This window comes from Neovison vison, chromosome 1 (genome assembly GCF_020171115.1).
Source record: "Neovison vison isolate M4711 chromosome 1, ASM_NN_V1, whole genome shotgun sequence".
Classification (NCBI taxonomy): Eukaryota; Metazoa; Chordata; class Mammalia; order Carnivora; family Mustelidae; genus Neogale; species Neogale vison.
The window spans coordinates 275,406,622-275,654,708 of record NC_058091.1 but is presented as its reverse complement, the minus strand read 5'-3'; the positions used below and the strand labels follow the sequence as shown (position 1 = coordinate 275,654,708).

At 49.0% G+C, this 248,087-nt stretch overlaps 2 protein-coding genes, 1 long non-coding RNA gene and 1 other non-coding gene across 5 annotated transcripts; 3 read left to right on the top strand and 1 right to left on the bottom strand.

The window, feature by feature from the left end:
• Window positions 1–17,251: 17,251 nt before the first annotated feature.
• On the top strand, window positions 17,252–20,328 carry LOC122902134. Its single transcript, XR_006383751.1, has 3 exons — window positions 17,252–17,847; window positions 18,368–18,463; window positions 20,317–20,328. It is a non-coding gene; the product is annotated as an uncharacterized LOC122902134 (long non-coding RNA).
• A 50,779-nt stretch (window positions 20,329–71,107) lies between these two features.
• On the top strand, window positions 71,108–182,842 carry PPARGC1B (PPARG coactivator 1 beta). The gene is made up of 12 exons (XM_044231602.1): window positions 71,108–71,223; window positions 150,215–150,388; window positions 157,017–157,247; window positions 160,558–160,674; window positions 161,715–162,852; window positions 163,747–163,783; window positions 164,370–164,434; window positions 165,563–166,358; window positions 169,413–169,488; window positions 171,521–171,642; window positions 174,109–174,263; window positions 175,186–182,842. Exons 1-12 carry the CDS (start codon window positions 71,146–71,148, stop codon window positions 175,284–175,286), a joined length of 3,090 nt encoding a protein of 1,029 aa, XP_044087537.1. The 5' UTR covers window positions 71,108–71,145; the 3' UTR covers window positions 175,287–182,842.
• A 3,418-nt stretch (window positions 182,843–186,260) lies between these two features.
• Window positions 186,261–243,952, bottom strand: PDE6A (phosphodiesterase 6A). 2 transcript variants are annotated; one of them, XM_044241176.1, is made up of 22 exons: window positions 243,479–243,952; window positions 235,924–236,076; window positions 235,095–235,184; window positions 234,387–234,527; window positions 229,335–229,409; window positions 223,078–223,142; window positions 219,004–219,070; window positions 216,040–216,087; window positions 212,257–212,406; window positions 211,565–211,708; window positions 209,668–209,733; window positions 209,327–209,473; window positions 208,322–208,429; window positions 206,900–207,009; window positions 205,335–205,422; window positions 205,044–205,144; window positions 204,331–204,438; window positions 192,780–192,843; window positions 192,415–192,489; window positions 190,702–190,785; window positions 188,903–189,050; window positions 186,261–186,825 (listed from the first exon to the last, which is right to left on the bottom strand). In XM_044241176.1, exons 1-22 carry the CDS (start codon window positions 243,950–243,952, stop codon window positions 186,746–186,748), a joined length of 2,586 nt encoding a protein of 861 aa, XP_044097111.1. In that variant the 3' UTR covers window positions 186,261–186,745. The 2 variants fall into 2 exon arrangements, with proteins under 2 accessions (XP_044097111.1, XP_044097121.1); XM_044241186.1 differs by lacking the exons at window positions 235,095–235,184; window positions 235,924–236,076.
• LOC122897734 lies at window positions 186,371–186,479 on the top strand. The gene has a single exon (XR_006382604.1). It is a non-coding gene; the product is annotated as a U6 spliceosomal RNA (small nuclear RNA).
• Window positions 243,953–248,087: the final 4,135 nt, after the last annotated feature.

Sequence of the window (248,087 nt, the reverse complement as noted above, 5' to 3'; positions counted from 1 at the left end):
CAGATCCAGCTGCCAGGGCAAGGAAGAGGGTTAAGTCAGCTGAAGAAGTTGTGAGGTTGGGGGGGCATGCTCCCAGGGGATTGGGGGGAGGGCCACAGGTGCTCCTAGCCTCCACAGGGCACTTGAGGACAGCGATCTCCTAGCGTCCTGGCAGGAAAGAGATCAAGATCAGGTCAGAGACAGGGGCAGTAGGGGTGCAGGCTTTGGGTTGAGGTTCAAGTCCCAGGCCGTGGGGACTCGGGGATCAGGCCCAATACAGATACAGAGATCCTGGCAGGAGATAGGACTAAGAGCTGGGCTCAAGGTCAGAAGCTTGCAGTACCCAGGACTGGATGTTGAACCCTGGGGTCTGGCCTAGAGCTGCTTGAAACCCCCCTCTCTGAAGGCAGAATTGGATCTAGCAAGCACAGTGGACTGGACTGAGGAAAAGGAGGTGGTGGCCATCAGGGGCCCAGGCTTCCTGTTGCAAAATGCCTGAGTTCAAATCCCGGCTCGACACTTAGCTGCTGTGTGACCTCCACGAACAAGTTACTCCATCCCTCCAAAACCTCACTTCCCTCTTTGTGGGCAAATAAGGAAATGGTCCTACCTCAAACGGTTGTTGGGATGTTGACATGGGAAAAGGCATGGAAGCATTGAGGTATGTGCTGTCTTGAGTGTTTAATGAGTGATCCCTGAGCATTCCATGGGATCCCTTCCAAACTTGGCAGGCAGTGACCTGGCACCCAAGTTTTCTTTGCTCTGGGCTCACACTCCCTGTGCCTTCACCTCTTCTCTAATGTCTGTGTTCCTGACCCTTCACCACCTCAAACTCTGAAAAATACCCCTTCACTGTGTGAGCTCTTTCAAAACTGAAAACAAGTAGATGTCTTAAGAGGCCAAAGGTTGTTCCCCTGGGAAGGTAACCGGGACCACGTCCTCAGATACTCTGTGGTGATTGGAGGCAGCCATCTTGAATTATTTCATGCTCTGGGGAGGCTTCCCCAGCAGCCATGGGAGCTGTGGCAGATAGCCTTGCTGATTCAGCCACCATTAGCGAGTGTGCCTTCCCCTGAATTTTTTTTTTTCAAATTCCTAAATGTTTTTACCTCAAATTCTTTTCCACACTCCTCCCCCCAGACCCCCACACTCCTCATCCCCCCCCAAAAAAAGCTATGGGACAGAACACCAAGCATAAAATAAAAATACAAGCACAATGATACACACACACACACACATACACACACACACGAACACACAATTGGGAAAAATCTCAACATCTATCTTCTTCTCCTTTTACACCACACCCCTGGCCACCTCCCAGGACAGAGATTCCAAGCAATGGCACACCCTTTGGAAGTCATGCATTCCCACCTCCACCTGGAGAGTCACAGCCACCAGCCAAAAACTCTTGGTGCAAATGTCCTTTCTGCAGTTGTATTGTCATGATAATGAGCTCTTTGTTAATGTATCACCATATGCAGGTACCATGTTATTTTTAATAAAATTGAATATGGAGTTTGAATTATATCACTTCATTGCCCAGAGACTGTCATACTTCTTTTCCTCCTTATGAGGTACAGAAGCAACATATACCTAGCCTGCAGCCACCACCCCAAAACCCACAGCCTTCTCTCTGTAAATGGTACCACCGTCCATTGGGTTGTTCATGTCCAACCCCTGGTGTTCCCTCTGCTTCCCCTCTTCCTCTCAGCCCCTCTTGTTCCACCCAGGTCCACCCGTCTCGAGAGGCCAGTCAGCCCTCCTGCTGTCTCTACTCTTCCAGTCCCTACCACACTCCAGGTGACACACAGCAGCCACCAGACCCTTGCAGGAGCCTCCTAGTGGCCACTCCGTTCCCACCCTTGTCCTTTGCCCTCAGCCCACTCTCCACAGAGCGGCCAGTGGGATTCTTCAAAAAAGAAAATGAGAGAATGGCATATTCCCCTGCTTAAAATGGAACAAAGTCCCAACTCCTTACTCTGACCTACAAGGCTGGGTGTGATGGGCCCCGTCTGCTTCCCAGCGCCTCATTGATCACCCTCCCCTTCACTCACTGTGCAAGGCCACACTCGCCTTCCCTCTTTCTATTCCTCAATTATTCTAAGCTCGCTCCTGACTCAGGGCCTCTGCACTGGCCCTTCCCTTCTCTGGCCCCTCTTCCCCCAGATCTGTCCACGGCTTAGCTTCTTGCCAGGAAGGGCAGCTCCTCAGCGATGCCTTTGCTGCCCACACTCCATCTGGGTGGCCTCCAACCCTCCCCAGCCTGAGCCCATCACTCACTCCTGCATCACCCCTCTTACCATCATTACAGACTCTACCACTCCCTTATTTTCTTGATGTGTTTGTTGGTTGTCTGATTCGCCTGTCAGAAAGTAAGCTCCTTGGGGAACCTGGCTGGCTCGATCTGTAGAACACATGGCTCTTGATCTCAGGGTTGTAAGTTCGAGGCCCATGTAGAGACTGGGTGCAGAGATTACTTAAGAATAAAAATAAAAACAATCTTAAAAAAAGTAATTTCCTCCAAGGTAGGGATTTTATCCCTCTTATTTGATCCTAAATTAAAATACGTGTCAGTGTGTCCCAAATAGAATATGCTTGTACTAAAAAGTTATTTTTGTTTATATACAGATTAGATTTAACTGGGTGGCCTATGTTTTAGCTGGTAACCCTACTTAAGGCTTGTGGTCCCACATCCTGGTCCCATGAGAATGAAGCTGACATGTGAACGGAAGAGAGAAAATGTACAGGGATTTGCCGAGGGCCACACAGATGTTAAGAACAGAGCAGGTTACCAATAAAACTTTATTTATGGAAAAAAAAAATAAAAAAGAACAGAGCAGGTTCTATACCTCCCTTCATCTGACTCCCCAGTCCAGTCTCTGTCCCCTGTACTCACCCTCCAACCTACCAAGAATCCCTATCAAGCACAGATCTACCAGAGTCACCCACTTTCCACCATCCCCCCTGCCATCAAACCCTGCCCCTTGGGGCTCTGTGGTGCTCACCACCATCTTGCACTGGCCCCTGACGGGGCCTCCTGCCACCAGTTCCTCCTGCCTGCCTTCTCTCCCTCACAAGGCCACTGCAGGGGCCAGCCTTCAGAAACACAGATCTGAATCCAGATCCTTTGGGAGGTCCTTCCCTGGTAGGTTCCTAACCAACGATGCCTTCATGGTATGGCCCCCGTTTCTTCCTTCCCCTCCCTGACCTCTGCACTCTTGCTGAACTGGATACGTTGCCCTCTCTGGCCTCCTTTGCCCTCGCTCTTTCATCTGGGTGATGCACCCTTCCCCACTACCCTTCACCATGCTAAATCATTCTTCAAGCCTCAGTGACACGTCACTTCCTCCATGAAGGCTTCCTTGCTTGTTTCAGGGGCTTCTCCCATGTGTAGCTCTAACTGGGGTCCTTCCCCCTCTCTCTTGAAATTGCCTCTTTACTTGAGGGTCTCCCTGACTGAGTTAGCTCCACGAGGGCAGAGGCTGCGTCTGCCTATTGGCACTGCAACCCTGGAACCTCCGTGAGGAGCTGGGTAATGAACGAGGCTTCCCTGAGTTATAGTTGATTGCACTAAGCGCCAAGCTGAGTTTGCTGGCGCACAGTAGGCTCCAGTACGTGTCTGTTGAATGATTTCTGGATGAACCAATGAAGTAATCAACAACAGGACTCATCTCCTCTCTGCTTCCCCCCCCGCCCCCACTCCCAGGGCACACTGGATTCAGTACACCTCTCTGCTTTGCAGTCTCAGGCAGAATAAAAGGGATCTTGACTCCTGGTTTGAATACTATGGGGTTTTGAGTAGGAAAAAATAAATAGTGCTCCTTCCACAAGAGGAGTTTCAGGCCATCCAGGCCTTTCTTCTTGGTGAAGGGAGGAGGGAAAGAAGGGGCCTCGGCCTCGTTTCCAGGTGGCCTTAATTGGCCCCGAACTGCCTAATAAAGTGTGAAATTGGCTTTATCCTCTACCATGTCTCCCCAGCCAATGTGTCCCCGTGGCATCTCCCTCTGCTACGACGGCTGCACCCCCGTCTCCAGCCCCTCTGTCCCTGGCAGGCAGGCGGTCATCACGCCCACGCAGCCCCACGGCCCCATGCTCTGCAGAGCCCGAGAGGCTGTTTGGCCTCCAGCCAGGAGAAGCTTTCAAAGCCAGAAGCATCCGATGTGGCATGTCTGACGTCTGACGCACCTCCTAAGCCAGCCCCTGGCCTCTCCTGTCCTGATTTTCTCCTCTGGCACACTGGCTTCTATTGCAGGAGCAGGGCCTGAGGGGGACAGTGCATTAAGCGAGCTCTTTGAGACTTCCCCCAGCCTCTCCTCCCTCCGTTGCTTCAGATTCGAGGCTGGAGAGTCAGAGCCAAAGGGACCTCAGAGAGCGAAGAAATTGGGGAGCTCAGGGGAGCTGCTGGGTGCCTTAGGGACTGCTTGGGGAATAGCCAGAGGCTATTGAACCCCTCCTTCCACTAAGACAGCCGTTTTTGGGTCAACCTTGTTTATTGGCTACTGTTCAAGAGTTCCTAGGCAGAAAGGGATTCCGTGACTTTAATAAGTCCTAAAACCAGCAATTTATCCAGCAGTCTTCGCAAACTTGCCCGTGAATCCCAATCAAGTGGGTGACTTGATCAGAAATGTGGATTCTGAGCCTTGTCCCATGTGGGCCCACTCAGCACCCATTCTCTCTTCCCCCAAGGAGAGCCCCTGTGTCGTCTTAGAGGGCCCTCCCTGCCCCACATGCAACCTTGTGTGGTTCGGGTGGAGACTGCCCCCTGGATCTCCGGGGGGGGAGCATGTTCCCTGGCCAGTCACAGACGGTGGTCAACCCAGGGTCAGAGTGTGACCGCTCTGGCAGCCCCAGGATTTGGGTAGAGCCGTAAGGGAAGACATGTTCTCTTTCCTCGGAGGCCCTAGTCTGTAGCTGTCCGCTTGGAGTTGCTAGCTAAGAATAAAGGCAACACAGAAGCAGATCCTGACGACAAGCGATCAGAGAGAGACAAACATTCCTAGGGACATGTTATGCGCACCTGGATGCAGCCATGTCTGAAGTTTATCCCCCTGGGCTATTCATATACATAAGCCAATATTTTATTTATTTATTTATTTATTTATTTTGCCTTAGCCAGTTTGAGTTGGGGTTTCTGCTCCTTGCAACAGAGAGTTCAGCCTACTACATAGACCTAGGCCTCTGTCTCAGATCAACTGAATCTTGAGCTCCCTGGATGGATTCCAGAAATCCAGATTTTTCAAAAAGCTTCTAAAGGAATTCTGATAAAATGTGACCACTTTGTAAGTCCTTGTTTGGACATCACTGAGATCCTGGTCTAGTGGTGCACAGATAAAACTGATCCTGCCATAAGTAGCCGTTGATTTGTATGTGAGAATGGTGTATGTGGTCTCAATCCTCACCACACCTCACTGACGAATGAATGTGTCATTCTTCCCATTTTACAGATCAAAACACTGAGGCCAAGAGAGGTGAAAGTGTTCAAGGACACACAGCTAGTAAGTGATGGCTCTGGGAGCATGAGCTTCTGAAGCTCATCTTCTCTCCAGGATTCCATATTTCCCAGAAAATTTTTTCAGCTTGCCTAGAGCCTCAACAGCTGGTGTTGAAAACGTCCTTTCTCTCCAGAAACTCCCTCAATAAGCAAAACCTATCAGAGTCACTTAGTGTGCTGTGGCTATAACAGGAGACGATTCCAATGTGACTGACCTAAACAGTAAGGGTAATATATTACACTGCATTCTCTTTTTTAAGATTTTAATGATTTATTGGAGAGAGAGAACATGAGAGAGAGTATGAGCAGGGAAGAAGGGAAAAGGGAGAGGAAGAAGCAGACTCCCTGTTAACAGGGAGCCTGATGTGGGAATCAATCCCAGGACCCTGGGATCATGACGTGGGCCACAGGCAGAAGCTTAACTGACTGAGCCACCCAGGCACCCTATACTACCTTCTACCATGTCCCAAAGTACGATGGATCCAGGATTGTTTAACTCAGTGACTCAGTGTCATAATCAAGAATTCAGATTCTTTGCATTTTTCTGCTCTGTTCTCTTCTGGTGTCAACTGCCCTTCAGGCTAGCTTTTTTCTTGGTTACAAGATAGCCACTACACTTCAAGACATGGCAATGCCAGGGGTGCCTGGGTGGCTCAGGCGGTTAAGTGTCTGCCTTTGGCTCAGGTCACGTTGACAGGGTCCTGGGATCCAGCTCCAGGCTGGACTCCCTGTTCATCAGGGGTCTGCTTATTCTTCTGCCCCTCCCCGCCTTATGCTCTTTCTCTCTCTCTCTCAAATAAATAAATAAAATGTTCAAAAAAGAAAAAACAAAAATCAAAAACATAACAATGACCAGCACAGGTGGACGGTCTGTCTCTTCTTCTGAGGGTCCTTTCATCTGTGGGGAAAAAAAAAATGGCTCCCCAAAGACCCCCCCTATCATTGGTCAGAATTGCATCACATGTTTTTACCTAGTGTTTACCAGTGGCTGGCAAGAGGGGTGGGAGCATCTCCATGGGCATGGACCAATCATGATTCACCCTCAAGCTAGGCTGAGTAGATACCGGAACAACACAGGACTCTTCCAGAAGGAAGGAGACAAAGAAGGTTGAGCGGTGTCTGCCACATTACTCCTCTCCTGCTCCCTGGCTCTCCCTCCTTGATTCTAAGCCCAGAAAGCTCCAGAACGCTCCAGAACCATCTGTCTTTTCATTAAGCATGATCCTTTCAGGAACGCCCGTTTTCAAAGTTCAGAATCCTCCATATGGCTTCTGCGTCCATTCTTCCAGACCTCTCACACAGCCAGTAAGACGTTCTGAGGAAACACAGGACTTTTCCTTCCCACATCCAGAGCTGGTCTGCCTGGCTTTACTTCCCTCTGTTTCTGCTGGACTGATACCAGGTGGCTGGGTTGCTGGGAGGACGGATGGGGCATGTGTACTGGTAGGCAAGTGCTATTTCCTGCCCATCCCCTGTTTCCCCTGATTCTAATTAGAGAATGCGCATTGTTCCTAAGGGACCCGCCCTCTACCACTCCCAAGCCACGTGGTGTAAGCCCCGCTGATCCTCAAGCTAACCCCAGCTCTTAGGAGTCTCTTCCCCTGCATCCTGGGGCAGGAGACTCAAGCCTGTGCAACCACTGTATTCAATGCCCCTTGCCACAGGACTTGCTTTAGGCGGGATAATAACCCTAGTCTGCTCGGGGAGAGTCCATTCCTGGGCCTTAGGCTCCAACTCTTGAGGTGATAGAAGTTTTATTTCTACCAGGGTTGCTGAGCTGCAAGCTTTCAGCAACCATTTTGCAACTTCCTGGGGGAAAGCTGGCCTGAGAATGAAGCTAGCTAACACCGGGCCAAGAGATGGAGACGAGAGACCCTCAGCTGCGGGATCTACCTGGGCCTGATGCCAGACAACCCTGTACATCTCCTTTCTTGGTCAACCTGGTCTCAGCGGGCATTCTGCCCCCTTGTAATCAAAAAACAGCTAATATAGCATGTGTTTTTGAAAAGCTGAACTGTGCTTGCCTTTGGCTGAGTCATAAGTGTGTAAAGGGGAATAATGGGAGATGAAGTTGAGAAATGTGGCCAGAGACACCATGGCGTGGGGCCTGGAAGATGTTGGGAATGGCCACCCAGTCTCTGTGACCACTGGGGAATGCAGGAACTCCTGATCCAGGAGGCCGGGTGATCCCAGGAGTTGCCAAACAGGCTAAGCTTTGCCCTCGGGATCAGAATAATGTTTTTGCAGCTGCTGATAAAGTAGGATTCTTGACCTGCGCAGGACTCATCCTCCAGGCACACTTTTAGCAGGGGACAGTTGGGAGAGTTCTGCATAATTGAAAATGCTTGGAGGAAAGGAACTGTTTGAAGATCATCAGCAGCTCCTGGGAGCCAGGTATGAGGGTGAGGAGAAACCCAGTACAACTGATGAGAAGGTCTGGGGATGCCACCAATGGCGTCCACATCCCTGTTAAAGTGCCTGGAATAGGACATGGACTGGCCAGAGGAGAGGGAGAGACATCTCCTCCTTCTTTCTACAAGACCTACTTCTTTTAATGCAACCTGGGATTGTACTCGCTTTGGTGACAACCCATTATGTTTTCTATTTAAATGGAGAGCATATGCTGTTGGTATATTATATTCCCTCCCCACACGCCCCAGTCTCCTCAAGTCCTCCAAACCATCTCCTACTTGGGGAGAACTCCACTACCCTCAACTTCTTTTCAAGACTCCATGAATCAGAAATCTTGCCCTGCCGGTGAGGTGGGATGTCAGGGCTCTACTACCACCAGCAGGAGCCTGGAAACACAGTCAGCAATATTACAGGCCCATCCCCAGAAGCAGTCCCTACTCCCTAACAAGACCAGTTTCTTGATCAAGATGCATTCCATTTGGCTGTTCCTGCAGGTGTTTCTCAGGGGAACCTGGGAAGGGAAAAGACATCTCCCACGTGCCTATGGCTGCTCCGTGACACAAAGGCCTGGACATCCAGTGCTGTGGCTGTTGATTTATACACAGATACTCAAACGCAACTGATCTCTTTCCCTAGGTACACCAGCAGTGCTCTAGGGTAGCTGGGTTGGAACCAGTTTCCATTTGGAACTCAGCTACAAACTGTCCCTAGAAGTAGCAGCCCTAGGCTCTTGCCTTCTCTGGGCTTGCTAGAGGGTAGCTCTTGGTTTGCAGCTGAGCCTGGAAACTGGAAAACCCTTTCCCTCCTTAGCTGTCTTAAGGGAAATTGCTCTCACTGGCTCTCTTGGGCAGCCATGCTTCCCGGCTCCATCTTCCTACCATTGGCCTTCTCCAGTTCAACCAAGGGGTTCACTCAGCTGGGTGAATCAGTGGGAAAGACGCCTTCTTTCTCTTGACTTAGGCTCTGACAAGGGCAGTGGCAGTGCTGGGGTCACCAAAGCATCCACACTCCTGTCCCAATGAAAGGCAATGGCTGCTTTTTCTACTTCCTGCTTCCTGGCCCTCGGAGTTCCCTTCATTCCCGCTAACACAAACCTACCTTTGGGTCTTTCATCAATTGAGCAATTGAGTAAGCTTCCACTGGCCTTCCCCCAAAGCCCCTCTTCTCTAAATCAACAAACCCTGTGTGACACAATCCCCAAGGAGGAGCTATCTCTTCCCCTCTCTTGCTTCCAAGACTCACCCCAAGTCCTTCCTCAGAGGATAGTTTGGGTCTCCCAGGGCAGGCCCCCATCTTGCCTCATGTCAATCCTCATAGAAAAAGCAAGCAAACACAAAAGGATATGCTCCCCGAATGTTGTCACCAGTAGTGTGGGGCGCTGGTTACTAGAGGGCTTCATTTTCCTGTTTCCGCTCATCTTTTTCTACTGAAAAATCATTTCCTATGTCCCTATGCTCCATTTATAGTTTTATCATGACAACAACACTCGTGTGTGTGTGTTCGATTGCAATCAGAGAAACCGAGACATGGAACAAAGGGCAAGGAAGCCCTTTCTTGTGCTGAAGGAGTGAGCCCTGTCCCAGCACGGGTGTCCTTGAGCGGGGGACTTGGTCAGGATCCTGGCATGGTCAGCTGTTATCATCCCACTGGTATGGGTGGATTTATTGACAGAGCCGAGGGCTGATATCCTGTTGGCTTTGTTGTACGCATGACTCATGCCCATCTTGGCCCCCAGGTCACCCCTCATCAACAAGGAGAGGATGGGACTAAATGATGAGCTCCGCTGTTCAGCTCTGGGGTGTTTTTGAAGGTCATTGCCTGATGGAAGCAGCACCCAGGAAAGATGCTGGAATCCCACTCTGGGCAAGAAGGCACTGTAGATGTCCCATGTTTGGGTACTCTTGAACTGCACGTGGCAAACACCCACCTCCAATTAGCTTAAGTGAAAAATTGCCTCCTGTAGCTGAAACACTTAGGTCTAGAGTTGGGCTTGTTTAGATCCAGGGGGAAGAGGATATCACAGTACCTGGTCTCTGTTGGTCTCTTCTTTTTTAAAAATATTTTATTTATTTATTTGAGAGAGAGAAAGACTCATGTGGGAGCAGAGAGAGGGGCAGAAAGAGAGGGGGAGGGAGAGACCATCTGAAGCATCCAGAAGACCATCCAGAAGACCATCCAGAGACCATCCAGAAGACCATCTGAAGCATCTCTCTCTGGAGAGACCATCCAAGCTCCTGCGGAGCATGGAGCCAATCATGAGGCTCATCCCATGACCCTGAGGTCATGAATTGAGCCAAAGGCAGACACTCAACCGACTGAGCCACACAGGCGCCCCTCTATTGGTATTTTCTGTTCTCCGTTGGTTGCTTCACAGTCAGACGGACTGTTCCCCTGCAAACGCGAGCTACAGCAACCCCAGGCTTGCAAATGCCCACTTAATGCCTCTTCCCAAGCCTTCCAGCAAAAGTCACTGGGCTGGGGTGCCTGGGTGGCTCAGTGGGTTAAAGCCTCTGCTTTCAGCTCGGGTCACGATCTCAGGGTCCTGGAACTGAGCCCCGCATCAGGGCTCTCTGCTCAGCAGGGAGCCTGCTTCCTCCTCTCTCTCTGCCTGCCTCTCTGCCTACTTGTGATCTCTGTCAAATAAATACACTTGATCTTAGCCAAAAGGCCGAGAAGCAATCTCTGTCAAATAAATAAATAAAATCTTTAAAAAAAAAAAAGTCACAGGGCTGACTGTCTCTGGACTCTGTTAAATGACATGCCCATCACTGAACCACCCACTCACTGGAGCCGGGGTATAGATTCTGCTGATTTGCCAGACCTGGCCATGTCCCTGCTCCTAACGTTGAGAGGCCAGGTGAACACCACCCCCACCTATGGTCTGAGAGGTGAAGAGGGGTAGGGCAATTCACTAAGCATAAGTCAGGGGCTGTTGCTAGAGGGGGAAAGAGTGCTGTCAAGGAAAGGACCTCCAGAGGTCCACTCAGGTTCATCTAGATCAGCTGTTATCAAAGTGGTGCCCCCCCCCCACCAAAAATTGGCAGTGTGGACATCACACAGAAACCCATTAGAGGTGCAGATTCACAGGCCCCAACCCAGACCTACAGGACACACAGCACCCAGCCCTCCAGGGGATTGATTTGGAGGCATGGTGTAGTTTGAAGACCACTCCCATAGACCAGTGGATCTTGTGTCCTACTTTGATTACAATCACCTGGGCAGTTTGAAGTGGCCTGGACCCCATCCCAACCAGTGTGATCAGGATAAGGGAGTGGATGGCGTCCAGTCCTTGGGGTTTTCGAAATGTTCCCCCAAGAGATTCTAATGACAGCCTGGATTGAAAGAACCCCTGTGCTCAAAGGAACTCTGTTCTCTGCTCCTTCAGACTTCCATAACGACGATCAATGAGGATGTGGACAGTCCCTCTGCTGTGAACAGCAGTTTATTAAAGCCGTGACTCAGGAGGTGACAGCTCAAGCCAAGCTAAGTGAAACAACAGTGTGCAGGGGACATGTGACCCAGCCCACTGCGTGGAGACTGAACCAGGAATGTCCTGCCTGTGATAAATTAATCTTTACCGTGTTCCCACCTGCCCGACCCCAACCCAGCTGATTCACACAAGAAGGGGAGAACTGGAGGGAAAAACATGGCAGGCACGGTGTACTGAGTCCTTGCTGTGTGCCAAACCATGTACTTGGCTCATTGAAACCTGACATAACCCTGTGAGGTAGGTTTATGAAATAGAACTGTAAGCCTGGGAGGTAGGTATTATAGAGAAGAGCCCGAGGGTCAAAGGGTAGAGTAAGTAGACCTCAAAGGCTGAGACAGGATTTGAATCCAGGACTCTCTGCTTTGATAACCAGGACCCTAGCCCCAAGTCTATGCTGCCTTCTGGGAGAAGCCGTGGTGTCTGGTGAGGAGTAGAGGAGCTTGGCATAGGGTTTAGAGGGGAATCTTCAGATTCCACATGTTTTCAAGAAAGACCACTGACCTGGAATCAGAACCTGAGCTACATTCATAGTTCCACTCCTGGTTAGCCATGTGACCTGGAGCAAGTCACCTTCCTAGCTGGAGCCTCCTTCTCCTGGTCTGCAATGGGATGGCTTTAGCTGACCCCTAAGGGTTGTTTTTTTGTTTGTTTGTTTGTTTGTTTAAAGATTTTTATTTTATATATTTATTTGAGAGAGAGAGAGAGCGCACACACACAAGCAGGGGGAGGGGCAGAGGTGGAGGGACAATCAGACTCCCTGCTGCGCAGGGAGCTGACGTGGGGCTTGATCCCAGGATCCTCAGATCCTGACCTGAGCTGAATGTGGACACTTAAGCTTAACCAACCGAGGCACCCAGGTGCCCCAGGGTTTTGTGGGTTTTTTTTTTGTTTTTGTTTTTGTTTGGTTCCATTTGGGTGATGGTATCAGAATGTTTCTAGCAGAAGAACCTGCTTCCCAGGATCCTGGGACCTGTTTTGAAACGCAAGCCAGTGTTCCAATCCGACCAGGTGTTCTGACCAATCTGACCCGTCATTCTGCTGGTTACCAAAGAATTTCTCCCCAGACCAGTCAAAGACTTTTGATTTCTTTAAGGTTTAGAAGACAACACAGCTTAGGCAGAAGCTCTAACATTCACAATGAAATCTTGAAGAACTGAGCCACTGTAGAATGTTGTAGGGTCTCGGAACACAATTTAGAGGTGCCTGAATGACTCAGTCACTTTAGCATCTGCCTTCAGCTCAGGTCCTGGGATCAAGCCCTGCACCGGGCTCCCGACTCAGGAGGGTGCCTGCTTCTCTTTCTTCTCCTGGCTCCTGCTCTCTCTTGCTATCTCTGTCGCTATCTCTGTCTCTCTCTCTCAAATAAATTAAATCTTTAAAAAAAGCCACACACTTTAGTCATGTAAGACTGCAAAAAATCACAGTTCGTCACTCACATGTATCAGCAGCTGTTGCTGGATACAGAGACAGAAGGGGCTGGCCCCTAGCACCAAAGAGGAGGACAGTCATGTGCTGGGATGTCGCTTCGAGTCAATCTGACATTGATGAAGGAAAAGGCTTTTGGAACCAATGAAAGGGTTAATATCCAGGGCTGGCGTGCAGTAGTGAGATGAATACTGGAGTATACATTGGTGGAGCTTTTGCAGAGGGTAATTCTTAAGATATTCAAGGATTTTAAATGTGCATGCTCCTTAATCGGGCAATTCTACTTCTTCGGGGTTTTTTTGTTTTTGTTTTTGTTTTAAGATTTTATTTATTTGACAGTGAGAAAGAGAGAGCAAGTGAGCATGAGGAGGGGGGAGGGGCAGAGGAAAAAGCAGACTCTCCGCTGAACAGGGAGCCCAACATGGGGCTCTATCTCAGGATGCAGGGCTCCATCCCAGGACCCTGGGATCATGACCTGAGCCAAAGGCAGATGCTCAGTCGACTGAGCCACCCAGGCACCCCCAGCTGTTCTAAGACTATCGTCAAGAAATATGTGCTCTGTGCACTGGGAGGCACAACAAGAATGTTCATTGCTTTGTTCTTTGTACTGGTCAACAGTTGGAAACAACCTAGCTAGCCATCACAGGGAATGGCCGGACCAGGCTCCAGCTGCGCTTGGCATACTACGTGGTATTTGCCAAGCACAAAGTTCTACATGTAATCCCGCAGGGAAAAGTCCAAGATCTAGAAATGAATTTTTTAAATCTCAGAACAATGTATTTGCTAAAAACACACATGCCCCACAATGAGATCCTGCTTTACCCCCAAATGGGGGGGCGGGGAGAACAGACGATGACAAAGGTTGGTGAAGCTGTGGAGAAATTTGAACCCTCATACATTGCCTCTGGGAATAGGAAATGGTGCAGCCACTTTGGGAAACATGCTGACAGTTCCTCAAATGGTTAAGCATAGAGTTACCATATGACCCAGAGATTCCACTCCTAGATGTATAACTAAGAGGAATGGAACCATATATTCACATAACAGCCCGTGCATGGATGTTCATAGCATTATTCACAATAGCCAAAAAGCGGAAGCCATCCAAATGTCCATGAGCCAATGGATACATGAAATGTGGCCCAGCCATACAGCAGAGTTATCACCATGCAGTAAGAAGGGATGACACCCTCTCCAGCATCACCCCCGCTGACACCTGCTGGGGCAGGGATGAACCTTGAAAACCTCATGCTAACTATCACAAAGACCACAGATTGTGTGATTCTATAGAAATATCCAGAAGAGGCAGAGAGACAGAGAATAGATTAGTAGTTGCCTATGGCTCGGGGGAGCTATGAGGCTATGAGGCTGATCGCTAAGGAGTGAGGGTTTACAGTCCCTGAAATTGATTACGCTGCCGTGTCACAGCTCTGTGGACACACTAAAGGCCATTTAATTGTACACTTAAAATGGATAAATTGTATGGTATGTGAATGAGATCTCAACAAAGCCCAACACACACACACACACACACACACACACACACACAAACACACAGACGAGTGATTGGCTATGGAAATTGTGAAGTGAAATGTAATTTAATGTACCAAAGGTAACAGTGGAGAAGCTCTGTAGGGAATGAAGGAGTGTGATCTCGAAGACATAGCACAACATGAGAAAAATGCAGGTTTAGGACAATGTGTGTCATAGGCTCTCCTTGTGTAAGAAAGAGGGGGAAGAATATTCAGGTGTATTTGCTTTTTATGTGTATAGCCCAGGGTTGCCAAACTGTAGTCCAAGGGCCAAATCCAGCCTGCTGCTTGCCTTGGAGCAACCAGCGAGCCAAGACTAGAGTTTAGATTCTTAAATGTTTGAAAAGCAATCCAAAAGAAGAGTACTGGGACGCCTGGGTGGCCCAGTGATTAAATGTCTGCCTTCGGCTCGGGTCATGATCCCAGGACCACATCTGGCTCCCTGCTCAGCGGGAAGCCGGTTTCTCCCTCTCCCACCCCCCTGCTTGTGTTCCCTCTCTCACTTTGTCTCTGTGTCAAACAAATAAATAAAATATTTTTAAAAAGAAGAAGAAGAAGAATACTATTTCATTACATGTGAAAATGATATAAATTCGCAACCCGGGCGCCTGGGTGGCTCAGTCAGTTAAGTGTCTGTCATGATCTCAGGGTTCTGGGATCGAGTCCTTCGTTGGGCTCCCTGCTCAGTAGGGAGTCTGCTTCTCCCTCTACCCTTCCCCACTAAAAATGTTTAAAAAAGAAAGAAAGAAAGAAAGAAAGCTAGCTCACAATTCCATGTCCTTAAATAAAGTTTTATTGGGACAGCCATGCTCATTCATTTATGTATTGTCTACGGCTACATTCTCAGTACAGTGGCAGAGTTGATTAGTTGTGACAGAGACCGTAGGCCCACAGAGCCTAAAGTATTTATGATCTGGCCCTGGACAGATGAGGTTTGGTGACTTCTGTCTTAGCTTATCTGGAAGAAAGCACTGGAAACAGTGACCCCGGAGGCTGTTCTGGGAGGGCATTGAGCCGCAGGGGGAGGGTGTCCTCACCGTGTGCTAGCTTGGATTTAGTTTTTTCAATGTCAACAAAGCAAAATCTGTTCATTTCTGCATGTGCACATATTAGGATGTATGTATGCAAAAAAGACTTCCCAGCTCTGCGCTATGGAACAACTGAGGAAGTAGGCAGAACCGTCTGGGAAAAGTCAGGTGGCCTCAGTAACAAATATATTGTTGGAACATTTCACAAAGAGAATCACTTCGTGCATAACTTGTACAATTAAAAATAATGCAACCACAATTTCTAGATGGGTGCACCCTGTGAGGTTGTGGGCGATGCCTGCCTGGGGATTTACTGCAGCTCCCGGCAGGGGGTGTGGCCCATTGTAGGCGCTAATCTAGTTACTGAATGAATACAAAGGCCCGAGAGATGTATATCTGGAGCAAAGGCGTACTCCGGGGAGGAACACACAGTTCCTCCGCACAGTTCCTCGGAAGGTGCTAGGGTGGGGATGGAAGGTGACCTAGGAAGAAGGGAGGGGAAGGGCGCAAGTGGCTGAGCCGGGACTTCATCCCTGATGCCGCGCTAGCCCGAGGCCTCAGCTTCCCGTGGTCTTCAGCACGCAGGCTGACGAGTCCCAGCCTTCTGGAGAGCTGGGGGCATTTTAGCATCTCTCCCTCCCTCCTCCCCTGAGAAGGTTCCCTCACTTTTTGTGCTTTACAGCCTCTCTTGAAGGACACCTGGAGAAATCCAGCTGGCAGCTTGTACAAGCTCTCTGCGCCTGCTGTTCCCTAGACGTGCCTTTTCAGCGAGCACAGGCAGTGGCGTCGCCACCTGCATAAGAGAGACCCCTTTCAGGGACCAAGCCTGTGATGGCCGCAGCTCAATAACATGCAGGCTCAGGCGCCCAGCTCTGGGGACAACTGGCCACAGGGATGTCTCACACGGATACACGAAGGACACCCCTGGTACCTGTCCTCACGCCTTCTTCCAGAAACAAGCCCCTCATCTTACTCCAGAAACCCCTTATGCTCAGTCCAGGTGGCTTGGAGACCCTGGTGGGCAGAGGAACCGGGCCTGGCCAATCAGAACACGCCATTTCCCTAGTCATGCTGATTGGTTCGTTGATGGGCGTGTGATCCCCTCCCGGCCTCGGGATTTCTGCAGGAGTTGGAGCTGCCACCGAAGGGGTGCTGTGTCCCTGCTGGGGTTGCCGCGTGCCCAGCTGTGCTGAGAGCTGCTGGGTGGCTTTTCACCACAACGGAGCAAGTGTGCCTGAGAACAAAGCTAAGACAGAAAGAAGTCGAGCGGAGAGCTGGAGACAGGTTGATGACATTATTGAAACTGGATTCATCTACCTTCCAGCCTTTTCAGTCACATGAAGCAGAAAGTCCTTTCTTCGCTTGGGCTGGTTTGTGGTGGCAAGAATTGTGACTGCTACCCCAAGTTGGCAGAGCCAAGATTCCTACCAGTTTCTCCGAACTTTTAACGGAGAATTTCATTTCCAGCCCGGTTGCTGTGCGTGCAAGACCCTCTGCGGAGGCTCTCCGGGCCGCCCCCAGGCTGTCTGCTCATCTCACCTTCCTCTCAGGGTCACAGGTCGGCGCACCGAGGTCTCTTCTCTCTCCCTTGCCACCAGCCCACTCCTCTGGGTGTGTTTAATGCTAGATCCCAGCCCCTGATTACCCAGGCCTGCTGCCCTTAACCTTCATGCCCATTTTGTGATTGAAATGGCATCCAGGATGTGACTGGTTTTGTTCTTTACATTTTTCTGAGCACTTCCTGCATGCCAGACTTGGTGCCAAATACCTTGCATGCATAACCTCAACTACTCCTCTCAATAACCCTCACGGGTAGGTTTTGTGATTACTATTTTTTTTAAACTTTATATTTATTTTCTTTAGTTATCTCTACACCCAATGTGGGGCTCGACTCAGGACTCCTAGATCGAGTCGCATGCTTTTCCAACGGAGCCAGCCAGGCGCCCCTACTATTCTCCTTCTTCAGAAGAGGAAGCCGAGGCCTAAGGAGATGAAGGAACTGACCTAAGGTTAAACAGCTGAACCATGAGCGGGTGAGGCAGGCCTGGGACTAATGGTGGAGGGAGCTGACCCTAAAGCCTGTGCTCTATGCCAGCACTTCCGATCTGAGCGAGCAGCAGCGCCGCCTGGGACACTGGCAGTACCCATTCCAGGGCCACCGTACTCTAATGAGGGCAGCACAGACCTGTGTGTGATCTGGAGAGTACCTGTTTAACAAATGTCCCGGAGAATGCTGAGGCAGGAGGTACCCAGGACCTCACCCTGAGAGTAGCCCCCATCTCCCCATCAACCACTGACCCTCGAAAGAAGTTTGGCATTGCCAGGGCTCTTCTTGCTGGAGCTGAAGCTCTACCCTCATTTAGGAATGACTGCAATGCAAGACAAAGGTTGCCGACAGAAGGAAAAGAGAGATCAAGGGCATGTGGGATGAGCCACTCATGCCCAGGAGGAAAACAAAAAGCTACATAATAGCACCGTGCTGCTCTTCGGGTATGTGCGGGGTGGGGGGTGCAGGGGGGCCACGGGAGGCTGGTGTGAGTCTGTGGACTTTAAGAAAGAAAGGTGTGGGGCACCTGGGTGGCTCAGTGGGTTAAACCTCTGCCTTCGTCTCAGGTCATGATCTCAGGATCCTGGGATCGAACCCTGCATGGGGCTTTCTGCTCAGCAGAGAGCCTGCCTCCCCTTCTCTCTCTGCCTACTTGTGATCTCTATCAAACAAATAAATAAAATTAAAAAAAAAAAAAGGGAGAGAGAGAGAGAGAGAGAGAGTTGTAAGCCAGGGCCTGGGGGAAATTCAATTCTATGGGCTTTCTTAATTTTTCCCCAAGAAGAAATGGCTCTCATGGCTCTTAGGGGTGACATTTAAAGTTCTGAACAAAGCTTAAAGCCCAGTTAGAGCTGGTTGTGTACTCTTGACACCCAGCTTTTAGGCACACTGTTCCCTCCACCAGGAAGGCTGTCTCTTCCTTTCCTCTCCTCTGCTTAAAAAGTTTCTACTTTTTTTCTTCAGGTCCCAAAATCAGTTGCACTTCCTCTGGGACATCTTCTCTGACTGCCAAATCTAGCCCTAGGTGTCCCCTTGGCAGTGCTCTGTTGGCTCCCTATGGTATGTCATGATCTTACCCTCGTATTGTATTTTATGTGTTGTCCCCCCAACACTGGATTATGAGGTTCCTGAAGGAAAGGCTATATTCTTCTCTATCATATTCTCAACATCAGACCCAGAGCAATGCATTAAAGGAATAAATAAGTGAATGAAAGTTTGGGGTGCCTGGCTGGCTCAGTCAGTAGAGCATGCGGCTCTTGATCTCAGGGTTGTGAGTTCAAGCCCCACATTGGGTGTAGAGATATTTAAATAAATAAATAAATAAAATCTTTAAAAAAAAATTAAGGTGTAATGAAATCAACAGAAAGCTCAAGGCTGTTATTGCAGTAATCACTGTGACCACTAGATGGCACGCCACCATGACATCTTCATTGAGCTGGTCTGGGAGTGGGGGTCATAGTGAAGAGTGATCGAGTTGATGGGGTGAGGCCCCACATCCCCAGGGGGCCTCCAATCTCCTGCAGACTCACAACTGAAGACTTTTGCAAGCCCTAACTGTATTATGGTGATCTTTGGTCAGGTTTTTGCATCACTCCCAGCTTCCATCACCTCTTAACAACTACACTTCAGATGCTTTTTTGAGTTCTCTAGGTTTCTTCTCTTGCTTACCAAAGAGTTGTTTTCTGTTGTTGTCTTTGTGGTTGCTGGTGATCTCCTGATGTGGTTTTATGAATTGTTTTGTAAAGTTACCATTTAAAGAAAAAGGTGAACTTCGCCACTTTTAGGATCTTGAGCTTCCACCCCCACCCCCAGCCCTGCCCAGATCCAATTTTCCACTCTGAAGTTTATCTACAACTTCTCTTTCCTGGCTTAAAGATCAACATGAACTTAAACTTACGTCTCTTCCTCTTCCCTTCTCACACCAACACAAGTTGGCTTATTTTTCAAGGAAGAATTTTTTAAAATATTTTATTTATTTATTTGATATAGAGAGTGAGAGAGAGCATGCCCATGGTGCACATGAAGGGGGGGAGGGGCAGAGAGAGAGGGGGAAGCAGGCTCCCCACTGAGCAGGGAGCCAATGGGGGACTGGATCCCAGGACATTGAGATCATGACCTGAGCTGAAGGCAGATGTTTAACTGACTGAGCCACACAGGTGCCCAAGGAATGCTATTTTATAGAACTCCAAGATTCATTTCTTTGTTGTTTTTTTTGTTTTGGGGGGTGTTTTTGACATCACCTCCTGAGGATTTCAGGATACCTGACAAGTGACAACAAAACAAAGTAATGTTGAACTGGAGCCACTGGGCAGCAGGATGGGCTTACTACTGAGTGGCTGCTAAGATTTCCAGTACACCAGCCTCCTGGGGCTGCGATGTCAATCTGGGCTTAGCAAAACGCCACACCTGTACTTGCCATGAGCATTCTGGTTCACTCAAATAATTAAAACCAAATTTGGGCCGCCTGGGTGATTCAGTGGGTTATAGCCTCTGCCTTTGGCTCAGGTCATGATCTCAGGGTCCTGGGATCAAGCCCTGCATGGGCCTCTTTGCTCAGCAGGGAACCTGCTTCCTCCTCTCTTTCTGTCTGCTTCTCTGCCTACTTGTGATCTCTGTCTGTCAAATAAATAAATAAAAATCTTTTTAAAAAAATAATTAAAACCAAAAATTTAAACTGAACGATGTCAAGAGTCCAGAGTACCAAACTGGTGAGGACCTGGTCTGACCATAAGCCCACCAGTCCCGCAATGGTGGCATTATGTGGAGAATTGTTTTCTTCTGGTACTGAAAACCTCAATTTGGCAGGAATTAGGTATTGGCCTAATGGGGTTAATTCTTGACTAACCTATTGATGTTCACATGACTATATTGACCTCTCTGTCTTTGCTTCCTTATCTCTCCGGTGGAGGCAGCAAGACGGCCAGGCCTGCCCCGTGAGGTGGGGTTCGAGCCTCCTCTTTGTACGCGTATTTGACTTGGAGCTGGTTCCAGACCTACAGCAGCAGTAAACAGTTATAAAGGCCTCTGGCAATCTCTCTTCGCCCGGCTCCCCCACTGATGCCAGTCTCTGCCCATTACAACCTTCGTATCTGAACAGTTTGGGAATTATTTAGAAACGGCCTTATTTGTACTTTCTACAATCCAGCTAGAATGACAGCCATAAAGATTGCTTTGTGGTTCCTTGAGTTGTTGATTGAAGGGTGTGGGAAACAAAAGCTGAGTTGGTCAAGGGCTTTTCTCCAAGGGTGCTCCAAGCAACACATGCATGTTGGGGGCCAGCCAGACTAAGGCCCAGGACTCCTGGGAGCCCAGAGGGTGCCTTCACCCTCCCCTGGCTGTTTCCAAGTGGGGTGTGTGTATGTGTTAGGGGTTGATTTATTGATATGATATGAATTATTCAGTCACAATCCTCTCTCAGTGACGATGTCATGAGTTGCCCCAAAATTGGATTCAGTGTCAAGGTCACTATTACTGGTGGGGGAGTGGGGGATGGAACAGAATGATGAGAGCCAGTCCCTGGCCTCAGACAGCCTATAGTCTGGCCAAGGATGCAGGGTGTTAATAAACAAAAAAGATACTAATATAAAGCAAGTTCCTTGTAATTCTAATATTAGCTGAGGTCATATGTCCTCTGTGATTACATAAAATTAGCTGGAATTCTAGGCCTCCTCTACAGGAAGTGTGATGCCCTCTCCGGGTCTCCACAAGTTCCCAGGGGCTCTGTCTTCCCTGTGTCCCCAGGCTCTGGGTTCCTGTTCTTTCTGAGACTGTTTCTATCCCAGGCAAGGAAAGCTATCTTTCCTTGTTTGCCCCCAAAACTCCCTCCAGAGCTTGGGTGCAGCCAACTCTACCGATGTCCTGGTGTGGTCAGTAAGACCACATTAATAGTAATGCAGATCCTGGCCAGCTCTGGGCCGAGAGGCTCTTAGGCCACCCAGCCCAAGACCTCCTCTCTGGACACGACTCTCATGGATCTTGGAACTCCGTTTGAGTGCTTGGCCCCTTAGTTCTCACCCTGGGACTCCCCCAGAAATGCAGTTTCCCTCATTGTATCATTGGGAGCAACAGATTCTCCACTCTCCCTTGTACCTACCTCCCCGCACATTCATAGGTTCATTAATGCGCCGTGCCAAGGACACACCGTCTGTCTTCTGGATTTTATACCACATGCCGCTAGTATTACTCCCCTCAAACCAAGTACTTTATCAAAAGAGGCTTTCTTCTTGGAATCTCACCTTTACTGCCAAGAGAAAAAAAAAAACAAAACAAAACAGAAGAAAAGCTGTGTGATTTCAGCCTGTTGTCTCTTCTCCCACCAGCCTCTCCAAAGAAGTAAACAGTTTAAAGATTTATTTTTCCACTGACAGGAATTAAACTTTCCTTCTTAGAAAAACAGAAGTCCTACAGTGAGCTTGAGTTTTAAATGACATTGTTTTCTCACTTGGTTCCATTTGTAATATGCCCCATTCGTTCATTCAGCAACAACACAGATATTGTAGGGGTTCAATAGAAGGGAGGAGTTCTGTCTGGTTAGAGTAATCAAGGATGACTTCCTGGAAGAAGTGGGAACTGACCTAAATCATTAAGGCTGGGAGAGGCAGAATTTAGCTAGATGAAGACAGAGGGCGGAGCAGGGGGAAAGTGGAAACAGGGATTGCTCTGTGCAGGGACTCAATCACCCTCCATTCAGCCAACAGGTGTTTTTGTGGCTCCACACGTTTCCGGTCCTGCGCGAGGCCCTGAACCACAATGGCAAACAGGCACAGATAATTCCAACTGAGTGTGAGGAATAGGAGAAACACAGGGCCATCGGGGCCCAGGGTCTGGGTGAGGGGCAGGGTGCTGCCTTGAGGGAGAGGGAGAGACTGCCCAAAGAGAGTGACATTTACACGGAGACAGGAAGAATGTGTGGGTGACGGTGAGAAGCACGGCTTCGAGCAGTGGGAACACTGTTGATGAAATTGCAAAGTCAAGGAGGGCCTGGTAAGGAAATGAAGCAGTCCAAGATGGCAAGACCCTAGGGTTGGAGCTGGCAATTGTGGGGAGTGAGGCTGGGAGATGTGGGCAGGCAGGGCCTTGTGGGCCCTCGAGGGAGGGGGGCTGGGATCCTGGGGGCTGTGGGGGACAAGAAGGGGTTTTCAGCCATGAAGTGCCAGGATATGGGATCCGGGCTTTAGAAGGCCCCTAGGTGTGGAGGATAGATTAAGGGTGTGGGGAGGCAAATGGGAAGCAGAGGGAGCTCTCAGGAGGGGGCAGGGGGTGGGGCACCAGGCTAAGGCACGAGTGGGTGAGAGGAGGGACCTCCTGCTAGGGTAGGAGGGGGCAGTGGTGGAGCCCGGGACCTTACCCTAAGGAGACAGAGACCAGGGGCCCTGCAAAGATGGCATCTGAGACAGATGGTAATAGCCATAAAGATTGCTTTGTGGGGTGCTTATGGGGGGGACCGACATGAGGGTGGGTGAGGGTGAAGCCTCAGCTCAGCACGCAGGTTTCCCCAAGAGCAAAGTAAGCCCTAAATGGTGGTTCTCACAGTGAGAAAGTGCATCATTTTCTCAGTCCTGCTGCAGTCCTTCAAGGAGAAAGCCTCCCTTGGGAGCTACCCTGTCTTTCACACCTCAGACGAGGCCTATCCTCCCTTTTCACAAAGAGAGACCAGGCCTCGGGCTCAGAGCCTTCAGCAGGCGACAGTGTCTAGCTGGGGTTTGATAACGTTTCCTTGCCTTTGTTTGTAATGGCTGCCTTCCATTTATGGTAAGTGAAACCAGATTTCCAATTAGGGCAGTGAAATCAAGTTTCATTTTTAAGCAGAGGCATTTCAGCTAAGGGGAAAAGATGGGCCACCTTTAAAAGTACACTACTGATGGTCCAGGTGGCATAGGAATGTGGCAAAAGTCAGACAGAGGACTTGAAAGACAGGAGGTCCAGAAACACCGTGATGGCAAAGGGAGCCCTTGGTTTGCAGTCACACAGCTATGGGTAAGCCCCATTCAGCAAAGGACTGCCTCTCAAAGTAGGGGTGACAACCTCATCTATTCCTGATTGTCATGAGAACTGGTTGACATCGTGGTCAGGCAACCAGCTATGGAACTCTGAGGTGCAGCCAGGGACGGACGGCGCTTGGGACAGTCCTGGCGTCAGGCTCGAAGAAGACGGTCCCTGCCCTGATCCTCCTGCTCAAAGTGGCTGGGCAGTGCAGGTGGGAGTAGAGACCTGGCAGGGGAGACGAGGGTCATTTTATTCAGGGCTCCGCGAAGAAATGTTGCTCCTGAAAAACAAATCTTCCCGACCATCAAATATTTAAGATAAGGTGTCCCAATACTCCCAGGTAGACTTGGCACTCCCAAAGTCATGTCAAAAACCAAGCCAAGCCGTAGGGAAGCTTTGAATGTCAAGCCGTCGCCGTGTCCACTCGGTTCAGTTCCCAGGCACCGAGGGCAGGCTGACCTGGGTTTGGGGCAGCAAAGGGAAGTGGTGCCTCTGTGGCTGGGGGATCGCCAGGGTTGCAAGACTCAGCACTCTGTGCCCCTGGCCTGGGGGCTTCCTCTTACAGACTTTCAGTCTTGGTGGTGGTGGGTGTGTGTCTGCCCACTCCCTGAGCCCCAGTGACCAGGAGCTGGACGGGCCGTTGACCTTGCCAGACCAAAGTGTAGGGTTTCCCTCTGAGCATTTATACAGTCCCCATAACTGAATTCTTCTCTGCGTTTCCTGGTTCATTCTCATCACCCACTGGGAGGTAAGCAGAAAAAGGATAGAACCCTGTTCTCACCCGAGCTCCCAAGGTCCCGAGTTCCCAACCCTCTTCAGGGTCTAACACTCCATATGTGTCAAAGTAAATGAGAGGCACCGGAAACATGGTCTTTTGCTGCTTCCCCACAGTGTCCCATGTAGACTAGTTAGAACATCCTGAGAAATACAGAGCTGGGAGGGGATTTGGAGTTGGTTGTTTCTTACCCCAGTGACCTCATTATCTATAAAAGGAACTGAAGAAAGAATTTTTTAAAAATGAAAATTTAGGGGCACCTCGCAGGCTCAGTTGGAAGAGCATTTGACTTTTGATCTCAGAGTTGTGAGTTTGAGCCCCACACTGGGTGTAGAGATTACTAAAAAAAATAAATAAATAAAGTTTAAAAAAATCAAAATAGAAAAAATGAAAATTGAAAGAATTTGCAGGGGTGCCTGGGTGGCTCCGTGGGTTAAGCCTCTGCCTTCGGCGAAGGTCATGATCTCAGTGTCCTGGGATCAAGCCCCACATCGGGCTCTCTGCTCAGCAGGGAGCCTGCTTCCCCCTCTCTCTCTGCCTGCCTCTCTGCCTGCTTGTGATCTCTCTCTCTGTCAAATAAATAAGTAAAATCTTTAAAAAGAAAAATAAAGAATTTGCCATTGCTCTAAGTTCAGAATCTAGAACAGTGTTTTAGGAGCCTTGGTGTGTGTGTTTTTATCAACCACTTAAGTCACAAAAGTGTTCCTGTTATAGTGGGATCTGGGATGAAGAGGGTTCTGAGTGGTTCCAGGGGATGATGGGGCTGGAGAGAGGGAGTTTGCCCTGTTTCACTTGGAGGAGGTAAGTTGACTGAACACGGGCTAAACGCGGGCTCACTGGAGCCTCATTTTCATACCAAACCACCCCTCGATTTGCTTTAAGCTACGTTCAAATCCCGGTTCTGCCACTTGGTGGCCATGGGACCTTAGACAAGTCAGTTCGCTTCCTAAACTTGGGTTTTCTCATCTGTGAAATGGGGATAATAATAGTACCTATAACATGCGGGCTGTTATTGGGATTAAATGAATGAGTGTGAAGCCTTAAGAATAGTGGTTAGCTCTCGCATAGTAGATACTCAGTACATGTCAGCTTTAATAATCAGCTCCCCAGTTCCCTTTCTGGGATAGAGTGAGCCCAGTTCCAAGAACCCAAAGCACCGTTAAGTTGTTCTGAGGGGGAAAAAAAAAAACCCTGTAATTAACATTCACTAGAAAATAAAACCTACTCTTACAACGATGAGCTAAGTTTCAAGGGACAAATGTTGTCATCAGTGAGTTGGACTTTTTCCTCCTACAGTCTTAGCAACTTTCTTAAAAGACGTGTGGTGTCTCTTTATTAACCCCAAGCTCCCACAGCATCTGAGGCTTTCTTAAAGTCAAGTGAGGGTGACTTCTGCTTCTCCACAGCCAGTGAGCTGAAGAGATTCCTGGGACCTTAGCAGCTACAGCTCTGTTTTTTAAAAATTTCAATGAATTAAAAGTAAATCACAGATTTATAATTATTGCCTGACAACAAGGATTATGCTTTGAAATGCAATATGCTGATTGCGATCATTTGCGGTGAAATCAGCTTGTACATAATACATTTTTATGTCCCTCAATTAATAAAATGATTTTTGACCTAAAAAGGGATGGTGCGTGTTTTGGTTTCCCTTTTCATTTTCATCCGTCCCAAACCCATCTCTTCCAAACACAGAAGAATGCTTTCCCCATGGTGTCAATAGTAAAGGAAATTCTCATTTCTACACTGGAAGACCTCCCGCTTCCTCTGGGATTTGTTTCCCACGACTACCCGCGCACACAGGCCTGTCTCCTCTCTAAAATTCAGCTTCCAGCTGGGCAAATCAGGAGAAACCAAAGTCCCAGGATGTGAGGATATTGAGCGTCTGGTCTGGGATCTTCTAGGTTTGAGCTCTACCCACGTTCCTATTAGAGACACTTCTTAGTTATTCTCCAGAAATGACCAGCTTTTGGCTCTCCTCTAGGAGAAGGGGAAAGGGCTTGGTGCCCATGCCTCCCTCTTGAGTTCTGCCCACTCAAAAGGCCAAGCCCTACCGTGAAAATTAATTCTAGAATTTGAACGTCTTGTGTGCATCCTACGAACTCAATCCCCACTCTGCAGGTAAGGAAAAGGCTAATGGTGTCCTACGGAGGATTACACCGTCTAGGTCATTTGGTCATTTGGTCAAAAACCAAAGGGTTTTGCATTGTTTTGTTTTGAGTACTTTCTTGGGGCCAGGCCCTGGGTCAGGCGTTGACCACACAATGGCAAGCAAGACCCATCTGCGTTTTTCTGGAGCATGAGTATCCTGATCTGTATAATGGGAATAATACTCATACAAGAATGACTTGGCCCTTCTAAGGGGGTTGTGTGGGGATCAGAGGAGCTAATGGATGTGAAAGTGCTTTATAAAATATTAAAGCATCCTATAAATATAAGAATGATCAGGTTGAACATGAAAGAAGAAGATGTTGAAAAAGAAGCCTTGGTTTTCCGCATCCTTTCTTTGATGATGATAAAATGACAGTGAGTAAGCACCTACTATGTGCCAGCCCTTTGACTTCTAGACCCGTCAGTCACGCCAACAAGCCCACTGACAGCTGGACAACCTCTTATGGGGCAGGGCACCTTGCCCTGGATCCCAGCAAATATGTGGTGGGGCCAGACTGGGACTAGCTCAGCCAGATGGTTTCCCCCTTTGCCAGACTCTCTGTGGGGCAGGGCCTCAGTATCCAGGAAAGAAGGGTCAAGGGAAACCTGGAGGTGGAATTGAAAAAGGGGGGGGTGGGTGCCTCTCCCCCTGGATCACAGAGGCAAAGTTAAGGCCCAGGGGTTCCAGGGAACTTCTCAGAAAAAAGACAGGAAGTAGCAACAGGGACAATGACTTAAGGGTTTTGTAAGTTTCTGAACCACCATAACTTCCCCTTTTATTAGTTCTTACATTATTCAGGCCTCTTGCCTATGGGAAAGAGCAGGGAGACCCATCCTTCAGTCTATATGTATTTATTAGGCACCTACTCTGTGCCAGGCAGGCCCAAGGGAGGGGTTGTTGACAAGTCCTGTTCCACATCCACTATGGCTGAATATGAGAACCCCGAAGGACCAAAAGTACAGGGAGGAGGTAGAAAGCAGAGGGTTTCAGGGGTCCTCAGGAAAGAAGAAAAGGGGAACACAGGGACATAGGACCAAGCTGGTCCTGAGATGAGCTGGCCCAAGAAAGGAGAAGATTTGGCCTGGTCCCTATAGGAGGCTGTCATAGGACTGAGTTAAGGGCCTGGGCTGGGCTGTGTCCTCCTTGGCCCTCCAGGACCTGAAGTTCCTCTTCCTCCTCCCTCCTCCCTCCCCCTGCTTCAGAGAGGCCCACCCGCATTCTTGGGGAATCATAGGCTAAAAATAAACAGTTGCCACCAGACTCTGGGCCCAGGGAATAGGTTCAACAGGAGCCCTGTGGAAAGTGGGTTGGGGCTGGGCCAGGGGATGGAAGGGAAGACAGCTAAAGGTCCTAAGACCCCCATCTGGTGATGCCAGTAATTCCTCCCACCCCCAAGCTGGCCCTTTGAGAGCCAGGCCTTCTAGCCTTCAGCTCCGTGACCTTCTATGGCTGGGGCTATTTGATCCCAAGTAATGTCCCTGTGCCTGCCGGAGAGATAGAACATGTGGCAAAAAATAGCTTCACCCCCTTGCAATATTCCTACCCATAACAGGACAGGGCAAGTCTTTATCAGTCCAAAGGCATACTCCCACTGAAGCAAAGGTGCTTTTCTGGGAAGGCAAAACCCGTGACTCCTCAGCCCAGAGAGGACTTTGTAGGGTTCTCATTACTGACGGCATAGTTGGAATCCTTTGGATGGGAGTCCTGTTTAGGGGCAGGAGGCGGGATGGGAGTGGGCTGAGGCCAACCAGCAGCACCGATCTGTCAGCGAAGGAGCCTCAGTGGGTCTTAGCTGTCCTGTCCTCTACCCTCCAGCCTGGGTCACCGACAAATGTTAAGTCCACTCCCCAAACAAGCTTTATGTAGTCAAGGAATGTCATTCCATCTGAGTAGCCTGGATTTTTGCCCACAGGAATCCCGAGGCTGGAAGACCCTCCCTGGGTCTGTGTGAAACTCCATATTTAACTATAGAGAGATGGCACCTCCAGGGTCAGGCGCCCTGATGTCCCTAATAATATTAATCACAACACAAGCTACCATGAGCCAACACCGCCAAAGTACCACGAGTTGCGATCATGACTTTGTGTGCATTATCTCACAAAACCTTCATATGTGAGCACCGGGGTGGCTCAGTGGGTTAAACCCCTGCCTTCAGCTCAGCTCATGATCTTGGGTCCTGGGATAGAGCCCTGCATCGGGCTCTCTGCTCAGTGGGGAGCCTGCTTCCCCCCCTCACCCTTGCCTACCTCTCTGCCTACTTGTGATCTCTGTCAAATAAATAAATAAAATCTTAAAAAAAAACAACAACAACCCTCATATGTTGTCATTTCACACCCATTCGACAGGTGGGAAAACTTAGACGCAGACAGATTAAGTTGTTGCCCATTTTCATACACACAGTGAGCTTATAGGAGCCCAGGTTTGGTGGGTTTCCATTGATCTCACTTCCGATCCCACACCCTGAGCTCTCCAGGAAGTGTTCTGTTTCGTGTGTAGGGAGAGGGGAAAGGAGGCCACAAAGCCAGCGGCAAAAGTCAGACTGAAACATTTTCTTGGAGACCTGTCATCATGTCCTGTCCACTGCTATGACCCCAGCACCTCCAGTCTCCACAATACCCATGAGCCACCCTGATGCCATTCCCTCTGCCTGGAACGCGCGCGCTTCCCTCCCCTCTGATCCTGGCTGAGTCCTGCTCACCTGCCTCAGCAGCTTCATCCCCTCCTCCAGGGCAACTGGCCTGGCCGGATGTGTTCTCCCCACACCATGCACCTCTGTGGATTAGGCTTCAGCACAGTCGCTGTTGAATAGGCCATAGAACCATCTCTGGTTAGTCACCTTCTCTGACAAGAATGGAAGCTCCGGAAGGGCAGGAACTCTGTGGGTCTTGCTCACCAAGGTATTTCCACGTCTGGGCTCAGTACCTGGCACAGGTGAGGTGCTCAGTGTTTCTCAGTAAGGAAGCAAGGAACAGACGAATGAATGATTTATTGAGTGTTGACTGAATGAGCCCAAACAGTGATTGCGAATGCAGGTAGCTGAGCGGATGTGGCGGCCAGAGCAGATCGGGCTGTGGGGAAGAGGCCGCCATGACGCGCAGCCTCCTTGGGGGTGGTGTCAGCGAGGGACCGCGAGGGCCTGGAGGATCTTTAATGAGCCAGATCACTCCGGCTGTGAAATACTTTGACTTGATGTGAGGTTGGGCTGGCTTCCCGGATGTTAACCTTTCAAGGTCATTCTCCCCAAGGCCCTCCTTGTTTTCCTTGAACAATCAATCAGAGTAAATCCCACCATATGGGTTCTGAACCTTGTGAGGAAACAACTGTATGAAATTGCTTTGAAATGGTTCTGGTGGAAGCTTCTGTCAGTGGTTAATTCTGGAAGGTGGGATTCCTGAGGGCTTTTGCTTCTACACATATTTCTGTAATGCTTGAATTCTTCCTGTCTCCCTCCCTTCCCAACAGAAATGTGTTACCTTGTGTGTAGAGCAACAAAGCCAGGTTAGTAAGGGAGCCTTCAGGTGTTTACTGGGTGGAAGGTGCCTCCTCTTTAAGAAGTTTCTTGTTGCAGAGAATGAGGAAAAAGAGGGAGGAGGGACCGGAAGTGAGTGGCTGAGTTAGAATGACAATATCAAGGATCATGATTTATTTTTTAATTATTTTTTAAATTCACATGAAGGCAAATTGAATTTCATAAAATTCATTTCTATGAATTTTAACATACATGTAGATTGGTGTAACCACCATGGCAATCAGCATACAAATCCATTTCATGATCCCCAAAACCACAAGAAATTGACTCTCTGCCGACCTAACCCCCTACACCCCAACCCCCTACCCGCCCCCCACCCCGACCCCAGAACCACTGATCTGCTCTCCATCACTCCGGTTTTGTCTTTTTAAGAATGGCACCGACATGGGGTCACATAACATGAGACCTGTTGAGGTGAGCTTATCTCCCACTCCCATTCACATGTGTTGCATGTTATCGATCGTTTGCACATTTTTCTTTTCTTCTGAGCAGCTTTCTAGTAGAATAGACTTACGCAGTTTGTTTACCTGTTCATCCTTTGAAGGACATCTGGATTGCCTATAGTTTGGGGCGATTATAAATAAGGCTGCTGGGCGCCCGGGTGGCTCAGTGGGTTAAACCTCTGCCTTCAGCTTGGGCCATGATCTCAGGGTCCTGGGATTGAGTCCCACATCAGGCTCTCTGCTCAGTGGTGAGCCTGCTTTCTCCTCTCTCTCTGCCTACTTGTGATCTCTCTCTCTCTGTGTCAAATAAATAAAATCTTTAAAAATAAATAAATAGGGCTGCTACACACATTTGTGTGCAGGCTTCATATGAACCAAAGTTTTCATTTCTCTAGAGTAATCACCTAGGAATAGGGTCGCTGAGTCATATATTAAGTGTAGGCTCAGCTTTTTTTTTCCCCCCTTTTTAGGCTTAGCTTTATAGGAAACCGCCAGACTGTTTTCTGGAGTGCCTGTACCACTTCACATTCCCGCCAGCAACATGTGAGGATTACGGTTTCTCTGAATCTTGTCAGCACTTGGTTTTGTCAGGTTGTTTTTTTTTTTTAAGCCATTCTAATAAGTGTGTGGTGGTGTCTCAGCATGGATTTATTTTACATTTCTCTGCTAGCTAATATCGGCATTGTATCTTCTCACAGGCTTATTTGCCATCATGTATCCTCTTCAGTGAAGTATCCGGTCAAGTCTTTGGTCTATTTCTTAACTTGGCTGTTTGTTTTCATACTGTTGAGTTTTGAGAGTTCTTTTTATAGTCTGAATATAAGCCTTCTGTCAGATATGTGATTTAAAAATATTTTCTCCCAGACTGTAACTTGTCTGTTCATTCTCTTAATATTGTCTCTCAAGAGCAAACTTCTCAAATTAAAAAAAAAAAAAGATCCTTGAAGTATAGTTCACATACATTGCTTTTTAACTTCAGGTGTACAACATCGTGATTCAAGAACTCTATCCAATACTCAACATTTGCTGTAGCCACCATATGGCGTTATTACAGTATTATTGGCTATATTCCCTAGGCTGTACTTTTTATCCTCTTGACTCATTTATTTTATAACTAGACATTTGTACCTCTTAATTTCCTTTCTAATTCTGATGAAAACATCTATCAATTGTTTTTTTCTTTTATCCATGGTACATTCGGCTTTTCACCTGACTCTTTGCCTAACATTATCATATTGCCTTAACATTCTCGTTTTTTGGATCACTTTCTTTGTGCCCACCTAAGATGCCCACATGGCCCATCCCACTTAATCCTCACTGTGATTTTATGAGGTTGGTGCTATTTTTATGTAACCTCACATTACAGATGAAAAAACTGAGGTAGCAGAGAGCTTAAATAATTTCCCCAAGGCTCACCCAGCAGAACTGGGATTCCAACCTGCATTTCCAGGACTTAAGAACCCACCCTGTTCACCACTTGGATCAAATTGAAATTCTGCCTGTGGAATCTCTCATTGGAACATCATCAGAGCAAGGAAACTAGTAACATTTGCTCCTACTTGTCATTCAGTTCTTAGCTTAAATGTCATCTCCTGAGGGAGATCTTCCTTGGCCACTCCATCTAAAATAAGCTCTCTCCCCACGTCCCCTCTTCTTTCCACCTCTCCTTCCTCACCCCCTCTCTTAACCGAGAATGAGGATCTTCAAGGCACATCTCAATATCTCTAGTGTGTTCATTGTCTTCACTTATGTGTTTTCTTCTGCATAATTTGTTTCTTCCCCACTAGAAGATCAGCTGGGTGAGAGCGAAGACTTCATGTTTTCTCTGCTTTATCTCCAGCTTTTAGCTTAGTGTCTGGCACAAGCGAGTGCTCACCAAATACTTGTTAGAGGATGTAAGTGCATGGATGGATAGATGGATAGATTGCCTCGGTTAGGGAATTTTGGTTTCTCAAGAAGAGAAATGTGGGGCGCCTGGGTGGCTCAGTGGGTTAAACCTCTGCCTTCGGCTCAGGTCATGATCTCAGGGTCCTGGGATCAAGCCCTGCATCTGCCTCTCCACTCAGCAGGGAGCCTGCTTTCCCCTCTCTCTCTGCCTGCCTCTCTGCCTACTTGTGATCTCTCTCTCTCTCTGTCAAATAAATAAATAAAAATCTTAAAAAAAAAAAAGAAGAAGAAGAAGAAGAGAAATGCAACATTGGAACTAAGCAGGTTCTGACTACAAGAAATCAAAAAGTGTTTTCCATATGAACATACTTGTTTGTGTATATAGACATTATGGAGAGCATTTGCTTTTTAAAGAACAGAATATATTCATGTATATGCTATTATATGCATTCAATATCTGGGGAAAGATACATAAGAAACTGGCAAGGAGCTGGGTAGTCAGGATATCAGAGATAGAATGAGGCTCACTTTTCACTAAAATACTCTTTCGTGCCTTTTTTTTTTTTTTAACCTTGTGCATGTATTGCATATCCAGAAAATACATATCATTTTAGAATAATCAGGCTATGGGATTTCTCCCCGCTGGAAGGTTGGGCAGCAGAGCAAGTGAAGAGGTTAATCAAAGGAAGTTGTTCTGAAGACAATTAATACCTTTTCTGTCACCAGCAGCTTATTTGTAGGACCTGAAGCAAGGTAAGTGTTAGAGCAGGAAAGGTTTCATGAGAGTAGACCAGCAGGCAACTTTTATTGAGTCATTATCAATGAGCAAGGCTTATTATTTAATATTTAATAAAATACATGCTCATTGCGTAGTGCCTGGGTGGCTGGGTCAGTTAAGCATCTAACTCTTTCTTTCTTTTTTTTTTTTTAAGATTTTATTTATTTATTTGACAGAGAGTGATCACAAAGTAGGCAGAGAGGCCTCTGCCAGAGAGAGAGGGGGAAGCAGACTCCCTGCTGAGCAGAGAGCCTGATGTGGGGTTCCAACTCAGGACCCTGGGATCATGACCAGAAGCCAAAGGCAGAGGCTTTAACCCACTGAGCCACCCAGGTGCACCTAAGCGTCTGACTCTTGATCGCAGCTCAGATCTTAATCTCAGGGTTGTGGGTTCGAGCCCCGCTGGGCGTGGAGCCTACTTAAAAGAAAAAAAAATGTATGCTCATTGCAACAACTCAACTGCCTATGTGAAGCAAAACTAACACCCTCCAGTCTACCTCCTTTGACTCACTGTAATTAGAAATTTGATTTTCCTACTTTTTCTTTGTTTAAATGAGTGTTCAGGGTGGTTTGGATAGGCTTACTCTGTTTTCTATGAAACTAGACGTATTCTTTCTCATTGTTTTTCGCTTCGTACGTTTTGGAGAGAATGATAATCTGGCACACATGAATCTACCTCATTGGTTTTATAGATTTTTAAAATTTATTTGACAGACAGAAATCACAAGTAGGTAGAGAGGCAGGCAGAGAGAGGAAGAAGCAGGCTCCCCGCCGAGAAGAAAGCCCGATGTGGGGCTCGATCCCAGAACCCTGGGATCATGACCTGAGCTGAAGGCAGAGGCTTTAACCCACTGAGCCACCCAGGCACCCCTACCTCATTGGTTTTAATAGCTATGTAATATGCAACTGTATTGATGCAATCAGGGTGTTTCTAAGTTCTCATTACCATAAAAATGTTGTGATGCCTATTCTTGTGTCTGTCTGTTTCATTATGTACTTTTCTTTTCATATCTGAAAATTGTCACTTTTTTGTTTTTAAAGTAAACTCCATGCCCATTGTAGGGCTTGAACTCACATCCCTGTGTGAGTTACACACTCTACTGACAGAGCCAGCCAGGTGCCTTACACATTTATTTTTTGTCATAAAATTTTTGAAAGTTTTTCCTAAAAGGCTTTAATTTTTTTTTTTTTTTACAATGAGTATAGTAGTGTTGGTTTCCTTCTGCCTTCAACACCCATGAATGTTACCAGTATTTTTCATGTTTGCTAATGTTAGCAGCTATGTGGGGGCTCGCTATTTAATTTTCATTTCCCTGCTTATACATATGTGTGCTGACCATTTTTATTTCTTTTACTATACACCTTTTATGTTCTTTGCCCATTTTCCCATTGGGTCATTTGTATTTTTCCACTTTATTTGCAGGAGCATTTTCACTCCAGGGATAGTAAGCCTTTGTTATGTGAAGTTTAAATATTTTCTCCCACACTCTCATTTATCTTTTGACCTCATTTGTAATGTCTTTTGTTATACAGAAGTTAACATTTTTTCCTGTAATCAGATCTTTCTATTTTTTCCTTCACAGTTATTAATAACCACAGTTGTTTCCATAACCCAGTGGTTTTCGTATCATACTCTTGACCTTGGAGTTCGGGGGAGGAGGGAATCGGGGGGGGGGATGAATGGATGTCAAGGAAGGGGTGAGTGGGGTGCTTGCTGTGAGGGGCTCGCCACTGTTCCTTCCCCCTATTGTCACTCATGGTTCATATGCTACCTCCTGTCCTGTAGTGGAGGTGGGCGTGGGATCTGAAGCCAGAGGTATTGAGCAAAATACTGAACCTCATTGGGCTTGAGTTTAATATCCTGAGGATTGAGAATAGCACCCGCCCCAGCAGTTGTGCTGAAACTCCAGTGAGCTGATCCATGGAAAGCTACTGCTTCATTAGCACTCACCATGTGCCCCCCAGTGTGTTAGGCAAAGGATGTACCTATGTTGTCAGCTCATCCATACAAGCTGTCTTAGAGGCCAGCAGGATCATCTTTGTCTCACAAAGGAGGAAACTGAGGCCCAGACAGCTTAGGTTACTTGCCTAAAGGCACAAGAGTAGCAAGTAATGGAACCAAGATTTGTACCTTGCTTTCTGGGTGACTTCAAGGTCCTTCTTCTTCTCTTACCTACTCTCTACACCGCATAGATATTTACTGAGCACCTACTCTGTTCCCACCTGGTGCTGGACATTGGGGAGTCCAGCAGTGAACATGACAGCGTCAGTCTCTTGTGGCTGACAGTCCACTGGGAGAGGTAGTCGTGAACAACTAGACAACTTCAAATTGTGGGTTGGTGCCATTACGAGCTTTGCAGTGAAAGACAATATGGTGATCACTCTTTTTGACTAGGGGATTAGAAGAGGACTTCCTGAGAAAATTCTATTTACCCTGAGACATAAAGAATGAGTAAGAGCTGGCCAGTTGGAAACTACACCGTATGGAGTGGGTGGGCTCCTTGGCGGGCTCCTTGGCAGGCTCCAAGCACGGAGTAGAAGATCCGTATGGTGAGAAAGCAGTCTGTTCCAGGTCTGAGGTGGAGAGGGAGAGGTCAGGGGATGCCACAGTGTGTGAGGCCTATGTGGGTTGAAAGGAAAAGTTTGAATTTTATTCTAAAGGCATTGGGAAGCCATGGAAGGTCTAAGTGAAGAAATGATACAATGTGGCCGTGTCCTAAATAGACCACTTTGTGGATGTGTGTGTGCTCTGTGATGAAGCAATTCTAATCCTAGGTAGGTACCCAACAGAAGTGCACAATTACATGCACCAAAGACAAAAATACTGACAAGTGCACCTTTGTCATAGCTGCAAATTATAAACCACTGAATTGCCTTCTGGTACTTGATTGAATAAATGTTGTTATAAGCCGAATACTATACAGCAATGAAAAGGAACACATTAGGATGTATGAGATGCTGTGGGCGGGTCTGACAAAAGCAGGATGTGTGAATTAATGCAGATATAAAATAGTGCCTGAGGTATCAACGCATGTATAGAGTGCAGAAGCAGGCAAAACTGCTCTGCGGTGCTAGAAGTCAGGGGAGTGATTATCCTCGAGGAAAAATGTGGGTGATTGGGAAGGGGCACACAAAGGCTTCTAGGATGCTGGTGGTGTTTTCTGCTTTGAGCTGGGTACTGGTTACCCAGGTGCATTCAGTTCATCAAGCTTAGCACTTATGATCTGCACACAACTCTGCACGGGTGTTCCACTCAGGCCCGTTTATGAGCCTTGAACTTGGGAAGGGGCAGGCACGTTCTGGGGAAGATCAGGTAGGGCTATTGCAGCAGGATCCAGGTGAGTGATGGCTAGTCTGGAGGCATGGCAGCGGTCATGGTAGTCCCGGGATGGGTCGGAGACATGCACTGGAGAGGAGCCCACAGGATTAGTGATAGTGGGGGAGACTGGTGCCCCCAGAGCACATGGGGCTGGGGGTATAGCAAGGCTGACTCTCCAGCTCTGAGCACGAACACCCGGGTGGGAGGAGGTATCAGACTAAGATGAAGAAGGCAGGGAAGGAGCAGATTGAAGGAGGATGGCAGACTCTAGGGCTTCGTTCTGGACGTGTGAAATTTGAGACGTTCCCCAAAGGCAACATCACAGGAGCAGATGGATATATGGGTTTCATTTGGAAGAAGAAAAGACCTTCTGCTGCTTAAGAGAGAATGTCCTTTTACAAATCACGTTCAGTTTCCTTACCTCATTCCACTTAACTACATGACAAAAATTCTTAAAAAAATTTTGTTTTGAGTAGATAGAGTTGACACATAACGTTACATTAGTTTCAGATGTACAACAGAGTGATTTAACGTCTCTATATGTTTCGCTATGCTCACCACAGGAGTAACTACCATCTGTCACCACACAACGCTGTTACAGTATCATTGACTATATTCCCAATGTTGTGTCTTTTATCCCCCCCAACATATTATCTGTATGTGAGGCATGGTGGGGTTGGGCGGGCGGTGGGGGGGAATGTTTCTTTATGCAGAAAGTGGAGATCTATTTATGTGTCTGCTGCCACTCGAGCCTGCTATATTTCGGGAGCAGGCCCTGGATGAGGAGCCCAGGCTGGCCCGCAGAGGGCATCGGCCATGATGCAATGGCGGCTTGAGGCCCTGGATTTGGCTCTCCCTGCAGGGAGACTGAGCTCAGAGGTCTAAGACCCAAGTGTGCAGAGAAAAGCTTTCAGAGAGCCTTGGGGCCCTAAGACAGGCCACGGGGCCAGAAACATGGGCCCTGTTACCTTTTGATTCAATCTCTCCCTGCCTCCTCCTAAAGAATGTGGGTCACACCTTCCCCCTCTTGTACCTTTTGAACTCCCCCATGGCCCTCAGGCTAGAGTTCCTGGGCTAGCCAGGAAGAGGCCTTACCATTCCTGTAGCCTTGTCCTTCGCTCTTTCCTATCAGATTCTCCACATTCCAGGCCCAAGGGACTTTCTTTCCTCCTGCCGAACCCTCTACGTTCTCTGCTATTTCCAGGCTTTGGTATCATCTGTTTCCTCTGCTGGGAACCTTGGCCGGTCTCGTTCAGTCTTCATCGGACAGAGCACTACACATCCTTCAAGTGTCCGCTTCATTGATTTTCTTCCGGAAGGCGTCCCCATTGTCTGAACAGGATGAGCCCCTGACCTGTTCACCCTAGGGATCCAGCGCTCCAGGATGTGACTGTCACTGCTCTTCATGGGAGGTCTCATTCACTGTCTTGCCTTTGTCACCAGGCTGTGAGCTCCAGGGTGGTGGGGACTGTGTCTGCCTTGCCCCGTGTAACCAGGAACCAAGCTCAGTGCTCAGCACAGGGAGAGTTAACTGATTTGCCCCATGACCTCCCATACCAAGGACCATACCCCGTTCCCTGGCAGCAGGTATCAGACCTGTCCTCAAAATGACGATCTTCCCTTGCCTTCTGGGATAAACCTTCAAGACCTGGCCAATGACTATGAAGGGGGCATCCTCCATTTATACCCCCAGACCCAGTATCCACTGTGCATTCAGTGACCTGTCCTTGTGTTTACAAAATCCTCTGAAAATGCTCAGGACCATGACTGCCCCATACCTACTTTTTCCAACAGGAGGCTTGGACACAGTGTATGGGCAGGCTGGAGCCCAAACCTGGACCCGACCCATTGCAAGAACCACTGAAGGTCAAACTCACTGGGGCCAGTTCAGTCTCAAATAATGTAAAACCATGAAGGCGTCCAACAACCCATTGGATAAGGATGCTGGAAAAGGCAATGGTCACAGAGCATAAAGATAGGAAAACACTGGGTCACAAAGCTTTAAGAATGCAAACACCTTTTGCTGTAGCAATTGTACCTCTAGGAGTTTATTGTAATAAAATGCTGCATGGAGCAGAGATGAATTTATGAGGATGTCTACTACCGTGTTGCTTGCAACAGTGAAAAAGTGGAAATAATCCAGAGAGCCAACAACAGGAGATTCGTTAAAAGTAAAAACTCAAGATAGTTCCCTGCCCTCATTAAAAGTGACGTTGAACACGTGTGTCAAGTCACAGAAATCCATCTCAAAATGGAAAAAGCAAAGGGAGGATTTACTGGTTTATAGAATCCAAAGGAGAGGTGGACAACCGAGGTTTGGGAAGGACATGGTGTGACCAAACCTTAAAAACAACAGGAAGGTGGGACTCAGCTCCAGGGTTCCCCATCTGTTTGCTGTGTTTGCCTCTCCTCATGTCCAGACTCACTTTCTTTCTGCGGACCAGATGGGGGAAACAGGTTTTGGGTACAGGGAAGAGTCTACCCGAAGCTGTCTCTAGCCCCAAATCCAAAAAAATCTTAAGCAAGGAATATATTGGCCACTTTAGATCAAGGATCCAACCCAGAACCAGTCCACTGTGGGCAGGGTCCCTTGGCACTGTGGTTGACCCAGCTGGGGTCAAGACCTACCTCTGGGCCAATCAACTAAGACCAGGGGAGGGGACTCCTTGACCTAACAGGAGAGCTCCAGAATTAAGCAGGGAATAAGAGCGTTCCCAGGAAACGGAACAGGCCAACAATCTCAGTTAACCTCTCCTTAGTGTTCAAGGAAATGGTAACAAGACAGGAAGCACAGTGAGGCCCCATTTCTGTAAAAATGATGGGGGCTGGGTAATGGGAGAAAGAAGTCTGGAAAGGTACTCTAGTGTTGTAAGTGATTTTCTTGCAGCTGTGCTGTGTTTTCTATAAGGAATACCAATGATTTGTGAGATTAAAATTTTTAAAATTTAAATTCAATTGGATTTTTAAAAATTTAAGAGAGAAAAGACATACTCAGTATTCAGAATGTTGACTCCATCTTCCCTGCCTCTCCCCTGCAGCCAGGCCATGCTGGATTTGAAAGAAACAATTCTGTGACCTGCACAACTCACACTTGTGTCTCCAGTCACCCATCCATCCAACTAAGGGGTATTGATGAGGGCTCAGTGAGTGCCAGGTAGCAATGCCTACTGCAAATACAGTGACCAGTAAGGGCCAGACCCTGCCTTCAAGGAGCTCCCAGTCTGGAGGAAGAAACAGAAGAATGTGATCAGTTATGTTTTAAGAAGCTCGAAACTGGGGCGCCTGGGTGACTCAGTGGGTTAAAGCCTCTGCCTCCAGCTCAGGTCATGATCCCAGGGTCCTGGGATTGAGCCCCACATCAGGCTCTCTGCTCAGCAGGGAGCCTGCTTCCCCTTCTCTCTCTGCCCACCTCTCTGCCTACTTGTGATTTCTCTCTCTGTCAAAGAAATAAATAAATAAAATCTTTAAAAAAGAAGAAGAAGAAGAAGCTCGAAACTGGGGCGCTTTAGTGGTTCAGTTGGTTAAGCGTCTGCGTTTGGTCATGATCCCAGGGTTCTGGGATCGAGTCACATCGGGCTCCCTGCTCAAGCAGAAAGCCTTCTTCTCTCCCACTCCTCCTGCTTACGTTCCCTCACTTGTTGTGTCTCTGTTAAAGAAATAAATAAAATCTTAAAAAAAAAAAAAAAGAAGAAGAAGAAGAAGAGGCTCAAAACAAGGGCACGTGGGTGACCTTGTCAGTTGACTCTGACTCTTGATTTTGGCTCAGGTCATGGTCTTGGGGTCTTGGGGTCTTGGGGTCATGGGATTGAGCCCTTCTTGGGGGTCTCCCCACTCAGTGGGGAGTATGGTTCTCTTCCTCTCCCTCTGCTCCCCCCCAACTCACTTGCTCTCTCTCTCTCTTTCTCTCTCTCTAAAATACGTAAGTGAGTCTTGGGGCATCTGGTTGTCTCAGTTGGTTAAGCGTCTGCCTTCGGCTCGGATCATGATCCCACCAGGGTCCTGGGATCGAGGGCCACATCCAGCGCCACTGTGGGCTCCCTGCTCAGTGGGGAACCTGTTTCTCCCTCTCCTCCCAGCTCATCCCTCTCTTGCTATCTCTCTCTGTGTCTCTGTCTCTCTCAATTAGACAAATACAATCTTAAAAAAAAAAAAGAAGAAGAAGAAGAAGAGGAAGAAGATGCTCAAAACAGAAGTGTGAGCAACGTGCCAGGAAAATACAGACCAAAGAGCAACACCTTCTGTTTATGGGGATCTTGAAAGGTGGTTTGAGGCACTTGAGGTCTCTGGGCGTGTGCAAAGGTACAGGGTTCATCAGCCGTTGGCCAGTAGCTGGGTGTGGCCAGAAGTCTGAGGGGGCAGCCAGTGAACGCCACTCACTAAGCATTTAGTGAGCATCTATCCTGTGCCGGGCTTTTGCCTAAGGGCTTGCTGAGGAGATAGGAAAAGCATTTGGGATTCGATTCCAGAGGACCTTGAATGCCCTTCTATCTCTTCCAGTAAAACAAAATGGAAATTAAAATGTGGGCTTATCAAGCGCCTGGGTGGCACAGTGGGTTAAGCATCTGATTTCAGCTTAGATCATGATCCTGGGGGTCCTGGGATGGAGCCTGGTGTCCTGTCTAGGCTCTGCGCTTAGCAGGGAGTCTGCTTGCTCACCCCCCTTCCCCCTCCCCTGACCCCCTCTATAATAAATAAATAAAAATCTTTAAAATGTGGGCCTGTCCCTTCTCCCCCAGGAAGGACAACAATCCCGCCCACCCTGGGCCCCCTGGAGTATCTTCAGCTTGTGTACCTCCGCATTTGGGAAGGAACTGGGTGTGTTTATGGCGGGGAGGGGTGGTGAGGGTTTCCCAACACCCTGCTTCCGGGATCTGTAAAGACGTCCAAGTGCCAGGGGCATTGGAGCACACTATCCGGGGAATTCTCTCGGGAAAAGTTACAAAAGTTGAGCTGTGTTCAGAAGGTCCTTGCTGGGCTTTGCAGTGGAGGCCTGGAGTCACCATCACGGCACTCAGCTCCAAGCTCTGGGTCCCTGGAGGGGCTCTGGGGAAGGGGGATCACTGCCTCTGAAGTGTCTTTCATGCACTAAGCCAAATGACCTTGGCCTGAATCGCTGAGGGTTATGTAAGATTAGGTAGCCACTTAGTCAAAAATAGCTCTCATGCTGACACCAGCCTACGGAACAGCATCCAAGCAAAGGGGGCACAGATGGGCCAGAGCTGGGCATGCATGGGGAAAGTCCCTTCCTGGTCCTCACCGCTGGAAAATCGTTGGAGGGTGTCAGATGGAACTTTAGAGCTGCCAACAGGTGATGTCACATGCCTGTCTGCTGGGCAGCAGCAATGTGGCCGTTTTGCTGAAGCCCAGAAGCCAAGGACCACAAAGACAGAAACTCAGAGCAAACATTAGAATAATTTGCATAAGAGAGGACAGCAAACAGAAAGAGCACTGAACTAGGAGTCTTCAGATCTGCTACTACCACTGACACTCTAGAGCCAGGCACTTTCATTTATTCACTGAATACTAGTCACTACTTGCCAGGGACTGTCCCAGCACTGGAGACACAGCGGCAAGGACAGATCCATCCTACTCTCGTGGAGCTTCAGTTTGTGGTTATACCGGCCTGTCCCCTGTCCTACCAAGAGCTAATATGTTCTGAGATCTTCCTTGTGCCAGGTGCTTTACAAGACATTGCCATTCCCGTGAACACAGTCCCTGGGTGCGCCATAGCTTATAGTCTAGCGGAAGAAATAGACAAGTAACAGACAAAACGAGGACCACAACACTCAGACAAAGTATCTTTATAAGGACAATTCCAAGATTTGCCAAGAGCCCTTCCAGATCTAAGAGGAGGACCTCTCTATTGAATGAATGGGCCAGCTGCTGTGCTCTTCAAGAGTTCTGGCTGGGGAAGACGCGTGCCAGCGCCCTTGCCCTTTCCCTCTGGAAGTGACACTGGGGAGAGGTCATCTGGACTGTGCTTGAGGTAGAGATGCCTTGTCCACTGATGTTCAGGGTGGCTGTTGCTCTGAAACTTTTAGGGGACAATTTGGCAACAGTCATCACAAATTTAGAAGTATGGCTCTCTTCTCACCTAGTAAGTCCATTTCTGGGGACGGATCAAAACGAAATAATTGGATAAATGCACAAAGATGTACATTATAATGAAGCTCAATGCATCTTTATTTATGGTTAAGAATTTAAAATAACTATGATAGCCAATATTAAGGAATTATAGGAACAAATTGTAGGATAGCCATTAAATGTGGTAAAATAATTATGTGGCCCTCTATGCCACAGACATGGCAATGTGGCCATATGTGACGTTTAAAATGTTGTGTGCAGAGATCAGACTCTTGTCCACTGTTGGTGGGAATAGAAAATGGTAGCGCACCTGTGGAAGACAGCGTGGCAGGTCCCTAAAAAATTAAAAATAGAATTGCCGTGTGATCCAGCAATCTCACAACTAGGTGTGTACCCAAGAGAACTGTCAGCAAGTTCTCAAAGAGAAATTTGTTGAGTTTCTAAAAAATTTATTTATTTGACAGAGAAAGTGCACAAGTAGGCAGAGCAGCAGGCAGAGGGAGAGGTAAGAGCAGACTCCCTGCTGAGCAGGTTGCTCGATGTGGGACTCTATCCCAGGACCCCGGAATCATGACCCGAGCCGAAGGCAGACGCTTAACCGACTGAGCTACACGTTGCCCTCAAAGAGATATTTGTATACTCTGGTTTAGAGCAGCATTATTTATAATAGACAAACCATGGAAACAATATGTGTCCATTGACACGTGAATGGATAAGCAAATGTGACACACAGACACAGTGGAACATTACCTGGCCTTAAAAAGGGAGGACATCGTGGGGTGCCTGGGTGTCAGTGGGTTAAAAGCTCTGCCTTTGGCTCAGGTCATGATCCCAGGGTCCAGGGATCAAGCCTTGTATCAGGCTGTCTGCTTGGTGGGGAGCCTGCTTCCCCTCTTTGTCTCTGCCTGCCTCTCTGCCTAGTTGTGATCTGTGTCTGTCAAATAAATAAATAAAATCTTTTTTAAAAAAAGGGAGGACATTGTGACATGTGTTATGACACAGATGAACCTTGAGGATGGTAGCCTTGATGAAATAAGTCAGTTACAAAGAGACAAATACTGGCTGATTCCATCCAGGAGAGTCACTTAGAGCTGTCAAACCATAAAGATGGAAGGTAGAGGGGTGGTTGCCACGGGCTGTGGGGAGGGGAGATTGAGGAGATACTGTTTCATGGGCCTAGAGCTCCAGTTTAGCAAGAGAAAGAGAGTTCTGGGGATAAATGGCAGTGGTGCTAGCACATTTTGAATGTACTGAATGTCACAGAACTGTACACTTAGAAAGTGTACCCTTACAGTTATGTGCGATTTACCACCATAAAAAAAATTAGAAAAAAATGAGTATAATAGCACTGAAAAAGATCAAAATACTTTGGAATAAATTGAACCACAGTGATGCGATATACTGAAACTACAAAATGTTACTGAAACAAATTAAAGATATGAGTATGCGGGCATCCATGCTCATGGGCTTAAGACTTAATTTTTTAAAAAGATTTTTATTTATTTATTTGACAGAGAGAGAGATCACAAGTGGGCAGAGAGGCAGACAGAGAGAGAGGAGGAAGCAGGCTCCCTGCCAAGCAGGGGGCCCAATGTAGGGCTCAATCCCAGGACTCTGAGATGATGACCTGAGTGGAAGGCAGAGGCTTAACCCACTGAGCCACCCAAGTGCCCCAAGACTTAATATTGTTAAGGCAACAGAGCACCTGGGTGGCTCAGTCAGTTAAGTGTATGACTCTTGATTTTGTCATGATCTCAGGGAAGTGAACTCGAGCCCCTGATCTCAGGGTGGGCTCCACACTCAGCACAGAGTTTGCTTGAGAGTCTCTCTCCCTCTCCCTTTGCCCCTCCTCTAGATTGTGTGCATATGCTCTCTCTCTAAAATAAATAAATTTAATTTAATTTTTAAAAAATTGTTGAGAATAATTCCCAAAGCAATTACAGATTTAATGCAATCCCTACGAAAATCTCAAAACCCCACAAATTCTATTTTTCAGAAGTGAGAAAACCAATTCTGAAATTCATGTGGAATTGCAAGAAATCCCAAATACCCAAAACAATCTTGAAAAAGAAAACTAAGTGTGAAGACTCACACTTCCTGATTTCAAATTTGCTACACAGCTACGGTAATCAAAATAGCGTGGTATTGCATAAGAATAGTCTTACATATAGAAGAGTGGAATAGAATCAAGAGCCCAGAGATAAATCTACATATCTTCGACAATGGAATTTCAATAAGAATGTTAAAACCATTCAATGGGAAAAGAATAATCTCTTTAATAAATAGTGCTGGGACAACTGGATATCTTACATGCAAAGAATGAAGTTGAAGCCTTACCTCACACCATATGAAAAATAAACTCAAAATATACAAAAGTCCTGGATATAAGAACTACAAGAAGAAAACACAGAGTAAGTCTTTATGACCTCAAGTACAAGCGACAAAAGCAAAACAACACAGATAAATTGGTCTTTATCAGAATAAAAATCTCTTGTGCATCAAAGGATACAATCAAGAGAGTGAAAAGAAACCAACAGAATAGAAGAAAGCATTTGCAAATCACATATGTGATGAAGGTATTGTATCTGGGATACATAAAGAAGCTGCACAAGTAAACAAGAGAAAGGCAAACAGCCCAATTTTTTAAATGGGCAAAGGATTTGAATAGATATTTCTCCAAAGAATATATGCAAATGGCCAAGAAACACATGAAAATATGCTCAATGTCATTAGTCATTAAGGAAATGTAAATCAAAACCACGATGAGATTTCACTCCACATCCACTAGGATGACTATAAAACAAACCAGTAACAAAGAAACAAGTGGGAAGTTGCTAATGTTGGGAAAGATGTGGAGAAACTGGGATTTTCCTACATTACTGGTAGGAATATAAAACAATGCAGTACAAAATAGTTTGTACACTGTGCAAAATAGTTTGGTATTTTCTCAAGAAGTTAAAGACAGGATGACCATTCAATCCTGCAATTCTACTTTTAAGTATATACCCCCCCCAAAAAAATCAAAACTAGGTGTTCAAGCAAAAACTTACACACGTGTTCATAGCAGCACTATTCACAGTAGCCAAAAGGAAGCTATAACCTAAATTGATGACTGATTAATGGATAAACGAAGGATGGTATATCCAGTTAATGGAATATTATTTGGCCATAAAAGGGAATGAAGGTCCTGATAGAAGCCACCACATGGGTGAACCTTGGAAATATTGTGCTAAGTGACACAAAAGACTATCTAGTATATGATTCTATGTATATGAAATACCTAGAATAGGGAAATCCATAGAGATAGAAAGCAGATTAACAGTTACTGGGGGCCGAGGGAGGGGAATAGAGGGTGACTCCTTGAGGGGTACAGGGTTTCCTTTTGGGACAATGAAAATGTTCTGGAACTAGGTAGTGGTCATGGTTGTACGAGGCTGAATGTACCAAGTGCCACTGAAATATACACTTGAAAATGGTGAAAAAATGTGGTGTGCATTCCTGAAAAATAGCAGCAAGAACAGACACTAAAATGTCCACAGTGATGATTTCTGGGTAATGGTCAGTGACTTTCCACTCTCCTTTTTCTTTTTTTTTTTTTTCCTGATCATTTTACGGTTAAGCATGTTTTGCATTAGTAATCAGAGTGAATGAAAGCCACAGTGAACTGTTTCATTTTAGAAAGCAAGAAGAAAAGATAGAAGCAGGGGTGAGGGGTGGTGGAGAAGGAAGGAAGGTGGGGAGGGAGGGAGAGACAGAAGAAGGAAGGAAGGGAAAGAGGAAGGGAGGGAGGAGAGGAAGAAGGCAGGAGGCTTTGAACCTCCAGCTCCTTGTCTCTCCCATCTACTTGGGGCTGCAGGCCTTGCTGGAGGGGCTGAGAGGTGTCTGGATTTCTGGTTAGACACCAAGAAGGACACTTTAGGTCAATAGGGGTGAGCACAGCTAATAGAACTCTTTACATGTGCTGTAGAAAGATCCCCCAGATGTATTGTGTAAGAAGCAAGATTTAGAACAGCGTACTTCGATTACTGTAAATACACACACAATCCCTAAAGAATGTAAACACATATATTTGCATTTGCAAAGCTACTCTCTGCCAAGATGCCATCTTTATGGTTTGACTGCTCTAAGTGACTCTCCTAGATAGAATCACCCAGTAAAATCCAGTTTTCCTCTGAGAAGGGAACTGGTTTGGGCGCTCGGGTGGCTCAGTTGGTTAAGCCGCTGATTCGTGATTTGATCTCAGGGTGGTGGGAGATCTAGCCCTGCTTTGGGCTCTGTATTCACTGGGGACTGGGGACTTTGCTCAGGTTTTCTCCCTCTGCACCACCACCTCCATCCCCCCCACCCCGACTCCCTCCACCAGGGGCCCTTGCACTCATTCTCTCTAAAAATAAATAAAGCAAGAAAATATTTTTTGAAAAAAAGAGGGGAACTGGATAGCTCAGAGTGGGCAGGGAAGGGAGCTGACTTTTCACTGTGTTACAGCTTTTCATCTCTATACCTTTTGAATTTGGTGGCATGTACTTTCAAAGACATACACTTATTTCTTGAATACTTCTTTACATCATATAAACAAAGTTTTGGGGGTGTCTGGGGGGGGCACAATCAGTTAAGCCACAGACTTGGTTCAGGTAATGACCTCAGGGTCATGATATCAAATCCGGTGTCTGGCTGAGCACGCCGTGTGGCGTCTGCTTGAGACTTTCCCTCTCCCCCTGCCCTTCCCTCCCCAAACTCTCTTCCTCTCTAAAAAATAAATAAATCTTTGACTGAAAAAAAAAGCCCCAAACTAAGAAAACTAAAAAATAAAAACAAAACAAAAAAGCCAAGTTTCTAACACATAAGATAAAAGATATTCAAGTTAAAAAAAAAAGTTTGTGTGTTTTGTTTCAGCCCTGTTTTGTGTTTACCAGATTAACAGCAGACGTTACTTAACATGAGTAAGGCAGATATTCCTTAAACATTCAAACAACACAGGAGTGTTTAAGGTCAACAGAACACTCCTCACTTACTTCCAAAGAGAAAGTATACTTAATGATAAAATATAGTTTAAAATAAAAGAAATGTTTCAGAAAAATGGTCATTTTTTTTTTTTACTTCTTTTTCTTTTTTGTCTGAATTTTCTGTAGTGATATCTATTATTTTTATTTTGGAACAGGTCTATAATTAACCAAATTCTTGAACATAAAACCACTGGCTTTAGGCAGCTGGTGAAGCAGTTTTGGCCTGACCTTGACCTCTCAGCAGCCCCAGACCCTTCCCTTTGGCCCTGCTCTCTGCAGCCTTGTTGGCCCAAACCCTGGGCCTTCCTCTCCTGCTGCCCTCACATGGCCTGGCCTGCCTGCCAAGCCGTTCACTCTGTCCCCACCTTGGGCTTCATTAGCCCTCAGGACTCCCTTGTGGAACCAGGACATGGCAGGGGTCAGGTTGCTTCCGGATTCCTCTCTAGGAGGGGCGTGGGGGATGATTTGAAGCTGTTTGTCCAAAAAGCACAGCGTTTTCACTTGGATAGTATCTTATAGACAAAGTTTCCAAAAGAATTTTTTATTCCTCCTCTAAGTTAGGTTAAGTAAAAATTGTCCAGTTTTTAAAACTGGGCATGCAGGGAGCCTGGGTGGCTCAGTGAGTTAAGCCTCTGCTTTTGGCCCAGGTCATGATCTTAGGGTCCTGGGATCAAACCCCACATCGGGCTCTCTGCTCAGCAGGGAGTCTGCTTCCCCATCTCTCTCTGCCTGTCTCTCTGCCTACTTGTGAGCTCTCTCTCTCTCTCTGTTAAATAAATACATAAATAAATAAAATCTTTAAAAGTGGACGTGCATACGTTATGGAGAGACCTGACCATTTTCCCAGGCCCCCTGGTGTGGCCACGATGGGGAGAGCTTGATGTCTGCCTGCCCATGCCCACGCTGCAGAACACAGAGGCAAGCAAAAATGCCTCCAGCCTCCTTGTCCCCAGACATGTCATTGAAAATTCATCCTGGGCTGCCCCCATGGTCTGGGACCAGAGGTTTGAATGTTTTCTCCTGAGGCTTGTTTTCTGAGCCTTACCCCTGCTTGGCTTCTTTGCTCTACTCTTCCCTGCACGGTTTTGAGGTAATGCGAGGTCAGACCAAAGTGGGCCGGTCAGAAACTTCCAGCCTTCTCTGGTGGCTGCTCTGGCAAGGTCCTTTTTACCCCAGATAACTCCTCCATTGCCTAAAATCCTGCCATGAGAGCACCGTCCTCTTGCATTCTCAATTCTAAATACCTACTCAAGAACAAACAAAAAGTTCATTTTCTCCCCTGAATTATGAAAATACATAACTGCTTAAAATAGAAAAAGTAGAACCTTCCCCACCAAAAGTCACAAAATAGTCACACACCCACCCAGTACCTAAAGAGAACCGCTATAATATTTTGGAGTATTTCTTTGAAGCCTTTAAAAATAAATCCTTGAGGGACGCCTGGGTGGCTCAGTTGGTTGGACGACTGCCTTCGGCTCAGGGCGTGATCCTGGAGTCCCGGGATGGAGTCCCACATCAGGCTCCCAGCTCCATGAGGAGTCTGCTTCGCTCTCTGACCTTCTCCTCGTTCATGCTCTCTCTCACTGTCTCTCTCTCTCAAATAAATAAATAAAATCTTTAAAAAAAAAAAAAAAAGAAGGGAGTTTTCTGCCCAAGTCAAAAAACATGTGAGTTTAAAAAAAAAAAATAATAAAAATAAATAAATCCTTGAGTCACGATGATGATCATTATTGCTTTATGTAGTTGTGATCAGTCAATACATAAACTTTGATCCTTTTTCTTTTTTTTTTTAAAGACTTATTTATTTATTTATTTGACAGACAGACATCACAGATAGGCAGAGAGGCAGGCAGAGAGAGAGGAGGAAGCAGGCTCCCTGCTGAGCAGAGAGTCCCAGATGTGGGGCTCGATCCCAGGACTCTGGGATCATGATCTGAGCTGAGGGTAGGGGCTTTAACCCACTGAGCCACCCAGGCACCCCAACTTTGATTCTCTCTAATACAAACCATTTCAGCAAAAGCAGTTTTTCTTGTATTGTAAATCCTGGCTCTGCTGTGCTTTTAACAATGAAATCTTGGGCACCTTATTTAATCTCTCTGTGCCCCGGTTTGCTTACCTGCAAAAATGGGGGTAATACTACTATTTTACCTTACAGGGCTTCTGCAAGGATTCAGTGAGACGATGAAGGCAAAATTCTTTGCCCACAGGGAAATGCAATAAAGGTTAGCAATTCATCTATTGCTAACATAGACATGGTTGATTTCATTTTTCGATGATCATGAATAACGCTACTATGAACACCTCTGTGTTTGGAACCTTGTCCGTATTGAGGATTAATTCCTAAGGAGAGATTCATGGAAATGGAATTCCTGGGTTAAGATCTTTCTCAAGTTCCTGATCCAGATTGTTATTGACACTCCTGACGGGAAAGACAAGAGTCCTGGTTTGATTTACTCTTCATTTATTTACTTGCTTATTTATTCCTAGCTTTCTGTAGATATAATTGACACATAACATTGTGTAAGAGTAAGGTGTACAATGTCATGATTTGATGCACTACCAGTTTGCAAAATGTTTTTCACAATATGGTTAGTTAACGTGACCTTCGGGTCACATAATTACTATTTTGTTGTTATGGAGAATCCTACTTTTAAGTGGGAAACTGTGCTCAGCAGGACAGGTGGGCAGGACATGAGCCCCCGTCCCCTACCCCAGCACACACAACTTTAGTGGGTGTGAGTTTAGAAGCCTCTCTCTGAACCAGCCTGACTGCAAAGCCTGGTATGTCATCTCGGAATCATGCAGGGACCTGGTAGAGTAACCCTCAGTCGAGCTCTTTGTAAAACAGAGGCAAGGGGAGCGCCGGGGTGGCTCAGTGGTTTAAGCATCTGCTTTTGGCTCAGGTCATGATCCCAGAGTCCTGGGATGGAACCCCGTGTTGGGTTCTCTTCTCAGCAGGAAGTCTGCTCCCAACCTTCCCTGCTGCCTGCATCTCTGCCTACTTGTGATCTCTGTCTGTCAAATAAATTTTTAAAAAGGAAAATAAACAAACAAACACCCAGAGGCAAGGATCTGGGGATCTCACCCAAGGTGTGGTGAGGAGTAATCAATGGCTAATGGCTGGACTGGACTTTTGTCCTGCTGGTCATAAAAGACCTTTGATTTGCTTGGCCACTTTTGAGTTTCTCGGGAAAAGTGATAACACGAGGCCAAAGTTCATGCCAGTTGGTCAGACTGCCTCCCTGCAGCACCCACAAGACTGGGGGGAGACAGGGAGGATTGCCAGCCCATGAGTGCTGGGCCAGGTTCACTGGGGTTGGGGTCACCGGGGTTAGGAGACGCTTCCCCATTGACCCTCCCACACATCATACCACAGGAAATACCCCATGTTTCCGTCAGTCTACACCCAGCCCTGACACAACAGAAGGAGGTGGGTTTGACACACAGTAGACAGAAGAATTAGAATGAGATGAGGCTCTGCGGGGAGCCTGCTTCTCCCTCTCCCTCTGCTCCTGTTTGTGTTCCCTCTTTGTCTCTCTCTCTCTGTCAAATAAATGAATAAAATCTTTAAAAATATATCTAGAGAGGGACTAGCCTCAATCAATACCCATGGGTATCCAGTCCTAACTGCGTATCATAAGGCAGAAGAAAATTTAATGACATGGAAAAATGTTCACAATATGTTGTTAAAGAAAATAATTGGGTGCAGGAGGAAAAGTGTAATAGCAATGCCATTTTGGTCAAAACAGGAAAACATCTGTTTTGTCAAAATGTGAGGTTAAGGAGGGGCGCCTGGGTGGCTCAGTAGGTTAAATGTCTGCCTTCAGGCAAGGTCCTGGTCTCAGGGTCCTGGTCTCAGGGTCCTGGGATCAAGTTCCATGTCCCGGCTCTCTGCTTAGTGGGGAGTCTGCTCCTCCCTCTCTCTCTGTGCTTTCCCTCTCTGAAACAAATAAATAGAATCTTAAAAAAAAATTTTTTTTAAAGTAATGTAAGATTAAGGAATATATATACATATATATTTAGTTATTTATGCTTTATATTTTCTCTAATGAACATGTATTGGTTGGGAAGTATAAAATACTGTGAAATGTTTGATAAGATGATCTGTTCTTACCATGATTGACTGGTTGGTAAAGAAATGCTAGAAGTGAAGTGACATTGTCAAGGTCAAGCCAAAACTGAGTGGACCATTGATTCATGGCCAGTTCTGTGACCTTTCCATTTGACAGGGAAGCAAACACCTCCCCAATAGCGTATTGAGTGCTTTCGACACACAGCATCTGAGAGATCTGATGGACTGGCCTATTCTCTCTCTCACTCAGTCCCTTTTACTGGATTCCAGGGACCGGTCATTGTCTGGAGAGTGTCAGTGGCTATAAGTGCATTCTTTCTCCCATTTCAAAGTATGCTCACCAGGTTTTCTTCCACACTTCGGGTCAGTAACATGACCCTCCAGCTCTTCTGGGCAGAGAATCAGGTCAGGAGGACGGGCTGTGAAGCCTCCCGCAGATTGAGCCGGTAATAATCTGTGACTCATATCTGCAGATAACAATTTTCTAGAAAGGTGTCTTTGGAGTGAGAGGGGCACTCTGAGAGACAGAGACAGAGGGGCAGCAAAGTAACATGCCTAGACTTAGAACTCTAGGACAGGAAGGACCCCTTCCGATCACCTGTCTCGTTGCTGCCTGATTTAGGAAACTGAGGCCTGGGCTATACAGGCCAGCAGTACAGCCAGGGCCAGAAACAGCTGGGTTTGCTTCCTGAACATCTGTCCACGCTGTCCTTTGCTGTCCTTGCTCCTCCCTAGTGATCTTCCTTCATCCTACAGCTGTGTCACCGGGGGTCCTGTAAACCTGTTGGCGCAGATTTGCATGTTAATCTGGGTCAATGAGACCCATGGGAGGATCTTTAGTGGGAGAACAGTGGGGTCAGATCTGCATCTCAGGAGGTCCCTGAAACCCTCTGACTGCCATGGACAGACAGAATGGGTCCATGGAATCTACAGTAGGCTCAGGGAGATGCTGTGATTGGTCCTGGTGGGAGGCAGGGCAGCCTGGGCCAAGACTGGGGCAGTGGAGATGGAGAAGAGTGCGTAGTCTCCCCGCGTCCTTTGAGCCCTCACTGATCTCCTCCTTCTGCATCTGTAGTCAGTATCAGCTAATGTCATACCCATTTATGGGCTTCTATTTGTTAGGACTCTTTTAGAGGTGATTGCACAGAAATCTGACTTGAACCAGTTCAAGCTCAGCACCATTGAGCAGGGTCAGGCACACGGTAGGTCTTCAGTAAATGATGAATGAATGAGTGAACGAATGAAGGTGTGAATGGCTCTTGACTACTGGACCATTGTTCTTTCTACTACACATTAGGCAATACTGACCTTAAGCCTAGATTCTATAACCCTAAGTACTCCAAGGCCCTCTCTTCTGGGCTTCCGCCCAACTCAGGAATCCCCTCTACAGCGAGCCTGACACATCCATTTGGCCTGTCTTTGGAATTCTCCAGAGACAAGACACTCACTGCTTCAAAAAGCAATCCATGTTAACAACCAACCAACCAACCAAATAGTAGTTTAAAAATCAGCTATTTGAGTATGATCTGTGTAAAATAAAGTGCACCAACTTAAGTGTAAAATTCAACAAGATGGACAAACACACAGTTCTATAACCACGGGCACAATGCCGTTTAGAATATTCCTAGCATGGGGCGCCTGGGTGGCTCAGTGGGTTAAAGCCTCTGCCTTCGGCTCAGATCATGATCCCGGGTCCTGGGGTCCGGGGATCGAGCCCCGAGTCGGGCTCTCTGCTCAGCAGGGAGTGTACTTCATCCTCTCTCTGCCTGCCTCTCTGCCTACTTGTGATTTCTCTCTCTCTCTGTCAAATAAAAAAAAAATCTTAAAAAAAAAAAAAAGAATATTCCTAGCAGGCCAAAAAATTTTGCCTGTCTTCTTTTATGACCATTCTGGTCTCCCCACCCCTGGTCTCAACTTGCTGTCACTGTATTTTTGCCTTTTCTAGAATTTCGTTTCAATGGAATTACAGTTGACTCTTGAACAACATGGGTTTAAACTGCAAGGGTTCACTTTTTTGCAGATTGGCTTTTTTTCGATAAATACAATACAGCACTGTAAACATGTTTTCTCCACTGTACGATTTTCACTGAACACTTTTTCTCTAACTTACTTTTTAAAGAATATGGTATAGGTTGCATGTAACAAACAAAAAAATGTCTTAATTGACTCTTCATGTTATCGACAAGGCTTCAGATCAACAAAAAGTTATTAGTAGTTAGGTTTCAAGGGAGTCCAAGGTTATATGCAGATTTTCAACCACACAAAGAATTGGTGTCCTTAACTCCTGCATGGTCCAAGCAACAACTGTACATGCTGTTCAGTCGTTTGAGTCTGGTATATTTCACTCAGCATAATGTGTTTGAGATTCATCTATGTTGTTGCATGCATCAGTGGTTCATCCCTTTCTATTGCTGAATGTTATGCCATTGAATGCATGTTACCATGATTTGTTTGTTTATTCATTCAATGGGTTTATTCAACACACCCTTTGGGTTATTTCCAGCTTTCGGTTATTGCTTTTTTTTTTTTTTAATATTTTACTTATTTATTTGACAGACAGAGATCACAAGCAGGCAGAGAGGCAGGCAGAGAGAGACAGGGAAGCAGGTTCCCTGCGAGTAGAGAGCCCGATGCAGGGCTCTATCCCAGGACCCTGAGATCATGACTTGAGCCGAAGGCAGAGGCTTTAATCCACTGAGCCACCCTGGCACCCCTGCTTTTTTTTTTTTTTTTTTTTTAAGATTTTATGTATTTAATTAACAGAGAGAGAGAGACAGTGAGAGAGGGAACACAAGCAGGGGGAATGGATCAGGGAGAAGTAGGCTCCCCATTGAGCAAGAAGCCCAAAGCAGGGCTGGGATCATGATCTGAGCCTAAGGTAGTTGCTTAATGACTGAGTCATCCAGGTGCCCCCAGCTCTTGGTTATTGTTAAAGAAGCTTCTATGATAAGTCACATGTGCATCGTTATGTGGACATATTTTTTAAAATGTCTCTTGTATAAATGTGATGTCTCAGTTGCATGGGAGGTGTATGTTTAACTTTTTAAAAAGTTGCCGAAGTATTTTCCAAAGTAGTATCTTGCATTTGTATCATTTTGCGCTCTTATCAATATATTATGAGGGTTCCAGTTGCTCCACAGTGTGGCATGCACGTGGTATGGCCAGTTTTTGAAATTGTGGTCACTATAGGGAATGTGTAGTGGTTTTGCATTGTGATTGCCATTTGTGGTTCCCTAATGACTGATGATACGTGGGCTTGTTTGCCAGACACAGGAAATAGAGGAGGTAGGGAAAAATACATAGGAAATAGATGAGGTAGGGAACGCCGGAGAACTTCCATGTTGGCTCTGAACTCTGCCTTCACAGAGATACAGGCATGTTGTCATTTCGTCCATTACCCACTTACTGAGTACTGACTGTGGACCGCACGCTGTGCTGGCTCAGGGGATGGCCGTGAACCAGACAGACATGGTCCCTGTCTCATGGATCTTACAGAGTCAGGGTAACACATTCACTTCTTTTCCTCATGGCAGCTTATACCAAAAATAAGTATCTACCTGTCAAAGAATTGCTGAGTGATTAGGAAACATCAAAACAGATAGATTTATGCTAATTGTATTTATTATATAATTTATGTTGATGTCTCATTAAGGTGTCTTTCATTTGAGATACAGGTATTTATTAAATATTTGCTTCTTTCACATGGGTTACCTTCAGGGAGGGATTCCACGTGGTCATCGAGGGGAGTTAGGATTTCTACTGTCTTTGGGAGTCAGAGGGCTAGAAAACTGGCCCAAAGTCACTCAAAAGAAGAACTTTAAGAGCTTTAAAGTTCCAAGTTCAAATCTTGGAACTTTAAAGATTGTTATTTATTTATTTATTTGATAGACAGAGAGAGATCACATGTAGGCAGAGAGGCAGGCAGAGAGAGAGGGGGAAGCAGGCTCCCCGCCGAGCAGAGAGCCCGACGCGGGGCTCGATCCCAGGATCCTGGGATCATGACCCGAGCAGAAGGCAGAGGCTTAGACCACTGAGCCACCCAGGCCGCTGATTGCTTTGAATAGTATCTGAGTACCGTTGGCGTATTTTTAGTACGTTTTTAGGACTAACATATAACTATAATCAGTTAAAATTAAAGTCCAAAGGATTATGGTCTGGGTTATTTTCCAAAATGTTCTAAATATCTCTCCAAATCCCTCATTTAGCCTGTGAGTTCCCCGAGGTCCAGAGGGAATGACCACAGAGTGAGTGGGAACCCAAGTCCCTGCTGCTGTTTTGTGAAGCTGCCGCCTCTCGGTGCTCACCTGTTTGCTTGGTCAGTCTTTGTTTATTTTATTTACTTATTTTTAAAGATTTTATGTATTTATATTCGAGGGAGGGAGAGAAAGAGAGAGCACAAGCCAGGGAAGAGGGAGGGACAGAGGGAGAAGCAGACTCTCTGCTGAGCAAGGAGCCCCACATGGAGTTCCATCCCAGAACACAGGGATCATGACCTGAGCTGAAGGCAGATGCTTAATGAACTGAGCCACCCAGGTGACCCTGTCCCTGTTTATTTCGTCCATAAACATTTAAAGCAGTCTGTGCTGCTGTGGGGAGAGGAGTGAGGGAGGGTGGAGAGAGAGCTTTAAGAGACTGGGATGCAAACCTCAGCTCTGCTACCTCCAAGCTGAATGACTCTGACAAGGAACTAATCTCTGAGTCTCAATTTCCTCATCTGTGAAATGGGAATAATAACAGCACTGACATTAGAGAGTTGCAGAGAGGCATCACACTGTAAATGCATGGAAAGCCCTCCCCTTGAGCTCTGGATTTTACTATTAGTTGAATAAATGAAGGAATACAAGCACTTAGCTCCCTGCTGAGCTCAGAACAGCACTGGATAAATTACACAATGGCCAGATTTTCTATTTAATAATTGCACTGAAATTATTTTTTATGAAGACGGAATTAAAGGAAATTTTAGTAGAGAACATTTTTGCTAAAATCAAAATTCAAATACACTGTTTCATTTCTCTATGTTTTCTCCAAACCTTTATCCCCTATTTGGAAATTGCATTAAAGTGATTTATTATTAAGAACCTGACAACAGTAAAAAGGAAATCCTAATGGTGCATTTTTATATAAAACCCATGACTCAAAACACTAACACTTTTCATTTCTCCACATTGCCTTCCAACTTTTATTCAGAAAATTTTTACTTTTTGGAATCAGAATGGCTCTCTTTGTGTCACTCTTTTTTGAAGACATTTTTTTACTTGATGTTTGCTTCAAATTATTTAATAAATAAATCTGTTCGTGAACTGTATGCTGGTGATTTCTAATGGTTCTGGATGATTTTACCCAGTAGAGTGCATCCACTAACCTACAGAACCTCAACCCCTGCGGTAAATTATATCATACTGTCATATCATTATATTCCACAAAATCACATAAATATGTACTATGTGACGTTTGAGCATCACCACGACCCATAAATGTTAAGTGTTAAAATTAGCTCACTTTATTTTATTTTTTCAAAGATTTTATTTATTTATTTGAGAGAAAGAGGGGGGAAAGCACAGAGGGAGAGGGAGAAGCAGACTCCCCACTGAGCAGAGAGCCCAACGCGGGGCTCGATTCCAGGACTCTGAGATCATGAATTAAATGTAGATGCTTAACTAACTGAGCCACACAGGTTCCCCATTCCACTTTACAGATGAGGAAACTGAGGTTCAAATAATTTTAATAATGTGCCAGAATTCATACAGCTAGTGTTGCAGTACTGATGTGTAACAAATTGCCCCAAACGCAGGGACTAAGGCAATGACAGCAGCTTTTTGGTTCATGATTCTGCAATGCGGTCAGGGTTTGGTGAGGTCGATTCATCTCTGGTCCAAATGGTACTGACTGAGGCTGCTTTCCTGGAGCTGGAGGCTCCATGATGAGTTTATTCAGATGCCTGGTGTCTCGGCAGGGAGGTGGAAATGGGGGCGGGAGGATGGATAGGCAAGCTGGTTTCTCTCTTCATAGTCAGTTGTCCTCTAGGCCCTCTTTGCTTGCACAAGGTGTGTCTGGCAGGTCGGCTGGATTTCTTTATTGGATGTGTGGCTTCCTAGAGACTGAAAACAGAAGCTCCAAGGTGTCTTAAGTCCTAGGTGGGATCTCACGCAGCACCCTCTCTGCTGCATTCTTTTGGTTAAGACAAGTCACAGTGCCAGTCCAGAGTCAAAGGGAGGAACACAGCTCCCACTCCTGCTTGGAGGAGTACCATGCATGGGGATGGGGGGGACTGTTGGCTGCCATCTTGATAGCTATGGAGCAGAGCTTCCAAACACAGACCTGCCTGACTCTAGGCTCCAAACTCAGCCGCCCCTTCCTGGTTCTACCTCAGCGGAAGTTTTTCCCTCACTAGCTCTTTCTCTTACTTTCACTCATTTTTAGGTTGAATTCCTAGGAATGGGGAGATCTGGTTAAGGGACAGGCACATTGTTGGGTTCTACGTTGAGACAAGTCACCATCTGCAGAGCAAAGCATGTAGCTCAAGCCTCTCCCCTCCATCTCTTCACAAAGGGGATCCAGGTTTAATTTTGTTCATTCTGTTGTTGCATCTGCTTTGACGGAGGAAATCTGGGTCCTGCTATGGAGAAGCTCCTCGGGACTTCTGGGCAACAAAGAAATTAACAAGAAGTTGTGCCCAATCGGCTGCTCCTGAGCCATGCAGGATAGTGTTATCCCTGTGGGTCAGGGCCCTGGGGGAAAGTAATTTGCTGACCTTGACTTTTCACTAAACTTGGGATGTGATAGAAAGAACACTGCTTACTCTTGCCAGAGTTTAGCCCCCTTCTGAAGCGCGACCCATGTGTCTTCGTTTGCTGTCTCAGTTTACACCTGTTGTCACATATCCTGTCCCATTTAGCATTTGTCTGGGGCCCAAACCTTCCAATGTGGACAATAAATTTTTTATACCCTATCTGCAACAGAAACTGGGGCAAGTATTTCTCTTTCCCAAGCCTCAGCTTCCTTATCTGTACAAGAGGCGCATCTCTCAATTTCAGAGATGTAGATCACCCTTCATCTAACCACCCTCCATGCAACAGGAGCTGTCCTAGGCTCTGGGGGACTCTGGGCACCAAGACACCAAGACACTGTTCCTGCTCTCTTGTCTTACAAGTGGACAAGCAATACAATTTCAGAGATTGAATTTATATCAGCTAGCTAGGGAGGCCTTCTCTAAGAAGGTGATATTTGGGCCAAGACATGAAGGATGGGAGCAGAGCCCAAGAGGAGGTGAGGGTAGAACATTCCAGGTCAAGAGACAGGCAAATGTGAGGGTCCAGACTCAGGAGATAACTCATGACAAGGAACAAAGTGGAGCTCCTGGTAGGGTCATGTTCTAGAAATTGTGAAGAGTCCCAACAGTAATTATTCTACACCGGAGGGCTTTAAAATGCTCTCAACATCATTATGATTCTTAAGAGATCCTCAAAATGATTCTAAAAATGTTGGAGAGGTGGGACAGCAAAGTATGACCACTCCTGCTTTACAGAACAAAATATTCTCATGAATTGTCTTTGCATATTTTCCCAAAATGATTCCACTATACTTTTATGCTTAAATTTAATTTCATATATCACCATTATGTCGTATTGCTTTTGATGATGGGAATCTTCTGGGAACTAGAGACATCTTTATAAATCTCTTCCCATTATATTTAATTCTGTGGTTAATTCCTTAAGTGTACTGTTTTTGCATCTGTATTCCCAAGAGATATTGGTCTGTAGCTTTCTTGTGATGTCTTTGTCTGATCTTGGTATCATAGAACAAGCTGACAAGTATTGCTTCTTCTACTTTTTGGGAGGTCTGTAAGGAATTGGTATGGATTCTTCTTTAAATGTTCGGTAGAATTCACCAGTGAAACCATCCAGGCCTGCCTTTTCTATGTGGGTAGTTTTTCTGTTACTAATTCCACCTCTTTACTTGTTTCAGGTCTGTTCAGATGTTTTATTTCTTCTTAAATTAGTTTTAAGGGTTTGTGTCTAAATCTATAAAGAATTTATCAAACTCAATACCCAAAGTACAAATAATCCAATCAAGAAATGAGCAGAGGACATGAACAGACATTTCTGCAAAGAAGACATCCAGATGGCCAACAGACACATGAAAAAGTGCTCCACATCACTTGGCATCAGGGAAATACAAATCAAAACCACAATGAGATACCACCTCAAACCAGTCAGAATGGCTAAAATTAACAAGTCAGGAAATGATAGATGCTGCCGAGGATGCGGAGAAAGGGGAACCCTCCTACACTGTTGGTGGGAATGCAAGCTGGTGCAGCCACTCTGGAAAACGGTATGGAGGTTCCTCAAGAAGTTGAAAATAGAGCTACCCTACAACCCAGGAATCACAATACTCAGTATTTACCCTAAAGATACAAATGTAGTGATCCAAAGGGCCATGTGACCCAAATGTTTATAGCAACAATGTCCACAATAGCTAAACTATGGAAAGAACCTAGACGTCCATCAACAGATGAATGGATAAAGAAGATGTGGTATATATATCTACCATGGAATACTATGCAGCCATCAAAAGAAATGAAATCTTGCCATTTCCACCGACACGGATGGAACTAGAAGGTATTATGCTGAGTGAAATAAGTCAATCAGAGAAAGACAATTATCATATGATCTCCCCTATATGAGGAATTTGAGAGGCAACGTGGGGGATTTGGGGAGTAGGGAAGGAAAAAATGAAACTAGATGGGATCAGGAGGGAGACAAACCATAAGAGACTCTTAATCTCAGGAAACAAACTGAGGGTTGCTGGGGGGAGGGGGGTAGGGAGAGGGTGTTTGGGTTATGGACATTGGGGAGGGTATGTGCTATGGTGAATGCTGTGAAGTGTGTTAAGCCTGACGATACACAGACCTGTACCCCTGGGGCTAATAATACATTATATGTTAATAAAAAATAAAAAATTTTAAAAAATAAAACAAAATAAAAAAAAAAAGTTTGTGTCTTTCCTGGAATTTGATCATTTCACCTGAGTTATCTAATTTACAGACACACAATTATTCATAGCATTCACTTATAACCCCTTTTATGTCTGCAAAGTATTAATGTCCCCTCTTTCATGTCTTATTTTAATAATTTGAACCTTTTGTCTTTTTTTCTAGATCCCTTTAGATAAAGCTTTGTCAGTTTTGTTGATCTTTTCAAAGAACCAACCATTGGTTGTATTGATTTTCTCTGTTGTTCTTTTATTTTGTTAATTTTGGCTCTAAGTCTTATTCTTTCCTTTCCTTTGCCTGCTTGAGGCTCAGTTTGGTTTTCTTCTTCCAGTGTTTCCAAGTGGAGGGTTAGATTATTGATTTGAGATCTACTTTCCTGACACAGACATTTAGTGCTTTATATTTCCTTCTCCTCTGCGTGCAGTTGTTTCACTTTGAGTCTGGGGATCCCTCTCACCTTCTCCACCGACACTGAAGGGGCCAGAGCAAAATAACCGGGCCTAGAGTCAGGAAGCCTTTGCCTGGTCTGGATACTGACACTTGCTAAGTGACCTGGGCTAAGGCCCTGCTTCTCCTGGGTCTTAGTTTTGTTTTTGTAAGACTTTATTTTTTAAGTAATCTCTATACCGAGTGTGGGACTCGAACTCACAACGCTGAGATCAAGAATTACACGGTCTGCAACTGAGCCAGCCAGGCACACTTGTTGTTTCTTAAGTATAAAATGATGAGGCTGGACCCATAACATCTCTGGGACTGCTCTAGTCTAAACAGCTTAGAGGGCAGGCTCATATCTGACCCATCTTTATAGGTTTTTGGAGTGGATATGTTGGCATAGTTGGTCTGATACCTACCATATTTCTTTTTTTTTTTTTTTTAAGATTTTATTTATTTATTTGACACAGAGAGATCACAAGTAGGCAGAGAGACAGGCAGAGAGAGAGAGAGGAGGAAGCAAGCTCCCTGCTGAGCAGAGAGCCCGATGCGGGACTCGATCCCAGGACCCTGAGATCATGACCTGAGCCGAAGGCAGCGGCTTAACCCACTGAGCCACCCAGGCGCCCTGATACCTACCATATTTCAAATAATGATGAACATAAATGAAACTTTGAGATACCAATGACAACTGGGATGTGGTATGAAATGCCCATGATTTTGACAGATGACAAAGTTAAAGATACTTTTAATGCTGCTGTGATTTGTTTGCTACATTCATAACGGAAGGAAATGCTAAATTTCAATCAGAGGCTAGAGGAAAGAGAGATATAATTTTTTCCTATGCAAATTAACGGTCCCTTGTTAAGAAATCTTTGTTTAGAAACTGGTTGACTCCCAGATTCAAAGGTAAGCATGTAACCCAGTACTGGCTCGTCAGAGCAGAGCCTGGCTTAGGGATAGTCATTTGAACCAAACTGACAGAATCCGAGTGAATCCTGGACTTTTGCTGGAAGACTGGGACTGTTCCTTCTGCTGGATTTGCTAAAGAGGCTTGGTGCAGTCCTGGATCATACACACCTTGCTTTCATCGGGAGAACCTGCCTCAAAATGAAGCCAATACAGAGGAAAGCAAAGCTGAGAATGAACATTCACAACTTCCTGGCAACATTCCTCCTTTTAATGTGTTAATTACGGAAGCCAATACATTATCTGTTAAAGCTGGTTTGAATAGGGCTTTCTGTTCATTGAAATCAAAGCAGTCATAACTAATACAGTCCCATAAAGCTTAGCAGAGTGCCTGGCACAAAGAAGGTTGCTCATGAAGGAATGATGAATGAATTTCAAACAACGTGGCAACATGATTAATATTATTTGCTAAATTCATCTGTACAGATCTGGCTTGATTGTGTATAAAAAGATGAAGGGTATACTTAAAGTAAGCATTCCATAGGCTTTGGTTGGCTGAACGAATAAAAAACTCATCCATTGCCATTACTTTCTATCTTTAGCTTTGACTATTCTTCAGTGACGTAACTGGGACCACATAAACACCTGGAGACCACAAGTCTACAGGCTACAGTAACAGATCAAGTTTGCGGGCCACTCACTCTGGTGTGATACAAAGGAATAAGATAGATCTAAATTTCATGATATGGAAGTACATCTAGACACATTAAGAAGGAAATTACAAAACAATAATTACAGTAAGATTCCACTTTCATTAAAAACAAAGTCTCCCAAATAAAACTTTGGGGTTCTCTGTGAACATAATGAGTGCATAAATCAAAGAACAATGTCTGGAAGGCCACTCATGAAACACTACCATTGGGCACCTCTGGGGAGGGAATGGTATTGGGTTGGGATGGCCACAGAAATGTCTTTTCTCTCTGTTATTTCCAATTTTTATATAAGGATAACATAATTATGGGTCACTTGTGTAATCTAAAGTAGTTTGTAGGGGCTCCTGGGTGGCTGAGTTGGTTAAGCTTCTGACTTGAATTTTGCCCAGGTCATGATCTCAGGGTCGTGAGATTGAGCCCCATGTCAGGCTCCGCTCTCAGCTTGGAGTCTGCTTAAGATCCTCTCTCTCCCTTTTCTTCTGCCCCTCCCCTCCATCCCTCCCCTCCTCTCCCCTCCTCACTCTCTTAAAAAAAAAAAAAAGATTAAAATAATATTCATTTATAATGAAAAAATAATATAACAACTGTGACAGAAGGTGGAATATTTCCTTTTAATCTGTTTTCTCCCCAGAGGTGTCTGTCAGTATTCTCAGGGAAACTGAAGATAGCAGGGCTGTGCCCATGATGCTCTGCTGTGCCCATGATGTACTGCTGTGCCCATGATGCTGTGCCCATGATGTATTGCTGTGCCCATGATACTATGTCCATGATGCTCTGCTGTGCCCATGATACTCACTGTACCCGTGATGCTCTGCTGTGCCCATGATGCCATACTGTACCCTCTCTACCTTGCCATGTTTGTGAGGCCATGCCCTTTCCCTGGACCTCTGTGGTTCTGGCTGCTCCAAGAGCCAAGGAGATTCCACCCCATATAAAACCCTCCTGGGGTGGCCTACTGACCTGGATTCTCTTCTCAGTATCCTGACTCCAACTGCCTTTGCTGCCAAACTACACATGGCCAGGATGATTTCTCACGCAAATGGGAGAGGGAATCAGAGCATCTCACAGTCAGGGCAGAGGCCCCCAAGGGAGAAGCCCATCCAATGAACGTTTGGGATGGCCAATCAGCCTATGTCTGTTGTGCAGAAAGGGAATCTGAGTCTTAGAGTGGGAAGAGATTCCTCTGAATGTGAGTTTCTTGCCAGAGGGAGACTGACCAGCCTCCCAGTTCCGAGCTCAGTTTAGGGAGCGTGCCAAAACTTCCACCGTCATAGCTCTCTTTTATGCAGAGATCTTGTCTCCAAAATGTCCCCGTCACAATGCACATCTGGTACTTAAAGAACACATTCAGCACTTGGCAACCTAGTTTCCCAGAGGAGCTGGTTTTTAGTGTAGAAAGCAGATAGCTAGTTACATTTTATTTATTGTAAAAACAAAATTGCAACAGCAGAAATGAAAATATTAAAATAAGTGATTTCTGCCAACCTAATCCTGTTTCATGAGTTCAGATTTCTTATGTCCCTCTAACATATAGATTTTACATGTGCATTTCTGCACAGAGCTATAAGCATTTCATAAACATTTTTATAACCTTGTTTCACTTAATATTATACATTTTTCCCCATACATTTTCCATATGGCCTTCTTCTGCCTTCTGCAGAGTATTTCATCATGTAAATAAACTGTATATACATAAATGCCTCTTCAGTATTGTTATAAAATATTTCAAACATACAGAAAAGCATAGGAACAATACGCTGTGCAGGTTTAACCAACACTGACACTTTAAAAGTATACTTTGGGATTTTTTTTTTCAAGAAAATAAACCATTACAGGAATAATTGGAGCTCTCTTCTATGCAATGGACTCTAATCTCCCAAGACAAGCTACAGAACCTGCAAGGCCCAGTGCAAAGTGAAAATGCAGGAACTTTTATTCAAAAATCATAATGAATTTTGAGACCACGACAGCGGAGCATTCAGCCATGTGTGGAGTCTCTCTAAGCAAGTGGCACAGTGAGACTGCACGTGTCGCACACTCCTGAAGCCAGTCCCGATGCCCCCTGATGACCCCTGTCACTTTCCTAAAAGCCATCTGTGTCTTTGCTGTCCCATGTTTGTTTTTTTTTTTTAAAGATTTTATTTATTTATTTGACAGAGAGAGATTACAAGTAGGCAGAGAGGCAGGCAGAGAGAGAGAGAGAGAGAGAGGAGGAAGCAGGCTCCCTGCAGAGCAGAGAGTCCGACGCGGGACTTGATCCCAGGACCCTGAGATCATGACCTGAGCCGAAGGCAGCGGCTTAACCCACTGAGCCACCCAGGCGCCCCTGCTGTCCCATGTTTATGCTCTCACTTCATGTACATGTATTGACCAACATTATGGAGTATTATCTGATGGACTTCAAAATATTATGTAAGCGGCATCAGACTCTATTCTTAGGCTGCTTGTCTCCCTTATTGTTTTTGTGATTAATCTATGTGGATTCATGAAGATGTTATTGATTTTCACTGTCGTCTAATACTCCATTATGTGATCTCACCAGCGTTCATTTTTCTAGAGCCCTTCTCTTTTTACCATAATTACCAGTGCTGCAGGGAGCATCTTTGGCCACAGCTCTCCGTGCATGGGTGAGCTTTTGTCTACTCTTGGTGACGGTGATGTAGAATTGAATAGACCCCCCCCCCAAGTTTCCCCCTTGGGAGACTTCCGAGTTCCCTCTCTTCTAAGATCCATCACCCACTGAAGCCAGAAACTGGGTATCCTACAATTTCCCCATCATTTCCTACCTATGACCGAACCCTATTGGTCTAAAATGCGGCTTTCACCCAACCACTCCTTCATATCCCTTCTTGCTACTTTCATTGCCTTGGTTCAGGGCCCCAGCTCTCCCCCAGGCTCTTCTCCCAGCCCCTCCAGTCTCCAACATCCCTATTTGTTAAAGAACCTATCACACCCTGGCGAACTGCATGTTGACTTCTCTCCCCTGCACATGGTAAGATCAGAGCTGTGAGTTATACAAGAACAAGGACTGTATCATGGTTACCATTTGTGGGCCTGTAGCACAGTGCCTGGCCCCTGGCAGCTTCTAAAAATATCTGTTGAATCAAAGTATATGTAAACACCTTTCTGTAGTTTTCCCAGCTTTTGAATCAGACCCCTGGAATAAATCCCAGACAGAACCCTATTCATGACTTAGGATAATGAATGTAACACACAAAGCCCTTCGTAAGTAACTTGATCTTCACAAAATTCTATGTCAGGCAAGATGGATAGGATGATCCTCACCAAGGGGTCATTTTCACAAAGTCCCAAAACCAGTAAGTGACAAGAGTGTAAAGAACAGGTCCTTGGGTCTTGCCATCTGCTTGCCTTATTTGAGAGGGATACTAAATTTAGATGGTGCCCTTTAGTGTTGGGAGGCTGCCTCTTTAAATGTTGCTGTTCTGCTACACATATAACAAGCTGGTAGAATTTACATCTCTGTAAAAACAAAACAAAACAAAACAAAGTAACCTTCACATTTATGAGCCTTTGTTTTAACATCTAGCAAATGGGCGTAAGGATCTTTTTACTCTGTGGGCAGATGAGGAGGAAGCACATTTCTATCCTTCCCCTGATCTGTTGTTCCCATGCTCAGCGCCTATTTAGGAGACTGAGGAGGGTGAATGAAATACAGCCTTTGCACATGAGAGAGACAGCAGTAGCTGACAATACATTGGCTGTTTAATGCCCCACACTGGTTGACCTGGAAGTCCTTTAATCATCATAAAACACAAAAGAGAGATCCAGGCTCCTGGGTGGCTCAGTTGGTTATGCAACGGCTTTTGGCTCAGGTCATGGTCCTGGAGTCCTGGGATCAAGTCCTGCATTGGGCTCCCAGCTCCATGAGGAGTCTGCTTCTCCCTCTGACCTTCTCCCCTCTCATGTTCTCTCCAACTGTCTCTCTCTCTCAAATAAATAAATAAAATCTTAAAAAAAAAAAAAATCCTCTTTAAAAAAAAAAAAAAAAGAAAGAGAGAGGTCTGCTAAATGTAGCCCCAAAGTGTACAGGCAAGTTCACAGGGTACCCCTACAGGAAGAAGAAGGCATTGACTAATGCCGGAAATGCCTTGCTTATGATGGATTTTCAAGTGCCAAAGACCCGCACCCCCAGCTCTGAGACCTGAGAATGACACCATGTGGGTGAGGTCTTTATAAGCACCCCCCCCGCCCCGAGGAGAAACTCCCTGGGACACGACACGCAGTCCACAGCCCTGGCTTCCAGTTCTGGCTCTGCCACTGAAGGGCTCTGTGGCCTTGGCCATGTTCTCCTACCTGAACAGTGAAGCAGGATAACGCGCTCTCCACTGCCCCGCTGCAGCTCTAAAGTTCTATGTCCAGTGAAAGGTGGAGATGGTTCTCAGAATTAACAATACAAAGCATGTGCCTTTCTAGTTCCTGTTGGCTCGAGTTTCTGCCTCCTGGACAGAAACTGGGAAATAGGTGTGTTTCTAACTCCCTAGTCTGGTTCATAGAATCACAGAGTTGTGCGTGGCTGGCTGGCAGGAAACCTCAGTGATTATGAAGACCCATGTCCTAGCTCCCTTGCTCTTTCAACAAAAATTCACTACGTACTCATCGTGCATAGAATATAACCAAGTTCACTGATTTATCCACGGTGCTCAGCACAGTGCCTTGCACATAGTACGTGTTCATTAAACATCAGTTGAGTGATGGGCAGTTTCTTGCAGGAAAGTCATCTAGAAGAGCCTCTTAAATGCAGATTCCTGGTCTACTGTATTGTAATCTCTGGTAACAGAGCCCAGGTGACTGTCATGCCCTCCCGAATTTGAGACACGGTTATAGCATATAGAATAAAGCATTCTTCTACTATCAGAAGGGAGAAAATGCTGATGTTTTTAATTTGGTGCATTTGTCAGTAGTGACTGTAATAGTCAAGAGAAAAAGCTTCATTTTGGTGGAGCCATACCTGTGGAGCCTGGACGAACCTGGGCTTTGCCTGGTGTGTGTGCAAGGCAAACTTTCACTTATCTCGGGAGAGTCAGGGCCAATAAAAAGGCAGAGCAGATAGGAGTGAGACACATGAAGTCCTAGTTTGGCATTATTATTGCCCTTCATTTGGAAGTCATAAAATAAGAAATGTGCCACTGTTCCAGCTTCTTGGGAGTGGTTAGCTGGTGGGTGGTGGGGTGTTTCTCAATTCCTTTCAAGGGTCTGTGGCTTGGACCAGATACGGGCTTGGGTTTAGATCTCAGCTGTGTCCCTAACTTCTTGGTCTCGAGCCGATCACTTCAGTCCCTCGTAAGCTTTAGGGTCCTCTGCTGGAAACTGGACCTGAGAAGGCGGGCTCCTCAGGGCTGTTGGAAACAAGCTGAGACCATACACACTTAGGCACCTTGCACCTGTGCAGTGTGGAAAAGCTCGGTTCTGGCTGATACCTATAAACTACACTGTATTTTGGCTGTAGGGCTTAGTAGAGGTTCATTTAGCTCAGCTCTTTTGATTTAAAGGGAAACAGCCTCCTTTGCTTAAAGGAAACAGCCTGACAGAGGGCAAGGGAACTGCACAAGATCACACCTAGCTCCTTAGGTTTCTGGAGGACTTCTATATTCAATGAAGAACTTGACATTCTGGGGCGCCTGGGTGGCTCAGTGGGTTAAAGCCTCTGCCTTCGGCTCAGGTCATGATCCCAGGATCCTGGGATCTAGCCCTACGTTGGGCTCTCTGCTCAGCAGGGAGCCTGCTTCCCTCTCTCTCTGCCTGCCTCTCTGCCTACTTGTGATCTCTGTCTGCCAAATAAGTAAATAAAATTAAAAAAAAAAAAAAACAAAAAAACTTGACATTCGTCTGTGGACCAGAGAGGGTGAAGAGGCTGAACTCTGTAGGTGGCCTCTGATGAAAGCATTTTGAAATACTTTTTTTTTTTTTTAAGATTTTATTTATTTATTTGACACGGGGCTCGATCCCAGGATCCTGGGATCATGACCTGAGCCAAAGGCAGAGGCTTTAACGCACTGAGCCACTCAGGCACCCCTGAAATACTCTTGAAAAGAAAGTGACATTATCTCAGGTGGGGCGTCTTCTCACCTGAGTTGCTTGCCAGCCAGAAGCCCATTCTGAGGACACAGGAATTGGTGAGAAAGTCCCTGAAGCTGGTCCATTTGTGGCTGTTCCTTCAGCACTAGAGTTTTAAAGACTAAAGCTGCTCGGGGTGAGCGCTGTTGAGGCCTTCCTTGGGAGGCCCTGTCTGGTACTGCAGCTCTGCAAGGCCAAGGCCTTGGGGACTCTCCAGGTCTGGCTTCTCAGAGACAAGGGGCTCAGTAGTAGTCATGGGCCATACTGGATCTGGTAGGGACATCTCGGGAAACAGGCCTGCAGGGCTCTGACTGGGGTCCATGGGCAGTAGCAGCAAAGCCCACCGTGCCAATGGTGCCGACCTTGGTGATGGTGGTGATGATGATGAGGGGTGAGGAACTCTCCTAGTCACCAGGGGCGGGGCCCGGCCACTTGTTTTATGTGCACAGATTCTGGCCATCCTCATAGGAACCCTATAGGGAAGAAACTGTGCCCCAGAGAGGTTAAGCAAATAGCCAAGGACACATTTTGAGGGAGGACCAAGATTCAAATCTGGACTTACTGGAGTCCAAGGCAGCCTGCAGCCCATGAGTGCTGGAAGTAAGGAAAGGAACACTGGCCAGTTCCTTCAAGGGACATGCATGTTACCCTCATTTTTATAGACAAAGAAACAGAGGAACAGAGTGTAGCTCTTTTTTCTGTGAGGTCAGGCACTGGGCCAAGCATTTTGCATATATTACCTCTTCAATCATCATAACATCTCTATGAAGTAAGTAATTCTATGATCCTCACTGATGCAGATGAGGAAATCGAGGCCTGAAACTAGATGACTCGCAAAGGTTCAAAATTGGGCAGTCTGACCAGGGAGCCCATGCTCTTGACTTCTTGAGTTGCCCAGTATGGAGACAAGATATAGCAGGGCTGGCCCAGGATCCAGGACACCTGACTCCCAGGCTAGTGGTCCAAGGCTAGATGGAGGCTCTCTGTTGGGAATCATTGTTCCTTAAAAGCCCGCTGGCCTAAAGCCCAAAGAGTGAAATCACGCCCTGCGGTTCTGGGAACCTCAGACTGGAAAAGAAGGAAGTTCTTGCTCTGGTGTTCAAGTCTGAGCAGGTGGACTGAGGACTCTCCCCGTTTCCTCCTCTGGCTGGGAGGGAGCCCACGCAGGGTGGGCCGGGTGGGGCAGCCCTCTGGAGTGCCAGAGGGGAGGAGAGCAGGAGGCAGGCGTGCCCAATGAAACAGGCCTAAATCTTCCCGCCTTTATGCCTTTATTCAGGCGGTGCCCTCATCTGCTGCCTGGCAAACAAACAGGAGGGCATGATGGTGAGAGTTCAAGGTTGCAGTCAGGAGTCTGGTCCTGGCACCACTGACTCTGGGCAGTTTTCTTATCTGTTCAGTGTGTGGAGCCAGAGGTGGGGAATCCTAATCCTCTGGGTTTTACAGTTAGCACAGTATTTATTAAGCACCTACTATGTGCCAGGCACTGGAGACACAGCAAATGCAAAGCAGATTCATTCCCTGCTTTCATGGGTCTTAGAGTCTAGTAAGATCTAATCTTCATGGGAACAAATGTAAAATGGCAGCTGTGGCCTGTGTTTTAAGGGAAAGGCCTGCAGAGCTAAGGAAGCCCATGACACCCAGGGTTGGGGGCGGGGGGAGGGTGCGGAGAGAAGGAATGGATTGACTGTCTGAGTGGCAGTAGGGAAGGATACGCTGATGTTACTAGGTGAATGGGCTCTGTGCAGGGGACAGAACTACAGAACTCTGTGTGTGTAAGCCCGTTGTGAAATGGTTCATCGAAGGAACTGGGAGGCCAGGGGGCCTGGGGAAGCCGGCAAGAGCTTGGGCACCTCAAGTTATTGTGGGCCATGGTAACATAAGTTATTGAAGTTTGGTGGGGGGTGGGGGGGCGGTAGGGGAGTGAAGGAAAACTTGAGGGAAACGGTCAAACTTAACAGAATATGGATCAATGCGTCCTTCGAGGTAAAGGAAAAAAAAAGGCCACCCCTTCTTTGAGCCTTCTCTGATTTCTCTACCTTTGACCTATGGTGTTCCTCCCTCTCTGGGCTTGCAGCTCAGGTAGAGAAACTGGAATCGCTGGGGCAGTCAGACCTGAGCTTCGTCTTCCTGCCACTGACATGCACCGTGACTTCACACACAGTCTACCTTCTCCGGCCTCAGTTTCCCCAGCTGTGCAGAAGCAGGTTGTCTCAAAGGACCCGCCCAGCGCTAACGCAACGTGATTCGCTCCGGCAGGAGCAGGGGGCTGCCCGCATTGCTGCGCAGGCATCGGGCGGCTGTCTGGGGCATCGTCACCCGGCTGCGGGCGCTTTCCTCCCGGCCGTGGGCTGCGGGCGAGGATCGCGGAGACAGACGTGGCGCAGGAAAGTGGGGGCCCGACCCCCGGCTCGCGCGGGCACCGCGCGGCCCCGCCCCCGCAGCCAGCGGCCCTGCGGCAGCCGGGGCCTGAGCTCCGCCCTCCGCCTCCCGCCGGCCTCGCTCCCTCCTCCCGCCTCCCTCCCTCCCTCCCTCGCTCCCTCCCCCCGGCCGGCTCGGCGCTGACTCCGCCGCACGCTGCAGCCGCGGCTGGAAGATGGCGGGGAACGACTGCGGCGCGCTGCTGGACGAAGAGCTCTCCTCCTTCTTCCTCAACTATCTCGCCGACACGCAGGTACGGCCAGCAGGGGCCGTGGGCCAGGGGCCAGGGGTGCTGAGCTGCGGGGGCTGCCGCCGCAGCCGCGGAGGCCGGGAGGCAGCGGTGGGCGCATTGGGGGGAACGGGGGTGCCCGCTGCAGAGCCCCCCTTCCATGCGCCCAGCGATGCTCTGTTACAGAGGCAGGGAATCGGAGCCCCCCACTCCACCCCCCCGCACCGCGCAAGCCGGAGCATGGGGGCCGCTACGGCGCCGGGGAGGGTCTAGCCTCGCTCGCTTGGAGTCCGCTCCCCCCGCCAGCAGAGGTGGGGGGTACCGCGTTTCCTTGGGGAGGTGGAGCAGCGCCAAGGTGTGGGGGACCCTGAGGCTGGCCCTGGGTGCCGGAGGCGCGCCCTCAGACTCCCGGCACTTGCTGCCGTACTTTCACGTGGACTTGGGGCCCGGGCTCAGGCGCCTGTCCCCGTCCCCGGAGTGCCCTGGTCCTCGGGTCTCCCGTATCCCGCGTGCTGCTCCTGGCCCCCCGCGGCTCCCCGTCGGCGCCCGCAGCGCGGAGTTTCCTGCCAGTTGCCGGCTAAGGGCTTAGGGGGCTGCGGGGCACGTGGACATGCCGGCGGAGATAGCATCTTCCTGGTTTGGCTACCGGCGGAGCCCCCCGGGAGGAAAGCACGGCAGGATGGGGGTGGAAAGACTGTCTGGGGGCGCCTGGGTCCCCCTGCGGCGCGCGGCCCCGGTGCGCGCTCGGCGATGCTGGGGGAAGGGAACGCGAGGCGGCGTCCCGGGCTCTGGCTGCGCCTGGGAGCCCCACCGGCGACACGCGCGTGACAGGAGAGGGTGCTTTGGTGTGCCGGGGCGGGGGGTGTGTGTGTGTGTTTGCGAGGGCGCTGATGACTTAGAGACGAGGTGGGGGGGGCTGCTCCTGGGACAAGCCGCCACCGAAAATGCCCGCACAAGGCGTGTGCGCCCCCCACCCCTTCCTTGGTTTTCCCCACCCCATGCCTGTTGCAAGCATAAAGTTTGGCCCCATAGTTAGGGTTTTTTCTCTGGGCGTCTGGCTGCGGGTGGCCGGGAGGCTGGGGATGCGGCGGAGGCGAGAAGGAGACCCCGGATGCGGGCGCACCGTTGGACGCGGAGAGGGGCCGCCGGGCGGAACCGGGCGCGGCTCGCGAGGGCTGGTTTGGTACCTGGAGTCGGAGCGCCGGTGCCGGCTCGTTTTGCATAACACTGGAAGGGAGGGGGAAGGCGGAGGGGGGGCGGGCGGTGGGTGGAGAGAGAGGGAAACTTTGCTTCTTGTTATAATCTGCCTGTCTTTGGGCGGCAGCAGCTGTCATGGGACCGGGTGGGCGGGGAGAGGCTTGCAAGCTGACTCCTAGCCGTGAGACGCGACTTGGAGGGGACGCAGCAAGCCGAGACGTTCAGCTCCGGGTGGCGACTCCCGGCTGGCGGCTGGGACGGCGCGGCGTGGCGTGGCGGGTGTCGCCGAGAGGAAGCCCGCCACGCTCCGGAGAGGGCCGGCCCTCGCTCGCTGCAGACACCCATGCGTCAGGGAGCCGCGGGGCCTCGTGGTCGGTGGCGGGCGTGCTGGGGTGGTTTCGGGGCGGGGGCCGAAGGGGTGGTGGCGTGTGATCGCGCATTCTTCGGGCCGGGGGGGTAGTGTGTGATGAGCGGTCTGTGCGCGCGGGTGTGTGTGTTTGTGTGCACACGCCGCGCGCGCCAGGCGCGTACCTTTACCTCTGACGAAACTGCAGTGGAGCTCCCGCGGCGGTCACCGGGCGCCGTCGCCAGCCCCGCGCCCACGTCTGCTCGGATGGCAGATCCCAGCCCCAGTACCACCACCGCCCTGCTGCCCGTCTCTCGTCCCGCGTCCCCTGTGCCCCCACCCTCTACCCCCGTCCGGCAGCCGGGGCTAGAGGGACTGGGTGCGGGTGGGACCGAGTTTCCCCTGGGAAAGTTCTGTCCTCAGCCCTCCCACTTGCCTGGGGGATATAGGGGGGGGGGCTCCAAACCTCTGGACTGAGACTCCGGTGAAGGAGGCCTGAGATAGCTGGAGACTTGTTCAGGGACCCCTAGCAGGAGCTGTCCGTTCTGGACCCTGGTTTTAACTCCATCTTTGGTGTTCTTTGGCTCACCAATAATTAACTATTTGTCCTCTTAGGCGCCCAGCGGGCTTACTCTGCAGGGATATTTCACCCAAGGAAACTAGAAAATTGGGTAATCAGGTGTCAGCAGAAGCAGCGCAGTGAAAGTTAATCTGGGACGTTTGCTTTTTTTATTTAACCACGTGACAGGCTGAGGCTCCTCCGGTGATCTTTGCCGGCCCAACTTGGGAAATGTAATTGATATGGGAGCTTTGCAGCCACCCCTAGAAGGTTCATAGAGCCCAGCCGGAAGAGGACCTGGGCGGGCCATCACGTGCCTCCTCATTTTACAGTTGGGGATAGAGGCTGTGAGGGGTGAGCGGCTTTGTACAGGACCACGCAGCCAGCGGGTGACAGAGCCACCCAGGGCTCCTGACTCCAGGTCCTGTGTGTTACCTCGAAATAGCACTGGACTTGGAGTCAGAAGGCCTGAGTGGAGTCGCCTTCCCCACTCTCTGGCTGGGTGACCCCAGAGCAAGCCATTTTAACTCTCCAAGCCTTCTTTCCTCCATCTGTCAAATGGGGCTGGTGTTGCCGAAGAGAAGACCAGGTCAAGGTGGTGGGGGTGAGCAGTGATTGCATGTGAGATGTCTGGGTGTTCCGGTGACTCCTCCTCCTCCTCCAGTCCCTCCCTGACCCTCCCCTCCATCTCCCCCTAGGAAGTGGTGGGGAAAGTGAATAAAAAGGTAATTTATTGTCTTTATCAGAAAGGTTGGTCTTCAGTGGCTAATCCAGAGTCAGATAGAGCGAGGAATTCTGTTTAGGAGACTTAACTTTTACCCATTCAGGCCAAAGTTCAGAAATTCTGCAGACCAGGGATTGTGAAAGTTTCTTGGACAGGTTTGGGGCATGTCTCCCAGAGGACTTTGGGTTGGCTTCACCTTTGCCCAGCCTGTGCCCCTTGCCTCCAGTGCCCTCACCCCCATTCCTGCATGGCCTTCTCCAGCAGGCCTTCCTTTCCCAGCTTGCCCTGCTTTCTCTTTCTTTTGGTTTTCTTAGTCTATGTTATGCAACCAAGTACTTTTTTGTATGTGAGTCCTGTGGCCCAGTAGGAGTCTGGAGCTAGAGTGGTGCCTTTTATCTCTTTGTGCCCCCATGGCACCTGCCACCATGCTGAGTTCCTTTGCTCAGCCCTTGGCTAGGCATGTGAATTACAGACAGGGGAAGAGGCCAGGGTGGCCCCTGAGACAGCTGGGCATTGAGTATGGGTAAGAGGAATGCAGAAAGCTATAGCTGTGGGCCATGACTTTGGCTTCAGAGGCCACACAGTAAGCTTACACTAAATATGGGTTTTTTGAAGTCACTTGGGACATAGCCATAGATGCCCCAAATGTCAGAGTCGGCAGCAACTTTATAAATCATGTGGTCCAATCTCTTATCACTGAAACATATTTAATAGTAGAGTTAGAAAATACTGGCAAGCATAAAGAAAATATTGAAAACATGTAATCTTATCCAAAGGTAATCACTATTAATTTTTATATATATTTCCAGACTTTTCTTTCCTATCGATTCCTATGGATTCTTTTGGTCGCACAAAAATGAAGTCTTTCATTATATATTCATTGTAACTTGGAATCATACTGTTGTATTGCTTTTTTTCTCCTCCAGACAATATGCTGTGATTGTCTTTCCACATCAATAAATACTCTACTTCATGTCTTAATATCTGAATGGTTATATAGTATTTTATTGAGGGTTGAACCACAATGTATTTAATCAGCCCTTTGTTGTTAGTCCTTTAATTTGTTTATAATTTTTGTTGTTGTGCTTGTAAGCCACGTTAAATGAATGTCTCTGCATATGTCTTCTTTCCTTCATTGAAATTCCTAGAAGTGAAATTACTCTGTCAAAGGAACTTTGCAGGCGTTTGGTAAACACATTTCTGGATTGCCTTCTAGAAGGATTGTGCTAATTTACACACTTAACCAGCGTTGTGTGGGAATGCCTGGTTCCCTGTAGCCAAATAACTCTTGATTTTAATTGTTTTTCATTTTTGCCAGTCTGTTCATCAATAAATTCTTTTACCCTTTTGTTTTAATGTGCATTTCTTTGATCACTTGTGATGCTTCCCACCCCCCCACCCCCGCCCCATAATTATGGGCCACTTTGACTCTGTTCTGTGAAATGTCATGTTTGTGAATTTGGCCCATTTTTCATTTGGGATCCTGTCCCCCTATTATTCTGAAACTGGATCTGAGTACTCAGAAGGGGCACCTCACCCAGAGAACTGGGCAGGTGGCTTGAACATCTAGTGTCCAGTTCCTGGCTGCTCTTCCCACAGCCCCTGAAGCTGGGGCTAACTTATTTTCCAAGCCAAAGTTCCCGGCTCTGGAGGGGCAGGTGGAAGGGTAGCCTTGGCTGGCTGTCTTTGCCCACCCTCCACCTGTGTGAGAGCAGGGGGAGTAACTTCTTCAGACCTGAGCCCAGAAGGGGACAGGTTTGTTGGCCTCTTGTACCTGAAGCAGGGGCTCCCCGGCTGGTACTGATGGTGAGGATGAACCCAGAGAGGCGATGGCCCAGCAGCAGGGCCCTAGGGGCTCCTACTTCCCCTTCACCTTGGGGCTCTGCTCTCCCCAGCTGGTGCAGGCCAGCCGGAAGCTCCACCGCCATTGCTGGGGGATGAGTCACCCTTTTCCCTCTCTCTCTGGAATAATAGAAGGGATACTGGTTTGAGTCAGAAGCAGCCTTGCAAATGGGGGCTTGGGCTTGGAAGTGAGGTCATAACGTGAGCATTTCAGTGTTCACAGCTAGCTCCTCCCGCATGGTCCTCCACGTTAGAGCCCCCTTTAGATACCTTGCGCACCGCCAAGCTTTTTAACATGGTTGCATTTTATCCTTGTAAAGATTCTACAAAGTGAAGGTGCCATGACTGTTACCATTTTAGAGAGGAGGATTTGACAGTTTCAGAGAACTCATTGGCTTGCTGCGCATACCCTACTTGCTACCCTGCTTTGGAGTGAGTAGAACAGCCAGGATCAGAGGCCCGGTTCCGGGACCACATGACTCCCAGCTCAGAAGGCAGGGGCTACTCTGTTTCTGTGCACCGTATTTCTAGCACCTCGAGCAAAGGAAGGAGCATTGCACAGAGAGAAGACAACTCATAGGCCCTCTGCTTCTCTAGGCCTCAGTGTCTCAGTCTCTGAAATGGGGATCATAGGCACTAGCTCTTAGGGTTGAGACTTAAATGTATGTAAAACGAGGAGCAGCCAGTTGGCTGCTGAGAAAACTTGAAATTCTCTTTGAACCTTCTTTAGAAGGGCAGGATTAAGTATAATGCAAACTCCCCTTCGTGCAGTCTTTTTTATGCAAAAAAGGGAAGCATAATTCCTTGCGATCTTTTTTATGTAAAAACGGGAAGCATAATTCTTATTCTGTGAAGGTGAAGGAAACCCAGATAAAGTCATTTGGAAGAGAATGAGCTGGGCCATTTCCCATTTCTCTTCCAAGGTACTCAGGTGTCACTCTGTTGATGCACAGTCAATTGGATTGAATGGCTTTCGGTTCCTCTCCCCTTCCTCCCGTCTAGGTCCTTGTCCTTTCACGACTATGGGAGTCCTGCAGTTACTAGAGTGCGTGTCTGATGTCACTTCCTTTCTCACACATCACCCATGGCTGTCCAGCACTTTTACATTCAAGCCTAAACTTGAACCCTGATATTCAAGGGCCTTCGGGTACTTGAAGCCGGGAGAGTAAGGCACTTTATCCTGATGGGTCTGCTTTCTCTTTGGGATGTGCCCACCCCATGGGTGTCATGAATATTCTTCCTGGAAGTGTGAGCTTCTCTGTCTCCGTCCTTTGCGTTGGCCTCCGCACTCCCTTGGAGGGCAGCCTCTTCCCGGGTCTGCTCTTTGCTGGCTGTGAGACCTTTGGTGGGTCACATAACCTCTCTGCCCTTCCATTATTTAACTGTTGTGAGAAGTCCACGCAAACCCAATGGCGACTGGATTTAAAGCACCTAACACAGTGTGTGCCGTGTAGTAAGCACCAAATAATAGACATCTTTCCTGGTAGAGGTCCCATGAAGTTTAATCATTAGGGAATCACTCGGGATTGTCAGGCTCCACGAGGGCAAGGGTTTTCGTCTGTTTTTGTTCTCCGTTTTTTCCCCCCACAGTGAATAGACAAGTGCCTGGAATTCAGGCATTCTACATCCTCGCTGAGTGAATGAGTGTGCTCCCCTCCGGAGTCCCTTCAGGGCAGACACCGCTCCTCCTTTTGTTATCTGTAGCCCGCTGTGTTCCTGAGAAGGGGCAGTGTGATAAATGGTTGTGGAATGGCCTGGAATATGCGCCCCGCCATTCCACCCCCACCATTTAAAGGCATTCATAGCTCACCTGCACTTGAAGCTCCGCCCCCTTCCCCATCCCCACACCTGTCCTCTAGGGAGAGCCTAACACCATGTGTTCTGCCTCTGCCTCTGACCCTCCTGTGGACGGCGCTACTTCCTGTCCCCTTGGGGTCTGCGTGCTTTTTCCCTACCGCTCCGGTTGACAGCCCTGCGAGGGCAAAGAAGTAGAATTTTTATCCTGAGCTGACTCTGTGGTTACCCATTAAGCAGATGATTTTTGGGACAGAAGAATGTTTTAGATGATTAGATGTCAGGCTTTCTGAAGAAGAGTTTTATGTGAAACACGTTCCTGTGGCAGATGCCCAGCACGTAGAGAAGGAGCTGCGGTGTGTGTGTGTGTGTGTGTGTGTATGTGTGTGTGCAGAATGGTGTAGTGAGTTCCTGTGCTCCCATCACCCGGCTTCAGCCATTTTGGACGCATGGCCACTCTTGTTCATCCACCCACACACCATGTCGTGTTATCTGTGACTGTCTCGGCGGGTATTTGTGGAGAGACTTTTTAGTACTAGCGCACGGTTTCTCCCTACAGCGGGAGGTTGGTTCTGTTGTCCCCATTTTGTAAGTGCGCAGGGATTGGGTCCACACATCGGGTTTTGCAGCACGTGAGGGTCTAACCTGGGACACTGGCCCCTGAGCTGCTCAGGAGGCTGGCTGGAGAGGATCCGCTCTCCCCCTGCCTTTTCCGGAAGAGGGTCACTGAGGCACAGAGAGAAGCCATTCTAGCTGGAGGAGGCCCATGTGCCAGGCTCTCAGATCCTTTCTGTCCTAGGATCAGGACTTGGGGGTGGTGGTGGGGTAGTCTCCGCTTTGGGGGATAGACAGGTGGATAGTCCTCAGAGAGACACTCTTGCCCAGGTGGCCTGGTCAGAAGCCTGGGTTCACAGGACCGAGGGGAGGTGTCTGACTTGAGGCCCACAGCCAGGCGGGGCACAGGGTCTGTAGGCCCATGATGGCAGCTAGGCTTCCTGGGGTCCCCACCCTGCCCTTTCTTTATTAAAAATTTTCCCCCACCCTGCCTATTCTTCAGGGCAGGGACTGATTTGCTGCCCAGGGCTAGGGTAGGAGACCAGAGAGACTTATAAATGGGAGGCTAAGGTCATTGATTAATTATCCCCAAAGGCCTGTAATTACTGCTCGGTCTTTTAGGTAAGAAAACAAACATTTGCTCTAATTATTTGTTTAGGTGGCTGAGAGGGCTTTGAGCCCTGGGGTCTGGTCTGGCTCTGCTCGAGGCAGTCCTGTGCCCTTGACACAAGGCTTCTTTGTGTCTGGAGTGTCCTTCCTGGGAGTTTGGAGGGCTTCAGGGCTAGTTGAGATGATGCCTTGTAAAGTGCTTAGGAATGTTCAGTCAGGAGGGGCCATTGTTAGTAAGGAAACCGACACACCTCGTAGAGCCTGCCACTTATGTTCCCACTGAGCTCTAGGTCCTTGATCCTGTTGGGGCCCTGAGGTTTCTCATTCAAAGTACTGTGTTTTCTCTCCCCCTGTGCTTCTGGGAGAGCTGAAGAGGAATCCCATCCAGCCTTAACAAGGACGCAATATTGACTTTTAGAAAACCAAATCCAGTTAGATGCTACTTGAAGAGAGAAGAAGTATCAGAAAGTGGTTAAGAGCTCTCTTACCTTTGGAGTTTAACTGCCAAGGATTTAAGTCCAGGCGCCTACCACTTACTGGCTGTGTGACCTTGAGCAAGTGTCTTAACCTCTCTGACCCCAATTGACAATGTAAACACCCATGTAAAATTGAGCTCTGGGGGAGCTGGGTGGGCCTTACAGACCATCTGACTCAAGTGCCCTTACCTTGAAGTGAGGAAACAGGCTGGGAGCAGACCAGGATTGGCTTCAGATCACCTAGCCGAGGTGCAGGAACGGACTTCGAGCTCCTGTCTGCGTGGGCAGGGCCGGCTCTGGATGGCAGACACTCAGCTGTCTGGGACCCACTGTCTGGGAACTCAGCCGGGCGAGCCCTGCTCGTCTGAGATGGATGTTCCCCAGCAGCTCTGCGGCCGTGTTTTTTCCCTCTGCTTGCCTGGCAGAACACAGCCATTTAGCAGAGGGAGAGCGAGGAGACGTTAGAAACCAGGCCCTGAGCAGTCGCGGCAGCCGGCCCACGAGTGGCTCCCTGAGGTTGCCATGGCAAACAGCCTTGGCAACGTGGCTGCTGGAGCCTTTATTTCTGGTCCCAACCTCCTCTCAAGAAGAGTGGTACCCAGGACACCTGGGAGGGCCCTGTCTTGGCTCCTTGACACTGAGGATGACCAGGTCTCGGTGCTGCTGGCGATCCCAGGCTGCAGCCCCGACAGCAGAAAATGTTTGTAAGCCCACCCTGCACAGCCTGCTGAGGCGAGCTCCTAGGTCTGGCATTCAAGGCCTCAAATGCCGGTCCATCTGTCAGTCTCTTCCTCAGCGGAAGACCACACAACACTGTATCCCCTGCTGCAGGGATAGACCAATACCATATTCTTAACATGGGCCTGGGATCAGGGGCTGGCCTCAAGGTACTTGGTCTGGCCCTGAGCTAAGTTATTCACATAAATTATTCATAGTCACATGTCATCTCCTAGGAACCCCACTAGGTAGTCCCCACTCTTCATCTCACAGTTGAGTAGGTTGAGGCTGACTTTGGAGGTCATGCTGTTGTGCCACTCTGCAGTTCCTTCTCTGTACCAGGGGGCCACTAGGACTCCTCCCACGAGGTATCTGTCTCCTCTCCCCACCCCTTCCCGGCCCAGCACAAGCGCTGCGGCCTCTTCTCCTTACCCCTGTTGCAGGTGTGCCCTTTCTGCTCTGCAATCCCGAAGTCTGTTAGAGACCTCTCGTGTGCCCTCCCTGTGTACTCTGTCCCCCTGCTGAGTTTAGATCTGCCCTCCCACCACTCCAAAGGATAGACAGGGAAGTTGGCCCAAGGGGAGAGCTTTGACCATCCTGGTCAGGACTTTGCACCTGGCAGGCAATGAGGAATCAGCTAAGGTTTTCATTAATATTGTTATTAATTGCAGTACTCATAGAAGACCGCTCACGTTCGATGACCGCTTGGTACGGGCCAGGTGCTAGGCTGCGCCCTTTGGGGGCATCATCTTGTTAAGTCCTCAGGTTGAATCCATCCGGTGAGGTTGGAACTATGACAAACCAAAAATGAGTGACTTGCCCCACATCCCTCAGGCAGAGTGTGGCAAGGCTGGAACTTGAGCCTCAGGGCACTGTCTTAACCTCTCTGAGCACTCAGTCTTCACCACTGCAGTGTGGCTAATCCTGCTCGGCCCAGAGAGGGGGCTGGAATAGGGGGCATGGGTAACATCTGCACTTGGCCTAAGTTGGGGGGGGCTGGGCGGAAGTGATGTGGGATGTGGGAGAGATGGCACGGAGTGCAGGGGGCTCTGCGGCACACCTACAGTTGAGGTAGGGGCATGGAAGTGGAGTCGCTCTGGGGGAGGATTTGTGTGGGGAATAGACATTTACTCTCATTCAGGGCCCACTGTCCCTACCCCTGGCCTTCCCCAGAGCCTTGGTAAATGTGAAACTCTGGTCCCAGCTTGCGATAACCTTTGTTTTTGGGTTTATTCTTGACGTTCTCTCTTCTACCTACTAAGTACCGGAGATCGCTAAGGAAAGGAACCTCATCCATCTGGGTCGCCATCAGATCCACCCCCCCTCCCCCCGGCTTAACGGCTGCAGGTACGCTGTAGGCCCCCAGGAAATATTGGTCGACTGACTGTCTGAATGAACAAAATGCTGTTTGCTCTTTCAGGAAGTTCACCAACCGTTTGCTTGGCCCCAGAGGCCTTTTCTCTGCTTGCAACAGTGCTAGGACATGTGGTGAGGGGAGTTGGGGGAGGTTTTGTACCAGTCCCCACAAGGGGCCTACTGCCCTTGTCTCCAAGATAAGCCTTGCACACAAAGAAATCAAAGGCAAATATTTTTTGGAGCCTCCAGAACCCCCTATCAGAACATGCCTCCCGGGGACGGGTCTTTGTAGAATGTTAAACTGCTGTTAGGAATCCAGACTGTTCCAGGGCATTGCTCTGGTTCAACTGGGGAAGGCCTCAGAGTCTTAGAATCTGCAGGGAGGTGTCTGGTCAAAATTTTCCACATCTTCCAAGGAGATTGAAACCAGCACCTTACACTGGGCCTTATATCCCTTCCCCCTCTGCTTATTCCAGAGGGCCTGGGGTGGCTGGCCTCCACTCTGGAGGAAGAAAAGAAGAAATGCAGGGAGGTAAAGGACGGAGGGCACCCTTGGGGACCTTGGGCACTCTGTGCCCAAGAGGACTAATTAACTCAATGTCCTATCAATCTCACCTGGCTCAGAAACCACTCAAGGACCCTATTCTATATAATATCACCCCTCACACTTCTTACTTAGGGCCAACTCACTCTTAGCTTACACACAGTTCTTACAGGCTTGGCGGTCCTGTCCACACCTCATGACTTCAGGAGCAGTAAGACGGTTCTGTTACTGTGTGTCCGGGCAGGCATGGGATGGGCAGGAAGTAGGGGGATACAGTTCTACCAGAGGCAGAAACACGTGGACTGTAGCGCTGGGGATGCTGAATATGCCATACGAAGTTACAAGTGAGCTCATGGGTCATAGAGACAGGGTCATCCCCAAGGACAGGTACATTCTGTTCAGTGTTCTCTTTTGGAGGAAGCAAGGGAAAGTGAAATAGATTTTGGTGTTACCATCTATAACAGGAAGTCAGTGAAAAGCGGAAAGTTCCAGAGTTATCTACAAACTTCGCTTCCTGTGAGCATAAGTTACCCTCCCTCCCAGTAACGCCGGGTGAATAAGGAATTGGTCTAGCCATAAAAGCTTCTTTGAAAGTTAATGTTGTCTCTTAATGTGAGATGTTCTTTTTTATATTTACAGGGCTGTATGGGGTAGCAGAAGTATGTAAGACTGGTTTCAAGAAATTATGTAGCCTTGGGGCACCTGGCTGGCTCAGTCAGTGCAACTCTTGATCTCAGGGTCGTGAGTTCGAGCCCTATGTTGGGTATGGAGATCACTTAAAAATACTTAAAAATGGGGCGCCTGGGTGGCTCAGTGGGTTAAGTCTCTCCCTTCGGCCCAGGGTCCTGGGATCCAGCCCCACGAAGGATCCCTCTGGGGTCTGGCTCTGCTTGAGGCAGTCCTGTGGCCTTGGCATAAGGCTTCTTTATGTCTGGGGTGTCCCTCCTGGGAAATGGTACTCAGGAGCGGAGTTTGGAGGGCTTCAGAGCTAGTTGAAGCCCCCCCCCCAGCCCGCCTCTCTGCCTACTTGTGATCCCTGTCTGCCAAATAAATAAATAAAATCTTTAAAAAAAATACTTAAAAAATAAAATCTTTAAAAAAAAACCTTAAAATTTACTTAAAAATAACATTAAAAAAAAGATTATGTAGCCTTGTGATTAATGAGAGCAAACTGTCTGCTTCAAATCTTAGCTGTGTGATCCAGGAGTTAGACGGCCTCTCTGTGCTCTAGTTAGCCAGCTCCCACATGGGAATACTAATACGTCCTACCTTCCAGGGTTGGTAGAACTAATCAGTGGTTCTCAACCATGAGTGCGTATCAGAATCAACTGTGTAATTAAAAAAAAATAATAATTATACGTCTGGAGCTATCCCAGACTTGGTGAATGAGAATCTTCGAGAGCAGGCCCTTAAGTTTCTGTGTTTTTAGAAGGCTTCCTCTCATGACACCCCTGCTTTGGTCCTAAGCAATTAGATACTATTTGTAAAGTGTCTGGCATTTACTCTGTCATTCCCTCCCGTCTCTGTCCTTTCTGCTCAGGCCCAGGCCACAGAGTAGCACTTAGGATACAAATGATCCAGAAGCAGATAGAAGCCCCTTTCTTTCTTTCTTCCTTCCTTTCTTTTTTTTTTTTTAAAGATTTTTATTTACTTATTTGACAGACAGATCACAAGTAGGCAGAGAGGCAGGCAGAGAGAGAGGAGGAAGCAGGCTCCTTGCAGAGCAGAGAGCCTGATGCCGGGCCCCATCCCAGGACCCTGGGATCATGACCTGAGCCGAAGGCAGAGGCTTGAATCGACTGAGCCACCCAGGCGCCCCTAGAAGCCCCTTTCTAATACCTGCATAAAGCAAGGTGGCTTCCTTATCTGGCATTTCCATTCATCTTCCCATCAAATTCTGTGCCGTAGGCAAGAGGAGGAGAGTATTCCCATTTTACAGATGGGGAAATGGAGCCTCAGAGAGTGATTTGATAGGATCCTGCAGCAAATCCGATTTCACATATTGCCTTCATCCCTGTATCTGTCTTCCTTGATCCCCAGCCACCTACCCACTCATGGGGCCAATTAGGGAGTGGGGAGTTGGGGAGCTGGAGGAAATCTTGATTACTTCGAGAGGTGGGTGGGTTGAAAGAAGGGGAAAGGAAGGCGTTTGAGGGAGTGTAAACCATCTACAGACCCTCAGACCAGGGATCATTTGATTTATCAGGATGCTTAAAGATCAGAGTGTTGGTACATGGTCCCAGACCATATGGTATTTAGGAGAAGCAGTGGGATTTGAACCCCCTTCTTCTGATGCCCAGCTCGCTGTCCTCCCAGCTGTACGTGCTGCTTTTATGGAGTGGACAGGGTGTGGCTTGAGTGATAATAAAAGTAGTCTTTGGGTTAGTGTAGTCAGGTCTTCGCAAAGGCTGTTCCTCTGTCAGGAATCTTCTTCCCAGGCATCATGGCTTGCTGTTCCCTCTCCTTCTAGATCTTCAGAGACATCATGTCCTCAAGAAAAACCTTCCCTGCCCCTCCAGTCCTGTCCAGTTTCTATCCCAGCACCATGTTCTCTTTTCTTTAAGGCATATACCACTCCCAGATACTTTCATGTTTATAAATTTGTACTCGTTGGTTGGTGGCCTGTCGCCCCGGTGGGAATGGAAGGCTCCATAAGGTCTGGACATCGTCTCTCTGGTTCCCACTGTATCCCTAGCACCAGGACCCAGCACATGATGGGCACTCACTGAGTATTTATTTATTTATTTTTTTCCCCAAGATTTTATTTATTTATTTCACAGACAGAGATCACGAGTAGGCAAAGAGGCAGGCAGAGAGAGAAGGGGAAGCAGGCTCCTTGCTGAGCAGAGAGCCCGATGCTGAGCTCGATCCCAGGACCCCGGGATCATGACCTGAGCCGAAGGCAGAGGCTTTAACCCACTGAGCCACCCAGGTGCCCCTCACTGAGTATTTCTTGAATAAATGAATGAATGGATGGATGGATGAATGAACTTGTACCGGCCATTGTGGTAAGCTCACTTAAGTCTCCCAGCAACCCCTGGAGATGAAGCCCCATTCTTCAGGTGAGGGGCCTGAGGCTCAGAGGGTGAGTGGTGGGGCTAGGGGATAGAGCTCCTTTACTGATCAGGCCCTCCCCATCTGGGGCCAGCAAATAGGTGTGACCAGGGCCCTGTCCTGCAGGAGTCAAGCCTGGTGTTCCAGTGACCTCATACCACTTTCTCCCTAGGGTTGGGCAATAGCCCTTCTTTGTCCCATGGGTATGGCCATGTGTACCTGCTCAGCAGCGCCCTGGGCCTCCAGCCTTCTCCAGCACTTGCTCTTTGTTCCAGTGGCTGAGGGAATGGGCTGCCTGGCTTATACTTCGTGGACCAGCCGCCAGTAGGAATGTGGTGGTCTCCCACCTCTGGGGATGGGGGCGGGGTGTTCTGCACCCTGGGCAGTGTAGCAGGTGGGTCTAGAGGACAATGGTGGTCTCTTGCCAGAAGCTTCTCTCCCTAGAGCCACAGTTGGCCCAGATTAGTGGATCAAGTCATGGGGAGAGCAGAGTGGGCTCAGGGATGAAATGAAAAGCACGAGAGGGAGTAGGGAGGTTTAGAATCCACCCCAGAACCAGGAGAAAGGCCTCCTTTGCTCAGATGGCCTCAGAGTAAGTTTTCAGTGATCCATTTGCGGGACAATGAGAGAAGGAGCAGTAACAGCTGATTCCAGGGGATGGACTCAGCCTGGGGTTTGGGTTTGGGGGTCAGCAGAAGGCAGACTTGAACAGAGGTTAGGTAAGACTACAATTTTGAGTCAGTCTGAGTGCAGGATCTTTAGCAGCAGAGCTACGTAGAGCATGTTACTTAATTTGCCTGGGCCTCAGTTTCCTTACCTGCGCAATGGATCAAACTAAGCATTTCAGTGGGTGGTTGGAATGAGACGGTGGTGATGTTTGAAGAGAGTGCTGGGCCTGGGTGATGGTGGTATCAGTAGTAATGACAACCAGTGACAGATTGGTGGAGGAACCTGGAAGACCCTCTGAATTACAGACCGCAGGTTATCATTTGATGCCTCTTTCTTTTTCTGTCAGCGCAGCAATCATTCCCTCTCTGTAGGAAGCTGGGATCGCAGATTTGCATAAACCCTGCTCCTTGGCCTGGGGAGAACCGATCTGCAGATGGCCAGTGCAGAGGGAGTGTCCAGACAGCCTGTGTGGCAGACGGGAGTGTGGAGGGGTGAGCTGGAGCTGGCTGACACAGTGGGGAAGGGCATCCCAGGGAGAGACCAGTCTGTCATAAGGCCCAGCATGTCCTGCGGCTGGTGAATGATCAGTGAGTGACTCGGGGGAGACAGGAGCTCCCTCCCCACAAGTGGAGGATTTAAGTTGGCCAGAGGACTCCCGGGAGGGTGAAGAGCATAAGGGATGGTCCAAGAGTCTGGAACAGTTAGAAGTAGGAGCGCTGAGATTTCCAGTCTGGGAAACTAGTGGGAGGCTGCTCAGGGTCATGGGGAAGGTGCCTAGGGCCTCCCAGGCAGGATGGATGAGTGGTCTCACCCTGTGGTCTGCAGGCGTTCAGGCCCTAGGCACGGAGCGGAGACACAAGGCAGAGGCATAGCTTCTCACCTGCAGTCCTGACCACAGGCCTTTGCCCAATAAAGCCGAGGTCCCCATCCCGGTGGGGCCCACCCACCCACCCAGGTACTTGCTGGACAGGGAGAAGTTTGGTAACTTAACGCAGTAAACCTTGCATAGATTTAATGATGATAATGATAGATACTGCCATAGTAATAAGTATTCCTTTTTTTTTTTTTTTAAAGATTTTATTTATTTACCCGACAGAGATTACAAGTAGGCAGAGAGGCAGGCAGAGAGAGAGGAGGAAGCAGGCTCCCTGCGGAGCAGAGAGCCCAATGTGGGGCTCGATCCCAGGACTCTGAGATCATGACCTGAGCCGAAGGCAGAGGCTTTAACCCACTGAGCCACCCAGGCGCCCCAGTAATAAGTATTCCTACTCCTCTCACCACTATAGATTTTTTTTCAAAGATTTTATTTATTTATTTGACAGAGAGAAAGATCACAAGTAGGCAGAGAGGCAGGCAGAGAGAGAGGGGGAAGCAGGCTCCGTGCTGAGCAGAGAGCCTGATGCGCTTGATCCCAGGATCCTGAGATCATGACCTAAGCTGAAGGCAGAGGCCTAACCCACTGAGCCACCCAGGCACCCCACCACTACTGTTACCCCTTTTAGCATATTGCTGTGAAATTCTCAGTGCATTTCACATGCATAATCCATGTCCTCAGGAGGTTTTCGTTTCCATTTTACAGATTAAGAGCCTGAGGCCAGGGATGTTGAAATGTCTTGCCCAATAAGGTCACCATTGCAGGAACTTGGCAGGAATGTGGGACTTGTGTCCCCCCCAAGGGGAAAGTGGACTCAGGAGACCACAAGACCCACCTGGTCGGGATGGGATGGTTTTGGAAAGGGCCTCTCAGCGCTTCCTGACTGTGCCTTGTCTTAGACTGAGTTCCCAGGATTATTTTGAATTCTCCCTGGAGCAGTGATCCCCCGTCTTCTCGGAGTTGCAACATCCTTCCGTGGTGTGATTTTGCAATAGTTGCAACTCCCCCAGAAAAGTGTAATTTCCATTGATTCCTCTAAGTTAGAGTTAGGGAAGAGAGTTGTTTGGAGAAGTTTGTATGGGTTCCTGGTTGGCTCAGTTGGTTAAGGGTCTGACTCCATCTCAGCTCAGGTCTTGATCTCCAGGTTGTGAGTTCAAGCCCCATGTTGGGCTCCATGCTGGGTGTGAAGCTTACTTTAAAAAAAATTCTATATATATATTAAATAATTTAAAAAATTTAAATTAAAAATTATATATATACACATATATATGGGGAAAAGTTTGTAGCTGGAGATCAAATGCCGTGGTGACAGCATTGTACTTGGAAAAAGGTCTAGGCTCGATCCCTGCCCATCCCTCTTTGCTGTGTGACTTGGACAAGTCTGGCCTCCTCTCCAGGCTGTGAGTTTCCCCATCTCTCCCATCTCTGCCATGCTGTGACTCATTATTTTTCTACTGTGGGGGCTGTCTTACCCATTCTGCTTGGGGTGGAACTGCCAGGTACTGGAGAGAGAGGGAGAAGGTTTGTTCCTGGGGACAGATGGAGCTAGGCAACTGTCACGGTGGGCAACATGATTTCCCTACATCCAGTAAGCAAAGCCTGGTGCAGGTTCCTAACTTCCCAGGTTGTGTCCCCTTTCTGGGTGACAGGTGCTGACTTCTCTTTGAACTGCACGTTGGAAGAAATTTATCATGGGATCATGTGCCTTAAATGAGTGGGTTTGGAAGGAGGAGAAGGCGGAGGAGGAGGAACTCCAGGCAAGAGAATCCCCGATTTCCAACCTCCCCAGTGAATCACGGAACATTGGGCTAAATCACTCATGGGGGTGGAAAGATTGGGCGAAAAATTAAGGAACTTCGGGCCAGGTTTTTTTTTTTTTTAAAGGAGCAAATTATTCAGAATCCTTTACTGATAGATTATATCTAAAATTGATTTCTTCCTTTTTTCCAGAGTACTGTTTTATCCATCTTGAATGATTTTGTAGTCTATAAAATTGTCTTTTATCTCTCTTCGTTTCAGTTAAGAACTATTTTAGCAGGGGAGGGAAGGTGCCGGTGAGTTCTGAGATACTGTGGGGGTCTGCTCTTTGAGGCTGAGATGGCCATCTTTGGGCCCTGAGCCCTGGTGTCTCTCATGCAAGCTCTTGCCTGGCTCTACCACGAGGTCTGTAGTTATTTAAGGAAAGCTCACATCAAGTGGAAAAAGAGCGACCACACTAACCATACCATGTGGCCAATAGGCAATTCAACACCAGAGCTACCCAACCCCCTCAGGCCCTCACCAGCTGCTGGATTTTGCAGCCGCATGGATTAGGTGACATTAGGTGACTGCGGGCCTGACAGGCAGGGCCATATGCACACGCTGGGTGCTTGCGCGGGCAGCCTGGCCCACTTCAGCCCAGGAGACAGGATCTGCCTACATCCAGGGGGGGCTCTCTTCTGAGCCTCACAGAGCAAGTTAATGTAAAAGTTGTTTTTTTTCAGGTAATAAAGGAAGCTAAAAATTGTGAGACTTAAAAACAACCATTTTATATTACTATAACTCAGATTTTTGTTTAACTGCTCCATAATTTGCTGTGTGAACCTCAGAATGTTATGAAGAGCTAACTTAAAATTCCTTTTTTCATTTTATATTTTGTTTGTTGGCTCAACAGATGTTATATATATGTATTTTTAAATTATTTTAAAATATATATATTTATAATTCTTAAATAATGTATTTTATTTTATTTTATTTTATTTTATTTTTTTTTTAAAGATTTTATTTATTTATTTGAGAGAGACAGTGAGAGAGAGCATGAGCCAGGAGAAGGTCAGAGAGCGAAGCAGACTCCCCATGGAGCTGGGAGCCTGATGTGGGACTCGATCCCGGGACTCCAGGATCACGCCCTGAGCCGAAGGCAGTCGTCCAACCAACTGCGCCACCCAGGCGTCCCTTAAATAATGTATTTTAAAACATTTTTACATATCATGAATTTATAAATTATATTAAAATACATATTTTCAGTGAACATTAAAATTTTTTACTTAGAACTTTTAAAAAACAATATTTAAAAAATTTCTAACATTTGGAACTAACTCATCAGAAAAAAATAAGGTCACTGCCCTCCTGTAATCTCTTAAGAAACAACCAGTTTTAGCAATTCGGTGTGTTTAAATGCCTTTCAACCAAATATGAGATTATCTGTTTTAGTTTCATATAAATTGTATTTTCTTGTTCAGAATAAGCTGCAGGTGTTAATTTATTGAAACTTGAGAGAGTACAAATAGGCAAAAGGAAAAAAAAAAAGTAATCCCAGCACCCAGAAATAACCAGTCAAAAGCAGTGCCTTTTTTTTTTCCCCCCTTTAAAGTAACATTGTAGGTTCCCACCTCCAGCCAAGCTGCCCTCTTTGGGCATACTTTCCCTGCCTTTCAGCTGGCGTTTGTGAGCCAATTTCTGCCTGTGACCTTGAGAGGGGGAGAACCTCAGCTCCAGGCCTGGTGTGACTGGCGCCCACCATGTGACCTCTTTCAGCCTTTCATAAATGGGAACAGTCCCTGCATTGCTGTGAAAACGCACATATCATGGATTTCAAAGCTCGTTGCAAGTGGTGGAGACAGGCCACAGCGACTGCCTTTGTTTTAAGTGCAGAGGTTTGGACAGTATCTGATCACCTCTAAGTATTCCACAGGACCCAGAGCTCTTATCCCAGGATTTGATCACTCTTGAGGTCTGGCTCTTGGTCCATACGACGTGCGCCGCCTCTGTCTATCTGTACATTTGTTGATATGAACAGAGCACGATTAACACCCTTGCTGGTGTAATAAAGGTATTCCAACCCAGCCTTCCTGATTTAGAATCTGTTACTCAGCTGGGCTGTTCGAAGTGTTAACTGATCCCCCTTGTGATTCGGGCTGCAGCTGGATCCTGGGCGAGGGGAAGGGATTGGTGGGGGTCCCTGGGAGCAGGCCCCCTGGAAGATTCCACTCCTTGACAAGTTCATTTCGTACTTGACAATTTTCATTTTCATTTCAACATTAGAAGCAGTGTTCAGTGGGAAAGAGACAGTAGATGTGCTTTTGTATTTCTTTTGAAAAGGTAATGCTCAAGCCTCCTTGAGGAAATTGTCAAACTTACAAATGGAAGGATCACTCCTGTTTTGGTATTCCTGTTCCCTGAGGAGCCCCATTACCAATTTCTAACATGTTCTTCCAGAAAGAAACCGTGCAGACACCAGTATACATAGGGTCTGGCTTCCTACCTTCATTTTTTTTTGCACCAGTGGTAGCAAGCTAAGTACATTGCCGTGCAGCTTGCTTGCTTCCATTTATTTTTTTATTTGTTATTATTTTTAAAGATTTTATTGATGTGTTTGATGAGAGAGACAGGGAGAGAAGGAACACAAGCAGGGGGAGTTGGAGAGGGAGAAGCAGGCTTCCCACTGAGCAGGGAGCCCGATGCGGGGCTCAACCCCAGGACCCTGGGATCATGACTGGAGCTGAAGGCAAACGTTTAACCGACTGAGCCACCCAGGAGCCCCTTTCTTCCACTTAATATTGTATCCTGATGATCATTTCATATCAGTATATTAAAAAAGATCTGTTTCATTTTTTTGCCTTGAATGTAATTGATTTAACCAGTTCTCGGTTGAGCATTGAAAGCATTCCTAATATAGGCCTGCTGCTAGTCTGCAGGGAGCATCTTTGCGTGAGCGTCATTTTGCACGTGTGTGATGGATGTGTGGGAAAAATACCTCCCAAGGGCAGTTGCTGGGTTAAAGGGTGTGTGCATTTAAAATTTGGGATGGCTGGTAACGCATTCCCTTTCATAAAATAAATTCATAATTTCAGCATAAATTCAGCTTTACGTTCCCAGAGAGACGAATAAGAAGAAATGCATGTTTCCTCACACACCTTACGGCCTTCAACTTTTTTGATCTTTGCTAATCTTGTGTTTCTTTGGAGTTTTAATTGCCGACTTTCTCTCCTGGTTAAGAGTCACTTGCGTTTCCTCTCCGAAGAACTGCCTGTTTTGCTGATTTTTTTTCTTGATTTATATAGGTCTGCTTGTTTTCCCTCACTTACCCTCACAATACCCTGGGGTCTTCTTGGGCTCCAACCTCCCTCTGGCAGCCTGGTTGGAGGAGAAAGCCCACTGGAGCAGAGTTGGGATCCAGATCCTGGTCCTGCTACCTTCTCGCTGTGTGACCTTGACGGAGTCACTTAAACTCTTGGAGTCACGGTTTCCCACTCTGTAAGTGAGGATGTTAGTTCCACAGCAGAGTTGTTGGATGAATGAGATGATCAGTGTAGAAGTGTTTTATAAACCGTGGAAAGCCATAAAAACACAGTCCTGATTAATATTCACTTAGTTTCAAGCAACTGATAAGAGTTGAGATTCCTAATACTTAAGAGGCAAATCGTCTGGTTAAACAGGTGGGGAAAGGGAGGCCTGGGGAGAATGGACCTGCGCGAGTCGTAAGGCAGAGATGGGCCTGACTGGGAGTGGGGTCCCAGGTTGTCTTGCTGTCATCGGAGCCACGGGCGACATGCGGTTTCTTGAGGAGCATTCTGGTTTTTATAGGAAATGATCCCGACTTAAGAGGGAATGCAGTGTGGCTGAACCCTGAAAGGCTGCCTTTGAGAACTGAAAAATACCTAGATTGGGACCCCAGTTCTGCCAGCTCTTTGCTGCAGCCCCTAACGCCAGGTGACTTCACTTTTTTGGGACCGCCGTTACCTTCTCTGCGGAGGGCGGCGGAGGGATTACTGAGTCTGCAGTGGTCGAGCCCTGCCCGTCTGGCGCCTGATGGGACTTGGTAAATGGTGTCATTATCTGTTGTTTGGCTTTGCAAGAGGCTTTGCAGGAGGCGTGGCAGCTGGGGAATCAGGGGGCCAGGCTCTGATGCTGGACACCTGGGTTCAAGGCCTTGCTCTGCCCTGCCTTGCTGGTTGGGCCGCTTACTTCACCTCTGACGTCATCACCAGAGTCCTCGCTGCAGAGCTTTTGATTTGAAGAATTAGTGGATTTTGAATACAAAGTGCTTATCATGTAGGAGGTGTTTCTAAATCGGTTATGAAGAAAGGACTTGTCGAAGCACCAGGATGTGGAGGGCAGTGGCCCAGATGTTGGGGATGTGGCAGGAAAGAAGCAGGGTCGCTGGCCTCGGGGAGCTTGTGTCCCAGATTCTTGTTTATGCTGATTGTTGTTCTTGTTCATGGTAATAGCAATCTGGTCAGTGTCCGTAGATGCTGCCTGGCCTCGGTCTAGGAGATTTAGAACACACACTCTGAGGGGATCCGGGGATTTTCCCTGCTCCTATAGACTCTGTGGATGACTTACTTCCTATAAGACGCTCTTTTTCCGTAACTCTAGGGAACTTGACTCAGCCTGTCCCCCTGACCCCCTTACAATGGCTGGGGGCTGAAGCCTTGTGGTTCAGTGGCTTGTTTGACGTCCCACCAACCCTGAACCTGGCTTCCTGTCCCTTCAGCCTGGGTCTCTGCTTCATGCATTGTTGGGCCACGGGAAGCTCCCCTCTCATCCAGCCCCTATTGAAGTCCATTTCATGTGTGCCCGCCACTGGGCTTGGGTCTGGGACACAGCAGCGAGCTCAGTCCTGCCTGCCGGGAGCTGGCACGGGGTGGCAGGAAACAGACGAGATGATTTCAGCTCACGATGCTCCCCAAGAGAGAAGCAGTAAGGCGAGGACCTCACCCTCGCCTCGATGGGGGTGTGTGAGCTCCGGCGGGAAGGGTGGTCTGAAGGCCCGTTTGAGTGACATTCATGCTAAGGCTGAGAAATCAGAAAGAGAGCAGGTTGCTGGAAAAAAAAGATGTTCTAGGCAGTGGGGACAGCAAGGGCTTGTCACTCCCAGAATGCACTCGCTGCCTGTGCAAACAGGATCCAAGGGGAGGCCATGTAAAGAGAGCTGGTATGTTTGAGCATCTTTTCAGAGCAGGCAGTGAGGTTGGTATAAATCAGAGCAGGCCCCACCTGAGGGCATCGCCCCGTCCGGCTGGGTGCGGTGAGTGAGCAAATGCATTCTAGACCATGCCTTGAGCTTCAGTATTTGGAGCTAGTAGAATCAGCAAGGCCTTCGGAAGTGGCAGAGTCGAGGCATTCCTGGATTTGGAGCAGCCCTAGCAGGCCCTCCTGACAGATGAGGACTTCCTTGCCTGCTCACCACCTCATGGTGTCCGCGCCCACAGCCACCCTCAGCAAAGTCAATTTCCACTCTTGGATCTGCGATTTAATGCCCCGCTCTGCAGAGAGCTGAGGTCAGGGAGCTAATTGGGGTGCTTTGTAGGAGGGAGGTTCTTAGAATTGGAGTATCTGGGCCCCGGGCAGGGTCACGATGCAGAGAAACCAGCAGGGCTAGACCAGGGGCTGGGCTGGCCGGAGCTACTGGTAACTGAGCCAAAGTGACAGGGAATAACATGAGGCTTTGGATTCCCCAGGGACGCCATTGCTCTGGGAGGGCGTCCTGGTGCCCTGGGAGTTTCTGTTCTAGAAAAAGGCCAGATGGGCAGCTTGGGGTATTTTCTGTCCTGGATTAATCTCTCCCAGCAACAGCCTGGGTGGTGGGGACATCTTTCCTTTCCCGCCCCCTTACACCATGACCCTCATCCCTCATCCTGCACACGTACTGTCTGTGGTCATCTCCAGCTGCTGTTGGGGATAGAGCTACCGCATAATGGCCACGTTAAGGTACAGTTCGTGGTAAGGCTGAAGGTCACTCGGCCACCTCCTATCTGTATCTCTCTGGGAGGACTCTGTCTGGCCAGGTAATCCCGCCCTTGTTCTAGGTCAGAATTCACTTGTTCGATCCATTCATTCATCCGTTTGCTGGTCCACCTAATCAGTCATGCATTTGTTCCTTTGTTTATTTACTATGGAGCCATAGTTCAAGTCAGGCTCGGGGTTGGGTGCTTGGGGGCACAGTCTCGACAGGGCAGACTGCCCACTGTCTCAGAGCTTAGAGTCCATGGGCTGAGAAAGAAGCAGATCTGTGCCTTGCACACATCATCATCTTCATCATCATCACAGTTACCCTTGTCACTGAAGCTGCACGTCAATGACTGCTGGGAAATGTACCCGCACAGACCTGTAGTGGGGCCTGGTCGAGGGATCTGAATCCATGTGGGGGATCTCCCTGTGTTCCTGTGCCCCTGGCAGCTGCTGCCTTTTGGGAGCTCATTGCCGTGGGATTCCAGGATGACCCCAGGCCGGTTCTGCCCACGGACTTGGACCTTCCTTCTAGTACCAACGGTGTCTTGTGTTTCTCCAATGAGTTTATATCATGCTTTAAAAAAAATTCACCTGCTATTTAAGCATTATACTTTTTTTTTTTTTTTGCATTTGACTTCCAGTTTTTACTTTAAAGCAGATATAATTAATTTGAAGAATTGGCTATTAATTTTATACCTTCACACATTTCCTTTGGGTTCACATAAGGGTAGCTTGCCCTGCTTTGTTTCAAATTTTGTTTATTTATTTAGAAAATATTTTATTTTATTTTTATTTTCATTTTTAAGGATTTTATTAGACAGAGAGAGAAAGATCACAAGTACGCAGAGAGAGAGTGGAAAGCAGACTTCCCGCCGAGCAGAGAGCCCGATGTGGGGCTCAATCCCAGGACCCTGAGACTATGACCTGAGCTGAAGGCAGCAGCTTAACCCACTGAGCCACCCAGGCACCCGATAGAAAATATTTAATTTACTTATTTGTCAGAGAGAGAGAGAGCGTGCTCACACAAGCAGGAGGAGTGGCAGGCAGAGGGAGAAGTAGGCTCCCCACTAAGCAGGGAGTCCGGGTACAGGACCCCATCCCAGGATCCCAGGATTGTGAACTGAGCAGAAGGCAGACGCTTAACTGACTGAGCCACTCAGGCATCCCTCCTGCTTTTTTATTTATTTATTTATTTTTTTGACAGAGATCACAAATAGGCAGAGAGGCAAGCAGAGAGAGAGGGAGAGGAGGAAGCAGGATCCCTGCCGAGCAGAGAGCCCGATTCGGGACTCAATCCCAGGACCCTGAGATCCTGACCTGAGCCGAAGGCAGAAGCTTAACCCACTGAGCCACCCAGGCGTCCCCTCCTGCTTTTTTATTTTATTTTTTTTAAAGGTTTTATTTATTTATTTGGCAGAGGGAGAGAGAGATCCCAAGTAGACGGAGAGGCAGGCAGAGAGAGAGAGGGGGAAGCAGGCTCCCCGTGGAGCAGAGAGCCCGAGGCGGGACTCGATCCCAGGATGCTGAGATCATGACCTGAGCTGAAGGCAGAGGCTTAACCACTGAGCCACCCATGTGCCCCATTGCCTGCTTTTTAAAAAATATAAAATAAAAATTTATTTGAACATTTTTTATTACAAAAGAATAAAATATTTATTGAAGAAAATAACAGAAATAGACACACCCTCCCAAAAGGAACAGAAACCCTACCTAATTTCACTGTCTAGAAGTGACCACCATCAACATTTCTTTTTTCTTTCTTCCCCTATACATTTATCCTTTAAAAAAAAGAAAAATCAGATCCTGTTGTCTTTGTGACTTTTTCACTTAGTGTTATATTGGGTAATGTATTTTCATTAAGGCCTTACTAATCTTTATGAAGGTTTATGGAAGGTGTTTTCCATGGCCTTAATTTTTTTTAACTCCCCTGTTTGGTGACAGCAGTGTAATTTTCCTCGTGGCTTTAGCTCGAGATTCTGTCTTGTGGTTTGCTCTGTCTTAGAGAGCCTGTTAAGTTTTACTAACAACTTCAGGCAAGTGGTTCAGTTCTGTTTGCTTCTTTATTTCTTGGTCAAAGTTGAAACAACGGTTTCTCCCCGTTGGTGTACACGTCCTGGTGCCTGGTGTGTGCCTGGACCACAGCTGCTATGGGGGAGCGGGCAAGGAGGGAGGAGGACTTGGTGGCGGGGAGCAGAACCTGCCCTAGAGGACTGCTGAGCCGACTTGAACTTGAGCAACATAGAAAGGGCAGTTCAGTGTAAGGAATGGAACTCCTCCTCCTCCACTTCTCCTCACAGATCAGAGGAAGTGCATTTGGTTAAGAATAACCCAATACTGGGTTATTTTCTGCCCTGGCATGCTTCCAGCAGCAGTGTGGGGCAGCTGCTAGGCTGCTCCTTGGGGATTGGTGAGGGGCCTGGCCTGCAGGGGCCCCCCAAACCCAGGGCCACCCACACCTTTCCTGCATATGGAGGCTCAGAGAAACTGAGCTGTCCAAGTCAGGCAGGAGGTTGGTGGCCGAGCTGGGATTTGAACCCAGGATTTTCCTACCATGCCTTCCATTTTAGGCTCCTTCACCCGCTGGGACGGCACATGTGTTATATGCAAGGAGCTGTGGGGGCACAGAACTGGCGCACACCTCATGCTGGAGATAGGACCATGGTCAAGGACCCAGTAGGGGTGTCTGCTGGCTCGTTGCTTCAGCGTGAGCCGTGCCAGGCCCTGTGCTTAGCTCTGCGGACATAGCTGTGAGCACACCGACTGCTCTGACCAGTAAGCAGCAACCTGTCAGCGGGTCAAGGCTGATGAGCCCAGTGAGGGAAAGAGTGCTGTGTAGACGGCAGGAGGCTCTGGGCTGCAGGCCCTGGGAGGAATTGCTGGAGGCGGAACTTTAACTTGGGGTACTCTAACGGCGGTGCCCCAGCAGCTAGGGGAGGACCTTGGCATTGAATGCCAGCTGGTGGTGGCTGGGTCTGAAGATTCTGTCAACTGACATGCTGTGTCACTCTAGGCAAGTTGCTTGGCCTTTCTGAGCCTCCTACCCTGGTTTCAAAAGGGTGTGAGAATGAAGTGATAATAAGTGGACCCAGTGTATCTGCAGCAGCCGTGCTCGTCATCTCCAGCTTTGTGGCCGCGGTTCCTCATGGCCGTGGCAGCAGGTGTGCAGAATGGACCTGCCACACCAATAAGAGAGGGACGGAGGCCTGCGCACTTGGCCGCCCTTGCAAGATGAGGAGAAGAGGAGTCATTTCGGGAATGTGCCCCGAGGTCTAAGAGGATTCCAGAGGATTCCATTTGACCTGGTCTCACAGCGCACACTGAGCATTCCTGGAGAGCCTGGCGGTCCTTGAAGTAAAGGGCAGGGGGCGGGTAGGGAGACGCGGGAAGGCTTCTGGAGCCAGGCAGTCTTCTGCTGCTCTGGCTATTAAAGTCTGGGGTGGGGGCGCCTGGGTGGCTCAGTGGGTTAAAGCCTCTGCCTTCAGCTCAGGTCATGATCCCAGTGTCCTTGGATCAAGCCCCGCATCGGGCTCTCTGGTCAGCGGGGAGCCTGCTTCCTCCTCTCTCTATGCCTGCCTCTCTGCCTAGTTGTGATCTCTCTCGCTCTGTCAAATAAATAGATAAATAAAATCTTAAAAAAAAAAAATAAAGTCTGGGGTGTCTGGGTGAAATCGTTAGGGACTGATGCTGGGGCATCCAGCCAGTACCCATGCTCCATAGCGCGGCTCTGCTCTGTGGGCCTGGAAGGGACCCCTCGGGGTCCAGTCCTGCTTCTGAGGCCCACGCACTCGACAGGCTGTGGGTCCCCGCTGTCCGGTCTCCTCACACATAACCAGGGGAGTGCGTGGTGTTCCGGGGACAGCGGCAGACACATGCCGGTGGTTCTGTCCTCATCAGGGCATGGTGAAGCTCAGAAAGACGAATTGCTTAAAGGACAGAGCTTAGTGCCTGCCTCTGTGAGCCTGCGGGTTTGCTCTCACGGGTAGGATTTGTGCCCGGACCCTGCTGCTGCCTCCCTAGCTCAGTCTGCTCCCCATTCTTACTCTGGCCAGGCCCTCATCCTCCCTGGGTTCCCATGAGGACTTCTGTGGGGGGGGGGTTTGGGGAGGGGAGTAAAGAATCCAAGGAAGAATCCAAGGGTCTCAGGAATGGGAGAGATTGTTTTATTTTATTCTATTTACTTATTTATTTGAAAGAGAGAGCAAGTGCATGAGCAGGGGTGAGGGCGGAACAAAGGGAGAGGGAGGAGCAGACTCCCCGCTGCGCAGGGAGCCAGAAATGGAGACATGAGACTCGATCCCAGGACCCTGAGATCGTGACGTGAGCCGAAGGCAGACGCTTAACTGACTGAGCCACCCAGGCGCCCCGATGGGCGAGATTTTAGAGGGCATCTTATGCAACACCCTCCCAGGCAAGGCTTGGATCTTTAGCTGCCGCTTGCGCACATGGAAGGACGGGGTGCTCACTGTCTCTGGAGGCCCCGTTTTTGTTTGGAGGACAGTGTTGGTAATGTGTGGGTGGGTGCTGAGCTGAATCTGTTTCTTTTGTCCTCTGTCTCTCTCCACGGACTCTCGCCCCAATCCCCTGGGGTCCTTTCTGAGAGGCGGATGGCCGTCTGGTCCTCCCTCTCCCTGGCCCTGCAGCCTCCCTCCCTCTGGCCCTTGGCCCTGGTCCTGCAGTTCCCATTCTGGGTTCTTCGGGGGAGCTGAGCCCTCACTGGGGCCCCCGGTCCTGGGGTGACTCTTGAACTTTGCTTCTTTTCTCCTATTAAGGATAACTCGCTTTGGCTCTTCTGTTGCATAGAAGGCCTCGGACACGTGTTTGATTTTTTCTTTTCTTGTGGCAGGGGATGTTGGTCATGGAGTTGAGAGATGTGAGGGTGCTTTAAATCTCTTATTGAGGCCCCCTGTGCTCTGGATCCTGAGTGTGTGAGAGAGAACCAGAAGGCTTTCAGAGACCATCTCCACACCTGGGGCTTTGGCTGTTTGGGGGGCAGAGCCCCCCTTCATTCTTTATATAAGAAAGTCAGAACAGAAAGGTTGACATCTGATTTCATGGACCCTGAATGAATGCCCCATATAAGCCTGAACTAAGAGCTTCCTTCCACTTTCATTGTGGAAGGGATAGGGAAACTGAAATTCAGAAAAGTACCCCACACTTCCACTTATTAGTCGGCTGGCAGAGAAGGCCTAGCTGGGAGGAAGCACTAGGGGCCAGAAGTGTGGGGATCAGGAGCAGAGGGGAGGTGGGGGACTCAGCTTAGCCAGAGGCAAGGGCTCGTGGGCGCGCACACACAGGAGCAATGTTCATGGGGAGATGAACGAGGAGGACTCGGAGGAATGGAGGCCCCGCAAAGGAGGCTGGGTCAGTCCTGGAGGCTGGAGAGGAGTGGTGGGAACCGGCTAGCGATGTGGAACCGGTGAATTCGTGGTGGAGTCAAGACAGACTCCAGTACAAGGATGACGTGATCCTTGGCCAGGAAAGGTGCCAGACCCGGGGAGACCAGGCATTGGGTTGGAAGACCTCAGATGCTACTGTTCAGAATTTTCCAAGGAGGGGACCTGAGGCCAGCAAGGGCAGGAGGCCGGAATGTGCCTGTGAACGAGTAAACTCAGAGTCTTAAAGAGTGTGGCATGGGTGGTCTGCTTGGTAATTTGGGATGGCAAGTGAATCCTGTTATTTCATTTTTTTTTTTTAAGATTTTATTTATTTATTTGACACAAAATCACAAGTAGGCAGAGAGACAGGCAGAGAGAGAGAGAAGGAAGCAGGCTCCCTGCTGAGCAGAGATCCCAGTGTGGGGGCTCGATCCCAGAACTCTGGGGTCATGACCTGAGCTGAAGGCAGAGGCTTTAACCCACTGAGGCACCCAGGCACCCCTTTGTTATTTCATTTTTATAGCTAGGGTACTTACGTGCACATTTGAGAAAATATAGCTAGTACATATAACATATTGCTAAGGATAGATTTAAGGAGGAAACAAATGAGTGGATATAAAGACATACCAGGTAAGAAATAGTAGAGCGGTACAAAGACAAGGGGACTCAGGTGTGGGAACCTAGCTCTCCAGGATGACAGGTGGATTTGGCTCAGGCTGACCCCTGAGCCCTGAGGATGGACCCCTCTTAGGGCAGAGGGTACAATCTAAGTAAGTACTCATGCTCCTCCTTTCTTTCGGGGTGGGCTGCTCCCCAAGAATGGTGCTGAGAAGGAGGGACTGGGCTGCTTAGGGGCTTTCCTCCAGGACCTGAGCCTAGGCCACTTCTAGCCCGTTGGTGCACAGTGGGCTCCGACCACAAATGTGGGGGCTGGGGTCCAGTCTAGGTTGCCCCTAGCTCTGCTGCTGAGAAGACGGGAAGGATGGGTCCGCACCCCCTGCTGATCTGTGCCATCTGGTGGCTGGAAGAGCTGCCTAGAGCCTGTCCAGCGATGGGCTCAGGTTGGTCTCTGCTGTCTGGGCGTGGAGGGCGCAGGCTGGCCACATGGTGACCCACGCACCAGAGGCTGCCACTGGATAGATAGCAGGAAAAGGTGGAGGGGCTCTGCCTCGGAGGTCCGGTTGGTTCAGGGGGCTGATTAATGAATTAATCTTTAAAAAGATTTTATTTGAGGGAGAGAGAGTACGCGCGCGCGCGCGCGCACACACACACACACACACACACACACATGCAGAGGAAAAGGGAGATGCAGACTCCCCCTTTCCCCATCCTTAGCAAGTAGCCCTATGCCCTGCTGGGTGACCCTGAGATGGTGACCTGAGCTGAAGGCAGAAGCTTAACCAACTAAGCCACCCAGGCAGGCGCCCCCAGGGTTTTCTTAATTAAAAAAAGTATTAGTATATTTTGTTTTTGGCTTGAAAGGGGTTGGCCGAAAGAAGGAGATCAGCTGGAAAATCTAAATTCTTAGGTTACAGGGCAGCCAAGAAGGATGGGCTGCCGTATCTTTCCCAGGTTAACTACAGAATACCAGACCTGACAGAGACTTAATGATCTGCTGATTTGTGTACTTAAAGGTACCAGTTATTACGCTTTCTCTTAATAGGCCAGGCAGTTTGATTCCAGTTTCCTTCATACTTGGCTCTAAGGGCCCCTCAGAGAGGCCTTGCCAGGCCATCCCTGTGCGCCCCTGACCCAGCCACATCACCCTGCGGATCTCCTTCATTGTTCAGGATGATGTCTGACTCACTTGTGCATTCCCTGCTCATCATCTCTCCCCCCACCAGAAGGGCTGCTTCAGGGGCTGATGGGGGAGGGGGCATGAGAAAGTGCGGGCTGTTGGGAGCTCTGAATGGTGGAATCATGGTTACTGATAGCCAGAATGCTGGGGAGGGAGTTTCCTTCTAGGATCTGATAGAAGGAAGCCGAGTCAAATCTTGATTCAAGAAGTAGGGAGGTACTAAGGACGTGACCTGAGATAATCCAGACATTTCTTTTTAAGGCAAAGGAATCCTAGGTACAAAAAGGAGGGAAGAGCCTGCTTTTTCACCTCTGTTTATTAAATAAGAGGAGACCTCCTTTGGACTGGGAAAGGACAGACACAGGAGGCCTCACATCAGCCTGGCCTGTGTTGTTTCCTATCTGGAAGGCACTGAGGCAGCCCACCAGCATCTCGTTTGGTAAATGGCAAACCAGGAAGGCCAGAGGATCTTGCCTGGAGCGCTTGGGATTGGAGCCACCCAGAGCTGAGGGCTGACCCTCAGGGCAGGAGGGAAGAGGTGCTCTTTTTTTTTACCTGAGTCCTTTTTTTTTTTTTTTAAAGATTTTATTTATTTATTTGACAGAGAGAGATCACAAGCAGGCAGAGAGAGAGAGAGAGAGAGGAGGAAGTAGGCTCCCTGCTGAGCAGAGAGCCCGATGTGGGACTCGATCCCAGGACCCTGAGATCATGACCTGAGCCGAAGGCAGCGGCTTAACCCACTGAGCCACCCAGGCGCCCTTTACCTGAGTCCTTTAAGCAACACAGGGTGTGTGGCCTTGGGCATGTCACTGAACCCCTCTGAGCATTTAGTTCTTTATTTCCAAAAGATTTCCAGAAATGGCAATAACAATGCCAGCTTCTACAGGATTGTTTTTAGGATTAAATGAGATTAAGCACCTGGCAGTATCTACCAAGAAGTTGCTGGGTATATTTAAGGCTGTTATTTTAATAAAGATGTTTTAATGAATGCATTAAGAAATTTCATGATGACTGATCGGTGTTATGTGAGCAGAGCTTTACCTCTGAATCATCAAGCAAAGATTGGGTCTTATAGTAGACCTTGCCATTGAGAGATCTGCCACCTTGTGGCCACTTACCCAAATTGCAGGTTCAGTGTTTTTTGTTTTTGTTTTTTTTTAATTTGAAAAAGCGTTTTTTAGTATTATCATTGTTATTATTGCATTTTGGCTTTGGTTTGAAAGGGGTTGGCTTAAAGAAGGAGATCAGGTGGAAGAATCTAAATTCATAGGGCTACAGGGTAACCGAGAAGGATGGGCTAAGGTATTTTTACCAGGTTAACTACAGAATACTGGACCTGGCAGAGACTTAATGTACCAGTTTTTAATCTCTTCCTTAATAGGCCAGGCAATTTGATTAGCACTTTGCTACATCCTTTGTAGTCCGTTCTAGATGGCAAGGATCAGCATTATTAGTACCATTTTTCAAAAAGGGAAACTGAGGCTCAGAAGTAACCGAGTAACTTGCTTGGCAGCACAAAGCCCACGTAGAGCAGAACTGTTACTGAACCAGGCAGTCTGATTCCAAAGCCCTTGTGTGTGATCTTAGCCTTCTTACTGTCTCTCAACCAAGAGCAGGCCAAATCCCAGTCGTGTTTCTGGACCCTACACACCCCTACAGTCAGGGGGTTGTGTTCTTGGTTTCTGCCCGCAGCTGACCTCAAAAAACAGTATGTCACCCTGGCAACTGGGTTTATACCCTATAGTCCTGTCCGTGTGCTTTATAGAACACCCATCAGGATTTCACTGGATCCCACGAAGGCGGATGTGAGACGATGGAATGATCTGTTCATCTACTCGCCCCCCGCCTCGCCCCCACCTCCAAGTCAGGTGGCTGGCCTCTTCGGGAAGGTGGATGTTCTGTGCAGGTTTTTTGCTTGCACTTTGGAGAACCTGAGTGTGGAACCCGCCCACCATCAGCGGGGGGAGGTGGCAGGAGGGTGAGGAGGAAACAAAACCAGTGTGTTTCTTTCCAAGTCTGTTTGGCGGACGGTGCAGGCCTGGCATAGCCCATGTGGAGATGAGGACCGGTCCCGCGTTGAGTGGGTGGAGAGCTGTCCTGGCAACTCCCTGGCCCCCGGCAAGGATATCCTCCTGGGCCAGGGGAGGAAGTCTGCCCCAGCTAGGCGACAACAGGCTTCTTTCTCTAAAGTTGGACGCCTCTGCCTGTTTCCCACGCTGGCTTGGCTGGCAGGGAAGGGTGTGGGCTGGGGTGTAAAGTTCATGGCAGTGGGCTGGGACCTGAGGGGGTGTTTGTGCAGAGAGGTTCAAAAGCCCAAGGAGGCAACCCTGTACCTCCAGCCTTTGCGCCTGCTTCAGGAGATGTGTCTGGGTGAGGCCAGCTGGAAAGATTCCCTCGTAATAAGATAATTTTTTAGAAATGATGGTGTATTCAGAGCTCCCGGGGTGGGGGTCGTCTTCCTGCTATTGCTCCGAGTCCATGGATGCTAGAAAGCTCTGAGGATGTGTGGAGAGGTGGTACGGGGTCTCGGACTTTATTGAAGGGGAAAGTCAGATTTTACAACTTCAGGGGAATCTAGAGCCTTGTTGTCAAGGTAAAATACCTAGAAATCTAGACCCTCTTAAGTCATGAATTTATGGATCTCCTTTGGTCTGACATTTCTCCCATAGTGAGAACACTTCTCTTAGCATTCCCGGAAGACGGTGTACCCACTCATCTGTGCGCCTCTGGGCACAGAACATTCACTCCCATGGTGGAGGGGGGATCCCGTCCTTTTTGGACATCTGACAGCTTAGCTCTTCCTTTCATGGAGCTGAACTCTGCTCCCTGGAACTTTCTAGCATTTGTTTCTAGCATTCTTTTACATAACAGCTCATGTTCCACTCCCCCTTCCGCCTCCCGCCACGTGGGGCAGGTGGGTTCTTACGGGGACCGGAAGCCCATCGAGGATGAGGAAATCACTGTGCTTCTCCTCGGGTTTATACCCTATAGTCCTGTCCGTGTGCTTTATAGAACACCCACAGCTGAGTGGCCCTGGGCCTCTTCCTTCTCCCAGGCTTCAGTTTCTGTACTTGCACATGGATTAGGGCTTGAATTAGCGTTCTATGCCGCTCTAACAATTTCACACCAATGTATGGCTTAATCCAGTACACACATATTGTCTTCTCATTCTGGAGGTCAGAAGTCCAGAAGGGGTCTCACTGGGCTAACATCGAGCTTTTGGCAGACTGTTCTTCCTGGAGGCTGGAGGATAGAATCCATTTCCTTGCGTGTTCCAGCTTCTGAAGACTGTTCGTGTTCCTTGGCTTGTGGTTGCATTGCTCTTCTTGCTTAATCACACCTTCTGTGACTATGACCCTCCCCTGATTACGTGGGACCCACCAAATAATCCAGAATAATCTCCCATCTCAAGATCCTGAGCTTCTGTCTGCAAAGCCCCTTTGGCCCTGTGAGGTAACCACATTCACAGTTTCAGAGGAGGAGGACATGGACGTCTTTGGGGGATGTTGCTTGCCATAGGGACGGACTCTGTCCATCCTCTCCAAACCCCGCTCAGCTACGCGCCAGCTCAGCGCTCCCCCTCAGCTGCTCCTTAGCCTCCTTCCTCTCTCAGGGTTGTGGGAACCCCCTTCCTTGTGCAGAGTCTGGCTTCCTAACGAGGAGAAATGCTACAGTCCTTGCAGGTGCCTTCTCCAGCTGTCAGATTTTATTCAATTTCTTATGACTCAAGTCAAAAAAGGACTGCCTTCTACCTTCCTTCCAGGAGGCTGATTTCTGTTGTCTGGTAGCCCCTGGAGGTTCAAAGAAATACATTATCTCTGCTCTCAAAATAAGCCGATCATGAGTTAGGAGGAGACGTAGGCCCCCATGCAAAGTCAAGGCCATTATTCGCTATGTGACCTTGGGAGGTAACTGACCATCTCTAAATCTCAGTTTCTCCATCTGTTAACTGGGAATAGTAGGACCTTCCCTTCCCCCTAGGGCTGTGTTAAGATAAACATCACAAAATATTATGGAAATAATAAGGGTTTGTTGGAATGGCGTGAGATCCTCGAGTATATCACATATTGGAACAGTCGTTAATGACTTCGTGATTAAATGTGATGCAGAATTCCTGTAGGGGAAGCTGGCTGTGGTTGAGGTTAATGGGGCCCCTCTTGAAGATCGTCATCATTGCCAGATTTCATGTTCTTGAACCTTGAAGAAATGGGATGGCTGGTTTATTTAGGCAAAGGCGAGAGTACAAATGGAGGTCCCCTGCCTACATGGGGGGGGGGTGTTTCTCGTGCACACACATGTGGTGCCCTTGTGTGTTCAAGCCCCCGTCCGCCTTTCTCCCCATAGCCAAGCAGTGATTAGTCACCCCTCGGGCCTAATGCGTACCTTCCATGCAGTTGTCCCCTGGATGGTGGACCCAGGGGAGACGCCTGCACAGGGCCTAGAAGCAGGTTCAGTGCCATTTAGGCAGGGCATTTGGGGTCTGGAGGAGGGCCAAAGTGATTGCCCTCTAAGCAGCAAAGCCCAGAGCAGGGCCCCTGATTGCCCTGGTCTGAAGAGCTATTCAGGGGGCAGGCTGGTGGGCCCAGGCGTAAAGGCGGGCACTGGCTGGGTGTGGTCTCGGGCCTGTGAGGTTGGATTTTGAGGGTGGGGAAGAACCCACACAAAAGCATAGAGTAACTACTCATCATGTGGCCCTGTGTGCTGCATAAATTATAGTAAGAAAAGTGTTTTCTTTTCTTCCGCCAATTTTGCATAGAAAGACAGCAAGCTGTATTTCTTTTTCCTTGTTCTTTCTGTTTGCCTGTCTGACAGCACCGAATGGACAGCCCTGTGCTTCCTCTACCTTACATTCACGGGTGTGCTGGGAAATGGGGAGCAGCCAGCTCTGGGGCGGGCTGGGGAGGCCCGAGTGTTAGGATTTGCCTGTTTCCGTGATGTAAATTTCCCTACCGTGGCTGGTTTCGTGCTGCCGATGTGATGCCACTGAATGCTTCTCCACCCTGGCCCAGCTTTCATCTGCTTTACATGTCATTTTAATCTTTCTAGCAGGCCTATGGGTAGGTGCCATTGTCCCAGATTTGCTGACAGGAAACAGACTCAGAGAGGTGAAGGTTTCTAGCCCAGGCCTGCCAGACTCTGAACCCATGAGTGCTATACCGAGCCTTACCCCTGCGATGGGCTTCATTCCATTTCCCCCCATCATTAAACTGAAGCCCTCAACCCCAGTATGGCTGGGCCTTTAGTACCGTCATGAAAGGGGGCTCTGTGCTGGGCTGGTTATCCTGATAAGAACAGGATGAGATGCCAGGGAAGAGGCCGTGCACAATGCACAGCGAGAAGGCAGCTGTCCGTAAGCCGACTCCTCCCCAGAAACCAGCCCTACGGGCACTGTGGTTTTAGACTTCTGGCTCCTAGAACTGTGAGAAAATAAACATCGGTTGTGTAAGGTCCCCAGTCTGTGGCCTTTTGTTATGGCCGCCCTAGCAAATGAATCTGTTCTAATAGTACGGTCCTAAAGCCCCAGGTCCGTAGCCTGGTATTGTCCATTGATTCATTCCGCCAGCTTTTTCCGCAGGAGGCTTGGCCTTGCAAGAGGTGCTGGGGAACATCTACGCAGCGGGGACCAACTCGGATGGGCAAGCCAGGATGGCCGTCCCCATTCTACAGTCAGGGAAACTGAGGTCACCCTTTGGGTCCCTTTCTGGGTGAGTGGTGCAGCCTCTGCCAGAGGTCAGGCCTTCCCTCTCCCAGCCCACCAAGTTGAGCCGGGGCTAGACCTCACCCCAAAGGCACAGAGGGTTGCAGGGGCATTTCTCTCCCCAATCTACCACATGGCTCTCAGGGCGGTGGATTTAGTGTAGGAGACCCTGGGACTTTTTTTTTTAATACTCTAGCCCTTCTGGTCTGCTGGCCGCTCTCTGAGGTCAGCCAGGGTGACAGATGGCTGGGTGTATCTGGAGAATGTGACTGAGACTTGGGGTGCGGGTAGGGAGGAGAGGGGAAGGCAGGTCCCAGAGGGGCCAAGAGCAGCACTGGGTGGGGAGGGCAGCCAGACTGTGGCTTCTGACCTGTGGCCGTGGAGTGTGGTCAGCATGGACATCGCCCAGCGGGAGTCAGGAGCCAGCAGAGAAACACATCGGAGGTCACGCTGGCCCCGCACGGGTGATTGAACAGAGAGCCTTCTGAGGGCGGCACTCTCACTGGCTCTGGGTTGGGGTTGCCACGTGACCTGTGATGCGTGGGCGCGCGGGCGAGGCTCGCTGTTGGGTGCGCGTGCGTTTCAGCAGCTTTGGTGGTGAAGTCCCGTGCTGTGGGCTTGCCGGGTTGCTGAGGGTGTCCTGTCGCTCTGAGGGTGTTTGGGGGGCCCGTTACCTGCCTTTTGTTAACACAAACAGACCCCGAAAGAAACACAGCTGTGCCTGCCAAGCCTGATGCCCCCCAGTGTCCCTGCTATCCTGTCAGAGTCTCTGCCCCGGGGTCTTGGGTATGTGACTGAATCTGGCCGTTGCTGCCCACCAGAGGGAAAACTGCTCTGGCTCCTTCTCTGGCTCATGGGCAGGAGTGGGGCAAGGGTGCTTCTCCTCTCCTTGCCAGGCTGCTCTGCTCCAGCCTGGCCCCTCCCGGTCCCCTCCCTATGAAGGGCAGCTCCCCCTGAGCCTTGGGAGATTTGAAATGACTGTTGAACTCCTACTCACTCTCCAAAGCCTAACTCCTCTTCCAGGAAACCTTCCCTGATGGATTTTCTTTCCCCACCTCTGATTGATCTCTGCCCATTTGGGTTTCTGTCTCCCAGCTTTGCATGTTGCCTCCCCAGTAGGATTTACTCCTTGCCTGAATAAGCAATATTTATTGAGTCCCCAGAATCTGCCAGCACTGGGCAAGTGAACAAGATGGCATCCCGCCTTTGTGGAAAGGGATGGGGTGGGGGGAAGACAGACAATAATCGAGGATCCAAATCCGTGTGCGTGATGCATTGAGTGCTGCAGAGCTAACAGAGGTGGTGGCAGGAGGCTGAACAGCCAGGGAGGCCCGCTGAGGTGGCCCAGGCAGGGTGGCTTTTAGCCTAGTTGGAGGCAAAGGTGAGGAGGTGGAGGCAGGTGGCGAGGTGGGATCTGCCTTTCTGGGAGGGAGCTGGCTGTGAGCTTCTAAAGGAGGAGACCTGATTGCCTGGGAGTCTCTGGGACTGGGTGACAGTGGACAGGGCCTGGTGTGCCAGACCCTCCTGCCCTTCCTGGTGTTTCTCTAGGAGGCCGGTGTGCTGTCCCCAGGATCCCCCGCAGCCTGTGTGGGGCCCTCTGGCAGCTGGTGTGCCCAGTCCATCAGAAAGGAGGGGTCTGCAGGTGTGACTCAGGGCCCTAGCCCAAGCTCTGCCTGTTTTGGCCATTTCAGCACCAGTTAGGAGAGCAAATGAGGGCTTTGTGCTGGGTTCCCCTTTCAGCTCTGACCTGAAACTAAGATCAATAGGGGCATCTGAGGCCCAGTGGGAAGTCCAGGGGTGGGCGGTCCCTTGTAGCAGCCATGAAGTGGAGAGCCTGGTGAAGCCCCCTGCCCCGCTCTGTTGAGAGGGCACCGTAGTGTTGCTGCTGACTAACTGTGTGCACTGAGCCCCAATTTCCCCACCTACAGAGTGGGGCTAAAAATATTACATACTTAGGGCGCCTGGGTGGCTCAGTGGGTTAAATCCTCTGCCTTCGGCTCAGGTCATGGTCTCAGAGTCCTGGGATTGAGCCCCACATCGGGCTCTCTGCTCTGCAGGGAGCCTGCTTCCTCCTCTCTCTCTGCCTGCCTCTCTGCCTAGTTGTGATTTCTCTCTGTCAAGTAAATAAATATTAAAAAAAATATTACATACTTACTGGGGGGAGGGACATAGTTCTTGCAAAGTTTAAGGGGGATGACACCAGAAGAGCACTCAGCAGGGGACTTGAGTAAGGGCTCAGGAAAGATTGGCTCCTGCCATCCTCCCTCTGGAATCTGGTCCCATGATGACCTGGGTGACCACCGTTGTCAGAGCTGAGCATTACGGGGTTCTGGGGGTGATCTCACAGTTTTGACATCGAAGTATTCATTCAGCTTGCAGACTGCGTCCCAGGTAGAAACCAGGCCTTTCAGGGTGCCTGGTGTTTAGGGCTGTGCATGACTGAGGGCCTGCCCCACGTGTGAGCTGACTGCTGGGCAGGGTCTAAGCCTCACCCCGTGTCCCCTCTGCCTCTCCCCTGCACTAGGCCCTGTTGGCTTGCTCAGAAAATGGCTGCAGTTCTCCACCACCTGCTCAGAGAATAGGGTTGCAGGGTTGAGAGCTGAGGGCTTTGGTCCAGGGGTTGGGTTCTATGCCCAGGTCTGAGAGTCCTCTGGAGAACTGGTTTACAGTGTGGATTTCAGGCCCCCTCCCAGGTATTTCCTTGGTCTGGCATCGGGGTTGGCCTGTGTGGGTTTATAAGTCTCGTGGGTGGGTTGCTTTCATGTAGCTCCTGGTCCACAGACTGGCATTGGGAGGCCATGAATCTGCACTGAACAGAGAGGAAACTGAGGCTCAGCAGGGGAAGTGGGGACTTGGCCAAGGCCCCAGAGTGGAGATTGATTGACAGAGCTAAAACCTCACTCTAAGACTTGAGGACTCCAAATCCAGTGCTCCTCGCCATCCAGCGTAGCCTTTTGGAGTGGTTCCTCCACCTTCACTCCTGACAGACCAGGGGCTGTGGCCCAGCTGAGCGACCTTTCGCCCATGTCAGAGAACAGGGTGAGCTGCGGCTGGTGTTCGCGGCTGCTGCAGGGTGGGCCCTGGTGGTGAGCTATTTACACGGCTTCTCCTGCACTGGCCTCCCCTTTCTCCTTTGGTGGGGCGTGTTCATGCATAGTGAAGGGTGTGTGTGTGTAGGAGTGGCTCCCTGCCATGAGGCGGCTGAGAATGCATTTCATTCTCAGGGGCAGGGGCATGGCAGCAAATGGGGGACAGATGGAGTCTCAGGTTCTCCCCTCCTTTATCACCCACTGACTCAGGCAGTGTCCCTGGCCTTCATTTCCTTGTCTTCGAAGCAGCTCAATCATCTGTGCCCTGCCCACTGCCCAGGTTGCTTGGAGGATAGAGTGAGGCCTGCAGAGGCTTCCTGGAAGGGAGAAAATCATGTCTGAGATGTCACACAAGGGGAAACTCCCCTTGCAGCGCCCGGGGCAGACAGAACTAATCAATCACTACTCTCTGTCCTCTGAATCTGGACAGATTCCTTTGCCAAAACAGGGCTCTAGGCAGTCTTCCCAATCAAGTGGAGCTGGCACTTGAGACAAACAGTTTCTAAGAGATCTAGAAAGGGATGCTGAGTCTGCAGCTGGGCCTGTCTTGTGTTGAAGGCTTCAGCTAATGATACCCACTTTTCTTCCTGTCCTAGGATGGGAGCCAGGAAGTACTCAGGGCGCAGGGTCACTGTGGCTTTCTGGTCTGCATCTGTCTTTGGACCCCTTTCTTCCCTTCCCTTGTTCCCTCCCCTGTACCTCTTTCCACAGTTGGCACAGAAGGGGGTTGTGGTGCTAGGTGCACTAGACAGTCTATAAGGGAAGTAAGTCAGGTGAGATGGAGACCAGTGCCTTGCCACTGCCCACTGCCTTGCCTCCCCTTAGCGGTCTGCCAATCCAACCAAGCTGCCTGATGCCAACATTGCCCCCTAGTGGTCAGCAGTGAGCATGCGCTGACTGCATCACGTGTTCTCCATCCCTCCCTTTCTTCTCTGCCAAGCCGTGACCCCACCACTTCCCCTCCGTTTTCATTGTTGGCTTCCCTTTTGACGCCTTCTGTGCTTCCCTAACTCTGATGGGGATCACAGAAAAGACAGCAAGAGCATAGGCGATGAAGGCCACAAAGGGGTGCTGGACGGGGGTGGGGGTGAGAGGAGCCATTGGCTCATTTCCCATTGCTGGCCTTCTGTGTGACCACGCCAGATCCCCTCTGTGGGCCTTAGTTTCCCCATCTGCACTATAAAAAAGTTGGCTTACGCTCATTGTTTCCCAAAAGGGCTGTCAAAGGCTTTTTAGGCTGGACAGTTTTTCACTGCACAGGACTGCCCATGCATTCAGGACGTTTATCATCCGAGGGCCCCAAATCATTGTGTCAGCCATGCTTGGCCTCCATAGACCAGGGGTCTTGAGATATGTCTGAGGTGGACACCACAGCCTAGGACGCAGCGAATTCACTCAGGGGCCTTGGGAACGGGCCTCCCAGAGGCCAGACTGGAGAGTCATAGGGAGACTGTGGCTTAGTGTTTAGACCTGCGTTCATATCTGCGTGCAGCCACTTACCAGCCCTAAGTCATCAGGCAAGTTTGAACAAGACTGTGGTTCTCAGGTGAGGATGGAAATAGCCCAGTAACCTTTTCCCCTTGGCAGCAGATAGGGGGTGAGGCACTCTGGGCTCCCTGTGCTCTTGCCTCGTTCCTGCCCCTGCCTCCTAACCCCGCCGCTGCCCTGCCCCTCTTCCACAGGAACGACTGTGTCTGGCGTGCTGTACTTTTTACGTGGCCAAGAGGGAGGCTGATAATCCCATGTGCAGGTGTAGGACCTGAGGCTCAGGAGGGTGATGTGACTCGTCTTAAGGAAGCAGCAGGGTCAGGGCTAAGACTTGGTCTGAATTCATTTTTGTTGTTGTCATTATTGCCAAGGCAGTTGTGGTTTGTTTTCATCTCCTAGTTATCGAGCATTGAGTGTGTGCCCAGGGCTCTAGAGTACTTTCCCAGTCATCTAAAATACACACATACACACACACACACACACACACTTTCTCTCTCTCTCTCTTACTCTGCCCACTTTACAGATGTGGAAGTCTCAGATGCATGCCGAGGCCTCCCAGGTGGGCACAGCCAGGATCCAAGGCCTCTTCCTCTGTCTTCAGAGCCCTCTCTCCCTGCCCCCCCTTGCCCCCCATGTTCTTCCTACCTCCTTCCCAGAGCCCCCCACCCCCGGGGCCATTGCCAGGCCATGCTCAGTAGTAAGGCCTGGCCTGAGTTGAGCTGACAGCTAGGAGTGGGAGGGGGCGTGCTGGGCTCTGTGCCCAGGAATGTGTTGGGAAATTCCTCCGCTGTCCCACGCTACCCTCCCACGCTGGAAGGGAAGAGTTAAGAGGCTGCCTCGTCCCTCATGGATCACGGAGGCCTCTTCACTCCTTTTACAGCCTGGGTCTCCTCAGGAAACTGCCTGTGGCCCCCCCCTCCCCCTCCATCCTCACTTTTTGCCTTCTTTGGTCCTCTCTCCCCGTGAGTACTGCACCGCCCCACCCTCTCCTGGGGCTCTAGCTTCCCAAGAGGGGAACACTTGGAAGTAGGGATAGAGAACTCTCTTCTGAAAACACATGTAGCGTCCAGCTGCTCACATGCACGGACCAGCCTCCACGGGCTCCTGGCACTTGCCTCGTGCTCATAGGGGGGGCATGAGGAAGGCCCTCCCCCGGACCCAGAGTGGTGAGGAGGCCCGTGTTCCTGGCAAGAAGGCATTCACCTCTTTCTTACCCCAGCTGTCGACTTGGCGGGAGGTGAAGGCTCCACCTGGACCTCCCGGGACCAGAAAGAACCCTGACGGCAGTGGGAAGAGGCTCAGAGCTGGGCTGCAGGCTCTCGGGGTCAAGGGCATTTTCAGGGCCATCTCATTGAGCCCACCCTCCAGCCGGTGCTTGCCATCCCACCAAGCAGGCTGTGTTTGCACATGCCCAGTCACAGAGCCCTCACTACCTCTAAGGCTGTCTGGGACGCTCTTGGGACAGCTCTGGCTGTCCCGGGGCTCCCTCAGGATCAGTGAGCCTCAGCGTCAGCTTCTACCCTGGGCCCTGGCTCAGCTTCATGGGATCTCACAGAAAGAAGCTTACCCCTCCCGCCGCAAGTCACAGCCCTTCACACCCCATTCCTCCCGGGCTCCCCCACCAATACACTGAGGCCAGACATCTTGGATTGGTAACTGTCTGGCTGTGGCTGGCTAATCTCAGACAAAACCTGGCATTCGTGGCCTCAGTTTCCTTGTTAGAAAAAAGGGAAGGGTGACTGTGATCTCAGAACCTTCCCTCCCCCATTTTCTAGGAGTCCGTGGAAAGCGATTATCCAGAAGGTTCTAGAAACATCACATAGGGGAGATGGCCGGTGTCCGGTGTCTGTGTTTGACAGCGAGTCTGTCAAACTGCTTGCAGACCAGTCTTCTGGGGACTGGTCCTCACAAGACCTAGTGTTTGTCACAGATTTAAGGGCCTTCATAGGCCCCTCCTCAGAAGGGTCTTCTCTAGATTTCTGTCGGCTACTAGATAATTTCTGGTTCCTTCTCACAACACGAAAGGCCCGTCATGATCTGATCTTCGCCAGGCTCCAAGTCTGAGTACGCTGCCGTGAGAGAGTCCTGAGTTTTAAGTCCTGGCTCTGCTGCATCTTGGCTACACACCGCAGACAGACCGGGAAGCTTCTCTGACCTCAGAGCTCGAGTCTCCCCAACTTTTAGACGGGGTGGGGGTGGGGTCAGGGTTGCTCAGATTCCATGGGATGAATGCATGTTCCTTAGATGCCCAGAAACTGGAAAGCAGCAGGTGTTCCTGGGAGGGGGGAGTGGCCTCCTCTGCCCTCACAGTCAAATTTTGGTGCCCCCTTTCCACCAGTGTCGCTGGATTGCCTCACGCACCACACAGCACTCAGGGTTTTAGGTTTTATTGAGCATCTGCTGCGTGCCGGGAGCTGAGGGTATAGTGATGCATTCACAAGCTCTCTCGAGGCCCAGAAACGAGGAAATAAATCAGGAGATTGCATGGGGGCAAGTGAGTGGTCAGGGGATACGCTGAGCCCCCTTTGTTGCAGTGTCCTGGTTCTTTGGTGCTCTATGATGTTGCAGGAATGTAACTAGAGCCAGCTCCCAGGAACCTCTGCTTGGAGCTGTCCCGTTTCCATTGGCCTTTACTAATACTCTGGTTGGCAGCACCGGAGTGACCATAGGGGACCAATGGTCCCCAGGCTGAGAGGAGATCTGGGTGAAGGGCCTTGGGTCCTGGGTGGGGTGGTGGGGAGGGACCTGCAGTGAGTGCCTGCCTGGGCCTGCAGGTAGAAAGCCTGTACCTGCTGCAGACTTTGGGGGTGGGTAGGAGTTGGGGAGCAGAGCCATGTGAGGTTGGAACGTTGACAGTGCACATGCCCAGGAGGTCGAAGCCCGGAGCACAGATTCTACTACGGGAATGAGCCCTGTGTGGAGAGCAGCTGGAGCCAAGTGTGGCCTGAGGCCTGGCCCCAAGCCTACAGGGTTCACATTCTCATCCTGGCCTGTCAACAGTTCTCAGTATGACCCAGGTTTGCTCGCCTGACCTTGAGTTGGGTGCAGGATTTCAAGTCAAACATTACCCAGTGTTTGGTGGGCAGAGTCCAGGACTGGGAGGAGGATACGAGGGTTCTGGTCTGGCTCTGTCTACTCTCTTGCCACTGAAGCTGATAGGACCCTTCTCACTCATCTGTACATGAGAGGCTTACACTAGGGATCTCTAAGCCCCTTCTTACTCTGATACCTTGTAATTCTGGTTTATTCTAGTTTTGCAGGTTGTTGGCAGAGGAGAGGTTTTTGGGGGAGGGGAGTATATGTAGTACGAAGCATAATGAGTCTCTAAAACTTAGTGATAGTTCTAACATTTGGATATATTAATAGAAGTCTGGGCTCTAGAACTAGGGAGGAGATGGTTCTGTCACCACCATAGGCAAACAGATACGCTGTCAGAGGAGGAGCATAAAGCAAGATGACTTTAAACTGTGTATTCTTCCAAAAGGTAGGGCCCATAGCCGTGTGCCACGCAGAGGAAACAAGAGTCCAGTAAGGGCATGACATTTGCCTGCAAATATTTGACGTTGGAAAGGGTGGTGCTGGTGAGTGGAGGTCGTGAGAGGTTACAGCTCAGGCTGAGGAGGAGCTTCCCAAGCATCCAGAACTGCCCCCAGGTGGAGTGAGCTGGCCTGCCTTGGACGGTAGGGTGTTTCCTGTCATGGGAATCCGAGAGAGCAGGTGGGACAGTCACCTGGCAGGCTGGCTGTCCTTTGTCCTTTGGAGGACTGGACTGGATGATTCCTGCCAGTTCTGGATGGCTGCCATTCTGCGAACTCGGTTCAGGTTCAGGTTCGAGCCGGCCAGCTCCTCCTGTAGCATGACCCTGGGATATTCCCTCAACCTTCTCATGACTCAGTTTACTCACATGACAAGAGAGAGAATACCTGTGTACCCCTCAGGCTTGTTGTCCAGATCAGTTGCAGTGTAGATAGAGTCCCTTGTGTGGGGCCACCACAGATGTGAGCAAGAGATGATTGTCATTTTTTTCCCATTTGCATTGTCTGCTTGCCACCACGCTGACATCGGGGTGGGGGTCTGGGAGGGAGGAACCCCTCTTTCACAGCTTAGGTGACTGATCTGTATAACCGAGTTTGGGCTTTAGGAATCTAGTCTTCAGGGGTGACAGAGTGAAGAGTAAACACTGAAATGGATAGTAAAAGCTGATCCGAGAGCTGACATGGGCACTAGCTGAAATAGACATCACTAGTCAGTCACCACACTCGTCCTACTGATTTTGGATATGGCCTCATAATCCTTACACACATGATGACGGCAAGTACTTTTAGGATAGGGCCTGTGAGCTAAACTCTGTTTGCTACCTCTAAATAAAGGAAAGTAATTATTAATGCCGTTTTTGGTCAGTGCCAAGCAAGTGAGTCAGTAAATGCATTAAGGGGAGTGTGTGCTGGCAGGGAGTAGGGATTGGGACAGCTGTGAGCTAAATTAACTTAGGCTGGGATGGCTTCTTGGTGAAGGTGGTAGTGGGCTAAATCCAAGAGTGGTGAGAGTAAGAGAAGAAGAGAGAAGCAGCAGGGGGCATTGCAGGCCATTGGCACAGTGCCAGCAGAAACCCGAGTGGCGGTGGGCTGGGAGTCTGGTCAATGATCTGCCACCCTTTCCCTGTGTGGCCTTAGGTAAGGCCCATTCCTTTTGTGTAAGGTATGGAGCACGTGTTCGTCTATGTCCTTCAAGCTGTTAAGAAGCTCTCAAAAAACATTTCTGCCAAGACCAGCATCCCTAACACACACACACACCCCTCTCCCCCAAGCAGTGGGTTCCTAATGAATGCCTTGTTGGTGGCAGCATATTAAAGTGTGATCCAAATGACTCAGAAATCCGGGGGCTGGAAACAGTAAGTACACCAGGATAGTTACTGGAGAAAGAAGCAGGGTGTGGGCTGAGTGGTGCTTGGGCTTGACAGATCCCTGGATTTCCAGAGGCTCGAGTATTTTCCCTGAGGTCAGCAGCAGGTTCGGGTTCGGAGCAGCTGAGCTGGGTATCTGGGCCTCGGCATCATTTCAAGGCGCCCTTTCATTCTTGGCCAAGAGTGAGGGCAGGCTGGGTATGGGCAGGGGGGCTGACAGGTTCTCATCTATTTATAGCTGGGATTTGGGGTCACGCGGTCCTGGGTGCTGGGATGGCCTGATGCCTGGCTTTGCCAGCCAGTCACAGGGCGGCTGGCCCCAGGGTCCTGCACATTAGCAGGTGCCCTAATGTGAACCCACAGGGCTGGCCTGGGCTCTGGCCAGATGCTCAACATTCCCTCCTGACTCCCAGCAGGCCTCTGGGGGGCTGCCAAATGCCGGCTGGGGTAGAGGTGGGGAACAGGGCAGAACAGAAGGGAAGAAGGGCTTGTGTGAAGGCAGCTGGTGGGGCTGTCCCAGCTGATGGCTTCAAGCTTGCAGGGTTGTCAGAAAGTTGGGGTGCTAAAAGCAAAGGTCTTAGAATGGGAACTAGAGCTCCTGGGTCCCAGTATGAGAGTCACCCTGGAAAAAAAGAGAGAGACACCATTAGCCTACTCAGACCTTCCTCACCCTTAGGACACATCTTTTCCCTTCCTGCAACACTGAGCACCTCAGAGCCCAATTAATTAATTTCTGCCGAGACGCACAGCTACCAACAGGATTGGGGAACTTGTCTTGGCGGATCAGCACATCTAACCCCCATCTTGCCCTGTTGGAAATTCAGTTAAGTTTGTGCAGAGATTTTCATAGAGAGAGTAGCATGGCAGGGTAAAGAGGGTCCATTGACCTTAACAGTGACTGCCTGGAGCCTGGGAGACAAAAAGCATGGGCAGGAGTCGTGACCGAGGGGAACTCGTCCAACCTTTTTGGGTCATAGGCTCCTCATCTGTGAAAGGGGGAGAACTCACTAGGATACTCTGAGGACCAGATAAGAGAGTGTGTGGATCTGCTCTGTAGCATTAGACCGGAGTATGGCTGCAGTCACAGTCGTGCCGGACGCCCGGGCACACCTGTGCGCTCGTGCAGTCAGGGGCCGGCCTACCTGGGCAAGGTGGGTGGGAGAGATTCCCTGACGTGCCTGCCCGAGGCTGGCTGCACTGCCCTCCTGCTTTTAAGTGCCCCACACTGAGCATGCCCAAAGCAGAGCTGCTTTTCCATTTCACTCCCTACCCCCAGCCCTGAACCAGGGAGCTCTCCTCTACTTTCTTTTCTTCCTTACTCTCCCCACAGCCCAGCTGTCACCAAGTCTGTGCACCAGAACCTAGACCACCATAGGTCCAGGCCATTTGCTCCTCTTCATTTTACTTCCGCCCAGAGGCTACTGTGTCACACTGGCCGATAAGACAGTCCCTCATTGGGCCTCCTGCTGCCATTTTGTCCGTATCTCCACGTGGCAGCCAGAGCACAAATCTGTCTTGTCACTGTCCTGCAGAAGTCCCTGTCCACGGAGCCCCATGAGCTCAGGGCAAAGTCCAGTCTTAACACAGTGGTTAGAAGGCTGGTCAGGGTCTGTCGGTGAGGACTTCAGTCTCATCCCTCCTGGTCTCCCTGGACCCTCACTGCGGCCAGCTTGGCTTCTCTCAGTTTCCTCTCCTTGTGTTCTGATCGCCCAGGCCCAGGTCCGGGAGCGCCCCCATCTGACTAGATGGCGGGGACCCCATCTTTCTAGCGCCGCTGTATCCCCAGATGCATGGTGCAGTTAACATTGAAATAACTGTTCAGGGAAAAGGAACGTGGTTATATTATATACTCCGAGGGCAACAGGGAGTTCGCCATACTGATATCCAGGGTCCAGAGGTCTGGGGAGAAGCCTCACCCAGGGTTGCAGGAAGCCTGGGTCTCGTGTGGACCTCATCCTCCGAGGCCTCAGTCTCCCATCTGTACACCAAAGGATTGGATCAGGTCCCCTCATCTAAGGGCCCTTTTAGTTCTAATGGTAGGACAGAAAAAAGGCAGAGGCTGGTGTCATGGACATTATAGCCAGACAGACCCAGGTTCAAGTCTTACCTTTGATCACTTTTTGGCCCGGTGATCTTAGGCCTCTCTGAACCTTGGTTTCTTCATCTCTGAAGGGAATGAAGATAATCATTTCTGCTGTCTCCAGTATCAGTGCCTGACACTTAGTACACACTAGGAAGGGGGCCCCTTCCTTTTTAGTTTACAATCCGACAGTGAAACGTGGCAGTTCAAATGACTCATTAAGAAAAATTCTTTTCCCCCCTTATCTTGTAGCACTGAGTATTTGTAGAGAGGCTGCTAGGTTCCTGGTCTTGCCCTCTGCTCTGCCTCTCCTGAGATCCCCGTTCCCCTGCTCTGTACACAGGCAAAGACTTTTGTGGTTTCCTGGTGGGGCCATGGGAGTGGTCCAGGTACGTCTGTGAAGATAGTGTTGTGAATGTTGGGAGCTGGGGCCACTCCAGCCCAGGTGGCACTAAATGAAGACCAGAGAACCCTTGGCCCACATCTGTGAGGTTAGCTGCCCTAGGGTCTGGGCCAGGCTTGGCTCAGCGTGAAGGTGAGCCGAGGGAAGGCTGAGCCTGACCCCCATTCCTTTTTGGGGGGGGGTTTAAGGTTTTATTTATTTGTTTATTAGAGAATACAAGCAGGGATGATGGGTAGAGGGAGAGGGAGAAGCAGACTCCCTGCTGACAAGGGAGCCCGGCTCAGGGCTTGATCCTAGGACTTTGGAATCATGACCTGAGCCGGAGGCAGATGTTTAACCCGCTGAGCCACCCAGGTGCCCCTGTGACACCCATTCTTGATGGGAAGATGCCCCAGGGGCAGGAGCTAAGACTCAGACGGAGGCAGGTGTCTGTGCAAATGCTTCCCAGACTCCCTGTCACAGGGGTGGCCTTACGTTCAACCACAGCTGCTTGCCTGCTGCGGACTGCAGAAACTGGACGTGGAGGTGGTTGGGGAGGAAAATCTTAGGTAGTAGAAAAGGTAAAGGAGAATTCAGAATTAAACAGCAGTGAATGTCAGCAAAATGAACAAAGGCACAAATGAACAAATGAATGAATAAGAGTATTGTCTCCCTGCCTTTAGAAGCAGAATCCCATCCAGGCCTCAGAAGCACAACCTTAATCCCCTTGGCTCAAGCCTCATCAATTTTATTAGGTGCCTAGAGTAGAGAAAAAATGAGAAGGAAGCCATAAAGTTAAGCTCAGTGATTCTCAGACTTTTTACATCCTGTCCATTGTGCATGTTGGAAGCCCAGGCTTGCTTGCTCCGCATGCATGCCCAGGTTACCAGTTGTGGCATGGCGAGGAGAAGCTGCAGTGGCCATGAACTTGCCAGATTTCTTTCTTACCCACACTGAGTATTTAGCCATCAGGATTGTTTTGGTTATAGGTGACAGACTGCTGACTCAAAGTCAACCCCTAAAAAAGGAATTTGTTTGGTTCCATAAGTGAAAATGTGGGGCTCAGGTTCAGTTGGATCTAGGAGCTCCATCTTTCAACTCTACTTCCTTTGTGGAGGGTACCGCTTTCATATAGGTTATTTCCAGTCAGTGGAAGAATGGCTCCAAGGCTTCTTAAGGATCAGCGTCGTAACCACAATAGGAAGAGAGCATTTCTTTTCCAGTAGCTTCAGCTCATTGTGGGACTGACTGTGGTTGTCTGGACTGAGGGCACATGTTCACTCCGAGCCGATTATGATGGCTGGGAAACAAGGGCCTCGGATTGCCCAGGACTAGGTCATGGTGCTTGTGGAGCAAAAGTGTGTATGTAGGTTCAGTGTCACTGACCTATGGGACCTAGAATGGGAAGGTACTGTTCTCCAGAGAAATGGTTAAGGGATAAAAACTCCTCATGCCGCTGAACGGCTTCTGTTTACATTAAAAACCAAATTGTCCTCCAGACTGGGCATTTTTAAATACGAATAATAACTAATCATCTGCCACACCTTTCACTGGCACCATTTGCCACACAGAGGAGGCCTGCTGATGTGGAATGCTGAGAGCATCTGCTTCCCCCACAAGCTGACATGACTGCCAGTCACAAAGGCGAGGCTGTGGGGCCAACTCTAAGCAAGACGTCCATGTTGAGCAGTTTCTTGGATGTGGGGAAAGATGGATGCTGCTGGGACCCCATTCTACCCACAGGGACATTATAATCTATGACAAGGATCTGCAGGGAGGTTGATATGTCGTGAGTGGTGTGATGACTGTGGGAACCCCCGTCTCCCCATCATAACTAGGTTTGGAAATAACCCAAGTTTGGATAGAAAAGTATCTCTACAGTAGAAGGGTTGGGTTTGATTATCCACCATCTGTGATCTATTGGTAATGACTGTCAAGAGTGCTGTGTTGGAGAGTCGGAAGATGTGCTCTGGCTCAGCAGGAAGGAGGTTGGTGATGAATTAGCATTGTCTGCCATGGGCAAAGGCATTGAAGTGGTGGTGTTCGTCATAGGATGAACATTGCTGTACTTTTTTTTTTTTTTTAGCTCTCTCATTTTAGACCTTAATCAACAGAACAAATGAGGGCAACATCCTTCTTCTCAAAGGAGAAACAAATGTAAATGTGGACTTGCCTTGGGAGTGACTTGAGAATTCAGAAACCTATACCATTAGCTATGTGTCCTCGTGGAAGTCATTTACCCTGTTGAAGTTCTCTTTTCTCACCTGCAAATGGGACAAATGATCCAGTCCTGTGAACCAAGTAGGGTTGTTATGAGGATCAGATGAACTGAGAAATATGAAATCATTCTGTCTTAGAATTATAATAGCAGTTAAGTGACACTTTTAATGTTCCCTCTGAGGTAGTTGCTCTTGTTAATCCTCATTTTAAAGGAAACAACACTTAAGCTCGGACGTTAAATCACGTATCCACACACAGGAGACTTCCAGCCCAGGCAGCCTGGGTCCTGTTGGCACTGCACTGAATCCCCTCGTTATGGTGCTTCTCACTGTAAACTGTGAAGTGCTGTACCTGAAAGGGATTGCCTTTCAGGTAGAAAGGAAGAAGCAGTGCGTCTGGTCTGCTCTGGTCTGTTTCAGGGCTCGATGACACTTTTCCAAGACTTGGTAGGCAGGAAGGAAGGGAAAGCAGTGTAAAGGGGTCAACCCCTGATTCCCAGTCCGATCTCCTGGTTCTAGCACTCCCTGGCTGTGTGACCTCGGGCCAGTTACCTAACCGCTCTGAGCCTTGGTTTTCTCTTCTGTAAATGGAGATGATGATCATATCTGCCATATGGGATTGTCGTGGGGACTACACAGCATAACATCAGAGTTGTATCTGGTCACATACTAAACAGTATGGGCCGTAGGGGTAGGGGCTGGGAGTGTGGGTACAGAGGCTAAAGGGGACCGGAAATGGCGGGCCTGGGCTGCCCTTCCCAGGACTGGGGCAAGGACCAGGGGCTTTCTGCAGCAACATGTAGGACGCTGCCCTGGACAGCTCTGAGCAGATTCTCCCCTCCTAGATGGAAGCGAGCACCCTCCACCCTCAGCCCCCAGATATGGGGCTCTCTCACCCCTCTGGAGCGTTCCTCTGCTCTCACTGGCTCTCCCCCTGCAGATGGCTGCTCCACCCCTGGTCCATGCTGCGGCAGCCCCAAGCCAGCCAAATCCAGAGTGAGCTAGTCTGCAGCCTGCTCTTCCTGGGGACCTTTGAGGCTTAAACAATTCTAATAAAAGGAGCGTCGTCAGAAGCGATTCTGATACTAGGTGAGGCGTCTGGGAGTGTACAAGTGCCCTTGTTCTTGGACCGGATGTAATAAGCAAAGCAGTAATTGTCAATGCTCATTGGTGATTTGCTTTCCTGTCAGTTGGTCTGGGTGCTTTTCCTTCTCTTGGTGGTGGGGCTCAGCGACCCCACTGTGGAATGGGACCAGGCAATCTAGGGGGAAGTGTGTGAAATGGACAGCCGCCTCGGCTGGGGAGGAATCCGCACAGTGGACAATAGTGGTTGCTTCACCGCTCCAGTGCTTGTTGAAATTGGACCTTCCTGGGTTGCCCCCAGAGATAGATTCAGGGCCTTTGGCTAGGGCCCAAGAAATTGCATTTTTATCAGTTTCTCCAGGAGATTCTGCAGCAGCTGGTGAGTGAACCCAGCCTTGAAAATACTGAGTCTCTTCTCAAGAATATCCTTTGATTCTCTTTAGGTTTCTCCTAGGCTCTTCTCTCTGAGCCGCCCCACCTCCAGCTCTCGGGGCAGCCGAAACACCCTGCCAGCTGCCCGGAGCTCCTGCTTTAAGAGATTCTATAGATGAGCCTCTGCTTGTGTGTGAGTTCCTCGTCTCTGGAGGTGTGCAAGGAGCTCCCGAGCATGCTTGCTCCAACTGGGGCTTGGTGAGCCAGCCAACTGCAGCCAAGCCTCCCTTGGTGCTGTGATCCTGTGGTCTCAGGGCCTGGAGAGGCTCATCTTTTCTAGCAGGAGTCCGTTTGCAGAATGGGGGGCGATGAGAGAGGTCAGAGCGGAAGGCAGTTGTTCGCCCGAGGGCTCCTTTTCTCCCCTCTGCAGACAGAACCTTAGCTACAGGCTCGCTGAGTGGGGGAGACAAGCTGAGCTGCTAGGACACATGCCAGAATCCCCGGGCCTGGGGTTCGCAGCCTCTCTGTGCGGGAAGCGATGCTAAAGCCACAGAGGGGTATAAGTAGGGCAGAGGGCGTTCTTGGGCAAAATGTGGAAGGGCAGTGCCCTGAAGACGTGGCGCAGGGAGCAAAGTGGCCTTGGGCGGGAGGGCAGCTGGGAGCAGGGTGGAGTGGTGGAAGGTGGAAGGCGATATACGGAGGTGCGGAAGGGGTGTTTGGAAAAGGTGGGGAGGGGCAGGGCGGGAGGTCATAAAATGGCCTGGAGCAAGGAGGCCCTGCTTCGAGAGTCGTTTTGGGAGCCAGCAGGGCTCTTCCAGGTCTCCTGAGGGAGACTTCCGACCCTTCAGGGGAGAGACCTCTTTTTTTTTCTTTTTTAAGATTTTATTGATTGATTGATTGATTGATTGATAGAGAGAGATCACAAGTAGGCACAGAGGCAGGCAGAGAGAGAGGGGGAAGCAGGCTCCCCGCTGAGCAGAGAGCCCGATGCAGGCAGGGCTTGATCCCAAGACCCTGAGATAGATCATGACCTGAGCCAAAAGCAGAGACTTAAACCACTGAGCCACCCAGGTGCCCTGGGAGAGACCTCTTTAAAGACGTGGGGTCCCTCACTCATCAGAGCGGCTCCCAGAGGTGGGAGGGCTCCAAGACCAAGACACTTTTCCGAAACGAATTCATTCCACTTTGGGGATGGGACTCGGATTCTGAGTGTGTTTTCAGGGATGTGATTTTATGGAGATCCTGGCACTAGGAAGCTGGGCTCTACTTCTGGCTGGCTGATGGCTCTGTCTCTCTGTTACAGCGTTCTGAGCCTTCAGTGTTCCCATCTGCAAAGTGGGATGATAGTAGTTTCTACCCTGAGGATTGTGGTGAAGTTCGAGGAATATGCTGCTAGAACAGAAGAGAACACAGACTGGTCCCATGCTCATTGATTCATTAAGGCTGTCTGCATTCTTGGGTGTGGGAGGACCCTGTGCCATGTCCATTGACAGCCTCCGTATGAATCCCAGCACAGAGGAAGTCACCGCCTTCATTAGAACATTCTTCCTTGTATGGGAAAAAATGTGACTTCCACCCATTGGTGTCTGGGATCTGCCCTTGGGGCCCCACAAAAGAAGTTGGTGTGTCTTTTCCTTGAACACCTTCAGGGATGTGTGGCGACAGTGGCCACAGCCTTGGGACCTGACATCCTCAAATACGTTATCCAGTCAAGGACACCACAGAGACAGGTCACTGAATTTGGTGGTGGGTGTGCCGTCCATTGCTCTGGACCTCCTGCCCTCAGGGTTGCTGGTCTGGTGACTCCCTCACAGGCATCCTGTGGGAGAGCTGCTGTTGCCTGCTCTTTCCCCTTTGCCTTCCTGAGAACGGGGTGGAGGCAGAGGGGAGGCTTTTCTTCGGCAAGGGAGTGCCTTTCTGCCTGCCAGGAGGAGCCCCTGACTCACAGGAGATGTTTTCCTGTGAGAAGGGAGAAGTGGTTATATCACAACTCCCTGGGGAAAGACAGAAGGAAGTTGGTTCATCAGAGCATCCTCTGTCTTCCAAAAATCCAAGTGTGCTATTAATAATAGTCTGAGTGGACCCCTGTTTAAGAGAACGCGCTTGCACGGCCCCATTTGGTGTCCGTGCCACCCATGTGTGTGGGGAGGACGGGTCACACCCTGGTTTCCTCATGCCTCAGACACATATCATCCAGCAGCCTCTGCCTTCTGGAATCTCGTCCAGAGCCTGTGGAAGCCAAAACCGTTATGATGGAGGCCAGGAGCTGTCGCTTCCCAAATGATTCTCCTTTAGAGCCCACTTGTTCTGGCCTTATTATTATTATTTTTAAAGATTTTACTTATTTATTTGAGAGGAAGAGAGCACGAGTGTAGGGGAGGAGCAGCAGGAGAGGGAGGAGCACACTCCCTGCTGAGCAGGGATCCTGATGTGGGGCTCGAACCCAGGACCCCAGGACCACGACCTGAGCCGAAGGCAGGTGCTGAACCGACTGAGCCACCGAGGTGCCCCTTGTTCTGATTTTAGATACAGCCTTCCTCGTGGAGATCGGGTTGACCAGTCCGCCGCAGATTAGAAATGGTACCTAAGCAGGGAGGAGTGGAACTTGGTGAAGACAACAGGCTCACAGCAGGAAAACAGGGTCGCCGAGACTCCTACTGCCCATGGGAGCTGATGGTGGAGGGCGGAGATGGACCAGCCCAAGACCCTGAGTCCTGAGGGAAGGGGCTGCACTGTGTCAAATGGCCGCTTTGAGGGGGTCATTAGTAAAGATGATGGCTCCAGGGGTCAGCAAACTGAGGCCTCCTGGAACGAGTCCAGTCAGCTCTTTTTGTAAATAAAGTTTTATTGGAACGCAACCACACCCCAGCCTTAGAGCTCAAATACTTCCTATCTGGCCTTTTACAGAAAATGCTTGCCAACATCTGATGATTTGAGCTATGAAGGAAGGATTAAAGTCGGGCCTCTGTTAGAGCAAGCCCAGGAGGTGTGAAGTTTCTTGGAAAAGGCCTTCCAGACAGAGCTGCCTGTGGTGTCACTCGCCTCTTGGTGCTTTAATGAACGGAAAAGAGCCAGATTGAGCGTGCGTATCATCTGGATTTCACAGAATTATCGAACCTGAAGGCTAAGACGGATATTAGACGGTGTCTGGTTTGACTTTCATATCCGTATGGAGAACCTGAGGCCTGGGGAGGCCTGGGGCTTGCCTAGGAGCATGTAGTGGCAGCTCTCCGTCTCAGATAGAGGCCAGAGCCCTTGTTCTGACGTGCTGTGTTGTGGCACACATGTGTGCGTGGATCGCACAAGCGAAAATCTCTAAACAGCAGAATGGCAGAGATGTGTCTGCCTATAAAGGGCAGCTGCTTATTTTGTCTCTCCTGCGCCCATTGCCAGAGCATTTGGAGAAGCGGGGCCGGGATTCCTGCTTTGCCCTATATAAGGAGGCTGTTGTCCCAGCCAGGCCCATCCCATGGCAACAGGGCTAAAATGGAAACAGGGAGCTCTGTTTAAGGCAAGCTCCTGCGCCAGTCCCCCCCCCCCCCCCCCGCCTGCTGCGGGTGGAGCGTTGTCTGCGAGCACCTGCCCTTCCTGCTGGAACCAGATTGGAACGCAGGCACAGGGGGCCGCGGTCCTGAAAGGGGTCCTTTGTGGGGCTGGTACCCCCAGCTCTGTGCCACCTGAGCACCCTGCCCTGTGTCCAGGGCCGTGGGGAATTCTGCAGAGGCAGCTCGATCAGGCTGAGGGTCAGTCAGAGACTTTCCGCTCTCTGAGCCTCAGTTTCCCCCTATGGAAAATATGAGGCTCAGAGGCAGTTCTGTCCAAGGATTCTTGGCGGTATGTTGCTCCTGTGGTGAGGCTCTGAAACCCAAAGGGCTTTGTTCTTATTCTAGCATAGAGGTGAGATAGCATGGCTTAGGGGTTCAGGTTTCTGGGTTCCCATCCCACCTCAATGACTGACTTAGCTGGGTGCCTCCCAGGGAAGTCAGCCAACCTCTCTGGGCCTTGACTCTAATCTGTAAAATGGGGACTCATATGTAACAGGAATAAAAAGGAAACCTCCCCCATGAGGTACCTGAAGCTCTTATTTGGTTAAGGCTTAGGGTGGGGGTTGGGCTAATGACTGTCAAGGTCTTTCCTGCCTGGGTTTCTGTGGTTCTAATTCCAGCTCTGCAGCCTCTCAGGCAGGTGTCCCCCCTTTCCCGTTGTTGACTGGGGAATTTCCAAGCAGAGGACGCTCCACAGCTCTGGAAACCTGATCCGGAGATTAGAGGCCCGGAAAAGGCAGTTGAGGAGAAAGGAGCTGTGGCGAGTTTCCAGGGCACTGCGGGGCAAATGTGGGTCCAGGTGTGGGTGCTACATCCCTGCTACATCCCTGCTGGCCAGCGCCCCTGGACGGAGTGGTCTAGGAAGGGCTTCTGAGCAGGACGAGGTTGCAGCATTGTGAGCCCTGGGGTACCAACCCTTCAGCCCTACCCCTCTGCATTTTTCTGCACCATCATCCCTCCTTTGCCTTCTTTTTGGGGATGATTTTTGGAGGAGATACAGGAGAAGGAAGGAGTCTTTTTTTTTTTTTTTTTTTTTTTGAGCAGTACAATACAGTGATTAAGAACCTGGCTTTGGAGTCAGATGGCCCTCAGCCAGCTAGGGAACCTCACTGGGCCTCCTCAGCTTCCTCCTGAAAAATAGAAATAATAACAGCTGTGAGGATTAAGTTACAGAATGTGTGTCAGCTCAGCCCATTCTCCTGCACAAGATAAGCTCAATCAGTAAAATCTGAAGAGCGCCTACTGTGCACCAAGCTATAGTGGGAGATAAGCCAGACTAGTTTCTAGCAATCTGGAGCTTCCATTCTGGTGAGGGTGGGCAGATAACAAATACATGAACAGGACAGACAGGATCATTTCAGACAGTGACGTGGATCATGAGGAAAAGAAGACAGGGCTGGGTAGTGGACAGTGTGGTGAAGTGGGGGAAGAATACTTTATAGAACGTGTGGTCAGAGAAGGCCTCATCTGGTCTCAGTGTCAGGAAGGAGCCAGCCATGCAGAAATGGCTTGTGCAAAGGCCCTGCGGCAGTGACCAACTTTTGAGTTCTAATTTATGGAAGAATGCCAAGATGTGGGGAGCATGGTGAGTGAGTCAGGAAGTGGCCAGAGAGGATGCTGGCAGTGTAGGTGAGGGCCTTATTAGCTGTGGGTGTTTGAATTCCATCCTAAGTGGAACAAGAGAGTCTTTGAAGAGTTTTGAGTAGGGAGTGGGGCAACATGGTCTGATTTACATTTTCTTTTCTTTCTTTCTTTTTTTAAGGATTATATCTATATCTATATCTATCTATATATGTATGTGTGTATGTATTTGACAGAGAGAGACACAGCGAGAGAGGGAACACAAGCCAGGGTAGCAGGGTAGCGATACACAAGTAAGGGGTGTGGGCTACGGAGAAGCAGATTTCCCGCAGAGCTGGGAGGCTGATGTAGGGCTTGATCTGAACCAAGGCAGGCACTTAACGACTGAGCCACCCAGGAGCCCCTGATTTACATTTTTTAAAGATGAGTTTGGCTACTGTGGGAGAGACCTCCGCAGCCCTCTAAAAGTCTAGGTGAGAGAAATCGGTAGCATGGGCTAGCACAGTGACAGTGGAGATGGAGAGAGAATGGACCAGACGGGGCGATGGACTGAGTGTGAGGGAAGGAGAGGTGTGCCAAGTGTTGCTTCTGAGCGGTTGGGTGAGGCTTTTGCCTTACTGACATGAGGAAGGCTTGAAGGAGAAATGGGCTTGGGTGGAAATAGAACTCCATTTGAACATAAGGTCAAGGTGCCAATAAACCAACCAAGGGGAGATGTCCAAGGGCAGAATTTGAAAGGGCTCCTTTGCCGGAGTAACTGAGGACACAGCTAATGTGGGAAAGGAACTGCTCGTTTTGAGCTGAGACAGCCCATGTGCACATCTAACTGGGGCTTAACCCTCTTCCAGTCTTAAGCTTCTGGATTAGCTGTAAGGACCTCCCTTACTCACTCATAGCCTTCCATGACCTGTGTCCCTCCCTGGCCATTCCTGGGCTTCAGGCTGCTCTAGCCACTCCCCGGAAGGACTCCTTATGGGCACACAGATAAACCTTGGGTGCTGCTGTATGTGGGGGCGGAGCCCGAGTCAGTTCCAGCCAGCCAGGCATGTATGACAAGTTTTAGAACTGAGCAACTTGACTTTCATGTCCACCAACCCTAGGGGTTAGAATTTGGGGTGGGGGGGTGTCTGTGAATTTCGGTAGAAAAAAAATTATCTCGAACCTCTAAGTGAATTTTCTTTGTTATGCTAATCTCTAACTGAAATTTGGAATTTCCATTCACTATGAACATAGATGACAAACTGTGAAGATGTCAGTGAGACCTGTGACTTTGTCACCAGTGGAAGGCACAGATATTTACATATCATATTGCAGTTATCTGGAAATATTTATGCTCATTGCAGTTTGAAATGATGGGTAATTATAGGGGCACCTGGGTGGCTCAGTCGGTTGAGTGTCTGACTCTTGATTTCAGCTCGACTCGTGATCTCAGGGTTGTGGGATTGAGTCCCTGGTCTTGAGCTCCACGCTGGGTGTGGAGGCTGCTTTGGATTCTCTCTCTCCTTCTCCTTCTGCCCCTCTCCCCCTCCCTCTTGAAAGAAAAAAAAGAGAGAGAAAGAAATTACAGGTAATTATTATACTTGCTACTAGAGCTTATTATTTAAATTGTAATAAGGAAGCATGTTCTATTACCGTAGCACGAATTTATTCTTTTTAATATTTTATAAATGTATTTTGATAGTACTGCTTTCTTTTATAGTACTGTTTTATTTTATACATTTTGATTACATTATACTTATTTTATGCTTTCATAAACTTTCTGAAAAGTTTATAGGCCTCACCAGATTGCCAGTGGGGCCCGCCAACTCAAAAGAGATAGACTCCTGCTTTACAGGCATGAGCTTATCCTCCTCATTTTATAGATAAAGAAGCTAAGCCTCAGAGAGGGTGAGTATCTTGGCCAGGGACACAGAGCTGGTTGAGTGAGTGAGCTGAAATGAATGTAGACCTTTCTGATTCCAAAGTCAGCATTTTTAACAGGCCCGTTGCTGCCTCCAGAGTAGCTCTGTCAGTGAAACTGACGACTGATTTCAACAGAACCCACAGCATATAAACCATTCATATTTTATCTGAAAAGATTAATACAGCTTTTGCATTTCAGTTCCTGGTATACCTTTGTTTTTTTGTAGTAGGAGAAAGCTTTCCTTCCCAGTGAAATGGCTTAGTTTTCCATTGTGTGAGATCTTGGGGGATGGGGTGGGGGGGTAGGGGTGGAGGTCTGAGAAGAGGCCCCGGGCCTGTCCTCCGCGTTTGACTATTTCTCAGCCCACCACTGCATCCCCAGTGGGTGTGTGATGAGAGACAGAGATGCCTCACAGCCCCAGCTTAGTAGACTTTCATGCTGCCTGTGGGGAGCTGCCTAGCTCACTGAACAGAGAAGAAAAGTGAGGCCTCGGGCCACTGGGGGGCATACTTGTAGTCACAGTGCCCTAGGCCATGAAGTTTTAGTTCACGCTTTTCCCCTCGCTGCAATCTTGGTCTGGTTTCAGTATCACTAACTTAGCTGTGTGATCTCACGCATCTTACTTACCTAGGACTCCATTTCCTCATCTGTAAAATGGACTGGCCACTGTGTCTGTCTGCCATTACTTGGTTGTTGGACAGTATCAATGCGATGTCCGTAAAGTGTGTTCTCAGAGATCCTCAGGCAGGGGCTGGGTACGGAGGAGGGCAGGGACCCCCTTGCTGCCCAGGAGGTGAGATGGAATCATCGCTCAGCTCCCACCAAGGCCAGGAGGCATGTCTGCTGCATGGGTCCAGTCTCAGCTACTGCCCAGGGGGCTTTCTAGGTGAGCAGTCAGGAGTGGTTGACAGGGGACAGGCTCCCTGCCTCTCATCTTTGTCTCTTTGTCCCTTCCTCAGAGCCCCGGCACCAGACGTGGTGGCTTTATTTCACGCGCCTCTATATTTAATAAGCAGGACCATGACGAGATTTGGTGACCTCAGGGCCCAAATGGACTGTCTGCTGGCATTAAGCGGTGCTTGAGTCATTTCCCAGGGATGAGTGCTGGGCAGGTTTCCAGGAGCTGAATTTACCCTCCCCGATTCTCTGCTTTCCTCTTCGCCTTCCTGCCCCCAAGCTCCATTTTTGAGTTTCCAACTTCACTGGCTTTGGGAGGCCATGGACCAAGATAGAAAATGAAAATAGTTATTCATTCACTGAGGCTCCCCAACCCCCTGCCTCAGCAGAGGCTCCGGCTCAGTGTGGGGGAGACCTCGGAGGCCCAAGACACTGCTTCGGACTCTGGGGCTCCTGCCTAGCAGGGGTCTCCCCTATCTGTATGCACTGAAGGACACAGGCTCAGTGACCCATGTGCCTGAGAGATGCAGGGAGAATATGGTAGGGAATGGGAGGAGGGACAAGCTGGGATAGTCAGGGCAGGCTTCACAGGGGAGGAGGCATATGACTTGGACCTTAGAGGATGGGTTTGCAGCATGTATATGATCAAATAAAAATAAAACCTTCAAAAAGTAAAGAAAGACTTAAAATAGAAAATAAATATTCTTGGACCTCCCCTGTCCCCAACCAGTTCCTTGTTCTCATTTCTAAACTCTTAATATTTTCTTGTGTCCTTCTAGCAACACTCTGTGAATATGTGAGCTACACATCTATTTTTCCTTCCATCCATCATTTTTTATTAAAAGCACAAACAAGATCGTATAATGTTAACTTCCCCTTTTCACTAAGCAACCTGTCTTGGTCATCTTCTCACGGCAGTACACCTGGGGGCAGATTGCTTTGACCGGTGTGTGGTCCTTGTAGGGGGCTGGGAACTCAGAGTGTGTGCAGGGAATTTTGTGCGGGCACGCAGGAATCTGTATTGCCAAATGGTTGGGAACCAAGCCTGATGTTTGCATTTGGAAGATCTGGGGTTGCATCCCAGTTCTGGCACTTTGCAGCTGTGTGACCCCGGGCAGATTTCTTCACCTCTCTGAGCTTTGATGTCCCCATCTTTCGACTGGAGCTAATAATGCTTCACTTTGGGAGCAGTAGGCACTTGCAGTGAAAACACGTACCACTTGCGGAGGCACTTGGCAAAAAGGAACAACCACCCGTTTTTATGGCTGTCGTCGTCACGTATCCTATGGGGCAGGGGCAGCCGAGCCCTAACAGGTAGGGCCAAGTGCACGTGGGGTGTTGTGGAGGGACATTGGAGGAGAGGAGGGCCAACACATCGATCCGAAGCTTAAAATAGCCTGGAAGTGCAAGAACAACAATAAATAAGTGGGTTCCGGATGCTTTTAAATCTTGGCATTTCCTGATCTCAGCTCAGCTGGTCCAGACAGCTTCATCAGCGTTTACTGCCGAGGCTGGTGGCGCACGCCTCCCCTGGCCATGTCCCAAAGCTGCTTTCAAGAAAATCAGATCTAGAAATGTTCGGATCTCTGGCACTGGGCCAGCGGGTCATGGGTGCAGGTTGAAGATCAGGCAGCCTTGGGGTTTGTTCCATGTGCGTGGACAGTTAAGGCTGAGGGCGTGAGCGAGTGAGGGGGTTGCCCAGGAATGGCGTTACTCATTCACCACCTGAGTGTTTAGTAAGCACTTACTATGTGCCAGGTGCCAAGGATATAACAGTGAGCATTAATAAGATGCCCATTCAAGCAAATGTTTAATTACTGACTGTGATAAGCCCTAGAAGGCTCAGGACCTCCAGAAGGCGGTGAGAGGGTGTAGTAGGGCTCCTCAGGGGGCCTTTGGGGGTCTAGGAAAGCTACCCCTGGGAAGTGAAGAGTGAAGGACAGATGGGACAGAGCTGGGCACAGCAGATCTATGGGTGAGGGTAACGTAGCAGGCAGAGAGAACAGCACACTTGGGACCCTGTGTAGGAAAAGACCCTGGCAAGTGCTGGGGTGAAAAGAAGGTCGGTAGGGCCAAAAGTAGAGGTAGGGGTAGGTTAATACTGGGACAGGCAGGCAGGAGCCAGATCACGTGGGGCCTTCCAGGCCTCAGGAAGGATTTAGGAGGATTCAGGGGCAGGCTGGGTCTTGATGGGATCAGATCTGCATCTTGACAAGATGGCTCTAGTGACTTGTGTCCAAGACCTTGGTGGGGTCTAGAGTTGCTGCCGTTCAGGTGTGAACTGATGGCAGTGTGGACTGGGTCACTGAAGGGTTAATTTAACCCAGTGACCCAGTGGTGAGGAAGCTCTAACAGCCCAGAGAGGCTGCAGGAGTGCCGGCAATTGCTTCAGGATTCTTGTGAAATAGTCTTCCTAATGGTCATTGTCTTTTGAGCACTTACTCTGCACCAGACACTCCACAATGCCCTTCTCCTTAAACCCTCTTAAGAATATTATCCTCTGTTTTTCTGAGGCCCAGAAAGGTTAAATCACTCTGCTAAGATCACATAGATCAGCCCCCCCACTGTCCAACATGGTCCCTGGATCAGCATCCCCCAGTTCATGTGTGACCCTTCTCAGGGCTCGGCCTGAGCCCCTGGCTTCCATCTGGAATGCTCCTGTGACTGTTGGTGTCATGTCCACCCTGGCCACAGGACCGGTGCACAGCCGACCTGGAAAGGCACTGTTACATGCTGGCCCGAGGGGACACAGCGTGTGGCTCTTGCTCCTCTGTCCCTCCCGGCCCTGTGGTTTCTCGCAGTGCATGAGAGCCCTGGTGCAGGACGTGAGCAGAAACGGCCGCGTCTCCGGGTTTCACATGTCGCCTGCCTCTTGGGGATTCAGATGGTCTCTGCTGCATGTTTTTTATTTACTTTTTTTTGCTGCTTTATTTCCTCTTCTGTCTTCCTTCCCCTCTGCTCCCACCCTGTCCCCATCTGTTGCTGCCCCGTGGGGGTCTTCTCCTCGCCTCCCAGATGTGCAGGCAGGACTTGGAACGGACGGAGAGGCCTTCTAGGAAGGAGAGGAACCAGCCGTTTGGGCCTGTTACGTGCTGGGCACTGGGCAGGCGCCATCTTACATAACCCTCACAGCCGTCCCTTGAGGGGTGCACGTCATTATCTGTCCTCTGCAGATGGGGATGCTGGGGCTCCAAGGATGGAGGTGCTGAGCCCACGACCATGTGCTACAACCTGACTCGTCATTTAAAAATGTTTGCAATCCAACCTTGAACGTGCCTATGAATCATCTGGGGGCTCTTGTTTAAATACAGATTCTGATTCGGGAGGGTCTGGGATTCAGCATGACAGTCTGCAGAATCTAGTAAGCTCCAGATGATGCCAGTGCTGCTGGTCCGTGGGCCGTGCTTTGCATAGCAGAGTTTGGAGCTAGCAGGTCTTGTGCATGCCCTTCTGTGACGACCACCATGAGCTCTATCCCTCTGTGGCCACCACTGTCTGCGCCATTGTTCCCCCTTGTTTGCAGCTGCTGAGGCATCTGAGGCTTTCTCAGCATGCCCAGCTCATTGTGGGCTGAATCTGCATGTCCCAAAGCCCCAGCTGACTGACCATGGTCTCCAATGTTGGCCAGTGTTGGAATATAGGGAAACTGAGGCTCAGAGAAGTAGAGGGACCCATTCAAGTATTGCACATCAATAGCGCTGAGAATTTGGGGTTGTGATCTCCTGATCAGATTCTCCATTACTGCTTCAACGAGGAGTCCGCCATCTTGGGGTTGCGAGTCCCGCTCTCTTTAGCTTTCTTTTCTGGTCCCCCCCCCCTTTGAAGATTTTATTTATTTGAGAGAGAAAGCCTGATTGGGGGAGGGGGAAGGAGAAACAGGCTCCCCGCTGAGCAAGAAGTCTGATGTGGGACTCGATCCCAGGACCCTGGGATCATGACCTCAGCTGAAGGCAGACACTTAACCGACTGAGCCACCCAGGTGCCCCTCTCTTCAGCTTTCTGTGTGACTTTTGGCAAATTATTTCTCCTCTCTGAATTTTAGCTTCATCTAACGGAAAAATGGCTTATCCTTCCTCTTGTTGTGAGGATCAGATGGGAGAACGTCTAGTTTAGAGCATAGAAGATTCTTAGGAGCCCAAGACCTGCAGTCCCAGTAGGGTGAGGGAAACTGGCCTGGCAGAAAAGCAGGTTCAGATGGCACTGACACGCGGGGATGGCAGGAACTCTGCTCCCGGAGAGGTCTCACCATTCTGTGTTTGAGAGCCCCCCGCTTTCTGCCTGTTTGCCATCAGGCTTCGGTGATAATCGAGCATCGTCAGACAGTTTCCTGTTCCTAGTTGAGGCGTGTTAGTGCTTACGGCAGAAGCCCTGCTGTGGCCATGAAGCCGCGGACGGTCCCACCTCGTGGAACGCTGGAGAAGAAGGGAATGGACATGGGGGATTTATCCAGACCCCAAATCCGTTTTATGTTCCCAGTCAACAGACTTCTATGGAAGTCAGGTCTACTACCTGTGGCTGGCAGGTGCCCGCGCCTCAGCCATGGGGGAATGTGGGGGGGGGGCAGGGGTCTGCTAAACAGGGCTTCTTGGCCTCCCTCCTCCTCCGGTCCTTGCTGACCACATGACCGGGGAGGGCCTGCCGGGGCCAGAGAGAATCTGTTTCCCACCAGCTTTATCTGGGAGCCCATGGGTCTGGGTTTCTCATCATCTGACCCACTGGAAAAGGAAAGGCAGGAGTTTCCATAAGGGAATAAATGGATATGGAAGGAAATCACCCCCTCCCCACCCCCAGCAGAGGCAGGGAGTGAGTGGGAGACAGACTTTGCAGGGATCACAAGAATGTGAAGCACAGATGCCAGACTGGGAAATGGGGGCTCTAGCCCGACCCCCAGTCATCCATCCCGCAGAGGTTTAGTGAGCACCCACTGTGTGCCATACACCGGTCCAGGCACTGGGACTCCACAGAGGCCTCGCCCAGTCCCTTACCCTGGTGCAGTGTACATTCTGGAAGGGGAGACAGACAGTCCCTGGGTTTGTGCTGTGGGTAGCAGTCACTGTGAGCCGGTGAGTGTGTTGGGTGTTGGGAAAGGCCCCTCTCACTGAGACTGAATGCAGGCAACGTGGCAGGGGTCCCAGGTGGGAAGCCCAAGCCCAGAGGCTTTTGTTGCAGCGAGAAGGTGGCCACTGTGCCTGTAGTGTGGAGAGGGTGGGACAGTCCAGCAGATGGTGGGGGAGGAGGCAGGCCAGGACGCACTGGGCCTCAGAGTGTAGTGAGGGCTTCCGGTATTTGTCCAGGGCAGTGAGAAGTCTGGGAAGGCTTTTAAATAGGAGAGTAAGTGACTAACCCTCGCCTCAGCTCTGCCCCCTGCTCCCCTGCTCCCTGGTGATGGTGGAGAACCCCGGCCCCTCAGATGGGGCCTTGGCTCCCTCCTCTGTGGGTCTACACTAGCGGCTTACAATCTGGCCTTCCTGAACCCAGAAAGATTCTCGAAGGTACTAGCAGGGCTTTGAGAACATTTTCCCCTCCCCATTGTTTCGAAGTCTAGTAGATGAACTTGCACAGAACGAGAAAAGCGCTCCCCCCCCTCCACCCCTAGTGTTACTGACAGCTGTGGTCAGCCCCAGCAGAGGCAGGGGGGCGCTTGCTGCAGAGTTTGGTGGCTGGGTCTGAATTCACGTTCTGCTTAACAAAGTCCTGTTACCTCCCTGAGCCTTACTTTTTCATCTGCGAAATGGGGGAGGGCCCCCTTTGCTGGGGTCTCACATGCCCCTCCGGTGCTCTGCGTGGTGGACGCCACCTGCCTGAAGACTGACTTTTCAGGCTGCAAAAGCCCTCTCCGTGGCCCATGAAATAGCGTGTGTGCATAATAAGTCCGCGTGAGTAGTATGGGGAAATGGAGAACTCATGTGCGAAGTATAATGTCACCATCTTTCTAATGCACACGAAAGAAGTAGAAATTTGGCTTTTTATGTATTTGTGTTTTGCCAAGCTCCTCATGTTGAATTCACTCAGGGTCCATAGGAGTACGCTGGGTTGCCACTGTATGGTTTTTAGTTAATAAAAATGGGGAAAACGAACTAATTAACTGCCTCATAATCTCTCCCACTTCAAAGTCCGGGACCCTGGTGGGCTGTGGGAGAGGTGATGCAGGGGGTTCCCCAGGGAGCCCAGCGTGGGAACCGCAGGACCAGATGGGCTGCGAGGCCCCTCCCGGCTCCCACGCTGTGCAGCAGCCCCAGCAGGGGCAGTTGCCGCTTGAGCTGCTGGAGCAGTGCTGAGTCATCTCAGCCTCAGCGGGTCCTGTGTGTTGGCGGACGGAGCTGAGGCTGGTGTGCTGGGGGCTGAGCTCTGGCCTGGGCTCTTGGGGAGCTGACTTCAGCCAGGCTGGGGGGGGTGGATCCTCAGCGCCCCACTACCTCTTCACACACCCAGTGGTCCTGTCCCTGCTGGGAACCCCCAGGAGCCAGCCCCCTTCATGCTGCCCTTCCTGGTGGGAGTGCTGCCCCGAGGCTCGCCGGCGTGAGGTTGGGGGGCAGAGGGAGGTGCAGGGTTGTAGTCAACACTGGGCAGCACCAGCCTGGAGATGGGAGCTGGCACCTTGCTGGCCTGTTGAGCGTGACATTTCCTCAAATGCCACAAAGGGGCTGCCTGACCTTCACTCCCCTGCCAGGACCCCCTTTCTGCCTCCTTCTGGGTTATTTATAACGGTGCTAACAGGCAAAAGGCCTTGTCAGCCGAGCCCTGGCCCAGCTCTCTGCGTCTCTCCTGGCAGCCGGGGTAGGAGACACATAAATAGAACCAAAGAACACGGACACTGTAGGACCCCAGAGAATACCTCCAGACGGAGTGTGCGGCTCCATTTTTTGGGTTGTTGTTGTTTTAGATCTTTGGGACTTTTTAATACTTGTTTTTATTTTGTTGTGGTAAAATATGCATAACATAAAATTGCACATTTTTTAAGGGTCCAGTTCAGAGTCGTTCAGCACATTCACAGGGTCCTACAAATATCACTACCATCTATTTCCAGAACTTCCCTGTCATCCCAGAGCCAGGTGCTGTTTCATCCATCCCACATAGGAGGGTGGCTGGTTTGTGCTAGTCACCCCTCCATCTCACTGAGGAAATTCACATTTTGAGGAAACCCCGCAAAATGTGACGAGGAAGGAGAGCGCTGGCTGGTTCAGGATGGCCACAACTTGATTAGAATGTCGGCACTCACTCCTCTCCGCAGTACGGAGTGGGCAGTTTTCCCAGGGCGAGCTGAAACCCTCTGCCTTTCTTCCCATTCAGGAAGGGGGTCAGGACGGGAGGGGATGGCCTGGTTGCAGGGAGAACCCTGAATCTGCTCTAATAATCTCTTTCTCCCCCCGTCCTGTTCCCCTTTTTATTTTTTTTATTTTATTTATTTATTTAAAAAGATTTTATTTATTTATTTGACAGAGAGAGATCACAAGTAGACGAAGAGGCAGGCAGAGAGAGAGATAGAGGGAAGCAGGCTCCCTGCTGAGCAGAGAACCTGATGCGGGAGTTGATCCCAGGACCCCGAGATCATGACCTGAGCCGAAGGCAGCAGCTTAAACCACTGAGCCACCCAGGCGCCCCTGTTCCCCTTTTTAAAAGAAGATTTATTTATTTATTTTAGAGACAGTCCATGTGCATGAGTGCCCACGGTGGAGTAGGCCAGAAGGAGAGGGAGGGAGTCCCAGGTACACTCTACCCCCAGCATGGAGCCCAAGGTGGGCTCCGTCTTGCAACCCTGAGATCATGACCTGAGCTGAAATCAGGAGTCCACCACTTAACCGACCGTGTCCTGGGAGAGCCCTTAATCCCTTTCTCTTCTTTTTTAAAATTTTATCTATATGTTTGCTTAATTTTGAGAGAGAGAGAGAGAGAGAGAGCGTGTGCACATGCACAGGAGCAGGGCGGAGGAGCAGAGGCAGAGAGAGAAGTGGACTTTGCACTGAGCAGGGAGCCTGATGTGGGTACTCAATCCCAGGATGCCCCAGGATGCCGGGGTGGTGGCCTGAGCCCAAGGCAGACTCTTAACCAAGATGAGGCACCCAGGTGCCCCATCGCTTTCTTTTCGTAAGCAAATTTGATTCATTTAGCCAGCTTCACTTCTTTCATTATAAATAGGGCAAGGGTTTTTGCAGCTCACTTTGGTGTGGAATGCTGCTTCCCGCCCGGTTGGGCCTCTCGCTACCTTTGATAAAAATTTCATAGCAGTTCCTCACATGCAGACGGCACTTTAGAGTTTTCCCAAACACATTGCCATCTGAAACACCACACTGGACAGGCATGGGGTAATTTCACAGCCACCAGAGGGTACAGGTCCCTTTGTAGAGATGTGTAAACGGAGGCCAGAGTGACGTGATCCCCGTGGTGATTGATCTCCCTTTGGTCCCCGCACATAACAGCAGCTCACCATCTCTTCCATGCTGGCGTTAGCGTGAGGCGAAGGAGACATGTGGCTCCAGCACCGAATTTCAGGAGATGCCAAAAAAAGTCAGTCATCAAAAGAAATCATATTTCTTTTTTAAGATTTTATTTATTTATTTGATGGAGAGAGAGCACAAGTAGGCAGAGCAGCAGACAGAGGGAGAGGGAGAAGCAGGCTGCCTGCTGAGCAGGGGGGCCCCATGTGGGACTGGATCCCAGGACCCTCAGGTTCACAACCTGAGCTGAAGACAGATGCTTAACCCACTGAGCCACCCAGGATTCCCAAGAGAAATCATTTTAATGCAGCGTTTAAAAAGAATGAGCCTGCTTCCTCCTCTTTCTCTCTCTGCCTGCTTCTCTGCCTACTTGTGATCTCTCTCTGTCAAATAAATAAATAAAATCTTAAAAAAAAAAAAAAAGAATGAGTTGGCACCTGAATATCCATGCAGAACAGACACCAAATCTTTATTTAAAGGCAGGAACAGGAAGACTGCCATACAGAGTCACATAGGTGCCTGAAACAAAAGGGAAAGCAGTATGACTAGCTCATCTTTATTTAGAATTCTGATATTTTGCTTATTAGGTTTTTGCATTAATTTTGATTTTTTCAGGGTGTTGTATTAGGTACAATCTGTCTTGATGATGGAGTTTTTTTTTTGGTTTTTTTTGGTGCCCAAGGTGGGTGCCTCCCTGCCCTCATCCTAACTCTGGCTCTGATTCCACCTTCTGATTTCCGTGTACTAGCATGATAGGGGACCCACGTCCCGGCACGCCGTACACCACAGCCTTTCCAGCACTACCAAGAGTGGCATTTGCTCTCCGCAATCTATTTCTGTGCTTGCCCTTCAGGGACTGATAAAATGTTGCTCTGGGTCGAGCTAACGTGTTGACACGGTGAGTGTTCACGTCAGGTGGTTTGTGTGATCCGATATCTTCATTCTTGACCTCACAGAGGAGCCTGAAACCAGGAAAGAAAAGGAGCTCTTGCCGGTGTTCCCCCCACAGAGTTGGACCAAACTTGAAATCGTGATCTGGTGATAGAGGTGACCGGGCATTTTGGCCTCGTCTTGGGGCTGTTTGGGAAAAAAATATATTCATGCTGCCTTCTTCTTACTTTGAGGCCTGGTTTACAAGGCACAGCCACACTGATCTCATTTTGTTTATTGAACACCTACTGTAGGCTGAGTATCTGCTCGATACTGGGGAAACAGCCAGGACCAAGACAGAAAGACAGACACAGGCCCCGCTTGTGGGGAGTGTCCGGTCGGGGGAGGTGACCGTGCAGGGGCCGGTCTGTGAAAACTGGGGACGAGTGGTGGAGAGGGCTGGGGGCGGCGGCGGCTTCACAACAGCGTCCGTGTACTCTGCACCTCTGAACCTAAATGGTGAATTTTATTTCTGTATATTTTGCCACAATTTCTAAAAATTCTGAAGAAAAGCAGGGGGAGGATCTCAGGGAACAGAAAGTGCTCCTTGAGGGCTTGGCAGGGGGGCGACGTTCCAGGAAGAGGGAGACGGGGCCACTGCTGTGGGATACCGTGGTTAGGAGGCCCCTTTGGGGAGAGACGCTTAATCTGCGGTGGGGACCTGGGGACGGGAAGAAGCAACCAGATACCAGTCCAGTGACGATGCAAGGGAGAGGAGGGAGTCCAGGTGGAGGGAGTGGCAGCCGGCAGCGCAGAGGCCCCAGGCTGGAAACTCAAGCCGTACAACCACTCCGTGGGGGAAGCGGGTCTCAGGAGATGCCAGGAGGCTAGGTGACGCCCCACAGCTAGCAAGGGACGAGCCAGAGCCAGCTCTGCCTCCACACATCTTAACAACAGATACCTGCACACGCTCCGCAGTTTACGGAGCACTTTTCCTGCCACTCCCCTTTGAATTCAAGAGCCCTTGAACCCAAGTGCATAAAATGGACTGCAGTTGCCGGCAGCACAATGCGCGGATCACTCTGTCCCTGGAACACCTTTGCTTGCTCACTCAAGTGGCAGAATATCCTTCAGCCTTTTCCTGTTTTAAAATCAAACATGCCATGCACCGCACCTCTCTGGGCTCCGGGGGGCATCCTGTGCCTTCTGAGAGGCAGCCCTGACAGGTGCCAGAAAGAACGAGATGGTGGGACCCAGGCGTAGCTGCCGAGGAAGAGGCACCTGGGTCCCACACGGCCACCTGCCGGGGCATCCAAGAGCAGCTCCATCCACCCCAGGTGACCTGGCCTGGGCACAGCCCAAGAGACTTTGCAGATCTCTGTAGGATAAGGGGCTGCTTGAAGACAACAGGGAAGAAAAAAGATGTAAGGGAGTAAGATAACACCCACCCCAGGAGACTTTCTGCCTCAGTTTCCTTAGCTGCAGAATAAGAGATGAGTTTCTAGAAGTCTCTCTACAGGGTCCTTTAGCACCCTGGTTCTGTGCTGTGTCTGTAGTCCATCGTAAGGACTGGCTTCCAGTGCTATGCAGGCAGCAAACCATGTACAATAGGCATCTTTATCTGATGGGAGTGGGAGCAGGAGCTGGGGGTGGCAGGGCGTGGTGGCGGCTGGAGAGGGGAATTCTTGGGAAGAAGTCATTGAAAGTGCAAAAGGATGACACGGTGTAACGAAGCCACGTGATGCGCATGTTATTTCCAGTCTTTTACTCTAGGGCTGCCTGTGGTGGTGCTAGTGCCAAAATCCTGGCCATCTCTTGCATAGGCCACACCCACAGCACCAGGGTGCCGGTTTCCAGATTGGGGAGTCGTTCTGTTGGATCAGGCATGTATAGTAACATACGGATTGGGGACAAAGCGTAGCTGACCCGCAGTAAGCAAGCAACCCAGCCAGTGGGTGCCCTAGAGAGTCCCCCCTTGTGTCTCTGGGGCTCTGTGGACATCAGTGGACGCTCTTGTCACTGGAGGAGATGAGATGGACAGTGTTAATGTGGCCAGTGGGTTCAGAGAGTTCTATCCTTTTGCCCTGCCTACCGAAGGGCACTGGTATCTGGTCACCCTTCCTGGTGAGCGGGGTCCAGCCTGGACTCAGAGACCAGTTTGGAGTCCTGGAACCTGTTTTGCTTTCCAGGCTGGAGAACGCACTCTCACTAGACCTTCTGTGGGTCGTCTTTACATGAAACCCTGAGCGGGCAGCTCAAGGCGGGGGTTGAGGGGCTTAGCCTTGACTGTGTTGGTGGGAGGCCTTTCCAGTGGCCTGGTTTGTCTAAATTCTGGGTGTTTGTTCTTTTAAGATCGGCTCAGAACCCCTCAGTTTTCTGGGGCACCTCGCTGGCTCAGTTGGTAAAGTGTCTGCCTTTGGCTCACGTCATGATCTTAGGATCCTGGAATTGAGCCCCATGTTGGGCTCCCTACTTGATGGGGAGCCTGCTTCTCCCACTCTCTCTGCTGTTTCCCCCACTTGTGCTCTCTGGCTCTCTCTCTGTCAAATAAACAAATAAAATCTTTTAAAAAAAATTTTCCCACTTATTCTTTCTGGAGCTTCACTTTGTGTCTGTGGCTCCTGAGTCTTATTTCAGAGGATGCTGTAACTACTTCTATGTGGACAAAGACCAGTTACTCTTCTTACTGTTCTCCTAGAAGCCTATTCAGGAGTGTTTTTTTTTTAAAGATTTTATTTATTTAACAGACATGATCACTAGTAGGCAGAGAGGCAGGCAGAGAGAGAGGAGGAAGCAGGCTCCCCGCTGAGCAGAGAGCCCGATGTGGGGCTCGATCCCAGGACCCTGAGATCATGACTTGAGCTGAAGGCAGAGGTTTTAACCCACTCAGCCACCCAGGCGCCCCAGGAGTTTTGAACTAATTTGGAAGACAGTGGGAAGATTAGATTTTTTTTTTTTTTAAAGCATAAGAGAGATGAATTAGTCATAACTTTTTCATTGATAGGTGATAGAAACTAGTACATAATCTGGAAAGAAAACTTTCTCACTCCTATAACTGTGGAGTAAAGAGAATAGGCTGGCTTCAGGCACAGCTGGATCCAGGTGTTTAAGTTATTTTATCAGTACTCTCTCTCTGCTTCTTGGCTCTACATTCCCTGAGCTGACTTCATTCTGAGGCAGGCTCTCTTCCCAAGCAGTGGCAAAGATGGCTGCCAGCCTCTCCAGAATTAAATTCAGCCAGCTGAGCCCCTAGTTTAAATGCTCTAGCAAAGTCTTGGTGTTCACTCTGATCTATCTCTGAACCAGGTGAAGCACTTGTTGTGGTCACCGGGTGAAGGCTTTTAATTAACCAGACTGTGCTTCCCTGGACCGTCTAGGTGGTACAAAGGGGCAACTTCCCCAAGAAAAATCAGTAGGCTGCCACCATTAAGAAGGGGCATGGGTGGGAGACCAGCCATATAACAGAGGTGGGACAGAAGAAAACATCTGTTTAATGAAATGGCTTTGCAGGGACTTCATGAACATCTACCTTACTTCCTTCTTAGAAGGAAAGTATGGGTACAGAGTCATAGGTCCAGACCAGGCCAGTTCTAATTGATTAGCAGTGGCTACTAAAGCTCCATGTTAAGCAGGCTTGGGGCTCAGCAGGAAGTATAGTGGTGTGGTGTTCGGTTAGTGGTATCCACCATGGTTAGGAAGGCAGGGAACTTGACTCCACTGCCCACCCTAGCAGATTACATGGCTCGTCCAGCCATTCCTGATGGCAATTTAAAAGGGAAAAGTTGCCTCAGACCATTAAATACAGCTTCTTGTCAGTAGAGGAGGCTCTGAGCTGGCAGTAGTGCACCACCCTAACTACTGTCCTAATCTGGAGTCTCCATGATGGTGGTCAAGGGGTCTGTCAGGCCCAGTGGGGGGCCCTGCTCCCCTTCATCCCAGGCAGGTCTGGAAGGAGCCAGTGTAGTTTGGCTGTCAGGGAAAGGTTATTTCTCCCACAGAAACCATGAATGATGATAACACTGGGATCAGGGGGCTGGTGGAGGTTGAAGGAACCCAGATTGGAAGAGCCAGTAGGTTTAGGACTGAGGGAATGGGTCAGAAGACAAGGCCAAGCATTGACCTTCTGATATCCCCCGTTTTTCCGTCAGTCAAATGGGGATGCTGGCCATCAACCATTTCCTGCATCTTGGAAAGGTACCAGTGAGACCATAGCTGTGAATGTCACTTGAAAGTCAACTGTAGGGGCTGTATCTGTGACCACCATTCACGGGTGTCTGATGTATGCTAGGCTCCCAACCTGTGCTGCTTTATCTTTGTAAGAACCCTATGAGACAGGATTCTTTATATTTTTTTTAATTTTATTTTTAAAGATTTTATTTATGTGAGAGGGAGAATGAGAGAGAGAGCATGAGAGGCGAGGAGGTCAGAGGGAGAAGCAGACTCCCTGCTGAGCAGGGAGCCTAATGTGGGACTCAGTCCTGGGACTCCAGGATCATGACCTGAGCCGAAGGCAGTTGCTTAACCGACTGAGCCACCCAGGTGCTTGTGACAGGATGCTTTTTATTATCCCCCTTCTGTCAGTAGAAGCCGAGGCAGCCAAAGTTATGCCCTGACCTCAAAGGATCAGAATTAAACAGCAAAGCCAGGGCCCAGACCTTTGTCTATGCCTCTTTCCAAATTTCAGGACAGCCCTTCCCTCTCCACCTTTGTCTCCCCCTTGGTAAATTCATTCACTCATTAATTTATTAGTAAAGTGCCAGGTTCTACCTAGATACTTCCAAAAGCCTGTGTGGATTTCAGATACTAGATTAGTACAGAATTGTCCCGAATTGAGCAAGAGGGGTTCACAGAGTCTGTCTGTTGGATGCTCTTTTCTAGAGGAGGCAGTGAGGACCGAGAGGGCAGGTGACATAGTGAAGTGTGCACTCGGCAAAAGACGCACAGTGAGTGTGAACAGGCCCAGAACCTGACCTCTGTCACTGCAGGCTGCCTTCTCCCCCTCCTGCTCCCTTACGCTCAGCAACTCTGACAATGCGCTTTAGGCCAGGGACTAAGCTTGGTTCGTTGATTGTAGTCAGGAACGTGGAGCCACCAATTTTTCCTGAAGATGCATTCTTTCTTAAGCAGCGAATCGATTTCCAACAAGATACACAGGCTTCCAGTGAAGCCACTTACGTGAATGTACAAAACACCATTAATCCACTGCTAGGGCCGTTTATCTCCCTGGCTTAGGGCAGCCGCAGCCTTTTCAGATCAGGCATGTGATGCTGCTGGAGGAATGGGTGCGCAGAAGGCCCAGCAACCAGAGGGGCATCCCATAGCAGGAGCGTAAGTGAACCAGTGGTGGGGCCCAGAGTGGGCCATCTGCAGGAGGCCAGGGCACGGCACAGCCCCAGGCCTGTCCCTGCGCAGCCATGAACTTGCTGTGGGACTTAGATCTTTCTCAGCCCTTGTCCGAAAGCCCCCACCTCCCCATCGGTAAACGGGAATAAATGGTCTCAAATGTTGCTTTCCACTTTCAGAAGCAGATGCCAGGCAATGGCACAGACTTGGCAGGAAGCAAAGAGACTTGGCTTTGAATCTCAGCTTCCCCATTCTGGGACCCTGGGTGCCATGGGTTGAGTTGTGTCTTCCAAAAGAAGATATGTTTGAGCCCTAACCCCCAGCACCTGGGAATGTGACCTGATTTGGAGACAGGGTCTCTATAGAGGTCATCAAGTTAAGGCGAGGTCATTAGCACGGACTGTGATCCAGTCTGGCTGGTCTCCTTATCCAAAGGGGAAACGTGGACACAGAGGCAGGCACCCACAGAGGCAAGCCAGTGGGAAGACGTGCAGGGAGCGCCATCCACAGGCCAACAGTAGTGGCCTTAGCAGGAGCCATCCCTGCCAACACCGGGAGGTCAGCCTCCCAGCCTCCAGACCCGGAGGATCAAACCTTCCTGTCGTCAGGCCCCCAGCCTCTGGTGCCTTTTGTTTTTATTTTTTTTTTTAAGATTTTATTTATTTATTTGAGAGAAAGAGAGAGAGAGCATGAGAGGGGAGAGGGTCAGAGGGAGAAGCAGACTCCTGCGTAGCCGGGAGCCCGATGTGGGACTCGATCCAGGGACTGCAAGATCATGAACTGAGCCAAAGGCAGTTGCTTAACCAACTGAGCCACCCAGGCGCCCCTGTGGTGCTTTGTTACAAGCAGCCTGGGCAGACGCATACAAGGGGCCAGGTCCCAGAGTTTCCCAAGAAGTGACATGGGCACAGTGACACCGGCCCTGCAAGGGTCACTTTAAGAATCCCGTATCGCGGCCCCTGACATTTGGTAATAATAAGCTGGGTGATGGCAGTGGCTGTCATTGCTATGCTGTGCCCTCCAGTACCGCTAGGGGGCCTCCAGCGGAGGGCTGGGACCCAACAGCAAGGCTTTAAGTCAGTACCTTTCAAAGGGAGCTGGGCCACCCAAGACACCCCTTTAGAAAGCCTCTCTAAATATGGAGAAGGCCAGAGAAATCACTATTAATGCAGTACTTAATGGTTTCCAGCCAGAGAGTGGCCTCAGCCCTAATCGACAAGGTTGCGAAGCTAAGGTTTCTTTATTTTTATGTCCCGGGTGCGCTTGGAGTATGTTGAGAAGCTGGGAATAATCAGAAGTGCAGTAGTCATGGCCGTTTTGTGGGTGTTTTGTAAAGGAGGCAGCATGGCTCTGATGGGAAGGCCACTCCTGGATGACCCTGAGCAAATCCATTAGCCTCAGTTTCCCCATCTGCCAAGTGAAGGAGGTAGACCAGCCAGGCCTGGGATTCCTAAGCTGCTTTTGTGAAGGCTTGGAAGTTCGTGTAAGTTTCTTGCGCGCACAGGCATTGCTCAGACGTTTATTTTATGGGTGTGATAAGAGCTACGCATAGCCCTTGTCTGATTTTTTTTTTTTAAGATTTTATTTATTTATTTGACAGAGGTCACAAGTAGGCAGAGAGGCAGGCAGAGAGAGAGGAGGAAGCAGGCTCCCTACTGAGCAGAGAGCCTGATGTGGGGCTCGATCCCAGGACTCTGAGATCATGGCCTGAGCCGAAGGCAGAGGCTTTAACCCACTGAGCCACCCAGGCACCCCACCCTTGTCTGATTCTTGAAGGGGCCTCGGATGCCGAGATTGTCTGCAGTGGCTCTCCAGGACAGCCACTCATGGCTGCTGGTTCCTGGCCCAAACAGTTTGGGATTCTGGGACTCCGATTTTGAAGTCGTTTCTGAGCCTCAGGAAACAAGTCCTACAGATGTGGCTTCTCTGAGTGATGGGATGAGAGGGATCAGGGATGTAGGAAGGGCTTCAAGAGCGCTCATTGCTGGGGGCTTTGCTGGCTAGGGAGACCCCTGCTGCCCAGAACTTCTGTGTCTCTGCTTTGGTCCTCCCTCCCACTCCATGGGACCTCCCTGTGGCCAAGTGATGCCTCCCAGTCCCCCCACCTGCCCCCCTCCTGGGTGCTGCACCCGCCTAACCCATCTGCCTGCTTGATGCCGGCCCCACCCCCATCACACTTGGAGTAAAACCCAAATCCCTTACAATCTCTGCCTGATCCGGCCTCCACCTGCCCCTCTGAAGGCATCTCCCTGCCCCCTCCCCACCCCCACAGCTCCCCGAGTTGCAGCCTCCCCCACCATTGGTCAGTGCATAGTGCTCTAGCCTTGGCCCACGCTCGGGTCTTTGCCTTGCTGGGCCCTCTGCCTGGAACGTTCCTCCGCACGTCTTCCACTGCCTGACTCCTCCAAGTCTCAACTCAGACGCCAGCTCTTCCAGGAAGCCTTTCCTGCCCTCCCCCCCACAACACAAACTTCCTTTCCCTCTGTTCTACTCCCTCAGTGCACCTGGCCTGTTTCCTTCAGAGCACGAACACAACCTATAAGGAAATATTTGTGTGTTTTCTTCCCTACCAAGATGTCAGCTCGTGAGGGAAGAAACGGGGTCTTCCGTTGTCTCAGTGCCTGGCTCGTAGTAGCATTTAATAAATGCTGGAATGCACTCACTCGCTTGGCTAAAATTAAGATGACTGACAACCCCAGGTGCTGGGGAGGGTGTGGGACAGTTGGCACACTCCGCACAGCCGGTAAGCGTGGACCACGGTACAACAGTTCTGGAGAGCAATTTTTTTCCTTTTTACAAAGTCACATACACTTACTGTATGACCCAGCCATGCCACTCGCAGGTTTCTGCCCAAGGGAGCTGAAGACTTATGTCCACATAAAGACTTGAACACACACATGGCAGACCTGTTCGCGATAGCCGAAGACTGGAAACAGACCTCTAGAACAGGCAGGACTGCAGCATCCCCACAGCCTGAAGGGGCAGAGAGGAGAAGGAAGCTGAGGAACACTCCTCCCCACCCCCCGCAGTGTTCCCTGGGCCAGGGCGGCTGAGTGGTAGTGACCGGTGGTAGTAGGGTATGTTGGATGGGGCCTGGGGTGATTCCAGGGATGTCCCCGGAGACAGAGACTCACTGGGCACCCTACTCCCTAGTCTGAGAGCAGGGGACCAGCCACTTGAGAGAACCTGACGCTGGTGCTGCCCGTGGATACAGGATTCTTGCAAAATGCCAATTAAGACATTTGACCCAAATTCGCATAAAAGCCTTTTTCCTGTGTCAAGTTGAGCTAATAATATACATTTGTTCATAATTTATGAGGCTTAGTAAGTGGGAACAATTAAGGAAGAGGCCTGTGCAAAATTTTTTTTTTTTTTTAAGTGGCAGGCCTTTTCTTGTTCTCTAAGGCCGTTGCACCCTCTCTGCCCACCCACCACGAAACACTGCTGTTTTTACCGGTATTAGTTCTGACTTGTTGTTTGTTGGTTCCGCTAGCTACCGTTTACTGAACATCTCCAAGCCAGGCTGTAACATTGCCTTATTCAGTCTGAACTCTTGGGGAGGGCGTTGTCATTTTACGGATGAGGCTCTTGGGCTTCAGAGAGGAGAAGAGCTTTGCCCAAGGTTTCCCAGCTGCCGAGTGGGGACGAGGATTCAGGTCTGCCGGATCCCAAGGCCTGTGGTCCGCCGTTTCTGGGTCAGCCTCCCAGCTCGGGCGATTTCTCAGTCTGCAGGGCAGCCCTTCTACTGGTCTTTGTTAGATGTGGGAGACCAGGGTCAGAAAGCCATGGCCTTCTGCTGAGTCGTTCCAGGCTTTGGCCTGAGAATCTGCATTGTTTCTAACACCGTCCCTGCTGGTCTTGACCCTGCCTGTCCCGGGACTGCACTTGGAGATACGCTGCTTCAGTCAGTGCTGTTACCACAGTCTCCGTGCCTCCCTCGTCCCCTACCCACCACGGTCAGGTGCACATAGAACCTTGTAGACCTTTTCCTGGACATGTGCATATGTATTACTGTGGGCAAAGAGTTGCATAGTTTGATTTTTCTCTTTTACGCATGTGACATAATAGTTGACTGGTTCTAGTCTATAGTTTAGTTTATTTCCATTTAATGTGTCTTGGAGAGCATATATACCGCTGCCTCGTTCTTTTCAGAGGCACCGTGGTATTCTGTGTTTCAGGTGACTATAGTTTCATTTACCTGCTGTCCTTGGATGGGTGGTCTTCCACGTTTTAGACATTACACCTGGTCCTGTGAAGTCCCCGAGAACATGGATGAATGTTTGTCCAGAACATCGTCATTCCTCAATCATGTCAGCCATTCGGGACGCCTGGGTGGCTCAGTGGGTTAAAGCCTTTGCCTTCTGCTCAGGTCATGATCCCAGGGTCCTGGGATTGAGCCCTGCATCGGGCTCTCTGCTCAGCGGGGAGCCTGCTTCTTCCTCTCTTCTGCCTGCCTCTTTGTCTACTTGTGATCTCTCTGTCCAAAAAAAAAGAGTCAGCCATTCTTATTGGTTTTTGTTTCATTATTGATAATTGCCTTCCAGAAATCCCCTTTCAGGTGGGGGCAGTAGTGTAAATGAGGATCTATTTAAAGCTTATAATGAAGTTTTCAACACAATAGTTCTGGTAAGAAGAAAGAGGTGCTCTGGGGAAAAAGGGCTTTGAGGGGTGTGTAGGAGAGTGAAGGAGGAGGGGAGAGAACAGCAGGCAGAATTTGTATTGCCAGGGCCTGGCTTCATTCCTGCTAGATTCGACCATTGCTGAGGGTGGGAGGGTGGGACATCTTTTGGTCACGTGGCAAAGTCAGGCCTTGGCCTAAGAGCTGCCAGGGTTCCAGGCTGGCAGCACCATGAGTAAGAAGGGTCCATGCCTGGATCCAGCCAGGCCCAGCTCTGACTCACCTCCTTTCCTTCCTGTCTCCTCAGGGTGGGGGGTCCGGGGAGGAGCAGCTCTGTGCTGACTTTCCTGAGCTTGACCTCTCCCAGCTGGATGCCAGCGACTTTGACTCAGCCACCTGCTTCGGGGAGCTGCAGTGGTGCCCAGAGAACTCGGAGACTGAACCCAGCCAGTACAGCCCTGATGACTCCGAGCTCTTCCAGGTATGTCCTCTGAGCCTCGACGTATCTCTGCTCCTGAAAGGGTCTCCCTGCACCAGGGTCTCCCTGCACTGCCTCTTCTGCATTTGCTCATGCGAAGAAGTCCCATCACCCCACAGCTCCTGGGACCCTGCCTCTCATCTGGGATCTGCCGTTGATCTGGGGCGGTTCTCACCTGCTCGCCGGGCCTGTTACCACCTTTGCACAGGGAGGGCTGGGAAGAGCTGCTCTTGCTATGCCCCTGCAGTCAGAAAGGAGCCCCCCAAACCCCAAGACTTCCCTCCTGTGTATTATCTCACTGACTTCTCATCCCTACCCTGTGAGGCAGGCACAATGATGAGCCCATTTTATAGATGAGGAGACTGAGGCTTGGGGAAGTTAAGTCACGTGCCTAGGGCAATTCACCTAGTCAGTAGCTGAGCTGGATGCAAACCCAGTTGGCCTCCCTCCTGAGCCAGGGCTTTGTAACCACAGCGACGCCATAATGGAGATGACTCACTTGGATAGAACAACTGCGCTGTGGCAGGATTGTCCCTGTTGTGTCTGTTAACTCATTGAATTCTCTTAACAACCCTTAGAGTGGGTACAGCTGTCTTCATTTTTCAGTTGGGGCCTAGAGATTCTTTGAAAAGAGGCAGAGCCAAGAACTGCTGTGCCTATCCATGCCTTTCCCCTTGCACACTCTGCGTCCAGTCTCGGGGGGCCCGTGATGGGCGACACATCCTTTAAGAAGCCCCCGAGTACGAAATACTATGATGTCTGGGATTTGCTTCAAAATAGAGCAGGCTCTGCGTGCATTTGCGGGTTTGGGTGTGTTGGGGAGGGTAGTAGGTGAAATAAGTTGAGTGATGGGTGCAGTAAGATTTATTATTCTTTCCTTGAAATCTGCTCCCCCATGAAGACTGGTGGGAGGAGGCTCCCCCTGCCCGTCTGGCCGTATGATCATATTACCGTGTGTCAGGTGACACGTGTCGGGTGCTGTGAGCGTTCTCTCGGTCCTGATGCATTGTAGCGCTCCTTCTAGAAAGGGAAGCTCCTTCCATGTGTCAGGCACTGTGCTGTCTACAGTCTAGAGAGAAAACTGACCCTAGCTCCGCCAATGCAGAAACTTCGGTCATTGTAACGTGCGCACAGAAGAAATGTGCCAGGTGTGAGAAGGGGTTCTAATGACCAGGTGGTCAGGAGAGGCCTCTCTGAGGATGAGACGGAGTAGCTAGCTGTGTGAAGCTCAGGGAGCAGGACAGAGCTCTCCAGGCAGAGGAAGCAGCAAGGGCAGAGCCAGGGAGCAAGAAAGCTTGCTGTACTGGGCAACAGAAGAGCTGGTGGGTAGTAGAGGAACATACCAGGGTAGAGTCAGAAAGCTAGGCAGGGGCCAGATGCTATGCAGGGTCTTGTGGGCCGTGACAAGGAGTCTGGATATTTCCCAAGTCTTTTCTAACCTATAAAAAAAGGACTATGAATGACCATTTTACAGGTGGTGAAAGTGAAACTCAGAGAGGTTACGTAACTTGGCGCCAGGTCACACAGCTAGGAAGGATTTGGTGAAGACTCGAACTGAGGAAGCCATATCTCTTGGTCCCGTACGACCTCTTGGCCAGCCCTGTGCAGAGCAGCAGGGCTGGGCTTCAGGTCCGACTATGTCCAGGGACCTGCACTCTTTATTTGAACAATAGGGATGAGACCTACGCTGTGCTGCTTTCTTCCTGAGACGGGGCCAACTTCCAGGAAATGCTTTCAGGTCATGGAGAGCTGATGAGTGAGAGGTTTAAAGGCTCCATGGAGACCACCGCCCCCTGAACTGTGCAGGCCCCTACTTCTCAGGTTGTCCAGACCCACCAGCAAGCCCCTTCCAAGATTCCCACTATGTGTATGAAGTGGTCTTGGGCACAAGTGAGCCTGTGTGGCCCTGGGGCTCCCAGCCCAGTGAGGAAGGCAGACCCCTCACAGATGGACAGCATCCTGGCCAACCTCTGCTCCCCCAGCCCCTCCCCTGTCATGGTCTGCACACCCCACCTGCTCTCCCTAGCCTAGGCCGATTCTGCCCATTACCCATGGATGCACCCCTATGTGTGGGATTATGGGATTGGTGCCTGCCCCCCACCGCACACAACATCATAAACCCATGACTATGGGGACCATGATGGCACTGGGCACTCATATTCCCGGGCTCTTCACTTGTGGAGTGCAAGCCTGGCACTTGCTCCGGCCTTATTAAATAGCTGTCAAGTGACTAAATCCTTCAAGGCCCAGCTCTCCTTTCGACCCCTTAGGCAGTTGGTGAGTTCCTGTCCTAGGCTCCCATCTGCGTGCGCGCACACGGGCATGGCTGTGTCTCTGTGTCCTTTAGACGGTGAGTTCCTTGAGTACAAACAGCATTGGCTTCATCTCTAGGGCCCTCACACGTCGTAAGGACTCGATCACTTGTGTTGAACGAAGGAATTGATGGGGATACTTTCTTACCTGCCAAGGACAAGATGTGGCCCATTCCACAAGCCTCAACTTGCATCATGGTTTCTCCCTCAGCCACAAGCCTGGGTTTCTCATTTGGCCAGTGAGAATCCTGGGGCCGTGCTGCCTGGGTCAGAGCCATGTTCCCCCAGTCAGACAGTGCCACTGCTCTGGAAATAGACTTGGAACATAGAGGACAAGCCACTGTAACAGGGTTAACAGCCCCTCAGGGGCGGGGATGGTGCCCTCCGTGTGTCTGTGTTTCCAGAATCCTCTGGCCAGGACCACAACCATCACTAAGTATTTTTGGAGGAAGCAGGCATTGGGTTGTTCTGTCAGTTTGCTCTGTGGTCTTGGGCCAGTTGGTGTTGGGCCACTGGGTTTGGCCTCAGTTTCCCCATGTGGGGAATGAGGAAGGAACATGGTGGATTCTTTTTTTTTTTTTTTTTTTTTTAGATTTTATGTATTTATTTGACAGAGAGAAATCACAAGTAGATGGAGAAGCAGGCAGAGAGAGAGAGGGAAGCAGGCTCCCTGCTGAGCAGAGAGCCCGATGCAGGACTCGATCCCAGGACCCTGAGATCATGACCTGAGCCGAAGGCAGTGGCTTAACCCACTGAGCCACCCAGGCGCCCCAAACGTGGTGGATTCTTGATCTGTGGTTCTTGATCCGTGGAGGGGAGGGTCATCAGGTCCTTTTAGACTCTGATGAAATCTGTGTGCCCACTGTTGGAAAAAAAGGAGGGAAAACTGATTTCCTGGCTGTTTTGGAGCGTGGTTGAATCCCCTGGACAGGGAAGATTTCTGAGTGTTCTTCTGGCTTGCATAGCAGAAATCCTATTCCATGTCCCTCTGGAATTCAGGCCCCTCCCAGGCCTTCAAAGTGAAACATTTTCCCTGGGATTTCTTGAAGACTCCTTTTCCTCTGGCTTGAGAGCTGCTCAGGAAGGCTGGGGTGGGGCCGAGGCTATTAATATCCCTTGCTTCCCTGATTAACTCTCCATTAATTTGCACTTGCCTTCCAAGCGGAGTGGGGAGAGCCTGGCCAGTGGGCCCCGGGAAGAAGAGAGGGTGGCACGGGCCCTGTGATCCATCGTCCTGGGTGCTGACGGACTCCGTGGACACCGTGGGCAGATCGGCCTTTCTTCCTGGCAGGGCCAGGGCCTCCAACCCGGCTGGCTGTTTCTGAGCCAGAGCAGCCTGGGGACGGGGGGAGGTCTTCCGTTACTCGTTCCGTTTTGGCCCAGCCTGTTGGGTGCTTCCTGAGGTCTTGGCTGTTTTGTATCCGTTTTTGCACAGTGCCTGGCACACAGTGAATCCTACCCCCACCCTGACTTGCTGTGTGACCTTGACAAATCTGTTTCCCGGACCTTGCCCTCGTCCCCGCTATAAAAAAATGGCTTTTTTTTGCCATTAAAAAAATGGCAAATAGGTTTCCTCATAAGAAAATGAGAGTTCTGTTAAAGATGGAGGGCTCTGTTAAAGATGTTGGTGTGGGGGTGCGTAGGTGATGCAGGCAGCGTAGGGGTCCGACTCTTGATTTTGGCTCAGGTCATCTTCTCAGGGTCATGGGATCGAGTCCTATGTCCAGCTCTGTGCTGGGCGTGGAGCCTGCTTAAGGTTTTCTCTTTCCCTCTGCCCCTCCCCCTCCCTCTCTTAGAAAAACCCCAGAAAGACACTAGTGTGGAAAGAACAAGAGCCATAGTTGGTGAGTGATTCGGGGGCGAGAGGCAGTGGCCGCCCATGGGACCCACATTTAACAGTCCTGGCCATTACATGATCCCTGAAGGGTCCAGTTCTGATGTGTGTGATAATTCGTAGTATCTCTGGACCATTGGCTGTGGTCCCTGGGAGAAAGGGAGTTCTCCTTCCGTCCAGTGCCGGTGACATCATTTCTGAAGAACTTCCCTCTAGAGTCTCTCCTTTGAGACGCTCATCTCAGTCTCTCCTGGTGGCCAGAATTCATTGTTTGGTGCGTTTGTTGTTCTCTTCGGCAAATCTTCCTGGAAGCCACCTGCCCCAGATGCTGAGCTAGGCTTGGGAGCACCCTCTGGGGGAGCACTTCTGTCCCTGCTTCCAGACCTGGCTTTTCTGAGCAGACGGTGGTAGGGGGAGAGGAGATCACGTTTTCCCATTTTACAGAAAAACCGACAAGGCTTAGAAGAGAGAAGCGATTTGCTCGCAATCACCCCATGGCGGCAGAGCCCCCTGTGGTCAGGCCCCAGAGTGATCACTGGGTCCCTGGTTCCAAGGTCTTACTTCACTGCCTGTCAGGCCGGACAGATTGCTCTGGGAATAGCGGGGACTCTGGCCTGAGGGGGCTGATGGTGGCGGCGGCCGGGGTACTGGGGGGAAACAGTCAAATGAGCCCATCGCATTCTCAGGCCAGAGTCCGCGCGTCTGGATCTGCCCTTGTGTGTCCTTACTCTCCCCCACCCCCCACACTCCCCAGGGCCTGGGTCAGGCCCAACCAAAACCTTCTTTTGACCTTTCTTTTATTTTAGCTCTGTTCCAAAAATGACAAACGCGTTTGTTCTCTTCACCCCACGTCCCCCCTTCGAGTTACGCAGCTGCTGCCACGGTTGTAAGGCCTGGAACGGGCTGAGTGCAGCCAGAAGGCTGTCACGAGATGCGAATTTCAGATGCACTTCCTGAAGAAAGGATAAACAGCCTGACCTGGGATGGGAAAGTGTGCTGGCGGAGGCCTCGTGTGACTGCATGCGCCTCCGGCCGGAACAGGCCCAGCGGGCAGTGCCCGCTCAGTGAGGGGCTCGCTGTCTCACCTGGGAGCCGTGCAATCGCCATGCTCCGGGGCCTCTGGTCACGGAGGCCAGCGGGCTATGGGTGGGTGGGCTGGGTACATGCTGACCCTCGTCATTTTAGATCGGAAAAGCTTGAGTCTCGGCTCATCTGGGCCATCATGGGCTCAGGGGAGTCCTCCTCTGTCCTGGATTTGCTCTGCGACCCTGGACACCTTGTTCAGCCTCCACGAGCCTCAGTTTCCCCAAATGCAAAATGGAGATTGGAGTAGAACTCCCATCATAGAGGGTCTCCCCTCCCCACCCCCGCCCAGCTAGCCTGTGACTCTTCACCACGTTCCCTGCATAGCAGCTCCCGTTTCCTTTCTCCCTAGGCTTTTGTTCTCTGAAATGCTCTTGTTTATGCCCTTGTTGGAGTCTGTTCTCCGCTGGTAAGGACGCTCCATGGGGACAGGGGCTGCACCTGTCTGGACGCGCAGTAGGATCGGTGCCCCGACCATGCTGGGTGCAGAATAGCCATTCAGTACATGTGTGTGTGTGGGCGGGGGAAGGGAGAGAGGGAATGCCGCTGCCACCACTACCGTCATCCTAGGAGTAAAGGGGGCAGTGGTCTGGAGTGCTTCTTACACACCGGGCACCATTTGCCAGGCATCTTGATATACATGAACTCAACTGAAGTTAGGTCCTCAACCATGGCCTTAAGAAATAGGTACTGTTGTTGCCTGGGACAGATGAAGAAATGGAAGTCACTGGCTCAAGAACCTGTGGTTGATAAGTATGGGAACTGAGATGCAACCCCAGCCCCAGAGCCCAAGCTCCTGACCCCTCCTGAGTGGTGAGCAAGGCCGAGGAACCTACTGGGAAGCGGCAGCTGTTTTATTACTGCTCTGGTTATCACTGTCATGGCCAACCCCGCAGCTTCCAGCCCGTACATGGCCAGCCTGGGCCCGAGCATCAGCGGGGCTGGGAGGCTGCCATGGGATGCCGTTCCCAGAAGCAGAGAGCTGCAGGGGCCCAGGGCTGGGTCCCGGGAGTTAGAACAGGAGGCTGTGGTGTGGAGCCACTGTCCGTGGTAAAGGGGACAGCGGGTGTCTTTCAGGTGGACAGCCCTGTGCCCACACTGATGACAGCAGAGCCAGAATTGGGGCTCCCGGGCTGAGGCTCTTTCCAGGATCACCTGCTGCCTGCATGCAAACTTCTGTGATTCTTGGAGTTGATAACATATTTCTCAGGCATCTGCTGGCCCGATGATACTGAGCAATCTGAGTGAGGGGAGGAACAGGAGAGGACTTGGCAGTGGGGCGATGGTGGGGCAGTTGCCTGTGCAGACCAGATTCCCACTAAGGGGATGCGAAGCCGGCCGAGCCCCAGGTGCTGACTAACCGTGTCCCTCTCTGCTGTACACTGTGCGCTCCTCACTTCAGATCATCGACAGTGAGAACGAGGCCCTCCTGGCAGCGCTCACCAGGACCCTGGACGACATCCCTGAAGATGACGTGGGTCTGGCTGCCTTCCCGGCTCTGGACGGGGAGGACGGGGAGGACGCGCCTTCCCGCACTTCGGATTCGCCCACCCCCTCCTCTGCACCTCCCAGCCCCAGCCCCTCGCTGGAGAGGCCCCAGGCCCCGGCGCCTGAAGTGGACGAGCTCTCGCTGGTGAGCACTTGTTTCTAGTGGACGTGGTGGTGGTTTCTGGTTGTAGGGGTCGTGGGTGCAGGGGAGATGGCGCCAGCCCCTGCAGGGCTCTCTGTGCGCAGTCTGGAAGGGCTGCCAGGAAGGCCTCTCCGGGCCTCACCTTTCCCACCGGTACAGCTGGGCTAACCACAGAAACTCCCCCTGTACTCTGTAGGTCCTTTGGGATTTCATGGACTCAACTTCCTTGTGTGGTTAACCCTCGGAGTCACACGTAAGCCTTTTCCTAAAGGTTACGCCGTATACACGCAGTAAAAATGCAAACAGGAAATGTGGATCCTTCAAAGCAAAACCTCCTTACCCCTCCTGCAGTTGCGTTCTCCTTGCCTGGCGGTAACCATGGTTACCGATCTGTTTTGTGACTTTCCTCTTCTACTTTTTTTTTTTTTAAACACTATAAGAGAAAGTCTCCTCTGCACCTTTTCTCAGTGTACTGTGTCTTGAATACTCAGATGAGCCCAGGTCTCTCTGCTCCGTCCTTTTTGTCAGCTGCATAATGTTCTTCCGTAAGGACGTACCGTAACTTGTGGAACGTGTCCCTGGTTGGTGGGGATTTATGTTGTTCCAACTCTCACTGCTGCACTGCTGTGGTCAGTGCCCTGGCACAGCTCTTTGTCTCATCTCAATGGAATTCCTGGGCCTACAGATACCCGATGTTTCTGTTTAGAAAGCTAGTTCCAGGTTACCCTCCACAGAGTTCAGACTGGTTGCTGCTGCCGTCTGTGAGTACACGTGGAATGGGGGAATGTGCACAGGGCATTGCAGTTTTGGGAGTAGAAGCTTTCAGCTTTTATCACATCCTTTAAGGAATCCAGAGTTACTGAAAGCAGTTGCCCCTAATTCTGGCCGAGGGTCCCGGAAGCCGGAAGCTGAGAGTTCATGGGGCGTGTGAAGTCCAGCTTCACTCACCTATCTTGGGCTCCCTGCCCTGGTGCTACAGCTCCTGGGGGCTGGCAAGACCCAGCTGGAAAATCAGAGCTTGTTGAGCTGGGAAGGGTCTCAGGTCATGGAAAGTTCTGAGCAGAAAGGCCTTTGGTGACTTAACAAGGGCAGCTCTGGGGAAACTGAGGCCCAAAGCAGGGAAGGAGTCTCCTCTGGTCAACATAGCAAGTCCGTGTTCTGACTTCCGGTCCAGGATCCTTATCCTTCTTTTCCACTGCCTGCAAGTTCCTTGGAGTGGCGTGAGACAATTAGTAAGCACCTGCTGTGTGCTAGGCACGAGAGAATACGTTCGGTCCCACATTGCGGCTTCTGCTGACAGCAATCCGACTGGATTTGAATCTCAGCCCCACCAGTTAGTGCTTGTGGGTCCTTTAGACCCCTCATCTCTCTGACTCAGCTTCCTGGTCCATAAGGTGAGGTTAATCATGGGGCTTATCTCAAAGGCTGTTAGGAGGAGTGCAGAAAATGCACGGAGAGCATTTAGAACAGTGCCTGGCACATAGAAGTTGCTCAATAAATACTATCTAAGTAATATTCCCGGCGGTAGTACTACCAAGAGGAGTTCTCTGTGTGGGTTCTCTGGGAGAGGCATCAAACCCCAGAGAGGCAGAGAGCGACCCCTGCTGGCCACAGGGTATTTCTTCCATGCCTCAGACTGCCTTTCCCCCATGTCTGCTGCACACGTCAGGCGCTGTGCTAGACGCACGGGAAACAGACTCACCGTCTAGATTCGCAGCATACCCTCAGAGTTCAGAAAGGCCCTGAGAAGGGATCCAGATGCCCAGTTCTTAACTGGGAGTCATGAATCCCAGAGAGTCCACCGGTGGACTGACTGCAACCCATCATGGATCTCTACATCTCCGTGTGTCTCTCTGAGGTCAGCCGCTTCTGTCTTACCCCATGAGAAACTCCCGAATCAAAAAAAGGTTCATAACCAGTCATTTAATGTTCTTGCTGCCATTATGCCCACGGAGAAACCAAGGCCTGGAGGACTTACTCAATGTCTCATAGGGAATGGGACTGAACTGGACCATAACCAGGTCCCTTCCCACCAGCCCAGGGATCTTTCCCTGTCCATGTCAGAGAATCATAGAGCTGTCTGTGTTGCTTTGAGGTCTAGGTGGGGGTGGTGAGAAGCCTCAGCTCCTAAGGGAGTGAGGAGTGGCCTTTTCTCTGGTGCCTGAGCCTTTGACGCTCCTTGCTCGGGTGATCTGGGGGGCATATCCCCACCCTTTTTAAAAAAGATTTTATTTATTTGACAGACAGAGATCACAAGTAGGCAGAAAGGCAGGCAGAGAGAGGAGGAAACAGGCTCCCTGCTGAGCAGAGAGTCTGATGCGGGGCTTGATCCCAGGACCTTGCCAGAGGCTTTAACACACTGAGCCACCCAGGTGGGGGGCGGGGGGGGGGGAAGATCAGTGCTGTAGTGAAAACCCAGCATGCTTCCTGACTTGTCCTCAGTCTTGCTAGGATGGGATCCCTGGTGGAATTTTCAGGGGGTGCTCAGCTCCCTGCTTTTTACCAGGGTGCACCATGCCGCTGCCCTCTGGATGCAGAAGTGTAAGCATCTCAGCAGTTCTTCTAGAAAAATTAGAAAAAATAGTCAGGTGTGTCGGAGGTGATAGGTACATACGTTCTTGTGTGTTCGAATTCCACCTCGGGCCTGGGTCACAGGAAGGTGGTTCATAGTCATTGCCTCAGGGAAGGAGCAAGGGACACCTCAGGCAGGAGGGTGACTTGCTGCTCATCGTTTACCCTTTATATTTGTGGTGTGTGTTTTTTCACCATGGACAAGTATTACTTTTTTAATTTAAGAAATTAACTTTTAATGGTGTGGTATGAATAACCAAAAAGAGCAGCTGGAATCCCATATCAAAGAACCATTGTGTGACTTTCCAGGTTGTGTGTGTGCGTGAGCACACATGTGTGTGTACTGCAGGTGTATGCAGAGCGTCCCAATAAAGTGTTCATGTCAGGTTATAACAGTAGAACGGGAAAACATTCCCCGAGATCTGTGTGGATTTCTCCCAAGTCACAGGTACTCCTCTTGGGTTGATAACTCCAAAAAGGATTTACTTTTTATGGGGATGCCTGTGTGTGTCTTAGATTGTTAGACAATCTGCTTTTCTGAGCTTCACGTAATGGGAACATATTCTAGGTAGTGAAATGCCCTCCTTATGTTCTTCCCATGGTCCTGTGAGGATCTGGGCTCAGAGCCTGCTCCGTCCCACGAAGCTAGCTGTGGGCTCCGGCTTTTCTCCGAGACGTGCATCTCTGTGGCTCCCAGTGGAGCGCAGGCCCCATGCTCCTCTCCTCTCTGCTTCTCTCGCAGCTGCAGAAACTCCTCCTCGCCACGTCTCACCCGACCTCAAGCTCCGACACGCAGAAGGAAGGGACCGCCTGGCGCCAGGCAGGCCTCAGGTCCAGGAGCCAGCGGCCCTGTGTCAAGGTATTTGTGCACATGTCCCCAGTCCACCAGGCCCCCAGGTGGCCTCTGAGGGCTGCACCCTTCAGCTCTTACTAGTGGGTATCAAGTTCAGTCGCCTTCCAGTGGCCCTCCTTGTGTCTCACATAGCCCTTGTAGCTGGTGTGCTGGGTACTTCTGGAGGCCAGTTTGGAGTTCTGGAAAGAGCACTGGACTTTCTTCTACACCTCAGTGTTCAAGGCATCATGTTAGACATGGGGTTCGAGCGGGGACAGGAAGATGTGGCCTGCCCTGAGCGAGCTTATTCTGATGGGTGGCACACGGAAACCTGAGGTCCTCGCTGGAGACCACAATGAAGAGTTTGGATTTCTTCTGGGGGGAAGCCACAGGAGAGTCCACACCTCTGTCCTGAACACCAGGGAGCGAAGCAAATCCCTTTTCCTCCATGGGCTCCATCTTCCAAGACTTTCAGAGAGGTTTCAGAGGTGATTTCCCTGCAGGCCCGTGACTCAGAGCCTGCACTTGGTCCTTCCCCTTGGGCCCCTAGACCCTCCTGCAGGGGACTGTTGCCCACAACATCGTGCCCTCGAGGAAGAATCAGGATTTTTTTTTTTAAACAGTTCTATGGGGGTGTCACAGGCACTGATTTTGAAAGTATAATTGGATGATTTGTATTAAATGTACACGGTTGTGCAGCCATAACCACAGTTTAGTTTTAGAACATTTGCCATCATCCCAGAGAGCTTCCCAGCACCGCCACGTACAGTCCTTTGCTGTCCCCACACGCAGGCAACCACTGATGTAGTTCCCAGTGCCACTACTGAAGGGCATTGTGCAGGAGAGCGGGGTGGTCAGAGCAGGGCTGTGGCAGTGAAGCGGGAAGGGGCGAGATCCACGGCTGGAGGCCTGTGAGGAGGCTGCTGGTTCCTTTGCTCCTCGTCAGCCGAGCACTGCCACATGCCCCGTGAGCCCTGACCAGTGGCTTACAGGCACGGGGCAGAGTGGAGGGGGGCAGTGCGGGCCTCCCGCCTCACTCGGCCCTCTCTCTCTCTCTCTCTCCCTAGGTGGATGGCACCCAAGACAAGAGGGCCCCCACAACGCAGTCTCAGAGCCGGAGTTGTACCGAACTGCATAAGCACCTCACTTCGGTGCCGTCCTGCCCCCAGACTGCAGCCTGCTCCCCAGACAGGAGCGTGTGTCCCCCACCCGCCCCGAGCCCCCAGCTTCCTGCCAAGGAGGAGGAGGAAGCTGGGGAGGACTGCCCGAGCCCCCAGCCAACTCCGGCCTCGCCCCAGGCCTCCCCAGCACTGGGTGGAGCGGGCCCCGGCGCCCAGGGCTCCCGGGACGACACGCAGGCCATGGTGCAGCTCATTCACTACATGCATACGTACTGCCTGCCCCAGAGGAAGCTGCCCCCCCAGGCCCCAGAGCCAGCCCCCCAGCCCTGCGGCAGCCCCTCCACACAGGCCAAGCCCCGGCCCCGGTCCCAGCACCCTTCCAAAGGCTCCTGGGCGGAATTCTCCATCCTGAGGGAACTTCTGGCTCAAGATGTCCTCTGTGATGTCAGCAAACCTTACCGCCTGGCCACACCTGTCTATGCCTCCCTCACGCCCCGCCCCAGGCCCAGGCCCCCCAAAGATAGCCAGGCCTCCCCTGGCCACCCGTCCCCCGTGGAGGAGGTGAGGATCACAGCTTCGCCCAGGAGCACTGGGCCCAGACCCAGCCTGCGCCCCTTGCGCCTTGCGGTGAAAGGACACGCCAGCCGGTCAGCCAGGCTGCGGCGGGAGGAGGAAGAGGAGGAGGAGGAGGAAGAAGAAAAAGAGGAGGAAGAAGAGGAGGAGGAGGAATGGGGCCGGAAAAGACCGGGCCGAGGTCTGCCATGGACCAAGCTGGGGAGGAAGCTGGAGAACGTGGTGTGCCCCGTGCGGCGCTCCAGGAGACTGAACCCGGAGCTGGGGCCCTGGCTGGCATTCTCTGATGAGTCTCTGGTCCCTGCGGAGCCCCAAGGAGCTCTGCCGTCACTGCGCCTGGCTCCGGAGGCCTACAACGTGGAGGGGGCACTGGGCAGCCCCACGGACGAGGACAGTGGCCAAGACCAGCAGCTCCCACGGGGACCCCAGATCCCGGCTCTGGAGAGCCCCTGTGAGAGTGGGTGTGGGGACACGGATGAGGACCCCAGCTGCCCACGGCTCCCTTCCAGAGGTAGTCAGAGTTGGTGGTCTGCAAGAGAGGGGGCAGGGATGGGGTATGTCATACCCTACTGCACTGGGAGCCAGGAGCCCTGTCCTGGGCAAGTCCCTTCCGCTCTCTGGCTCTCGACTTCCCTTCCTGTGCAATGGGCTAGTTGGGCGGATCTTCAGAAATCACCCAGCCATCCCTGAGTTTTGCGTCACGCATGGGCCAGGCACCACTTTAGTGGACACAGAGCAAGATGCCTGCTTTCTTGGGGCTTGTGTGTCAGTGGGGAGACAGGCAATCACAGAGTAAATAAAAAAGGGAGAGAATTGCAAATTATGCCACGTGCTCTAAAGGAGACATCTCGGTGATGATGTGACGAGAGGAGTGAGTCTGTAAATGCAGCTCCCTAATGACGTTGAATTTTAAATGGGAGCAGTGGTGGTGATTATAATGGGTATCTGTTGTATATTGGCTATGTCAGGGCGCTGGTCTAAAACCTGACACAGCTTAACCCCACTGACTCCTCACAGGGGGCCTGGCATAATCTCCATGGTCAGACCCAGAAACTGAGGCACAGAGGTACCGAGCGACCCGTTCAGCTTGCAAGTCCTACGTCCATCTGTCCACCCCCATGCTGTACTACACTGTTTGGCCAGAAGGGGCCACCCTCGTACCTACCTGCTCTTTCCAAAACCTCCAGTAGTCAGCCTGCCGCTAATGTTGCTGAGACCCTGGGAATGAAGGTGGCATTGAGTTGTCCTGCCCTTCCCTGAAAAATGACAGAGGCCTTTGGGTCACATGCCTGCAGGGAGCCCTGCTTGGTACCAGTGAGAGTTCAGGGTTTCCTCCAGAGGGAAACGTCTCCTAGTGATGCTTTGTCAGGGAATCTCATTTTTTTCTTTTTCATCTTCTTTTCAGACTCTCCCAGGTGCCTCATGCTGGCCTTGTCACAAAGGTAGATTTTTTGGAAATCACTAGTATGTTATTCCATGAGTTTTTGTCCTGATGGGTATGTGTATCGGGGGTGGGGGTGGGGGTGGGTGGCTTATCAGCCTCTGTGCCTGCCCCTCTCCCTATGCCCCTGCCCTCTTGCCATGTGGGGCTCTCTGTAACTGGGCTCCCTTACAAGGAAGGTCTCTGCAGACCCAGGGAAAGCGGGGGAATTAAGGTTTCAGGCCATTTCATCAGCTGTCCTCTCCAGGACGGGGAAGGGGGAAGGAATTCTTTTCTCTGCAGGGGAAAGCTGATCATGCTGTGTGGCTTTGGGCAAGTCTCCTCCCCTGTGCGGGCCTCAGGTGCTTGTCTGTAAAATAAGGAAGGTGATGATGCTTCCCATGTGTGTGTCCTGCGAGAGCTAGATGCGGCTTTCAGTTCCTCTAAGCCAGCATGGGCCTTTATCAGAAAATTCTCCCCGGGACCCACCTCTGTGGGCAGCAGAACCAGGGTGTGTCACAGGGTCCCCCTGCCCTTCTTGCATGCTGGGGAAGTGGATCCTGCTGCTGATTGGCTTCTTGCCTTTCTGTTCTCCCCACCTCCACCAGTGACCCTCCTTTTGGCAGGAAGAGCTTTGAGCAGACCTTGACGGTGGAGCTCTCTGGCACCGCAGGTGAGCCGGGGGCTTGGCTGGTAGGGTGCCCTTGGGGGAGCTGACACAACTCCTGGCGACGAGGCTCCCACACGAGCGGCCCCATTGAGCCCTCCCTGCCGTGGCACAGGGTCTGAAGGTACAGAGGAGGAGTGTTGTAAGGCAGGGGGCGGGGAGGCCAGCCATTCAGCTACAAATGGTCCGCACATGAGCTGAGGGCAAGGTTAGAAGAGGACGAGACCCATGTCTTCCCCCAAAGGAGCCTACCACCTTCTGTAGGAGACAGACTCAGGCCACAACTGGGTTCTGTTCCAGGCACACTCATTCATAAATAAGGATGTGCCCACGCTCTGGGAGCATGGAGGAAGGGGCAGGGTGGGGCGGGCAGACGTGTGGCCCTGGGGAAGATCTGCAAGGCATCCAGAGCAGGGGCTTACAAGCTGGCTTGCGGGAGGAGCAGAAGTTGGGGAGATGAAGAGACAGGAAGGAGATTCTTGGCGGTAGGAGCAAAGGCACATGGGGTGAAATCTCAGGTGCCCCTGAGGAGGCTGGTTACCTGGAGTTGCTGCTTAGCAAAAGGGGGATGGGCAGGAGGGAGCAATCCGAGAGGCCGAGAGGAATGCCAGGCTGAGGGTTTGATCTTGATCCTGGAGGCTGCGGGAGACCCAGAAGGAAGAGATCTCGAGTGTTTATTGAGTTCCCTTGGGTGCACTGGGGAGGATGGAGGCCAAGGTTAGATGCAGGAAACACAGATGGCATTGTGGTGGCCCTGTCCAGGTGGGAGAATTGACCTGTGGTGCCTGCCTCCTTTCCACTCTGGGAGACATCAGAGGCAGTGGAGACGGCTTATTGAGTAATTGGACGATACCTCAAAAGACCTCAAGGTTTGGGCTGCCGTGGTCAGGCTCCAGAGGGACAGCAGGGGGATTTCATCATTTGCCTGCCCAAGATTGACCGTGGACTGTGAGAAGTCCCGGTCGCACTCAGGCGCAGCCTGCAGTGCAGTGATCGATTAGTGATGCCTGCCATTCATTCCGTTGGGGAAGTGGCGGTGTCTGTGCTGCTTACTTGCCTTTCCAAACTAGAGTTTCTGTCCATTGGAGAAGTGATCTGTCTCCACCTCACAGGGTTCTCCTCTTGCTTGGCTAGGACTCACCCCACCCACCACACCTCCATATAAGCCCACAGAGGAGGACCCCTTCAAGCCAGACATCAAACACAGCCCAGGCAAAGACAGAGCTCCCAGCCTCCCCAGCCTGGAGAGTCTCCAGCTCGGGGCCACCACGGCAGCTGCCCACAAGCTGCCAAAGAAGCACCCAGAACGGAGCGAGCTCCTTTCCCACCTGCGGCACGCTTCAGCCCAGCCAGCCTCCCAGACAGGTCAGAAGCGCCCCTTCTCCTGTTCCTTTGGAGACCACGATTACTGCCAGGTGCTCAAGCCAGAAGGCACCCTGCAGAGGAAGGTGCTGAGGTCCTGGGAGCCATCTGGGGTCCACCTTGAGGACTGGCCCCAACAGGGTGCCCCACGGGCTGAGGAGCAGGCCTCCGGCAGGGAGGAAGACAGAAGCTGTGATGGCGGTGCCCCCGCCAAGGACAGTGTGCTACTGAGAGACCACGAGATCCGTGCCAGCCTCACCAAACACTTTGGGCTCCTAGAGACCGCCCTGGAGGATGAAGACCTGGCCTCCTGTAAGAGTCCCGAATACGACACGGTCTTTGAGGACAGCAGCAGCAGCAGTGGTGAGAGCAGCTTCCTCTTGGAGGAGGAGGAGGAGGAGGAGGACGATGATGAAGAGGACTCGGGGGTCAGTCCCCCTCGCTCTGACCACTGCCCCTACCAGAGCCCACCAAGCAAGGCCGGTCGGCAGCTCTGTTCCCGCAGCCGTTCCAGCTCTGGTTCCTCCTCCTGCCGCTCCCGGTCACCAGCCACTCGAAGGACCTTCAGGTATGGATGGGTGGCCTCAGAGGGACAATGGGTAGCTGAGGACCCTAGTTCCCAGGGTGCCTCAGAAGGGAGGAGCCCTGAAGCTATGGCTGTCTCCCTGTGTGGTCCATGTCCCGGTCAGAGGTCCCGGGGGTGGTGTCCCTGGGGGGTTGTGGGCAAGTCCCGGGGGGTTGTGGGCAAGTCCCATGGGCAGGCAAAGCTGACTGTGTGATGGTCAGGAGTCCCCCAAATTTCTGGCCCCAGGAGAGAAAGAAAGCCCACTTCTGGCCACTCATGGCCTTATGTCTAAATGAACTTGTCCCTTATACATCTGTGTGTTCTGCTTTTACATTTGTAAATCAAATCCAGTCTAATATCTGTGTGACATTTACACGTGAAAGGATGATCGAAGAATTCTAATTTGTGTTCTAAAAAAAACCCCTGGATTTAAAGCAGCGATAAGGTTTCATCCCATTTCTTGGTGCCGTCCTCCTGGAAGCTGCTTTACCTTCCCACAGCGGTGATGCCTCATAAGCCCATGTGCTCATAACATCTTGGGTCCCTGGACTGGTCTGAAAGAAGGAGCTGTTCCAAAAGTCAGCAGGGAGTCAGGCAGAAAGAGTGGAGGTCTGGCATATGTTGGTGAAGACAGGTTGCTTCTCTCCCTGATCAGAGCAGGCCCTGATTCTTCAGCGGAGGGAGGCCCCGAGGAGGGTCAGTGCAGGTCCCAAACCCTCCGCCTGAGATGAACCTGAATGACCACTAGATGGTGTTCTTGGGTCTAGAGCCCTGCAGCAGCCACCTGGCCCTTGTTCCCCTGTGGACAGAGGGCTGGACCCCACCCTTCCAGGGTCTGTTTCTGTACGTCTGGGGGTGGTGGGGGAGAATCTGCATTTCTGACTAGTTCCCAGGAGATGATGATGTCCCCAGAGTGCCATACTCTGAGACCCAGAATTCAGGTAATAGAAAAATATCTTTTTTTAGAGAAACTCAGCTTTATATATCTACCCCAGCAGCTTGTATCTGTTTGAAAATCTGAATCAAGCAAATATGCGTCTTCCCTTTAAAATAGACGTAGACCTCTAACTGGGCATTCAATTTTGGGGGGTTTGTATATTCTCCAGACACTAAAGTTAAGATTCCCTGAGCTACCTGTTACTCAAAATGAGTTCCCTCATGATTTCTCTAAAAGCCCCTCTACGTAATAAGCCAGGGTGATTGGTCAGACCTCTCTGAGCCCTCTTTCCGGCTCCATTCTCCTTTCCCCACAGGTCACTGTGCGCTAAGTGACTTGGCATCTGCATTAGGCTGTTTCCTCTGCAACATTTAGTAGCTCAGAAGCTGCTAAGGCTGTCTTGTTTTTGAAACACATCCCCCCAAGGCTGGAGCTGGAGCTTCCTGGCCTCTGCTCCCTCCTGACCAGCTCAGGCTGTCGGGGGAAGGCCTGCATTCACGCCCTCACCTGAGAGAGATGGGAGCCCCTCTAGAAACTCCCATGGCTTCTCCTTTTCCTTCTCTAGCTTTTGGGCCAAGTTCAGGGCTGGCTTTTTCTGCTCCCTAGAGAAAATTAATGGGTTAACTCTGGTCTTGCTCAGCTGACAGAACTTGGCACCTGGTAAACCTGGTAAACCAGTCATCCTCCGTCTTCTCCAGACCCACATTTTTTAAAGCCTGTGCTTCTAGTACTCAACATTGGTCCACAGAAGTGTTTTGAGCTGGTTTCATAACACAAACCCCATGGTACCTTCCGGTCACTCTCAGCTCTTTAGGTGGGAAACGGCCAGTCTGCAAATGGATGATGGTATTTGTTATTTATAGCACTTTTTTTTTTTTTTTTTTAAATTGGAGAGAGAGAGGTTGGGGCAGAGGGAGAGGGAGAGAGAGAATCCCAAGCGGGCTCCACGCCCAGTGGAGACCTACTAGGTCTCATGACCCTGAGATCCTGACCTGAGCCAAAGTCAAGAGTCAGACACTTTGCCGACAGAAACCACTCAGGCACCCTGTGTTATTTCTAGCGCTCTGAAGACTGTGAGTCACAGCCCCTTCCGTGACCCTGTTTAGCTTCACAGATGCCCTCACAGGGCACATCTTCTTATCCCCGTTTTGTAGGTGCGGGAGCTCAGGCTCTAAGAGGTGCGACAGAAAGGCAAGCCAGCAGTTACTGAGCAGCTCTTGAGCTCAGCGTTTTCTGATTTGTGCCTCACAAATGGCCGAGGAGGCGGTATAGTCCGTTCTCCCCGTCTTACCTTCCTAGAACTGCAGTGAAGGGGATGTAAGTAACTAGCCCAAGGTCACCCAGCCAGGAGGCGGTAGAGCCAGGATTCAAACGCAGGCTGCCCGACTGGACGATGTGCTCATCCCGCGCGCTGCATTTCCCACAGACGCAGATGGAATGTGCAGAGCCGGGACTCCCCTCCGGCTGCGTATGCCATGCTGCTTCCACTCCGACAGCGGGCTCCCTGGAGGAGGAGGCAGCATGCAGACAGCCGAAAGGACGCAGGCGTGTGGCATCCAGGAGTGTCCTGGGACTGTGCAGGCTGATGCGCCTAATGGCCAGCATGACCGTGGGGACTGCGACAGTCGGGATCGCCTCTTGGCTGGGCACCAAGTGCTAGAGAGCAGATGTCGAGGGTCAGCAGCCCTCCTTTTAGCTCTGGCTCCCCCATGTCCTAGCTTTAGGCGGATGCCATATTGAACCTGAGCCTCAGGATTTGCCTTTGGAAAACAGGGAAACATACAACCTCATAGGTTGCTTTTCCTCCATCAGAGCAAATGCAGTAGTAATGAAGCAAAAGGGCCCTTCCTCATGGCATAAAAAGGCAGGGCCCCGTAGGGTAGGGTGCTGATGAGCGACACGGTAGTTCCCAGGGACCCAGTCCCAGAAGCTGGCCAGGTTATGCAGACCCACATGCAGCCCTGGGCCGTCGCTGCCGGCGGGGAAGCTGGGCTTCCGCTGGCGCCCTCGTGAGTGAGTTCTGAAGAAGCGTCCTTTGCTTCCTGGGGCAGCTGCCCCCCACCCACCCTGCCGTGCCCCTCCTGAGAGTGAGTGCCTCTGCTTTGCTTGTTCACTGACAGATGTGAGAGCAGAGGGTCGTGTTCAGACGGAACGCCAAGCGTCCGGCATGCCAGGAAGCGGCGGGAAAAGGCCATTGTAAGTGATCTGGGGCCCCGGAGCCCGGAGCGAGTGGGGAAAAGCAGGGGCGTCAGGATGGGCCGGGGCTTCCTAGACCCGAAGCCCTTTGAGGCTGGCTGTGGCCCGCATGAGATAATTCCATTTCTCTGACTTCAAAAAGCACCAGGGTCCCCAAAGGGCCTCAGAGGTGGCATTGTGCAAAGTGCAGCCACCGCAGTCTGGGGTGATTTTAGGGCTGAGCACTGGCAGCTTGACAGGGCCAAGAGGGCAGGCTCTGGTGGGGGAGCGGGGGAGCAGAGCTGGGCCAACCAGGCCACAGAGCAGCCCTGCTACCACTTTCTATGTGACCTTGGGCAGGTCTCCCAGCTTCCCTGAGCCCTAGTTTACTCATCCGTACACAGGCAGTTGGGCCTTGTCCTTCCCAAGACTTCCCCAGCTTGATCAGGGCTAAGGAACCAGGAGAGCCCGCTCCTTGTTTCCTACTGACCTCCCTCTTCCTCCCCCAGAGTTAGTCTGCGGGCCCAGGCTGTGCCAGGAAGCTGCGGAGGGGAGCTGGAACCAGCTCCTCCATGACACTAGAAAGAAGGGGAGGGAAGTAAGACGGGGCACAGAAAGACAAATAGACTTGCACTTGATGGCCTTGCCCCAGGATAGGGGCTTCAGGGCGGAGGTGGGGGATTCTGTGAGGCCGTGTACCCTGGAGGCACACAGGTGTCAGCCAGCAGGCACTGACCACCACGGGCTATGCCTGGAGCATCTTCTGGAATCCGCGTGTGACCATTCGGCGGTTGTGACGTGCTTGGCATGAGTGAGACGGACGTGGTCCCCATTCCTGTGGCTGGGGCAGAACGGAGAGAAGGGCAACAGACTCATAAACAAGGAATAAACACTGTAATCAGAGATGGGGAGAGGCACGGTGGGATTAATCATGTCAGGCTGAAGCCTCTGAAATGGTCGTGTTTTGACTGTTGGGGAGGGTGTATTTATGGGGCGGTCCGGGAAAGGCATCGGCAAGGAGCTAGACGCCAATGGAGGAAAGGAGCCCCGAGGCAGTGTTAGGACCGTGGGGCAGAGGCAGCAAAGAACCTTGTCGGTGGAAGGAGCTGCCAGGAGCCTGGGTGTTGGGGAGGGCGTTCCTTCACTGAGCAGAACCCGCTTCCCTGTCGCTGACGGCGCAGCCCACCCGTGGCCCCTGGGCCTTGCTTCCCCCGTGACTTCTGTGAGATGCGAATGGGAAGGCTCCAGAATCACTGGCGTTACCCTCTTCCCAGAGAAACCTGTCCAAACCAGAACCTGTCCGTTTTAGCCACCAGAGCCCGGCTTTCCGGGAACGCCGCTAGAGCTGACCTAGTGGGTCAGAGCGGCTCTTCTGCCAGCGGTGGCTTGAACGGGATCCAGTCACAGATTGTAGAGGAGAGGAGGGGACATTCCCGTCTGGGTTTCTCCCCACCCCTGTCTCTGCCGGACTGTTCTAGGGGCCCGCAGCATGGCAGCCAGCTCAGCTGAAGTGATCTTAGTCCCAGTGTCTACACACGCTGTCCTGGCAAAGCCGAGGACGATGGTGGCCCTGAGCCCGAAGGCCTGCATCCCATGGCCTTCCCTCCCTGCCCACCGTGACCCCCACAATGACCTGGTTCCCCCTCCTTGCCCATTACCATCTGGGCAACTTGCCTTTCGGCCACAGCCTCCCCCACTGCCAAAAAAAAAAAGCCCTAGACTCGGACCCCAACTCTGGAAGTAGGCAGTTCCGTGAATGATCATGAGCGCCTCTCTTGTCTCTGTCCCTTCCCTGCTCATTGCCTTCAAGGGAGCCGTTGCTTCCTTTGGGAGCCATTCCCCACCCGACACTCAGCGGCCCGTCCTTCAGCAAGGCTGGTCTTCTGGGATAAGGATCGTCATCGTCCTCCCTCTGACTCCAGCCCCAGCTGCCATCACCTGCTTGGCCAGGTGTCACGGGCTGAGGACGAGGACTCCACAGGAGCCAACCATCAAGGGGGTCCCAGGAAGCCAGACAGTGACTGGGCATCTCTGTGTTTTTCTTCTCGAACAGGGTGAAGGCCGTGTGGTGTATGTTCGGAATCTCTCCAGTGACATGAGCTCCCGAGAGCTGAAGAGGCGCTTTGAAGTGTTCGGTGAGATTGTGGAGTGCCAGGTGCTGACCAGAAGCAAGAGGTGAGTCGGCCCAAGCTGTTGCAGGAGAAGGGGGAGGGGTGGGGAGGGGCAGAGGGCCCCGTCTGGGGCTGGCCACACAGAGACGCCTGAGAAGATGGGATGAATATCTGATGATGCCGCAGCCTGGACCTGGAGAGTCAGGCCCCTGAGAAGGTCCGGTCACGGTCCAGCAGCAAGCCCATGGTTTGCTAAGTGCCAGGTAATTCCTGTGCATTTTTTTCAGCCTTCTGACAAGCCTGTGCCCTGGGCATTCTATCGTTCTCCCTCTTGGGGAGCTCAGAGAAGTTAAGTGAGCAGCTGGTTAGTGAGTAGCAGAGCTGAATCCAAAGCCCATGGATCTGCTTTACCTTCTCTACCCTGGGGCTGGTACAGGGCAGCAGGCGGTCCCTGAGGCTTAACTGCACATGTGTTCTGGAACCTCCCTGCTGCTCACAACCCTCCGTTCCTCCGGAGCAGCGAGTTTCAGACCTTTTATTCTGCTGGGAATCTTGGTTTTTCCTCGCTCCCCTGGGGTCACAGTGGTCATCCGCCAAGGGCTCTGCCAGACCAGGTTGCGTGTAAATGCACAACTTCGAAGTCAAAGCCTGGTCGGTTTTGAGGTAATGTGGAAGTATCTCCCATTGCGTTTGTCAAGTAGATGATTAAGGTTTTTAAATTCTAACTTAACGCTATTTTTAGAAAGCTTCAATGAGAAAATAATTTCTGTGTAGGGATCATTACACACTTCATATTCATTAAGGCGGCTACGGAACATTCCGGGTGTTGACAAGGGTGGGCGGAAATCAGAACCCTTGTGCACGTTGGCAGGCATGCAGACTGGTGTGGCGGTGCCTGAAAAAAATGAAACGGAGAGTTACCGTATGATCCAGGAATCACACTGCTGGGTAAATACTTCAGAGACTGGAAAGCAAGATCTCAAAGAGATATTTGCACGCCCATGTGAATAGAAGCTTTATTCACAATAACCAAGAAGTGGAAACACCACAAGTATCTGTTGACTCATGAACGGATAAACAAAATGTAGTCTTCGCCTACCATGGAGTGTTATTCAGCCTTAGAAAGGGAGGAAATCCTGTCTCGTGCTGCAACCGTGGATGAACCTTGATAATCGTAACCTCCTTATGCTCCATGAAATCGGCCTTCTCAGAAAGACACAGGTTGCATGATTTCATTATGTGAGGTATCTGGAGTCAGGCAGAGTCCTGGAAACGACAAGCAGAGAGAGGGGAGGTCTGTTCTCAGCCGCGTGAATGGACTTAACACACTACTGAATTATCCGCTTGTTTGAGAGGTGGTATATTTTATGTTTGGTGTTTTTGTCACAATTAAAAATAAGAAAGTCATTGTACAAGTAGAATCTAAAGATGGTACATTTTATGTTTGGTGTTTTTATCACAATTTTAAAAAAAAGTTACTGCACAGATAGAACTGTTTGAAGTTTTGCACAATCCTCAGGGCATCAGATGCAAAGAACATGAAAAACAGAGCGAGCAGTCCTGGATGTTTCGGGAGGCAGAAGGGGTCCCACTTTGGCCTGGTTCAGAGAGGTGTTGGGAAATGTGATTCCGCCAAGTGTTTCTTGGGCGCCCAGTGTTGGTGAGCCTGTCCTGGGCGGTAGGGGGCCTCCACCTTGTCTCTGTCCTGAGAATTATACATAGCAGAGGGACTAGCAGCCAGGATGCTTTTCCTTCCTGTTTGTGGAGCTGAACAGCTGCAGGAAGAACTGATTTCAGGTCCCCCTCGCCTCAGCATCATCCTTGTGCAGGCTGCCTTTCGGTGGCAGAATGGCTGCCTGGAGCTCTAAGCTGACCTCCCTCCTACCAGAGAAAGGAGGGGTCTCCCTCACAGTTCCAGCCAAGAGCTGGCATAGAGTCTTTGAAGTTCTGCTTTGGGCAGCAGGGTCATCCTCAGATGAGTCGCTGGGAGCCCAGGGTGCCTTTGTCAGAGGAAGGGGAGTGGGTGCTGAGCAGGCAGAGGTGTTGATCAGGCAGAGTTGTGTACCCCAGAGGACGAGATGTGTACGAACACCGGCTATATTAGGGGAGGGGGAGGCCATGTTCGCAGCCAAGGAGGTGGTGGCCAGCTCTGGCTTCGAAGGAGGCAGGAGAGGTAGAGTTGGGGTAGAGATGAGGCAAATAAGCTTTCTTGGCGTGAGTCCCGAGTTTGAGTACCCTACCCTGCGTTTCACCTTTGGGCAAATTCTGAGCACGGAGCCAGTTTCCTCATCCCTGAGGGGGGAGAACGAGCCAGGAGCCACTCACAGGGCGGTCTGAAGGTGGAGGCGCCTGGTCTGTGCATCACCTGCTCTGACTGTTGCTGGGCTGGGATTACCGTCCTCTGTATTCGGGGACCATGCAACAGGGTTACTGAGTCAGTGTGGGTCTCTGCTTGGCGCCTCATCATGGGTGCTCCGAGAGTGTCGACCAAGCTGACTCAGTAACGCGCTCCCCCGACCTGTCCCCACAGAGGCGAGAAGTACGGCTTCATCACCTATCGGTGTTCTGAGCACGCGGCCCTGTCTCTGAGGAAGGGCGCTGCCCTGCGGAAGCGCCATGAGCCCTCCTTCCAGCTGAGCCGCGGGGGCCTCCCGCACTTCTGCCGGCCCAGACACACTGACTATGGTAAGTGCACAAGGCCCTGGCATACTCTGGGAACACCTAAAGCCCCCTGTGGACCCAGCTCCCACACTAAAGCGTGCCGATGGGTAAAACTTCGCGGGCTGGAGGCTGCCATCTTGTTTTCCTTCTGGTCTCTGGTCCATCTTGTCCTGTCTCAAGACTGGTACCAAGAAAGAGATTTGAGGCCCTTGTGGCCTCTTGGAAGGTCCGGTCTTAAGTTCACAGCCACCTGGCAGAACCAGATTAACTGTCTCTCTGACCTCACAGGGCCTGTGGCTGCCCTGCTCCTGTTCGGGGGCATTCCATGGTCGCCCAACAGGCAGCAGGCAGCGTTGTCGGTTCACCGGCCACAGCGAAATGATACCGTCACCCCACCCCTCACCATTGGGGGATGAGTTAGTGAAGAAGGACAGACACGTACCATTTAGGAGAGAATGCTCTATAGAGGGGAATCTGACACGGCCTCCATAGTATGGGGCCGAGGGAGAGGAAACGCAGAGGGCTCCTGGCCAGGCGGTGTTGCGCCTGGCTGCCCGTCCACGCACGTGGGACCTGGTTCCATCTCTGCACCATGAGGGCGTCCTAGCTTCGTAGGCCATCTTATGTGACTCTGGCAGTGGTCTCCTAGTGGGCAGGAAGCTCTTAGGGAAACAGATGTATAGGATATTGGAGCCAGAGAGGAGCTCTGGGGCGTGCTAGTTGGGACCACCACGTTCTGGAAACAGAGCAGCCCCAAGACACTAATGACCTGGCAGAGGAGTCCCAGTCGGCTGGCAGGGGGTAGTGCTTGCTGTCTGGTGCTGCCTGAGGCCTCGGCCACTCGTGCTCCACGGGGCTGACCCTGGTGGCAGATCTTCTGACCGTCTGGCCTCTCTGAGTTGCTCACTGCCTTCCCCTCTCCTTGACTCCTTCACCCCCTGCCCAGATTCCAATTCAGAAGAGGCCCTCCCTGCGTCCATGAAAAACAAGTACGAAGCCATGGATTTTGACAGCTTACTGAAGGAGGCCCAGCAGAGCCTGCATTGATAACAGCCTTAACCTTCGAGGAATACCTCAATACCTCAGACAAGGCCCTTCCAATATGTTTACGTTTTCAAAGAAATTAAGTATACGAGAAGGCCAGAGCGCGAGCGCGTGAGAGAGAGAGAGAAAGAGAGAGAGAGAGACTTGAAACTGCTGTCCTTTTAAAAAAAAAAAAAAATCAATGTTTACATTGAACAAAGCTGCTTCTGTCTGTGAGTTTCCATGATGTTGACGTCCCACTGCCACTGTAGCGTCCTCGCTTCCGGCGGGCGGCCCCGGGCGCGCCTCCCAGTGCTGGGTCAGTCCCCCACGTCCCTTATCTCCCTGACTGACTTCCCTCGTAGACGTGCAGCCGTGTTCACCATAACATTTCTTGTCCGTAGTATGTGATGATGAAATTGTTACTCGTGAATAGAATCAGGATTATATGCTCATTTTTAATTGAAGAAAAAAAATATATCCTTCAAATAATGTATTTATGGCTCAGACGTACTGTGCCTGGGATTATTGTATTGCTTCCTTGATTTTTTAACTATGCACTGTCGTGAGGTGTTTGCCACTGAGCTACTCTGCTCCCTCTGCCAGAAAGCCCTAGAGGTGCTGGGTGGCTGGTGGGTTGGTCCCCAGGGCAGTGTGGCCTGCAGCCACAACTCAGAGCAGTGGAGAGAGGCTTCTGAGACTTGCCTGCCAAGCTCTGCCCTGAGTCAAACTGAGCATGTGCAGGTCCAGTTCCAGTCAGAACCCTCACTGGGCGCCAGCTGGTGCTCAGAACTTGGGCCTGGCCTGGAGTGCTGGGATCTTGGCAGACCTCATAAGGTAGGCGGGGTGAGTCGCCTGATCCTTGTTTTTCCACGTGAGGTGGGCAGTGCCCCAAGAGGTGATGGGCCTTGCCTGAGGTCCCACAGCCAGTGACGAGGCAGAGCAGTGACCCAGCCTAGGCCTCCTGATTACTGATCCCATGCTGCTGCAGTAGCTTTGGGTAAAAAGGCACAGTTCCAGGGGCTGGTAGAGGTGAGGCCAGCTACGCTGGGCCACAGGCTAGAGGCCTCTGGGCTTACTTGGAAGGTTAAGTCAGCAGCTGGCTCCCCAGCATTAGGCAGGTTTAGACTAGGCGTGCGTCGTGACCTAGAGGGTTCTGTGGTTTGCCTACACCTGTGGACATGCCACCAGAGCTTTAGTGACACACCTGGAGTGGCACAGGCAGGTGATCAGGGAACAGTCATACTTCTGGGGCCAGCCACGAACCCATCGTCCTTCTACCAGCTCATCTTTCCCGTTCCTTCACCTGTAAGGGGGTTTGGGTAGCATGGGGCAGAGGGAGCGAGGCGGGGGCATGTGAGGACTGGGGGTGGATAAAACAATCACAAGGTCCTTTCCAGCTTAGACAACATTCTAATTGGGCTTTACTTTAAATTTTATGTTCTTGAGTGATGTCAAACCATGTCTAGCTGGGATGCTCTGCGGGTGCATTGGGGGCCATTTGTGAGGGCAAGTGTGGCCAGGCAGGGTATGAGCTCGTGACCGCTGCTTCAGAAAGAGCAGCTCCCAACTTTATCTTGTTCAGATGTCAGGGTTCCTTGGGAAATTTTTGTCTTAAAAAGAAAGCAAAAAGTTCTGCTTGCTTTAAACATGAATGAAATTAACTCATTAAACTCAACAAGCTAATTCAGTGTGTTGCTCCTGCCAGGCTTAGAACTTTGAGAATGGGTGGTTGATTATTACTGTTATTTTTAAGGTGATCAAATACCTGAGTAGTAATGCTGGGCCAGTGAGCATGTCCTGGGAGATGAGCGTACTCCAAGTCCATGGAGAGGGCTGGAGGAAACGGGCTTTAGAAGGAATAGGCAATTTGAGCTCCCATATATCCCTCCTGGGCCCCAATTTCCTTTTCTGTGAAATGGACTGAGGGGGAGAAGTAGGCAAGTTGATCCCTAAGGTCCTGCCAGCTCTTAGCTTCTGCAAAGGTGGTATCTAGCTCAAGATGGCAAATACGCGACACATGTACCACTACTTCCAAATCCTTGGCCAGTGGCAGGCATAACTAATCGACCACAGAACTCATGTTCTTTGAGCTTGAGAGTTCATTTAGAACTCTGAGCACAGTACTCTGGACAGCCATTATTAATGGATCAGAGTTTATCATTTGACATTCTGGTCTGATCTTTCGAAAGGTTTCCATCATACAGAACCAAATGGTGGCTGGGATTCATACTGCCCATCCCTTTCTATCATGTCCTGATCTATGAGAGAAAATTTTCCTAAAGCCATTCACTGGCAGGGACTCCCAATAATACTGTGACACATAACCCCTACTTGAGTGTGGGGCAAGCGGAATAGCAGATATGATATGTTTGAGGGAGGTGGGGTTTATGAGGATGAACCAAACAAAGGGACTTCCACAGCACAGACCTGAACATTGTAAATTCCTTTTATAGCTATTCACTGCCTAGCACACAGTAGGCACATAGTAGATGGGTATGGAATGCACTAGAGTAGAATTGAAATCTGCCTGCTGCCTCTCCTAAGTCCTAATTTGCACCAAGGAGTACACTGAGGGTTCCTCCTGTGGAAGTCGGTAGGAAGGAACTCCAGATTCAGAGTCTGGAAAGCTGTGTTGAGTCTTGGCTCCACCAAGAACTTTGTGACCTTGAGTCTCACCTAAGTCACAGAATCCCTCCCCCTCCCCTCTGCTGCAGAAGGAGTTGGGCTAGAGGTTCTCTAAGCCCCTCCTACATGCTTGTTTCTGGGTTTGCCCTAAGTCAGAAATTCTCCCCTGGGCAGGTGGTGGGGGAGGGTAAAGAATGGCAGATTTTTAGTGGAAGACCAGTGTCTCCTCCCGTTTTGGGGTCAGCTGAGGCTCCCCATCCACTTCAGATGAATACAGGGCACTCGAAGTTACTTAGCCCCTGCCCCTAGAGCAGAGCAGAGATCCGAGCTTGGCACCGGGTGGCACCGTGCCTCAGGTCAGGGCTGGCTGCATGGGGAGAGGATCCCGGCTGGCCAAGAGCACGAGGCACTTTCTGCTTGCCGTCCCATCCCTGCAAGGCTTCAAGTTAAAAAACTGACAGAGCCTACAGACAACCTCTATCCGGAAGACTCAATTTGGTGCTGTGTATTAACAACCAAGGAGACTCCAGGGTCTCTCCAGGAAAACCAGTACACCTTGGTCTCTTGCCCACCATATTAAGGAGGAACCCAGAGGGAGCAGCTGCCACTGGCAACCACCTCACTGTAGCTGTGTCCTAGTATTTGCTCTGGATGATGTTTACATGTGATTGCCATAAAAGCTTACTGTAGACTGTGTTGACAGCCGCCCAGGCTGTACTGTCCATCTCTGTGCCGTGCTGATGTTTCCAGAAATGTCCGATCCAATCGCTAAGTGGAATTCTTCATCTCCTTCCTCAGTCGGTACCAGGCTGAATCAGAATCCTCACTCTTGGGGGTTCTGGTTACCGAAGGAAAATGCATCAAAGAGGTAAAGAATATGAGTGGATGGAGTGCAGAGAAGCCCCCACCCCACCCGCCCCCCCTTAGCCCATCACACCTTGCTCCCAATCCAGGAAACAGCTTTTGAGTCAAAGAGCCACGAGTCAGGTGTCCGCGTCTGCTGTGGGGCCTTGCTGTGTGGCGTGCCGACCGTGCTCGGGTTGGGGGGGCGCGCTTCAGGGGCAGGAGGAGGAAGGGAGGAGAGCTCTGAGCTGTGAACACTCAGTACCCACGTCCTGCTGTAGGAAGAGGTGCACTTAGAAGTCTTTTCATTGCGTAGAACCTGTGCTGATGGAAGTTTCGAGAGCTGTTTCTTCCAGGCATATGCGGCCTGCCCACTGAGGCCAACGTGCGGGTGCTGGGAGGTGGTGGCACGGAAGGCCTTGATAATGTGGTCCTTGTGCAGGGATGGGGAGAACCTCACCCCAGGCCCTGGGTTCTGTTGAAATCTCTACTGAGCCTGAGAGAGCACAGACCCCGGACGGTGGGTTGCTCTGACTCACAGAGTCAGAAACCTGTAGTATTTTTCTTAGCATCTGGGATGCAGTGGTTATCCTCAGATAGGACTAAGGAAAGGAATGGGATGCTGTACAAAAGCAAATAAAATGAACCTCATGGTTTTGTTGGCCAAAGAAGAGGGACCCCTTCACCCCTTCCCACTGGGGCAGAAAGCAAGCAGCTAGTGCTTCTGTGCAATATGTTGAAGTTGGGCCCCGAGTCCCTGGGGGAATTTGCCCACAGGGGTGGGCTTTGGGGCGGTGTGCAGAGTCCGGAGGTACAGGGTAAATAGAGGGGGAGCTCGGGGGCTGGGAAACCCACAGAAATGCCCTGGGCCCAAAACAGACGCTGGGTCGGGGGAGGACCCCCGGGAGCTGGCCGAAGGATGCCAGGAAGTAGGCAGAGGCTGACTTTGCATTGAACCAATAAAAGCACTTTGAGAAACCACAATATTTCAGCCTGGCTCCGTGTTTCTACGCTGGCAAATACGGGTTTCCTTAGGCTGTGTGAGGTACTCTCCTAGGGCTGGGCTGGGGTTGGGAGGGGGACCGGTCGGAGAGGGGAGCGAGATCCCTTCCTAAATAGTGGCAGAGTCAATCCTAGGGCCTTTGCTGGCCCTTTCAGTGGAGGCCCTCGAGAAAGGGAACAGTGAGTTTAGATCTCGGTACCTATTTTTACGTATGTATAAAAAGCTAGAATAGCCCAGCTGACGGAAATGGGTTTACAGAGCAAGTCTCCTAACTATAAGCCATCTCAGTGAGAAACCCGACACTTCTCACTTGCTGTGTGATCTGGGGCCTGTGTTCTCTCCACTAAGGAAGGAGAGCGTTGGACGGAATGAGCACCAGGGTCCCTTTTGAACTCCTGGGGTTCACACGCGGGAGCATCGCGAGTCTGTCACTTCCCTGTGAAACCGATCTCATCCTCGGGCTGCTTCCAGCTTCAGTCCCAGGCGAGAGTTCTCCGCAAGGTCACCAATCAGCAGCAGATTCAAACCCACATGGTCCTGGCCGAGTTCCCTTGTATGAGGAGGCCAGCTCCCCAGGCCAGATCTAAGCCATAGTTTCTCATGGGGATGGTGAGAGTTTCGACCGCAGCTTGGCTAGGTGGCGGTCGCACATCTCACGTTAGCCTTGTCATCATCCCCACCGAACAGCTTTTAATCTGAATGTTGTGACCGCTTGGCTGTTTCTCTCTCGCTCTCAGACGATACTAGCAATACACTTGGTTGTTTTTTTTTCAAAACAGCTTCACTTAGGCACTTTTCACACATTTCCTTCAAATGATTGTAAAACCTATGGGGCAACAGGAGGCACTGATCACGCTGCATATGTTTAGGGCAGCTTTTGCTTTTCGTTTCTTTAATAATCCAGCTGTGCTGGCCGAGGCTTTGAGGTCTCGGGGGACAGATTTTCAGATATTCCGGTTCTTCCAGATGATGCCATGCAGATTTTGGAAGCAGCATAGAAACCCAGCTCCACGAGCCGGGCGCTTGGAGAATACGTTTCTGTAGGTGGCCCAGCCCTGGTTAGAGCAATGCCTCAAAGACATGTTTCTATAGCTAAACCCTCTCTGTGCTGTATGTTTTGTCAAAGGATCCTGCAAGGAACCCCAACAGAGCCTCCTTTCCCACTTGGCCAGCCTTGCCCCTGGGTGACTTGTGAAGGGATTGGTCAGCGTCCGCCTCAGCACTTTGCCTTATCAACGTCTGGTCGCCCTCTAGTGGCCAAAGACTGTATCCACCAGCTACCCAGATGGAAGGCAAATCAATCCTTTGGCCACCTTGCTGACCAGCACCAGTTTGGGGAATTAAATGTCATGGCCTGAGTGAACCATCTGTGTGCTTAGGATCTAGTGTAACACCAGTCAGAAGACTCCAGAAGCAACCACTTAGTAGACTTGCATAGACTGAGAAGCACACTAATTACCCTGTGGGCAGAGGAGACAGGAGTGGACCCTGTGTCCAGGTGCCCAGTAGGGGTTTACTGTAACTGCAATACTAGCAGCCCAGCTGCTGACCTTGTTAAGTGAACCTCTGGTAGGTGGCCCGCACTGTACCCTCGGGGTGAGCAAAGAGGTTAGGTGTGAGGATTCTAGGGCCCGGGATTAGGAGAGGGGCCTGGCCGTGGCCTTTGATGTGGTCCACTGAATAGCCAAACAGGTTTGTTTTTTGTTTTTTTGTTTTCTGTTTGTTTGTTTGGTTGGTTGGTTTTGTATTTTGTATTGAAAAATGTTGTCAAATGTTTTTGTGTTAGGAATAAAAAGTCATAAACTCTTCCCAACTTTGTTTCTTGAGGGGCGTTCTGAGTCCGATGGAAACAGGTTGGAGATCTCAAGGGGAGTGTGGTCAGTGGAACAGGGAGGCGGACTGCCTGAATTTCCAGATGGTCTCTGGGGAAGACGAGCATGCAGAAGTCTGCCTCAGTGCAGCCTGCTCTGGGAATTCATGCCCGCCTCCTCGTGCCACGGTATTAGGATTGGCTTCGAGGACCTGTGTCCTCCAGGGGCGGCTGCTAAGGTTGGAACCAACACAAGACCCCTCTCTCCAACCCCAGGTTTCTAAAGAGACGATGTCTGTGGCTAGCCTTAATCGACTGGGCGAGGTGGTCCCTGTGGTCCCTTCCAGCATTTCCAAGTCTTGGACTCAAATCCTTTTCTCTTGGCATGACCATGCAGCCTAGGGAATTCTGAGCAATAGGAAGCCAGGGCTTTCCCCAGCTCTGGGACAGGGTCAAACCAGGGAATGGCTAAACTTGTTAGGTTTGGGCATCCCCAGGGGTACTACTGTAGGGGGCATTATTTATTGGGAAGCTCAACAAGGTAACTACAGCCTGGGGTGCGTGAGCGCAAGGCTGTGTGTGTGTGTGTATATGTCTGTGTGTGGGTCTGTGTGTGTGCGTGCGCACGTATGTCTGTCTGCTCGTGTGCGTGCCTGTGTTTGTGTGTATGTGTGGAATTACATTGATGCATTTCTTGAGAAAGGTGCAAGAATTTCACCTACACAGAGGGACACATCTGCTTTGTTATTTATAATAGAAAGCTAAATTTTAATTTTTTAAAGGACACTGCTAATGATTGAGAATCGAGTTTTTAGTTTTGCTATTTTTTTTAATTGGTAGAGGATTTTTATATATTTTTTCCATTTTGTTGGGTTGTGTCCTTATTTATATAAATACTTTATCTGTAACAGGCAAGGAAGACACCTTCTTTGCTTTTAATTATTGTGGTTGTCATCGTCCCTATTTTATTTCTGGTGTGATTTATCTGTCTTACCTTCTAAATGAGAAACCGTTTTCCTGTATTTGTACATTGTCAGATTCTATAGTTTCATAGATAATTTAACCAAATTGCTCTATGTATTATTATTCCGTGAGTATAAAGTTCTATTTTAACGTCTGTAAATACTTCAGAACTGGCTTCTTTCCTCAGACTCCTACTGTGGGGTTATTGTTTACATCACAAAAACTGTAGAATCTCTATGCTCATGTACTGTAAATAGTGAAGTGATCTGCTTATAAATAAACTTAACAAATACACTATGGAGATTAAAAAAGAAAATACCACCCACAGCCTCATTCCGGTGTGTCTTTATTTGTCGACGTGTTTGCTGAGCGACACCCTGCCCACTAAGTGGGAAAAGCATTCTGGTTTTGGGCTCACTTTCCCGGAGAAAAGCCTGGTCCAAGTGGGCCCTGCAGCACTCTGAGCTCCCTCTTCCTTCCTTCTGTCACATTGCATGGAGATCATGAACCAGTCGGGCAGAGCAGCCGTTTGTGACCAGCTTCTCGTCATGACTTTTCGAAAATTCTCTCACTTTCTACACAAGGACTTCCTTGTCTGGCTACATCGCCTTTTTCACATGAGCGCACTAAATAAACATGCGGAAAGTGATATTTTGACATGTTTTCAAGCAAAAACACTCAGCAACTGACAACTGCAAAACAGTTTCTGGTCCTCCCCCCCCCCCAAAAAAAAAAAAAACCAACAAAACCCACACACACAAAAAACCGTTTCTGGCCAGAGGATCTGAAGAACAGACCTGAGCTGTGTGCTGCATGTGCGTGCCTTTGAGCTGTTTTCCTGTGCCCTCTACCCCCCAGAAGAGGTGAAGACGGGACTGTCCGTCTTGGACGTGGTGTCATTTCCTTGGTTTCAGGTTCTCGCGGTATAGCCTTTATTTTGCCTTAAAGCTGCTTTAGCTTTATTTTCTAGGTGCTGTTTGAGTGCAAGAGCCCCATGGATCTCCATGTGCCCACAAAGGGTGGAAACACTAGTGAAGAAAATCATAGACACACGAGAAGCCGTTCCTTTCTATGTTCTATGCAAGCTATTTTCAAGTTGTTAATTTCCTACATAAACTCGCTCTCATTTTCTGGTGATTTATTTTCCCAGTCTGGAAACGGCTTGAATTTCTGCCGTTGGAGAGGGACCCGTCATGATATTTCCCATGCGGATGAACGGGGATGTTTCTGCTGGGCAGCAGGGTGCTGTGACTTGGGTTAGTGTTTAGAGAGGTTATCCATGGGAATGATCGCACAGTTTCTGTCACCCTCTTGCTTGATGGTAAAGTCCAGGAAAGCAAGACTGTTTCTCTGTTCATGGCGGGCTGCCCAGCCCTATTGCTCAGGAATTCCTGAAAGGATGAGTGAGTGGATCCTATCTGTGGCCTGATGACTGGACACGGCTAGGGAGGCAGCCAAGCCACGGAGTCACGGAAATAATCCCTTCAAAGATGCAGTCAATGGTGTGGGAGATTTGGAGGCTCGAGACCTGTGTTTGAGACCCAACTCTGCCGCTTCTGTATTGTGCAAACTTGCGTAAGTCATCTCTTTGGCCCCTGGTTTCCCTGAGTATGAAATGAGATGATCTGCTTAGAGGTCCCTTATGTTCTAAGAAAGTTGGTTCTCAGAAGCAGTATGGTGCAGGGACAATGGTGATGAGCCAGGAGTCTGGTGTCAAGCTATTTGGCTTTGAGTCTTGACTCCACCACTTACCAGCTGGGTGTCCTCAGGCAGCTTTCCTAACCGGAGTCTCGTACAGATGTGATAAATGGGGCTAGTGGTAGTTTCAACCCTGTAGGATTGTGAGGGTGAAATTAGGCCGTGAACAGTACGTCGGACATCTTGGAAGGTGTTTAATCAATGGGAGCGTCTATCCTGCACGGTCTTTCTGGTGCTAACCATAGCCCCATGAGAGGCATGGCGGGGACTGTGACTCGTGTGACAGATGGGGAAGGCTGAGTCCTGGGGAGAGCAGAGAGAACCTGCTCAGGAAATGGAACCAGGACCAGGATCTCTATGTTCCTGAGTGGCATTTACCTCTCCTCTTTACTCTGCCACGTAACCGCTATGTGTGGCAGGCTTGGGGACATGTCTCTGTTTAAAGACTCCACGAGCGTCAATTTCAGGAGGGCAGAATATCTAACTCAAGAGTTAAAAAGATGAGGGTTCCAGACCCAGCTTCTTAGTTACATCCTGAACTGCAAACATGGGCAGGGCTCGTGTGCCAGGAGCCGGGAGGGATGAGCTATGGCTGTCACAGGGCCATGTGCTGGGTACACTGTGTTCTCTGTGACTTCGGCCATCTGGACAGAAGCCAGGGGACTGTGCCACGAGCTTGGCCTGGCTCATCACTTCACTGGCTGCCATTCCTCATTTATGTAGAAAGGGAGGTTAGAGGAGATCCCTGGTTTACATGGAGTTCGGAGAAACCTTTTTGGTCCCCTCCTGCAAGCCAATGTTTTAACATATTAGCTTCTGCTTTGATATGTTCTCTCTGGGAGGAAGAGAAGTTCTAGAACTACTGCCCACCTCGAGAAGAACTGGGGACAGAGGAGCATGTCAGACACCAGTACAAGGAGGCAGACGGGTAAATCCAGAATATGGGACAGCTGACTCCGTTTCCGCAATAAGTCATTGGCAAAGGAAAAAGAAGGGAGTGCTTTTGTAGGTTAAAAGAGGCTTAAGAGACAACCAGTTAAAGTGTGAAACTCGTTTGGGTTATATTCAAGCAAACCAATTAATTTGGACACTTTTGCAACTTGTGGGGGCGAGGCGATGAAGGACAGGTGTCCCCAGTTGGGTTCCCCAGAAAGGAGCCTCTGTGGTGGTCTTGGTCTGCAAAGTGTTTATTAAGGAGTGGGACCAACACCCGGGGAAGGGAAGGGAGTAGGGACGGGCAGAGGGAGAAGCTGAGCTGTGATGGAGCTCCGGTGGCGGCCTTGGTGATCCCACGAGGATCTAGTCCTGGGGCTAGAAGGGCCCTTTGCGGCACCTTAATACGAAGTATGGCCCTGTCGTTGTGTGTAGGCCATTCTGGGAGTGACCTTGGGCAAAGTGTCCCTATGGCTGAGGTCATGTCTGATGGCTGTGGGACAGCACCGAGAGCTGCAGGGACCGCAAATCCTTTGCTCTTCAGGAAGGTGTACAGCTCATCACAGCCTCTGCCACGACAGGATGTGACATGTTCATTTGCTGCGTGTGATAATGATGTGGTTATATTAGAAAACACCCAGATGTTTTTAAAGACATGTAAAGGAGGAGTGAGAGGATAGGTCTGGAACGTGCTTGTAAATACTTCAGCTAAAGGGCACCTGGCTGGCTCCTTTGGGGAAGAGCATGCTACCCTCGATTTCAGGGTAGTGAGTTTAAGCCCCATGTTGGGTGTAGAGATTACTTCATTCAATAAATACACTTAAAAAAAGAAAAAGACCATGAATTTTATTTTCATTTTTTATTAACATATAATATATTCTTTGCTCCAGGGGTACAGGTCTGTGAATCATCAGTCTTACACATTTCACAACACTCACCATAGCATGTAACCTCCCCAATGTCCATAACCCAACCACCCTATGCCTACCCTCCACCCCTCAGCAACCCTCAGTTTGATTAATCGGGAGATTAAGAGAAAAGACCATCAATGTAATAAAGAAAAATACTTCAGCTAAGAGAAAAAAGGTGCGAAAGAAAGGTAAAAGGATGGATGGAGCAAATGTGTCAAAATCTTAATACTGGAACCCGGGTGATGAGGAGGGAGGGATTGGTTGTACAGTTCTCTACTTTTGAGGGTGCTTGACAGTTGTTATAAGAAAACATACACTAGTGCTCGCTTCAGCAGCACATATACTAAAATTGGAACGATACAGAGAAGATTAGCATGGCCCCTGCGCAAGAAAACATACACTAAAAGTATGAGAACGAAAATGATTCTAAGCAAGCTGGTGAGTCTGGCCTTAATGAAATGTTTAATTGATGTCTCTGCTGGCTAGCTGGTGGGTTTTAGCTCAATAAAATGATCAAAATTCTCAAAACTGAAAAAAATGTGTGAACACTAGATAGGATGTAAGCTAAATTATCTTCCAGCTTTCAAATCCTATTACGCTTTTACTTTGCAAGCAGGGTTTTGGTTTTCCGTCGGCTTGGGTAATCTCTTTCCAGAAGGTTGGTGCCCGTTCGTTCCCTGGATGCTGGTCTGCGTTACTGGATGCAGCAGGACTTGGATGCAGGTGCGCCCCCTGCTGGGCCAGGGTTGCCACCTGGCTGATTTCCCGCAGCGGCTGCAGACAGGAAAGAGGACCCACCAGGTAAGAGGAGGTGACCAAGCACTTCCCCTTTGCCCTGGTTTAGACCAAGAGTTGCAGACTCAGGGGCTTTCTGAGGCCCGCAAATAACCACACATGCAGAAGGGAAACCAAGAGAAACCACGAATGGGAAATAGAATAAGAAGCCCAATTTAATGTAAACAGCAACCAGCACTGGTCACTACTGTCTGGGAGACAACAGGGAGTGCTGGAGACTGGGGCAAACAGGAGAGATCCCCTGTCATGTCTGAAGGGGGCAGTTGCCACTCAGCTCCAGCTCCTTGTTGTCCTGTAGAAATGCAGACTGGTGTGGCCGAATACTGACATTTTATTTTATTTTTTAATTTAATTAATTGATTAATTTATATCTTATTTATTTTTCAGAGAGAGAGAGCGCGCACAAGCAGGGAAGCAGCAGACAGAGGGAGAAGCAGACTTCCTGTTGAGCAGGGAGCCCAATGAGGGACTTGATCCCAGGACTCTGGGATCATGACCTGAGCTAAAAGTAGATGCCTAACTGACTGAGCCACCCAGGCTTCCCTGAATACTGACCTTTCAAAGAAGAAATGCTAGAAATCTAGACTGGTTTTTAAAAATTTGAAATATCCCAGCTTTAAAACATGGACAGCAAATTCACATTAAAACAATGCAGGCCAGGGATGCCTGGGTGGTTCAGTGGGTTAAGCATCTACCTTCGGCTCAGGTCATGATCCCAGGGTCCTGGGATCGAGCCCGGAATTGGGCTCCTTGCTCAGCATGGAATCTGTTTCTCCCTCTCCCTCTGCCTGCTGCTCCCCCTGCTTGTGTTCCCTCTCTCTCTCTCTCTCTGTCCCTCTGACAAATAAATAAAATCTTAGAAAAAAAGAATGCAGGTCAAACAAAAGATACCCATAGTCTACACATTTGCACAGACCTGCCACTAGCCCAAGAGACAATTAGTAAATTAGAAAGAAATGCATCTTTCTCGGAACGCTTTCTGCCATCTCTGGAAAATTAATTACTATACAAATCTATGGTGACTAGGGGGCGCCTGGGTGGCACAGTTGATTAAGCCTCTGGCTCTTGGTATCAGCTCAGGTCAGGATCTCAGGGTTGTGAGATCGAGCCCAGCATTAGGCTCCATGCTCAGCACAGAGTCTGGGATTCTCTCTCTCCCTCTCCTGCTGCCCCTCCCACTGCTTACATTCTCTCTCTCCCTCTCTTTAAAATAAAATAAACCTTAAAGAAAAAACCCAAATCTACAATGAGTGTTATATCAGGACACCCCCTGGAGCTGTGCGAAATGTCAACGGTAGCCCCATGTTTGCAGCCACCGGTTTTAGAGTCACCCCATGATGCCGGAGCAGAGCTGGAGCCATGATGGGGTCTGTGTTAAGAACAAGAGTAGAGGGGAGGTGTGCAGAGGTGGGCAGTCCGAGCAGGGTCATGTCCCATCAGGAAACTGGACTCATACAACCAGCAAAAGAAACGACTGGAGGGAGGAAGAGTGTGCTGTCAGTCAGGAACAGCGGGAGCAAACAAATCCCCTTTGGTTCCTGAACGCGGGACTAGGCTGCAAGGTAGAGGTTTCACCAGGGAGAAGAACTGCTGTTTAGGGAAGAGCTTCTAATAGTGGTACTGAGTGAGAATGTCATACATGGTAGTGAGCCCTCCGTCACTGGCAGTGTGCAAACAAAGGCTCACAATAGTATAGACAGCATTCAAACACCAGACAAAAGGCCAGAAATACAGACCCTCCAATTCCTTCAAACAGTAATTCTAGGTTTTCTCCTTTGCCCCAGGTTGGACTCCATGGGCACAGCCCTGGAATTGGAATCTGCCCTACATCGGCTGGGGCAGAGGCGGGAACCCTTACTGGGAGACTCAGGCTTGCGAACGAGGCTCTTCCGCTGACTGTGGCTTGGCCATGGCACTTGACCTCAGCGAGCCTCAGCACCCTCTCATAGGCAGAGCGAGGGCACTAACGGGAGGTGAGGAGGCCTGAATGGGACCACACGGACGGGGCTTGGGGCCCAGGCCAGGCATGCTGGGAGGGCTCGGTGTGCCCTCAGACCTTGCTTGGCTGCCTCCTGCTTCTGCTTCTCCTCCTCTAGGGCCTTCATCTTGGCGTCGTATTCATCCGCGAGCGCCTTCCACTCCTTGCGGTTGTTGGTGATCCCGTCCAGCATGGGAGTGATCTCCTCGTGGAAACGCGAGAATTCCTGGAAGAGAGCGAGTCTCTGGTGCAGGGGCCCCGTCCCGGGGTCCAGTATAGGGGCCCCGCCCCGGAGTCCACTGCAAGGGCGAGAGGAGGCTGAGAACGCTGAGGGGCTACCCATCACCCCATGGTTTGGTGCTGACACTGTGGGACCTCCAGTCCGCAAAAGCCCAGCTAGCCCTCTCCCGCTGAAAACCCTCCTGAAGCAGCCCCTGTCCCTCAGGACGAAGTGCAGACTGCTTCCCACAGCTTCCCAACCACCCCCACCCCCCCAGAGCCGCTGCCTTCACCCCTTCACCACTGTGAACCATCTGGGTAAGTAGAGTCCTCTGTTAGAAACTCCCAAAGCCTCTCTTCCACGTCTCACTTCGCCCTAACGACTCCCTCTGCCCGTGTCCTCCCCGGGGCTGTGGCCTTGGAGAGGGCAGGGACAGTGGCGCCCTGCTCACTGGGGTGACCCTGGCCCAGCACAGGGTCTGGGGCCTAAAGACACCAGGAAACACTTGCTGAGAGAAACTGGGGTTTGTGAAGGGGATTATTAAGGCCTCTTAACTCCAAGAATACAAATAATGCCTTTGAGCCCAGCACACTGTAGTTTACGAAGCGCTTTCTCTCCTTGGATCCCCAGAAATGCCTGGGAGGGGGGAAACAGGATGCCTCCCTCCTAGATTTTCGGGGAGGAAATCAAGATGGAGGTTGATGGAGTCGATTGGCGCAAGGTGAGAATGGCGAATCCAGGACCCACTGCAGAGTTCTGGGCAGAGCCGGCTGTGCTCTGAGCTGCCTGGCTTTGGACCTAGCTCTGCCACAAGCTGTGTGACCGTGGGGAGGCGACCTACAGAGCTCAGTGTCAGCCATAAAGTCAGGACAGTACAGTAAAGTCAGGACAGCACGTAAAAGCAGGCCCTCACAAGGTTGTGACTGTGCGTGTAGGAGGCACTCAGCCTCGCCTACCTGGTTTAGCAATCTTGCCAATGACAGTGGGGAGTACGGTTACGCTGCCCTGTTTTGCTCTGAGGATCCCAATTAGCCATGGTATAGCAGAGACACACCAGTCCTCCCTAGCACGGCAGAGAGAGCCCTGGACTGGGGATCAGGTGTCCTGGCTCTAGTCCTAGCTGACTCCCATGATGCTGGCCCTGTCATTTCTCAGGTATGGCCTTTGCCTCCTCAGGTTACATACGACCAAAATAAAAATAACAAACAGGAGGTTGATGGTAGCACAAGTCCCACGGAGATGGGAGCAGTGGGTTTTCAGTGGGTTTTCTCTGAGCAAGAGCTCAAAGAAATTCCAGCCATTTTTTTTTTTGACAACTGGTCTACCTTAACCTATTACCTTTCCACAAGCTCGGGAAGTTAGGAGGGTCTCTATCTGATATGCCTCCCCCTTTCCCATCTGAAGCCACATTTAGTCATCTGTCCCTATGGTGTTGGGCAACTAGAGTATGTGAAGCTCCAGGCTCTAGCCTCGGTAGGTGATCACTCAGGACCCCACTGGGCTGGACTGAGGACCAAATGCTGGTGCAGATGAGAAAAGCTCTTTGTAAACACCCACCAGTCACTTGCAAAGGGTTTAGGATTCCTGGTAGTGTTTGGGAATCCTGGGTTTATCAGACACCTCGTTGGGCCCAAGAACGCCTACCTTGTACACCTACCTTGTAGACAAAGGTGCAAACAAAGTCAATGAAGCCAACCTGAAGCTTGGGGAGTTCATCTGCCTTGTTTCTGTCCATCATGGGCTGTCATGGGAGAGAAAGAGTTAACTGTACCGGGCTCCCCCTGGCTTGATGCAGTAAAAGGGACCCACCCTGCCTAGGAAGCATTCTTGTACAAGAAAAAAACAAAAAACACAACGCAACCTGAACACATCAAGTTTCCAGATGTGACTGGTGGTTTGCAGGAAATACAGGGATAAAGGAACATATTAAATAACACCATGAGGGCGCAGTCAGCCAAGTCCAGACTGTGGGAGACTACACAACAGAAGGCCCACGGTCTTCAACAAATAAGTACATGGCAAATAAAAAGGAAAAACAAAACAAAACAAAAACAAAAACCATGGGACGCCTGGGTGGCTCAGTTGGTTGGACGACTGCCTTCGGCTCAGGGCGTGATCCTGGAGTCCCGGGATCGAGTCCCACATCGGGCTCCCGGCTCCATGGGGAGTCTGCTTCGCTCTCTGACCTTCTCCTCGCTCATGCTCTCTCTCACTGTCTCTCTCTCTCAAATAAATAAATAAAATCTTTAAAAAAAAACAAAACAAAACAAAAACAAAAACCAGGAGAAAACTGCTGTGTATGGGAAGAGACTCAAGAGGCAAAACAACCAGAAGAAGTGTGGTCCATGACTGGACCCTGATTCGAAAAAAATCAACCTGTTTTTCTCGCTCAATCAGGGAAGTGAACAGAGATTGAGGACTAGATGATAATAAAGAATTATGACCGATTTTGTGAGCGTCACACTGGTATTCGGTGTATGTGTGCCCATATGCGGGCTGTGTGTTTTTCTTATCTCTTAGAGACCCATACTAACATCTTTATGGAAAAAGTGATAACATCTGGAATTTATTTTAAAATATTTCAACCAAGAGATAAGAAAATGCCTGAGGGTGGCGGGTTAGATAAAACAAGAGTGGCTTTCACTAGTGGTTGTGGTGGAACCTGGCCAATGGTTCTCTCGTATTCGTCCACTAGAGCCTCTATATGTTTAAAATGTGGAAAAGAAAGAAGAGAGATCCAAATCCATGGCTCCCTGCTCTTCAGGTTGGGAGGTCCCTGCTCCTTGCACTTGGGCTTGCACACTCCTCACTGCCTGTGCCCTCCCTTGGGCCCCCACGTAGGGGCCCCCACATCCTTAGCATTGCCCAGGCTTTACCCGTCCCTATCTCAATCAATGGCTTTGTCCCCACAATGTTGCACCCTCCTACCCTGCCTCTGCTTCCCAACCGTCCTTGCTCAGGGCCTTAGTGAACCTCTCACTGGCCTCCCTGTCTTGGTGACTCTTCTAGCCAAGCCTACTTTCAACATTGGTGGGGCTCAGCTTGCCAAAGTCTTCCAGTCATATGCTCTGTACTAGTACAACAGGTCCTGGGGGCGTGGCCCCCAGACTGTTGGAACCGGGAGGAAATCTATTTTGGGGTCCCCCTTGTCTGCCTCTGTTTAGCCGAGAATTCCCATCTCTAATAAGTTCTCAAGTAATGAGGTTGATGGTAGTCTGGGGACCATACTTTGAGAACCAGTACATTAGGAAAAGGTCGTCTCTACGGTATGATCACACATGCCTATGTCGAGGCACATCTGTCTATCAGGATGAGATCACACACACCCAACATCAGGCTAATGTCCCCCCCGCACTCCCCCATTACTCACAATGGGGTTCTGCTGCAGCACCGTACGCTCAAGGTCGCCTTGTTCCCAGAATTCAGCAGCAACCAGCAGAGCTACCTGCAAAAGTCACATACACACACCCCCCGCACTCCCCAGGTCAAGCCCCAGCCCAGATCTTTCTAACTTTGCTCCCACCCTTCCTGGCTTTCCAGCTTGGTAAAAATTTAACCCCCACCCCTGCCTCACTGCCCCCCTTTGTTGTCATCACAGGAGAGGCACTAAAGTGGTCTCAGTGTCTCAGCAGATGAGACAAAGGTGAGCTGCTTCTGGAGCTGGGAGTCCAAGCTGAATCAGCTGCTGTCATGATGGTGGGACTCCCGTCCTCTCAGGTCAGGAGGGCTCCATACCTTGCTCTGCACTTCCCAGGGCTTGGTGATGGCTGAGAGATCACATGCGGTCATCATCATGGCCCTGCACATAAGGACACCATCCATCAGCCCAGAGGTCTCCTTTCTCTCCTTTCTCTGCACCACATTGCAAGGAGGGGGGCACTGCTGCTTGCATCTGGAGGTCGGGCTTTGAAGTCACACGGAGGTTAAAATCCTGCCTCTATCAGTTGCCAGTTAGTTTGGCATGGAGCAATTAAGCCAACCTCTGTAAACCTCAGTTTCCTTATCTGTAACAACAACGGTACTTTCCTCATGAAATGGAGGCAAGATTAAATGAGATAAAGTGTGTAAAAACCTTCGCAGAGGGTCCAGACATAGTATGTGCATGATAAATACTGGCGATAATCGCCGAACGTCTTTTGGGTTTTTCTTATGTGACACGCACTGTTCTAGGTACTTTGAAACATCGATTTCATTTCAATCTCAGCACCTCTTCAGAGCACTTCTCTCCTGACTAGCGGAGACCAGTGTTTCTCAAGCTTTATCTCATCATCCTCCACTTTCCACATCAAACAGCCTCTATACACGTGTTTTCTGTAATCAGTCCACCATGAAATCTTAATACCGTAGACACGCTGTGTATCTGTTTGGAGGGCCGCCGGTCGCTGTGATACCTAAGGCTTTTTGCTCCATCTCCAGGAACTGCTTTTTGCCCATGGCAGGGAGTAATATCACCCCCATTAAAAATGCACAGAAAAAGAAGGACCACGTCAGTCATTTCTGGAAGCCTTTCATGAAGAAGTAGAAGGAGGAATTGGGGACAGAAGGGATGGGAAAATAAGCTCTTAAAGCGGTTTCACAATAATAGGAAGAAGGTAAGACAGGTATTATTACGTAGGTAGGTACAGTCGAACACAGAGAAGGAGGGAACAGGGACAAAGAACTGGAGGGGAGGGGGCGTTGGAGAGGGTGTTTCAGACTTGGGGGCGTGGTGGCATGCACGTCCAAGATGGGAATCCGGGCCCGTGTGGTGTGGATGTGATCTTTCAAGCTGGGAAATGGAAATTGTATCCGAGAAGCCGTGGAGAGCTATTGAAGGTTGAGGAGCCCGGCATGACCTCTTTAGAGCTGTGCTGCAGGAAAGCAGTCTGGCAGTACCTGGAGGACGGAGCAGGATGGAGGGTGGGAAGGAAGGAGGGGATTGTCCTGGGAGGGCAGCGGGGCCTGACCTGCCGCTGTGTCTGCTGGGCAAGCCACCTGGGTGGGCTCGGCCTGATTTGGTGAGACTTGGTGAGGCAGGTGGGCAGGGGCTGGGTAGAGGGGATAGTGGGAGAAGGCTGGGGGTCTTGCTGTTTGGATGATTTTACAGTTGACCAGCTGCATCTGGCAAAATTTATATAAGCTGGTCTGGGAAGCCTTCAGAATTACTCAGGGAACAAAGCGGGGGTCGCCAGAGGAGAGGGGCTGAAGGAATGAGCAAAAGTGGGGAAGGGGAGTGGGGAGAGACGGACTTCTGGTGAGAGGATGAATACGTCAGGAGGGCGAAAGGCACAGCATAGGGAATACAATCAGCGGTATTGGGACAGTGTCAGACGGTGACAGATGGGAGTGACACTTGCAGTGAGCACAGCGAAACCTAGGCAGTTGTCTGATCACAATGTCATACACCTGAAACCAGTGTAACATTGTGTGTTGACTATACTTCAATAAAAAGTTATTCATGAAAGGGTAACAGGCTGTTACCTCTCACTAAGTAAACCCTCAGAAATATGTAGGATTCTTTGAGTAAATAAGCTTTCAGAAATGCATACAGTTCTTGCAAAACACCTTCATGCTTTGTAATATAGCTTCAAAACACGTGCCCTCTGTTTCGTATCAGGTGTCATAGGCCCGTTACCATCAAATAAACTGAGCAAATGGATGTCTGGCCGAGCACACAAGAGTCCCTGTCCCTTGGTTACCCAGCAGTGTCCCCATTTTCAGTCCACAGGTAGGTGCGGCTTCAGGAGAGCCCTGGGTGTTTACTTTCCTTGGCTGGAGAGTTCATGTGAAAAGCACTCCCACAGCTGCGGAAACACACCCAGTGTTCTCCAGATAGAGATTGCATGCCTGGGAATGGGGGAGCAGGGGAGTGAGGACTTCTGGGCACCAGAAAAGCAAATCCAAAGCCTCGTGCCCTAAAGACAAGGCATTGCATTCACTTCACCCCTTGCTGAGGTGCCGTGGGGCCAAGGTGCTACATGAAGTCTTGGGTACCCAGAGAGGCTGGCAGAGAGCTCGCAGTCACTAGAGAATAAAGAGCAAAAAGCTATCAACACAGTATGCTGAGGGAGATGGCAGAAAGAAGTATAAGATTTGAGAGGAAAAAAAAAAAATCCAAAGGTGAAAACAACTAGCTCAGCTCAGGGCTTGCAAGAGATGGCAGTGGAAGGGGTCCCTGAGGGGTGCATAGGAGTTCTCCAAGAAACGGTAGAGTAAGCAGAGACACAGTGGAGAGTACGCAGGATTGCTACAGGGTAGAGGGTCGTCCAGGAGGGGACTGCAGGGAGCCTCCGTTTATCCCCCCTGTACCCATATGCAGATGCCGGGAAGGGGCAGGTTCACAGGTCCCTGCTCTCTTCGAGAGCGGACACACACGTTGGGGAGTCATGCATTTACCACACTAATGGACGTGAACGTGTAAACAAAGGCTCTGAAGGAAAGGAATTCGATTCTAGGAGAACAGGTCTGAACTGACAGGGAGGGCTCCCTCAGGGAAGTGACTGTGGGCTGAGGTCTGGAGACCGTGGAGCTGTCCATTTGGTAAAGAAGCAGTGGGACACGTTCCCGGCAGAGAGAACCTGCAGGGCAAAGGCCCTGGTGGAAGGAAGTCTGGCACATTCAAGGAGTTAAAAGGTGGGAGAAGCTCAGGAAGCAGCAGGAAAGGGAGGAAGACGAGGCCTAGAAGACAGCCAGAGCAGGCCCTCGGAGCGTGGGCCGTTCCTGCCAAGAACAACAGGAAAAGCCGCTGAAGGAGAGTTTGAACAGAAGCATGAAGCAATCAGATTTGCATTTTATGGGGTCACTGTGGCTTTCGTGTGGAGGGGACAGGAACACCAGCAGGGAGACGAGCCAGGAAGCCATTGCAGGACCAGGACAAGTGTCCGGATAAACAAAGCATTTAAGAAGTAAACTCAGCAGGGCGTGGGAATATGCAAAATTAGGAAGCGGGGGTTGGTGACATGAGCATGAGGGAGAGCAAACGACAACGGGCTTCACAGGCAGAAGAGAGCCAAAGTCATGAAGACTTTGTATGTGGGGACATGTGAACCTTAGCCTCTGGGTCAGCAAGAGGCATCAAGAGGAAGAGGGCATGGAATGAATGGAGAACAGTCTATATAAAATGCCATGCCGGTGGGTGCCTGAGTGGGTCTGTCAGTTAAACATTTGTCTTCGGCTCAGGTCACGATCCCAGATTCTCTCTTTCCTCCCTGCTCCTGTGCTCTCTCACTATCTCTCTCTCTCTTTGCAATAAATAAAATCTTTTTTTAAAAATATGCCATGCAGGGCTTTGAAGTCAGCAACTAGATCTCCGCTCTTCTCCTTACTTGCCGTGTCCGGGCAAGTGACTTCATGTCTTTGAGCCTTTGTCTGTTGCTTTGTAAAAGGAGATAATCATATTAGATTGCATCATGAAATTCTGACTTTGTGCATCAAAAACAGTCAAAAGCAATTTCATATGGCTCTATGTAATATATGCCTCCTAAGGGCGACTGCGCCCATCACATAAGATGATCGTGTGAGTGCACACATTGTCCTCATCTTCTTCTTCTTCTCTCTTTTTTTTTAAGATTTTATTTATTTGATAGACAGAGAGAGCCGGATCTCAAGCAGGGGGAGTGGGAGACAGAAAGCAGGATTTCTGCCAAGCAGGGAGCCCAATGTGGGGCTCAATCCCAGGACCCTGGGATCATGACCTGAGCCAGGACCCCGGGATCCTGACTTGAGCCAAAGGCAGAAGCTTAATGACTGAACCATCCAGGTGCCCCCATCCTCATCTTTACCATCAGCTTCATCTCATTAGCCCCGGTCGCCCAGGTGCGCAGGGCTGGCAGATGGAAGCAAGCTGAGCTTCGGCTCACCCAAACCATCGTTAAGACAAATGTCTCTTGGGGCACCTGGGTGGCTCAGTGGGTTAAGCCTCTGCCTTCGGCTCCGGTCATGATCTCAGGGTCCTGGGATCAAGCCCCGCATTGGGCTCTCTGCTTGGCGGGGAGCCTTCTTCCTCCTCTCTCTCTGCCTGTCTCTCTGCCTAGTTGTGATCTCTCTCTCTAAATAAATAAATAAAATCTTAAAAAAAAAATACCCTACTCCTCAATATGACAAAATTATTTAAAAAAAAAAAAAAGACAAATGTCTCTTCTGCAAGGCTGTGTAGCTCAGTGGCACTTCTCCCTGACCCCCACCCCTGGATGGCCTCTGAAAGCACCCCAGACAACCAGGCCAGGCATTCGGACTCTCCTGAAATTGCACCTGGCTGGGAAGGTGTGGCTTGCAGGGCAAGGCCTCAGGAAGCCTGAAAAAGCTGTGGGTGTGCAGGAGTGGGGGAAGGGGAAAATTTCCGGTTCTGATGCTCCTGTTAAGGCCCGTGGGACACTAGGTAAGTCACATTGTCTCTCCCCGTCCTCACTCTCTCATTGGCAAAACACTAGAACAGGGGCTGGCAAACTTTCTCTATAAAGGGACAGATAGTAAATAATTTCGGTTTTGTGGACGATGTGGGTTCTATTTCAACTCCTTGACTCTGGCGTCACGATGTGAAAGCAGCTGGGGGGGGGTGCGGTAAGGAAAAGCAGAGCGCCCAGGGCGCGGGGTACTTTTAGGGGCCCATGAAAATGTTTAAATTTTAATTTCTTTTCAAGTCAGAAGAAAAAAACAATAATGATGAAGATGGAAAAGTGAATTCAGCCCACATTGTATTTGTCTTTATACCAGCATACAGTCATAAAATACCATTTTTAACAATTTTATTTTAATGGAGGAAGATGCCTCGGAGGCAAAACTGCCTAGGGGCCATCAAAGTCATAAAGTGGCCCTCTGCAGAAAAATACAGTGTTATTTATGAGTACCGAAATGTGAACTTCTTACATTTTTTATTTTGTCAGGAAATCTTTTGATTTCCACCCCTCCCCCAACCCTTTCAAAGTGTAAAGGCATTTCACTCATGAGTGGTACAAAAATGGGTGGCAAGGCTTTACCCCCCAGTGCTAGACGATCCCAAAGCCCTTCCTACTCATGGTCTGGTCAGACTGTGAGGAGTGAGACCAGAAATTAAGTGGAGCTGTAAAGGGTTTCATGAAGAATGGGCAGGCACATCCTCCATCCAGAGTAACTTTCACACCTCAGCCCAAAGTCAACATACAGAAGTAGGGTCAGCTAAGAACTAGCTATGCAGTTAGGAAAGACCAGTAGGTTTAGGATGTGTCAAGGGGTTAAGTATGGACCTCAGACTAGAGGGGGCTTGCTGCCAGGAGCCCTCCAAGGTCATAGAAGCATGGGGGAGGGGGGAGTATTGAGTGTTTTCCTCACAACAACCAATTCTGACACCAACTTCGTGTCCTACGATTCAATTCTGACATGAACTGTCAGACTCCACAGGTTGAAGGGCTTAGTCCCCACAAGACTGTCCTCACTTCAGAAGTCAGTCATAAATACTAAGTCCTTGGGTTGCCCACACTCTCCTCCAACTTGGCTACAAAGTCGGGAGTTCCATAAACATGGCCTTCGGGTTCAAAAATTTGCTGGGACAAGCTCACAGCACTCAGGGAAGCTTTCTACTTAACATTCACCAGTTTACTATAAAGGATACACTTCAGGAATAGCCAATGAAAAAGAGACGCTGGAGAAGGGGTGGGGTGGGGGTGGGGGGCACGCAGAGTTTCCACGCCCTCGTCAGACGTGTCACCCTCCCAGCACCTCCATGCGTTGACCAACTGGGTAGTTCTTCGCACTCTGTTGTTTAGAGGTTTCTCTGGAGGTTTTTATCATGTAAGCATGATTGATTAAATCATTGGCCATGGGTGATTAACTCGGTTTCCAGCCCCTCTGTTCTGCACAGAGATTGGGGGGTGGGGCTGAAAGTTCCAAGCTTCTAATCATGGCTTGATCTTCCCGATGATCAGCCTCCATCTTGAAGCCCTCCAGGAGCCCACCCAGAGTCGCCTCATTAGAACAAAAGACACTCCTATCACTCCTACGGCTCAGAACATGCCAAGGGTTTTAGAGCTCTGTGTCTGGGAACTTATCTGCAACCAAATATGCCCAAATATGAAATGATAAAACTAAAGTTTTTTTCTTTGACCATAAGCCTCCAAGTACTGAAAACTTGAGGGCATTTATTGTTATTACACAGTTAATCAACACAACAGAAATCTATTACCTGTTTTTAGAAATAATTATTAAATGCTCAAAGTAAATTTTTTTTTTTTTTGGAAATTTCTCTCTTAATGAGACAGTATTTTAAAAATCGGTTAATGGTATATATCTTTGGTGGGATATTATGCTCTGGATAATTTGCTACAGAACATAATGAAATACATTTTTTCTATTAAAGATCATTTAAAAAAAATCGGTTAATGGGTATGTGGGTGGCTCAGTCAGTTAAGCATCTGCCTTTGGCTCAGGTCATGATCCCAGGGTCCTGGGATACAGCTCTAATCGGAGGAGCCTGCTCTTCCCTTTCCTCTGCCTGCTGCTCCCCTGGCTTGTGCCCTCTCTCTCTGCCTGTCAGATGAATAAATAAAATCTTAAAATGAGTTAATGAATGAATAGTTCTTATTGCTGATTTAAGATCGGGTTTAGCATGTGTTTTATGCCAGTTTTTTTCTTTTTACAGATGCAAGTAATTAGAAGCCTTGGAAATGGTAGTTTTGTTACAGCAATGTCACTCAATTCTTTCAATTCTTCCAAATCATCTGTTAAAAAGTATACTGTGATCATTCTTCTGAATGATTTATCAGCTGACAATTCCATTAGGTTCTCCTTCAATTTTATTTAAAGCAAACCTTAGAATCACTCACTTCCTCAATTTCTGGGATGTATGCCATAAAGATTTAGCCAAGGCTTCTAACATGACTATTAATTATACCCCGGACACTTTCTCTGCCGCATTCTGGTTAAGCCAAGATACTCAGAGTGGGTGAGGTCAATTAAAGCATTATTAATTTAAATTTATCTTCCAGTGTTATATTTCTTATAAAGCGCTTTCATCCTCAAACAAGTTTCAGCTCTTTTCATCAAACCTTGGTAGCTGCAGAGTTGATGCACTGACTTTACGGAAATGTTTGCCATATAATGTGATTGGAAATGCCTATCTGTTACTGTCCAGTAAAGCAAGCAGATCACACATATTTTTTCAGAGAGAATCCGATTTCATTTTCCAATTCAAGGAAGCATATTAGAATGCATCCCAGTGTCATCCATCTTGTTTTTTATTCTCAATTTTAAGAAAGGTAGATGGTCTGGTATGTAGGTAGAACAAATACATGACAGACAGGTGATAGATGACAGGAAGTGGCACAGATTAACCGAGTGCTGCTACCATCAGTACTTACTCTGATACCCTTTTGCCCTGATATCGGGGGTGTCCCTGGACAGTGGTATGTTCTCTGAAGGAAGTAAGATTGTTAAATAAAAAATGCCTTAGCTACTGCTGCCCCAGTGCACAATCCAGGACAGTATTCTCTTTCTCTACTGCCTTGTTATGCATTATATATATATAGAGAGAGAGAGAAAGAGAGACAGACAGACAGAGAAGGCCCAAGTAAGACTGTTTTGTAAGGAGGGAGAAAAGCAAGGGGACTGGCAATGCTTCAACTCCTGTGCTTTCTCAGGAAAATATTAAGAAAGAGAAAACTGACTCCCTTGAGGGCCTCGGTGCCCACGTAGTTCTCAGAAGGCTTTTGTCTTGGAGTAGGGGTCCGTGTACTTCAGTTTAAAGACTTCCCGTCAAAACTCCCTTGGATTTGGCAGTAGTTAAAGTCCTGTCTCTGGCCTCTTTTCTTTTCTTTTCTTCTTTAAAGATTTTATTTATTTTTTGTCAGAGAGAGAGAGAGAGAGCACAAATATGCAGAGTGGCAGGCAGAGGCAGAGAGAGAAGCAGGCTTCCTGCTGAGCAAGGAGCCCAACGTGGGACTTGATCCCAGGACCCTAGTATCATGACCTAGACCAAAGGCAGTCGCTTAACTGACTGAGCCACCCAGGCATCCCTCTTCTCTCTCTCTCTCTTTTTTAGATTTTATTTGGTTGACAGAGAGAGCGATCACAAGTAGGCAGAAAGAGAGAGAGAGGAGGAAGCAGGTTCCCTGCCAAGCCGAGAGCCCGATGCAGAACTTGATCCCATGACCTGAGCCGAAGGCAGAGGCTTAACCCACTGAGCCACCCAGGTGCCCTTCTTTTTTTTAATTAAATACTGTATCTGGGTAATCCTCCCTGTCATTCTCTGTACAGCCTGCCTCACATTCCTCTATGTGAAAGTACTGTGACGTCATTGACCCATTCCCCGCCATGGGGGGATATTTGTTTTCAGTCTTTTTGGCAATTACAAATAAGGCTGCGACCAGCCAGGGACACAGCTGTACTTCATTGGCACACGCGGGGGACAGCAGCGGGAGGGTGAGTCCTGCACGTGGGACTGGGTCAGAGGGCGGGCATTTACCCCGCCGTCCATGGAGGCTCAGCAGCCACGTCTGTTGACCTTCCCACCACCGTGAGCGGGGTTCCTGGCTGCCCCTCACTCTGCCCAGTGCAGTGTGCTTGCAGATGTTTTCAGTGGCTGAGAAGACGGGTGAAAACATTCTATCGTGCCGTGGCTTTATGATGCGTTGCTGCTTGTGAGTCTGGCCACCGTCTTTTTGTATGTTTGCTCCCCTCTGAAATCCCTTTTCTGGGAAATGTCTGGGGAAAAGGAGGGTTTTGCCCATTTTTCTATTGGATAAGTCTTTTTTTTTTTAATTGTATTAATGCTTTATTTACTAAGGAAATGGGCTCTTCTGTCAGAAGTTCTGTTGGATACATTTCCCAGCTTTTCACCTGCTTTCTGACTTCAGCTACACCTTCTTATGTGTGGTGTGAGGAAATCCCCAATTTTTATGTAGTTAAATGTGTCAATCTATTTATGACTTCTGAATTTTATGTCACACTTAGAAAAGTTCATCTGAAATTATTCCTTTTAATTCTACCATGACTTTTCCCTCTCTCCCCCCCCCCTTTTTTGGTTTGTTTTCTCATTATTTTAAGATCTTGATTCATCTGGAACTTATTTTGGTACAGGAGTGAGATAGCAATCCGGCTCTGTGATCCCCTATGGTATCATACAAAATATAACTGGTCTTTGTTTCTGGTTCCTGGAACAAAGCTTCTCAAACCCTTGGAATTTCCTGAGGGATAGGAGTATCCTTTGTAGAAAGCCCACTGTGGGTTTAAGCTAATCACCATGATTTCGTGTGGGGTCCCTAGAAAGACTCAAGGTGGGTTTGGACACCAGAATTTCCGAGCAGATAGAGGGCTGGAACCTTCTGCCCTACCCGTCACCCTCTGTGGAAGGGTTGGGGTGAGAGGGAACTGTAGAGAGAGCTCGGCAGAACTCACACAATGGCGATCTGATGAGCTACTGGGTTGGTGAAGCACCCACTGGCAGGGAGGGCGGAGCACCCCGGTTCCACAGGGACAGACGTTCCCATGCTAGCGACCCTTCTGACCCTTGCTCTACGTACCTCTTCATCTGGCTGTTCTTCTGTAGCCTTTACAATAAACTGGTAGATATTAGAACATGTTTCTCTGAGTTCTGTGAGCTGCTCTAGCAAATTAAGAGAACCCAAAGGTGGAGTCCTGGGAACCTCCAATTTATAGCCAGGGGGTCAGAAGCAGAAGTAGCAACCTTGACTTGCATTTGGTGTCTGCAGAGGGGCCATCTTGTGGGACCAGCCCTTCACCCGTGGATTCTAGTGATATTTCCACATAGACAGGGTCAGAATGGGGTTAAATTTGTAGGACACCCAGTCTGGGTCCACCAAGAAATGGAGAAAAAAAAACCCCATCAGGCTACCTTACAGTCCCAACGTCATTTATGAACTTAACCCTCCCTTCGCTGGTATAAAAATCCACTTTTTCGAAAAGTTTTATTTATTCAGGCAAACTCTACACCCCACGGGGGGCCAAACACACAAACCTGAGATTGAGAGTCATGTGCTCTTCTGACTGAGCCAGCCAGGCACCTATAAAATCCACTTTAAACACAGGCATAGCCTTTCAAGTCTGCCCCATGGACCTGTCCCACTCATGTCTAGGACCGAACTGCCTTTCATTCTGCTTCTTCCTACCATTACTCTTGTATTTCAGAATTTTCTGGCTGTTTTTCTTCTCATAAGAATTTTGACATTGCTTCCTAATGATCCTCAACATAAGTCAATATTTTCCTTGGAATCACCTTACAGGAATATTTATTAGGGAGAATAGATGACATTTAATATTAAGTGTCCCTACCCAAGAACAGGGTGTGCTTCCCACTTGTTCAATTTTCTGCAGCACCGTTTTGAAATGTCCAGTCAGGCAGCGTCTGGTGCTCCTGGGAGCAGCCATAGCCTGAGGGTGCCCCGTTGCTCGGTGGGGGCGTGTCACACAGCTCCTCAGGATCAGGGGATCTGCCTGACTGGACGACTGCAAGTGAGAAAAGGGCACTGTGCCATTTTCCTCTCTTCCTGAGCCTGTCCCAGCAGCCACCTCTTCTCTGTTGCCGGGACTTGCAACATTTGTGATTTAATCAAGCCTCCTCTTCAAAGAAGCATCTGGAGATAAAACCTGGTAACTGCCTCGGGAACGAGGTCAAGCCTTGTCTTCCCTGACCATAGATACTTAGGACTCAGCACATGGGAGCCAGGGGACTCTTTGGCTTGGGCCACCTCATCACCAAAGGCCTCAAATGTACATGTCTCACCCTGTCATCATTTGAGGTGAGCCACAGAGGCACAGTGAGGCAACTAAAAGAAGATAGTCTTTAAAAACTTAATTTTGAGTCCCATCACCACACCTCATGCCAGCCAGGCACTCTAAATTTAATATAAATCATGTACCTGATTTGTGAGTAGCAGAGCTATATTGTAGGGCATTGGCACATATAAAGGAATGCTTAAAAAAAATTAAGCCTACATATTTTGAATGATACATAGATATCACTCAGATAATAATTGGTATAATGCTTTGTGTTTCATCAAAACCTTTAAAGTCCTATCACTTTACCACCCAAATTCTGAATCTTATGATAGAAATACTTCAAGTATTGTGCATTTTATATACAGAGAAATAAAACAATAATATATTATCTAATATTTTAGGGTTAAAACAAAAATTAAACATATGCCATAATTTCTGCAATTCCGTGAGGGCATAACTTCATTGTTTCCAGATGTTGGCAGCCTCCAAAATGGCGGGTGTCCCAGGATTCTCTTGAGGGCAGCAAGGCCTGTCAGTGCAGCATCTCACCTCAGACACCCTGGGCTTAGGAGAATCAGGGGTTAAGCCCCATCTTACTCACATAACAATTTCCTTCCGTGTCTGCTCCAACATCATGTACTGAGTCCACTCCTGTTGGGATTCGTATGTCTTAGACTGATCCACGATCTTTTGGAACATCGTCCTTTTCCTGTAAAACACACCAGTTCGTTAAAGGAGCTTGTCTTTTTTTTTTTAAAGATTTTTATTTATTTGACAGAGAGAGATCACAAGTAGGCAGAGAGGCAGGCAGATAGAGTGAGAGGGAAGCAGGCTCCCTGCTAGGCAGAGAGCCCGATGCGGTACTTGATCCCAGGACCCCGAGATCATGACCCGAGCTGAAGGCAGCGGCTTAACCCACTGAGCCACCCAGGCGCCCTAAAGGAGCTTGTCTTAGAATAATGCAACCTCCAGGCTAACACTGGCTGTTTCAGACCGAGGCTTCTGAAAACAACATAATTAACGAAACAAAGTGGAAAGAACCGAGGCCTGGGAGTGAAGACCTAGGTTCTAACCCAAACTCTGTCTCCAGCGTGTCATCTGATCTTACTTAGCCAATCTCTTCCCCTGGACTTCAGTGTCTCATGGATACAGTGGGGGGTAAGACTGTCTAACTCCCAGGGTCATAGTGAGAATTACTATTCCATAGCATAAGAGACAGTGCACAGAACATATTAAATCATTGGCTCTATGATGTTTATTATTATAGTCATTATTATGGTTATTCTTGGTCTTAAAATTAAAAGAAATACCAACTTGAAATACAGGGCGAGGTCTGTGGCAATGATTGCTATGTCCATCATGTGGATGGCGTGCTCATGCTGTCTGCGGTTGAGGTTTTGAAAGATATTCAGGCTCTAGAGAGAAAACCGTAGAAGAGACGCAAGAAGTGATGTTGGCAGGAGAGCCACGCAACTACTGATGATGACCCCCGACGGTGGGAGAGGCAGCCCAGGCGGATGGGAAGAGCGCCGCCCGGCTACACGCAGGCTTCTAGTGAGATGGGGACTCCCAGCAGGCAATGTGGAGGGCCCCCACCCATCCTACCTCATCTCTCAGCAACGTTTTGCCGAACTCCAAGTGGTGTCTTTCCAAGATGGAGGATCCATGGAGCTTGGCCAGTGGGTTCTGGGATCTGAATGGGAGACACAAATAAACACACACACACACATACACACGCACACACACAATCAGCATGAAATGGCCAAGATGGAGGTTACAGACATCATCTAGTCCTGCCCCCTCCTAATTCTGCAGGCAGAGAGGCTGACGGCCAGCACTGAGAAGGAGCTTATCACATGGTGAGGGAGTGGGAAAGAAGACTCGACATGGGGTCCCCTGACTCTCAGGCTTTAGCTTTCTCCTCAGCTAATTCCGAGCCTCTCTGGGCTCATGGACTCCTTAGAGAGGCTGTTGAATAGCGTGTGCCCCAAAGGAACACACACACACACGCACACACACACAATGACACAGGCAATTTAAAGATTTCTGGGTTCCCTGTCGTCAACCGTGGACATTGGCCCCAGGCCATACTTAAAAGATCACAAGCCTTTGATGCAATCCTTGAGTCTCAGGAGAAGCCACTGAATTCCCACAGGCGGTGTGTTTATTCATGTCTCTATTCAATACATATGTGCCAAGCTCTGAGCTCAATACTTAGCTTCCCATAAAGTAGAAACACGACCTCTAGCCTCAGAGCAGCATGTTCTAGGCTTGTTTATGACTCGTAGGCTGTGGGTCCTGGGCAGAGCCTCAGTTTCCTCCTCTGTAATATGAGTACAACACTAGTTCCTGCTCTACCCAGCAAGGACCATGTTTCACAGGCTGTGTGGAGTATAAGCTCTGTGAGGACAGGGCCTGTGTCTGTTCTGTTACCATGGTACCTCCCTTGCCTAGCACAGGGCCTACCGCACTTATGTTAGGAGCATTACAAATATAAGGGGAATGAATGAACCAGTGTCAGTTACTAACATTTGGCTTAAAGTCATTCAGCAGAGAGGGAGGGAGGAAAGGGAGGGTTTTCATATATTGTTGCTAATTACCATAAACTTAATTACTATAAACTTAATGGCTGAAAACAGTAAAGATTTATTATCTTATAGCTCTAGAGTTCAGAGTCTAAAGCAGGTCCGCAGAGCTGCTTTCCTTCTGGAGGTTCTAGGGGACAATCCATTCCCTCGACTCCTAGCTTCTAGAGGCCACCTATCTTCCTTGGCTTGAGGCCCATTCTTCATCTTCAAACCCAACAGTGTGGTATCCTCTCTCCTCTCTGACCTCTCACTTCCCTCTTAGAAGGACCCTTCTAACTATGTGGGGCCCACTTGGATAACCCAGAATAATCCCTATATTTCAAGATCTCTAATCACATCTGCAAAGTCCCTTTTGATTATCAGGCAACACATTCCCAGGCTCCAGGCATGGTGACATGGCTTGGGGGTCATTATTCTGTCTGTCACTGGCGTTTACTCAGACCCACAGGGCAGGAGGAAGTAGGAAGCTGTGGACAGTGGGACTTTCCCTTGGCTGGTGAATCTGCCTGAGAGCCTTTCAGATCTGGGTAATGAATCCTGGGAGCGGGAGGCAGAGAGGAGGGACAGCAAAGGCCGACTCACTTCATCTGGTAGAGGTTGTTAGTGCCTCTGTGGTCAATGTCATGACAAAAGGCAGCAGTGACCATGGCCAAGGCCTCTAGGTCCGTGAAGTAGCGCTTCAGCTTTCCGGTCTGGAAGAGCAATCAGAGGTGCCACTCACTCCTTTCTTGCAGGGTTAGAAGCAGAGCAGGTGTGAGGGGGAGGGCCTGGAAACCCAGTTCTGACCTTGGCTCTATCCCGGGCATAACAGTGTGACCAGATGTTGACCTGGGACTGGGGCACTTTCAAGAATCTGCGACTTTCTGTACTAGAACTGGAACAGTCCCAGGCAGACAGGGATGGTTGGTCACCCTAGTCCTGAGCGATCTTAACTGGTCCAGTTTCCCTCAGTATCCCAATCTGCACACTGGAGGTAGAGGGCACTGGACTAGGTGATGGTTAAAAAGTTGTAGCAGTCGGGTTTTAGGATCTGGAGGGTTTTTGAACATGCCCAGACTGGCAAAGCAAACCCTATACTGGTTTGAGCACAGCCCAGAAGAATCTTCCCCTGAGCTTCCTTCAAATACTTAGGGTAGTCAAGTTCATGGAGATAGAAAGGGAAAAGTGGTCACCAGGGCTGGAGAGAGGGGAACGGGGAATTGTTTAATGGAGACAGAGTTTCTATTTGGAAAGATAAAAAAAGTTCTAGGGGCAGATAGTAGTGAGGGTCGCACAACATGGTGAATGTCTTAAAACCCCTGACACTTGGGGCGCCTGGGTGGCTCAGTGGGTTAAAGCTTTTGCCTTCGGCTCAGGTCATGATCCCAGGGTCTTGGGATTGAGCCCCACTTCGGGCTCTCTGCTCAGGAGGGGGCCTGCTTCCTCCTCTATCTCTACCTACCTCTCTGCCTACTTGTGATCTCCGTCTGTCAAATAAATAAATAAGATCTTAAAAAAAAAAAAAAGACACCTAAAAACCGCTAAAATGGCAGGTCTTCTGTGTTGTATATTTAACCACAGTGAAAAATTAAACATATGGAGAATGTGATTGATACAGCTTCTCAAATGAAGAAAGCATGTTTTACGGTATTATTATTCATTTGGTTGTAAACAAAACACACTGTGTCTGTGTAAAAATATGTCTCAAAGCTTCTAGAAGAGGATTTGGAAGGAGTCATGCGGTGGTTATTTCTAAGTAACCGCACTGGACTTGGGGGGAGTCTGCAGCTTTCCTTCACTTTTTATTTTACACAATTCTCTCCTTGGACTTCATGTATGCTAAACGTGCACTCCTCTTGTGTCTCTCTCTCTTTTTTTTTTTTTTTTAAGCACTGAAGACAGCAAAGCCGCTGCTTCGGGGTGGAGCTGGAGAGGTCTTCTGGCATGGCCTGAGAACCCCCGCTGTCCCTCCCCTTCCACGCCGCCGCAGCCCCAGCTGCGCCCAGCCCCCTACTCCCGCCGTACCACCAGCAAGGAGAACATGGTCTGCCCCACGTTGAAGCCGTGCCGCCAGTTGTGGTAGGTGATTCTGCGGTAGCCCTTGCTCAGCGAGTACATGAACCGCACCAGGGCCTGCAAACATGGGCACGGGGGTTGGGGGTGAGGCCTGGCGCCCTGTGTCCTACGGGAGGCCCTCCCCATCCCCTCCACGGGCCCCAGCCAGCCAGCAATGTGGGGAGAGTACTTTGCAAATGGCTGAATACTAGCAAAATGGACGTTGTTAGGAAACCAGGTGCACGTGCGCCCCCCACTTACTCCACTAAATGGGGCTTCATCAGTGTTTCCCAAACTCTGCCCCAGAGAGCTCCCAGGGAGAAAAACAAAAGGGGTCTTTAACTTGGTGGTTCTCTAACGTGAGTGCCCATCAGAATCACTCAGAGGGTTCGTTCAAACGCACACTTCCTGATTCATTAGAGCTGGGAGAATTGCACGTGTGTGTGTATGTCTCACACGTGTGTGTGTGCACAAGAGAGAATTAGTGCTTCTGATACATTGACACATGGTGCTGATGTGGTCTGAGGCAGCACTTTGAGAATGGCTGCTTTAATCAAGTCTGGGAAATTCTGAGTTTAGCCCCCACCCCCACCCCACCACCCCCTTGCCCGTCCCTCTCCAGGCCCCTAGATTCAAAGCACACTATAAGGAATCCTGCAGGGGGAAAGACCTGTTTAAAATGACGTCACCCACATCTCTCACGCTCGTTTCACTATTGGTTCCCATTGATGCCTTCGGAACTCAGCGCCTCACAAGCCACCTTGAGAAGCCAGTGAGCCAGGAACAGCACAGTTCAGAGGAACTGCGTATCTCTTTTCTGATAAAGGAGTCACCTGCGCAGTGTGACTAATGCTTTATATCCCCGGAGCTGAGGGTGCACTGTTTACAGATGGAGCTGGGGGAAAGAAAAAAAAAAAAAAAAAGGAAGCAAGCTAAAAGAAAAAAGGAAATGGAAGGGGTTTATTTTGCCCTTACCTCCTGAGGAATGTGAAATTTATCCACCACTTTGAGCTCATAGTACATCTGTATCCCACATTTCACCAGCTCCAGTTCCGTGAGGGGCAAGTCGCTGAAGTGGAACTTATTGATTTCGTATTTCTCTGCATCTGGCAGCTCTCCTTGCTGTGTAAGGAGGGGAGTCCTGGGGTTGGAGCACATGAAGCGTGCATGGGTCTCCCCCCCGCAACCCCCAGCCCTGTCCCCATCCCAGGATCAGAGCAGGGTGACAAGGGGCGTGCTTGGCAGAGGCAGCCCCACCCCACCCCCCGCCCTGCGCATGCTCAAGGTGCGCCTTGCCTGGGTTCTGCCCCGCTCACCAGGATCTCAGCGAGTTCCTCTTCCTCGCATTCCCACGGCTCCTTCCCATACACCTCTCTGGTTTTCTGCCAGCGCCCAAAATAGCAGAGAGAAACAAAATCAGTTAGTATATCTGAGGTCTAAATATGCCTCAACTTTTCCATTTCCATTCTCCGCTTTCCTCCAAAGCGCTTGCAGCGGGAGCCACCAACTCAGAGAGGCTGCCCTTCACCATCCAGTGATAGGCCAGTTCAAACTCCTGGGCATCTGGCAGTGGGGACCTGCCTGCAAGTTTGCCACTTACTAGCAGAGCTACTTAACACCTTCAGTCCTCCATTTCCTCACCTGTAAAATGGAAATAATGAAAGTACTTAAGACTAGACTTATGCCAAGTCATTTTGAAAAAACTTGTATACAGCTAGATGGACTAATGCATGCTAAGTCCCCAGGGCAGTGCTTGGCACATAGTAAACACTAGAGTTAAATAACGTTGTTGCTGACATTCTTATTGTTATTATTATGGACTGGGGAGTCAGAAGGTCTTGCTCATGGTCCTGGCTCTTCCTCTCATACTGTGAGATTGGGGCAAGTTTCTTCCTTCTCTAGGCCTATGGCGCTGTGCACATGCCAGAGGAGGGGGACCTGGACTCAGTTACTTGCTTCTGATTTCTTGACCAAGACATAGCCTTCTCACTTCTCACTGGTTCACTGAGGCTCTGCTTCCGGGGCCCCATATATCCATCATTTGGCCAAAATCACAGACTGAGACAAGCAAACCGTGAGTTAATTTATCCAAATTAGATGATTTCTCCTCTGACTTTATTAGTGATTGGGATGAAACGATCAAATTTGTTGTGATATCTTCCCAGCTTAAGAAGTTACTTCTGAAAATATTGGCCTGTATTGTTTCAACTTGTGAGGTCTATAAGCAAGGTCTTGGGAGCTCAGCTGGGTATCTTATCCAATGCCTTTTGGCTAACTCAATTGACTTCTAAGATCATGATCTCTTTGAGAATCAAATCCAAGGAATAATGAGTCACTAATTGCCACATATCCTTCAAAGTATCTCATCCAGGTAGGTAGGACTCTTCTCTATAGCATCGCTGATAAATGATCATCCAGCCTCTACTTGGATACCTCTCTTGACAGGGTGCTCACTACCTCAGGAGGCAGCTCTTTCATATGAGTAGTAGAGAATATCCTCATTATCCTGATAAAGGTTAAGTGAGACCTATTTAATAAGCCAGGTGATTGGGGGGCCAGTTACTTCCCCCTGTTGGACCTCAGTTTCTTCGTATCTATAACAGGGATAGAAGCCCTTACCCTTCCCACCTTAGTGCATTTGTTGTTGTGAGCATCAAAAAATACCCTAAGTGTGAAATTGCCTTATAAACTGTAAAGTGATGAAACTATGTGAGGACTCATTACTAACCTCTAACTCCTTCTGTCCTACTTCTTTGCTCACAAAACTCCTCTCTGATCCAACTCCTTTCTAAGTGAGCTGACCCCATGGAGGGAGTCTCTGAGAAGCTGGCAGTGTTCATGGGCTGTCAGAGAGAGCGTTCTCTCAGTGTCAGGGCTGTGGTTGGGTGACTCCCTCTCTACTACCAAGTCAACCCTCGGCACAGTGAAATACAGAGTTTCCAGAGCTATTAAGCCAACATCTGGTCCCACGACTGAGGTGGCATGTGCAAGGGACAGTTGTCGCCCAGTCACACGGATCAGCCATATGGGATTCATATGACTCATTGGTACTGGTGGATCCATCCATCCATCCGCTGACTGTGAGGGGCCCGGAGCATCCCTGTGCAAGGCCAGCCCACCCACCTCTGCCTTCATGGAGCTTGACTATTGCCCTGGTCACATTCCTGGGGCGCCGCTTCTGCTAGAGCAGAAATGTAAAAGAACTTCACCCACCAGGATTTTCTGGATTTCTTCATTGTCACACTTCACGTGATATTTGACCATGTCCTGGAAAATATCCTTCCTGTTTTCCAGTTTGTTCATTGACTCATAGGTGTCAGGGTTTAAGACAGACCAGCCCAGAAATTGAGCCAAAGACTGAAGGGAAAGAAAACAAGAATCAGAGGCAGAGCATCCTGATTTGATCCTGCCTCTGCGACTTAGGGCAAGACTCTAGGGTTCCGTTTCCTCAGCTGTAAGGTGGGTTCGATCAGGGGGTTGCTGCTCTCCTTGGAAGAGGTGTTTGAGGATGAAGATTGAACACTGGGTGGGAACCCACTTTAAAATAAAGCACCAACATGCAAAGCAACATTCTTATGGGTGATAACGTCACCCAAGTGTGTGTACCCACATGGGCACAGGAGGCCTATGGGAACTCTGTACATTCTGCTCATTTTTCACATGATCCTAAAAATGCTAAAAGGTAAAGCTAATTGATCAAAATTTGTTTTAAAGGGAATGTGAATTTCCCTGACAATATATGGCAGCGCAGAAGTGCGAGCCAAGAGAGCAGACATTGAGGCTGAGTCGGGGGCATGCCAACAAGGTGAGCTCCCCACCCCACCCCAGGTGAACCCCCCTCACCCCTCTTGCTGCAACAAGCCCTCCCTGCAACCCAGCCATGAAGGCCTCCTCCTGAGCCACACCTCCATGAGAGTCTCGTCCATCTCATCAAAGGGCTTCCCATCTTTGCGATTGTAAAACGTGGCCACCCCCACGATTTCTTCCTTCTTGTTCACAATTGGCATAGACAGGACATTCTTAATCATCCATCCGGATTCATCCAGAGGCTCTTTCTATAAGAGAAGCCAGAGAAGGTTACAAATTGGTTATTGTTCAGAGGCCCTTTCATTTGGAAGTCGGGATAAAACTGGCCCTAGAAATAGCAGTCAGAAAAGGACTCGGGAACAACAATCGTCGGCTTGTTACCCACACCACAGGCAGCAACAGATGGGGTGCAGAGGGGTCCTGATGAGTTTATACACCCGATAGTTCACGGGCCTCTGTGTGTCAAAACTTTCAGAAAGTCTGAAATATTTACAGATAATATTTACAATATGAAAACTGCAAAACAGCTAGGGAGTCTGTGGGTAGGTGGTAAGCAAGCCTATCAAACCAGATTGTAGCCATGTCAACAAAACCTTTGGCTTGAGGACCGGCTCTGTGCCTTGTTTTTCACCTGCCTGAGCTGGCACGAGCTTAAGGTAACCTGGAGAGTTTCACTGTGCTCTGATGGGTCACTGTCTCCCATTTACTGTGTCTCTCACAAGCCACCAGGTGCCGGGATATGCTTAATAGAGCCACCATTAAACATCTTGTTTGTTTGTCTCTTAACTTTTTTTTTTAAATTTTATTTGTTTATTTGACAGGCAGAGATCACAAATAGGCAGAGAGGCAGGCAGAGAGAGAGGAGGAAGCAGGCCTCCGGCTGAGCAGAGAACCCGATGCAGGGCTCGATCCCATGACCTGGGATCATGACTTGAGCCGAAGGCAGAGGCTTTAACCCACTGAGCCACCCAGGCGCCCCTGTCTCTTAACTTTTTTTTTCTTTTTCAATTTATTTATTTTTAGAAAAACAGTATTCATTATTTTTTCACCACACCCAGTGCTCCATGCAATCCGTGCCCTCTATAATACCCACCACCTGGTACCCCAACCTCCCACCCCCCCGCCACTTCAAACCCCTCAGATTGTTTTTCAGAGTCCATAGTCTCTCGTGGTTCACCTCCCCTTCCAATTTACCCCAACTCCCTTCTCCTCTCTAACACCCCTTGTCCTCCATGCTATTTGTTATGCTCCACAAATAAGTGAAACCATATGATAATTGACTCTCTCTGCTTGACTTATTTCACTCAGCATAATCTCTTCCAGTCCCGTCCATGTTGCTACAAAAGTTAAAAGATTTTATTTATTTATTTGGTAGAGAAAGAGAGAACACAAGCAAGGGGAGTGGCAGTCAGAGGGAGAGGGAGAAGCAGGGTCCCCACCGAGCAGGGAGCCCGATCCCAGAACCCTGGGATCATGATCTGAGCTGAAGGCAGATGTTTAACCAACTGAGCCAGCCGGGCGCCCTGTCTCTTGACGCTTGGTGTGACTTCCTGTGATACTTTTGACCTGTCAGTGGGCCTCAGCTGTCTCAGCCCAGATGGGGGTGGTAGCAAGAAGCTGTGCCTCATGGAGTGAATGAGACAAGGGCAGTGAAATCTCTTGGTCAGTTGTAAGGCGGCCCTTTGTGAGCCATTTGCCATCTGTCTGAGCCTCTCATTTTATCATTTATAACATGGGAATGACTCGACTAGGTCATTTCTAGACTCTCTTCTCATGTACTGGTAAATATTAAACATTTTACAATGTACAAGGAACTGAACTAGAAACTGAAAAAACCGAGGCAAAGGAGGTACAAAGGTTATCCTTAGGTTGTTCATAATCTGGCAGGTAAGCAAGTAACTGGAGTTTCTTATGGTTCTGGGGGAGCCAGAGGAGGGAAGGAAATCAAGGAAGACTTCCTGTACTTGGAGTCTTCCAACTTGAAAGTTTAAGATTCTTTTTTTTCTTTTTTAAGATTTTATTTATTTATTTGACAGAGATCATAAATAGGCTGAGAGGCAGGCAGAGAGAGAGGAGGGGAAGCAGGCTCCCCAGTGAGGAAGGAGCCCAGTGCGGGGCTTGATCCCAGGACCCTGAGAACATGACCTGAGCCAAAGGCAGAGGCTTTAACCCATTGAGCCACCCAGGAGCCCCAGTTCTAAGATTCTTAATGTGGTAAGATGATGATGATGACGATGATGTTGATGATAATGATGATGATAATGGTGATCATTTCATGAACACTGGAAGCCAGTATCTGGTGGGAAAGTGACTCCAGGAGGATGTAGATTACAGCCCAAGAACAAGGGGATACTGGTCAGAAAGCATGAGTTCCAGGTCTGCCTTTTCCCAAGTGCCCACCTAACCTTCAGGGAACCCCTTCCTTCTAAAGGCCATGATAAGGAAACAGGTTTTATTGAAAACCAAACGAGAAAGAATTCAAGGTTTTTAAGCAGAGAAGTTACTGTACATAGTCTGAGTTTCGAAAAATTACTCAGGCCATTTTGTAGAGAATGAGTTGGAGGAAGAAGCCTAGAATCTAAATACAAGATCAGATTTGATGCTTCAATGTGAATAAACTGAACTAATTGGGTAGAGATCAAGTTCAGTGCGGTTTTTATCAGGTTAGCAACTCTCAGCAACAATTTGGGCTCCTCACGTGGAAATGAGCAAAATCCCAACACAAGACATACAACTCTAACTCTGGAAGGATATTCTCGCTACATTCTTTCATGAGGTTCTTCAAGGACTAAAAAAAATAATTCACTAATTTTTTAAGATTCATTTTTATTTTCTTCTTAATTATTTCCTGATTGTTAATGCCTTGTTTTGCTTCCATCTGGCGTGCTACACTCAACAAATATTGATTGGGCACCTACAGCTAGAAATGTTAAGACAGATAAGGTCCAACCATTGACCTATATTTTCCTTTACCGAGGAATTAATCTGGAAGCAAAGAAGGGTAATTAGAGATAAAGTAAGGGGACTATAATACGGGGAACTAATTCCCCGGCAGGGCCCTCCAGGCCATGTGTCATCTGTCCTCTCCAGGCATCATCTGACTTTGGTCTACTTCTCTAGAATCTGCTTCTGCCACTCTCCTCACTGTCTCTCACTCATTCATTGGTCTACTCTGGGTCCTTCCAACAACTCTCTCCTTCCTGTAGTCTTCTCCCCTTTTTTCCTGCCTAAATATAATTTCTCAGGGACACATTCTTTGATTCCTTCTAGATTAACTCAGGTCCCTGGAAAGATTCCTTCCTCTATCCCTCTGTCCTTCTCTGACCAGCACTCCATGGCCTTTCTCCCCATACAGTCATGAGCCCCCTGAGATAGAGACCACGTCTGTCTGGTCCACCATTGCAGCCAGTGTAGACTGTGTCAGTTGCTGGCACAGAGGATGCCCTCCATAAACATTTATAAAAAAGATGGACAAAAATCATATGGAGTGGTAAACAATATACCATGAAAATCCCAAGGAGAGAGAAATGATATTAGCCAGAGGAAACAGACTAAGACTTCATAAACGTTTCATAAAATTTGAGCTTGTACTAAAGAGCAGGGAGTATTGGGGCAGGACCAGATGGTTCAGGGATCGGGCAACAGCATAAGCAAAAGTCCAGAGGCCAGAAAGCAAAACATGTGAACATTAAAACCAAATGGGACCTTGGAATTTACCAAAGTAACTCCCTCCCCACTTCCATGAGCATATGACTTTTTTCCATCCATGTTTTCACTTTGTTGAGACTGCTTCCCAACAAACACATGGACTTTAATGTGTTTGAACCCTCTCTGGGGGAAAAAAAAATCAGGTGACTAAGACCAAACAAGTAATGACTTACCTGGAATGCAAAGAAGTCTTCTGCAGGGGCATTCATGATGTTGCAAATCTGAAAGCCGTGAAGAGGAATACTGAAGCTGTGATTAGACTTGACAGCATACCCAGTGAGCCCTGTGTGCTATCTTCAGAAACACTACGTCCTTGCCCAAGGCGTTCACATTCTTTTTCTCAGGTAGACATGCTCAAGATGGTTTTCAATGATTAACTGAGTCTACTGGACAGAAAACTACCTTATAAACATTATTTCTTGCCATTTACTTCACTCCTTAGTCATTTCTAAGCTTTGAAAAAAATTAAGGCTACAATTTGTCATTTTTAATTGCTATATTGTATCTCATTTTGTTGTGTCTTTTGTTGACTATTTGGGTTATATCCAATTTTCATCATTATTAGTGTAAATAATGCCACTACTCTAAGCATCTTTAAATCAATTACATTTAGGTTTGGTATTGCTTGTTTTTTAAGGAAGGAGTTTTTTCTTGGGATATAAACTCCAAATTAGAATGAGAAATAAAAGATATTATAGCTCTGGTTTTATATTGCAAGATTCCTCTCCTAAAAACTGAACCAGTATACCCTATCATACATATAGGACTTACCTGATCACTCCAGGGCCCTGCACAACTGTGTACAGTTGCATAGTGTGTGTACTGCACAAAAAGCATCTCACTGAAGGGCTGATGGGGAGCTGAAATACAGCCTGTTCTTGACTTGCAGAACCAGGATCCCAGTCTTTCTCTTTTGGTCCATGAGAGGGGTACTTTTTTCTAGTTCTCAAAAAGGCACCCTATGGGCTTGCAGTAACCCTGACTGTCCCATTGGCCCTGACCATCCTGTAGTCTCAGGCGGTGAGCTGTCTTTGCTCCTGTTCCAGAACTGCTCACCTACTGCACCATCCCTCTGGCCTCTCTTTGGACCAGTGCCATCAGTTGCCATTGTTCCCTTCTGATATCTGCAATGTCTCTGAGGGCTCTTTGACCTCAGCCATGAGCTTGCTTGAGAATGAAGTCATCTCTGGACCCAAACATGGTCCCACTAGCAACCATCCAGGCTTTTTCCTCTGCTTCTCTTTTGCGATTTTCTACCTCCTCATTACCCAGCCACACCTTGGCAGACCACATGCTGGTCTCCACCTCACCTCACCACCAAATCTATTCTCTGGGATCTAATTGATCTAATTGCCGATGATCTGATTGCCAAATCAATAGGGTTTTCAGTTCTTATCTAGATACCTCTGAGCCCTCCTTCTATTCTTCTCTCACATACTCCTCTTTCTCTACCCAATCTTTAAACGTTGGCATCTAACAATATCCCACCCCAGGTCCCTCTCACTCTCCCTGGTGACTTCATTCACACAGAGTTTCAAGCACCCTCTAGTCCCGATGTCTTCCAAATCCACATCTCCGTCCCTCCTCTCTCTCCACACCTCCAGAGTCATCTCGTCATCTGCCTACTGGAACTTTGCTGTCAAAAAATGTCTTAGGGTCACCTTGTCTGAAACTGACCTCCTTATCTTGCAGCCAAAGCTGGTGTCAGCTCTATTCATCCAAGCCAGAAGCCCAAAATGGGCTCTGATTCTTCTTTCTCCCCACTCTCTGCTCACAATCGCAAAGTTCTGTCTCTTTTACCCTTCTGGGGTTAGATCTGATCCCTGATCTCCCTCTCTTCATCTCATCTCTGTCAGACTTGTGTGAGTATCACGTGAGCAAGTATATTTACCGTGTGGCTCGTAGGCACTCAATGGCTGTTTGCCATAATGATAGTACTCTCCACTGCCTTTGTTGAGATGCTTGTAAGGATGTACTTTTTGCTCTGCCCCTTAATCCCTTCAGATCTCTCAGAGTTATTTTTTTAAAAAGAAAACTGACTCTGCCAATCTCCTGTTTAAAAACTCTTTGCCTACAGATTAAAGTCCCACCCCTGGGGCCTGGGATCCAAGGCCATTGTTATCTGGTGCTCCCCTTCCCCTCAAGCCTTATCTCTTGACCTCTTCCTGTCTCAAACCTAATATTCCAGCAACACTGGACTGCACGCACCATGCCGTTCAAACCTCCAGGCCTACGTTTGCTCAAGTTGTTGCCTCCACCAGGAATCCCCTTTCCTGCTCCCACCAGCCTAATACCTATTTATTTAATACTCAACTAAGACCAACACTTTTGGAAGAAAAGCCTGACTTAGATGCCTCCTACTCTGTGTTCCAAGAATATGCCATGTATATCTCTCTTGTGCCCTTACCACATTGGAGTATAAGACTCTGTTTAAAATATCTCCCCATTTGATTACGAGCTTCAGAACAGAAAGTGTATCTGATGCGTCTATCTTTCTATTCGAAGAGCCAGTTACAGTGCCTGGTACCTACAAAATCTTCACTATATAAACTTCTTGCTATGTGAGCAGCATTGAGTAGTGTGTGCCTGGAGAAGGATAAAGGGGTGATCAGGCCCAAATATGGGGGTGATGTGCAGCTAACAGACAAGACTCTTCTCTCTAGGGCAGGGGATGCTTACTCCATTTTTGACCTTGAGTGGGTGGGGCATGGTAGGAGAGGGAGATTTGAGCTCTACTGTACATGGTACAGCTGGAAACATGGCAGGGATGAGGGGTAGGGAGTGGCAACTAAGTCTTTAGAATGAGAGGCTGGGACTTGGTCTGTGGTGAGCCTCGAAGACCAGTCTGCCATGCTTTTGCCCCTGACATATGAGCAAGTATCTTATCAGTAAGACAAGTTGTCAGTAAGACTAAGCAACTTTTCATCTAAGGATTATTTCTCTGTGTATTTCATATTTCCTCAAATGTCAATTCTCTGTCCATGTCCTTGGACCAAGTGTCAAGTGAGTTGAGAAATGAGAGAATCAGGCTTTTAGAGACCCACACTTCCTATAGTGTTTCCTGCTCTCTCTATCTGAAATCCTTTCACTCTTCCAACTGGTCCAAGACTCTCCCCCTTCCAAGTTGAATTACTTACCAGGCCATTCTGGGCAACATAAGTGGGCAGACCACTTACTAAAGCCCAATGATCAGGAGGTGGATTCCTGTAAAGGCCAAAGACAACTGGTAACTTTTCATATAAGGACAGCTGGACTAAAACCTTGAATCTAGGTCTTTGCCCCCCCCCACTCTCTCTTGGCTCTCAACTCCTGCTTCTAAACACTATGCCTGAAGGAGCCCCAAATTTTCTGTAAGCATCTTAATGTTTCAAATTTAGAAAAGGAAAAAAAGGCATGGTGAATACATTTTATGATGGCACACTGAGTTTGATTTTCCAAGCGAAGGGACAACATTCATTCAGCCATTGTCATTGATTGCTGAGCAAAAGCAGACACAATCCTTTCCCTCCATTAATACTTATACGAGAGAGGTAGCTTAATTCCACAGAGAGAGAGAGAGAAAAGACATCTACGGTGAACTCCAGCAATGTACTGAGCACTAAGCTGGGGCTTTACATATTTATTCACCCCTCACAATAATAGTACAATTTTTGATATTATTATCTTTTATTTATTGTAAGATTATACTTGGTTTTTGTGAGAAAAGATAGAAATGTGGAAAATGCATTAAGATCTTCATGAACCATTCATTTGTCTTTTTCTATGTTATTAATTTCTTGGCTTATGTTTATTCTTTTCTTTGGGCTTGGTTTTTTTTTTTTCCAGTTTGTGGTTAATTTCTTGAGATGTTGTGATGGTAGACAGCTCCTACCTGCCCCTCCAGATCCATTCTCGAACCCTCTCCTCCCTGTCTGTATGGACTACATCAATGGGGTCTTTGGCCTTCTAGCTTTCCTAGTTGCCTATGAAGATTATTCTAATTAGTATTTTGTTATTGGTTTCTAGGATACTTACATTGTGATCAGGGGACATTCCAAGTATTATTTCAGTCTTTTGAAATATATGAAGTTTACTCTGTGGCCCATTATATCACCAATTATTATAAGTGTTGTATGTATGCTTAAAGACTGAGTGTCCTCCGGTTTGGGGAATGGGGTGCCATGTCTCTCTATAGGTATTAGATTAAGTTTAATTGTGTTATTCAAATATTCCATATTCTGTTTTAGTCTGCTCCCCCTATCAACTAGCAAACATGGATCTGTCTATATCTTATATTGCCATCAGCTTTTGCCTTTTTTTTTTTTTTTTTGAGGCTGTGTTATGAAGTGTATACAAATTTAGAATTGTAATATCTTCCTGGAAAGCCAGGTGAATTAACCCCTTTATTATTAAGAAGTGACTGTATCTCTACTTGTGTTCTTTGTCATATTGTCTAATTTTATATGATATTAATATAGTTATATTAGTTTTTTCTATTAGCATTTGCATGGTATACATATTTTTCATTCTTTTACTGTCAACCTCTCTGGATTCTTATCTTTTAGATGGGTCTCTTATGAAGAGGAGGTACAATATTTCTTCATACCTAGAAAGTCAACTGTTCCTTGACAGATCATTTCCTACATGTAACTATAAAGATAAAATGCTGCCAGTTCATCTGTAACACAATGTTTTTTGAAGTTGTAATTATTACTCTATTAATAGCAAGAGCTCTTTTAGAATATAGAAATAGATTTTTATATTCCACAATTTTCCTATCTTTTTGTGCCATTCAAAGCAGCTTTTCGTTTCAATGCCGCATTATGGTATATGATCTTTACTTTAAAGAAAAAGATTATTTATCTGAGAAAGAGAGAGAGAGTCCAGAGAGGAGGGGCAGGGAGAACACAGTAAAGGAAGAGGGAAAGTTTTAAGCAGGCTCTGAGCTGATCAAGGAGCCCCATGTGGGGCTCATGATGCTGAGATCACAACCTGAGCCGAAACCAAGAGTTGGAGGCTTAACTGACTGCTCCACCCATATACCCCTCTTTAAGTTACTTTATATGGCAATTAAATTCAATGTGGGTACAACCAAGAGTGGACATTACTCAGCTGGAGTCTTAACAATATGAATGGTCATGACCAAGTTCATGCGTAGACAGGCCATAATACCTAAATCATGACTGCCATCTGGCTGACAGAGATCATACAGAGTCATTGATTCTATTCCAGAAGTGTCAAAACGTAGAAAACTATGCATCTTAGAATCAATGAAATGTGGTAGATTTCTTTCTTTTCCAGGCTGACAATCTCTGCCATTTAACTGGCACATTTAGTGGATTTACATTTGTAGTAATTATCAATATATTTTGGTTTAGATATTACCTTAATGTCCACTTTTTATTTTTTCCACCTGCTCTATGTTCTTTCTAAACCTTACTTTGTCTTCTTTTGGTCTGACTAACCATTTATTTACCATTCAGGTTTCCCCCCTCCTTGTTCAGATGGCATGTACTTTGACAGTCATTTACCAGAGTTTCGAATATTCTGGCTCTCACTCCTGGACAATGAGAGGGTGGGTTGGAGTCTCTGCCCCCTTGAGGTTAGTTGCGGCCATATACTGACTGGCCCATGAAATGTGAGAAGTGAAGAGCGCCACCTCCGGAGGGATGTTTAAAAGCCAGTGCGTGCTTTGTCGTGTTCCACTTGTGTTCTCGCTTCCCTCTGGCAAGATTCGAAATGGTGGCTGCTCTGTCAGCTGTGGTCCCTGCCTGGCTACAGCCCATACAGGATCCTCTGGCCACACCCACCAACCAGCAATTTACATGGAATGGAATGATAAATAAATTTTTACTGTTTATACCACGTAGGTCTTAAGGTTTTGTGCCATAATACAGCCTGGCCTATTTTAGCTGATGGAAAAATTGCTATCAGGAACAGGGTATTGCCATAACAAAGAACCTAAAATAGGTGACGTCTCTTCGGGTCTGTGTGGAAGGTAGCAAAGTGAGTGTTATCAGAAGCTAGAAGGATGTGATGCTTGATGAACAGTGGTAAAACACTGCAGAAAACTGTGACCGGTAGTAACTCATAACACAGATAAGGAGTTTAATAAACATATCCCTAGAAAAGAAGTTAGAATGGCTAAAGATTATGCATTTGACAAGGTTTTAAAAAAAAAACATGGGTGCCTCAGTGGCTCAATTGGTTAAGTGTCTGACTCTTGATCTCAGCTCAGGTCTTGATCTCAGGGTCATGAGTTTAAGCCCTGAGTTGAGCTCCATGCCAGGTATGCAGCCTAACAAAAAAGGAAGGAAGGAAGGAAGGAAGGGAGGAAGGAAGGAGGGAAGGAAGGAAATGAGAGATAGGTTTAGAAAAGAATCAGTTTTCGTGCAAAAAGGAATGAACAGAGAGAACCCAGAAGCTCAGGACCTTGAAGCAACTTCTCATCCCCAACTAGTTAGAGATAAACCTGTGAACTGGGTTGTCTGTGTAATGGATTATTATCATTCAGTCTGGTGATGACCAAGATCAACTCCTGTTATGGCATCTCATACCCACTGTTTAAAGATTCAGGTGACTCATGGTAAATCCCAGAGTCTGATTTTGGACTGGAGGTGTCTGGAATTCAGTTAAGAAACCCAGTTTCCAGACGAAACTGTGAGTGTGCTTCTTAGCACAGAGAGGATTCAAATAGATAACAAGACAACTAGGTTTCTGACAGTCATCTACTGACCCAAAAAAGTACAAAAAGGTACAAGCTTCTACTAAAGTAGGTTCTTGACTGTTGGACTCTTAAAATGGCCTTTGAGTCCTTAACACGTACAGGGAGGTGGAAGCCTCGCGCTCTGGGAGTTCTTTCCTTTCAATATCCTCCGTGGTCCGGTAAGAAGAGAATGAGCTTTCCTTGTGCCAGCTTCTTGCCTTTGCCTCACCCCCAGATGTGCCTTCACAGGAAACCACTGGAAAGCCCTGATCAGAACCCACAGTCTCATTCTGTAGATGGGGAACTGAGGCCTGGGACTGGGACTCGCAGCCGCTGACTCAACATCTAGCCTCTCTTCCCAGCCCTTGTGGTCTTTCCACTCTTCCATGTTGCCTCCTTACTGCTCCCCCTTGTCTCTGACCAAGTGTGTGGCGTTCTTGGGTTTGCTTAGTGTTGATCTTGGAATGAGTATCAGTGGACATTGGTAACATGCTTACCAGTCAATATGTTTTGAGGAGAAACTTACGGGATTACTTTGATGTCTTCTTTGCCATGTAGGATGTAGTCAATGACCTTGTAAAAGTTGATTTCCTAGGCAAAAGAGATAAAGAAACCTGTAACTTGAGAGCCAGAGACACAACTTCAGCATGAAGGTATCCATGACACAAGGCTTGTTCTCTACTGAGTACCCTAGGGTTTTCCAGAAACACCAGACTGGCCCTCTATGGGCACAGTCTGGCTGCTTCTGGAGCTCACTGTCCTCAGCTGACTCATGATTCAGCATGCTTAACCTTCAAACCAGCTGATGGTGGCCTGGCAGGGGGTGGGATCTTGGAAAGAAGGATAGGAAGTATTTCAAGGGGAATTGGGGGTTGAGTACAAGGAGAAAGAGAGAAAGACTGCTTTCTGGAGTTCAGGGAGAGAGGGAGGTGGAAAGGAGACTCCTGTCTCATTTAGAGTTGTGGTCAACTCAGCCCTCCCTGCAGGGCTCAGCTCCATGGTCCCAGCCCCCTTTTCTCCTTGACTCCCATCACTCAGTTGCGCTCTTTGCTGTGTCAGCCCCTCCAGACCTATTTTCCAAATCTTACTTCATTCCTCCAACTCACTTTCCATCTCTTCCATCCTTCCTACCTCCTTGCACAATGAAAAGTCCCATCTCTAGAGCAGATCTGTTCAGTTACCTGACTTCCTAACATGTAGTGATTGGCAGTGGAATACTGGATATCCCCCTAGCTCTCCAGGGGAAAATTCGATCACCTTACTAGATCCTCTGAACACCCAGCTGTGATGGGCAGGTTAGAAACCATTTTACAAATGGGAAAAAATGAAACCCAGAGAGAAGAAGGAAGGGACTCATTTATAGTAGACAGTGAGCCAGGATCAGAAGCAAAGTCCTTGACCCCTACTTTCAGGGATCTTTCTGTGATGCCACTTAAGGTTAATCTTATGTTAACCTAAGATAGTGTTTTATTCTCTGCATCACTCTCACCCAGAACAGGGCTATCTGAGGCATGGACCCTGGACTGGGACTATCAGCAAACAATTTGGTACCATTCCATGATGAGATAAAAACAGGAATGGAAAATAAGTGTTTAGAAAATTGTATATAGCAGTTTGAGCTACATTGGGTCTGTTGAGACTAGTGAAAAAAGGGAAGGGGATTTACATTTTGTATGTCTTTGAAACTCTTAATTTTTCTAGATGCATAGTGTTATTGCATTTTGAAAAGGCTCGGCCCAAAGTGGATTAGAAATTCAAACCAACCAACCAACAAAACTATTCCTTGAGTGCAGTATTTTGGGAAATACTGCTCTACAGATGCAAATCTTGGACTCCTGACTCACAACTTCCACAGTGATCCAGGCAAAGGTATCTGAACGTCCATTTGGTTGCAGATGATCATGCTTTCTTCAGGTTCCCGAAGAAGAGGCTCTGCTCCTTCTCACTAGCAGCCACTGTGACTCATGGTCTAGTCTTGGTTTTACTGTGTGCACTCTTAGGGGCTCAGTTTCCCCAGCTGGAAAAACCAGTGGTGTGTGTTTTTTTTGAGATGCCCAAATGGGGGCAGAGCTGGGCACATGGAGATCCTGCAACTCCCTTTGTTTTCTCTCACTTCCTTTCCTGTCCTTCTGCCTTCCTCTGTAGTCCCTGACCAAGGCAAGCACAGTGGACATGGAGGGGTGGGTCTAAAGACAAACAGAAAATTTTAAAACCTAAATTAGATAACCCCCAAAGTTCTTCCCAGCTACGATTCTAAGATTGTGGTTGGATGGTTAGCCATATCCCTCATAGATGAAAACACGTATCTTCTTTGACCCAGCAATTCCATGCGTGGTCATAAATCCTAGAGACGCATTTCTAAATGTGGGGAAAAGCATCCTTTGCCCCAGCCAGGGGATCTCTGAAGTCTGAAGACAACATAATGTTGTCATCAGGAGAATGGCTGCCCAGTGCCTGCATCCAGGGGACACTCTGCATGTCTCTGGAACAATGTAGCTGTATCCGTGCTCATAGCAGAAGATGCCAAAGAGGAGTCAAGCTGGGAAAGTAAGGCACAAAACAGAAGCATCCCTTTTATTGAGGGTGATGCTGGTGGTAGAATTCTAGGAATATGTGGGCATCTGTAGATGTTTCTGGAAGGATCTAGACTGCTCGCACCTGCTGCCTCAGGGGAGGCTGGCTTTCTGTGGTGTATCCTTTTGTACAGTGTGAGCTTTTCACGTGCACATGTATCACTTTTTCAATAAATGTAAACAAATTGCTCTAAGGACATTGTTTAAAGTGAAGCTGTATCCTGTAGGCAATTCCTGAATGCAAAGGTGGGGGCATCATCTGCTGAGAACTGGGTAGAGCTAAGTGTTCCCCTGTGGGGGAAAGGAGGCCGAATTCTATGACCTTCTCGACCTTCTTCAGGTCTTTCTTTTAGGCCATCTGTCCTTGGGTCTGGACTGCTCCCTGAGACAAGCTGCTGGCTCCCTGGGCCCCCCAGGCTTCTGTCTCCAGGGTCTGTACAAGACTCCTTTAGAAAGGTTAGAAATGGAATTTTTTTTTCTGAAGCCCACAGGAAAGTCAATTTGCTTTCACAGAAAGCAACAAAAAGATCACTGTACTTGAGGTAAATAGGGCTTTTTCCACACACAGCAGCTCAGCCCACTTGCCTTCAAGGCCATATTCATGTTAAGAATTAACCAGGCTTTGGAAAGTCAAAACTGAGCCATCAATGAGCACCTTTGTTACCTTCCACCTGAGCAGCTAAGGCCACAACACAAGGGGCTTTGAAAGAGCCAAAAACACAGCCACGGTCCTGAGTGGAAATACGCCAGTTTTGAAACGAGTGCTGTTTTTTGTTTTTTTTTTCCATGAAGCCCAATTAGCCTATATCAGTTTTTAATCATGGAGGCACACACACATATAACGTTTTCTTTACATAAGGGGATGAAGGGAGGTGTAGCTGCTGTTGGCGATCTTTAGACTCACGATTTGCAGAGGTTAATTTGCTCAAAGTCCAGACCAAAGCTTATTTCTCACGTGAATGTGGCAGGTAAAGTGTGAGGCTGTTAGAAGGCCTGAGGGAATGCTAAAAAGCCTGATTGTAATGACTTACCAGAAAGAAAAGCATCCTGCATTTAAATCTGGGCAAATGAATTGACCCCTCATAACCTCAATCTCCTCAACCATGAAATGGAAATCATGAGGATACTTCCTTTATGAGCCCGTTGAGAAGAGTAAATAACACAGTCCAGCTAAAGAGTTGCCTGATAATGAGATTGAACCCCGGTAGCCATGACTGTTTGCCTGTGCCGTGTCAGCCTGTGCTTGGCGGTAGCTACCATGGCCCTGCCAGGCCATCTTGATTATCCAGGGGTTACAGATCAGGAAGGTGAGGTTTAGAGACGCTGCCCAAGGCCACACAACTGGCTGGTGGAGTGGGGATCTGAACTGAGTCTTGTTGCTTCCAAGCCCAGTCTTTCTGGAAGATCCACTTTGGGCCAATCCTGCCCTGCTGGGTCTGGGCCCCAGCTATGTGTGTCTCCTCCCCAGCTATGTCCTAAACCTAGAACTGGCCTTGGAGATGAGTTCAGTGACAGAGAGATGAGAAAATCCAGGACCCGAGGGATTATTGGACTGAGTTCACCACACAGGTTAGCAACCAACGCAAGCCAAAGTCCTTTGCTCTCTGGCCTTTTCCATCACAGCTTAATGCCTTTTACTTTTACTACCTGAGATGTAGAAAGGTTTCTGGGAAGGACAGTCTTCACCATAAGTGTCCTAGTCATCACAGGGAAACTGATCAAGTGATGGACAGCATTTCCTGGACTAGTGCTTAGTGAGAACATGTTCCATTCAGCTCCATCTTGAAGTTTGGGGTGCTCGAGGTTGAAGAGCCAGGTAATTCAGAGCCCAGCATTTCTCCCATCCTGGAGTTGGAGATGACCTCTGAACTCAGGGCTCCACTCAGAGAGCTGCCTCTTAAAAGCAGCCTAAGAAGTTGAAGTTGACTGACGCTGGTGGTGTCTGGAAGCCATGGTGACCTCTATCCCAGGTCCTCCACTTCCACTTTCCAGAAGATACACACCCAGCTCTTACATGAGTTGGAGAGAAAGCTCCATGGTGGCACGGCACCTGGGCCAGCACAAAAAGCTGTGCATAAAAAGAAACGTTGTAGGGCACCTGGGTGGCTCAGTGGGTTAAGCCTCTGCCTTCGGCTTGGGTCATGATCTCAGCATCCTGGGATTGAGCCCCACATCGGGCTCCTCACTCAGTGGGGAGCCTGCTTTCCCCCTCTCTTTGCCTGCCTCTCTGCCTACTTGAGATCCCTCTCTCTGTCAAATAAATAAATATTTTTTAAAAAAGAAAAGAAAAGAAACGTTGTCCCCAAGTTGCTGTCTAAGAGTGAAGCAATCCGATGTGATGCGGTGTTTGAAGACTCAGTCTTCCCAAATGAAATCATGGAATTGTGGGGCTGGAACAGTGGTGTGAAGTGGAACAACAGTGGGTTAAAAATTTACTTTGGAGAAAGCCCAGCAGATGACGTAGATTTTCAGAGTGAAATATTTTCCTGGTGTGTTCATGAAGCTCACAGACAAGGGTGTTAATTTTGAATTCTCAGAGTTTGAATTAAGACTAAGTGAAGTCCGTCATACACACGTATTCACCCATGTGCTCTCACTCTCACACACACACAAGCACATTTTAATATGGAGTAGGGTTAGGGTTGGCTGGGTGGAAGGAGGCGTCCTGGCAGAAAATGATACACAATTTCAGACAGGCTAAAAGATCTTGTGGGACATGACTCTGTTGCTGGACTTGACTCTGGGCATGACTCTGCTTACTTGTCCTATGTGGCCTCAGCTAAGGTCATCCATTCAGTCTACATGTTCCCTAGGCTGTTTGTGTGACAGATCTGTTTACCCTGCCTCATCTTTTCCTCCCCACAGATACCATTTCAGCTTCTCTAAGGTGTTGATGCCTCATCTTTTAAAACAAAGCAGTGGGGAGCACCTGGGTGGCTCAGTCAGTTAAGTGTCTGCCTTGGGTTCAGGTCACAATCTCAGGATCCGGGGATGGAGCCAGCTGAGTGGGCAAGGAGTCTGCTTCTCACTCTGCCCCTCCCCCCCCACTCTTGCTTTCTCTTTCTCTCTCTTTCTCAAATAAATGAATAAAATCTTTAATAAATAAAAAATTAATTAAATAAATCAATGTTATGAAAGCAGAGTTCACAAATTCTAGTGCCTGGAGAGATCTGAGAGAGATCTGGAGAGATCATAAATGAGAGCAGGGGCTGGGGGGCAGGGGAACACAAGGGGAATGGTGGGGACTTTGGCAAACTAGCGAGCTCAGACCAGGTTCTAAGGAGGTAGACGCCATTCTGCTCCCATCAAATTTATCCTGTGGGAATGCCTGGCTGGCTCAGTCGGCAGACCATGTGACTCTTGATCTTAGAGTTGTAAGTTTAAGCCTCGTGTTGGGTGTACAGATTATGTAAAAATAAAATCTTTTTTTTTTAAAGATTTTATTTACTTATTTGACAGGGAGAGAGAGATCACAAGTAGGCAGAGAGGCAGGCAGAGAGAGAGGAGGAAGCAGGCTCCCCAGTGAGCAGGGAGCCCGATGCGGGGCTCAATCCCAGAACCCTGGGACATGACCTGAGCCAAAGGCAGAGGCTTTAACCCACTGAGCCACCTAGGCACCCCCTTAAAAATAAAATCTTGAAAAAAAAAATTTACCCTGTGGGATTGATCTTCCACTTTTTAAAAAGAAACGCAGAATCTAGATATTTATAGGAAATATCTTGATTTTTTAATAGTAAGCTACAAATTTTAAAAAATTTAAGTAAAAAGAAACAATTTTAAATGTATGCAGCCAAATTGGTTTGTCTCTTGGCTGGAATTGACCTTTTAGCCATCAATTTATACAGTCTCATTTAGATATTAAGGTTATTTCCAGCTCTAATTGTCTGCAATTCTCCCTAAACATTTGGTGGGTGAATCTTTGAGCAGATAGCTTTGACCTTTTTGGGACTCTTTCCTTATCTGAGGGATGAGGACATTAATTCTTCCTTAGTCAATCCCACCAGGTTATTATGAAATTCTAGCAAAATATTAAAAATTCCTTAAAAATTACAAGGCGTGGCAATTAGGAACAATTACCAGACCTCTGAGGGAAATGACCCAACCCAGAGAAGATAAGTAACTAAGTGAAAAAGAAATGTCAGCAAGATCTACGTGCCTTATATTTGCATTTCAATAAACATTAGATCACACAGGCCAGACAGAGACGTACCCTTCCATCTGGAGTCCTGGGACCAGAATATGGCGGAGCCTCCCCCATCAGCACAGGCCAGACATCAAAAAATTCCTAGGAATGAGAAAGACAATAATTACATGTCTTGAAAACAGGTCAAAGAAAGGAGATTAAGAAAAGAAGATCCACCCATATGAGTCATCTATCACTGAAATTTGGAAGGTGGTAAGAGCTCACTGAAAACTAAGCTTGGAAGGGAGGCAAACAGTTTATTAGCCTCAGAGGATGTTATTAGAGGATGTTGGCCATGTCTGTGCTTCAAGACATTGATGAACTAAGCCTGTCTAATCATTCAGCAATAAACTAGAGCTGAGTTGCAGACCCCTCACACTCCCCAGGCTGTAGGAGTGGCTATGAGAAGGAAACTGAGCTCTCTATGTCTAAAAAATTGACCTTAAGGACATGCTAAGCATGCGATCGAAGGTTTAGCTAAAACGATGTCCTCTGCAGCATCATTTACAGTAGTGAAAAGTTAGGACAACCTAAGTGTCCAGTTAAGAGGGGACTTACTAGACAATTATGGTACGTCTATTAAAGATGATGCTACAGACATCTATATGCAGATTAAAAAGATGGCCTTGCCTCACTGATGAGTGAAAAATATGAGGTGACAAAAAATACAGGTCATGTAGCACAATGCTTAACTATGTACATAAAAAATCCTCTTACTCTTAATCTCACAAAACAAACTGAGGGTTGGGGGGGAGGAGGGGAGGGAGAGGGGGGTGGGGTTATGGACATTGGGGAGGGTATGTGCTATGGTGAGTGCTGTGAAGTGTGTAAACGTGGCGATTCATAGACCTGTACCCCTGGGGTTAATAATACATTATATGTTAAGAAAAAGAAAAATGAATTTATACTCATTAAAAAAAAGAAAGAAAGAAAATGCTCTCAAAGAATTCACAACAAAGCATCAACAACTGGTTTTCTCTGGGTAATTGCAGTGGGACTCTATTAGCAATTTTCCTGTAATCAAATTAACTGCTTTGGAATCAGGGGAAAAAAATATCTTGCTTAAATAAGAAAAAAAAATAATGGTGCCAAATATGGATCTAGGATCCAACAAGAAAGGATGACACCCATGAGACAACTTTTAAATATATAGGCAGGGAAGAGAGAAAGAGCCAGCCTCAGAAGAGGAAACTCGCCAGGACACCGCACAAGCTCTTCCCTGCCATTTGTCTATTGGTTTCCTGGGGCCTGGCAGAGGAGGCCTCCATCCTTCACTGCCCTCTCTGTTCATTCATCTGTTGCTACTTAGGGACAGTGATCCACTCGTGCGGGGTCATTGTGGGTAGGATGCTAAGCCCTTCCGCTCTTGGCCTCGTTCTCCTTTGAACAGGATGACCTATTCTGTCATGCAGAGCACAAGCAGAAGAAAGTCCACCTGAAACTCAAACTTCATGTCCTTAAGCTTCTGCCCAGTTGTACTCTTTATCTTGACTACACAACAGGAAGAAATTCAGTTATAGGGAAATGGGCATAGGGAGCCTACCTGAGCCCCGCAGCATGTTTGCTACTAGACACACAGAGACAATAAGGCAGAGTTCACACCCTGGGGCATCTTGCTGTCCCTTGTAATCAAGGACTCAAATAACAATAGGTAGACAGGCTGTGAACCAAACGGTAATGGAAAGGGAACCCAAATGTTAGAGGAGCCCAGAAGAAAGACAGATGCATCAGGCTGATGCCCTCTGTGTCAAACACTGAGTGGCCTTGAAGAGTGTCCCAGAGATAAGCAGTGGGCTGGGTAGACAGTGGGGCACATTTACACTTGCTTTCCTCACTCTCAACCTCTCTCTCTCTCTCTTCTTTCTTCTGTTTTTTAAACAGCTTTATTGATATGTAATTCACATGCCATATAATTCACCCAGTTAAAATGTACAATTCTGTGGTTTTATTGACTTCTTTCATCATGTTAATAGCTCAGATAAGAGCTTAGCTATCTGTGGTGGGTGAGGGGCAGGTCATTAGAATGATTGTGTGCAGACCAGCCCACTTCTAATTGCTAGATTATTCCATCTTTTGTGGGGGGACTAAGGCAGAATATTCTTGTTTAAATGTGACTATCCTTTTTAGAGGGAGTTCAGAAGAAACAACCACACAGGGCAGCCTACACCTGGGATCAGATCCTTTCAGGTGTGAACTGGGCACTTTTTGAATTCAGCTACTCAGAAGTTCTTTCGATTAAGAAAGAACCATTCATTTGATATGATTGATATACACCTCTGTGTACATGTTCTATTCATTTGCTACTTCCTGAAGGTGTGTCAAAGGACTTACTGCTGGACCCCGTGATATTAGCAAAATATTTGGTTCAGAAGTATGCAAAATTCAAATGGATATCTGCACTAAAATCAGAGGTTCCCTAAAATCAGTCGATACCCTACTTGCACCAAAATCACATATAAAACTATTTTAAAAGCAAAAATCAGAATAATAGAACTATGAGTATATGGAAATGTGATATATAATAAAATAACATATCAAAATAATGGCATTTTATAACAGTGAAAAGGTGGACTATTCTTTAACTGGAGAAAAATGAGTGAGGGACAAAATTTATCCCACCTCAAACCATACACATTCATAATTTCAAGATGAATGAAAGATTAAAATTAGAGCACATCAGATTATTTCAAATTCTCTTTATAAGATTAAGGTTGGGGTTTAATATTAAATAAAATCCAAAACTTGAGTGTCCAATATATATGGACACTTGATTGATGATAGAGGTATGTTAGGGAAAGATGATATTTTCAATAGGACAGTGGAGAAAGAATGATCTTTTCAGCAAATGGTGTTGGGTCAATTGGATATCCATAAGGAAAAAGGTTAATATTGACCTCACACTGTACATTTAAAAATTTCCAGGTAGATTATAGAGTTACATGTGAAAGTTAAAATAATGAAATTTTAGAGTTAACATAGATGAATATCTTTATTACCTTGGAGCCAGGAAAGAGTTCTTAAACAGGACAAAAAAAAAAAATCAATAACCATTAAAAAAAATTGATAAATTGAACTACATTATAATTTAGAATTTACATTCACTGAAACATACTATTAAAAGAATGAAACTACAGGGTGGGAGAAGGTATTTGCAATGTGTGTTATTCACAGGGAACACCTGTCTACACTGTATAAACAATGCCTATAAATCCTAAAATTTAAAAAAGACAAAATAATTTTTTAAAATGGAGAAGAGCCTTGAATAGGTACTACTTCTGAAGATATCCACCTGATCAATAAATGAGAAAAAATGTTCAACCTCATCAGTCATTAGGGGAATTCATATTAATACCCAATGAGATAACACAACATGCCCACCAGTAAGGCTAAGATTAATAAGACTGGCAAGTATTTTAAGTATTTAAGTATTTTAAGGAAACCCTCATACATTGCTAGTGGGAGTATAAAATCATTTTGAAACTCAGATGGGCAGTATCTATTAAAACCAATATCCAGAAATTCTACAACTAGGTCAATATCTAATAGAAATGGGTACAATTGTGTACCAATAGATATGTACTGTAGTGTTCATAATAGCAATATTCATAATAGCCCAAACGTCTACCAACAGTAGAATGAATAAATACTTTGAATATTATTTATATAATGGAACATTCCATACGAATGAAGATGAATGAACTAATGCTATGTGAAGCAATAAAGATGGATCTTACAACCAAAATGTTGAACAAAGGGAACTAGATACAAAAGAGTATATATTTGTATTATTCTGTTTATAGGAACTTTAAACATAGGCAAAATTAACATGGCATTAAACGTGAGTGATAAAGAAATTCTATGTAGGGTGCAAACTAGAAAAAAGAAAGTTGCCAACTTCAGGAATTCTCAGAAAATGCCCTGGAAGGAGGCCATAAACCCTCTCCACGGTTTGTCAAGACTACAGCCCACCTGGGACTACTCTAATGAAGTCGTTAGGGTCATAGTGGTCACCTTCAAGGAGGAGGGAATGGAAGTGAATGGGACGGGGTAAGCAAGGGGCTTCTGAGGTGTTAGTAAGGTTCTATCTCTTAATCGTGATGGTGGTAACATGGAGATGTTCACTTGGTACAATTGACGGACCTATTCATCTGCAATTAGCGCTCACCTCTGTGTATATGTTCTATTTCCTTTTTTTTTATATGTTCTATTTCAACATAAAGGCTTATTAAAAAGAGTCCACATGTACTGATATGGAGAAATGTTCACAAAATATTAAGTAAAAAAAAAAGCAGACTATCAGGAAATGTGGCCTTGCATTTATTAAACAGTGCCTTAGAAGATTCTGATTCAAGTCTGGGAGCCTCTGGACTAGACCCAAGGTCTCTTCCAACTCCAGATTCTGCAATTCTTTAATCACTAAACCAAATTTGGAGGGTCTGCTTTGGTCAGTGCACCACACTCAATACCAGGCCCTGCAAAATGACAGGAATCCTGGATCTTGGCTCTTTGGGATAAGAAATCACAAACCTAGTAACTCTGGAACTCTAGTCCAAGGCTGAGAATGATGAGTTGCGAGAAGCGGAGACAGGTAGAGAAAGAAAAATGGGGAATTGGTTGGGGAAAACCTGGTTGAAAAATATTGCAGGGGGCCCTATTGGTCTCTGCATCTTTAGCCTCTGCAGCTTTGCCCCCAGATCCAAACATCGGCCTCCACTTTAATTGCCCAGATGGGCCGTGGGCTTGACAGACCATGGCGAAGTTTTATGCCCACCTTTGAGTGCATTTTCTGAGAATTTCTTTATCATTTTCCTACACCACCTCATCAAACCTTCTCACATATGCTTTCTTTTCCCATGGACCGGGGAAAACCAGGTTGTTTTCACTCACTGGTGCCCTAGATAGACTTTTCCATTTAAAAGTTGGTACTCCATTCTTCAGGGTGAAAGACCTGTAAAGACCTTCTCACAGCCAACCACATCCTCCCAGCCTGTTCCCTGTGAACTAAATGTGTGACATAAGTTGGGTTCTGCTGTATATTTAACCTGTTCTTGGAGATATCTCTTTCTGAAGCCTTCTCACCTTCTGCTTGGTCATGTCTAAGAGCCCCACAGAGTATCTGTCACAGTTGAGGAAGGCTCGGACCGTGTACAGGGCTTTGTGGAACTGCCTCTCGATGTCCGTGAGCTCTTCGAAGACTTTGCTCCCAGACCACAACAGTATCTTAACAAAACACAAAAACAGAGTCAAATTTCATGAGGCACAAAGCAGCAGCTAGCAATAACCCAAGAACAGGATAATTATCCCCATTTTATAGATGGAGAAACTGAGACCCAGAGAGCTGAAGTAACTGATCAGCTTATATTGGGTCCTATTCTTTCTGGTTCTTTTCATTTCATAGATTGTTAATAAGAATAATAATAACAAACACGGATTGAACACAAGTGCATTATCTCATTTACTACTGACAATAATCTTTTGAGGGTGGAACGCATCGATATTAGCCCCACTTTTCAAATGGGGGAGACTGAAGTTCAGACAGGGAAGTGTTTTGCTCAGGGTCTTCGAGTTGGTAAGTGACTTAACAACTTCATTTAGGTTGCTTGACTTGAAAACTGTGCAGAGAATTGCTCTGGGATACAGCTTGACAAACACTGGCTACCTCATTAACACTTCAGATGCTGGGCAGAGACTCTGTGATGGTTTGGGCACTTTCATCAGCCGCTGCCTTTCCAGCCTGACCACAGCGATGCATCAGCAAAAAGACTCGTCCGGCCCATTCCCCCTTACCTGACCACGCCGAGTCTCACAGTTGTGCAGGTAGCTCAGGTGGTATACCTTCATGATTAGATTTGCAAAATTGAGGTACTTGAGAAGAATCTGGAAATCAAATAGCATGAGGGGAAATTGATGAGAAGGAGAAATCCCTCCTCTGGACACTTCTACCATCAACAAATATTTGAATATTTTAAAAGCATCAGAGGCGATTTGAGCAAATGGACCATGGAATGTTGACTCATAAAATGTTGCACCATAAGAGAGTGAAATTCAGAGATCACAGAATGTCAATGTTCATGGGCTGTATTAATGAAAAACTGTTACTATTCATTGGGTTTGCAGTCCCCGTGATAAGTCATTTAGGTATGTTATCTTATCTGATCATTGCAGGTAATCCCGAGAGGTGGATACTGTAAAATTAGGCCCGTTTTATGGATAAGAACACTGAGGCTTAGAGGTGCCTGGCTGGCTTAGTTGGCAGAGCATCTGACTCTTGATCTCAGAGTCCTGAGTTCAAGCCTCATGTTGGGTATGGAGCCTGCTTAAAAACAAAAACAAACAAACAAAAAACCCCCTGAGGTTTAAAGAAATTAAGTAACCTGCCCAAGTCAAACAGGTAGGTATTAGCAGAGTCAGGACAATTATCTCTGTACTCCTGGCTCCAGAGCCCAACACCCTAACCATTACCCTGTCCTGTCTGCCTCGGAGAGCATCACATTAATCCTGTCTTACAGATAGGGAGATCAAGGCCAGGCCAAGTAACAAGTTTCGGGGAAACTCTTGAGCTGGGTCGCCTGGGACTCGAGCATGACCCTCCCAGCAGTTTCTAAAGCATTCTTACCTCCTCATCTGTCTTGGTGAAGTGGGGCCCGTCTACTTTATTCACAGCCATGATTACGGCCACCGTGTCCTTCCCATTCATTATGGGGGAAGCCAAGATGTTCTTGGTCTTGTACTCTGTGAGCGTGTCCACGAAGTCACAGAAATGCTCATCCTGAAGGGAGACAGAGACAGGCATGGGTAGGGCAGAGGAAGAGCAAAGATAGTAAAACAGCCGAGAGCCCCATGTGCCCATGGTAGGAGGTGGGAGGAGGGGACTTGCTATTATTTTGTTGACAAGTGAATGAGACATTTCCATCTACTTCCATTCCGCCAGGGCAGGGCAGTCAGGGATGATTTCTGCCCTGGAAGCCTCCAAACACCTGTAGGAGAAAGTCTGAGATACAACTTAGTAAGGGTCTGTGGAGGAGATGAGAGCAAAGTTCTGTGGGGGCCCAAAGATGGGGGAACCGCCTTTGCCTGGGGACAGGGCTTTGGGGAAGGCTCCCTTGAGGTGATGGCAGTTAAGCCCCAAATAGCAACTTGAGTGAGGAAGAGACTTTAATGAGTATAATGATCATACCTGCTAACAGGCATCACAGGTGGCGCTTTGCTTACATCAACTCACTTTCATCCTATGAGACGGGGACCGCTAGTAGCCCATTCTCTTTAAAGGGAAACTGAGACTCCAGAGGTGAATGTGACTTGCTACGTGTGTGTGTGTGTGTGCGCACATGTGCACGTGCACACGTAGGTGTGTGCTGCCTGTACCCTTTGCTGCCTTTAAGGGAAGCCTTGGTTAAGGGTAGACCTGTGCAGAGAATCGCTCTGGTCATTGAACAAAAGAATTTGGTACTTCCAGCTTTTTGAGCAATTCAGTTCTAACACCACACAGCCAGTCCAATGGATATCTCTCTCCCACAGGTCTTAATGGAAGCTGCGTTGTGTGTCAGGCTTTCCGCTGAGCGCTAGGGATCCAAGGACGATTAAGGTTCATGCCAGCTCACAGACAAATCAGTAATGGTAATACAGGTCCTAGGGCTTGGCTCAAAGCTGAGGGAGTACAGAGGAGTACGCATCCCAACCCCCCACCCCTAAAGCAGCCTGGGAGACCAGAACAGGGTAGAAAGACGAGACAGAGCCTTAAATCCAAAATAATCCACCTTTCTGTTTCTTGAGTTTTCCCAACCATCAGCATTGCTTGGCATACAAGCCAGCCCAGATATGCACAGTTCGTTCTGTTCTGAGAAAGGAAGTGTATTTCATAGAGCTGCTTTTCTAGAGTTGAGTGTGCAGAACCTTTCCCACGATAGAGAAATTCAGAGCGTGATGTTCTGCATCTATGGATTTCTTCCAGTTGAAGTGGGATTAGGCAGGTGACAGCATTGTTGTCGGTGAAGGGGTCTCAAACCAGGTGAAGGGTACAGGAATTAAGAGAAGCCTGTAGGGCTCTACTTGAATTAGCATCAGAGGATTAAGCAAAATCTCTAAAGAGGCATTAGTCATGAAGGGTTTTCCATGTCATTTTCTAAGGGCACCGATAAATCCCTAAACACAGGCCTGGGTGGGGGGGAGGGGCATGCTTGGATTCATTTCATGAAGAAGCCATTCCGTCTTGCAATATTCACTTCTATCAGGGAAAACAACGCTTGGCTCTTACCTGCATTTGAAGCAGATGTTACTAAATCCACCAGAACCCTCTTTCAGGGTCCTGAGAGCCCCAGAACTCTCTCACAAATAATACAGCTGTCAACTGACTGGTGTTCGCACAATCATTGCCATCCTTATATTTTCGGCATAAAAAGTGTTCCCTACACCCGTGTCACAGAACCTCAGATTATCAGAAGCAGAGGGAGCCTTAGATGCCATTTAGCTCAAACTGCTTATTTTTAAGTGCTGGGAATCAGATATCCCGCTTAGGGAAAGCCCAGAGGCATCCATTTACCCAGTGAGCATTCGTGGAGTGCCTTTATGTCAGGCACGGTTCTAGACCCTGAAGCTGTGGCCGTGAAAAAGGAGGGCGTCTTTGCAGAGGTGATGCTGAGAGCTGAGGTTCCAGGGAAGCCAGGTGGGTGAAACATATTCTAAGCAGAGAGTGCAAAGGCCAGGAGGAGGCCCTGAGTTGGCCCATCTGAGAAACAGAAAGAAAAGGGTAGCTGAAATACAGTGAAGGAGAGGGAGAGTGGAGGGCAAGGAAGTCCTACAGGTGGGCAGAAGCCCCACCTGTCTGAGCCTTGGAGGCCTCTGTGAACAGGTCAGATTCTATTCCAGTGCAATACAAGACAGCTTCTCATTCTCAGAAATCCCAATTCCTCTTTTCAAACCTTTATGGGGCCAAGCTCTGCTGCGTCCCAGGGTGAGATCTACTGTTTACAGGGCAGTAAGGATATACACAGCCCTGAACCTGATGACTTAATCTGTTATCTCATTAACTCTCACAGCAGCCCTGTCCCATAAAACTATCACCTTCCCTGTTCTATAGACAACTCCCTCACTGCACTGGCAAGTGGGACAGCCAGTACTGGTTTACATACAGATATACTGGTATCATGTACTGGTTTATATAATGATACACTGATTCATTCATTCATTCATTCATATTTACTGAACACAAGCTCTGTGAGAAGCATTGGATATGCCAAGACCACTAAGAAATAGGAGGTTGTCCTCACTGGGTCCTCACAGGATAATGGGAGCATCACGCAAAACATGAACCCACAATTCAAACCATAACACGAAGGATGTCCCCACAGGATGGGTGAATGGGAGGGAGGGACTTGTTCTCTGAGGCTTCAGGGGGTCAATCAGTGCATTATCAGTAGTTGAAGATTCTCTGAGCCTCCGTTCGCCCTTTGGTAAAATCAGAGTGTTGGACCGGCTCCTCCCTGAAGCTTCCTTCCAGTCTAGCATGGGCTCCAGGTCCCACACGCAGGGAAGGACAACAGCTGTGGGAGTCTCTGGAATGTACTTTCACATTCAGTCTTTAGAAACGGGAATTGTGTGTTGGAAAAACTCCCTGTTCTCCTTTCCTCTTACTCTAGTAACACACCCACGCCACTCTGACACAAGATATGTAGGTGTTTAAAAAAAAAAAAGATATGTAGGTGTTTCTCCACCACTGACCAGCTCTCTGACACCAGCTGACTGCCCAACAATTCAGTTGAGTTCTGATACCATCTATCCAGAGTCAGAGTCAGACCCCTAGGCTAAGAGTTCAGTCCCACAAGACTGTCCCCACTTCAGATACCAATCACAAGTCCCACTTTGTCACCTATACTTCTGACGGGCTGGCTAGAGCAGGGTCCCCAGACCCCTTCCTTGGGTTTGATAATTGGCCAGAACAACTCACAGAACTCAGGGAAATACAGACATTTACAGGTTTGTTGTCTGATAAAGGACATAATTAAAAGATACAGATAAATTGTTATGTGAAGAGATACTGAGGGTGAGATCCTAAAGGGTCTTGAGAGCAGGCACTTCCGGCTCCTAGAATTGAGGTGTGCCGCCCTCCTGGCGCGTGCCTGAGCAAACCCACCTGGAACTCTCTGAGCCCTGTCCTTTTGGGGATTTTCACAGAAGCTTCCTTATATCTGCATGGTTATTAGCTCATTTCTAGCCCATCTCCGTTTGTCAGAAATTGGGGAGATGGGCTGAAAGTTCCAAGTTTCTAATCATGGCTTGATCTTTCTGGTGATTGGCTCCAACCAGGAGCCTACCAAAAGTCATCTCATAAGAACAAAAAACCATCTACCAGACAGGAAATTCCAAGGAATTTAGAAGTTCTAGGTCAGAAGCTCCTATCACTTAGGAAATTATTAGAGTCTTAGGAGTTCTGTGTCAAGAGTCAGGACAAAGACCAAATAAATATTCCTTTTATAAATCACAATATCACAGCCAACTGGGCAAGGATCATCATTTATTAATTCATGTACTGATCTGTAATGAGTACCCACTTTGTCCCAGGTACTGGACTAGGTACTGGGGACCAGTGGCAAATAAACCAGACAGGAACAGGAAGGCCTTGTGGGCTTTCCTAAGGAGAAAGGATAAATAATAAAACACACACAAATATTGAAGGACTAATAGGGTTGCCAGATTTAGCAAACAAGCACAAGATGCCTAGTTAAACTTGAATTCCAAGTAAATAAACACTTTTTAAAGTACAGGTATATCCTAAATATTACATGGGACATACTTATACTAAAATATAGTTCTTTGTTGGGGTGCCTTGGTGGCTCAGTGGATTAAAGCCTCTGCCTTTGGCTCAGGTCATGATCTCAGGGCCCTGGGATCGAGCCCTGCATCGGACTCTCTGATCAGCAAGGAGCCTGCTTCCTCCTCTCTCTCCCTCTCTGCCTGCCTCTCTGCCTACTTGTGATCTCTCTCTGTCAAATAAATAAATAAAATCTTTAAAAATATATGTAGTTCTTTGTTTACCTAAAACTCAAATTCTACTGGGAATCCTACATTTTATCTGGCAATTCTAATGGCAGGTCTTCCTGAGGCGATCCCAAGGTTGAGCAAGAATTTGCTAGGACATGGGGAGTTACATTACAACCCTGGGAAACGTCTTCATTCACGGTTTCACATTTCAAAAATCTGGTGATTGTGACCTTGGCCCAAGTGTTTTGAGGGTGCTGACGACTATCAGTTGTTGATGGTGCAGGGTCAACCCAGGCCAAAGTCTATACCATTTTCCTCCTCCCCCACTCAGCCTCCAGTCACTATCCAGAGTCCTGAACAGAGCAAGATTCCTCAAGGAGGAAGCAAACACAGGCAAGTGCTGAGTACCAAGGCTTGCTGGTCTGGATGAACTTCACCCCCAGGCCAGAGTCACCTGCCAGGGAGACTGACCCAGGCTTGAAAGCTTCTAGAGAAGTGCAGGCAATTCCTTTCAGATGAACTTCGGGTTTGAGCAGGAAATAGCGGGCGTTCCCTTAGCATGGGGGCTCAGCAAACTCTTAGACCAGGGAACGTCAGCATCAGAGCACCTGCCTACACTCTCAATCCCTTAATACCAGGATCAACAGAAACTCTTAGCATCTCTCTTCTGTTTTTCTGACCAACAGCCTCTAAACTGCAATCTCCAGGAGGGCAGGACTGGATTCTTCTCCAAATCCTACACAGACCTGATACACAGCATCCATCCCTTAGAATAGATACTTAACAGCAACAGAATAGGAATAATAACAGCAAGGAGCAGGAGTAGCCAATAGCAGCCACTACAGTGTGCCAAGAACCTTGCTAGACAGGAAATAATTCTCTCCTTTGATCCTACAACAACACTATGCAGGAGGAACTCTAGTCCCATTTTATAAATTAGGAAGTGAGCCCAGGCAGACTCAACAATATGCTGAGGCCACTATTCTTAGAAAGTCACAGAGTCGTGATTCACACCCAGATGTGACCTCAAAGCTTAACCTCTTCATTCTCTGCTGTACGATTTGAAATGACCACTGGGAAACAGCACCTAGTTCAATGCCCTCATTTCACAGATAAGGAGGAAGTACGGAATTAGCAGGTTAGCGAAAAATGTGGGCACAAGGCCAGAGTGCCCGAGTTCAAATATCTGCTCTGTCACTTTCTGTCAGAGTGGCTCTGAGCAAGTTATTAACCTTTCTGGGCTTTAGCTTCACCATCTGTGAAACAGGGATAATTATTTATGTTATAGGACTGCTGCGATCCACATGGGCTACCGTTGAAGTCTAGAGAGAGTTGAAGGGAGAAGAGACTTCAGTCTGGTTGAAAGTCCTCTGGGTGCAGAACCATTTCCCCCACCCTCGGATGTCCAAGAGGAAACAGGGGAAAGATGAACCCCCATGGGAGATCCAGCCCAGTGGATTCCAGAGAAAACCATTTCTCACAGAGGCCAAAGTCTGTGCTTCTCTTGCCGAGGAACCCAAGTCCAAAAGACAACCCGTTCGAATTCCTGCATTTGTGGATATGAAGTCCTGGCTCTGCCCTAATTCCCTGGTCACTTTGGACAAGCCCCTTCTCAGGCTCTCCTGACTCTAGGCTCCTCAGCCATTAAATAAGGCAGATGGATGAGATAATTTCTGGAGCCTCCTCTCTCCCCTCTTAACCTTATGACCCTTAATCTGAAATAAGGCCCAGAGGTAAGGTGAGCACAGTGACAAAATGTCCAGGCTGCATCTTGGAAATGCCTGAACACAGGCTCCTGGTTTGGTCAGTGCTGCTGACCAGGCTTGGACCCTGCTATCTTGGGGCAAACATTCTCTGGGGCAAGACAGGTGTTCAAGGAATTGAGTATAATTACCTGATGGTGAGTCTTTTATGCGAAGTGTTTACTGAACTGCTGCTTTGTGTCAGACATTTGTTGGGAGAAAGTGGAGAATAAGGCAGGCATAGATAAATGGTCCCTGGCCCCCCAGGCTTATTATGATAAATGGTTTAAGGAAGGAAATTATAGCAGGGGAATCTGGGAGGGCCTCCCGGAAGAAGTGACCTGCAAATTGAGATCCAAAGGATAAGTAGGAGTTGGCCCCAGGGGCAGAGAACCATCGAGAGAACTGTATGAAGGGTTTTGTCCCGGTGATCAAAAAGGTCTTTATCTGGGCGCCTGGGTGGCTCAGTGGGTTAAGCCGCTGCCTTCGGCTCAGGTCATGATCTCAGGGTCCTGGGATCGAGTTCCGCATCGGGCTCTCTGCTCTGCAGGGAGCCTGCTTCCTCCTCTCCCTCTCTCTGCCTGCCTATCTGCCTGCTTGTGATCTCTGTCTGTCAAATAAAATAAATAAAATCTTTAAAAAAAAAAAAGGTCTTTATCAGAACTGCAAGTAGAATCCCATGGAATGCAGGACTCAGAGACAAGAGCCAGGTGCTTAACCAAGTGGTGCTATTAACATTTCCAGGAATGAGACAGACTGCCGTCATACCTCTTCTGGTGTAATGCACAAAGATAACCACAACCTCCCTTCTAGGATATTCTTGTTAGAAACACACAACCTCGAATCTCACCAGGAAAACACAGACAAAGCCCAAATGGAGGGATATTTCTGCAAAGTATTTGGCCTGCCCCCTTCAAAAACATGAGTGTTGGGGGAAACAAGACAGACTGAGGAACTGTTTCAAATTTGAGGGGCTAAAGAGATAGAGTTATCTGGGTGTAATTGAGACAACTGGCAAAAACCGAGTCTGGACTGTTCATGAGATAACAGTCCTGTGTCAATGCTCCAATTCCTGAATCTGATCACTGTACAGTGGAAACATAGGAAATATCCTTGTTCTGGAAATATATAGCACATTGTCTGCTTTTGACTCCCAAAGTGGTCAGAAAAAAAAGGAGAGATAAAACAAACAGGGCAAGGAACAAACAACTGGTGAATTTGGATGAAAGATATACCGTTGTTTGTACTATTCTTAAACTCTTCCGTTAGGTGTGGGTTTTTTTTTTTTTTTCAAATAAAATGTTATAAGTAAAGTAAGTTAAGAGCAGTGCCAAACTGTCACCAGCCCAGGGTTGATGGCCAGCAGATCCCCACCCCACTTGCACCCCCTCAACCGCCAAGACTCCAAGGAATAATGCCTCCCTGCCCCCCTTCTTATGGGGAAGAGGGTACCTCTTCTGTGTTGAGGACGTTGGCGATCTTTTTAGAGTGCGCAACATGACCCACCACACCCATGTCCAGGGGGAACACAATCTCCGAGTCAGGCACCACCAGGCATTCCTCAAGAACTGCATCCTTGTGGACATTGAAGAGGCGGGTAGCTAGCTCTGCGATGCCATTTCGGACTCTGTACATGAACAGGCTCATGCGGTCTGCCCGCAGGAGGAAGCACAGCTTTTTCATGACGTTGAAGATGCATCTCTCTGCCTGCAAATTCTCCTGGAAGTCACGCAGGAGATCGAAGATGATTTCACTCTCCTCCACGCTGCTCAGTGAGTGGTAGTCACTGAAGTCCACGTCTGCCTCCTTGGTGCCCAGCATGTCTGAGATGACCTTGGCCCGGTAGCGGAGGTTGTAGTACTGTTTGGCAAACCTGATGTTTGAGTCCAAGAACTTTTCCACCTGGTCTGCCGTCACTTCCCCCATGGCTGGAATCCCACTGGCTGCTTCTGTGGAGAGGCTCAAGCTGGCCTTCCAAGGGCAGGTTTATAGTTTGTGGCAAAATGGAGTCAGGAGGTGGGTCGTGCCAAGCTGGGCTTCTGTGGGTCTGGCCTGTGGATCTTGCTACTATGGCTGCAGAGTTGAGGGAGAGAGCTCGGGAGATTAAATCATTAATATTTCCCGAGAACAAGGATTATGAGAGGATCAGAAGGTTCCAGATGCTGCCGGTCCCCAGATGGGAGAAGGTGAGAGTTTCTTTCACCTTGGCCTAAGAGCTGAAGAGGGATTTCTAGACAGAGCAGGAGGTGGGCAAAATTAAAAACAACCCCGAAGCAGGGTCCGCTTGCTACTGTAGGTGTGTTTTCTCTGCCTGTTGGGTGTTTTCCTTCAACATTTGACACAGAACCCTATATACACTGTTTAGGAGATTTCCTTCAGCTTCTCTTGGAGAATCGGAAGATCTAACAATTCTAAGCCGGCTGTCCTCCCTGGAGGAATGACTAGAGCTGAGAGGGACTGCCCACTAGAGCTGAGAGGGACTGCCCACCCCACTCCCATCCCTCTGCCCCCTTTCCCAGAGCCTCCCCAGCACAGCCTCACTGTGCATGCTCACCATTCAACCTGCGTCCCTGTGTACCTTCCGGGTCTGGCACCTGTGGGCTACAGTTTCAGAATCTGCATCAAAGTCCTTCCCAGCTTTAGATGTCAACGACCCTTTAATTTTATTCAGATTTTGAGGGTTCCTAGTGAAAATAACATTGTTCATATTTTTTCTTTTATTACAAAAATACATGTTCACTCTAGAAAATACACGAAGATCATTGAAGTCACCATAATCTTGCTACTCAGAGGTAACCTCTAGTGAACACTTTTGTTTCGGTACTTTCTGTAGTCTTGCTTTTAAAATCTATTTCCCCTAACCTCCCTCCCCCTCCCCAAACCGCCCCCATCTTTCTCTTAGCGCTTTAATGTGGTTTTTCTGGACACAATCTGTACTTTTTTTGGATTGTCAGTCAGAAATGCACACAGAGTCTAGTTGCTATTGGTTCTTTTTGAATCTTGAAATACCACATCGTCACCGAAGTGCCCTCTAGCACACTCGGGGAGGAGGAGAACATTTTCTTTCGGATGAAATGTACATTCATTTCCACGAATATACCTGTGAAAGTCTTGTGTCTCTATATTGTAAACACTGTGGAATGCAGGCTAATGGACTGTTGCTGGTACTCTGAACTTGGCAAATAAACTTTAATGGAAAGTAGATTACTTCCTTTATTGTACTGTGCAGTAAATTCTTAGAGTATTGTGCCCATTCCGTGCTGTGTACACAGGTGACCCCTTGGCTGGCCAGGCCACGCAGCAACCTGAATTTCTACATTCTCACCATAAATAACATGAGCCCTCTGTCTGGAACGCTCTTCCCCAGCTCTCTGCACACCCGCTCCTTCTCAACCTCAAGGTCTCAGCTCAAACTAGTCAGCCCTTGTCTTACCCCGAGTAGACCCTCCCCAGGGGCTGCTTGTCACATCACTCTTCTATTGAATTTATCACTGTTAAAAATTATCTTGCTTGTTTTTTGTTTCTTTGTCTGTGGTTTGTCTTCACATCTATATTATGAGTTGCATGATGTGGGGACCTGCCAGGGCTGATTCCCTAGGCCTTCCAGTGCTGCCTGGCACATTCTTTTTTTTTTTTTTTTTTTAAGATTTTATTTATTTATTTGTCAGAGAGAGAGGGAGAGAGAGCGAGCACAGGCAGACAGAATGGCAGGCAGAGGCAGAGGGAGAAGCAGGCTCCCCGCCGAGCAAGGAGCCCAATGTGGGACTTGATCCCAGGATGCTGGGATCATGACCTGAGCCAAAGGCAGCTGCTTTACCAACTGAGCCACCCAGGCGTCCCTGCCGGCACATTCTTGATGCTCAGTAAAGAACCAACTTATCTATAAAATTAGAATGCTTTTACATGACTGTTGTGGAGATTAAGTGAGAAAGCCTATAGTATAGGGCCAAGCTATGTATTACCCTGTGCTTTATTAAGCTAAACCCTATGAAATTACTCCTATTTTTGTCCTACACAAACAGCAATTTCATAGGGTTAATTTAATAGTAATTATCCAGTAACTTTCAGAGATCAACCAGATTTCCTTGAAGACAGTGCACTCCCTTGTCCTTGAAGGTATGCAAGCTGAGGACTGAGCAAAGAGATTCCAAACACCAGCATTAGGAAGATGAGTCTGGGGCTAACAAGTCAGGAAAGAAGCAGTTGCAATCTTCCCAAAGGAAAGGAACGGGTCTAGGATGGCGGTTGAGAGACTGAAGAGAAGGAAGTGGGCATAGAAACAAGAAGAAGGGTGTAGAAGACATCCTGGCTGATTGGGAAAGAGAGACATGAGAAAGAGTGGGGCAGGCCAGGGTAATTTGTGTGCTGTGAGGGCCCTGTAGGAAACTCGAGACTGAGTGGCCCCCTTCAGCACATTTTCCTGGTGTTCAGTGTTGACTTAGTCTCCATTTCCTGGTTGAAAGCTTTTCCTCTCGTAGCTTGCCAAACCCCAAGTCTAGGTGAAGCCACAAAGAGAAGGGAACTGGCTCCATCCTTACAATCCTTGAAACTGTCTGGTTGGTCTCCACCCTCATTTATACTTATTTTGGCTCACTCCCTTGTTTCACTTGTTCTTACCCTTGACCTACAGTTGTTATCAGTTCCTAATTGTCTGGTCATCTGTTGACTTAGTAACTTTATTCAACTACTTGGGTTATGTGTTGATCAGTCCCTGAAACTTGGCTCATCTGTGATGTTCTCCTTGTTTGACTTTGAGGGTCTATAGTATGGGTCAAAGAATGAGCTTGGGAGAAGTTGGTCCTAAGCACATTTTTACCTGTTGTGCATTTTCCTAAAGCTCAGATTCTGAAAGGGATCTGTAACTCAAAAATAGTTAGGATCTCTGGGGAATCCTGAAAAGACAGGCAAAATTAGGTCGTAAATACCTGCCCTGTGAACACAGCAGTAGAAAGGCAACAGGCAGGAGTGTACACCTGGGCTTTGGATCCAGAATGGGTTGTGTTTGAATTCTCTTTCTATCATTCACAAACTTGGACTTTTGACAGATTACTTAATCTCCGGTCCCAATTTTCTCATTTGCTGTTTGTGGATAACAATGATACTTATAGAGCTGTTGTGAGGTTTGGAGGCAGTGATTCTATTGAACTTGGTTGATAGACAGTTCCCAATAAATGTAACCTTTAATAATGATCACGTAAGGGGCACCTGGGTGGCTCAGTCATTAAGCGTCTGCCTTCAGCTCAGGTCATGATCCCAGGGTCCTGGGATTCAGCCTTGCATTGGGCTTCCTGCTCTCTCCCTCTCCCACTCCTCCTGCTTGTGTTCTCTCTCTCGCTGTCTCTGTCAAATAAATAAATAAAATCTTTAAAATAAAAAAAATGATAATGTAGGCAGAGTATGAGGCAGTAGTATTCGTGGAAAGCGGAAGTAATGCAAATATACCTATTTTCCTATTCTTTTGTTAAACTAAAACTCTTATTTTTCTCTTTATAAAGTTATACGTCTTGGTGCTCTAGAAAATTGAGAAAATACAGGCAAATAAAAAGAAGAGAACAGTTACTACCCAGAGAAACATTTTGATGTACATCCTTCTTTTCTAACAATATAAATGTAAGTTTTATAACAGAAATGTGATGATATAATATGTGTTTTGTTTGTTTAATAATACATGTAAACGTATTTCTATGCCCTTAAATATTCTTCTTTAATGGCCTAATTGGTCTCCACTGAGTGACTGAATCATAACTTGTTTAATGTATTTCTAGCTCTTTGTTATTAAGGCTGTTCCTAATTTTTTGGTACTCTCAATGAATATTTGTGTAGTAACATCTTTGCATACTTATTTGGTTATTTTCTTACTTGTTATTAAAAAACTTGCCCCAAAAGACAGAATGATTTCACTACTAATCTTTGAAGATGTTGCCTTGGCTATCCCAAAATACAAGAGTTTAAGTAAAGAAATAATGGGGAGGTCAACATTTTAATGCTAAGATCATGTTCTATTTTGAATGACCATCTCCCAGTGCACCTGGAACATACCCATGAAGGAAAAGATCTGGGA

Excerpts from the sequence above, each read along its gene's own strand:
- PPARGC1B (XM_044231602.1), top strand. The coding sequence starts at position 71,146 with ATGGCGGGGAACGACTGCGGCGCGCTGCTGGACGAAGAGCTCTCCTCC. Across the intron at positions 166,359-169,412 it reads GCCACTCGAAGGACCTTCAG|ATGTGAGAGCAGAGGGTCGT; the intron begins GTATGGATGGGT and ends GTTCACTGACAG. Across the intron at positions 174,264-175,185 it reads GCCCAGACACACTGACTATG|ATTCCAATTCAGAAGAGGCC; the intron begins GTAAGTGCACAA and ends CCCCCTGCCCAG.
- PDE6A (XM_044241176.1), bottom strand. The coding sequence starts at position 243,952 with ATGGGGGAAGTGACGGCAGACCAGGTGGAAAAGTTCTTGGACTCAAAC. Across the intron at positions 219,071-223,077 it reads GAAGACATCAAAGTAATCCC|GAATCCACCTCCTGATCATT; the intron begins GTAAGTTTCTCC and ends TGGCCTTTACAG. Across the intron at positions 186,826-188,902 it reads GCAGGAGGCAGCCAAGCAAG|CCGCTGCGGGAAATCAGCCA; the intron begins GTCTGAGGGCAC and ends TCCTGTCTGCAG.